This window comes from Cryptosporidium bovis, assembly GCF_009768925.1.
Source record: "Cryptosporidium bovis isolate 45015 chromosome Unknown contig_25, whole genome shotgun sequence".
Classification (NCBI taxonomy): Eukaryota; Apicomplexa; class Conoidasida; order Eucoccidiorida; family Cryptosporidiidae; genus Cryptosporidium; species Cryptosporidium bovis.
Window position 1 is genome coordinate 1 of NW_027125008.1, and position 285,792 is coordinate 285,792.

A 285,792-nucleotide genomic window follows, 5' to 3' on the forward strand; every position below is an offset into this window, starting at 1 on the left:
CTTTTGTTGTTGTATTTGTTTTAGCACTAGCCTTGTTGGTTGTGTTTGTTGCTTTTGTTGTTACACCCGTATTTTTGGTTGTATTTGTTGTCACACTTGTCTTGTTGGTTGTATTTGTTGCTTTTGTTGTTACACCCGTATTTTTGGTTGTATTTGTTGTCACACTTGTCTTTTTGGTTGTATTTGTCACTTTATTTGTTACAACCGTATTGTTAGTTGTAATTGATGTGTACAATTCAGATTCATTATTATTTAAATCGGCACTATTAACAGTAGATGTATTGATAGATGTTTGTTTATTCGATAAATTATTATTATTATTATTAGTGATTTCAGTATTTTCATTTTTTGAACCTTCACCTGTATCTTGATTGTTATTATTTACTATATTTGATATCAGTGAATTTGATAGTTCATTTAATAAATCACCACTTCCTGAATGTAGTTGATCATTTACTTGACTTTCATCCGTTATTACATCGTCATTATTTGAAATCTCTTCATACTCCATTATCTCTTTTGTTTCATAATTACTTAAATTCTCTTCCGAGTTTTCAAGAGTATTGCTTATTTGCTCTAAAGTAGTGGTAATAGTAGTTGTTTTTGTAGTTGTTTTTGTAGTAGTTGTAATTATTTGTTGGTTAATTTTTTTTTTTGTATTAAAGTTATTATTTTTTATATTTTTGCTAATGTTACTATTATTAATTTCGCTTGATTTAGTAAAATCGTATAATACTGGTTTCTTATCTCCAATGTATCTAATAATAGTATTGTTCATATTAATTGGTTGATAGTAATAATGATCATTAATTAGTGGATTTTTTGCGTTAAACCACTTAATTCCCATATTTGTATTAAAGAATACAATTCCAGACACTTTATAATTCATAATTAATGGTATTACATACTTTTGTGTTATACTATTACTGTGTGTTACAATTACTGTTTTCTTTGTATCTGATTTCAAGCAAGAGCTTATTAACCAATATAAATATGACGAGTTTGTAACATTATTACTTCCAATTATTTTACTTGATTTACCATATTCAGGTGGATTTATAGCTGCAATAGTAAATTCGTTTTCATATGCACTTTCAAGTACTTTTGAATTATACCACGTATCTATCAACAGTTTTCCAATAAATAATACTAATCCTTTTTCTATTCCAGCCTTTTGTTTTAAATATATTAATTCAATATCAATATCAGATGAGCAGGATAATATTTGTTTACTTTGCTGTTTATTTTCATTTATTGATTCTTTTAATTTGTTTTCTTCAATATTTGCTTCATCAATAAATAATGTGCTTGCAGAATACTCGGAAGATACTTTTTTGTTGTTTAATTTATTATTAATAGTTAATTAAAGTTATATATATTCTAGCATTAAAATATTAATTTAAACTTACCCAATGATTGTTTATAAACTATTGAAAATAAACTAGTTATAATTATACATAGTATTGTTAATGTGCCATTTAATTGTCTTAGTTTTTTGCCTTTATGAGATTTTGGTTTTAAAATAATTTTACCTATTATCCAACCAAGAATCCATGGTATTATAGGTAAACCTAATATACCTATTAAAAAAAAGATTAATTGTATCTTATCATTCCTATATTTAACCCTTAATAATGATTTTGATGTCCTTCTTTGTATAATATCTAATTTATATAACTTTAATAGTTTTTTTCCACTTTTTTTACATTTATTATTAGTTTCATCATAGATAATTATATATTCTGAGTTATTGTCTTTATTTGGTAGTTTCCTATTTTTCGATTCATTTTCATTTATTATATTGTATTTGCTACTATTGTGTTTGTTTATTTTATTGCAAATTTCGTGCTTTTTATTGTTCATTTATTCCATTAACTCTTTATTTTTTTGTATTTTAATTTCAAGGTTGCACATTTACAAATAAATATATGCAAATATGAAACATATTTTCCATCATCTGGTGACGAACCCCTTTTTTCCATCTCAAAAATAAACAGAAATAAATTGAAAAAATAATCAAAAATAATTAAATAAAGGGAAACTATAGCTAATATTTTTAATTTAAATAGGAATATGTGAAAAATAGTAATAACAACGAAATTGATAATTTTTTTTTTAAAACTAGTAAACTATACAAAAATAACAATTTTATTATCAATAAGATACATGTTAATATATAAAAGAACTTAATTTATCTTTGTAATATTTTGAATTAATGGATGTGAGTAAGCTTCTAATATATTAGGCCTTTTATCAGAGTCATACGTCAAAAGCCATTTAATATATGATATACATTCTGAAGAAATATTTTCATCAAATATGGGATCTTTTTTAGCCTCAATAGGTATTAATGAGAATGCTTCAGCAATAGAACTACTTTTAAGGCCAAATGGTCTTCTTAAATGAAGTATTTCATAAAAAATACAACCTATTGCCCATATATCAACCTTATGATTAATAATTCTCGGACTATCTATTGTATCACCTGGTCTCAATAATATTTCAGGTGGTTGATACCATACAGTGCCACCACCTATTCTTTCAATAATGACACTTTCAGATATTGAATCAACCATTTTACTAAGTCCAAAATCTGCAATTTTACAACAGCCTTTATGCAGAATGATATTACCAGGCTTTAGATCATAATGTATAATTGAATTTCTATGTGTAGATAATTTGTTGCCATCCTTATCTATATTATTTAAATATAATATACCTTCCAATATTTGTCTAATCCAAATTATTGCTAATTTCTCCGGGATATAACCATTTGTTTTTATAAATGTATCTAAATCAGGACCATCACAAAGCTCCATAATTGTAACAAGTCTGTCATTATCAACTTCAAAACAATGTAACATATTAACTATATTTGGATGTTTTAAGTCTCTATGTAATTTTATTTCGTTACTTACTCTTTCTACACAAACAATTCTTTCGTGTTCTGTCATATCTGGTGTTAATTCATGTATTTTTGCTGCAGTAATATTTAATGTATTCATATTTAACACTTCCCAAACTTCAGCAAATCCACCTTTGCCTATCATATTCAGAAGCGTATAAGATTGTAATGCAGATAATGTGCTCATACTATTATACTTTGAATTTTGTTGATGCTTAAATAGTCTTGATTTCTTTAAATATAAACTTCTTTCTATATCCAAATTTACACCAGCAATTCCCAATTTTCTTGTAAAATCGTCGATGTAATCTTTTCTCTTATTTAATATCGCATTCGCTATTTTCTCATTTAAACAAGAATCATTATTTAATAGTTGTATACTATTCAATATTTGATATGGAGTTTCATTTGAATAACTTAATAGTGAATTTTTATAATTTTGTATATTATTAAATATTAGTCCATCCCTATATATTTCTTCATCCAAATATTCGAGATTAATTATCTTATTTTCACTACTGTTATTATTATTATTATTATTATTGTTATCTGTACTTAATTCGTTATTGGATGCTACCGTATTATAATGTGGATAATCTATATTCATATTTGTTGTATTATAATCAAAGTCTGACTTATTTGTATCTTTTTGTGTACAGTAATAATAGTTATTCATTGAATTGATGCTGCTTTTCATTGTATTAACATTGTCATACGTATTATTTTCTTTATTTGTATAGTAAACGCCTTCGCGATTATTTACTTGATTTTGTACGTTTGTAATAAGAGAATTATTGTTACTCTGAATTTCTTGAATGCCATTTATTTCAACAAGACTATTACTGAATTTATGACTTAGGGATTGAGTGCGATTGCTATTAATAGTATTATTTTCATCTACTATCTTTATTTCAGAATCATTAACATTGCTCTCGCTATTAATATTAATTGATTTATATTCTTTTATTGTTTTATCTTTATGTTCGGGAATGGCATGTTTCCTCTTCTTTAAAATATTGTTATTTATTGCAGGTGCTATGCCTATTTGATATTCCTGCCAAAAAAAACGGTTTCTATACAGTTCTCTTTCTAATTTTTTACTCTGTATTACTGTTGTTTTAAATGAATTTTTAATTAACGCTAATTTTTTTGTTAGTAAATATTCATTATTCTTAAATTTATCAACGTGTTCTTTTATTTCTACGTACTTTCTTGTTATATCATCTATTTTATCTCTATATTTTATGTAATTATTATAGTCATTTATATTGGTTGTATCAATTTTTATTTCCATAAGGTCATTTCTAATACTTTTCAATAATTCTAATATGTTAAATTCTTTAAACATAAATATCGACTTTTTTTTACTGGCGAATAAATTTAATTCATTATCCGTAACGCCTTCGTCCAGATAAATAGATATTCCACGTTTATTTTGGTTTCCATTTACTGGTGAATGCAACCTCTTATAGAAAGATCTATATCTACTCAAGTATTTAGTCGCAAGTACTTGTTCGTGAACGGATAAGGCATTCATTTTGTTATTTGGCGAATTTTCATCAAGATCATTTTTTCCTGTAACATAGTTAATCATCTTTTAATTCAAATTATCCTTTTTTATTGATGATAACAAATTTATGACTTAAGTATTTTGATTAATATAACTCATTTATACAATAAACAATTAAAAAACAAAATTTTATGTATTTGAAATTGATTAATAACTTTAAATACTATATCATCGTGATTAAAAACTTGATATTTAAATTTATAATTAGTTTAATGATTTATTATGTTAAGGTTTATATATTGTATTGTGGGGAAATAGCTAGTACCGGTACTAATTTTTTGCACAGGTTTATTGCGGGAAAAAAAATACACACAAGTAGTTTATAAATTTAATTAGAGCACAATTACTAGAGAAAAAAATAAAGATAAATAATTTATCTCTGAAATTATATGTATTTGTTTGTGTATTATATGTAAATAAATATATTTAAAGTCATTTACTTTCTCAAATAAATATCATCACTTTAAAAACTAAAAAGTTCCACCATCACAATATAAATAGGTGATAAAATGATTTCATTGCTTTAAAATATAATGAATAAATATATAAGTAAATAATTAAACATATATGAAAATACTGAATTAAAACATCTAACTGAAATTTATTTGTTGTTATAGATATTATTATTATTATTTTGTTATTTTAGAATTATTAAAAGAAAAAAAGATAATATAAAATATAGATTAAATGAAGAATCATAACTATGGAAAAGATGTAGACTTGAAAGATGAAAAAAGTTATCAAAAAAAAATAAAATCTTTAAATTTAGATAAAATATTTGAAATATCAACTCAAAAAACAGGTATTGAGAATAAAGATGTAGGTTATCTATATAATGTTCAAGTATCTTCGGAATTAATAAAAGATGATAGTGTAGGAGTAATAGAAAGTGATGGAAATGCACTTTTGAATGGTGGCGTTATAGAATCATATTTAGAGCATTCATGTTTACATCTATACTTTGTAAATAAACAAGGATTAACATATAAAAGTCCATTTTTTTTCAGACCATATTTTTATTTAGGACTGGTAAGTGGCGTAGATACAGACTGGCTATTAACAAATTTAGAACATAAATACAAAGAATATAATATAGAATTTAGTTTAATTAAAAAAGTAGACTTGTCATTAGATAATCATTTATTAGGTGAAAAAAAAGAATTAATTAAAGTGTCATTTGTTAATGTTAAATTATTAGTTAAAGTAAAGGGAGACATATCAAACTACATCAAAAATAAAGAAAGAAACACACTTAAAAATGAATTATATTTTGTGGAATTTGAAAAGTTTTGTGATGTACTAGATGCAATAGACGATATATACGAATTTGATATTTTATATGAAACGAGAGTATTGATAGATAATAATATATCTGTTGGAATGTGGTATGAGACAATAAGATGGACAAATGAATTACTTGAATTAAATTGTTTAAAGGATGATACGACGGCACCAGATTTAAGGTGTTTAGCATGGGATATAGAAACTACAAAAGAACCACTTAAATTTCCGAATGTTGAAAAAGATCAAATAATGATGATATCTTGTGTATTTGAAGGACAAGGTTATTTGATTACAAATAGAGAAATAGTTTCGAATGATATTATAGATTTCGAATATTCGCCTAAAAAAGAGTTTGTATCATATTTTAAATGTATAAATTGCGATAATGAAGAATTATTAATTGAATGTTATGTTAAGCTAATACAAAAATTAAAACCTCATATAATTGCATCCTATAACGGTGATAATTTTGATTTTCCATTTTTATATGATAGAGCAAAAAAATATGGTATTAATGTGACACAGGAATGGGGTATTAAAATGAATTTTGACTTATCTGCTGGAGTAGGTGTGGGGAACTTAAAAACAATATTTTCTGGTACAAATATTATTCATTTTGATTGTTATAGGTGGGTAGAACGTGATTCATATTTACCCTGTGGTTCACGCAGTTTGAAGAGTGTAACAAAAGCGAAGTTACGTTATAATCCTGTAGAATTAGATCCTGAATTAATGGTTCCGTATGCCATTAATAAGCCAGAGCTGTTAGCAGAATATTCAGTATCAGATGCAGTAGCTACGTATTACTTATATAAAACATATGTACATACGTTTATATTTGCCTTAGCAACAATTATTCCATTATCACCAGAGGATTTATTAAGAAGAGGCACCGGTACACTATGTGAAAATTTATTGATGAAAGAAGCATTTACTAATAATATATTATTTCCAAATAAAAAAATTCAAAATTCAATGGAGTTTTATCAGAATAGACCAATATTGAATAGCACATATGTAGGTGCTACTGTAGAATCATTATGTAGTGGTATATTTAGGGCAGATATTGCAGAAAAGTTTAATTTAAATCAGAATACATTGAAAACTTTAATTGATAACATTGATTCAACATTATTATTTGGATTAAAAGAATTGGGTGGTGATATAGATAGTATTGAAAATTATGAAAATATTAAAAATGATATCCTAAACAAATTAAATAACTTTTATTTAAATCCAATACAAAATGTAATGCCACTAATATATCATTTAGATGTAGCAGCTATGTATCCAAATATTATATTAACTAATAGACTGCAGCCAACAGCAATTATTAATGAAACAAAGTGTATGCGTTGTCCATTTTATTCAGAATCACATAAATGCCAACGAAAAATGAATTGGAGGTGGAAAGGTGACGTGTTTCCGATATCTAGAGGTGAAATGGATAGAATGATTAAACATCTCCGATTGGAAACATTTGAAAATGTTAAAACAGAACAAGATAAGGCAGGAAAAAAGTCATATAATAATAGTAATAATGATGAAGACTATGATAATTCTGACGACAATTCGGATAATGAGTTTTATGACGAAAATATTCGTGCAGGTAATCAAAATAATGGTAATGAACATGCAAACAAATTTAATGAGAAAAATATATCTAACATTAAAAAAAGAATAAAGTGGACGTCATTAACTGCAAAACAACAATCTGAGATACTTATTCAAAGAATGAAAACATATTCTAGTAAACTATATAGAAAACAAACCGATAATGTAGAAGAAACAAGGTCATCAATTGTATGTCAGAGAGAAAATTCATTTTACATAGACACAGTAAGGAGATTTAGGGATAGGAGATACATATATAAAACAAAAAAAAAAGAGGCAGAAGAAAAAATACGTAAAGCAGAGGAAGAAAATAATTTGATAGCAAAAAAAGATGCACAAGATGAAGAATTGTTGTATGAGTCACTACAGTTGGCACATAAATGTATATTAAATTCTTTCTATGGTTATGTAATGAGAAAAGGTAGTAGATGGTTTTCAATGGAAATGGCAGCAATAGTTACATGGCTTGGCGGAAATGTAATAAAAGAAGCAAGAATATTAATGGAGGGAATAGGAAAACCATTAGAATTGGATACAGATGGAATATGGGCAATATTACCATCGGGCTTTCCAGAAGAGTACAATCTAATATTTAAAGATGGCAAAAAAAAAAGATTAAATTATATATGCACTATATTGAACCAACAGGTACATAAGAATTGGACTAATTATCAATATATGGAATATGATAGCATAGGGCAAAAATATAATGTAAAAATAGAAAATTCTATATATTTTGAAGTAGATGGCCCATATAAATGTTTTTTTATGCCTGCATCAGATAAACAAAACAAGTTATTAAAAAAAAGGTATGCAGTCTTTGATTTTGAAAATAAGTTAAGAGAACTTAAGGGATTTGAACTAAAAAGAAGAGGTGAATTGCAGTTGATAAAAATATTACAAGAAGAATTGTTTCCTGCGTTCTTACGTGGTAAAACTAGGAAAGAAGCATATGATTCAGTTGCATCCATTTCTCGAAAATGGTTAAATTTAATAGAAACAAAGGGAAAAGGTATATTGGATGATGAGCAATTATTTTTTCTAATTTCAGAGTCTAAAAATATGTCAAAAAGTGTTGAACAAATGGGAGAGGCTAAATCAATGTCTATTACGACAGCAAGAAGATTATTTGAGTTTTTACAAAATCCATCATATATATTGGATAAAAATGTTGTATGTAAATTTATAGTTTCTGAATATCCTAAAGGCGTAGATAAAAGTCAAAGAGCAATACCACTGTCTATTTTTTCAACTCCATTGGAAACAAGAATATCATGGTTATCAAAATGGACAAGGATAAATAAAAATTCAGACGGAAAAAATAAATTTAATGGCAATTTTGTAACAGATGATTCTAATAATTATAATAAAAAGCTAAATGAAGATTACTTTTCTACATGGAATGTTCGTAATATACTAGACTGGGATTATTACAAAAAAAGACTTGAAAATACAATATTAAAAATAGTAATCATACCGGCAATTTCACAGGGACTTAAAAATCCGTTACCTGAATTAGAGGTCCCTTATTGGTTAAAAAATCATGTTGAATTAACGGGACCAAATCAACAAAAAATATCCCAATTCTTCACAGTAGTAAAAAAAGATTTGAATGACAGTATAAAAAAGTTAACTGATAAATATAGTTGTGTGATAAATGGAAAAGAAAATAAAACGAAAATGGATTTAAACAATGACAATAATAATAGTAATAATCATATTGATGATGAAATTAATAGCAATATTAATGACAACAACAATGATAGTAATAATAATATTAATAATAATAGTGACAATAATAATAGTAATGATAATAGTAATGATCTAAAAAAAGAGTTAATTTCCTTGAAAAAATTGAATAAAATAGAAAGAATCAATTTACTTAAGGAGAAAGGCTTTAAAATTTGGTTAAATTACACTCAAAATATTTGGTTAGAGAAATACTTTCTACATAACAAAAGAAGGAATGAATTAAACGATAAATTAAATCTACTAGATAAAGATAAGTTAACTTATTTTGGAGATGGGAATAAGTATAGTGGATTAGAATTTATATCTGAGTATTCATTCTTAACAGACGGAATATTTCACATATTAGATATATACCCTGTTAATATTAACAGTGGTAGTGGTAGCGACAATAAAACGATAGGTTTGTATAACATAGTACTTTATTCAGAAAAAACAGGTCAATGCCATGTTGTTATGTTTGAATTTTTCAGACGTTTTTATATTGCAACAAATGTTTCAGTACAAATAATGGACAACAATGAAGATAATGGTAATATTGGTGAATTATCTTATAAGTCATTAGTAAATGGAAAAGAATTACCTAGAGGAGTTGATTATAATCACTTAACAGAAGTAACAATGTCTGAAAGGAGATTTCAAAATTCAAAATCAACTTTATTATGCGACCATAATACGGTTGGAATTTATGAGACAAATATACCACTTGAGTTTACTATACTTGAAAAATTTGGTAATATTATTGAAAGCATAACACCTAATGCAGACAAATTCATATTAAACAATGGAGTAGTTAGTGAAAAATATTGGAAAAGTTATTCAGATAAATACAAACAAATAGAATATGGCAATTCAATCAATTGGCTAATGTTAACAATAATTAATTTTGAAGATAGAATTTGTTTGTTATTGATTGATATAAATAAATTTGACCTATATTTAAATTTTTCATCAGGGCCAAATATTCCAGTGAATTTGATCAATTCAGAATTAAAAAACAAGCTAGATAAATATATTTTGACAAGTAATATAAATAATATATATACAAATTATTATAAATCAAATAGCGATTCATTCAGGAATATTGATTTGATTATAGAAAACTTAATAAAAGATAATGTAAATAATAGTTCATTCGTATTATTAGTATATTCAAATATAAAGATAGAGAAGTTAAAATCAATGAACATTGATATAAATACTATAAAAGAAAATGTTAGGAATGATAATGATAATAATAATATGTATTTTAGTAAAAAAAAGGTACTAAAAAAAAATATTATAACAATATGGTCAGATATCGATGAATATACATACAACAGTAAATTCACGAAATTTAATTGGCACAATGAGGTTATATTAGAAAGTATATTAATATTAAAGGAAAACATAAATAAACTAAAGTTAACTTTTGAATTATCTAAGGTAATTAGACTTCCAGTATTATATTTAATCCAATACAAACATGATTTATCTTATTTGATATATGATATATTGTATTCGAGAGAATTACATTCAATGGGTTTATTGAGTTGGGGTTGTAATGGTAATCTACCGGATTTAGGTAACCCACGTTTAATAAAATTATCTAAAAATGACTGGGATATTAAAAAGCTTGGTATATCGTTAAATAACAAACATATATATTATAAGGAAAACAACGATGATATATTTATTAGTTGCAATAACATTAACGATAACAATGTTAATAACATTAGTGTTGTTGGTAATGACGATATAATTGAAATAGTTAGGCCGGGGGTTTATAGAAGTTATTGTGCTGAATTAGAATTTAGACAGTGGCTTATAGTAGAATCAGTTAGAAATTGTATGGTTATTTCAGACAAATATAAATTGGATGATTTTAATAAAACCGGTCAAAACAACGTATTGTTAAAAAAAGAATTCAGAAAAAAGGTGAATGAAAATAATAATAAAGAAAGATCAGTAACATACAATTTAGGCAAAAATAAACTAAGCAACACTAACAATAAAAATGATGTCATTTTAACACAAAGTTTTCACAATCATTCTTCTCTTTCAACTTCATCTGCGTTTTTATGTCTAAAAAACACCATTAATTACTTAAGAGAGATTGTAGAAAAAACAAATGTCTGTACTATATTTGATAAATACAACAGTAATTTAGATGAAGAAAGTAATGATAACGATGAATACAAAAATAATGATATTAATAAAGATATTGAAGATGATTGTGGCAATAATAATTCAGCAGCTATCACTGTTAGTAACAATATACTTGTGGAATTTATAATAACTCTACAAGATAGTTTTTACTCATGGTTGTGTTCTCCTAAATCATTACTATATGACCCTGCATTAATAGATGTAACGAAAGAATACACAAGTAGATATTTTAAATTGTTAGATTCTGACTTGAGAGAATTAGGAATAAACGTAGTATATGGAAACATAAGAAGAATGCTGGTTACATTAAATATAGATGAATTGAAAAATAGTGGAATAAAAGGCATAAATGAATTAAGAGAGCACTATATTAAAATGACGAATATATTAAATAGCAAAAAATTGTATTCTGGAATATCATTAACACCTAATGCTGAATATAAGGCAGTGATACAAATAGATAGAAGTAACTACTTGAGGAGAACATTTGATATTGAAGAACCATATGATATTAATTTAAATATATTAAATTATTATCCAGTTAACTCTAGAAAATTTATAATTGATGAAATACTTAATTTTTTGATGCTGCCATTGAGAAAATTAAGAAGTTATAATAAAAAAAACTCTGACAATAATGTTATAAACAATAATAAGTTGTTATATGATATTGTCAATGATCTATTTGGTCCATTCAGCGAAAATTTCGAAAACTTTTTACAAGCTATAACTAATTCCAATTATATACTTAATAAATATGGAATAGATCAATATTTTGATCCATTAAAGGATACAAATTACGACAATTATAGTAGTAATTTAAAATCAAACTCGACTACTGAAAACATTAATCCAAATATTTCAGACAATAATGAGATAAACATTGTTCCATTTGCAATATATCCCTCAAATTCATCATATAATAAGAATAAATACGTAAAGTTGAACGGTAGCAATAATCGAATCAGTAACAAAAATATTGGTTTATTTGATTTTCCAGAGTGTATTGGTAACAAATCGATGAGTTCAAACTTTATTAACAATATTTCAGGAGGTTTTAACATTCAAAGAAACCATTTAAGCATTGAATTATCCAGATTGTTTCTGTATATATGGAGTTTAGATAAATCATTTTATATTGATGACATCAAAAAAAAGAATTACGAGCAAATTAAATACATGATTTGCCAAACAATAAATGTTTCAGAATTTGACCAACTTATAACTAAAAAGTGGTCAACTCCTTTTTACTCTTACATAATTAAAGATTTTAAATGCCCACATTGTTTTGAAATAGACGACTTTGATTTTATTGGAAATTTAGTTGTAGATAATGATAATAGCAATGAATATGATTATTTTGGTGACAATAATAATAGTGCAAGTGAACAAAGCAAAGGTTATGGTTGCAAGCAAGTTTGTTGGTATTGTAATCACTGTAATAATGAAATAAACTACAGATATATTGAAGAAAGATTACTAAGCGAATTTTTTGAAAGGCTCGAAGTTATTCAGTTTCAAGACATACTATGTTGCAATTGCAAGTCCGTTCAGATAGGTTATTTACAAACAAAGTGCCAAAATTGTACTGGTGGATATTTAGTTACGAGATTAAACTATTACCATAATTTTAAGGAATTTTTCTATTTGTTTAACTCAGTTGCAGAGTTTTACTCTAAATATAATACTGGCAAAATTAATAGACAATTTGAGGCTCTAATACAAATTAAAAACACATATGAAAACGTATTTATTATTAATTAACTAACTATTTTCGGTATCATTAAACATATTAAAGTTTCATCTTAATTATATATCTACTAATTATGATAGTATGTTTTTTTTTCCACAAGAAAGTTGAATAAGAAAAAAATAATATTAATAACGTTTAAATAAATAGTGCTAAAAAAAAACAAACTAAATAGGACAAATAATATAAATAATACAATATTGCTTATGAATCAACTAATTTACTTTGAACTAATTTATGCACATTGCATAAAAAGTCAACGTAACTCATTTCACATCCATATGGATCTTCAACCAATAGAGCCTTAAGCTTAGATTCAAGCTTTTGTGAATAATTAGACACTATAATAACAGGCATATAGGTTGATATTGAAAATCTGTCAGTTCTTATTTGTTGTATAATATTAGATATTCTGGAACGGATATTCATTTTTGAAACGTCCATTTCTATGCTTTCTGTAATAAGACTTATTTTATTAAAGTTATCGCTATTTATATTGTCAACACCAAATAAATCATTTATTATATTTGAATCTACTTGCGAACCTATATATATGTATATTTCTCTGCCATTTTCCAATATGTATATGCCATCAGATAATATTCTCTCACCCGAGCAAGCTATTGAACTATTAAGCCAAAATCTAGATATTACAGGTAGTTCTGGTAAATTAGATGATAACAATGTATTATCATTATTATTTTCGCTAAATTGCATTGTTATTTGATAAGGAATTCCAACAGAATCCAATCTTTGTAACTCATTATTTTCATTTGAAATTAACGAATGATGAATAGGGTATAATCTCGGATATAATAATGCTGTGGTGTAACTTACAGAAGCATGCAGTAATTCATATAACCCCACAATTTGTTCCGATATCGAAAATTCTAACACGGTATTTAAGGGCATTAAAGCAGGACATTTAAACAAGGAAGATATATATATTAGTGTTAATTTCAATGAATCTGGTAATATCAATTGTCCTGTAGAAGATGTATTTGCGCAATTCTCTCTATATGAAAATAGCATATCTATTACGGAATTAAGTGTTTCTTGTTTCCACATTAATAGTAAATTATTTGAGTTTTTACTTGATGAGAACGGAAGTCCCGGAACTAAATTGTTAATATTCAAACTATTATTTATCGTATTGCCAATGCTAGTACCAATACCTCCTATACTATTTGCCATGCCACTACCACTAGTAACGCCACTACCATTTATACCACTGTTATTCCCACATATACCAACATTGCTGTTATTACTATAAGAGTTATTATTGTTATTACCGTTCCCTTTTCCTCCTATTCTTTGTCCTTTAGATACGATATGATGAGCAGCCATTCTTGCATATATGTTTACAATAGGTTCAATTGATGCATATCTAAATGCAGTAGTTATGCTTGTAGTTACTGGAATAGATATAGTCAATACACGCAATAATCTAACTCTTTTATCCTTGCATGTATAAAGACAGGCAGCTTGCAAATACACATTTTTTTTTTGATCTAGGTTTTCTTCATGTCTTAATAGGAAAGCAATAGCTGTATTACTATCTATTTTAGGTATCTGAAAGGCAGTTAAATCTGGTGTAGGACCACCTGCAGTCCAAGGTGCATATACTTTAGATACCGCTATGCCTTTAGAACATCTTAGTTTAAATGTACAGTCATATGCAACATTATGTATAAAGAATATACTATATAATATTTTATAAACATCATTATATATTTTTTCAAATGAGAAATCTGAGAATAATCTTAGTTTACCACCAGTGTGTTGTGGGATATATGATAATGTACTTGTGGGTAACATGCTAGCATTATTATTAATATAGTCGTTTATGTTATTGTTTATTTGCGTAATAACAAACGTTTCTACCGATACATTCGTACTCTTACACTGTTGTATTAATAAATCCAATTGTTGTATATTATGTACAACATATCCAGATACAAATCCAACTGATTGCTTCATTCCTTTAGAGGTTCTACGAGGGGGTGATTTTGGTGCAATTGTTACCTCTTTATTATTTATAGATGCAATACCTATATTAGGTATTGAAGATATGAATGTTAAAATTGTTCCTGTGCATTTTTTAAGCTGAAATATTTGTATGGCCAATGATAATGCTGAATAATATGCATTATTAGGTGTTATATGTGATTTAAGTAAATCAGGTGCCTTGTCTAGTAATTCATTCAAATAATTAATGGCCTCTGATACAGGTATACATATTTCAGATAAAGGACATGGAATGAATGGTTCCATAATATCTGATATTACAGACATTTTTATTTGAGAAGGTGAATTTTTATTGTACTGATATGGAAATAATATTATCTCTCTTGAATAAAATATAAGTATGACATTCGTTTCAGGTGACCTTTCTGATAGCTGATTAAGTATATGTTTGAGACAATATATTACCATATTTATTATATTATTTTGGTATGAATATGAAGATATCTCTATTAAAAAACAATAACATGGTAATTCTGGTTCTGCAGTTAATCCTAAACTTGCAGGTGCATAGTAATCTACAACTCCATGATATATTTCTGGATAATTAAGCTGATCATCGTTTTGATAATTTTGTGTTTTTATTTGTGATTGAAGTAATCTTAAATAATCCATTGGTATATCAAATGTATGGCCACAAAAATTACATAAACATTGGTCCCCATTTTGGGATACACATGTAAATGGATTAGCATATGCCCTACATCTCACACATCTTATTGGTTCAACTGTTATCGAGGAATTAACTATTGGTACTGGTTTATCTAATTCACTTAATAATGGAAATGGTTGTATTATTGCAGCACATGGTAATTTCATTGATTGTAATATTGAGTGTTGGCTCGGTATTTGATTTAATGTTAATTTATAATATTTACTTGTTGCATTCCCTCTATCTAAAATCATTGAATGCGGCTCATTTAATGAATTAGGTGGGAATGTATATTTATCACTGTCATATATATTACACTCTTTTTCTGTTATGTTTCCAAATACAGGTCTCGGTATCTGTGACGGATCAACTCTAGATTGTATAGGTTTTGTTAATGATGTCACAAATCCACCTTTTTGTTCTGACTCATGCACAGATTCTACATTATTTGTACTTATGTAACTCTGATTTAAACTGTTTGCATGATCATTATAATTATAACCATTATAATTGTGACCATTTACTCTATTACTATAATAGTTATTATTATTTAAGTAATGCGAAGCATTCGAAGAAGCACCATTTTGTGAACTTTGAATATTACTACAACTTAAATTAGGAGCTAAACATCCTCTAATTTCTTCAGTAGAAGCTGAATTATGTTGCGAAGTTAAATTTATATTACGGCTATTTTGATAGGCATTTCCAGCAAGGTTATTTACTTGATTATTCATAGACAACTCTGCCCCACTGTTTAAATAGTTATTGCCATATATCTGACCTACTCTCATAATAACATGTATCTATTATTGTTATTATTATTATTATCCGCACACACAAAAACTACTATAATGACAATAATAACTTAAAGACAGTAATGTTTTTTATACAATAATTGTAATCTTTTAAAACTTTGATAATTTAAAGAGGAAATTTCAAAAGGAAAAATATATTTATTAATGATATTTAGTTCCCAGAATTTCTTACTTTTTTTTCTAACTTAAAATTAATATATAGAAAATTTAAATGCCATTCACATATACAATATGAATATCCAAAAGATGTAGCATAAATTAGAGAGCTTCTCGATATCTAATTAAAATTAAATGAAGAAAAAAATATTACCCTGATTTTCACACTCCTCTTCTTTGTTTTAAATTGTTCCCACTAAACTTACATTTTTCCCTACTTGTAACAATATTTACCATAAATAAATAAATCAATTGAAAAAAAAGCCGCTTAATGAAATGCCGCCACGAGAACATAGTCCACAATTTGTGTTTCAAATTCTAAGCCACTGAATTGATAAGACACGTATACACAACATGGATACGTATACGTCGTCATGGTTTTTTTAAATTACGCAGTTACAGGTAAAAAAATGTTCGAGATAGAATCACTTTTCTTCATTCTTCCTTTACACAGGAAGGATGAGTTGAAAAGTCTCACCCTCCGGGTGAATGACACATTATTAATGGTCAGCTCGTAACTATGGTCCTTCATCGTTGCGTGTGTGAAATAATGATGGTCAACGAATGTTCAATTTAAAGCCAACATTGAAAAAGCTATTGCGTGAGATTTAAGTGTGAATGTTAAATATTTTCAGAAGCTCTTATCCTAAACCAATGTACTGTATTTCAGTTTAATGGTTTCTTTTATACAGACAAAAATTTTAATAAAATTTTTAAATTATACACAATTATCGTTTTGGTAATTTATTAACCGTTCTAATCTTTTTGAGCAGGCAAATTTACCACAGAATTTGTATGGCATGTACCATTCATTATGATTGGTACTGCAACTTTGTTACTCATGCACGACAATATGTAATTATTTTAAAGACCAAATCATACAAAGAAATAATCGGAATTAAAATAAAATCGAATATAATATATACCTGAAACAGAATCATAAATATCACCATAAACTAAGAAACTATGGGTTATTTTAGTAACGTGATGGTCTTAGGTTTTTATCACCACAATTATCTAATTCTAGTTACGTTACATTTGTGAGTTAATGTTTGAGATAAATGGACTGTTTTAACTGGTCCGACGTGAATCTGACCTCCGTTGAGGTATGTGGTTCTCATGCGTGAGATTTTAAATATAACCGGAAATCAGTTCCGCGTGTAGTCGCCGTGCCCGTTAGGCGTGGCTTTTCCGTTTTCCTAGGTTTCTAAGTGTATTACGGACGTAACCCTCTGTTTTTGCGGTCTTGTTTTGGCGTTTTGTCTGGGTGGCGTGAGGGCCGGGTCCCTAATCGTAGTGTGAGGATACGTGTATTTGTCAATTGGGGGAAACGTTGGGGAGATATGTATTTTTATCCATCTTATTTAGATCAGTTTGAATTACTGTGTTGACAAAATTTATATATATTATTTGCATATATTTGTCATTAATAGCCATTATTTATTTATATTAAAGTGAAAATGTCTCAAATATTTGAGTCACTAGGTGATAAATTTGAAAATGAGAATAAGAACATGATAAATCAAGTGGATATACATAATCGAAATGTTTCATTGAGAAATAAAAGTTTACCAGAAAAATTGGAGAAATACTTGAACAATGAAAAGGAGAGAGAGTTAGAGTCTTTATATGAGGAGAATAGACAGTTATTATTAGAAATTGCAAAATTAAGAAAAACAAATCAAATGTTGGTTAAGGACGTGTCGAAGAAGAATGAAATTATTGATAATTTGGATTCAAACTTAGTGGAAGTGGAAGAGAAGTTGGAAAACATAAAAAAGAAAAACATGAATATGTATAATGAAATATTAAACAGGGAAAGACAAAATATTAATATAAAAAATAACAATGAGAAGGTAGAAAATAATTCTAGTGAATATTTTATGAAGGCTTCCAATATAGGTAGATACAATACAGTTGATATAAAAAAATCAAGTTTAAGTAAAATTGACAACAGACCAAAATCGACAAGCAGTAATATTAATGGTAATAATATCGATATTGAGGATTCAAAGTGGTTCCAGAATATAATATTAAAAACAGTTAAAGAAAGTAAAGAATATGATAATTTGAAATATGAAGTTGAAAAATTACAAAAAGAAGTATATTCAATGCAAAGTGATTTAAATAAGAATAATCGTAACATTAGTAATGATTTAGTTTTACAATTTTCAAAAAGTGAAAAGAACTTAAATGGCGATTTTGATAATATTAATACTGTATTTGATTCAAAAAACTCGATAAATAATACTTCTAGTAGTGTAAATACGAATTCGCTAGCTCAAGAACTAAAAGAGATTAATTCACCAAATATTGATTTGAATTTAAATATTAGCAGCTCAAGTAAAGTAGGTTTCAATAATAAAAATGCTGATAAGGAAACAATGCCACCTAGAAGCGTTCATTTACTAATGGGAAAGACATTTTCAAGTTGCAATAATATTGATAAGAAAATAAATCAGTATAAGAGTGGTAAAATGAACGATTTAAATAATTTTAGTGGTATATCAGTGGATTTAGATAAAGAAAATTCTAGATTAAAAAACAACTTTAATAATAACTTTTTCAATTCAACTAATATCGTAAATGAACATGATTATCAATTTAGTAACTCAACTTCAAATCAGTATGTGGGCAATGTTAATTTTATGAACCAAAGGTTGGCGATGAATTCATCTAATATGTTGTATGGTGGTCAAAAACAACCACAAATAACAGCAAATAATAATAACATTAAATATACACGTTTCCACAATTCAAATACAAGTTCAACTTCGGTATTTAATAAAAGAAACAGTAACAATCATGACAATAATAATTCATTTCCGGGTAATGACTATTTTCGCTATCAATTAAATTATGTTAATAATCATAGATCATTGCCTTTTCCTGGATATATCCCGAGTTCTAGCAAAGTTTTGAATAACATAGGTTTATACAATCAATATTATGGACAAGAATATATCCAAAACATTGCCGGTAGCGGAAACAGTAATGGTAATAACAATTTACCATTTAGAATAAAAGTTACACAAAAATTTAGAAGAACAAGGAACACGTCTGTTCCACCTAAATATATTTTAAACAATCGTGTCGAAGATGAAGTAATGTTTGATTGTAACGACAACGACTGTAATAATAATAATGTACAGAACGATATACCACAAGGTTACATATGCTTTAAGACTTCAATTACCTCTCCAATTAATCACGAATCTGAATATTTATCCCCAAGTTCACCGTATTCTTTCTCTTCTTTCGGCAGTGGTATTTGTCCTTGCGATAAGGCCACTAATTATTGCACTATTAAAGAGAATAACGCCAATAGCGGAAACTATATCGCAAGAAATACCGGTTTTAAATCAAGATACTTTTCTTCTAACAATTCAACGTCAAAAAATCAGTTCAAGGGTTCAATAGGACTACTTAAATTGAAATAATTATTGTTAAATATTCAAATAGACATTCTTTTTTCCAGTTAGATCGCTGCCTTGCCATTTTAATGATATATTCCTCAATTCTGTTTTCACTTTTATGTAATTAATCAAGTATGAAATATCTAGATAGTAGGTGTCAAGTATATAAATAAAAAAGTGGTCATGTCTAAACAAGTCCATTGATAATGAACATCCGTAAATAAATATAAGAGAAAAAAAAGAACTTAAATAGTGTCTACTTATAATATAGTATTTTTTTCATTGTCAAAAGGCGACTTTTTTTACTTTTTCAGTTAATGATTTTGTTTTACTCGTATTTTATTTAATTATTATGTATGTAAAAATATGAGTACATGGTTCCTTCTATTCTATTTTCATTTAAAATTCAAGGTATAATACTAGTTTATGAAATAGAATGTTACATTATCGAATATTTAAATAATATAAAACAATGCCATACGATATAGTTAATATTTACATTACCGATTAATTAAAAGAAAAATTGGTTACTATTTTCAATTTGACGACTAATATTGTTATTACTATTGATATTGTTATTATTCATAACGCTATCGTTATTTATATTACCAATAACCAATTGTTGATTATTTATATTGGTATTACCTGAACCAACGATATCAACGGCACAATTAGAAATACTCTGAGAATTTGATATGCTTGGATTCCCACCACTAGAGGTTGTAGTTGCAGTAGTAGCATCATTTAAATGAATAGATTCAAGCTTCTTTTCAAGTACTTCTATCCTATTATTCATATCCCTTATATTTTGGATAAAAAAAGGAACTGTTATGTCCAGACAATTATGCTTCCAAGCCAATTCTAATATTACATCAGGACGTAAATATTCATAACATGTATATAAGCAAGCAACAAAATTATCTTTCTTATCATTAATTAATAAGAATTCAAGTAAATCCTCAATAAGAGTGGAATTGCCACTTTTATATACAACCAGTATAGCCTCATCAATAAGCATCTCTTTTTGACATATAGACAACGCTTGTTTGTAATTGGAATTCTTGTTAAGTAGATTAACTGCAATTTTCCTGAGTTCATTTACAGGATGATTCTCTAATCTGCTTGAAAGACTAGCTTGGTCATAGTTATCACAAGTCGTTATTAATTTCATTAACTTGTCAACTTGTACTTTATCAATGTACAGATTAATTAGTGATTCATTTACTATTTGTATATTTTCTTCATATATTGTTTCTAAGAAGTTTTGTATTATTGATATATCATAAATTTGATTGCGATTTTTACCTTTGAAATCACTTGGACCACTATCATCGGTTCCCCTAGTCGATCCACCATTAAAGTACTCTTGAATAAATCTTGTACATATACTTGATATGTCAAATCTATTAACATTATTTGCCTTGTTAATATTGGAGTTGACTGAAGATTTTGATGGAGAATTGTCTAACAAATCGCTTTTAGTTGGTTTAAATATACATATTAGTAAGTTGTTAAGTAACTCAGGATGTTCATGTAAATAAAATGTCATTGACTTGTATATAATGTCAACGTTAGTTACATTTTGGAGTATATTCAAAAATTCATCATCGCTCCAAGCAACGTCTGAATGATTTATAATGGCTAATATTGCCTGATCGTATTCTTTATATTGCATATAGAGGTAAACGACTTCTTTCCAAAGTTGTCTTTGTTCACATATTCTTGTTAACTTGGGTATATTTATGCGTCCTGAATGTTTAGAACAATAATTCATCAATTTCTCTGGTGTGTATTTGGCGTACAGTATTCCTAATTCAGTAAATAAACTTCCATGTGCTCTGTCCGTATTTTGAATAGCACCTTCTAATAGTGCCAATAATTCATTAGTCATATTTTTTTTCTCGTATTCGCTTACAACGTCTTCACAGTAGTCAGGATAAACAATTATGTTTATTCCTGCTTGATATGCTAATTCAGACTCACCTATCTGCATACAGACTTGTAGTAACTCCTTCCATGTCTTCGGAGAATTGGCTTTCTTAGCACTTTCTAATGCGTTGTTATAATCTTTCAATTGAATGTAACAGCTAGTTAAACGTGAATAATTTGGTATAGCCTGATAAAATATAATAGAATACTTGTATACATTCTCATCCATAAGTCTATCACCTATTTTCTGTAATTGAACTGTATTTATACCCTGTAGAAATGCCTGTAACTCATCAATCATTTCTAATTTTGACATACAATACGCGAGCTCGGTATCTATGATTGGATCTTTTGATATTCTAGAGTCCTTTACTCTTCTTATCATTTGTAAATATCTATACAAATCGTTGTAAGATTCATTATTTAGACAATTTTCAATCACTTGACGGTAGTCTCTTGTATTTTCAGATTTAATAAAACATTCAATCGCTTCTTTGCATTTACCAGTCTTTAGATACTGTTGACCTAAAGTGTCCCAGACGGAGTTATCATTACAATACACTGCAAATTCATGTACTTTTGAATAATCCAATCTATTTAATTGATCATTGGTTAAAATGCTGTCATCAAAATCATTTACTGATATTGCTTCATCCTCATTTTTATCGTCTTGCAATATTTTTATTTTTGCCATTATAAGTAATGTATCTATGGCTTCACTGTTAAATGAAAATTTTTTATATATTTGAAATGCTTGTTGAGGTAAATTATGTTCCATTGCTACCTTAGCAACTTCTTTTGCATCATAGTTATCTAATCTCGAAATATAATCATCCAATCTTCTCACATCTATTTTGATTGATGTAAGTAATAATAAATTTTGTAAATTTTTATTTTGAGAAAACTCTGAATTGTTTACGTGAAATATTATCTTATCTAGTAATTCTAATAAAGAATTAGGTACATCTGCATTTATGAATGCTCTTATAATACAGCTTATTTCCTCCGGTTTGTTGTAAAACTCAGGTAATATTGAAGATATAACCTGATCTATAATAGACTGTTTACATTGCTCATTTATTGATGAAGATGTTTTACTTAGTACTTTGTTCCATAAATTAAGATCCTGACGTTCAACCAGATAACGTGCTAAAAGTCTATATAAGTCATTTTTATATGTAACTTGTATAATTTCATCATCACATTGTCCCCAGGCCTTTCTATACGCTATATATGCTAGATATGGATCCCTATCTTCACAATAATCACCAATTATTTTAGAATCATAATAAGGATTAGTTTTCAAAAAATTCTCTGAATCCTTATTCATATCAATATATATTTTTGCCAGTGCATTATGTAGTGAAGGATCTTGATAACCTTCTTGTACTCTTTCCTCTAACCAATTTAACAATAGTTTTAGTCTATTTCTATTCTCAGCTTGTTGTATAAGTTCACTAAATGAAAATGAAGAACCAAGGGTTTTAATTTCTTGTAATAAAGATTTGACTAAATCCTCTGATCCATCTAGGTCTATTAGCGTTCCTATCACAAGGGGCGTTTGGCTTGGATTTATCTTTAATGTGTATACCTGAATATATTTATATAGTGACATGTGATATAGATAATTTACCAATTCCTCAACTCTATGATGCAAATCACACACCCATATTAATGGTCTTAGGTCATTCATTTTAATATTTTTGAAATATTCTATTACCTGATCTGGATCATAGGATTGTGGAAAATCTCTGCATATTCTTTCAGCCTCTTGTATCTGTCCTAAATGAATCGAGGATTCTATATATTTAAATATAATGTATGTAGACAATGAACCACCATTACTACTTGAATTTGAATTGTTGGAGTTAGATAGTTTATTTGTCCCTGTAACTAAACCCAATGAAACTTTATTTCCTGCATGCTTCTGTGAATCAAAATTATTGCATCCACTAAAAGAGGACAATGGAGTTTCTATCGATTCAGAAGACCCCACTGTAGACATATTCGTATTTCCTGACAAATATTGAGATAAGTTAGAACCTATTACATAATATATTCCTTCCCATATGTTTTGTTGCTCAAATAACGTTATTATGTTCTCAATCCCTATGTTGTCTATATTTTTTATACATACTTGTATAACGCTTTGTAATATCGTATTGCTATTATTTGTATTGCTCAATGCTATTGAACTTATATTATTACTCGCCGTCGTCATTCCATTATTTGTAATACTATTGTTTATACCACCTGCGCTACTACTTGCATTTATTGAGTTGCTCGTATTTTTGCAAACTAACAATAATTCTTTTAAGCAGTCAAACCTTGTCCTAGGGCTTAATTTAGATAAATAATTTGCCAACCAATCTGTATTTAAGCTACCACATGCAACTCCTAATATTCTTCTTATGTCTTTCATATCAGTAAAATTTTCCAATGAACGTTCATATAAACCTGCTTTCTCACAAAGAATAGCAATTGAATGTTTATCAAAGTGAGTGAATACATCCATTTGAAAAAGTGCTTCTGCTACTTGTGGTGCATGTAATAAGTTAAGTTCAAATAATTTAGTTTGTAAAGCAGAATCTTCAGGTCTATTTCCCTTAAGATGATCTAATAATATTGATGTTATTTCCTTATACTTTCCATGTGATGTAAATATGTCCACTATTGATGACTTATCTATGTTCAAACCAATATCTTCTATATTATTTTCTGCTGAATTAATGTTATTGTTCGGTTGAAGTAAAACAGTTCTTACAAATTCCACCGTTCCTTCTACATTATTTGCTATCAATAAACTATTTAATAATGACCTTATATCTGTTGTTATCGTTGGCCAATTTGAGGCTTTTTGTTCCTTAATAAAATTAATAACTTCACTATAACTACCTATACTTATCAACGTTTGCAATATTTTTGTTGGATTTACAGGGTTACACTTGTTATAAACTTTCAACGCTAATTTTTTATCTATTGAATTTGAAAGAAGAATGTCACCCAATTCTTCTGAAAAAGTTAATTTCTCTTCATTTACAAGTGACTGAACAAATAAATTGGGATTACTTATGGTTGTAAATTCTGTCATGTAAGAATTTACGCACTGCGAAAATAACAACCGAATACATTCTATACTCTCAAATTGGTTTAGCGTGTGAAATTTTAATAATGTAATAAAATACTGAAATAAAACTTTTTGACTCGAATCTACCATCTTAAAATGATTAAGTGTTGCCGGAGTTCTCAAACTATTACTTTTATTCAATGAGGCTATTCTACTTGCACTTAAATAATCCATCCTCTTAACTGCATCGTTAAATGCACTTATTGAATGCTCATCTGTACCCTGATAACCATATCTTTTTGCCCATTTAGTTAACTCGCTATTGTTAAACAACTCGGAGTTTGATTGTAAATATGATACTATATTCAAACTATTTAATGTTATATGAAGAACTAAACCTTTCTTGTTTGCTATACATATCCCATGAGAACGGCTAGGAGAACCCAAAAATATTGCGTCCTGACATACCGTACTTGTGTATATTAATTTATTTGATGTAGGTTCAACCACGTGAAGTATACCACCTCTAGTTATTATAAATATTACACCAAAATAATTTGATACATATGTATATATTGGAAAATCAAAAGTTCCAGAACCTGTTTCCGAGACTGGTAAATCTATTGTCGTCTTAAATGGTGTATATGTTTGATTAACACCATCAACACCACTTCCACCCCTATGTCCAGAAATGTCCATTACATGGAGCTTTGCATTTTGTTGGTCTTGTCTTTTTTCCACAAAACATACAATAGATGCAGGTGTATTTTGAAAATCGTCGATTATCAATTCGCCAAAATTTCCTGAAAAACCCTCAATTAATTGCTGCTGGCGTTTTTCTACCGAAAACAACTGTAATTGGCCTTGAACTGTTATATTTCCAGTAGTTTCACATGTAACGGGACAAAGACCCATCAATAAACACCATCTTTGTGCTGAATCTGTCTGATAACCAACTATTTGCGTTGAACCACTTGACAATTTCCCTGCCCTCTCAAATATCTTTATTGGTATTGTATTTGAAACTCCTAGTTCTATTGTCCAATGATATACACCCTTATCACCTATAATAGCTAATATCTTGGGTGAAAGCCATCTCCAATACACAATTGATTCTGGAATAACAAATGCTCCTAGTTTTTCTTTTGTATCTAAATTAAATATTTGCAATGTACATCCACTTTCTTCATATTTACCTCTAACTACTAGTATATTTTCTAATGGATGAATCAATGCACTTTCTGCCTTCATTGGTTTCTTATTCACATTTTTTGTCTGTGTATCTATTACAATAATATGTGAACCACCATCTAAATTAGTTTCTTTAACACCAACATACTTATCACCTTCTAGTGTCAAACTACCGAAGCGAAAACACGATGAATTAACTCCTAATTCCTCTAAATTAACCAGAATATTTGTTGTTACAGGGATTCCGCCTCCCTTATTCTGCATTATTTATTGATTTATTACTATTTAACTAATAAATCTTTATTTGTATTAAAAAAAACTGTGTACTATTATTGTTATTTATCACTTGTTTGTGTTTAAATATTAATAATACGTCGCAATTCTTATCTTTATGTATTAATTTTTATTTTATGTAATTAATATAGTACTATAAGCAATAATAATATACTTATGTAAAAAAATTATTAATGGGATCTAATTTTACTTTTTCTTTTGTTTTTCTTAATCAGTATATTACTGCTTGTAAATACCTTAATAGAAACATAAATTATAAATATAAATACAGATGAAGAATGTATTACTCCTTATCAACAAACGTGATTAACCAAACGTATATGTTTATATTAATTATAGTTATACCTTATGTCTTACTCTACCATAAATTCTCTTTTTTTATTATTTATTATTCATCCTACTCCTCTTTCTTTTTTTTTCTCATTTTACCATAAAAGATTTAATTTTGAGGGGTACCATGAGCGCCTTCTTCATTGGCGCTAACATATAATAACATGTAATAATTGTGGGGTTCATATAAAATAAAAAAAAGTAAATTAAATAAACCACATTCAATATAGGAATAAATTGTTAGGTTACAATAGTATATACATAACAATAGCATAAATAATAAATATAACCATAGTAATAAATAAGTAAATAACGTATAATTTGCTTTTAAATTGAAATATTTAACAATATTTAGTTTAAAATGAGAAAAAGAACTTCTCCAACAAGGAAACGAGGTAATGAATGGCCTGGACTAACTGATGATGAAATAGAAGAAATAAGAAAAACGTTTAATTTATTTGACACTGACGGCTCTGGAACTATAGATCCAAAAGAAATGAAGGCAGCAATGCAAAGTCTGGGATTTGAGAGTCAGAATCCAACAATGTATCAATTAATTGCTGATTTAGATCGCGAGGGTTCATCTGCAATAGATTTTGAAGAATTTTTAGATGCTATATCATCTAAATTAGGTGACAAAGATAGTCGTGAAGGCATACAGAAAATATTCGCAATGTTTGATGACGACAAAACCGGCACAATTTCACTTAAAAATTTAAAAAGAGTAGCTCATGAGTTGGGTGAAACTATGACAGACGATGAACTTAGGGAAATGATCGAAAGAGCAGATAGTAATGGTGATGGTGAAATAAGCTTTGAAGACTTTTACAGTATAATGACTAAAAAAACATTTGTTTGATTAAATGATGAAATAGTTTTAGAGAAAAATTAGTTATTTACTAAACTACATTAAATAACAGTTATTTTATTAGCCTATTTATTATTTGTAATATATTTCGTTAGTACTTTTGGTGTTTTCTGATTAATTTTAATCCCGTTATCCCAAATGAAAGATGTAAAGTAAATAATTAATGTAGATATAGATACACCAAATAAACTGTAAACAAAAATATGATTGGGTATAAATTTATAATTTAACTTTGTGTTTGAAGCAAGTAAAAATATATAATACAGGTCTGATTTAAATAACCAAGACGAAGATAAATTTGTAATAAATATGATATTAATTGCAGAAAATAAAACCGTACCAATGTTAAATATTATAGAATTTAATGGTGTTTTCGATTTTATCATGATATGTATAGGAAAACAATAACATAATTTTTGTGCAAGTATATTCCATGTAAAGCATACGTTTATACTTAAATATACCGGAAGTATAATGGAAAAAACTATAAATAATAAATTTATAAATTGATTACCAGAATAATTAATTGTTTTATTAGAATCAAATATTAAATTAACGATGAATATAATAAATATCGATAATGATAACAATAAACTAAAGAACAACAAAATTAATTTTGTTGCTAAATATATATAGTCTTCACTTTTAATGTTATAACCAGCCTCAATATTTTCAAGATATGTATTTAATGATATAACCTCTTTTTCATATTTACGTATTTTGTTTTTAATATTTCTTTTCATATTAATAGACAGAATAAAATTTGATGAAAATATGTTTCCACTTGTATTTTCCAAGAAATTATCATATTTTTTTTTTAACTCTTCACCTTTAATAGAAAGTAACTTTGATATTTCAAATATTTCTGATATTTTATGTTTATATTCATCTTTATCCAATTTTTTAGGTCTGTTTTGAAATGTATATAATAAATATAATGGAATTAATACGCATCCTACACCTATAAATAAAACATTATAAACATAGCCAATAAAGAGAAATAATGATGTAACTGATATAAAAAATGAGCCATTTGTATGTAATATATTATTAGTACACTCATTTGATAATACATAACCCAAATTAATTAGTTCACTACATGTTATATTAGAAACAGAGTTTATAATTATTTCCCTAAATACACCATAATTACCACCTATAAGAGTCCATACTATGACCATTACAATAAATGCAAGTATATATGGTGTATATGACCTTTTTAAACCTATTCCCGTATCAAACTGAGTTTCATAATAGAACATTGAAAATGGGAATAATACTGAAATAAATAAAATATCTGTAACTAATATAACATTAAATAATATATCAATATTAACAGTTCTTTGGTCTTGACTTCCAATTATTGGGTATTTGTTTAATATACTTATAGGAACCAGCATAAAATTTAGCCATAATAACTGTAATCCTGTTAAAATTAACAATCTTGAAAGTAATGTTTGTTTAAAAAACCCTAGCAATTTATCAGTTAATAATAGAAATAATTAAATAAGCACTAACATACCTCTTGAATCATCCTTATCCTCAAAAATATAAAGAATTCGAAGGCTTATAAGAAATGTTAATACATTATAGACTATAACAAAAGAAACTAAAATGAAATCCATAAATAAATATCATATAAATAATCAACCTATTTACAATCTATTTAGTGAACAAGTGCTTACAAAATATATATTTTCGCTTTAATTGTATATTTACGTCATTTGGTATTTGGCGCCCTAAAAATTCATGAACTGTGTACCGATTTGATGTGCATTACCCACAAACTAATATAGAATATATTACTTGCTTGTTTAATTTTTCAATTCTAATTCTGATTAAATAGAATTATATAATTATAGTCTAAATTTTTTGGTAACAAACATTTGTTTGCGAGTCTTATGCTGTTAAATTGTCTATAAGAATGAATAATATAAGTAAAAAAAGTAGAATAAAGAAATTAACCTGTGAAAATGAAATGACACAAACTGAAGAATATTTAAGCAATGAGAATGATATTAGCTATAATCAAAGTAAAAATGGTACACTCGTTTCAATAGAGTTGGAAAATTGGATGAATATTAAAGGTCCAACAAAATATTATTTTAATCAAGGCGTAAATATGATAATTGGTTTAAATGGAAGCGGAAAAAGTAGTATAGCATGTGGGATTGCAATATCACTAGGTTATGATACACATATATTAGCTAGAGGTCATTTTTTGTCATCTTACATTCGTAATGGAAATAATTATTGCAAATTAATAGTAACAATAGTTAATGAAAATGAAACAAATAATAATTATGTGTCGGTAGTTGAAAGGACAATAAATTTAGTGAATAGTGATAAAATAAAATTTAAAAATACAAATAATCATTCCGAAATAAGGTCTTCATGGAAATTGAATGGAAAAAAAAGCTTAGAAAAAGAAATAGTACAATTAAGAACAGAATTAAATATTCAACTGGATAATATGTTAACATTTTTAGCTCAACAAAGAGTAAGTTATTTTCCAACCCAAACACCTAAACAGATATTTGTAGAAACACTTCAAATAATATCAAGTAATACACCAAATAACTCCAAATATAGTAGTTTAAAGAGTGAAATAACTGAACATGATTTTGAAACTAATAATTTATTGAAGATATATAACAAGTTTGTTGAAATATCAAATAATTCTAAAGATTGCAATGCGATTATTCAAGATAACAATACAAAGTTGAAGCATTTGGAGAATGAAATATCTAAGTCTAGAAGAAATGAATCAAAATATATACAATATTTAAGAAGTAAAATGGGCTTGGAATTAATTAATTTTTTTAAATCACTAAATGATATAAAAATAGATAAAATTAATTTGAATAAATTATATAAAGAAAAAAAAGATATATTAAACCAATATAATAAAATAAATGATGAGTTACAAATATTGATAAATGATAATGATAAAATAAGGGATGAATTGAATAGATTTAATGTTGAAAAAAGCAATTTAATAACAAATATTCTAAATAACTTGGAAAATGAACATAAGAACGCGATGAGTAGCATAGATAGATCACTAAATTATTTGCAAAATAATGTTAAAGATCCAAATATAGAATTAGAAAATTATAATAATAAAGTTAAAAGCACAAAAGATGAAATAGAGAATTCTAAAAAAATGGTATTAAATTATAAAAATTCTATTAATAATGAATGGATAAATAAACTTAAAGAGTGCGATTTATATTCTGATGACAAGAATTTATTTGACATTGAATTAGCAAAGGAAAAGAGAAAATTATTGGGTGAAATCGTAAGTGAGCTATCAACAAAATCACTAAAATATGAAAGAATAATAAATGAGTATGAATTAAATATAAATAGATTAATTAATAAGAAGAATGACATAAAATCAAATAATCAAATATATGGAAAAGATAACTATTTCAAAAATGAATACTTAAATAACGTGGATAAAATGGCATTACCACAGATGAAGAAAGATAATATTATAGCATTTTTAAGATTTATGAATGAGAATTCAAATACTTCAAGTAATATAAATGCTAATAATAAAGGACTAATGCCAAATAACGAAGTACTTGGGCCAATAGGAAGTTTTATAACAGTTAAAAACAGTGGCCTACAACCATTAGTTGAGTATTTTTTACAGCAATTTCATTATTATTTTGTTTCTGAAAGAGAAGATGTAAAATTATTAACTGAAAAATATAAATTAAATGTATTAACATTATCAAATTTTAAAAATCCTATATATCCCAAAACAGACTGTGAAATAAAATCTCTTGGAGTAGATGGTTTTCTACATGAATATTTAATTTTGAATAATAAATCAATGAAAAATATATTATATCAGATATCACCTCAATTTTATACATGTGCTATTATAGAAAATCCCGATTCAATATCAAATTTAATTGAGGATGAAATATTATATAAGTTATCAGATTGGTTAAAAAAAAACTACGATAAACGTGATAATATTATATCAAATAATGTATATTTATTTATAAATACAAAAAATAGCAATGGAATATTGTATAAATTAGTTACATCTATATATAACCAAAATTCAAAAACAATATCAATGATCAAGTTAAACAATAAAATGAATACAATATTAACGGACAAATTACTTCTGAAAGATAATAGTGATGAAAATGTTGTAAAACTTGAATTAAATAGTGATCTTATGAGAGAAAATGAATTAATAGACGTAGAGATTAATAAATTAAATATTGAAATTCAGAAATCGAGAAAGGAGTTTGACAAAATAAAAAGTGAATATAACAACAAAAGATCATTGTTGAACATAGTGATGGAATGCATAACTAACATTCCTTCTATAAATGATAAAATAAACAAATTAGAAAATAGGATTAATATATTAAATAATGAGTTAAATATAAATTACCCAGTAAGGGAAACCATAATTGAAAAAAATAAAGAATACATAAGAAAAGAAATAATCGAAAATGAGAATAATTCAATAGTTAATGTGCTCGATAATATATATAGATTATTTATAGAGATATCAAAAAAGCACTTTATTAAGTGTTCAGAATTAAATCGTGAAATACAAAAAAATAATAATATGTTAAATCAAATTCAAATTCAGATAAAAATGAAGAAAGATGATATAAAAACTTATGAAAATAGAAAAATTGAATTAAATGATGAATGTAATCATCTAGTTAATAGCCTAAATATGAAAATGGAAACTGTCATCGATTATTACTTACAATTTTATTCAATATTTTGTTTATACAATAAAAGATACTTGAACAAAGATAATAATTTAACAAATGAAGATATATTTGAATATATTCATAAAAAAAATAATTTGAATACTTTTAATGAAGATGATATTAACAGTAAATCAGACAATACAAGGAAAAATGTACCGGGAATAGAATACATTACTTCAATATTAAACAATGATAACAATAGCAAAGTTAAAAAAATACCTAATTTTTGTGTCGATATAATATACGAAATATCATCAGAATATGAATTAATATCAAGTAAAGATATTAACTTGAATCAAATATTAATAGATACATATAAAAATAAAAATAAAATATTTTCAAATAATAAAAAGGATGAAGCAAATGACAATATTAAATCTTTGTTTGACTTGTTACTAGATAACTCTATATATAAACTTAAATATGATAATTTATTCGAAGAAGTATTAAAATTAGAAGGAAAAACACATAAAACGAATTTAGAAAGAGTAGCTGAATTGGAACAAGAATATGAAACACTTAAGAAAAATAGCAAAAATTATATAGATAGAATAGATTTATATAAAAATAACGTTAAGTTATATTATAAAAAGTGGATAATTAAATTAAAGTTTATTGAAAAAATAATAAGTTATTGTTTTTGCACATTTATGAAATTTATAAATACTAGACATGATGGTAAAGTAACAATACCATTTATTGATCACTTTACTGAATTTGAATCAAAAAATAATAATAATGATAATAATACATTCAACATTGACAAGAAAATTGATTTATTATTTGACTACTTTACAAAGAAATTCGAAAGTGATTCTATAATAAATATAATGGTTAGATTTGGTCCTGATGAAGATCTTAGGTTGTTTTCATCAAATTCAATTTCCGGTGGTGAGCAATCACTATGTACAATACTATACATATTATCACTACAGGTTAGTTTTTTCACTTGATAATTTTTTTCACTAAACTCCAAACTGTTATTTATTTCATAATAGGGTTTTTGTAATGTGAACTCATTTAAGTTATATGATGAAATCAATCAGGGGTTAGATAATTCAAGAGAATTAAGGCTAATGGAACTATTTGATATACTTACAAATAAGGAAAAAACAAAAAAATTATTAAGTAATAATGAGTATATTAATGATAAAATAATAGATAATTATGCAAATAGCCAGATTATAATTATAACACCACATATATTTCCAGGAATTATATGCAATAATTTTTCAGTACATTTTGTATTGAATGGTCCAGGTTTTATGGTAAATTTATAAAATAAATTTTTGGATTATTATTATTGTGTTGATAATATTATTACTACAAATACTGGCCAATTTCTAATGTCCGACTTATATATCTATACCAATCAATATTATCCTGAATTCTCAATATAATAATTCCATTGACACCGAATCTCCATGTCAAATTAAAGGCGTATGATATTCTTCTAATTAAACTTGCTAGTTTAGGTTTTATATTATTATTAATGTAGTTATAGTTACCCAACCCAACACATATATATAAATCTACATAATTACCTTTAAAATTTTGTTGTGAAACATAAAGTTTATCACTGTTAATTAATTCCTCTTTATTATCATAAACTAGAAAACTATTTTCAAAATTAACATTTAATTTAAATTTAAGAATCATAGTAATGCAAAAAATAGTAACACTTAATGCTTCATTTCTATTATAATTATGCAAATCAATAAATGTAATATTATCATTCTTACTATCCAATATAAAATTTATAAAGTCAATGTTTTGTAAATTGAATATTTCACTATAATAATCATTTTCTATTTTTTTTTTCTTTAATTTTATTTTGTTTAGTTTATTACTTAGCTCTTCAGATTTAATCAATTTATATTCTTTTATATTTGTATTATTTATTATTTTATTATATTCGATATTTAATTTACTTATAACATTGTTTGTATTATTTAATTCATTACGTAACTTAATTACTGCTTCTTTTATTTTATTTTTATTAATATTGGAGTTATCTATTATTCTTATGGGTATAAATTTTGATTCAATACCAGGCCCATCTGGTGGCCATAATTTATTTTTATTTTCTCTAATTTTATACAATTTGTCTGAATTAAAAATTTTATCCAAATATTTTTTTAAAAATTCTATTTCATTGCTTATTATATTTGTTTCTATATATATTAAATCCCAAGGTCTTTTTTTAAGCTTAATTATCAATTCATTTTCTAACTTATTTAAAATTATTTCGTTAATTGACTTTTTATTTTGTATACATACATCTAAGTATGACATATTGTATTTATTATCTGTATCAAATATGCTATTATCATTATTGTTAATAAATATCTCATTATCAACACTATTTTCAGTATTTGTTATTTCCAATAACTTATCAAAAAGTTTATTATGCACATCTATCATGTCGCTTAAATAATTATTTAAATCTCCACTATTATTATTTTTAATCTTTGAATCTGTTTTATTATTAAGTATTAAGTTTTCTGATACTATAATATCAAATATATCACTTATTATTATTTCAGGGATATCTTTAAATATTTCTGACATCTGTTTAATTACATCTTCACGTCTATACTTCATATTATATATATATATAATTTTTTTTGTAAAATAAACTATGTAATAACTCAATTTATGTATATATATTCATGTTTCTCTTCTCAAATAGACAAAAATATCATATTAACGCAAAATTTCTAATTGAAGCATTTACGAGGCAAATTACATTTTTTCATGAAACATTATACTTACTCAATCTTATTTCAACAAATCAATGATAATTTATTGTTTTAAATATGTTGTATTAATTTTGCGTTAGTAAAAATTGTTTAGAATTATTTTGTCAATGTTTAATTTAAGCCTACATTTTAACTAAAACTTTATTGTCATTTACATTAACCAAACAAATTTAAAAAAGGAAAAAGACCCGCCTATTATGTTACATGTGTAACTAGTATAATGGAGTGTGAGAATAGTAAAATTGACATTAATGACATTAATAAATAAAAAATGACTAAAAGAAATTTAATATAGAATAGCATAACAATAAAAATAAAGTTTCAAAATTTTCATTACCAAAGAAATTATTTTTAAAAATATAATTAAAAAACTAGGTGATTAATTTATTTCTATAATTTAAAACATATATTTACGTTAAAAATTAATAGAAGTGATACAAATATATTGTTTAATATGCTTCTAAATAAATTTGCATTAGTGTATTAATTTAATTTCATTGAATAAATTGTTTTTTATGCCTAGAACTTATAACATTGTAAATAATATATCATTAAAAACAAATATGGTGTTTAAATATTAATATTTGAAATTATATTAGATTATTAGTGTAAGTTAGTGCAAAAAAATGTTATCAGTATTAAAGTATTTGAAGAAAAAATCCGTAAATTTTAGTTTATTTGAAGAAATAATAAATAATAAAGACGATGTATTTGAATTAAAAAGGATAATAATGGAAAAATATAAGCTATTAATTAGAACAAGTAAGAATTCAATTGAAAATATACATGAAAAGATATTAGTTGAATCATCATTTGTAAATAACAAATACTTCTTGCCACCACTGGTTGAAAAGAGCAATTACAATAAAAAATTAGAAAATTTAGCGAATGAGGAAATATATTTGTTGTTATTTATTGTTTTATTTACTCCATCACTAACTATAAATGAAAGAATAGAATTCGGAATAAACGATATTTATTTCGAAAATGATATAAAAAATAAATATATGTCAATGCTGGGGAATGTAGTAGATAATTTAATATTGTCAAATAAACAAAAAAATATGATAGTAAAATGGAAAAGATTGAGTAATAAAATAAAAATATTTCCAAATAATTTTGTGTACTATACATCATCAAACATAATACAAGGTTTTATAGGTGATTGCTCATTTATAGTAGTATTATCGTTGTTATTAGAACACGAAAAAAAATATAAATCGAACTTATTAACAAATTTAATAAGTCCAATAAAATTATTTGTTAAGAGTGAACATAATGTTGATAAAAATATTAAAAAAAATGCAATGAGTGATTTATTGTGTTTATATTCATGTAAAATAATATTTAATGGTATTTGGAGAAATATTTATGTAGATGATTTAATACCAGTAGACTCAAATGATAACTGCTTATTATCTCATTTCGATGACAATAAATATTATGGTATAACATTGATTGAAAAAGCATATTTAAAAGTAATGGCAAATAGATATGATTCAGTAGGTAGCAATCCTGCAATTGATTTATATTATTTAACCGGTTGGATACCTGAAACAATTACGATAAATTCAGAATCTATTAAAAAAAAGAATTATTTTGTGAATTTATGGAATAGAATAAAAACTCCATTTAAAAATGGTTTATGTTTAATAGCTCTTGGAACGAATGATTTGAATAAAAACAATAATTTAATGAACAACGAAAAAAAGTATCAATATAACAAAGCAAACACAGAGGAAATATGTGATAAAACAGGCTTAGTTACTAAACATGCATATCAGTTACTAAGAATGGCAGAAGTATATGACCATAAAAATAATAATATAATAAGGATTCTATTAATTAGAAACCCATGGGGTAAAATTAGTTGGAAAGGTAAATATTCAGCTTACGACAAAGTAAATTGGAACAGCGAGCTATCTGAACTACTTAACTACAACTTTAGTCAATTAGTAGATAACGGAATATTTTGGATTGAGTGGTCTGAAATAACCAACTGGTTTTCACATATATATTTAGCGTGGGACCCGAATAAAATAGCCAAATTTAATTCAAAATTTCATGGTAAGTGGAATACATCACTACATAATACACTATTAAAAGATGATTTGCACCTATTATACTTTTATCCACAATATAAAATAAGTATTGATTCAAAAAATATTAATAAGTTATTCAAAAATAATTCAAATAACAGGTTGTGTATTAATGATAATAATGATATAAAAGATGAATTTTCTGGAAATTGCAATTATAGCCTATATTTTGATTCAAGTAATCAAACATTAAGTGAAACAACAAATAATGCAAAAAACAGTATATTTGGTTGGTTAAAAAGAAGGATAGATAATGAATATATTGATGAAAGTACAATAAATAATATAGGAGATATATGGATAGTGCTAAATAGACATATAGACAGTATCGAATATAACTATAAATCTGAAGAAAATAATATTCCATATATGTCAATAAGCATATATAGAGGAAAAGAGAGACTTGTAACACAAGAACGGCTTCCAATAGTGCAAGGAATATATAGCAATGGAAATGTTATAACATTTAAAACGAATATAAATAATTTACTTAGAGAGTATGAAAGTCACAGTTTTGAAGATAACAAGGAGTTTATACTTGTAATAACGCAATATGAAAGTAAAGAAAGTTTTAATTACACATTAAATATTTATAGTAATATTGAAATTAACATTAAATTAATTGACAATATATTATTAAACAACTACATAAATGATATAAATAAAATCAACAACTCATACTGTAATATTAAATATTGTGAACTTAGTGGAAAAATATTCACTTCTAATCAAAATGAAAGGTACTTTATTAATTTGTATTCAGATAAAAAGTTACATATTAAACCTATTTTAAAGAGTAAATCCTATTGTCTAGATGATAATTTTGATAATGGTACTAATATTATTAGTAATAAAATTAATAACCAAAAATATATATTATTAATTCTGTTAGAGACTAAAGAGTACAGTGGTGAATTTAAAATGAGATTTATTCCTGAATTATATCAATTCAAGGATAATATAAATAAATTGGGTTCTAGTAATGACTGTTATTCAAACAGTAATTGTAAATACATTAGCGCCATTTGTACAAGTGGTACATATATACTATATGTTGATTTTAAAGATAATAAAAAAAAACCTAAGAAAGGTTTATTTAAAATTGTTATATATTTAAAGAAATGTTAAAAAATGTCTAAATCTAAAATATATTAATTTTTTGCATAATATTTAACCAAAAAAGTATTTTACATTTAAAGTGAATTCATTAATTTTTCTTTTTATCATAATTATTAGTGTTAAACATATACTAATATAAATATTTTGAATTGTAATATTTGTAGTCCTGATTTTTTTTATTCCTACTATTGAATGTTTTAATATTTAATTGTGAATATTAATATTATTCACCTTAATTAGGTATTGGCTCAATAACTTCAATAGGTTTATTATCTGGTGTAATATCAGCAGGAGAGGCAATCAAAGTTTTGTATTTAGCTGCAAGTTGTCTTTTTGATTCCTGACATATTTTTTTAACAGTCTCTTTAACACAAGTAGCACCAAGAACAAATGCAGATTTGCCGTATTTATTATTTAATTCACTGCAAACCGAATTAAATATATCATGGCAATTATAATCTTTACATGGAACACCATTTAAAAATAACGCACTGGTATTTAATAAACTAATAAAAAAATTAACACAAATTTGATTAAATGTTTCTTTAAATATTACACTCAATTCTGGCATTTTAAGTTTTTGATTTGAAGGTATTGTTAAAGCACATTTATTCATCAATTCTAACATTTCTTTGTTTATTGTATTTTCATCTAACCAAGATTCTGGTGACAACAAGAAAGTAATGCATTTGGTATAATCTGTATCTCTAAATCCCAAATCAATATATGGATTACCTGGAAATAAACAAATACCAAAATTACTATTTGCTGATTCCTTTTGAAGCGTCTCTTTAATATCGTTATTTAATGCTTCCAATGATGGCTTATGAAATATAGCACCCATAACACCTTCAATTCCATTATTAGCATTTGATGAATTTTCACCTGATTTCCTAGATTCAGTCAACATTTTATTTACCGAACCAGATAATAAATTTGAGCCAAAAAGATTACTTCTTAATCTTATACAACTACACTTATTTATTATATTTAAATATATTATCAATTTAAATGTTAATATTATTATTTTTCTTTTTTCTAGTTTCATTTTACTTATTACTAATTTTATTCTGTTTCATCTTCAAAAACATGATATTTATAATTATTCATTTTGTCGTAAAGGTAATTAGATAACAACATTTATTAGTTAATCGTGTAAAATAAGACTATTTCCTAATTACTTCGGCACATTATAATAAAAAGCAGTATTAATCAAATCAAATCAAATGATAAAAATTGTAAATCAAATATACGGATTTTTTAGCTGGTTTGTTTAATTAATTAACTAGTTTATTAGGAAATATATATTTCCAAGATTAATTTCTTTATTTTTGTATAATTAATGCTGTGTGCACAGTTGTATAACTATTACACAGTAACAAAACCAAACCGATTAATTAAATTTGAAAAAATGGTAAACAAATAAATCTGAAATGTTAATATTGTTATTTGAAAATTAATTTTATAAATTGAAATTCCCATTATTAAAGTGAATATTATCATTATTATTAAATTGCATTTGAGTAATATTATTGGTGTTTTTTTTACTGTATTGAATACCATTAATTTGCCCATTTAAATTAGAACTAGTATTAATTTTAATATTATCATTTGTATTAGGTAATTGTTTTAAATCTTCTAACCGAGAATTAATATTGTTAGATTGATTTATCGGTACACTTTTATATTGTTTTGAGTTGTTACTAGTATAAATGTATTGTTGATTGGTTTTGTTATCTGGATATAGGTTATTAATATTGTTATTTCTAATTATATGTTGACTTGCAATTTGTTGTTGATTATTTAATGGGTAAATTTGAATATTATCTTGATTTTGTGTATTGTTTTTACCACTATAACACTGACTTTGATTTATTGAACTGGAAGAATAATTATGATTACTGTTTATGTTACGAGTATCAAAAGAGTTGTTTTGATTAAACATATTATTTTGTAAAATATGTGAAAAAGTTGAGTTATTTTTGCCGAATTTTTGATTTTGTTGACAAATATTAATTTGATTATTATTCCTTTGAACAAAAGGAGGATTAATAACGTGATTGTGGCATTGACTGTGATTATTGTTACCACCTTGAATAGATGAATAAGATTGGATATAACTTTGATTTTTATTATTTGAAGAGTTGTAAGAATCAGGAATTGCATAACCACGAGTACCACTATTGTAATTACTGCCAAAATGATGATGATGATGATGATGATGATGATGATGGTGATAATGACGACTATTATTACTATTATGATTATTATTAATACTATTATTACTATCATTGCTGTTATTGTATATGTTATTATCACTATTATTGATGCTACTAGAATGTGAGTGAGTAAGGGCATTGTTATTTAAAGGTTTATTTCTTATCAAATTATCATATTGCATTGATCTTTGATTGTATTGGCTATTATTATTATTATTATTATTATTATTGTTATTAATATGATTACCATCATTTCTGAAATTTGAAAATTCGTCATTTGAGGGTGAGTAAATAATCCGATTATGTTGTTGAATTCCCGAGGGAAGTGAATTTTTATTAATATTTCCAGTAGTAAGGTTATTGTTTATGGGTAAATGTAATTCCTGTGTAGCGTGAATATAATTTTTGTGAGCAACAACCTGACAATTATTGTCACTGCTAAGGTTATTATTGTTATTAATGGTATTGACATTATTTATAACACCATGGGAATGAATTGCATTTTGAAAAGTATTAATTTTGTAACTATGACAGTGGTTTGAAGAAGTAAATTGTTTAGTGTGGTTAGAAATATTGTTCTGAATGTAACTATTAGAAGAAGGTATAACAGTATTACTATTATTTATTTTTTGATGATGAATGTGGTTCTTATTTTGAATATGTTGTGGGATATTTTGATGATTTGAAGTAAATTTATTCGGGTCATGTGAAATTTGTTCACTTATTTTTTGCCCATTTTGAATTTTAACAATATTGTTAATTTTGTTATGCATTTCAATATGTTGATTTTTAAATGGTGGATTATAAATTTTAACCTGGTCAGTTAATGAAGAATTTACATACTGCTGTAAAGGTTTATTATGAATATTATTAGCACTGTTATTGCTTCGATGAAGATTATTATTATTTATACTACTGTTATTGCTAATACTATCATATTGTTGTTTTTTTATCTGTGGTTCATTGTAATCATCTTCATCATCTATCTCAATAACATCTTGACTGTAATTTGTAGAATTAATCATGTCTTGAGATTTTGATTGAGGTTTTATTTTATTTTTCTCTGTTGAAACTTTATCAATCGATTTATTATTATGTTTTTTATTAATGGATAAATGATTATTTGAACTTGTAACGTTATCGATATTTATATTGCCAAAACCTTCTAAATTGTAACTTAATGAAGAATCTGGTAAATATTTTGATTTATTTAAACCAAATGAATGAAACTTAACTAATTCTTCAAAAGGAAGGTGAAATAATTTGTCTAGTATAATTGACAATATAGATAGATGCGGTGTTGTTTTTATTGATGGAAACAATTTACCTGCACTAAAACCATTTATTTCAATATCATTTATATCATTTACAGGTATGCTTCTTATGGACAAAAATATATCGGCATAATTATTTTTTGTTACATCCAATTGAAAGTCACAGTTGCTTTTAATATTATTGTTACTGTTACTATTACTATTGTCATCATTATCTCTATCACTATTATTAGCACTTTCATCATTTAACTTCCATATTCTATATATCAAGCCCTTTAAAAAATATGTCTTTTCCTCAATTTTATCAATAGGTACAAGCACATCATCATATTGACAAATAATATCAACATATATCGGTAATTTGTTTTGTAAGGATAATAGTGGATATTTAAAAAGCAAAGATACATCCTTAATTACCATTAATGAGGAACACAAGGCTACTGTTATTATTCTGATCAGTGTTCTTGACGAACTCCTCTTGCCAATAAGTAATAAGAATTGTCCGAAAATTTCAAATTCAGATGATATAGGACTTGTTAATAGCTCTAAATAATAAGATTTACTCATTAATATTAACTTATCAATGTTTTTATCTCCATTATTAATATTGCTTCTGATATTTTCAGGAAAGCATAAAAACGGTACTATTATATGTTTATTATTTAAATTTGTTGTATTAGAATTATAATAATCGTATTTATGCTTTTTATTATTAATATTGTTTTCTTCCTCAATTTGTAACTCTGAATACAATCTTTTATTACTTATACTTTGATGAATTGCATTACCATACTTACTATTAACACAAATGATATTACTGTCATTATTTTTTGATAACGTATTTTTGATTTCATTGCCAAAAAACTCTAAAGATAAATTTGAATAATAATTATCATCAATTAGTATTTTTGGTATATCATATTCAAGTGGCCAATATAATTTTTGAGTGTTCTCTTCATTAAAATTATATAAATCACTGTAATTAACTTGATCGTAATCGGTAATATTACTATTGTTCTCTGCAAGAATTTTATCATTGGAATTTAAATCAAGCGAGTTATTATTTTTATTGAATTTACAAATATTAACAACACTACTTTTATACCTTATATATTTTGGCACATCAAAGTACATTATTGGGTTTTCCCATCTTCTATTGAATATAAGAATGTGCCTTCTATTTACATCAATAGTAGAGGTTTTGCAATAAAACCAAGTGAATTCAATTACTGGCTGTTTAATATAGTAATTATCAAATTTAGAAGATCTTATAATATTTTTTTTATTTTGCCCTGACCAATTAAGTATTGGCTGTTTAATATTCTGTAATAAGTAATGATAATATTGAATATTATCATTATCATCTTCCTCATCATTGATGTAAATTATACCGTTTACTTCATGCACATTGCTATGATTTGTATTACTACAATTTTTATTGATGGTATTATTGCCATTATTTTTATTGACATCATTGCTTTTATTTAAAATTTTTGTTTTGATATGGTTTACTAGGTTATTTATTTTTCTTTGTGTAACTCCAGATACTATTGATATGTAAAATGATAAAGTGAAAAATTGTGACAAAGATTTAATAAATCTATTAAAAAAATGACCTGGATAATAATATAATTCATTTTCTTGGAGTTTTTTTGTTTTGCTATTATAGTAATTCATATACAAATTTAATCTATTGTAATTAAAATAGTCTAAATTTCTTATATTGTCAATTGAATCATTCAATATATTTAAATCAACTTCATAACATGAGTTAGAACTTATAAAATCATCCAAAAGCTTTTTTGTATGATTTATTACCTCTTTTGATTGTTTTACTACATTACCATCATTTTGTAAATTTAATACGTCATATAATTTAATTTTTAACTTAAAGTGTACTTTTTTATCTAATTCAATTAGCAATAATATTTGCATTCCTATATCTCTTAGTCCAAATGATATTATATACTTATCTATGGCAAGTATATTCTTTAGCTTTATTGTATTAAATGAGTCATATGAACCATCAAAGTCATTTATTAACAACTCATTTATTTTCTCATTATTTTTGTATTGCAATATTGAAAATGTTATCATGATCTCATAAGTTTTTAATAAATCCCAGTAACACTCTATTATTCCTTTATTATTTTGAATGTTACTTTTATTATTGCTCATTACATTATACAGATAATCTAATATTAATTTAATATAAAGTTTTATGAAATAATTATTCAATATTTTGTCCAAAAATAATACATTAATTGAATTATCTATTAAATAAATACTTAAACTACCAGACTCGTAATTCAATAATTTTAATAATTGATTTACCAAGTGATCACCAAATAAAAAAGGCCAAGCAATTACTTCTATATCTAATTTCCATGGAAATATATTTATTATTTTAAAATCACTCCTTTGAATTGGAGTGTAATAATTATAAAATTTATTTGAATTAATATATACATCATTATTATTTGGTATTGTGTAATAACCTAAATATATTGTTTCTAGTATTATGTGTATAAATTTGAGCAATACTCCTAAATTATATAGCAAATCGTTTAAATTATTATCACAATTGATAAAAATCAATGATATTTTATCCACCAGTCCCCACTTGTTTAATATATTATTATCTTTATTGGACAAATTTTCATTCATTAAACTACTACAACTGTACTTAACAAAGTAATTGTCTGACAATTTATGAATATTATCTCCTGTGCTACTTTTTTTACTACAAATAAATGGTATTGGAGTGAAACCATTCATATAAAAAGTATTAAATTCACTATTTTGATTTGTTTTTATTATTAGCTTATAATAATAAAAATTTTCATTAACTACATCGTCTTGAATTTCATCTAAATCATTATTTTCTTTTTTTTTGATTATCTGCATTTTAAATTCAACTTTAGGATTAACCACGTCACATTTATATAATTGAAACAACAAATCATATTCTTTTATGTTATTATCATAATTGCTTACAATACCATTATTATTTATTATTGAATACAGTTTGAATGGAAAGAACCAGGATAATATATCAAAATTATTCGTAGCATAAATATTTGTATCTAATGCATCATAATAAATATTATTTGCGTTATTACCATTTGTAAATACAACTTTGCTATCTTCATATTTGCTATATACATCATAATATACATTCTTTTTTATATTTTGTATTGATTCAATAAATTTTATTATTTCGATATTATTATTCACATAGTTTGAATAAGTATTGTTTATGCGTAATATTAATAAATCCTCTATTATATTTTTGTTTTCATTATAATCTTTATCAACAATAATATCTGTCATTTCTAAGTCAAATTCACCAATTATTACTTTACCTTTAATATTATTAGTAAAGTTATTGTAGTCTAAATTATTGATACCAAATATTTTATAATTTTCATAGAAATTTTCTATAGTAGTAATTGTATAGGGATTATTACTCATATAGAATAACTTTATTAGTTCTATAATATTTTTTTCTATATTTATTCTTATATAAATTATTTTTAAATTATCAACTTGAGGATTTACATAAAAAAATAAATCAAATATATCCAATTCATTCCTTTCGTTTATTTTATTCACACAACTTATTATTGTTAATATATTATCTATTACTGTATTTAAGATTACCATCCTATTATTCATTTGTGACGTATTATTTTTAACTAGAATATGTTTTTTATTTTCAATATAACTGTTGTTTTCACCTATATATGAGTATTTTATTGAATTTTTTACATTTTCTGGAATATTTGTTATGTGTATCCAATTGTTCTTAATTATTAATTTATTTCTTAACTTTTGATATTTTGTTAATTTAATTAAATATGGTAATACTTGCAACAAAAAATTAGCGTTGCTTTTTATACATTTAATTAAATTTTCATAATAAACTGGGTAATCTCTCCAAATTGATTGATCAAAAGTTAAATCCTTAATTAATAATGAGCCTGAAAATATGTCAAATTCTATAATATATTCACTGAAGTCATATATATTAATTAATATATAATTTCCATTTTTACCTAAGGTTATTTTTATATTGTTTATATTTTCGCTGTTTATACTAATTACATACTCATTGTTAATTAACATATTGTAACACAATTCAATTACAAAATATCTCATTATTTTTGATACGTTATTTAATATTTTAGATAAATCTAATACACATTGACTATTATCCTTTTCCAAATTACATAGATACAACCAATTTACATGGTTTTTTATTTTATTTAATATATCAACTATATCGTCATTAAATAAAGTCGTATTATTTATATACAATGATAATGGCCATAATATACAATTTATCTCTCCATTAGGAAACATTAAAAATCTTAATATTATTTCTTGATATCCAACTAAATTTTTACTCTTGCTATATAGAAAGTTTTTTTTTTCTTCCGATTTATTTAATTTGTATTTTGACAATTTACTATAATTATCTGGGTTTAAAATCAATAAACTAGTATTTAAATCAATACTACTATATAAATAAATATCTAAATATTTATATTTCAAATCATTAAAATGGTACTCACTCATTTCTGAGTGATATATTCCACACATTCTTTCTTCTTTAATACAAAGTATAGATTGTTCCAGCAATATTTCCAAAACTATCTCGCCTGTTATTGTATTTGAAAGCTTAAATATCTCACCAAGTATATCTTCATTGTTCTTTTTATCATTCTCTAATATTCGTATCTCATTCATAATTCTGTCTTTTTCATATTTACTATTACTATCACCATTGTTATCAACTATATTGTCTATTAATTTACTATTTAAATCTAACTTACTTTTTATCATATTCGCTTTCTTATTTATTATATACAATTTTGCCTGTAATATTTCTTTAAATGATCTACTGTGTTCTGTATTTATTTTATAGTAATATGAAAGCTCTGGTATTGTTATTCTGGCATCTATTATTTGCCATTGCTTTAAATCTGATATAATTTTAATCAAAAATCTTGATTTTTTTTCTATAATTATTCTACCTTTATTTACACTAAAATTAACATTGCTTGATTTGATTATATCAGATTTTTTATATTGAACCATAAATTCATTTTTTAATCTCCTTTCTATATCTTCTTTTTCTACATCTGTTAATTTAGGTATTATTATTTGTTTACCATTTTGAACAGCTAATTCATATAATAAACTTGGAATTTGGGAATAATCTTTAAGTTTTAGCATATCAATAGATGCTTTTATATTCGGATTTGGACTTCCCATTATTGTCAATGCTGGAAATAGGTCGTATGATAATTTTCTTAATTTAAATCTCAAAGATAATATACTCTCTCGTTCCTGTATTACTCTATTTATATCTTCTAATATTCTACTTAAGTTTCCTATTGCTAGCATTCTTAAAAATATTTCTCTTATTTCTGCTGAATATTCCCACAGACATGTTCTAGCTTCCTCCTGTATATTCGGATCAGTTGTCGATCTTCCTATTAAATCCAAAAACTCGCTATAACTATGCTCAATTATTTGTCGTGAAAGATATCCATATGATATTGGAATAAAAGATTTTTGGAATTCTTCAGTTTCTTCATTTGTAAGTCTCATTTCACCGTTAGTGTCAACTTAGAACAACTATAATATTAGGAACACGATTTCTTTTATGTTCTATTGAGCTTATATAAATAAATAAATATATATATATAAATTATTTATTTATGTTATTTAAATCCTGTGTTTGTTTACTGTTATTTTTTTTGTTGTGTTACAATTCCCACTTTTTTTTTTTGTAATTACCTTGCACTATTTAAGTAGAAATCATTTCAAGGCTTGACAAAAAATCAAGCTACTCGGCGCTATATATTTCAAAGATAAAAATATATACTTAAATAAAAATTCCTCAAAACAGTTGTTTAATTAGAATAAAAAAATACACAAAAATTAGCATACTAGAGTGAAAATTTGAAATTATATTTTATATAAACAATTCTAATTTAAAGTGAGTGTTTATATCAAAAATTTAAATTATTATTTTTTCTTAACAAAAATAAATTTAGCGATTTAAATGTGTATGTAAAATTAAAAGTTATTTTATAAATCATCTAGTTCTTTAACTATAACTTTATAAATCCAGTCCTCCACATTAATAATGCAATCTATTTCAAATTTTTTAAGATCACTAGTCATTTGCTTGCAGATACCAACCCACTCTGATCTAATGTTATCAGGTATTCCTGGAAATGACTCAAATCTTTTCTTTGTACTAATAATCCTAGATAATTCATTTTCTGTGATATTAGCAACGTTATCCTCTAATAAAATCCCTGTTTCAATTAATATAGATACAGGTGGTATTTTTAAAGGACGTATCCTAGATATACTAAATGTTGAATCATACCAAGTTTCTGATTTTCCACCAAGTAAATAATTTTCAGCAATGGAAAGACCATAACAATCATAATCACAAAGGATAAAGAATAACACGTTATCTGGAAGTTCCATATTTAATTTATACAATAATGCTCTTGTAGGTATGTCTGAAAAACCTTTGGCTGTAATTAATATACAAGAATTATCAAATTTTTTCATAAAATTTAGCTCGAGAAGTCTTTGAAAAATGGTATCTTTCTCGACGATTAAAACAAACTTTACTTCCATATATACATTAAATTTTAAGCTTTTTATACCTTTAAATATATAAGGACTAATAGAATGACCTGTATTCTCAAATAAAGACAAACAATCAAGTTTAACATGTTTCTTACTAGTTTTTTCACCTGATTCAAACTCAAATCCACTTATTGTTAATGGTCCTCTTATTCTTCCCTTAGCTGTGGATACTACGTTTAGCAATTCTCTTGGAATTTTAATTAAACGTGTTATTAATGCTATTGCTTTATTTGAATTCGCTTGTTTTTTATAAAGTCCCGGATTACTGTAATAAATATCTCTTAACGTTGAGTGGTAACCCTCAATTACATTTCTATGTAATATATTCATTACTGTTATCAAACACGTTATAGAAAACATTTTCACAGACGATCTACCATTTAAAAATCTTACTGTAGTTTTATATACTGCAATCTCCAACTTATCCAATATATCCTTCTCAGTTTTATATTCAATAATGTCGTCTTTAACTATACGGTTTTCCCAATTTACTAGGTCCATTTTTAATATTTATATTATAATTTATACTCTTATATACATCATAAATTATATGGCGAAATATACTAGAAAATCAGATATTTTCGTATATTAAATGAATATGAGCTAATATTTAAATTTATAACTTTGAGTTAATTTCTGCATATTTGTTTGTCAATCTAGAGTTCTGAACTGATAATTTATTTAAATTGTTAACTGGTAAATAATATGTATTAAATCAAATAATTCACGGTAATTTGTGTTTTTATTTCTGCTTATACTTTCGTCTCTCTTTAAATTTAAGTAAATCTTTAGGTGAAGTGGATTATTGTTTAAAAAAATTAAAGAGTATTTATATTAAAAGAGTTAAATTTTTTTGTTATTATTCCATAATTACTCTGACACTTATAATTATATATTTTAGACATATTCTGTTAATATTACATGCACTTTTAATTTGATAAAAAAGCACCCTGACAAAAAAATTAATGGCGCCTAAATAGTCTAGCTCGACGCTAAACTAATTAGACTTGGCAAATTTGAATTAGATACGAAAAATAATAGTAAAAAAGAAATTAAATAACATAATAGAATAGGTTTGTATTTAAAAAAAGAAGAGGTCTGTAACTTCATTTATAAAGGGAAGAAAGAAGGGATTAAAAGTTTATTATAGATGTATAACATTAAATTGACAAATCAATAAACAGGTTCCTCCTTTTTTCTCTTTTTAACTTTGTAATTACCTGGAATCGCAATTAACAAAGTGATACATAAATTAATGTTAAATTAATGCACTTATCACTACAAATATTGATGTTTGTTGTTTACTAGATATAGTTTACCTTGAATAGGAGGTAACCCATTTAATGAATTAAAAATAATCAATTTAAGGAATCAATTAATTAAGGTTATATGTAGTACAAAGTTTAAGTAAATATTTGTAATCTGGAATATTCATCGTTATCATAGCTTTTTTGTTTTATTATTTGTCTCGTGTTTTGACGTGACTATAAAGATTGATACATTATAAATGGAATTCTTATTAATTATTTGGTAATTAATTAGGACAAGAGGGCGACTCAATATTTAATTATTCTGGTATTTATCGCAATTTTTTAAATTAATTAATTTTATTTATGTATTGTATTTCGTACAGATAAGTACAATATTAAACATTAAAAGTAAATGGAAGACGATAACGAATAAATAACAATAATACAAAATAATATCAAAAACAGAAATTAAGTTATACATGGTAATTCAATTAAAAAATAAATATTGTATTAATTGATAATTAACTGCATACCATAATATAGAGGAGAAAGTGTAAATTATATACATAAATACTAATTCATTATAGAACATATACCTAATTCAAAATTCAAAAATTGGCACAGCTATTGTTATTATAACTGTGTACTACATTTTAAGTATATACTTTTAGAGGAATAACAAAGATATAATTCAATTAGACGGTAATATAAATATGTGGGAAGAAATATCAGAAGGCCAATTTGTTTCATCGTGTTTAAATAGATTTGATGATTGTTTAACTCATGAAACTTCAAGTTCACCTAGATCTGTTCAAGATGAAAAAATAAACACTAACAGAGGTAGTGTAAATAGTGATATTTTGAATGTAGATTGGAGTAATTACAGTGTATTGAATCATAATTCTGAAGTTATCCCAAGAAAAGGTTATCTGAGTAGAAATAATAAAAATGTGAATTTTCAGGATGAAGTTGGCAATAGTAGTGATTTTAATACAAATAAGGTAAAATTACACAGCACCTATAAACATTTTTTGAACATGGATAGGGTAATGCCTTGGATTTCAAATATTGATTATCCACAAAAAAATTATTTAAATAAATATAACTTCAAAAATGATAAAAACTATTATAGAAACGATAATTATGTTTGTAATTTAAATAGTAATGGTTGTAAAAATGATTATTTCAATGATTCAAGAAAAATATTAAATGAAAATAGAAATACATTTTATGGTAATATAAGGAATAGTAATCTAAATACAACCTCACCAGTTAAAAGTGACATATCAACTTCAACGTCTTCGACATTAAATCCATCTTTCAATGAAAAAAACATGATAACATATGATGGTAATGGCAATATATTGGGTGATAATGCAGTAGAGTACAATAATTATGAACAAGTCCCACCACTTGTATTAAATGCATTCAACAATGAAAAAAAAGAAGAAAATTATTACTATCTAGCAAACAACTTATTTAATGTACTTAGTCCTTCTTGGATATTATGTATTGACATTGCAGCAGTATTATTAACGAATACAGACAATAAAATGGCATTGAGTAATATTGGACCAAAGTTGTCATTTATATCTAGAGATGCATTGAGACAGATAAAACAGAAAAAATTATCCAGATTCATTAAGGAGCATAGTAGTTTTTTTGATATAAGAAGACCATCTCCAAATCACTCAGCATTATATGTAACATTGAAATTTCCATTACCATCTATAATGCAGCAGTTTTTGCCGAAAATAACTGAACTTAGAAAGTACGAATCTGAAAGAAATCAATACAATATTTTTCAATCATCTGGTTATTATTTGAAAAATATGGACATAAATTCTAATTACTCTTTGCAAAATGAATTAGAGAAAGCATTTTGTGATAAATCATGTTTAAATAAGAAAAAATTAAATAATGAATATGATTTGTCAAGTGCCAGCAATGAATTCGTTGTCACCAGCAATAAGTCTAGTTTTAAAATAACTCAGATATATAATGAAATACCTACTGTGGTTAGATCTTTCCAAATGTATGAATGTTGGCTCTGTGTAAGGGAATTTGCTACTGTATTGGTTCATCAACCTACACATACAATGGAGTTAAGGGAAATTGGTGTATTAATGTCTCAAAAAGCTAGAATTCAAGCCAAAAGAAACAGCTCAAAAAAAAACTATAAATCGTTTCTGTTGTGCTATCCTAAGTTATTTAGAATATTTGGAAAAGATGATAATCATTCTATTCAGTGGATTGGAAGCCATCAAGACTTTATTAAACTTAGTTCAATTAAATATCAACCTCCTCAAACAGATGATGAATTGTTTAACATACCAACATTAAATGAGTCACATTCTCAATTTCTGTTTAACTTAAACAACTGCTCTGTTTCACTAAAATAAATATTATTTTGTGACCAATGAAGTGCTTCTTTAGTGGATTATTATTTTGATGAGTAATATCATGAACTCGTTATTGTTAAACCAGTGTCAATTATCAAATGGAAATTGATGGAATATTAAAATTAACTTAAATACTAAGGTTTGGGTTGTTTAATATACCTTATCTTTTTTGTTTATTGTGAAATTAAAGTTAATTATCAAATTAATTTGTGTTATAAGAACAATTTATTTTGTGTTCATTTTGATTGTATTACATCTGTCACTCAAATTATGCTGATATACGGAATTATTTCTTTTTTTTTGTATTGTAGACAGACCTTAATAATTCGTTTGTTCATTAAACATTAATTCACGAGTAATATTCTTTAAGGACAGGAAACTAAACGATCACAAAATATGTCATTGCTAAATTTATTAGAAGTAAATAGGGAGATAGTAAACGAAAGTAATTGATACAAAATCATATATATACTAGATATAAATAAATAAAAGGATTATGTTATACAATTTAAAGATATAGTTAATAATTATATTCTCTTTTTTATATTATAATGTTAATGTATAATTTATACACAAATATATTTATTTATGTAACTAGGCATCAAGTATTAGTTACACACGGACTGCCGCCAAAAGAGTACTTAATGGTCTAATAAGGCAAATTTATGTAGGGATTGTTAATTTAACATTTGTATTAATATTTGATGAATTGTTATCGAATTAAATATATTAATTGTATTTAAATCGCAACATTGGTGTAAACATCATATACTAATAGTGAATTGATTTTTTTTTTTTTTTAAGTTATTTGTATTAATTGCATTTTATATATATCACTTGTATGATTATTATTTGCAATAAAAGAAACAAAAAAATAAATATATAAACCTATATTTGTTTTAAAAAAGTATTAATTTTTAAATAATAATGTACTTTTATTTAAGAAGTTGGCTAATATAAATAATATTAATGGTAAAAATGTTGCTTTCAAATGCAATACTTGGGAATTATGGTGAAATAGACCACAACAATATAATAAGTAGATTTTTTAACGAAAAGAACAAAATATATGATAATGCTGGTTTGAGTTATGTGAACATTATATTTCGCGTATTCCCATCTGCTGATGATAATGATATTAATTGTTCAAATAAAGGATTAATACTAAAATATTTCACCTCAAATAATTTCAGTATGAATGAGAAAATATTGAGTATAAAGAATCATCATTTAATACCAGTTTTCAATGAATATAACGATATTTGTTATTGGATTTCAAATAAATGTTTAAAACTAAGGCAGGATGAATTGCATTTTTCAATTAGTAGCTATGTTAAAGAATATTGGAAACATCCAGTATTATGTGGTGAGTATTATATAACAAATAATAATGTAATATACTCAAGTGATGTTAATGAAAGCTATTATATAGATTATAGACGTAAAATAAAGATAGAAAGAGAGGATAAAATCCAAACTTTATGTATTGATTTACAGTTTAAGAATGAAAAGTTTATAAGAATAGAGTACTTAAATGAAGATAAAAGAAATAACATTGATAATATTAGTGTTATTGACTTAAACAATAAACGTGAACATGACACTATATCTAATGATGAATTAACTACAAGAAATGATGATAATAATGTAGAATTACTGAACAACAATATAAATATTTTTAAGGAACAAGACATAGAAAGTGAATTTACTGATTACAATGACATAAACAAGTTAGGCGACTCATTTAATTATAATGTAGAGAATGAAATCGAAATTTTAATAAAAAGTGATGATGAATCTGAGTATGTGGAATATAGTAAAGATAAAGTTGAAATTAATTCAAAAGATGAAAGTTCAGAAGTGAATGTGGCTGAAAATGGATATTACAATGATGCTAATATTACAAATGATGATATAAGTGAATTTGATGATAGTGTTGTTATTCATTCAAATGATTTAGATAATCATACAAGTTCTAATGTTAATTATATTGAAAATAATGGTTATAAATTGACTGAGAATGAATGTACTAAACAAAATTTTGATTTAAATATGTTTTCGGTATGTAACGAAATTAATATAAATATTAGGAATGAAATAAGTAATAAAAATATATCACTAGAAAAAAAAGTTCAAGATAGGATAGATAAATACCCAGAAAATTCAATTAAAAATAATAACAGTAATAAGAATAGTGTTACACTGGAGGTAATAGACGATATGATAACACCAATAATAAGGCAAATTAAGAATAGAAGTAAGTGTGATAGAGACTATGAAAGACAACAAAATTCTGAAACTAATAATAGAAGTGAGTTTTATAGAGTAGAAAGTGGTTTGTACTATAAAAATTCAAATCATACTTCATTTATTCCTTCAAATACAAGAACAGATGGCAATATTGTTATTGCAAGAGATAATAATATTAATAAAGAATTAATGATATTAAATAGAATTGAGACAACAAGAAAGAACGTAAATTTAAACAACAAAATTAGCGTATGTAAGAATAACAATCAGTTCTTCGTTTGTAATAACCAGAGTCCTCATCACAGCAGTAATAACTATAATAATAATATTATTAATCATGTTAATATTGATTTATTGTCTGACAAATTCAATAGAATTATTGGAAAAACAGACTTTTTATTAGAGCAATTAAATAGCTATGACAATAATATTAATAATAACAATCATTATAATAACAGTTATAAAGATTTTAACTATAGAAAGCCAAATGGAATAAGACAAAATAGTGAAAAGAACAATATTAAACTATTAATTTCGAATCAGAAGAAATATTTATCTTATTTAGCTAATAAAAGCAATAGTTCGTCCAGTAAAATAAATAAATTAGAATCTGAACGAATGAATGAATTAATCAATGAGGATTCATGTACAAATATCAATAGAATGAACAAAACACGTCTTGAACTTTCAAAAGAAAGCTGCTTATCTATTATAAGTGAAAATAATCAGGATGATAATACAGACATTAATAGTAAAACAATTAATACAAAAGTAATAGATAATCAAACTAATTCACATGATGATAAAAGTTCAAATAAAATTATTACAGTTTTAAATAATAATGACAATGATATTTTTTCCAACAATATTTGTAATAAAAATGACAATATAGATTTGAATCATATTTTTATTGATGTTTCTTCAATTAAAAGTGATAAAAATGTTGATGTTAATATAAATAATGATAATATTGTATGTAATAGTGATAATGTAATAGTCAATAGTAATAATGATAATAGTAATAATAATAATAATAATAATACACAGAGTGTAGACTCAATAAAAGAAAAAGATTTTACCATTGAAAATAAGGGATTTAACAGCACACTATTTGATCCTGAATTGACGGAAATGGATTTTTATCTAAATGAAAATAGATATATTAATTCATTTTCGATCATGAATATTATTTTAAGTAAATGGAGTGGCATTCCAACTATATCTAGAATATAACTATATTTATATTAAGCGTTATTTTCTTTTTATTTTCTTTTGATAACTATTTATTCTTACTCCTAAAACTATGAATCCAAGAATATTTGTGAATATAATTATTAGTAAAATCATGAATTCGTATATATTCGGAAACATTCCATATTTAACATTCAGTCTTTTACACAGTTCATTCCTTGAATTAATTTCATCCATTGAAAGATACAAAGGATGCGAATTTTTAGGTAACACCCAAAAATAATTAATACTTTCATCCGAGTGAAATGGTCGATTTAAATTTTTAACTTTGATAGAATAGTATGTTGTGCAATATTCATCACCTAATCCCGATATTGTTAAGTCATTTCCAATACTTTTAAATATCTTTACTGGTTCCTTTTTTTCTACATTTTTAGGATTAACAGCATATATATGTATGGAGACATACCATACATCATCTTTATTGTTATTGTTACCATCAATAATGGTACTACTCTCATATTCTGTTAAATTTGTGAACAATTTATATTTAATATATATACTATCTGAGTAACCGAATGGTCTTCCTTCTTTTGGAGATAATAGGACAATTCTGTTATTTACATTCGGACTTTTATGTATGAATATTGGCTTAGTAATCAATCCATTTTCAATAATTTTTTTAAAATTTAAATTTTTTAAGCCATTTTTTAGTATCACAATAAAATAATTATCTGGACTTATGTTATTACTTATTGTTATGGAATATGACCCTGTATTAGGTAATTTATAGTTATTGACAGAGTTGTTTATTATTTCACGTTCAAAGTAGTTTAAATCACCATTATCGGTATTATTTAATATATTTAAGATATCTTTTATTCTTATAATATATAAATTTACAATATTTTCTGGAAAAAAGTACCAATTATTCCAACTCAATATTAATCCCTCACCTTTTAATATTTCTCCATTTATATTTTCATATTTTAAACCACCTTTTTTATACATCATATATTAAGATAATTTATATATCCTGGTTCTCTTTTGATATATGTTACCTAAATATAAGCATTTTAAGTAATATTAATGAAAATAACAATGAAAATAAAAGTGGCACTTTCTTATGTAAATAATAGTAATAGTTATTCATATTTCACATTTAATAGAATCAACTTTTCTTTTTATAATTATATCACAATAGTGTAAAAAAAGTTATAAATAAAAATTAAAAAAAAAATGTACTAAATATTAAATAAAAATTAATATCATAAATATGCACGTTTATTCATATATAATAATATACAAAATTTTAACCTAATTATCTAAAATATTAATTTGAAAAAAAAAATCGCATGCAATAACACAATTTTTTTTGCATGTAAATTTTATTGTTGTACATGTAAATAAAAAATCAAATTTAAATTATCCAGAAATTCCATGACCACGTGTGGTGGATGCAACAGAAAGGGGTTGCTCGAGTTCAGGGTTATGTGTTGGACAGTATTTAAATAAGTCCATCATGGCTGCTTGAACTTTAAGTTTAAGTTCCTCAATATCCGTTCCTTTCTTAACTTCTATAGGGTCTCCATAAGCAACATATGAAGTACCAATATCCATTAAAGATTCACCTAATGGCCAAAGAGACCAATTATTATGACTTACAACTGGAAGTATTTCACACTCATTCTCTATAGCAAATTTAAAGAAACCATTTTTAAATGGCTGTAAACGGCGAAGTTTAGAACGTGTACCTTCTGGGAAAATGACCAAACCGATACCTTGATTTATGAGATTTAGACAATTATTAAACATTGGTTCAAGAGTTCCAGTTTTAACACCCCAACCACCCTTTTCTTTAGTAAAATATATCGGAACGTCATAAGTCATTGAAATTACCCATCCCACAATGGGGTATTTAAGTAAGTCAGATTTGTACACATATTTTAATTCCCATGGGAGGTGAGTAGATGCTATTATCCATGGGTCTGCAGTTGACAAATGATTTGTCATTAATATCGTTTTTCCTGGTTTGTAATTCTTCTTTGTAGATCTAGTTATTTTAACTGTCCAAAATGGATTCATCCATATTACAAAAAAAGAAGACCAAAAACGAAATATTTGACCCATAATATTTGTTTTAAACCTCTCATTATAAAGTAAATATGGAAATAGTAATATCCAAAATAAAATTTGATTTATAAATCCAAATAATACTGATAGTAAAATCATTGAATATATATATACAGTTACAAACAACCTAATTAATTTTGGCGTGCTTGACTTTTTAAATGATGTCATTTTTTGTTCATCTTTCATTTTTTCAACGTTGAAGTCTAAATTTATATTAAAATAAATGTATGATATGTTTTCTATTATCTTATAAAATAAGTTACAATTATAATAAAATACGGCGATTATTAAAACTTTATTATTATAAAAATAAAACTTTACTTTTATCTTAATTAAAATGCATTTTCACTTTACAAATGATATTTTAAGGTAAAACACAAGCTTAAAAATAATATATTTAAATAATTTTGGCGCTATAATACGTGGGGTTTTTGCTTCCAATTTTTTACATAAAAAAATGCGATAATTGTTATTCAACGAATAAGAACAGTTAGGTGATAGTTATTTGATTCTTTTTATGTATATTTGAAATATAATTCAATATATTTGCTTTGAAATTTATTCACTGATATATATACATATATATGCATACTTTTTTCTTCTCAAAAATACATGTAAACCAGGACAATATATTTATCTAAAAAAATCCGAATAATCAAAAAAGAGCATGTTGCTAGGATTTCATTTGAAGAGAAATTCAATTGAAATAAGAGATAATAATACCAAATCTCAAAAAAACAAGAAGTTACTCGAGTACGAACAAAATTCGTTATATAATGAAAATATATTTCAAGAATGTAGTTATGTATTATCGACATATGATAATGATTCAATATTCTCACTAAATTTAAATTCAATAAGTATTAACCTATTTAGAGAATATGTAACGGATAGACTTTCTATCCTTAGTTTCATAGATTCAAGATGTAAAATTGAAGATAATAGAACACTGACAGATGCAACAAATAGAGCTTTATTTGAAAAATTACTATCTGAAAAGGGGTTCAGATTGTATGATAAACTAACGCTAATTAACAAAACTGATCCAGAGAAGGTAGATTATGTGTACAGAAAGGATTTATTAAGTCATTTTTTATTGAAATTGTGCTTTATAAACAACAAAGAGAAACAAGAGTGGTTAATAGAACAGGAAGTTAGATTTTTAATATATAAATTATCTACAATAATAAATATCAATTTATTTAACAACAAGAGAGATGATATCAAAAATATAAAACCAGTAGTGATAGAAAAGCTATTAAAAAAAAGCGGTTTCAGTTACCCAATATTAAGATTAGATGAAAGAAATATTAGTAATGAAAGCAATGAAACATGGGAAAATGCAGTCAGTATAATACCAAATAATCATTTAATAACAAAATTAATTAAAATACCATTTTGGCCCGACGGATATAGATTTATTAAAAATAGAAAATATTATATAAATAATGGTATATGTTACATACCAGACACTGAGATTGAGAATTTATTATTATACAAATATAAGAAAGATTTAACAAATTCATTTACATATTTGAAAGAGAACGAGATAATTATAGAGAAAACAATTTTGTCAGATCAAAGGATATCATCATTAATTAAAGAAATTGATAGATTTTTAATTACAAGTGAGTTTGGGAGCAATTTCATAACACCAACTTTGGGAAGCAATAATAAAGGTAATAATTTGACGGATAATTCGAATAATATCAAACTCGATATTTTAAATATTGAAAGTATCTATATTAAATCATTTCCTCTGTGTATGCGTCATTTATATGAAAGTTTAAAAAAAGATCGTCACCTTAAACATTGGAGCCGTTTACAACTCTGGCTTTTTTTAAAGGGTTGTGGAATGAAATTAGAAGATCAGTTAGCTCTTTGGAAATCACTATGGACAGATTCAAATTCATTTGATAAGGAAATTAAATATAATATACGCCATGCATACGGTCAGGAAGGTAAAAGAAGTAATTATTCACCATACCCATGTAATAAGATCATAAATGGTTTACCACTACCTGGGAATGGTCAAAATCATGGATGCCCTTTTAAAACATTTGATTTGGTTCCATTACAAAGAATACTAAAGGCTTATTACGGTAAAAACATAGGTGATGAAAAATTACAAATTATTTCAAATTTAAGTAAATTGGGTCACTTCCAATTATCATGCATTGAGTTATTTAAAGCTATGAATCCTAATTCAGATACTGAGGGAATAGGCAATCATCCTAATATATACTTTAAAAAATCGGCCACACAAAATGAATAATTTGAATGTAACTATAATAGCAATTAGTTTTATTGTCATTATGTTTATTAGTTGTGTATTTAAATTATATAAATATTTTAATAACCCAATTATAGTTACCAAAGTTAATTAATTGCTGATCAATGTATATTTTTATTGAATACAATTTACCAATGTAATTACTTTTATAGTTAAAATCAATCATTTTTAATTCATACTTTAATGTTAATCTTTGGCCTTTAATTACTGCATATATCTCTCTAGGTTTAGTAAAAAATCCTATTACTTTAATATATTCAATATTCTTATTTATTTTCAATACTTCAGAACCATTATAGTAATTATCACTATTAATATTATTAGTATTGTCATTAATATTGATATTTTTGATATTGTATGAATGTATAGAGTTTATTTTTTTTGGTTTCAGAAATATATTATATTCAAAATTACTTCTAAAGTAATTGAATAATTCACTTTGAAGTTTTAAATCCAGAGAAGATAATATATTATCGTACTTGAACAGTGAATATATATTGTCACAATTATATTTATCACCCCCGTTACTATTTCTGTTTGTAAAATTGACTTTAAATACAATATCGTCAAAAATATATTCATTTCTATTTAAATATGAATAGGTAATTCCATCATCTAAATATATACTTCCTTCTGAATGTAGTGTAATTGGATCAATAATATAGTTGTTATATAAATCATTGTTATTACTATTTTTTGTAATAAAGTATCTAAATAAATAGCTAGTGAATACTTTTCCTGATAAATATACTTTAATTCCAAATGGGTTATCTAGTTGAGCATTGCTTGAATAACTACTATTTGTAAACTTATTATGGGAAATCGGAATTATGCTGCCACCTTTAACCAAATCAGGAGTTGAGTCTAACACTTCATTGTTAAATAGTTGTTTATAATTATCTATAAATACATTTTCTGAATGAAAATCATACCAAATGTTATATATATTATTATTATAACTAAAATAATGATTTATGTATTTAAAATTCGCAATAAAAGAATAAATATTAATTGTAGTATAGCCACTCTTAAGTAATATGTTAATCATAAATGAATCACCAACAATAAAACTATTTTCTATTGATCTTAGTTTACTATTAGTTGGGTTTAACCAAAATAACGGTTTAATTATTGGTATTCCGAAAAATGAATAATACGCTGATAACGTATACCAATATGGAATAAGTTTGTATCTCAAATTAACATATTTACTTATAATACCAGATAATAAATTGTCATCGAATAAGAATTCTCTATTTAGGGAATTAATTGAACTATGTTCTCTATAAAATGGGAACCATATACCTAACTGATGCCATCTAATATATAATTTTTTTTCTGGGTTTCCTTCATAGCCACCTATATCAGAACCTGTAAGTGAGAAGCCACATATTGCATTTTTAACATTAATGTTTATTGTTGAATAATAATGATTCCAATTTGATTCAGAATCGCCTGTCCAGACAAATGAATACCTATTAGATCCAAACCAGAATGATCTGGACAATATGAACGGCCTTCTCTTTATTTTGAACTTATTTAATAAACCATTAAATACAGATCTTACATTATAAAATGAATATAAGGAATGTATTTCTCTTTCCTCTAAATTATAATAATTATATATAGTTTGTTTCGGTAAAGTCAGTTCTGGTAAATTGAATACAGTTGGTTCATTCATATCCAACCAATAACCTATGTTTGTATAGTTATTAAATAGTTTTTTATAGTAATTTGAGTAATAATTCTGGACAATTGGTGAAAACAAATCTAGATATTTAGATTTTCCAGGCCAACAAACTCCAACAAAGTCGTTATTAGGGCTATAATCATTTTCGCCATCTTTTATTGGAGTTAAATTAGGTACTTGTATCCACGGTGATTGAATGGATACAGTTGTTAATCTTGTATTGTGTATATTATTAATTGATTTATATTTATCGCAATTTTTTATATTTATATATTTAAAATTAAATGTTCTGTTTTTAAAGTAGTAATATATTATATTTTTATAATTTAATTTATACTTGATATATTTATGGTGACAATATTTTAGTTTCTCAAAAAATGAATATATATATTTTCCTTCAACACTAATATGAGGATCTGAAATAAATATTAAATACTTATCTTTTTTGCCTAGAATATCAATTAAATTATTTATATTCGGGAATTTTGATTCATCTACAACAAGGTAGCTTTTGTTTTTTGTATATTCGATATCTAACCAAATTGAATCGAATGGTATGTTATTACTTGTCAAAAATCTGTCTATTTCTAATATTCTAGATTCGTTCGTTTCTTCCCATTTACTGTAATGGAAACCAAACGAAAACCTTGGTGCAAATAGTGGAAACCCTGTTATCATATTTAATAAATAATAATGCCTTTCTATATCATTCGAAACAAATATTGACAAGTCTATAATACCCGTTTCAGATACCCACCATGAATCAATGTATTTAATATTATTACTATCATTTTTTTTATATAGCTTAACATAAGTATCAGAAGGATTTAACCACATTATTGACGAATATATTACTTCGCTATTTGTTTTTGTCTTATTTAAGTAGTTTATATTATTATTACTTACATCACTCAAAGATATTAATAATGGAATTGAGCCATACATTGGATCAGTGGTATTCAATTTATATTTATAAGAATCTACATTGTAAAATCTATATGGTTCTTCAAAATCCTTTAAATTTAACGGGCATGCTTTTTCTGAAAAGCCATATACATCTTTTGAGTTATATATTTGAATATCTAACCCCACTGAAGTTGGACCATTATATTTAAAGTCAACAAACCTATCATAAATTTCGGCCCATAGTCCCCTGGGATATATATCTGCCGCATCTATAACATTTTTTACATCTATATTCGCATACAAATTATTGTTTATGTGATACATAAATATGTATTTAAATATGTTTTTCAACTTTCTTATATAGTATATTATTAAATCTTTTAAATGGTAGTTAAAATGGCCACTGTATGTATCACTATTTAGTTTATCATCTATTATACTATTAAAAGAATCACTATATAAGTTTCTCATGCTAATATTGTGTTTATTTATTTTATTTGTTAAGTTATATACTCTGCCACTCCTTTCAAAATTAAATAGCTTATTACCGTTTATAGATGCTATTTTATTGTTGCAGTAGTAACTTTTTATTCCAAAAGGTTTGTAGTAAATCTCAATTTTAGATTCACATTTATCTGTATCGTCATTATATGAACTATTTATATTTTCTAATTTAGGAATAACAAAAATTACTTTATCATTATATTTTGTTACTTTTGTATAATAATTCGAGTTATTTTTCATAAAATCTCCTTCAAATTTACCAATTTCTTCCTTAAAATTCAAATTATTATTCTTATTTCCAGCATTTTCGTGGTAACTACTCCCATTAACCTCATCAATAACAATATCATAATTGTTACCATTTATTAAATAATTGTTTATTCCGCTATTTCCAAAAATTACATCCCTACCTACTCTATATCTCTGAAATCCAGAATAAGGCCTTGTTTCGTCTATCTGAATTCTAAAAATTCCTATACTATATATAAAAACTACGCATTTTAGAGGTGGTATTTCTCTGTAATATGTGTTATGTAAATTAAAAGATATAGTTGAACAATTTTCATTATATTTTAATTCATTGCAATTTTCGAAAAACAATATAGAATTATCGTCTATTGACCAAATTGTCTCATTATCATCTTTACTCTTGTATTTGTGGTTTAGGTAACCAACATATTTTTTATACCTCTTGCAGAACAAATTCTCATTACAAGTCTTGAATTTATTGCTTGCATATGTTAGTCTTTTTAGTAATAACAACAAAAATATTATCTTTAAAAAAACATACATTTACCATTATAACTATGTTAGCACGATAATATAATTAAAATACAAACAGATTATGCAATCACCCAAATCAGTGATGTAGTGTTAACTTTCCTAATAAGAACTAGATAAACTATTCCGAATATATTTCAATTATATTATCTATCATTACTAAATTAACGTTGCTAATGTTATGACACTAAATTCTAATGCCGCCAAAAAAACAAGTTTTAATCGACAAAAGAGCCATTTAAATAGTTTGACAAAATAATCTTCTATTGCATAAATATTATTTGACAATTAATAAATATGCAAACCAATTTATATTATTCACACACTTTTTATCTTGCTTAAAATAATATTCAACCTTTATATATAACACAGAAACAATTACAATAGAAATAACATTTAGAATCGCAATCTAAACATGTTTGCAGGTAAATATATTTTCAATTATCTCTCTGCAGCTACAAACACTAATTTTAAGCTCACACAAAAGATATCTTCATTATTTATTTTATTTCACATTTAATCTCCCTATAAATACATGCTGTAGTAACCATAATTTTTGAAAATATAGAAGAAAAAGTGAAGTAATTGGTTATAATTTAAATAACCAGAAAATGGCATAAATTTATATCAAAGTATTAAATTCTTAACACAAATTAACAAAGAAGACAAAAAATCTATAAATAATCTACATTTATATAATAAGCGAAACCTGCTTATTAAATTTAAAATATGTTGAAAATTTACATGCACAAAAAAATTTATATAAAATAAATAATGCATGTCCTGTCTGCGCTAATCTAAAAGTCAGTTTAGGCCTGGACCAATAATGAAAAAAAATTCTAAAAAATAATTATAATCACATAAAAATAATATTAAAGCAAATAAATCTTAAAATAAGTTGGTTTACAAGAATAATGTTTTTGAATATTTGACAGAGTATAAAGAAAATGTTAACAAATGAGAATATAAGTAGGTATATTCAATCAAATGAGTGTTTATTGGGGATAAATATACTTTTGAATATATATAACAGTGATGTCATTGAAAGCAATTCACATATAGGCGACAATAAAACTGTAAAAAATCAGAATATATTGCCAATAATAAACATTCTTGACAGAAAAAGGAAAAAAATAGAAAGATCTAGAGAAAGTTTATCAAGATTAAAAACAGAAGTCTTATTTAATAATTCACATAATAATTGTGTCACAGAGATTAAATTCACTTCAATAAAAAACGATGATGAAGCAAATGTGCCTTCAGAATACACAAGAAACGGGGGCGAGATAACAATAGAATCACCTATTGAATGTAATAGTGAGTTACTAAGTATAAGGGAAGAAGTGGGATCTTGGGATAATCCAATACCTAATATAAATGGCGTTCCTTATGACTATTATGAGAGGAAAATATTGGAAAAATATTTAGAATATTGGAAAAAATCTAAGTTATCAGTTCCCTTTTCTGATTGGGATAGCAATATAAATAATTCAAAAAGTATATCAAATTTAATTTCGCCTGAAATAGTTGATAGTAACGAACGTATAAAAAGTTGCAAGAGTATTCAAGAAGCTATTTATAAGTTAAGAAAATTAGAGCAAGACTTTCAATGTATTCCTAAGCTATTAATAATACAAATATTGGAAAATGGCTCTTTAAATAATTCCGGTGTGCTAAAAGAATGTAATAGAGCAAAATTGTTATCTGATGAAAGAAGTAAAAATAGTAATTTTAAGGTCCCACAAAGTTTGTTTCTAGAAATGATTATTAATGAACACAATAATAATAATAATAATAAGAGTACCAATCTTGTAAAAAACTCCAGCTTGAGTAATTACGACAGTGTAAATAACGATAATAAAGGTAACAATGGTAATTTTTTGCATAGTAATATTGATCAATGTAGATGTGATTTCTACAAAGTTAAACAAAAATTTATGAATAAATATGATCTTTGTAATATTTCAAACGATAATATTGATGAGAACAAAGGAGATCTGAGAATTTGGATGGGAGCATATTATCTTCCAAGAAACGATAAAAGAGATAGTGGTGGAGAAGACGGTTGGTTTGTGGCTGAAAATATTCAATCTATGGGAGTAGCAGATGGTGTTGGAGAATGGGAGGATTTGTCCGGTAAAAGTGCCAAAAATTTTTCGAATAATCTAATGTTAAATTCACTGAATTATATTAAAAAAAATATCCATTACAACGGAGGTCGAGAAAATCCATCGTTATTAGCTAAAAAATCACTTATTAATAGTCTAAAAGTTTGCATTGATAACGGAGTGCACGGAGCGAGTACCGCTCTTGTATCATGTTTTGATCACACAACAGGCATTTTGGGATTTTCAAATATGGGTGATAGTGGTGCTCTTGTGCTTAGAAGGCTTCAATTTGATACAGGGAAAATGGAAATAGTGAGAAGAGTTAAGGAAATGCAACATGATTTTAACTGTCCATACCAACTCGCCACTCTTCCAGATGAAAGAGAGTGGCCTGAACTTATCGAAAAAGGATATATTGATATTGTAAACATAGCTTCTATTGAAAAAAATAGAATGAATAATTCTAAATCCAATGGTGATAATGATTGTAAAGAAAGTCAGAATTTAGTGTGTGATGACCCGGAGTTATCACAACTTTTAGACATTAAAGTTAAGGAAGGCGATATGATTATTATTGGAACTGATGGATTATTTGATAATTTATTTGATTTTGAAATAGCCAGCATTGCCGGACTGTCACACTCTCCTATTGAATCAAAGTTATTTTACAACAATCTAAATAACGCAACTTCACCTATGCTTATTTCAAAGGCACTTGCTTTGTCTGCTTATCATAAATCTCTGGACCCTTTTACTAAGACACCTTTCGCAAATCAAGCTAAAAAGTTTTACAGCGGTGACAAAAATTCATTTATTTGTAACCAAACATTTTCTGGTGGCAAAGAAGATGATATTACCGTACTAGTTGCATGGGTTGTAAACAAAAATGACTTTGAAATACTCGTGAGAAATTCACCAAACATTTGTGACATTAAAAAAAAATTTTAAATACAAAGCAATAATCATTTAAACACACAGTAGTTACCAGGTTACAAATTGATATATTCCAATATATCCATGCATACATAGCTGCTTTCTGTTGTGTGTTGTCTTATTTTTATTTACCGTTTTTTAAACTTATTCATTCATTATATATACAAGTGTGAATAAAACACTAATACTATAACCATTATAATATGAATTATAAACTACTGCTTGTTCATAGGTTAATTTATAAAACTCGCTAATTTTATAAAATAAGTCTTCAATGTTAGCTCATATAACAGCTTAAATCCTTTTCCTTAGTCGATTTTCTAATCATCTATGACATTTTGGCGCCTGTCCCCTTAGCAACTTATTTTTCGTGTATTAATAAAAGAAATATTACAAGGTAAAGAACTAAAATTGATGAAATAATGAAGAATTTTATAAAATTAACACACGAGAAAATCTTAAACATGTATTATATCAAAAGTATTTTTAGAGGAAGGTACCACTTGAATGAAAAAGATGAATGTAATACTGACTTTTTTGACCTGTCAGAAAATAATCCAAAAAACTCATGTACTGCACAATGGATGTTGGTAAGTTGAATATTAAGATATAATAGTAGCAAAGATTGAAAATTAATGTTTCCACATAAATATCCAAATTAAACATAAAAATGTAATAATAACTACTTTTGGTGATTCTTTTTTAATACTTGTCAAATAACTCTTTAGTTGTACACAGCACTTTCTTCAATGGAAGAAAATCCTGATGAATCTAAATTAAATTCAATGAAAAATTTTATGATTAATATCCCAGACCAATGTAAATATACAAAAATAGGTGATACGTATAGCAGAGGAATACAAATACATAAAAATAGTATAATCGATGCAAAATCTAAAAGAGAGTTAATGCTTATTTTGTGCACAATAGAGAATATGTGTAGATTTAAATTAGGCAAACAATATGTATATTGTAAATACAATGAAATTATAAATAGGTGGTTCAAGGGAAAATAGACATAGTGAAATAGCAATTTATTGTTTCCTTAATGAAATTGCGAAAAATCTTAGAAATTCTAAATTTTTAGCTTCATCAATTATTAAATTAAATTTCAAAGATACATCACTTTACTAAGACACTGATAATTTTACTTTATTTTTATCGGCTATTACATTTTCACAAATATTTTGATTAATTACATAATCCTGTATTCTATAGTTGTTCAGTAATTTTTTAATACTTTCATCTTTACCGGGAACAGTATTGACTATATAAGAATCTGACTTCTCCTCGCTATCATTTGTTTCTACTTCACCATTTTCAAATTCATCATACATCTTCATGTTTTCACTTAAAGAATTTTTTTTATCACTGTTTCTTATAGCAACGAGATTTGCAAAGGTGTAAATTATCGAACCACATATTGTTAATAAAAGTCCGATTATTGTATTAATATAAAACGTTTCATGATTAAACAATATTCCAAAGATTGTTTGTACACATGATTTAACATATCCTGTTAAATTGTAAGCAATAGGTGATGTTATTTTGATACACCAATTCGTAATCATTCCAAGAAAAAAATTTAAAACTCCGCTTAATAGTATAGGACCTAAAACATTGAATAACCCATTCATATCTAATCTATATAACTCAACAAATGCAATGTACTCGCCGGACAAAAAAACGGGAATTAATGCTAATACTGATGTTATGAGTACATTATACCAATATATCAAAAATTCGTCATTACCCAATTTTATAGTTACATTTTTTATTTGAATAGTATAAATAGATTGGAATAAAGAAGATAAGATCCCGGCTAATATTCCATACATGTTCAATGCTGATGAATCAAAAGATCCCACAATGAAGCCTATAATAACAATTAAACAACCGAGCATGCATTTCCAATTTATTTTCTGCTTTAAAATTAATATCGTAAGTACAACATTAAAAAATAATGTTGAAGATCTTGAAATTGCATACGAAGATATAGGAACATACTTTAAACATGTATTAGACAGCAAAATAAATATTGTACATGATCCTGACATGTACATACAGGTCTTGATTTTTTCATATTCTATTGTTGGTTTTGAAAGAAATTTACCATTTCCAAGTACAACATTACTTAGTTTATAAGCAAATACGTACGAAAATAAACCACAAACTTGTTGAATCCATGTAGTAAATGATGGGTAGCTAGTTGGTCCAAGAAATATATGCTTATTTAGGAAAACCAGTAATATAGAAACAAACCCATATAAAAATAATGCTAATGCTTCTTTTAACCTATAAAATTTCATACCGGACCCTTTTAAATGTTTCTGCCCACCTCCTACAGGCTCAAAGACCTCGTTTTCTATTATAATCTTCTTTCTAATCCTTATTTTTGTTCTATATCATACAAAATATTAGTCACTTCTCTCTAAATTTAGCACAATTAGTTATATGATTATTACCCGCCTTAATGTCACCACTTACGTCAATTATGTAAAATTAACTAGAATCTGTATTTTAGCTAATTAAAGCACAAAAAAAAGTGTGATTATTAAATTCAATGCCCACTTCTCGCTTTAGTTGTTCCGATTAATTCACAAATTATGTTAAGTCACTGTTTTTATTTTTTTTGTTTTATTATTAATAAATGAATGCGCTTGCAATTTACACTTAGATAATACCCAAGTATTTTGCTATTACTAATATTTATAATATGTTGTTTGCACCACTTTAAACCTGAATACTTGTTTTTTACTTAAATCACACAACTATTTCTCTTAGTTTATATAACATCAAGAAATGTTACCGTATATTATTATGCAATGTTTACAAGAAAAATTTTATGAGATTGTTAATACACTTAATAATTCCATGTGGACAAAAAATTTTAAAAAAATAAAAAGATATGAAGTTAGTGTAAGGTTATGACTGAATTATTTAAGAATATATTATTTATTTTGTTACTTATAAAGCAGAGTAATAAATAAATATAAATGAATAGAAACAAAACAGAGACAATAATAAAGTATATATGTATGTCATTTATGCATTAAATACGTCTTTTCTTCGACTTTTTATTTCTTGTTTTTTCACTTGTATCACTAAAAGACAACTGCTTCACTGAATTATTTGAAAAGCAATCGTGCTCAATAACTTTAAGAATGCCATTGTTAATTGAAACAATATCCATCTGATTTTTAAGCAAGAAATGGATATATTTCCTCAAATTAAACAATACAGATCGAATGTTATACTGTGCTAATCTCTCATTTCTTGGGTCAATAGTTTTCGACCAATCGTTTGAATAGTTAAATGAATTATTGCTGTCTACAATTGGAGACACTGTATTAATTGATGAGACCCAATGTAAGAAATGAGTCTGAACAAGAGAGAGAACTATCCTAGCCAGTGGTTCTAAACCACTAAGTAGCAGATTTTTATATTCTTTACTAGGGTCCATTTTGTTTATATTTTCAATGTTAATTGATTGACTATACATAATTCTTAGTATGTATTCAATAAGAACGAGTAGTTTTTCTGCATATAATAAAGGAAGCGACCAAACAACTTCGGATAAATAATTAAATGATATTTTTTGTATAAACGATAACACATATTCTTGAATTGATAATTCTCCAATTTCTAGTGGTGCATGTGGAGGTTGAATATTGATGTTATTTTGAATATTAGTTTGGCTTTTAATGATACACTCGTGCTTTAGCAATTCAACATAATAATTATATGCAATGTCGATAGCATCTACAAGTTTTTCCATTGACTTCAATGTTTCAAATGTTTTACGTGTTGGGCGTGACATAGTTGAAATTGAACCTGCGTTTTCTATATAATCTTTCGTATTTCCTTGTAGTATTTCTTTTTCAATATGCTCTTCCTGTTCTTTTTCTCTTTCCTCTTCTAAAAATAATTGTTGATCTGTTCTAAACCACACTCTCAATGCTCTATCTAAAAATCCACATATAATTCTGTCACCATCGTAAGTAAGAGCCAAACTAACTATAGGTACTTGACCAAATGTTGATTTTTGATACAATATTGTTATTAAATCACCCTTATCTAAGTCCCATATTTTTAATGAACCATCTCTTGCAGTACTTACTAAATAATGTGTATCTCTTACAAACTTAACACGAGTTACACATTCGGTATGGGCATGAAAAGATCTTTGTATATTACCAAAATCTAGACCCCATATTTTGATGGTTTTATCTGCACTTCCGGAAGCAATTATTGTGTTATCATGTGATATATCCAAACATGCAACAGGTAATGAATGGCCGTACAAAACCAAAAATTGTTTTAGTGTATCTGAATGTAAAACCACTATTGTGTTATCAAGCAATGAAACCACAATAAATTTTCCATCATAGGTGTATTTTAATGTCAATCCTTCTTCCGATAATGTTAATGTTTTACTTAATGTAATTACGACCCTATTTTCTGTCTTTTTCTTGCTTATGGAAACTTGTTGCATACCAAAGTAATATAAATTCAGCTTTTTGTCCTGAGCAACTGATGCGAAGGTTGAATTATCCGGTGAAAGAGCAAGTGATTGTATAGAATTATCATGTATGTTATCTAGTGATTGTATTAATTTGCAGTTCACAATGTCATGTAATTGTATGGCTCCCTGTCTTGTCCCTGAAATTGTATACTCATTTCCTGGAACTATAAAACCACAAACCGGATTTTCAGCTATTATTGTTCTTATACATTTGAAGCCTTTCATATTCCATACCTTTATTGCATCATCTCCAAACGTAGCAATAAATTTGTCATCATCAGAGACACATATTTCCCTCGGTATACCTCTATGCCCTTCAATTTCCATTCTTCTAATTACCTTACACGCAAAATCAACAACATTATCATTATTTACTTTTTTTTTATTACCAGCAGACTTTTGTTCGATATCATTCAAATAATCAGTGGTAAAAGATGCATATTTTATTGAATTGTTCCCCAGTCCGAGAACAAGAGTATTACTGAGTGAATCAAAATCAACTCCTAAAAGCCTTGTTCCAATCATTTCATCTTCGTTTGTAAGTAAAATTTTACTCAGTGGAAGCAACTCGTAATTTCCAGGAAGAATATTGTGCTCACTATCTGATTCTAACTTTGATTCTTTTAATCTTCTCTTGATCATTTTTTTAATTCTCTGATCAATTTTATTCGAATTGAAATATGCAAATGCCTCTATTGTGTTTGAATTAGTAAATGCAAATATAGTACCATGAAAATCATCATAAACATTAAGTCTGTCAAATTCTGTTATTTCTGACCATTTAGGAATAAGTTTGGTTACCTTCGAACTCTTACTTCCTTGAAATCTTGGAATTCCTCCATAATAAGTTGCCAGATTTGTGTTATCCACCAAATTCTGTGTAAAATACTCACACTTTTCTGAAACACTATCATTTGGGTAAAGCATACCATCAGGAAGTCCTGTTGCATGACTAGTTAATCTATAAACAGATATTTCACCACTTGAACCTGCCGTATATAGTCTGTTACATAAGGGATTTAATAATATACTATAAACTTCTCCTTTCTGTTTTATGAGAGTTTGTAAGCAAATTTGGCTCTGAATATTCCAAATTTTAACAGTACAATCTTTACTTGATGTAATTAATAAATGAGGCGTATCCTCTAAAATAACATTCTTGCTCATAATTTCACCTTTTTCTTTATTCCAAAATTTTAATTTATGAACGTATTCAATATCAGTTATTTCATTTAAATGACCTGAAAACCTATATAAACCTTTACCAGATAATGTGTCCCAAAGTGTAACCTCTGTATCAAAACTACCACAAGATAAGTAATTACCGCTTCTACAAAATTTAAGTGCTGTTATATTCTTTCCATGACCATGGAAAACATGAACAGCTAAACCGGTAACTATATTCCACATTCTAACACTACCATCTGAATATCCTGACGCAATTATTTCTGCTCTACTTGGATGCTCGCAAATTGAAGTTACATAATGAACTGTTGATGGAATTCCTTCACCAGAATAAACCCTTCCTACAGCTTCTACTTTCAAAGTCTTCTCAATAGTTCCTGTTATCAAATCAAATACTAGTATACTCTCCCCAGAAATGCTAATTCCATATTTTTGCTTACCTAATCCATTTTCTAAATCCACTTCCTTTTTGAGCAATTTCACACCATCATTAAAACCTGATGTAAGAAGGACCCCATAAGATGCTTCTGGGACATATCTTAAGTAAGACTTTACCATGTTACCTTTAAATTAGCATCAACTATAAACTTAATAATCAACCTTAATTTTATTCTCAAATAATCAACCTCGACACTAAATACTTCAATTGCCGCCATTTGTCTTGCTTTTACATAATAAATACCGGTAAATTAAAATAAGTGTTACATGCGCCACGTAAAATAGTAAATAGTAATATTAGTAATAATATATACATTTATTCTGCCTGTTTATGTTGTCAAAACTTGTATTGATGTGATATTTCATGTTATTTCATGACTAAAATCGGTGTTTGATGTATGTAATGTACACACCCATAAGTTAAAGATCTATGTTCAATTTTAAATTTTACACTTACGATAATTGATTGCTAAATCTAAAAAAAATATAAAAATTACAAAAAAAACTAAATTATAAATAAATAAGCAAATAACTATTACAATTTTAAATTAAGTATAGCTGCTACTTGCTTTTTAATTTCCAAACAGTTGCTGTTTCATTGATAGGAAAAGCAAATTCATGAATAATACTCCTCCAAATAAATTCAGGAACATTATTAAGTATGTGAAGTAGTTGTGATGTGTTTTCGTTTTTAACATCTGTGGAGGATTTAACATTGCTTTCACAATAATTAAACCATAATTCGTTATTATTGATGGCGTATTTACAATTGTTAATAATATTCTGTTTAACACTATCTATAAAAGATGTTATAGTAAAAACATCTTCTCTATTTGTGGCATTTTGACTAAAGTGTCTAATTACAATTCTCCTAATAGAATTAAATCTTGAGTCTCCAATAGATTTAAGTACCCAAATATCTTCAAATAGATTAATTGCAATTTTTTCTAATGATGTTTTAATATCTTCCATATTTATTTTAATTGAATTCGATAAATTTGAGTTTACATTAATATATTGTATTTGTTTAATGTTATGTTTAATATACCCAGAAGAAAATGGCGAGAATGTAGGAGCAATAAAATTTTGTGTTGAAGAAATTCCTGAAAACGAAGAACTAGAACTAAAGTTTCCTTTTATTCCAGTTTTATTTTGTGAATTACCAATTCTGCTATATGAAAGAGAGCTTTGGTCGGCACCATTTGCGGCAGCTTCTGAAATTTTGTTCCCATTAACTGCAGCCAAATTAAACTGTTCTACTATCGAACTAGGCACAGTAGCAAAAGCTGCGTTACCTACAGCCATTAAAGTTAGGTGATACGTACTAACATTTAATAATTCAGATGAATTCATTGCTCCATAAGTTTTAAGTATAAATGTTAATAGTAGTTGAAGTTGTGAGTTACTTATGCTTGTTAAAGTCGCTGACGCATTATTTAAATATGTTAGTGTCGATGTTGATGTATCCCTGTTTTCACGAATGTATTGTACTACATATTTTTCTCTATCTGACCAATAACTTTTCCAATAAGTTGCTTCTTCTATATGCTCTTCAATAAATTTTCTATCTGTTGGAAATTTAGGATACCAAGCAGTTGAGCGATAAACAGCAACCTCTCTTAAGATACTAGTTACCCTAATTTGTGGAAGATCAGTAGCGATTCTTATTGGTTCTCTATTTAAACCTGCATTCTCATCTCTTTGAAGAAGAACTAGTATCAAGTCTCTACAACAAGATTCATATTCATTATAAAGCAATTCAGATTTATAAGTCCAGTTTCCTGAAACCAATACGCAATACTTTTTTATCAAAATAATTAGTTCATCATCAGATGGAAAGTTTTCAGAAAAACTATTTTTCTGACTTGAAATATCGGATTTTTGTATTTTAATGCCATTAATTTCTGAATCTAGAGAACTATTTAGCTTGGAGGCATAATGAACCCTTTTAAGGATTAATTTTATTCCATAAAAAGGTATTACTTGATAAACCAAGGTTATTTTTTGTATTTGCTCACTTATATCCATTCTGTACAATTCTTGAATTGATATCGGGCCAGAGGATAACCAATCATCATATGAAAGTAACTTGCCAGATATCCCATGGAAGGGGATTATATCTTCGTTTCTTTCATATATATTTTTAAATATTGAATTCACACCTGAATCTTCTATACAACCAAAGTTATAACCTGTACAACCACCCAAACTAGATATTGGGCTTGAAGGTGGATATTGATAAGCAGTATATATTTTAGGTAACCCAGAGGTTCTTGTTGAAGGGAGAACTTGACCGTTCCCTCTGAATGGAAGATTAAATTCAGAAGTTCCATCACTTACTATTCCAGATAACATTTTAAGGTATTTAACTTGGTCATTATTAAAATAATGAACCCTTTTTCTATTATTATAAATAGAATAGAGCTGTTTCACGAATGCGTCGCTACCTATTGAATTTAAATTGATATTTCTCCATGAAATAAAGTCATCAAATTCCACATCCGTCAATATTTTAATAATTTCTTTAGACTCATATGAATTATTCTGGTAAATACAAGGTATTTTAATCCAATTTTCAATACCTGTTGTATAAAATATACACTTATTGCTAACCATTGTATCCGATTCAGCCTGACGACCAGATTTGTTAATACCGATCTGTGTATTCCCATGGTAAAGTATTAAATTATCAAGCGATTTATTACCCTCGTCTTTTCCAGATGCTTCTGAAGAATAACGCTCAACGATCCCAACGTTACTATTTTGGGTTTTATTCTGATCAAAGACTGAAAAATTTGGTCGGAATTGCTGTACTGTTGAAATAGGTGTTATAAACAACTTCTTGTTTTCGTGGTCAAAATACCCTATTACTAAGGAATTTGACGATGACAAACACGACCTGCTATTAACAGTATATAAATGATGTTTTTCTACAGATTCACTTCTTTCATGTGACGTGTTATGCTGTGGTTCTACTGAATTACCGCTTTTATTACTAAAGCTAGTATCTGAATTGTCATTTGAATAGTATGAAAGCTGAAATGACCCTCCATCAGGTCTTATAAATGCAGATTTCCATACTTTATCCGAACAACTATCACTGGAAGTCATTGGAAATTGAAAGATATGAAATGAAATATCATTTATATGTGAAAGTATGATTTCATACTCATCAACTATTTCATTTTCATCTTCATTATCACTCATTTTTAATTATTATTTAAGTTATTTTAACCAAATGAGGTTTAATTGATACATGTATATATTAAAAAAAGGACTATACTTAAAATTTCTATGAATAAAAACCCTCTAGCTTATTCGATAAAAATATCTGTACTAATTAATATTCATTCGTTGCATACTTTAGCTTTGATCTGCTCATTTGTCAAAAATGAAATGGCGCCATTTTAATTCTAAATACAAAATAACCACCGCCACATGTTTATTTTTACATTCTCAAGGTGAAAAGTCAAGCTTGAAGCAATAACCAACAAATATTGCTATTCTTTTTCAAGTTATTCTGTGCTATAAACGATGTTTTTTTGTGATCTAAACATAGATTGATACATAAAGTATATGGATACTACTAAATGTTTATTTTTTTATGAAAGGTTCCGGAATATTGAAGAAGTTAAAGCTTTTAAAAGAAGAAGATATAAATAAAATAAAACTATTCACAAAACTTGTGAGAGAATTAAAAGAACCAAACATTTATCTTTTAGAGAGATTGGTTTTCTTTCTTCCTGAGAGTTTGTTACATAACATACTCAAAGAAACTAGAAATATTATAAAAAATGGTGGTTATCCAACAGAAGATAGTACTAGATTAAAGACACCAGGAGGAATATTTTTTACATTAGTTAAAAACAAAATTTCAAAAGAAAACGTAAAAGTAATATGGAATAATAAAAGAAACAAAAAAAAAAAAAAAAATGACAAACTCTGCAGATTCTACAATAATGTTGAAAATGCCAATAAAACAATTGAAAGTGAGGAAGAAGGAGTTTTGTCAGAGGAAGCAATAATAATAGATGATCTTTGTGATATGGCGATATAAAAAAATTTAGTAAAAATTAAGTTTTAGTAATAGTATAAGTTGTAATATGTTCTAGTCAATACTATTTTCAAATACCTCTAGAAATGATATTCTGTGAAGGAAGTTTGATATACCATGAATTATAATAGGAGGGACAATGATTCCATTATTGTTTAGCCAGTCTTGTCTTAATTTATTTTCGTAAAAACAACTATCATTAATTAAGTTTTTTATTTCAAACCAATATTTACAAGTTGGCTTTCTAGATCTGATTGGCCATATTGAAATAATAGACAGTATATAATTATCTAAAAGTTTTCCATCCAACTTTGGAGATTTTGAAATAAGTAGAATTCTGTTGTTAGATTCGTTTTTTTTTGCATTATATTTTCTGTCGAAATACAATGTCGAAAACACACCTTTGATATATGGTTTTGGGAAAACATTCCAATCAATCCATATTTTTAATATATCACAAATATCATCTATTAAACTTGAATAAGAGTTATTTCCGATACTTAACTGATATGAAATGTGCGAAACCAAATAGGGAAATAAGTTCATTATACAGTTTCGAAGTTTCCATGCACCTGGAATTAACGAGTGTGAATTATATAGTATATCTGATATGCAATAAATAATTGACTTCTTAATTGTATTATCTGAAAATGGAAATATTTTAAGTAATGTTTCAATCATGTGAACGGAGTGTAGATCTGAATTATCAACAACAAATTTCATTATGTTCAGTATATCCTTCCTCTTAAGTGACAACTCATTAATTAACATTTGGAATTGATTACTAGTTTGAACAGGCATTTTTTTTGATTTTAAATCTCTGCATAGACTTTCAATAGGAGATGATAAGTCATATTCCGCCTTCTTGTCATTACTACGCATAACTTCAACTACATATTTTCTATAAATCTCAATGAACTCGTCTAAATTATTACCAACATCTTTATTTTCATTTATCCCTTGCCATACCCAAGAAAGAGGATCATCCAAAGAGTTATTTAACCAATTCGAAAAATCCTCGGCCAAATTTTTTATCATTATTCACTATTTTTTAGTAATTACATCACTATTTGTATGAAAAACCTATATATACAGAAATTAAAACAACACTAAGTTAATATGTATTTTAAAATAATTTTGCAAAGCAGAATAAGATTTGTATAATTTCCCATTCTTTGTATGAGGCCTTTGGAATGAAATGACTGCTGATAGAAGTGTTTAAGAATCATTCATTTCATGTTAGATGCAGACCTTCACACATAAGTTCTATATAACCCTACTATGACACCTATAATCTCATTTATTGAATGGAATACAAGTAACGCCTGAGTAGGGTATTTATATTTCAGTAGTTCTAGTTCAAAAATATAAAACAATAAACGGTTAAACTCACATATGTCAAAGTATTATTGGATAATCAAGTATCAAGCCTTAAACGTTAGCATTATTGCCCTGAACTCATACATCAAAATTTTTATTATTATCTTCCTTCTAGTTTTAATTGAAAATATTACTTCTTAAATGGGATCGGAATTTACCGTCCCAACTGAATATATTGCGGTAAGGTATTTGGCGGTAAATCTATTTTATTTACATGTATTTAAAAAGGTAAATTGAATACTAATTAAAAGATTTACGGCCTGAAATTTGAAAAATAAAATTAAGATACAGTGATTAGTAGTATAGAAAGGATTTATGTGTAAAGAAAATATAATATTGTGTGGGAGTATTGTCCTTTACTTATATAATAATCATGTTTCTTTCAACAGCTCCATTTAATATAAAGCCATTAATTAGAATAGAAGGGTCACTAGATAGCTCATATGAAAATGATTTGCAATCTTTTATAGATAAATTCCTAGATTCATACGAAGATCAGGACGAAAAAAGGTATATGAAGTATGGCTACGAATATTACGGGAATATATTGCTTGGAAAAAGAATACTTTTAGATATAATACCAGATATAAGGGACGTATCGTTATTTGTTGAGCATAAATCATTAAGAAGATATATACTATATAGAGGTGGAAGACCAGGTTGTGTTGAGCCTGATAAACTAAAACATGTGGTTAAAGATACACTTGGAATTAAAACAATCATTGACTTAAGAGGGGTAGCAATTTTCGAGGAATCTCAGTTAACAAAGGATGAAACACTAAGTAGATCAATTATATGGAAATATTATAATCCATTGTTTGAAAATAATAAAATAGATGAGTATATAAAAATAAAAGTAAACGACATGAAAAAAAGAAAAGGTTGTAACAATTTACTAATTAATACAAATGACCAAAAGTACGTATTTGTTTTGAATTCATTAAACTTTAGGGAGCCATTAAAAGTCGTATCGGAAGAAGAATTTGATCTTGGTTCAGTTAGTAATGGTTTTAGTGATTTTATCCATTGTTTAGATTGTACAAAAAGGAATAAAAAACATACTTCAGAGAACAATGTAGTAAACAATGAACTATTAATTGAAAACAGAAAAGAGTCAAATATGACAATGTTTAAAAGCTACAAATATTATATGTTAAGATTAATTTCACATCAATATGCAGAAAATTGGTACATTCAAAAATATATTTCTGAAAAATCTATAGGTGAAATATACTTTGATTTTGCAATATTTGATTCTATGACTGTTTCCAGAGCACTTAAAATAATAACTGTTTCTCAGCCACCAATACTTATACATGGAAATTTAGGTAAAGATAGAGTGAGCGTAATTGTTGCATTAGTTTTAAAAATAGTTGGAATAAGTGACGAATATATTATACGTGATTACTGTGCTTCAGAAGCAGGTTCACTATCTATTAAGGATTCAATTGATTTTGAAATGGCTAGATTACCCGATTCCATTAAACGTTGCAAACCAGAATACATAAACATTTTTTTCTCTAAATTAATAAACAAATTTGGAACTATAGATACATATTTAGATGAGATAGATTTCAATGAATCATGGAGAGCCAGTCTTCGCCAAAAGTTTACCGAAAACCATTATAATTAACTAAACAATAATTTATATATCTCTTTTTAATTATCTTCACTTAGCTTTTTAGTTGGCTACATTTTTGTTTTGTTTTAATGCCTAACAATTTTTACATCTAAACAATTTATACCTTTTATTTCTGCATTATTTCTTTTGCTTTTCTTAAGCTATCTTTAAATAAACCTTTATGTTTTGATTTGGAGAATTGGAAATGCACGCACTCTTTTTATGCACCGGTATTACATTAATTTTGCATGTATAACTTACTTTGCTAGAGAAAAAAAAACCGGTATAAAAGTTTGTCCACACTGAGCGCTGACAGATAAATGCTAAAAATTGTTTCAATATTAAATTCATAATTAAGTCATTTAATTCATTTTTCCCATTAAATTTTATATATGCCTTTTTTATTTGGACTTTTGGTATATTATTTAATATAGTAACATTTTTCAGTCTTGAGCACCATTAGTTTTTTTCAGATATCGAGTGTAACAACGTGAGGGTGGAAAAGAAATACAATTCAGATGTAATGAGTCCAATCTAAAAAAAGAAAATAAGATTAAACTATATTTGTTACATTAATTACAGGCAGTATAATAAATAAATTAATATGAAAAGTAATTATATTTCTTCATCATGTAACTCTGATCTTGAAAATGAAGAGAGTAATGAAAAGATATTATCAGCACTATTAAAAATTGTCGAGTTAAATCCAAGTAACGATACAATTTTGAAGACTATAAAGATGAGTGGAATTAAATTAGAGAAAATTAAGGATCTTCTAGCTAAACAACATCCTGTACTAAAAAGTTTGGAACGTGAAGATAATGGTATTAAATCCTCGCTAGATCAAAGAACCGAGAATAATGAAAAGAACTTACATGAAGTGGATAAAAAAGATAATTCTATAGTTAAAGTAGAGAACAATTTAAAATTTGAAAAAACGAACAATTCAATTAAAGGAAGACCACCAGGACCACCACCACCATTGAAGTCTAAATCAGATAATACAAAGACAAACATAGCTAGTGAAGTTAACAACGTTAGTGCTAAAGAAATAACATCAAAAAGGGGAGCCCCACCAAAGGCTCCTCCACCATTAAAACCTTCACTTATCAGGGGTAAAACTTGCATTGGATCAAGTGGAAATTCAACTAGTTCGAATTCGGACATAAATAGTGACAAAATTAAATTGTCTGAACTAGATTTTGGTCCAACACCACCATTGGGATTTGAACCAAAAAGACTTCATTGGTCTGTTATCCCACCAAACAAGATATTCGGAACAATATGGGAAGATATACATTTTTCAAAAAGTGAAAATTTTAGAAAAGGAGAGAATACATCTACTGTAAATCTAACACACGTAAATGAGGATGTTGATGAATTAAAATTTGACATTGATTCAATATTGGACCACTTTTTTGAAAATAAAACGGCATTAATGGAGAAATTAAATATGGAATGCACTAATTTAAATAGCAATAATTCATCAAAAAAATACAGGATGGTTTTAGATTCAAAAAGATCTCAAAATATTGAAATTGCCCTAAAAGCAATGCAATTATTTGATAGCAATAATGAATTGGATATATCTCCGATTAAAGATATGCTTGGATATACAAAAGATAGTCTAAAGGGTGGAATAGACCTATTTTTAAGAGGTGTATCTAAGGAGAGACTAAAAATATTGCTTGATCTATATCCAACACCAGATGAAATTCAGTTACTAAATACAATAGATGATGAATATAACGTTGATAGTTTACCATTAAGAAGTTCTGAATATTTTTTAAAAAGTATATTAAATTTAAATAGGTTTAAAACCAGAGCTCAGTGTGTGTTAAGTATGAAGACATTTGAAGAAGAATACTTAAGTTGTTTAGAGAGATTGATAAAATTAGAGGATGCAGCAGTTCATATTCGCTCAAGTCTAGAAAAAGGAGGCGTATTGAGGCAAATACTTGAGTTAATATTGAAAATAGGTAATTATTTAAATCATGGTACAAGTAGAGGTAAAAGTTGTGGTTTTCGTTTTCATTCAATTGAACTATTGAAAAATGTTAAATCAAATAATTCAAAAAGTAATTTACTAAAATATATATCAAAAATACTATATGATCATTCTGATAAAACAAGACAAAATATTGACGTTATATATCAAGTATGTTCTGAAGCAGCTCCAATTGATATAGCTGATGTTTATAGAGACATTGATGAACTTGGTAAAAATATTGAGTTTATCCAGAAAGATATAAGTCAATTTTCTGTGGAAAACGAAAATAATACAGGTAATAATAAAAATAATATTAATAATGATGTTTATGTAGATAAGTGTAAACATAATTATGATCACTCAAAATCATTTGATATTAATTATTTACAACCACCCAAATATATGGACTTTAATAACCAATTAGACATACCAGTATTTGAGGTAGATCAGATGCCAGAAAAGACTACAAATGAGCTTTATTTAGAAATTGTTGAGAAATTTGTAAATAAATCATCAAGACAGCTTGAAGTTATAAAAAAACAATTAAATGAAATAATAATTAAATTAAATGAATTACAGAAATATGCAGGTGATACGCAATCAGGTGTTAATAATTGTCCATCAAAATCGCTGTCTAATAACAATATAGAAATAATTAAAAGGTGTGATATGTTTTTTAGGTTAATCAAATACGAGTTTAATGAGTTTCAAGTTATTGAAAAGAAGAGAAAAGATAAGGAAATAAGAAAATCAATTTCATCAAAATCACTAAATAAATTAAGTAACACTTCAGAAAAACTATTCAAATCAAACACACTTGAGAATACAAAAAACATATCAGTTTATTCTATAAATGAGTTAGATAGCGAAGGTGTACTGCAATCTGAAATTGTACATAATAGCAATCAACATCAATTACTGTTAGAGATATCAAATATTACAATAACCTCAAACTCAAGTACATTATCTTCTTCGGATTCATCTTATTTTCAAGAAAATAACATTAAAAACTCAGGTAATGATACACCAAATGACAATTTCGTCGATATCGAAAAAACGAACATTAAAGAGCAGCAAAAGTATTTTAATTCTATATCGTTGACACTCAATTCAGGTTATGATCCAATATTAAATACAATTGAAAGGTATTCAAGTAATTATAATTCAACATTGGTAAAAGATTCTGGTCATTATGATAATCAAATAATCCATAATAATAATAATAATAATGTTCCTAATCAAACTACGTCTTTTACATTAAAACCATCAGGTTCAACATTACCAGTAACAAGTAATAGTGTTTCAGACAACAATTATGATGATTTTGAGTTTAAGTCAGTTGGAAATAACAATAATCAACCTTTACATTTAAAATCATTTTTTGATACAAGTTCTACCACTGCAAATATTGCATCTCGGGTTTATGACTCTCAAATAATTCAAAATTCAAATAGATTGAGAAAGCATCAGAACTAATTTTTTTATTAATAATTGAAATTTTCCCGTTTGTTTTCCTTTTTCATGAGTATCTATAATAAATTTGTTTAATACCGGATTTCTTACTTAAGTGTTCATCACACAAATTAATTACATCGATATTAATGTGAACACCAGCTTTAGTTTGTATTTAGGTAAATGTCACACTTCAACTTCTTCGTTCTCGTTGAAAGGTGAAATATTGGTTTGAGCGGGAATGCGAGTTCATTACAATAAAACTACTTATGGGGTATAGTTGGTGTAAATTGTAATAGGATTTGAAATTTAAATAATTGGTGCAATAATAAAATAAAACAGGCATTGTATGTAGGTTTATAACTGCTAGAATAATTAAAATTACATATTTACTATTGACTATATGTGTGTTTCAGAAAAAAAACAAAATGGAATAAATATGAAATTATTAAAGAATAGATATCAAAGTACTTTGAGTATTTATTATTTAAAAAAATGAATTTTAAAGAGCATGTAGAACTCAGGAATAATTTACACCAGGAATCGCTTAGGGCTTTTCGTTATGACATGGAATGGCTTTCTGATTACTTATCTTCAATCTCAAAATGGCGAATGAAGGTACTCTTAAAGAATAAACTAAGGAACAAGAGAAAAACTTATTCAATTAATTATTCAGACGGGATATCAGATGAAGCAGTTAATAATGATATTGGTGTAATTGGTACTGAATCACAAGGTAATTTGAATAGTGAGTATTCAAAATTTGTTAATACACGAAAAACAAATAAAGTAGACAATAACAAACAGACTTTAAGAGACAATTATAGCATTAAAATATCAAACTCTTTTTCAGATGATATTTCTAATAATTTAAATGGAAATAGCAATCGTATAAATAGTGGCAGTGTAAACAATGAATTGTTTATATCAGATGAAAATGCTATTAAAGAAATAGAATTGTCAGTTTTGGATGCAGTAAATAATGAAAATGGATTAAATAATAATTTTAAAGACAAGAAAAGTAGTGACACTCATGAAGAAGACCTAGACAATATGAGAATATATAAAATATTAGCGTGCTCAGATAAGGCCAGAAATGATAAAAATCACAAAACAAATCACAATACATTCGGTTATACATTATGGGATTATCTTCCATTGATAGCGCTATTGAATGGATGTACAGGTATATTTATTCTATTTCGTTTATCTTCATTAATGTATAGATATTCAATATTATCATGTACAATTTCCCATTTATTTACGTTTGTGCTTATAGGAATACCAATATCTCAATTGGAATTTGCGATTAGAAAAAGAGGCAAAAGATACGGATTGTTAGAAGGGATACAGTCATTGAATCCAACATTTATAGGACTTATAATATTAAGTTTAATTACAACAATATTTATATTTTTGTATTCATTTCATATTATTGGAACACTCAGTACTGTAATATATAACATACCAAAAACAAATTGGAGGGTGACATTAGGTGACGCGTATATATGTAATAAAATAAATCAGTCACTAGAAATAAATAGTGATTTAGTTCATTCATATGATACAAATACCATATATAGTAAATTATATAATTTATACTCTTTATGTTCATACTCCCCAATGTGTAATATTGTATTACCATTTTATCAAAATTCAACTAAAGTAGAATTTAATTATGGCGATAATAAATATACAAATTTGGACGAAATATCAATAAATGATGAGTATTTTACATCTGTTTTTACTTTGTTCATAGATTCTGTCAGTTTAATTGGCAATGATTTAAATAATACAAATCATCAGAAACCAACATGGTGTGTTCCGTCTCCTTCTAAGAAACTAAGAAATTTACTAATTATGGAACAAAATAACTATGGTGATATGCTATATTTTTCGCTTGATTCATCTATTAAAAATCCAGAAAAAGTTGTAAATACGAATATATTTCCTATTAAAAATCCTGCTAGTAAAGTAAGTAACAACATTATTGCACAAATAGTTGGTATATCAATATCATTTATATTTGTATTGTTGTCAATTAATGGAGGTGGTAAATTCTTTAGAGTAATTTCCTTTTTATCGCTTCTTTCATTAATAACATTACTTTTGACTGCAACATTACAAACAGTAGCAAACGAAGTTCAACTAAATATATTTATATCAATGTTGGTTACGCAAGATGGTGTTGAGCATCTTCTTTCTCCTTCAATCTGGTATTCATCAATAAATAATACCTTATTGTTTTTTGGCATATCTTTCTTTATATCGATGTTCCCCCTTGTAGATTTGAATAAAAGACAAAAAAGGAACTACAATTGTGAATATGAGTGCGAATATAGCTATGATTATGAATATGATCACAAATATCAGCACAACTATGAGCAGGATAACCATTCTGATAGAAATAACAGTTTCAATCCATTTGAAGATAAGAGGGACAACCTAGATATTGAAGGATCTGACAACATAAATTACTATTCTCTTAGAAGCTCAATTAAGTCAGCATCTTTCTTTCTGTTATACATTGTACTTTCTTCAATAGTTGTTATTGTTTCAAATTCAGCATTAATATCGCTTTCAGAGTCACCAAGCACGCATTTATTGTTTCCATTTAATACAAGAATATATAATTCAACTAGGAATCAGTTCAATCCATCAAGTTACAGTGGTAATTACTTTGATATGGTTGGGTATAGTAAAATAAATGAAATTGATAGTAAAAATGATAATAGTAAAAAAATGAGTAGTTCCACTTATTTTGGATCGATAATAGAGACTGGTTTACATATTGAAAACAAAATCTTTAGCGAAAACTTTTTGAAATCATCAAGTTCTCAAAACGATAACAAGGTTGAAATTGATTTTCTTAAGAGTCAACTCATATTATGGTATAAGATTAATTTACTTGAAATGAAAGCTAGATCATTGATACTTGGAGAATATATGATTGTTTATTTAATAATTACAGCCATTGAAATGTCTAATCGAATTCCAAGGGGTGTAATTGTGTTTTTTATTATTTTAATATTCTCATATGCTATCTCAACTGCTTGTATTAGTGCTCGTATTATATCTGACCACGTTAATGTTATATTCAATGAGTGGATATACCCATTATATTTGAAAAAGAATCGTAATTCGTGCAGGGACATAGTCTATAACAATAAATATGGTGTTTCAAGTGCTGTCAATCCTTGTGATTCAGACCACAGAAGAAATAACAATAATTCACATAAAAATAGACTATTTAAACTTGTTAAGTACACAAGCACTGAAGTAAAAAATTATTTTGGCATATATTCAAACAACAAAATGAAAAGAAAAATGGAAATAATCACATTCATGATAAAACTACTAGTAATATTGATACTGATTGCAATAGTTTTTCTCATTAACATTGCATCATCATTTATAATTAGATTTCCTATTGATAAAGAAGATTTAAATAGTGATCGAATGAAAAATATATTGAAAAATAATGATCTTACCTATTTAAGTCCGTCAAATAATGGTGAACTATTTAAACTTTATAACAATGAAATATATGTATCGAAAAACAATATACTGTTTGGTTCGTTGTTTGACATTAGGGTAATAAGCAGTGCTGTTAATTTAATGTTATCTATCACTGCAGGAATTGAGATATTTATGTTAACATGGCATACAAATAAAGATATACCAAAAAGAATTGTGGGTTCTAAATCACTTAATATTCATTATATAGGTCACATACTTTCCATAGTTCCACTTTCTATTGGCTTTTTATTGGGAACTAAAATTTCATTTGGTATATGCTTACTTGCCTCATTGTTTATTTTTATAATATTTTTTTTAATATCTAGATCGTACGCTAAACAAAAATTTAAATACGATGATCAACTTGTAATTAAAAGACAAAAATATAACCCGACTTGGTGGCTATGTATTTATAATATTGATACATTAAGAAGAAAATTTAACTCTAAGGAACTTATAGATGCTGGATTGTTGTCTTACTATTCAGACAACTATACAATTAATAGTGAACCTTCATTTTCCACACCAAGCAAAAATACAAATAGTAAATACAATGAAGACATAGACAATGATGAAAATATAAATATAATCAAAAACATATCTAATTTTAATCTTTATTGCAGTGTTAGATCACACCAACCTCAATTTGTTGAATTATGGATTATACTAGCAAAGTATTTTTCAACTATTCTTATAAAAAGCACAGTTCCTTTAACTATAATAAATATAGTATACCTATTATTCTATAAAAGTGACTGTTCGGAGGGATTATCTTCTGGTTGTTTAAATAAAAATGATTATTTACATAAAGCCAATGGTGTTCAAATTATTGATTTTACTGAGAATTATTCCATTTTTCAGCCACTACAGCTTTTTATTATTGTCCTTTTTTCATTTTCAGGTATCTTATTTTTTATTTTAATTACAAATTACATTCACAAAAAAAAGAAAATCATTTTAAACGACAATAACAATGTTAACATTAATAATGGTCATTATAACATTATTAATCCTATTTCCGATCCTCCCGAAGCCAATATAGACAATATATTAAATGATATTTATGAATCACTTAATGTTCCAATATGCATGGAACTTTCTTCTGATTCTAAAGTTAAAAAACTTGGTAAAATGCCTCAAAAACTCATTATTAGTCTCGCTTCTCTAGAAAAAGTTATTGATTAGCATTGTTTAAAGTCATGTATTCATACGAAGAATGAAGATACTATATAATAGTTTTTAAATTTATTGCAATATTTACATTGTTTTATTTTTATTTTCTTTACCAATTTTAATTTTGAATATTTTTCTGCATGCAATACTCTACCCCACATGGTACATGCATAATACACTAGTTACTTAAGCAAAACATTCCCGCTTTTTATTTGAATAAATTTAGTATTTTATTCACTTTATTTTAAATCTAAAGTAAATTAATCATTTAGTTTGAAAATAAAAAGTGATAAAAGAATGGCGCATAAGAATAAGGAAAAAAGGAGTTAAAATAATAAGTAGTAATTTTGTTTCTATAAGTGATTATCAGCATTAATATTGCCATTGTCATAATAACAATTTTTTCTGTTAGATATAATCTTATATTTTAGACTACATCTAATAAACTAAAAATTTGGTTTCATACAATTATCTAAGTTCCTTGTTTTGATGATAGATCATAGGTAAAGTTATGTTTATATAGCTACAAAATATATTTATGGTATAAAGTAAATTACATAAGTTAAAAGTTTAGTATATCAATGTTTAAAAAAATATTTGGGAAAAAAGATGAAGGCGAGGATGGAATAAAGCCTGTTAAGGCAAATTTAGGTGAGGAAAATAGGTTTTACTATAACAAAGAATTAAAGAGTTGGGTGGTTCGTGGTGAAGAACACTTAGTAGAGGAAAAGAAGAACATTCCTCCTCCTCCGAAAAGACCAACAACTTCAGAATATGGTTCCAGAGTAGATAGTACAGCATCGCTGTCATCACAGTCATACAATAGTGGTAATATGAGAAAAAATTTATATACAGCTACACCTGGACTAAATATAAAAAAGGTACCTGAAAATTCAAATGGAGTAATACCTATAGGCGGATTGCATCAACCGTCAAATACTCAAACACTAAATACTATGTTACTTAATAGCACAGCTGGAGACAAAAATATAATTTCTAACTATGACCCTCCCTTACTGAATTTGTCAAATACACATGATGGAAACTACAATAATAATGTAGGCATTATTAGTTCAGATTTATCTGAAGCAAACAGTATAAACAATAATACTTTTAGTCAAAATTCAGTCAATAATTCTGCTAAAACAGTATTGAGCAATCAATATTCAGATAAAACGTCAATAAATACCAATAATAAGGTACTAAGAAGAATAGAGTTGCCTCCATCAATACCAACACTTCCTAATTCTTTGATGTCAAATAAAGTATTAAATGGTAAATTACTAAAAAAAACCTCATCTATTGAATCACAATCTTCACTTCCATATACTTCAAAGACGAATGAGAATAAAAATATTGATTCAGACCATGGTAATATAACTGATAAGTTAAATTCAGAGAGCGATAACTTGGATATAAGTTATACTCAGGATGATATGAGGCAAAGACAAAGAATAAGACCATTATCAAGTAAAAGCAATAATTCCGCAGATTTTACTGAAATAGATAATCAAAAAAGGAATGATAATAAAATACTTGATTATATCTCAATTTTTGGGTATATATATGACAATAAATTATGCAAAATAATAGATTATAATGGAGTGGATCAAGTAAAAAAATTGGATGAAATATGTTGTGAGATAAAAGAGATAAAGCTCAAAGAACTTTATAATATGGTAAGCACGTTACATAACTCAATATTAGATTCTAGTAAGGATTATGAAGCACTAATTGAAATGATATTAAATATAGGAACAGTAACAAATAAATCTTTTCAGGATATATCATCAACAATAAATACGGCAATGTCAAATAGTGATGAAATAGAGAAAGAATTGATAAAAACAAAAAAATTATACAACGATTTATTGGGTAAATACAAGGGGTTATATAAACAATATGAGTCTGATATGGTAAATTTAAGAAGTGAACTTGAGAATGAAAAAAATATAAACAATACAAATAATAAAGAATATGATGATAAAATAAAGAATTTGAAGAAGGAATATATGGATAATGAAACATCGAAAAATGAATTATTAAATCAATATTATTCATACATTGAGAATATACAAGAGAAATATGATAAACTACAGAAGGAATGTGTCGAATTGGATGACAATTATAAAAAGACAAAAGAGGACATAAAATTATTAAATAATGAGTTAGCATTAGCGAGAAATGATATGAAAGTAAAAGAGGATGAGTGCAAAATAAAAATTAATAATCTGGAGGAGCTGAACGGCAAATTAAGTAATGAATTAGAGTTAAAAATTAATGACAATAATGAATTAAAATTAGAATATGAAAACAAAATAAATGAGATTAAAACGGAATATGAACAAGAAATCAAGCTAATAGAAAAATATAACATAGAACAAGACAATGAAATATGTAATTTAAAGAATGATATTGAAAAAATTAATATATATAACAACGAATTAATAAGACAATATGAGGATGAAATATCTGAAATAAGGGCAAAATTAAATGGACTTGAAAATACAAACGATGAATTAAAAAATGAGTTAGAATTAGTTAACAATGAAAAGAATAATCTAAGTAAAAATATGACTGATGAAATAAGTAAATTAAAAATTGATAATGATAATATATTAAACGAGCTAAATAATAAAATTAATGAAAATAACAATATGGTCAGTGAGATCAGTCAGTTAAAAATTGAAAATGAAAATATTATAAGTGAATTAAAAAAAGAAAATGAAATGTATATTAAAAAAATTGATAATATTAATGAGAGAAATAATGAATATGAAAGTAATATCGCTAATATTAAGAATAACTATGAATCAAGAATAGATAAGTTAAATGAGCATATCAGTATGTTAGAAAATACTGCAACAAAAGTAGATGATGAATGGAGAACTAGGCAATCCCACTTAGAAACTAATTATGAGCAATTATATTCTCAATATATTTCTCTTAGTAATGAAAAAGAAGAATATGACTCACTAAATGATAAATACAACAATTTAAAAACTGAATATAATGACTTATTTAATGCTAATGAAAGATGTACATCTGAATTGGAATCAAAATTAAAAGAATGTGAAAATAACATGAGCTATATATCGGAACTCGAGTTAAAACTAAATGAATATGAAAACAGTAGAAATTATATTTCTGATCTTGAATTGAAGTTGAATGATTATGAAAACGATAAAAAGTACATTTCAGATCTCGAATCAAAACTAAGTGAATTTGAAAACTGTAAGAAGTATATTTCCGATCTCGAATTGAAATTAAACGACTATGAAAACAGCAAGAAGTATATTTCTGAATTAGAGTCCAGCATTGAGAGACTGAAACATTACCAAAGCGATAATACTGTTTCCAACGACGAAAGTAACAGGTTGAAGCTGGAAAATGAAAGATTAAAAGATACGAATGAAGCAGTTTACATCAAATTAGAGGCCTTTTCAAGAGATATAGACATGTTGAACAATCAACTGGAATGGATAAGGAGATACTCACCAGAAACATATAATTCAATGTTGGAAAATACCGATTCATATTTAAACAATTTCAATAATAATGATATATCTGATATATCGTTATGATTTACATCGTTTTCTTATATTCTCTTTTTAAGTCCAATAATATATTTAATGTGGGGTCTATAAAATAAACGTCATTAAAGTATCGTGAAATGGCGCCGAACTCACTTTTAATATGTAATTTATATGGAGTTCCGAGCCTAAAAGTACTGTCTTATTTTAAACCCCTCATTATTGTTGATATATATAACGTAAATAACATAGTATATTTAGTTAATAGTGATACGTAGGTTATATTTGTATTTTGTTATTTTAAGATACACGATATACATAAGGTGTATTACTGTGTTATTAATTTTCTTACCAAGAGTAAGAGGGTATAAATAGGAAAAAGAATTGCTATATATTTTAATAAATTTGTTGATAAATAAATAAAACAATGTTATTGAATGAATCATAACGCTAAATCACTAGAATAAATTTAAAATAAACCATTTATATTTTTTTAATTCGAGATATATATACTTAGTTCAATTATACAAGTACATATTTTGTATATGTATTTTCTTAGTAATAAATTTATATATTAAACACTTATTGCGGTATTTGTGGATTGTGGAATTAAATCAAAAAATTTTTGGATTAAAAGAGAACAATACTTTTCCAAATTACTTTTAGGCGTATTAAATTGAAAGGCAAGAACTTTTCTTTGGAATACAAGAACTTAGAAAAACTTGGTAATTTTTCCTTTTCGTATTTGTACAAGGTTCTTATTTTGTATTCCTATATAAAATTTCGCCATATATTTACAGTTTAAGGGATAACAAGGACAGAAGTTCAAATATTTCGTTGGCTTAAAATAAATGGATTAAACACCGAAAAAAGTTGTATAAGCAAACATTTATGTATACCTATCACAAATAGATACTAATATATATATATCTGTATATATACATATTATATATATATAATATGTATATATACAGATATATATCTATATTTATATATGTTTTGTATGAACTAAATGCAAAAATAAATATGTATGAATAATTATAAATGAATATGCATAAAAGATCAATAAGTATAAATGCATTTAATTGAGTTAGGTAAAATTTGTCATATTTAAGAATATAACAGTACTTAATTAAGTTATTTTTTCTCAAAATTATAATTAATATTTAATAAACTATCCCTTGATAATAAGTAGTAATTTTTATTTTTTCAGTTACATAATAGTTTAAAGCGTTGAAAAAGAATTGCAAGTTAAAAATGAATATGAATATTGTAGGTAGGACAGATAAACAATACGACTACTCAAACATTCCGAAATGCCTACAGAATGAGTTGGAATTTGTAATAGATAACTTTAAGCAAAAAATAATGAATTTAATGAATAACAATGACTGTGGCATTAAGAGTAGACTGTATTCTGGAACCCACACATATAAGAATTTCAATTTCCGTTTGATGGTGTTGCCTAGAGCAAAATTGACAAGCAACGGTTCAATGGAAGGAAGCATATCGGCATATTTAGAGGCAGTGCCATCACCAAATTGGCCCTCAAACTGGATTTGGATAAACACCAAATACACAGTAACATTAGTTAATCAAAAAGATTATAGAAAGTCATATTTTATGAGTGATATATTCAATTTCAAAGGTGAGAACAACATGGATGATAAAAAATTCAAATTATTAAGTGAGTCAAGTAATACCTTAGATGAAAACAATATGGATTACTACATATCAGCAGGTCCAGAGGCAGATAGAGGTTGGAGTGATTTTTTTAATATAAAGACATTACTTGATCCTAGATCAGGTTTTATGGACATTGATAGTGATAGAGTTGTGTTTAGAGCAGGCGTGTTTCCAATGTCGTGCGAACCAAGTAACTTAGGAAAAGGAAACATTGATATGTTAAGTACAGAGCGTTCGTGTACAGGTCATGTTGGTTTGAGGAACTTGGGAGCCACTTGTTATATGAATTCTTTATTACAATCTTTGTATCATATTGGAAGATTCAGGAAGGCTGTTTATTCTATTCCCTTGACCAATAACAACTGCTCTGGTAAAATGATCAGCAGTGATTCAAATCAAAGTTTTAGCGACTTATATTTAAAAAACGAGCCCAATATTGGACAAAATTCTATTTCGAAAAAGGGTCAGTTGAAATCAAACCTTAATGATGGGAAAAAATCTCCAATGATATTATTAGGTGACTCTACAGAAGATTCGGTTGACTGGAGCAGTAATATTGCAAGAAACTTATTTGAATACGAAAACGACGGAATTGCTAGTTTGGAGAGTATCATATCATCAAGCAATATGAGTTCTCAGGAACCTGGTAGCGGTGGTTGTTTAAATGATCAAAGTACAAATTATGACAATGGAGATGAAAGTGGAGGCGCTAATGGTAGTAGTGGTATTGGAAGAAACAACGATAATGTAGGTAATAGTGGTGATCAAATTAAAATAAGTTCTGCCCTTCAGACACTTTTTTATGAACTTCAAACAAGTAATGACGCTGCGAATTGTCGTGAATTAATGAGATCTTTTGGTTGGGACGCATCAGACGCATTTACTCAGCACGATGCTCAAGAATTGAACAGATTGCTATGTGATCGTCTGGAAGAGGAAATGAAAAACACAACAGTTGATGGAAGCATTAAAGATTTATTCGAAGGTGAATATGAGAACTTTATCGACTGTTTGGATGTTGATTGCACCTCTAGAAGAAGAGAAAACTTTTACGATATACAAATTGATGTTGAAGGAGTTGGATCTTTGGAGGAGGGACTTGAGAAATTTATACAAGAGGAAATACTTGATGGAGAGAATATGTATGAGGCGGAAGGTTACGGAAAACAGAGGGCAAGAAAAGGGGTTAGATTTCAAAGATTTCCCCCAGTGGTTCAGTTTCATTTGAAAAGATTCCAGTTCAACATTCAAAGTATGGATATGATAAAGTTAAATGATCATTTTGCGTTTCCTGAGAGACTAGACTTAGCTAATTACATAAATGACAGTAACAAAGATAAAAATGGTGACAAGAATAGCAATGAGACTTATATACTTCATACTGTTGTTATACATCAGGGAGATGTACATAGTGGTCACTATTATGCCTATATAAGGCCAAATCCCGATTCAAATTGGTATAGATTTGATGATGAGAAAGTAACACTTGTCTCCTCGGCTTCAGCAATAGAAGATAATTTTGGAGGTTTTGAGTACGATGTATGGGACTACTTGGGCAATCCAGATTGTGAGATCCCGAAAAGACTCAAAACTCACTCTGCGTATATACTTGTATATATTAAGGAAAATCAGGCTAAAGAATTGCTTGATGAGCCGGTACCACATGAAATAAATCCAGATCTTGTTATTAAATACCAGAAAGAGCAAGAAATTATTAATTTAAGGAGAAAATTGAGGAATGATGTAAACGAACATGTTCGCGTTCAGCTTTTGCTTTCCACTAACTATAATGGTTCAAATAGCTCACGCCCAAAAATCTCAAGTATTCATACAAATACCAACACGTTTCCATGGAACTGCATTTTGAAATGTCCGAGAGAATATCCTCTGAGTAAATTTCACCACGATGTTGAAGAAATTTTCATCAAAGTTAGCGAGAGCAATAAAAATAACAATCTTGTATCACACTTATTTTTGCTCGTAAATTCTGATCACAATGTTAACAATAATATAGGTGGTGCTGGTAGTAACCAGAATACTAATAGAGGCGCAGTGATTTTCAATAATAACGGTGAATATGCGGATAATGGACACGGCTTTCTTGTTGGAAGTAACGGAGGTAATACTCATCTTTCATTCAGTTTATGCATTTCTTCACCAAACTTGCCGATTCAATTTGGATCTAATAGAGTTCGAAGTGGTCACGGAAGGCAACTACATACCAATAATGCAGCACCTATGTCATCTGTTAATGATGACATTTACATGTCAGATCTATGCAGAAAATACCATAGAGAGGGTTTATGGGATTCATCGTGCCCTACGTTATATATGTGCTTGTATTTAGAGGACTTCTCGAACTTAACTGAGAGGATAATGCCCTCGCTTCCGAATTTAAATCACTCATACTTGGAGAAACGTCAGAAGATAGAAAACAGCTTGAGGAAATCAAACGAGAGAAGTCAGGTGCTTTTGCTTCTAAGATACTTTGATATATTCGATCCAAAGATAAATGAGTACAGTGAAAATTTCTCAAATAATAATGAAATTCAAAACCTCCACAATTTGGGAATAATTATGGTTTCCCCTTCCACAGTTCTTAGAGACCTAGACGACTACGTATTGATGGAAATTGAGAAGGAGATGCCAAGTATATTTTCAAATATCAAGTCCCATTGTAGAAATAACAAAGTAAACGGTTTCAGTCTCAGGATTTGTCTAGAGGCTACAAATGGAGCAAATTTTGATTTTAAGGGAGACGGATCATTTTCTTTCTTAAGAGAGGGTGAAAGATGCAATGATAATAGCAATCAGGACGATGACCTTGGTAAGGATGACGGAAGAGAGACGGACGAAGGTGAATATTTGAACGGAGAAGTGAAAAGTAGAAATGGGAATTGGAACTCAATTGGAGACTTAACGGCTAACAATGGATCTTCAAATACTAATAGGTTCTACCCTCTTTTAGATCCACGTTGTACTGTCCAACAGCTACAACTTAATCATGGAAGTAGTTTGATATTTTCGTTCAATTTGGATGAGTCGGTTATCACGAGAAAAAGAAACGAACTAATGTTGTCTTTAGGAGAAGACATTGGAATTTTTAAGCTCAAGGGATGGTTAGAGGAGGAACAGGTAAGTTCCACTCTAGATGAATTTGGGAACAAATATTACCCACTTCCAAAAGAACTGAGCAATATAAATTATCCTAAGTTTCCTGCAATCGATTTTCGTCATTGGTTTGAGAACTATCGGAATAATGTAAGCATTTGTTTCTATCTTTGGAATCCACTAGATGGTGAATACTCTTATGCAGGTACTAACGGTTTTAATATAACGCAAAATCCAGAAAGCAACAACACCTTAACTTTCAACGGAGTTAATGACAACAATAGGAATTCATCTTCAGTGATTGAATACATGCAAACAAGTAACAATCCAATAATAAGGTCATTTTCAAAGTACAATATAAAATCTGTTCATAATCTGACTCTTGATCTTCGCTGGCCCATCGTCAAATCATGGATATTTATATCGGAAAAACTAAAAATAGACCCGAGATGTTTTGCCTTGGTTAAAAACTCCCTTAATCCATACGACGCCTCACTAATAACTTTGTATTCAATAATGCAGACCCAATTGCGTTATGGCAGCACATATTCCCTCTTTAAGACTCTTTGTTTATCAAATTACTACTGTAACTCCAACATTAAGAACTTAGGAACTACAAATCCGTCGTTTCAGTTACCTTCACAATTCTCGATAATGGCAGTCGAGCTTTCCGGAAGATCATTCTACAATTTAAGTCAACCAAATAAACAACTTATTTCCCTCTCAATTGTGGATTGGAACGATAAAACCCCAAATAAAGAAAGGAAGGATTGTGCAAACAAAATCAAATACAATAGTGGTGTTAAGATAAGATCCCTTGTACAGATAGACATAAATAAGTCAGTAGAATCCTTAATCGAGGATATTTCCAATGGAATAAATGTGATTGCATATAGAGACTTTAACACTTGTAAAGATGCAAATGGTGGCAAGATTGACTTAGCTGAAATATTTTCAAGCGACAACAGTTCTGCTCTTCCTAGACTCAGAATACTGGAGTTCAGCAATAACAACACCGTTGGGTTGTACAAAGGGAATGAGAAACTTTCGAATATCTTAAACATTGAAGACAGGTCCAGGGGAGAGGGGATACTTTCCATTGGTTACATTTCGGAAGGACTCAGACTTGAAAGAGATTTCACATATGAGGAACTCAAAGGACTTGAAAGTGGTGATTTATTCACTGTTTTAGTTATTCAGGATTCCAGAGACTTTGAATACTCTTCAGGCAATGCATTTGTCGTTACCATAACTGCTGAATCAAAATTAATTGACCTAAAACATGTAATTCAAAATCAATTTAAACTAGAAAACATTTCAAAGTGGAAATTTTACAGATTCGAATTCAAAAATTCACAACTTATAAGAGATAACGATGTACTTGTTCCCAGTTTCAACAAAAACTTTGATATTAATGTATATGGATTCTCACCTAACATTATTATTTTAACACAGCTTCAACAGGCAACACAAAGTAACCATAGAAATAACTCATCCAGACCGCTAAGAATCTGATTTATTGGTGTCATAAGTAACAATTTTGCTAATATATGTACACCACTACACATCCAATTATCACAAGGAATAACATCCTGACACATTACTACATAAATTTAGGTACTGGAAATGAATAAAGTTCTCAAATAATAATAGGAAGAAAAAAATATCACTGATTGAAATATTGTTAATAATTCTTGTTCGTTTATTCGTTTCCTTCTGTTTCAAGTTTTCTTATTTCATTCTTGATTGACTTGTACTCATTATACTCGAGCTCTACGGGTAACAAATCCTTGTGATAAAGTATCTTTCTGTTATTCTCCTTTTCAAAGTCGTGTTGATATTTCTCCAACTTTTCTCTTAGGGTCATTTTTCTTTTCTTTAACTCCTCAACTTTTAGTCCTGGTTCCACCATCTTTTCCTCGCACAATTTCTTATAGAACGTGTACAGAGGCCTCAGTGGCTCCTTATCTAATTTTTTTGGTGGGAAGTTATAAATTGATTCAAAATACGATTCGTATTTTTTCAGTTCATCTTTTACACTCTTTCTTAAATCGCTCCTGTATTTCTTACTATCACACTTAATAAAATTGTATTTACTTATTTTAACCTCGTTTTCAGGTGTCAATTCTAAATTCAATCTACTAACTGTCTCTAATAGCCACTTTTTCGCGTCAAAATTACTTGCTTTCTTTGTTTCTTTATGTTCTTCAACATTACATCCAAGTCTATAACTTCCTTTTAACATGTCATATCTCCCTAATAGTCTGCTTATTCCAAGCTCATTTTCTTTGTATTTAAAACTCAGATCATCAGTTATGCTTATTCCACCATCATTTACTTTATATATCAAATCCTCAAATCCATTTGAGCATGCCTCTACCACTGAAAAACCGTAAAAATTGTTCCCTCCCAAATATATTTTTTCTACTTCTCCTTTTATTGTGCTTGCTAACTCCATTTTTTCTGTTTCTAAACCAATATATACATTTATTTCCCTTATGAACATCAAGCCTTTACATATCCTCGCATATATTTGTAATTCTATCTTCTATTGTCTCCTCTCTTACTCATGCTTCATTATAAATATTATTCATTTATTCGTCACCAAATAACATTTTGTTACTATTTACTCGATTTTGCATATTTCCAAACTACAACCTATATATTGTTATATTATGCTTATACATTGTGGGGAGCACGCAATCTTTTCTCAATGGCGCCGCATCTTTATTTCCCTAACATTAATGTTAAAAATGCATTCTTAATAATAAAGGCATATTGTTTCTTTTATCAGTTTGTTTCATTTACTATATTCAGCGCTAGTATTATGCATTGAAAGTATTGTACATATTCCCGTATAAGTTCTAATTATTTCGGCGAAACCAGTTATAATCATGTAATTTATTGGTATAATATGTAGTTATTGCATATCGAAAATATGACGGTTTGTAAGTTGAAACATGACAATAAACAATCAAAGGCTTTGATTTCAGCACTAACATCCTTAATAAAATAAGTTGCCACTATTTGTGCTTTGTTTGAGCATTAAGATAATATTTGTATAACAAATGAAAGAGATGTACATGTCATTGGCGCCATATTTCATTCATTACACTTATTTTGACTATAAATAAACGGTTTTAAATCATAATTATACACCCGGTATATATTAAAATAGCATAAAATTAAATTAAAAAAATATAAAATAAAAGTAAAGGCGTTTTGAATATACATTTACATCTTGAAACACCACAAGCCTGTCAAAAAGAAGACAGTCTGAGGATTAAACACGTATAAAAAATAAGGATAGTTTGATATTTAAATGTTGCTCTTAAACTATTAAATTGAGTCACAACAAGACATATATTTTATTTTCTAGAAATAATAATAGCGAGTAAAAATTTAAATATAGTTAAAATATAACTCTCTAAAATATTAGTTTATTTGAGATGCAGAATGAAACAATATTGTGTACAGTATGTGGATTCATAATAAAAGATAAAACACTTTTAAAGGAACACTACAAAGCAGATTGGCACATATATAACCAAAAAAGAAAGTTGGCCAATAAGGAGCCAGTAACAGAGGAGGTATTTAAGAGAAAATTAGAACTGTTAAATACAACAAAATGTATAGTCGAAAAGGGCAATTCGCATATAAAATGCAAGAATCAGACTGATTATCCAATAACAAATAAAAAATGTGACAAACAAGTTAAAATTATTCAAGAATTGCCATATAAACCCACTTACTGTTATTTTGATAATACAATTCACAATACAATGCAAGAGTGCTTAGAATATATGAGAATTAAGTACTCATTTATTATTCCAGACAAAGAATATGTTTCTGATTTTCAAGGCTTAGTTATATATTTGGGTGAAAAAGTATTTGAAGGTCATATTTGTTTATATTGTGATAAAATATTTTCAAGTTTAATGGCAGTTAGGGACCATATGATAACCTTGGGTCATACGATGATGGGAACTCACTTGGAGATACAAAAAGAAGAAATTGAACAATTTTACAACTACTCATCTTCATATAAAGAACTTATACCTTGTTTTAGAAAAATGAGTATAAACAGCGAACAGAACATACAATCTTTACTTGAAAATAATAAGAATTCGTCTAGAGTCAAAGATGAAAGTAAAAATAATGTCGAGGATGAATGGGAGTACATTGATGAAGATGTGGATGGATTTTTTATTGATGATATCTTAAGTGCTTATAATCTAAAAAAACCAGAAATAACCGAATTTGGGGATTTGAGACTGCCTAATGGAAAAGAGGTGGTACATAGAAACATGGCTTATATTTATAGACAAAAAATACATAGAGACGATAACTATCAACTATCTTTAAAAAAATCTGAGGCTATTAATAAAAAGGTAAATATATTGAGTAACAACAATTCAAATATTAATCTCCCAGGAGTCAAGTATTTAAATAAAGTACATATGAAACAGAACTTTTTATTGAGTAATAAAATTAAGACCAATAAATTGAAAACTGGAGTTAACAACAATAAACTACAAAAGTTCTTTGTTAGACAAGATATTATTTGGTAAAAAAATTATATTCAAGAATTAATGAATGAATATTACATTAAAATTAATTAATATATACAATCAATAAAATCCTGGTGTATTTACAATTGACCACACTGATATATAACTATTGGTATCTTAGGTTCACTATTTGGTGGTAAAACTGTTGCATTTTCTATTTTCTTTAAAGTGGCAAAAGAGTCATGTCCAAGTAATTGTCCAAAAACAACATTTTTTTCGTCCAACCACGGACAAGAATTACATGTAATCAAAAATTGACATCCATTTGTATTAGGCGATCCGTTATTTGCCATTGAAAGAAGTCCAGATTTTGTATGTTTTAATATAAAATTCTCATCATTAAAATATGTGGTGCCATATATTGAAATGCTTCCTGTACCATCGTTATTAACAAAATCACCTCCCTGTACCACAAAATCTTTAATTACTCTGTGAATAGTGGCATTCTTGTAACCTATGCTTTTTAAATTCTTTTTATATTCTCCTGTACAAAACTGTCTAAAATTTTCCGCTGTTTTAGGTACTATATCGCTAAACAGCTCTATAACCAATCTTCCTATCTTATTTCCTTCATCTGACAAACACAAGTCTAAAAAAACTACAGGATTATCTTTGTTCCTTTGTGGCCTTAGTTCTGGGTCCTTAATCTGCATTCGATTTTACTTAATATTATTTTTTCCCTTCCTTTAATGACTAATTAAAAACCGTCTATCAACCTTCTTCCATAAAAATCTGTATAAATTAAAGAAAATCTTATTCCGTAAAACTTGTTTGGCTGTTAAAATCCCACTAATTAATCAAATATTTACAATTACTCCTTTTCAAATGCACTTAAACTACATTTTGCTTGGTTTTATTATTGTTAATCAATTTTAAAATTAATTGTTGTGGCGCCGGCGGGGATACTTTTAATTAATGGCTGTAAAAAGTGTAAATTAGATTGTAAATGATGAGCAACAGAAGGCCATGCCAATTTTTTATAAGAGGATCATGTAGATTTGGTGATAACTGTAGGGACTATCATCCAAAAGGAGCCCTTTTCGATGGTTCTAGTCAGCCATCTAGCTTTAGAAATAGCAATAATAATAGCAATGCTGTATTTGGTTCCAGTAATAATGTTTCAAATGAGTTATTTAATCCATTCAATAATAACAAAAACCAAAGTAATTTGAATAAATTAAGTAATTCCAACAGTAACCCAACTCTTCAGACACTTGAATTAATCGGAATTGTAGTTAATAGTGGTGTTTGGCCTTTCGGAAAAATAGGTTTGCTTAATCAGATACCTATGTTTACGAGTTTAGACTTAAGTTTTGAGGAATATCGTTTTAGATTTTATCAGAATGATAGAAGTAGTTGGGAGAGTCTTCATTTTGAAACGTTGAGAATACTAAACGAGCATTACAAAAACTTTATCGAAAATGGTAAAGCTCAGGGTTATTTGCCGATTGATCACAAACTATACAATTTGGACCTAAGTAAGTATTCAAAAATAGGTAATATATATCTTCCAAATTTAGGGAGAGAATTTGTGTCGTCAGATAGTTCTAAGGGTCCGTTTGGAAATTCAAATGCAAATAACAATTGCAATTCATCATTTTCGTCATCTGTATCTACGTCTCCATTTGTAAACCCATTCTCAAGTAGTGCAACATTATCTTCCAATAAATATAATCCTTTCTCTGTGAATGATAATTCTACTGGAATTGTTTTTGGAAGTGCAAGTGGTAGTAATAATAGCAATAGCTTTTTCTCTGGTTTTAACACAAATTCAACCAATGTTTTTGGAGGAAACAACAATTCTATAAATACACTGACTGAAAGTAGTAATACCTTCACTAGTTCTAACCCTACAGGAAATGCATTTGGAGGATTCCCAAGTAGTAGCAATAACAACCCTTTTAGTGCTTCAAACTCCTTTAACAATAATATCCCGTTTTTAAATTCAACTAATTCTGGTGATTCTATTAATATGGCTAACAATACGCAAACCAGTCCCTTTGAAGACATAAAAAACACTGTGTTTAGTGGAAATTCAAGCAGCCCGTTTTTAAATAACTCACCATTTTCAGTAAACCAAAATACACTATCTAGTAACGACAATTTAAATAAGTCGTCATTCTCGAATTCAATATCACCTTTTAATGGCAATAAAAACATTATATCACAACAGCAGTCTATTGAAAACCCCTTTTCTAGTTCTTCACCATCTTCTGTTGTTTTAAATGATCAAAAAGTCTTTCCTGAAATTAATGGTAGCAGTTCTACATCGTCATTTAGTTTATGCACTAATCTACCCTATGCAAATAGTAACAACGTAAATGCAAACAACTTTTTCTCTTTTAACTCAAATAACACAAATAATAATAAATATTCATTTAACAATCCAGATGTAAATGATGAAACAGTCTTTGAAGGCAAACAAGAATTGCTTCCCTGGGAGTACGATGCTTTCACAAGCAAATCATTTGATTGCAACAAAATTCCAGAAAAAATACCTCCAAAGTCCCTTAGAACATGATCACTCACATTTTTATAGATTTCCTTTTTCTTTTATATAAGCATAGTCTAGTTCTTTATATTTACGCTATAGTCACTTATATTATTACTATAATGCAAATTTTTCACATTAATTTCTCATCCCTACCTGTTTCAGACTTGTTTCTTTCTTATCTTTTAACCAAACACCATCTGACAATTTCAATAATCGTCCACTACCTTTAACTTATATCTTCTTCCAACTTTGCCTTGTTAAAGAAACACCCAATGTTTCTCATTCAACTGTCCGATTCCATCTCCAAAATTTGACAAAATTCGGCTCACTACACAACACAAACTGAAACATCGCGTCCTCCTCCTATGTCCTCTTCTCTAAATCCCGTCGCGATATTTGCATTCCTTTACAGCCATAACACGTGCTAGTGTATTGGAATTTCCAAAAAAGCGCCGCCACTGGGGATCGAACCCAGGACCACATGGTTAAGAGCCATGCGCTCTACCTAGCTGAGCTATAGCGGCCCACGGGGGCCGACAATACTGTTCCTGAAATAATCTAATAAAATTAATGGTACCGATCAATAATTACAAAAAAAAGATACCAGTAACTTTTGACTAAATACTTTTATTTGAATAATATATTAATAAAGTATAAATAAACCAAATTAGAAAATAAGCAGAAACATTTGATGCAATAACAACTTTTATGGATAAATCAGCAGTGTCAATCCCGTTTGTTTAAGTCGTGAAACTTTTTTCCAACTATGTCAGATTTAGACGCTGAAATTGAGACAGAAGAAGAAAATTCAAATTATATAGTAGATAAAACGAATAGCGATGAATCAGAAAGTCTAGAAAAAGAGTTCGACGATAAGCTCAAAATTGACGAAGTTAAAATAGGACTATGGGATTTTTGTCAATGTGACGTATCTAAATGCAGTGGTAGAAAGTTACTGAGATTTAAATACGCAAAAAAACTTGAACACAACAACAGATACTCAAAAAAATGGTCTGGAATTATACTAAGTCCAAGAGCCAAGAAGAAATTATCACTGGAGGATATAGATATTGTAAATAAAGGTGGAATAGGAGTTATAGATTGTTCTTGGAACAAAATTGACAAAATACCGTTTCACAAAATACATAATGGAAATGAAAGACTTTTGCCATTTTTGGTAGCAACAAATTCAACTCACTATGGAAGACCATATGAATTATCCTGTGCGGAAGCCATATCCTCTTGTTTATATTTACTTGGATATGAAAACCAAGCGAAAAAAATACTTGGAATATTTAAAGGAGGTCTTCATTTTTTTGAATTAAATAATGAAGTATTTTCACTTTATAAAAAACGAGGTTATAACCATAATAGTGTTGTTGAAATTGAAGGTGAATATTTAGATAAATATTTCGAAGACAAGAAAAATAAGGAATCAAAAGATTATGATTCTCTTTTTTCCTCTATGGATGAATTAAGTAGTGAAGACGATTTGAGCGACCAAAAACATTAATAAATTTCAATATTACTGCTCGTTTAATTTAACAATAAATAAATAATAATTCAGTAAGCCACTTCATAAATATTTAATTAACGATGAAGTAATAATGAAACCATTTATTCTTTAACTAGCTAATTGTTTTGAATTAGTTTGGAACTTAATGCTTTTTTGTTTCCATTATACATTGCTTAATTGCGTATCAAAGTAGCTCATCAATGACAGCCTTGTTTGTTCATTTTCACTAATATTTGAATCTACCGTCTCGAATGAAATATATGGATAATCGTGCCACTGAGACAAATCATCATTTAATAAGTCAATATAACTCGTTTTCTCAACACCTACATCTCTATTATCGTGTCCATCTACATTTTTTTTTTCAGAAATTCCAAAGTAATCACATGATTCATCCCAATATCTTATTAATGACTTTATTAACTTTTTGTCTATATATATTCCTCTATTAGGTAGTTTATCCTTATATTCCACTTCTGAACCAAATAAGTCATTATTCTCATTCATATTGTCTCTACTATTCATTTCATCACAGATTACTGTATTGGTATCTTCATTTTCACTATCATAAACAAATCTCTCACTGAATTTTTTTTCTATTTTTGATATTTCATTAATACCATTCTCAACACTAATAATATGTTTCAATAAACAACCAGGTTGTTTCATCCTAGAACATGATTCTGATATTTTCCACTTTTTTCTCTTATGGTCATTCATCATACCACCAACAAAATGACGATGTTCCAGATAGTTATTTGCCATCTCCCTAGAAACCGGTAACAATGGTAAACAAAATATATGATTGGATATTTTGTTTACCAAACTTCTTAGTAATGCTAATTTATCATCTTTATTATCGATAAATTTACCTATTTGCCTGTCAATCCTCGACATGTGTCCGTTAATTTGATTTGTTTCATCATTAAATTTTCCTTTTGGAACAAATGATAAGTACTCTTCCAATGTATAATTATAATCAAATTCCTTAGATCCAATAATGTCGAAAACTGGTTTTTTTATCTCTTTATCAAATATAATTTCCGTATTAACCATAGTATTTTCATTTACATTGTCCTCGAGCTCGTCTTTAAATTCAAAATATCTACAAGAACATAGTGGAAATGGTTGCGTCACCAAAGACGGAATATGTACTATATCATCTTTTTTATAGTAGTCAACTGATATAAAATCATCTGACCATAATATTTTTGGTCTTGTTTGAAACTCTTTGTGATAATCAAAACCATTTGTCATTGGCAATTGAGACGATAGCTTATTCGAATACTCTTCATCCATTTCACATTCATTATTACTAAGGAGCCAATTTATTAACTCTAATCCACTATACACCTTAGAATTATAATACTTTCTTTTTGTTAATTGCTCGCTCTTAACTTCTAATTCATCGTTTATAACTTCACTATCACTAGTTATACTGTTTGGATAAGTTATCAATGCTCTCCTCATCTTTAAATAACTATTATTACTAGTATCGTCGCTACTCTTGATATTTGCATACAAATCTACCAAAGCACCTTTTAATTCTTTGCAAAGATAGACCTCACTAATGTTATTATAATAGTAATTTGAAAATTCCTTCTCTTCATATTTGCTTTCACTGTCATAATTACTTATTAAATCTAGTGTTATTTCTGTAACCCTTCCACAACTATTCAATGCTAAAAAAATTAAACTCTCGACATCACCATTAGTGTCTTTACCTTCACTTAATCCAACTAATTTATGCTTCGACGTTGATTGTGAATATAAGATTGCTTTTTCCTCTTTTCCAATATTTTCATCACTAGAAATAAATTCGTTTATTGCTTTATAGTTAACAGATAATACGGTAATTCCCGAGTAACCATGGAAGTATTGCGATAAAAAATTGTCATCTATAGAATATCTGTCCATAATATTATCCAAATAGTCTATTGATGACTCCATTAATTGCGTGTTCATAGGATAATAGTACATTCTATCTTGTTCTATATCCCATTTACTCATACCCAATTCTTTCACAAATTCTACTCTAATATTAAAATGCTCATCAACATCACTACCACTATACTCCACTGTTAGTAGAGAATATATAATCATTGGATAATTTGAACAATACAATACTAGGCCACTTTTAACTTTGAGTCTATTCTCGTCACCATTACTTTTTATTCTCGGGAACACCCAGTCTACATACCTAAATCTACATGTTGAATTTCCTATACTCTCTGTAAATGGAATTGAAAATTCACATAGTGGTATCGTTGAATTCTGATTCAAATCTATAATAATAACTTTGCTGTTTCTTGACTCTATGAAGGCTAAAATACTCGAATATATTGGATGAAGTGCTAATCCCGTCACATTTACATAAGATGTATTTTTATTTTTCAATGTTTGAAGTTTCATTAATCTTTCAGTATAAGACACCATCACTTTTAATGTATTATATTTGTCCTCATCACAAGAGTTTTTATTATCTTCATCCTTATTTGGATACACTCTTTTTAGTCTACGGTCCAAAGGTGTTTCCAACTCTAATATATAAATGCATTTACCACCTATAATATATGAATTTGAATTGTAACCATATGAAAAACATTGTATAACTTCTTGCTCAAACTTATAGTAGTCATTTAGATTGTATATTTCCTTAAACTCATTACCTGGATTTAATGAAAACTTTATTATTAACCTATTTGACAGTAATATTGACACTTCCAAATAATCATAAAAACTGGTTGCAATTCCATATATATTCGTATCAGAACAAAACTTTATTTTATTAATCATATATTCATCATTACCCAGTATAGACTTGAATATGTCCTCAACGCTACTTTTCAGTACTATTTCATACTTTATGTTTGACTTATTATCCAAAGACTCAACTGCAGCTTTATCTATACCATCGCTTACTTCCTCCAAACTCAATTTCAGTATCGCTAATTCATTTAAAGATATCAAATATACATATACTCCCTTATTTATATTGTCATAATAATCATAACTCGCCTGCAACTTTAAATCTTTTATCTCATTTTCTGTCACATTTTTAATTGTTAACAGTCTCTCAAAACAATATTCAATATTGTCATTTTTAAAATCTTTTGTATCAAAGTCACTTTTGTTCATAACCAACCTTAAAACCTCTATCCCATTTCCATTTGAATCGTATTTTTGAATCAGTATTGGACCATTTATTCCCAAATCTACACCATTACATGTTTTTAAACAAGATTCAATTTCATTATCTATTATTCTAGACGAATATATATTATAACATAAATGGGACGACGAGTAATTTTTCTCCTTTGGAATCAATGTATTTGTCAATAATGATGTTATATTTGGGCCTCTATGACGCCAAACTACTTTTGAACCATCATATGGAATTTGCACCACTTTAACCATTTTAAAATTATTTCTAATATAAGTCAAAAATACCCCTCACATACCTCGAGCTCACCAAATCCATTGATTTGGACTGTTTTGTTTTATTATATTAACTTTAATTCAATTTAACTTATCATTTAATGCCCCCTTCTTCCGTTTATCACCTCTTAATATACTTACGCAAACTTATTGTCATATTAGTTACTAAATTTAATTAATTAGCACTTCTCACAAAAGCTATCCCTGACCAATTATGCAAAATAAACATATACAAGCGATTCATCTACTAATAATGTGAGTGATATTGATGAAAAGTCTAAAACAACTCTCTTAAGCAACTCATCATCTTCTATTATTTCATCTATATACATAATGGCGCCGAAAATTCCTTTGATTAATGTTGGTATGTCTGTACAATAAATTTTCTTTAATATTCGAAAATGAATAAGTTTGTCTTAATAAAAATAGAGTCTAACTTCCGTACACACTGTAAATATATAGGCATTGTTTTCCCACCTTATAAAAAGAGAGACTAATAATAATGCACTCCCTCGCTTCAAACACTCAAAAGTTATTATTTTTTGTCCTCTTAAAAACAAAGTGAGAAGTGTATATCACTGCCCATTTCAGTGTCCATATTATTTAATTTAATGTCAAAAAAACTTACCAATCTACTATACAAACTTTCATTTATCACGTTTAATTCCCCATCACTGTTTATACTGCATATCAAATTTTTTTTGTTTAAATCCATGTATCTGCTATTTACTTTACTAAAACCTATTATCTTTTCTGATGTTCTAATTCGCTCTATTTTGTTTTAATTTAATAAATTACATATGTTTAAACTTATTTCTTCTATTATTGTCACAAAATTAACAATTTGTATTATCACTTAATTCCCGCCATTTCTGATTCAACACCGTCCTATGAACAGAAAGCTTGCTACCATTGTATGCATGCATTATGTGGGGCGTGTGGCATACCACTTTAGGCAAGAATTGTGCGATGCTAATGTTAAAATTGAGAGACACTAAAAGGTATTGTTTAGAGAACCAAAACCCGGAATGGGTAAAGGGTAAGAGTGAAAACTTTCGAGCAGTCGTCTTTAAATGACTATTCTAATTCCTATATGGATTTCTATAATGCCCAAGGAATATATAAAATAAGAATTATTATCGAATAAATAGCAGCGGCTATGCTATAAAAGGAATGTAAATCATTATCATTTCTCTCCGTTCTCCTAGTCATACTCCTCTACTAAAACAAATAAATCATTTAATTCATTTCAATAAAGTCATATTATTTCTATTTGTCAAGATACAAGAACTTAAAGATCTAAACTTTCGTTTCACTATCAATTCGTCAATAAACATCATCATATCTATACATTGTAATATAGGATGATTTTAGTGATTTCTTTTATTTAACGCAATAGGTAAAAGAATAAAAAAAGAAGTTGTTGAAAATAAAATTAAGCACGAAAAAAGCGAATTCCAACCATAGTATTCACTAATATATGCAGTTAATGTACCTTGTGCAACAGCTCCCAAAGAACCAAGTCCATTAACTATCCCAGTAGCCATTGAATCAATTGACTTGGTCTTTAAACCAGAATTATCTAAAATGTCTTGCGTAGCAGTAGATCCAAGAATACTATCAGGTCCAGAAATGCAAAATCCCATGAGCATTATGCCAAATAATATCAGAAAATTAACTTTAAAAATAGTAATAATGATAAAATTAACAATACTAAATGATATCATTATTGTCATGTAAAACGCAACAATAATTCTCTTACCAGAAAAAACACTGTCTGCAATAGAACCAGCAGAAATAGCACCCATAATCCCCCCTATGTCAAATAACATAGATGAATAGCCAGCAACTGACGGATCATAATTTAGTACTCTAATTAAATAATAAGGCAACCAAAATAACAGTGAATATCTTATTAATTTTACGAAAAAATAGCAAATTGATATATTAAATATACTCTTAATTTTAAATAACAACTTTATTTTTTCTGATAAATCTATGTTCTCATCGCTCTCAACATTATAAAAAGATGTGCACGTATTGTTTGTTTCATTTTCTTTTAAAGAATTATCCATAAGTCCATTTTTTGTACTCTCGATGTCTCCTAGTTTTATCACTTTATCAGAAGCTGCAGTTCTTTTGTATTTATTTTTCTTTGTTGGCGACAACTCTGAATTAAAATGGCTTGTATCTTTGGCGAACAATTTATCTAAATCATTACAACTTAAATCACATTTAAGCGTCTTTTTGAAACCTTCACAGGACTCTTCCAAAGAAATATCTTCACTATCAATTGCACAATTTAAGTGAAATTTCTCATCATTTCCATCATCTTCAATACAACCACCTTCTACCATCGATGAATTTGAAGAAGATATTAATTTATTCGATAATTCGTCTCTAGATGTGTTGCAATTAGTTGTATTTAAAGTTGTTGATGTATTAATAGAACTTCTAAAACTATTTTCACAGTAAATATCATTAACTCTTGTAGAACTAGAGATATTATCAAAATAGCAATCTTGATCACTATAATTTCCATTTAAATATTCACTATTGTTATTTTTATTTGTATCCTTCATCATTATTATCTTTACTGACTCCTCGTATTTGAAACTATTTGATGGATGTCTTAGATATTTATATATAAATATGCCAAATGCAAGTACTATTACTGAAGGAATGTAAAATACATATCTCCATCCCAATTTTGAACATATTGAAGCCGAAAAACCTGTTGAAATAATAGCACCCAATTGTTGACTTGTGGTCCAAACACTAAGTATTTTGCCTCTGTTATTTAAACCAAAACATTGAATTAAATATTTAACTAACATTGGATATGCTCCAGCATGAAATAAGCCATTAAGAAACCAACTAAACAATAACGAAATTGAATTTCTTGATAGTCCAAATACCAATGAAGATACAGATGACAATACAAATGAACAACACAAATATTTGTTTATACTCGTTGATTCAAATAAAGAGGGCAGTATAAGTTGTCCCAGTGCATAGGATCCCAAAAATGCCGTGTCTATCCAACCCAACACTGAAGTAGGCAATGACAAGTCGTCTTGAATTTGCAATTTCACAACTGAAAACGGTTTCCTAGTTGAATATAATATCATGTAAGATGTATATGCCAACAAGAATTTGCTATACTCTTCTCTTGACATTTTTGGAAGAAACTTGTTTACAACTCTTATATTTATGTAGTTTATGATTCTATTTACCTTTGAATAATAGTAACCACAATAAACATTGTTTACATTGCTTTTACCATCTACAATTATATCATCATCAATATAACCACTTACTGCATTACCATCTAATTTTGTTTCATTAAATATCATCCTTTCAAAAACTAATTTGTTAATATTTACACATAAGTTCCCGTTTTTTTTAATTGAACGATTGTCCATACCAACTTTAAAACCAGTTTTATTATTTTTTATATCACTTTTATCGATGACATCATCATCAATTAATATACTAAATTTATTGTCTATATCACAGTCATCAATATTTGACTTTAAACTACTCCTTTCAAGTGATGAATATAGCGTTAAATTCTTTTCATTTGATGACTCATCTCCTACAATATTAAATTTGCCGTATTCTGAACCATCTAATAATTCTATGTCATCTTTTGATAAATTTGCTTCTTCACAATAACCATCATTAAAGTCTCTATTTAATGTTGATGTGTTCCTCATTCATACATTAAATATAAAGTAATTTGTTCACAAATTATGTTTGTTACCCCAATTAATTTACTCCAAGTAACTATATATCAAGTGCTTCCAGTTCCGAATTTATACTTTAATTGTTACTTGGCTCACCGTTAAAGATACAAAAAAAAAGTTGTAACTTAACAACACTTTGTTATTATTTCACCTTAAATTATATTTACCCCTTACTTTTCTTGATAAAAAAGGAACTTCTATCAGACACCAAATCGAATTTTGTATTAAAACAACTATGTATCCACTTTTTTTCTCCCATTAAAACTTGCTTCATCAAAATATAAATGTAATTAAACATTCGACAATGTTAACTATCAATGAAAATTATTCCACTAATTTCAATTGTTTCAAGGTGTATTTATGTAAGTGAACAAATTCATTTCAAGTTATGCTTGAATATTTCCTCTTTTTCACAACAACTCCAAGATATTGTTATTATGGAAATAATTATCAAGATAAAGGCCTTTTTTTAATACCATTAATATTGTCTCTTTGCGGCACTATTAATAATCTTTTATGTGGGAAAAGGGGTAAAAATAAGTGTGTAAATACTGCATACATCAAATATTTATCACAACTTAATAATTTTCAATAAAACCTGCTGCCAACTCAAACTTTCTGTCTTTATCGCTGTCAAAATCTACCTCAAACAAACCGCTAACAAGTTTACAATTGTTTTTTATAAAATCACTTACTTGGTCCACTAATAACCACTGAGATTCATCTGTTCCGGCATCCTTTATTAATAACAATTTAAATATATCATTTCCGGTTTTAATAGATGCTTGAACTTCATTTCCAGAAATATTAAATTGCCAAATAGGTAATTTTGTTGTTTTTACTTCTATTAGACTATGTATAATTACTTTGTTCTGTGATACTTTTGCACCTTGATCTATATATTCTCTTATTATTATAAAGTCAAATGGTAAATAACTCTCATTTATTGAATTTAACCAAACTAATTTAATTAAGCTTGTATCTGTTTCCTTAAATAGTTTGATCTTACACCTTATTAGTTTATTATCCATTTCACTTTTAACATTATTCTTTTCATCATCTATTTTCATACTCTGAATACTCATCAAGTCTTTTAATATATCATCATTGTCATTATTTGCATCCATATTATAGTCCTCTTGATCATGATTGTTGTTGAATATTATATATTTAGATAAATAATCCTCAATTAATTCAAATTTTATTGATTTCAATGTAAATATTCTTGATATTACATTTGGTAATATTTCTTCAAATGAAACTTTTTCTCCCCAAATACCTATTCTCATACTTATTTCTTCTATTGTCAGTGTATTACCATTTTCGTTTATATCATCATTTATTAGCGACATTGGGTATGATCTTACATATCCTTTTATTAAGTCATCCAAATTATTATTTTTTGTAATTTCATTTACTTGACTCAAACTTGATACACCATTATTTCTTGTTATATCAGCTAAAAAGTCTTGTTTATTTATTTCTCTCTCTTCCTGAATTATACAATTTTCTGTTGAACATTGTTCTAAAAACTCTAGGCCTATTTTAATTATTGTGTCAGATTTAATTTCTTCCTCATTATTATTGTTGTGATTGTTGTTAATTAGAGAGTTAGATGAAAATACCGTTAGATGTTTAAGCAATAACATTATTCTTTGTTGTGTAGATAATATAAGCAATTCATACAAGTCAATTCCAATAATCTTACTTATTTCAAAACTTTCTTTTATTGGATCATTCAACAACTTATACAAATCAATTAATTGATCTTTTTTGTCCATGTTATTATTTATAAATAAAATTGATGACTTTTTACCCGGAATTTTTTTAAATAGTACTCCTGTTTTTGTTTTGCTTCTTTTTGGTAAATTGAATCTTTTTTCTTTTAACTCAAATTCTAATTCTATATTGTTTACTTCAACCTCAAATGTGTTCATGAATATCATTAACCAATCTACCAATAATAGTGATATTTCGTTCAATCTATCATAATTCCTATTTGATATGGTAATGTTAATATTACTATTATTTTTGTTACTATTTCCATTATTTTTATTATTGTTATCACTATAGTTTGCAGTATCTTTATAATTTGAGCTATTTCCAAAAGCAAAATTATCTTTTATAGGCTCCAAAGGAATGTAATTTATGTCACACATAAAATTACTAATCATCTCATCTTCCGAAATACAGTATATACATGAATTCTTGTCATGAACATCACATTTTGAATCATTTACGGACTTCCTATCATTTAATATTGATAACACAGATAAATATATATCTAATGATTTGTACTTAAGTAATAGTAAAAATGTTCCCCAAAATTCTAGTGTTAACCATAATTTGTTGTCTAATTTATGTACTCTTTTATAATTATTGTTAAAACCTTTTGTTGTGTTATGTTTTACATTATAACATTCTGTTAGTGTTTTTAATTTAAATATTTCTTTGTAAAAAAAATAAGAGTTTGTATTTGGAGTTAGGGCTAAAGGTATGGTAAATTTATCATTTTTGTAATCCCTAATAGAAATATCCTCCAAACAACAATCGCGACGATTATAAAACTTGAAGCCACCTTTTATCGGTACTTTACCAGAATCGCAAAATTGTTTCCACCATTGTAACTTTTTTCTTAGGCTTAATTTATGGTAAATATCAATAAATTTGTTTATTGACACACTAATAAAAGATTCAAACTTCATCCTCCCTTCTTTAGATCTGTCTTTTGATAAATTTGGACACTCTTTCAACCATAAATATGCGTAATGTTGATGCGTAGGTTGTTCTGACACAAGAGAAAGAAAAAATGGCATTAGTCCTTTCAATCTCTCTTTTTTAATAAATTTGTTAAATATTATAAATGTGCCATGAAAAAAGTCATATGGATCCGACCAAACCATTGTATTGTAATCAATATTCACCCAGTTATAAATTGTGCTTTTCATTAAAGGAATGTATAAGAGTGAATCTTTGTAAAACGCTTTTTTTAAATCAAGCGATATATCAAAATCACTTTGTTGCCCTATTAGTTGATATATATCACACAAAGTATCTATAAGTGATTTATTTCTATCATTATTGGCACTAGTTTCATGAATTATTCTCCGTTCACTAATACCCATCCACTCTTTATATAATGTTTTCCACCATTCTGACTGGATTAATTTGCTTTCTGTTATTCCAAAACCAAATGAAGCTAATTCAATTAAATGATCAATTTCTGTTTCAACTAGTGGGTATGACATTGCAGAAAAATAACTATTCATCTTATCCATATTTTTGTTATTATTTTCAAGTTCTCCCTTAATAATTTTTAGTACTTTAATTAAAGATATTGTCGAAATTTGCGTTGTTACACCCAAATTTTCTAGTGTCTCCATTACTCTTCTTAACTCGTCACCTTTGTCCTCCTCTGTTCTTGTAGATGTAAACCTATTAGAAATCTTACCTTCCTCATTTAATGTGGATGGCAGCTGTACTTTGTATGCATTTCTGAGAGTCACAGGAAGTAAATTTAACATTGTTTTCGATATGTATTTTGGAATACCTGCTAATTCTATGTCTGGAACAAGTAGCTCACTTGGTTTGCTTAATAACGGATCCTTAATTCTCTCACTTTCGATCATGTTATTACCAATATATGAATAATAATAGTCCCTGCTGTTTAGTGATATTGGAATCCAAGAATAGTCCGGTAAAACACTGTCTAAAAAATATGAACTATATGAACGTCTTGAATATTCATTTGCAACCTGAATTAAAGCACCTGCTCTCATTAAGTATACTAAATGCTTGCAATAAAAACAACTCGACGAATTTAATGGATATGTATTTTTGTCAACCATCCAACTTAGTAAAACAGAATCAGTTTTTGGTGGCAATCTATCAAAATTGCAACCTACATACCACTGTTCAAGTAAATTTATAAATTTATTCATAAATGACCTGAAGTACTGGCCATTTAAATCGTATTTACTTCGGTTTGAATGACTCTGTACAATATAATCCGAAGAAATTTCAACAAAATTAAATCTATCACAAACCTTTGAAAAAACCCACTCAACTAATGGTGGCCATAATGGCGGAACTATAGTTAGTCCTTTATATTCGAAATTTTGATTAAAATTATTCATATCATCAATAATTCCACTTTCATACTTTGATTTATTTAATACATTCTTTTTCAAAATATTATTCTTTGATCTTTCCCAATTTGAGTGCAATGTCAGTAATGAAGTTAGTGATTTACTTACTTGCGACATTCTAAGTGAAACAGAAACCGGTTGAACCATATCATTAATTTCAGGATCATTTTCACCAAACTTTAATTTAGAATCGCAGTTCACGCAAATTTTTTTACTATTTATAAGTGAGCATCTTGCAAATTTATCTTTATTTAGTAACTCTTCTTCGTTTGCATAACTTTTTGGTGGATCTTTATTATACATTAAAGCCTTTAAAAACGAAGGTGAATATGTTTGAACTACTATTGGCAACTTCATCAATATTCTCGAATCGAAGTCTATTAGATTCTTGTCCTCAATAATAAGGGGCGTTATTTTTAATAATATCTTTTGTATATCCTCATTTACTGCATATTCCCAGACCTTTCCTATAAGTTGGTCGATTTCCTCAATTATCCATTTATAAAATCTATTCTCTGTTACAACCTCTATTTTGAATGTGTTTTCTATGAAATTTCTTATTTTATAATCACCCAAATTATAAACTTTCTCATTGAAAAAGTCAATTGGGCAAACACTGTTTATTATTTCACTATAATCGTCGTAATCATTAGCTCTCCAATACTCCGTAAATGATTCATCAGGAATAAACACCTTTTTTACTTTTAAATCATTTAACGTTATTCTGCCACTACTATTTGTTGGAATTATTTTCAAATTGCAACAATAATCCTCAAATTTATTAAACCAGTCTTTTTCTTCCTTCTCATTATACAAATAAAAATATAATATTAAAAATACTGTATCGTCATTTATCTTATCTAGTAAATTGTTTGCACTATTTGAGCTTAAAATATTAAAAATATTTATATGATTAATATTGTAAGATAAAAATGATTGTGATATTACCGATCTTAATAATTGTATTATTCTTGTTTCTGTGTAATGCATGCATGTTTGCCCACATAATAATATAGGATGCAATACCGGTATAGTATCATAATTAATATATTTTAGTAATTCAATATGCAATTTACATATTGAGCAATGATTATCATCGTCATATTTTGCATTTAAACATAACTCTGCTGTTTGAATGTTCATGTAAACTTGATCACATTTGCAATATGATCCATCAATTTTGCAAATGAATGGTTTATTTGAGAACTCATTTGAGCATTTAATTGACAATATCGAATTATATTCATTTGATTTTTCTGGGATCCAACTAAATTTTATCAATTCTGAGATTTTTATCTTATAACAACCGTGCAAGTTTAACCCACCATCAAATTTATCATAAATAATATTGTTTTCAGACAAAATACTATCAATAAATAGTGTGTATTCGTGGTTAATTACTTCGATAACTTTGGAGTACAAGTAATTATTGTTAATAAAACAAGCAATAAAGTCTGTTATTTGATTTTCAAATACTATTTTTAATATATATTTGTTCCATTCATTATCAATAATATAATTTTCTCTATTTGCTGTTAATATTAAGTCCTGTATATTAACGTGGAATGGAAGATGTAGCTTATTATCTAGGGGGAATGTGCAGAACAGTTTTCCATTTATCCTTTTTTGCTTACCAAAAATAGAAGATCCCAAAGAGAGTGCGGTATTATTCAATGAATCACCACTTATTTTATCACAAGTTAGATTTCGTTTGTTATTCTTGTGATATAATGGCAATGCAATTGACCAATTTGTTGACTTTCTTGAAACTCTATCTCTAAGTATAGAGTAATTATCAATTAAAAATTCAGATTCAGTTGGTATATTAATATTCCAATTGATCACCATAAAACACGAAGAAACCGAATTTTCCTTCAGTATCTTTGATTTGGAACTGTCTAAATCATCCTCATCAAATTGTCTTACTTCTAGATTAACAATGTGAAATCCGTTTATTTCAGGAAAAGGATTACATGTAGTTTTATCATCATTTGTACAAGCATTAATTGATTCAGTTATTCTTGGAATGGATTTTAAAATATTCACGAACAATGTTCTTCTTAACAATGGAAAAACTACATTCTTACCAGGTGAACAAAACCCTGAATTTTTTCTCGGTTCAACATCAATTACTATTGATTTTATATTTCTCAAAAAAAGGAGGAGATCTGGAACAAATATCTCATGTATGGCAGATAATAATGTCGGAAATTTTCTTTTATTATCGCTTCCAAACGGAAGAAAGTGCACGGTTCCCTTTGAGAAACAATTCTTATTCACATCTTCTTTTGTCTCTATCCACGGAACACCATAATTTAGTATATTATTATGTATAGTTTTAACAACTTCTGGAAAATCTTTTTCATCCTCCCATTTTGGTACTATATACCTCAAGCCTATATCTTCGTCTGGTTCACTTGAAAACCTTATTGAATAGTCCCCACTATATATTCCAGGTTTGTTTGTAATTTTAAAGAACGACATATAACCTATACCTTTCTCACCTGTGAAAAATCTCGATTCGGAATTATTTTTCGAAGAATTTCCTATATCACATACGGATTCAATGTTTCTAGGTGTCATACCAACTTCGTTTATGTGTACAACCAAACAATCCCATCTAAGCAAGATATATATTATAGGACCGTCAATACCCGATTCTTTATTGTCAACAAAATTAGAGTCATCTGCATTTTGTAATATTTCCAATAAAACTCTTCCGAAAGACGAGTAAAGCTCGTTTGTGAGTATCCAAATGGATCTATCCTGTCTTTCTCTCTGCGACTCATTTGAGAGAAATAAGTTCTTCCTTATTTCATTAATGTGCTCTTTGGCCTTTTCAGCTTGCATCTTCTTTTAAATAAAATTTTCTTTTATAGTTATTACTTATTCCATGCAGCATATAGCTCAATTTATTTGTGAGTAAAGAATATAGATTCTATTGTTTACTCAAATATAGGTAATAATTTACTTATTAAATCACTAACCTTTCGTTATAACATTCTATTTGATAAAACCACCATAATAATTAGTTCTTGCGTTAAACCTCAACTTAAAACAACGGATTATATTGAGACTCTGTTCTGTAAAAGAAGCAAACAACTTGCAAGTTGGCGATTAAAAAAATAAAGAATACTCAAAAATATTTTGTCTTGTCATCTAAACTTGATGTAATTCACAAATAAAGGCCCACACAAAAGAATACCATACTGTTTTGTTTTTACTTTATATTTCCTTCAAATATTAAACAAATGAAAAGCACTTTCGTTTTATTCTTGTTTCTAGTTAAATATTCCAAACTTTACTGTATTTACTTTATAAGCCCTGCACCTTACGCGGGAACTCTGTTAAGTATTTGAGACAGTATTGACGACAACCTGCATGTCATAAAGTGATCTTTCCTTGGTCATTCCAGAGGTTACTTCTTCGGAACCAAGGCAATGGTTTCTTTTCTTATATAAGTGGAGATAAAGTGCGAGTACTAATAACAAAGATTTATGTAAAAGAAAATATAAACAAAAGAGGCAATATAAATTACAATAAAAATTGCTATATTTGATTTTTAAGTTAAACTATTAAAAACAAAGCTTGTGAGCAAGGGATTTGTTATTTAATTGAAGGTTATTGTCTTTAATTCAAATGAATTGATGTCCAAAAGTACAATACATGGATTTGTAGAAAAATTTGGAATAGTAAAACAAAGAGGTCCATCATTTGGAAATCTATACGAGTCAAATTTAAATTGATTTCCAGAAAATAATACCTGAGGGAATTCATCGTCTTGATAGTTAAGAATGAAAGGATCACAATCTGAGAAAGGATGACACGGTATTGCGTCTGGACAAACTGGAGCTAGATTTCTAGATGAAATGCAAAACTTTAGAGCTTCAATTGGACTTTTGTATGAAGTATAAAGCGATAATTTTGCTATAGTTTGTCCAGTTATACCAGAAATTCTGACGTTATTAATTCTGAACAAACATGGATTTGTGAATGAAACTAGTGACTGATATTTTCTTGCATGCTTAAAAATATATGGTTGAAATGCTGGTTGGGGTAGAGAAATTGGAACAGGATCCTCATCTCCAGGAATAATTGCCACAGATATAGAAGACGCAAGTTGTGATATAAATGAGTCAAATATTTGAAGTCTTTTCGAGAGGATATCATTGTTAACAATGAGTTTAGTCCCAGTTCCGGTATTTGTTTCTTCAGCTGTATCTAATAATTGAATGGAGTTACCTGCAATTACCAACTGGGATATTCTAGAAGATATAAATTTTTGCTCATCATTAAACGCAACCCCGAGTATAAAGTCTCTTAAAAGTTGTAATGATAACGAATTCTCATAATCTTGACCTATATTCATTCCAGAAATAAAACCAACATAAATTGGCATACTTGAGTTTAATAAACTGTTATTTTCTCTAATTAATATCTTTTCTGGAACTATAGAGAATGTATAATCCTTGACTAAAAAGTTACCGCAAGAAACTCGGCATCCCTTTAATGCAATCACAGTCCCAGATAATAACTCTTTATGCGATATATTGCTTTCGACTACACTATTGTCTATCAACAAAGGCACTCTAGAAAAGCTATCCTCTAGATAAACTTCATCGTCATCACTTATGTAATCACCATCATCCCTTTCACTATTTGGATTGTAAATGTCATGAAGGTATTCGTCCAATATTGTCGGCCTTCTCTTCATTTCTTTTGTTATTAATCCAATAATCACGCATTCCACACCCATCTTTATGTCTTTTAATTCACTGATTATTGGTATTTTACCTTCATTTTCTGCTTTCACTTCTACATTTCTATCAACCGTATTTTCCTCAGATTCTTCAACCAAACTTTCTGAAATATAACAATTCCATTTAAGTAATGCAGATTTTTGTAAAAATGGCAACAAACCTTTAAATCTAGAGAAACAAAGGTGACAATATTGATACGGAAAGTCAAACTTCTTTACTTTGAACCTCTCACACTCATCTACTAAGTTAACTTCTGGTCTTGTTAATTCTTTTTTTTCTAACTTCATTTTACAAGTGCCAAGTATCTGGTATCCTAGGTAAATAAGTGGTTTGTTCTAAATTCACACTAATGAATCAAAAGCGATATTTAAAGCCACTCCAAATCTTAAATGCAACCTTATGATATTACGCTCCTTTTATTTACATTACTATATTACTATTCAGAGGGGCTTCGTACTAAACACCATACAAGTCTTTATTTGCTGTTCTCATGGCGCCAAAACTATTATATACCTAGTAAATGGTAATATCGGCTATTAATAGAATTAAAAAGGGATCTAAAGCAAAATTAATCGGTGCACACTAATTAGTAATTCTTCATGACCGTCCTTTCCGTAGTTTTTTCATTGTATATCATTCCCGTCCGCAGTTAATCCAGTTGTCATTAGTAGTCATTTGGCGGAAAACAGAGTTTACTCACACATCACGTAATACACAGAAATTAAAAAGATGAATCCCTTTATTTTTACATAAACATTAGGTTTACGGGGTGAATCCTTTACCTATGTCAATTTCTTGTTTAATTCTATTTTCAATTTATTCCAAAAATATATTAAATTATAAACAAGTGAATATAAATAAAAATATGCTTTCCCGCTAATATTGGTAACTTGAACAAATGGTGAATAATAATTAATTTGGAATAAGACATTAGAGTGAGTAAATCGACTTTTTAACATAATTATAAGTTATTCTGCTTGTCGGTTTACTTTTTGTTTCAGATCGAGACTTTCAAGTATACTTAAAACGAGTCGTGAAATAAGTGTGAATATTTTCATTTAAATTAAAATCATAAATGGAGTACTTGTGTGAGGATAGCAATTTTGACAAAGGTAAGTTCTCTATGTTTATTTTCTCCTTTCAACTGTTTTGAATATTTGTGTATTTGAAACATGAAGTATGTTCGTCAAACTATCAAGGAGAAAGGTTAATTTTGGAAGAATAATGAAGAAACATTTAGTTTATAACAGATAAATAAATACTTTGTATTTCTTTATTTTTTCCATAATTTGCCTTAGATGAATGCAAAAACCTTTACTTTGACTTGATTTACATTAATTAATATATTTAGAAAACCTTAATGTAAATAATATAGGAAAGCACGAATTGGATTATATAGATAATATTTATAGCGTAAAGAATATAGGGATTACTGAAGAGGAAGAATTAGCCCATATAAGAAAATCCCATGAAACCATATTTTCAGTAAGTCATTCTTTTCCACTTGTTGGAATACAAAACAGCTTTTATAACTCCGAAAAAAATCATCACTAATTAGGCATGGATAAACGAGCTAGTATCACCTGAATTGCTAGAATACTATGAGAATGAGATAAAATCTCTTTGTTATTCAATAAACAAAGAAAAAGAAAAGCAAATAATGTTGAGAAGCGAAAGAAACTACCGTGACATGATTGAGAGAGTTGAAAGTGATCTTATAAATATTCACATTTATAGATCAAGTTGTGCACTTAGAATGTATTTAAGACAGAGAATTCTAAAAATATCGGAATATCCTGATTTTTCAATAGCAAATTCAAGACTTGAAGGTGAGAGAGATGAAAACGAGATGTGTAATGAAGGCGATAATGAAAATGAAAACAAAACAAATGGAAGGTCCTTTCCAAATATAAGTGAAGAAGAGGCAACGTTCGCATTAAAACTTTCGAGACTTCAGTGGAAATACTTGGATGATGTGGTTTCAAAGATGAAAAATACACTAGCAACTGATAATAATGTTCCCATTCCCTCCCCTTCTTTTCACAGAGTTGTGCGTTTCCAATGCAAAGATTCCGCTGAAAATGACCGTTTAGAACTTGGATCTTTGGAAAACAGTGTACCTACGCAATTTGAGGATTGTCTATACAACAAAGATTCGAATAACGATTTAGACGGTATCGAAAATTTGCCTGGAAGCAATTCTGACTCCCAAAATGAAACAGAACAAACTATAGATATTGAAAAAGGAAAAATTTACACGTCCAAGTATGAAGATATTAGAAATTTTCTCATTCAGGGTCGTGTTCAACTTTGGCCGTGGCCACCTATAATTTCAAATAGAAAATAGTTAATTCCATCGTATTATCATCATTATTTCTTTCAATATTTACTCTTGTTGAAAATAATTTCAATTTGCCCTTTTTACCCTAAGCAGGCTCCGTGGACGCGCTCTGTGGGGTTGTGTGGCGCTTTATTTTTTACTTAAAGTGCAAAAATAATCAAACGAAAATCTGAATATAACGGTTGTGAGGGAGAGAGTAAAAATTACTAAGGAATAGCAAATATAAAAACCAGGGAATACATTGGACTGAGACATTTCCAACTTCAAATAGACAATAGCTTTTTAACTTTTCAGTACACATTTGGATTTGTACACAGTGATTTAAATATATGAATTTATTTGTCATTAATTTTGAGTGTATTCTGGAGGTAATATCGTATTGTGTCAAATAAGTGGAAAATAAAGCAATAAATATTAGAAGAGAGTAATATTTACTAGACAAGTAGTTTATTCATCGTTTGAACATTGAATTATCGTGGCAATAAAAATATATAAATAGTTAACAATAAAGTAACATGTATAGGGAGCAAATATCTTCGTTGGATTCACCAGCAAACAATAATGTTGGAGGTTCTAGTTTTACAAGAATGGACAGTGCTCGCTCAAGCTTAAAATCAGGTTCAATGTCTTCTGGAGGTGTGGGCGGAATGGGAGGAAGATCTGTTGAATACGGCCCAACTGTACAACAAATACTGGAAACATATGAGCATTTAAGAAATAAAGCACAAAGTGTTGCAAAGAGAAAACTGAGATCGTGGGAAAATGATTTTTTTTTGCTTTCTTCCTTTCAAAAAATTTCACAGCCAAAAGAAATTACAGATAGACTCGAAAGGAATATACGTTACTTTTTATTAAATTACATAGTAATAATTTTTGGAATGACGTTATTATCATTGATATTAAATCCTGTTTCACTTATAATAATTATTTTGGCTACATTCTCATCAGCTTTTGTTGCCTCCAGGCCAACAGATGTAATAATTTTGCCCGGTGATAATTCTATAAGCAAGAAGGCTGCTCTTTATACAATGGCTGCAATCACGACTCTTGTTATTCTTACATTTTCAGGCACTCTCCTATTAACATCACTAGCCATTTCCATTATTCTAGTTATTATTCATGCTTCCATTCATGTTGGCAAACAAAATTATGACCAAGTTGCGAGTCTAGATAGTGAGGTTTAAATTAATCACATTCAAATATATACTTATGTATATGCACATAAATGTTATTTAGAATAAGTGGCTACTATATAAAAGAACAGAAAATTCAATAGTGACTATATTAAAGTATATAATCTTAATTAGTATAATTTAGTGGATATCTGCTTAAAACCTTAGTCCTAGTTGTAGTTTAAGATACCCATCGTATATTAAATATTTTTTTTAATTTGACAATAAATATTTACATAGTGGTTTAAATTTATAGGTTAAAACTTTTCCTGAACTCTTTTAGATACTATTCTTAAATGATTATAAACCTTCCCGGGAGGAGTTCCTAAAATAAGGCTACAAATAGCATCCCTTGCTAGTTTAATGTTTTGAAAGGCCCCCATAAGATGTAATTTTTGTCCGGCTAGTACAATTCTTGTTCTAGTCGAATTTTCAATAGCATACTTTGTTTTTCCATCTCTTCCAGATATCCTACCTATGCAGCGGGACAAGTGAGCCCCTGTGAGTCTTTTTACATCCTTAATTTCAAAACTTTCTATATACAAGTCATCTAAACGCAAAAGAGCTATAGCATCCTGCAATTCAAATCCAAGTATAAAGGCCTTTATAAAATCAACTCCTTTTTGCAAAGCTCCAATATCTGTGCAATCAGGGCCATACTTGAGTTCTATACATCTTCTTTTTGGGTTCATTCTAATATGCAATCCCATATGCTCTACCAATGGAGTGACTATATTTATCCATTGATTTTTCAATGGAGTCATCCTATTGTCAGGAACCATTATTCTTCTTATCTCATTGCTTCTATCCACTTCATTACCCGTTAAAGGTTTGAAGTGGTTTCGAATCGTTCTTTTTTCACTGTCATCGTGTAAATTCATATTTTGGTCACTATTGTTATTGTCTACATTCATTTCATGCTCCTCAGAGTTCGCCATTCTTATTTATTACGCAGTAGGGCCCAATACAATAGGTTACTGTATGATATTCTATTTATTCTCTCTTTTCTCCTTGCTCTGTCGAACTCAATACTGAACTCTGTACTACAGTACTATTTCACTCGTATATCAACTCTCGAAAGAAACTATATATTAAGAGATAAATACACTCATATATATGCTTTTGTTTTACGTTCCCTCCTCAGATTCTGATTTTTTCGTTCCTCAAATTATATTTATAACTGCCACTTTGTCATCAAAATAATCTTGAAAAGGGCAAAGGTGGAAATCACATCCAATAAGTAAACTAAGCCTCTATAATTTTTATTTACCTTAATAGTCAAAAGTAACATTTCAAAACTGTACCGCCGGCCCGGCGCGCCGGCGGCCTTTCTGCGGAGATTTCGAAAAGAAATACATGTGATGATGACTAATATTGAAAACAGTCGGAACTATTATAAATTAGAGATTTAAATCAAAAAGTTTTTTGTTTTATTCTGTTAAATATGCTCTGCTTTTTAACTTTCCCCTCCCATGAGTTTTTCTCTCATCTTTCTTTCAACGCAAGAGCTGATGATATGAAGAAGAAAGTTGATTAGTTAAACGTTAATCTCCCACGTTGATTCTCCATTGCCACAACTGTTATCAAGTACTCGATTCTTTGCACCAATTTTGTGCTTTTTCCTCCTATTTAAGCTCGAGCAAGTACAGGAGGGAAATCGGCATTTCTCTCTCCTTGCTAGTAATGGAGAAGAGGGTAAAGTGATAGCACCGCGAAGAAAGCAATAAGTAAAGGAAAAGTAAAAGGAGAAAATCAGTATTGATAAAATAGGTAAATAAGCAAGTAGCCAAGTATTTGATAAAGAAACATTGGTAACAACTGTCTACAATTAATACCAATGTTTGCTGACTTGTTTTCAGTACGAGACTATTCATCGGTAGAAACGTCATTCAAGTTCTTTTTCTCATGAAAATCATTTGAATTTATTACACAATAACTACATCACTTCTTTTCAAAAATTTAAAAAAAAATTTTCTGAAAATTAAAGATTGACATTCTGTCTCATTTTTTAAGTCAAAAAAAAAAGGAGCCAAATAACAAAAGAGTAAATAATTTTACCAAATAAAACTTTTGAAATAACAATAACTTGTGCCGTTTAAATTAATTCAAATAAAATTAAGTTTAATAAATATCTAATAGGTGACCATCCAAAAAAACAAATATCCAGAGCTGACACAAATTATATAATAAAATAAGCGACAATCAACTCCCCACAAGTGGAAAAAAGTTTGGATACCATCCATAATTGTTATTACTTTTAAGTAAATATCAATAATATAAGAGTTAACATAGCACTATTTGTTAAAACAAGGGATGTTGGAGAGAAATTGAGGATAATTATTAGTGTCAGGTTGGAATTAGGTGTGTGAATAGTTTATTTATTCATATTCTCTATTTGGGAAGTAGAAACAAGAGCGAAAATAGTCTTTTCCTCTTCTTTTTCATTTTCAAAAAGGATTAAATCTGTTTGATGCTTGATCAAATTGAGGTTTTGTCTTATGTATTAAAAAGAACAACTTTTTGATGTTTAAGAATACTAATTCAGTGAATTAATTGTAATTAAAGAAATACATTTCATTACTGTTTTATTTAAACAATAACATATATAAATAATGTTTGTCAGAAATAGTGATTATTCTGAGTATTCATTAATAAAGACAGAGGAAATAGTAAAATACCCCAAAGACGGTAAATACGATGTAATAAGGAGCAAAATATTAAATTTACTTGATAAATACGACATTCAGAATCTACAACTTATAAACAAAAAGCCAAATAGAGTTGGGAATTACATAGATTTAAAAATACTACTACATGGTCAGTGCCCAAAAGTAGAATTGTGGAAGTTAAATTCAAGTGATGAATTGGAATATGAGGATATGAGTAATGAGTTAAAGATATCAGATAGTGATTTAGAAAGATTGGAAAAGAAAATATTAATAATGAACTTGAGGAAATTATTCGCTATAAAAATCTATTCAAAACCTCAATTAATGAGGAGGAACGTAGTCTACTCATTAAATGGGATAAAAAAAACTCAATTGCATCGTGTTATAAACGAGATAAGAATACTGCAAGATTTATCAGAACATGATCCAAATAAATACTACATAGTCAGATTACACCAAGTACTTGAATCTAACAAGAACAACTTGAATTCTGGTAAATTTTATTTAATATATGATCTTTATCCATTAGGACCCACAATGGGTCCATACTCTAGATATGATTATTGGAATGACGTGAGTGATAAGTCAGGTACTCTTATATTAATTCAGAATGATGATAATTTGGTGGATAATAGTGGTGATAGTGAATTGAATTCATCACTTAAAAATGTGAATAAGTTGGTCTATATACCAAATCCAAAATTAAGACAAATTGGAGAAAATGAAATTAAACACTTTGTTTATTGTGTGGCTACGGCTCTCAGTAAACTGCACGAACTTGGAATTGCTCATAGAGATGTCAAACCAGATAATTTATTACTTTCTGAGAATGGTGACATTGTACTTATTGATTTTAACTCTGCAGAATATCTTATAGATGGTAAATATGTATCTGGAACAGAAGGAACATATGCATTTTTTCCACCGGAATACTGCAAATTAAGCTTTAATTCTGATGAAGAAGGTAGCGACTGCAATATTGGTATGGAATTAAATCAAGTTAGAAACGATAACAAAGATGACTATTATGAAACCAATGCAAGTAAGCTTTTAGGACGCCCAGCGGATATGTGGGCGCTAGGTGTTACAATATGGTGTTGGTTATTTAAGGAACTTCCTTTTCAAGGAAACAATATATTAGATTTATTTTCAAGCATTGCAAAGTGTGAATTGGTCATTCCAAGTAACTCCAATTTTTCAAATGAAGGAAAAGATGTTATTCTTAATTTACTTAATCCAGATCCCAACTTCCGCTGGACTGCTAGACAATTACTTGAGTCAAAATGGTTAAACGACGATATTAAACAAAAGTAATATTGTCAATTATGTGTAATAAAATAAGTGGTTAATCATTTATTCGCGATATTTTATTCGAATGTTTACGGTATTATTACATTACATTTATTTGTGAAAATAAGTTTAATAATGCTTATTTTCAAAAACAAAATACTGTAATACTCGTATCTTTAAGATTTATGGTTGCAGTGAACGTTCTTTTGATTTTAATGATTGTATTAATAATAAGATGTTTTTCCCTTTTATTCTCGTAAACAATTTGAGTTTACAATTTCACTTACTAATCGGATTCAGTTTAAGACATGTTTTAGGATCTTCATTTATTTAGATGCGTGTATTGAGAACTTTAACCTTATTTTTTTGTATTACTTTGTATAATTTCCTCTTTCTTATTCATTTAGAAATTGCTTGCTTAGTTGTCTCGTTTTTTTAAGAATAAACCACATTTCTAGAACTTGGAGAATAAAAGTGAGGCTACTGTCGTATATTAGGATTACCGTCGAATACCCAAACTATTGTTATATAACAGAATCACCATTATTAAAATTACTTTAATAGCACATTATTTAGCGCCTTCACCACGTAAAAAAGACTTGTAATTTTGACTTATTTATGCCAATCATGCACATTTTTTATTTATGTGCATGCATGTATGAATTCATGCATGCACCTTTTCCACATAAAATTCTGTATGTGATTCGTACATACAAGTATTACAGTTGCACTCCTCCACGCCGGCCTGTGCTACATGTATACCAACCCTTAATAACTGATCTACGGCCTTTCTTCCATCAAAAGGAGAAGTCAATACCACACTCGATTTCAAATCAATTTCAACTTCATCAGTTAAGAAAATGAAACTCACATTAATAATAAAATGGTAACATTCTATATACACTAAAACAAAAGCGAAACTAATCTCACAAATATACAACATGATTATCATGATCCATGAGGTTGGAGAGAAAAACAAGTCGTTGTCTACTTGATAATGTTTACTGCATATATCTAAGCAAATTCCACTCCAGAAACAAGAGAAAAAAATAATTTTTAGTGTCTAATAAGCTTACTTATCTTGAATACAACCGTCTCTAGGATAATATTTTTGCAAAAGATCGTGTTTGATCTTCTTAAGCATATCCTCAGGGAAGGTTCTAAGAAGTTCCCAAGCAAGATCAAGACTTTCAAATATATCACGTTTTTCGTATGGGCCCTGAGTAAGGAATTTTGATTCAAATTTACTTGTAAATTCAAGATAAAGAAGATCGTCAGAAGAAAGCGCCTCCTCACCAACAACTGCCATCATTGCCCTTGTATCTTGTCCAATAGCATAATTTGCGTAAAGTTGGTCTGAAACGGAAGGATGATCCTCTCTTGTATGTCCAACACCAATACCAGACTTCATAAGGCGAGAAAGAGAAGGCAAGACATTAATTGGTGGATATATTTGGCGATTGTAAAGAGCTCTATCTACAAATATTTGCCCTTCAGTGATGTAACCAGTCAAATCAGGAATTGGATGTGTAATATCGTCATTAGGCATTGTTAATATTGGGAACTGTGTAATTGACCCATTTCTTCCCTCGATTCTACCTGCTCTTTCGTAAATAGTTGAAAGATCTGTATACATATAACCAGGATAACCTCTTCTACCCGGAACTTCTTCCCTAGCAGCAGATACTTCTCTAAGAGCGTCAGCATATGAACTCATATCTGTCATAACTACAAATACGTGTAAATCCTTCTCATATGCAAGATATTCAGCTGTAGTTAAAGCAAGACGTGGTGTTAATATTCTCTCTATCGTTGGATCGTTTGCCAAATTAAGGAAAAGACAGACGCGTTCCATTGAACCATTTTCCTCAAAGTCCCTTCTGAAAAATCTTGCTGTCTCCATATTAACACCCATTGCTGCAAAGACTACCGCAAAATTATCGTCAGAATGATCCATTACATCCTTCCCAGATACCAGAGATGCTTGGCGACATATTTGCGCACCTATTTCATTATGTGGAAGTCCTGCTGCTGAAAATAGTGGAATTTTTTGGCCTCTTACTACTGAATTCATAACATCTATTGCTGATATTCCTGTTTGAATCATTTCTCTTGGATGTACTCTGCAATATGGATTTATGGGACTGCCATTAATATCAATATAATCCTCGGCGAATATTGCTGGGCCGTTATCTATTGGCTTGCCACTTCCATTAAATGTTCTTCCCAACATATCCTCAGTTATTGGCATGCACAAAACATCACCACTAAATTCCACTCTACACGATTTATTATCTATTCCTGTAGTACCTTCAAACACTTGCACTATCGCTCTACTCCCTTTTACTTCCAATACTTGACCCTCTCTTACTGAACCATCTCCCAATGTTAACCTAACTATTTCGTTATATTTTGGAAATTTAACATTATCTAAAATAACTAGTGGACCTTGTACTCCCGATACTGTTCTGTATTCCATTCTCGGCTCTATATTATAATTTCTAGTTACTGCTGCCACATTGGCCTCACAAGCCTGACTTGAACTCACCATCTTTTTTCCTGCTATATAATATCTAACTTGCTTATATTTTCTTGTTATTTGATATTCGTCCTTGTTTTACCTCAACGTATTCCAAATATTACTTAAATTATTATCCTTTTGTCTTGATTTGAATGATAATAATATTTTGTGATTTTGCTGTACTTCTTTAGTTAATAATTAGAAAAAGAATTTTTCTACCTAGTTCCTGAGAAACAAGAGGAACAAAAACATCTGTTTATTTTGTGTTTGTGCTATTAAAAAAAAAATTTCCCTCCAAAACTATTCATTTCAAACTAACACTTAAAAGCAAAAAAAAGAAAAAATTCGTTTTTCCTCTTATTTTTATATTAATTTTAATTAATATTTTATTTATTAATATTTTGTTACCCCTTACTTTTTTTTGTTTTGCGGGCAAAAACATAGCTTTCCAAGTCTATTACTTATAACTACCACCTTTGTGCCATATTTCAAAAAAATACGAATTTATAACTATATTTACCTGTTTATTTGTATACGTACTTATTGCCACCATATCTGTTCTTTATTATCACTTTCATCTTATTTATTCTGATACCTTTGTATATAACTAATATCAGTAAATTGCTCTATAATATTGTTACCTTGGGCGCTCACACACTATATAGAAGACACAAACGTGGTCTAAGCGGCACAGCGTTTGAAGACAAGTTTTGGGCGGGCAGTTTGACAAATTAAATTTAATATTTTAAAAAAGTGTGTTTTATCCATTAGGAATTTTTATTTTCCCGTTCTCCTCTCTTTTCCTACAATTTTTTCTCGAAATCATCATTTGGAAAAAAGAATAAAAATTATTTTGTTTTAATATAAATAAAAATACGGGTCACATTCTAAAGTACTTTTCCTTGTATCAGTCTGTCTATTTTATATACTTGACAAAAGGAAATACTAAAGATGCCACCAAAATCCAAAGGTCAAACTATTCAATTGAGAGACTTGCAAAGAATGGTATATGAGAGTGGCCAGGTAATGGATAATATTTTGCCATCGCAGAGTCAAGGTTTAGAAAGAAGCGATAGTTACTCTTTAAATAGGAGAGGAGGTGGTTTTGGTGGCAATGCATCAGGTGGTATCGGAAAATTAGGTTATGATAGATATAATCAAATAGATGAGAAAATGCTTCATGAGGTCGAGAATACAGATTGGAGAAAAGGAAGAGATAATCTTTGCGATTTGTCATCCAATAATTATGGAAAATCGAATTATTCTAGAAACAACAGAGAAAGTAGATATAAGGATGATATAGAAGGCATATTAGAGAATACGAACTGGAGAAGCGACATAAAAAGAACAAATAGTAACAATACAAGTTCTGATAAATATAGTCATGACTACGATAAGGATATTGACTTGGATTTTAGAAGAGGATCCATTTCAAGGACGAATTCAAAGAACAATAATCCGGATTTAAGTCCATCTTCAAATTATAATTGGAGAGACAGCAGCAATTCGAATCAAGAATCATCTTTTGGTATCGGTAGATACAACAGGGAAAACAATTATTCATCTTCAAAACCGATAATAGATGACAGACCTGACTATTTAAAGAACAGATTTAAAAAGGTTGTTGATAATTCAAACCAAGATTCAGTTGGTAGCAACAATTCATTGCATTGCAGCAATGCAAATAAAGATCAAACTCAACAGAAAACGATGGTTAGTGACCAATTTCTAATCTCAATAGATAGACATGAGAATTTAACTAAAAAATTGGCACAAGTTCAATCTCAAACAGTCAAAATTGAGAAGAAAAACAAAAACAATAACCTAACTGTTGCAAATGTATCTTTGTCTAAAAAAAATAATGCTCAGAAGGATAATAAAAAGTATGAGGAACCAGAGACCGATTTATCTTATTGGAATGTAAAAACTGAGGATAGTGTTTATGCATTTGAGAAAGATCTTTGGACTTGTATTATAGGTGAAGAACCTATTGAGAAAATGACCCCGAAAAACTCGTTCTCACCGGGGACATTCTCGCCACCGAAAGAGAGTTGTGTTATTAGTTTCATAAACAACATAGAGAGTGCATTTGATGTCTCCGATTTAAATACTCTAACATTAGTTGCAAAATTGTCCCATGTGGTAACAATAATGTCCTCCTCATTACGTTGTTTACCAGACATTATCTCACTTATTCAAAGTTTATTACCTTTGTTTAACAATCTTATTGAAAGAAATATTGCTGGTAAAAACCTTACTGAATTATATATTCTTATTGAAACCCAGAGAATGGCATTCACAATTGGAAACCCTAAAATAGATACCGTTACAAGTCTTATTGAGGGTCTGTGGTTGGCATTGCTTAAAACAAAAGTTATTCGAAGAGAGACATTTAATTCGTGGCTTAGCAAGACCGATTCTCTCGCTGATGAAAGCAAAGTTGGAAGAAAAAACGCCTTGTTTGAGGTAAGTTTGCCACCTCACCATTGAATAATTGTCCTGTACCCTTTCCCCCTTTTTTATTGCATTACATTGATACATTACAGTATCCTCATTGCCTTTTTATTACATGTGGAAATGACCTAACACAAAACAATAGACCGGTATAAAGCAAATGCAAAAATCCGCATGTGTATGCATGCACCGCCACCGGTGAATATTGCATTCTTCCACATGAATAGATTTTATCATGTGAAATGAGATCTGTGGCCATAATTTGACTATTAACATTAATGTTATTCATTACTTAGCTATTGTATAGTGAAAATTGGCCAATATGTAAATTGAAAGTTTTTAGGTTGTAAAACACAACACACCAGCGAGACATTTAACTTTACTCCGGCAATTATGTACCGAAGTGTTTCATTGTTACCAAGTATTTTATACTATCAATAATGACCTAGGTTACATAATTATCAAGGTTGGTGTCAACGTTGTCTCTATTGGATGATTGTTTTATAACAAAGGCTCTTTCATACAATGACTTATTATTAGTATTCTTTGTTTGTGGAAAAAAGGACAAAGATGAAATGAAACGAAAAGGGGATATTGTTCGAGCTGTTATTAATGTATATGCAAATATATATATTATTACACTTGGGAAAAGGGAAGGGTTTATTCTTTGCGCTTTTTTTTAATATTTTGAATTAATTAACTCTTTAATGTCGACATTAGTTAACTGCGTTTTTTGACTGGTTAAATCAAGTTGACGAGGTCCCATTAGAAGAAGATGAAGAGTTAGAGGAGACATTCTAACTTTGTGAATTAGGCGTATCTGACACTATTATTCCCGTTCGATGACAAACAGGTATTTGTAATATGTAGGGAAACCTAGATGTTTCTTCTTTAGTATTTTTCCCCACTATATTATTACGGAATGACTCCATGGTTAGTGTATTATAGCAGCACACTAAGGTAAATTTATAGCAATGTAAATTAGTATAATATTTTGCTGGTCAAAGTAAGAAAATCATAAATGTGGATTTTAATTTGATCCAGTTATTTATCATATATTCTATTTCTTAAAGATTAAAGTGATATTTTGGTATTGTTCTACTTGGAAATGAACTGTTTCGTTCACACTTATATATTGGAGGAGAAATAACACAAAATGGAACTTATTTGTCTAATGTAAAGACCTTGTCCTCCCAACTTCCAAGTAGAACCATAAATATATGTCGCTAATTACCCTCATTTCATTACTTATTAAATGTGGATAACAATAACTCTCGGACTTGCAGTTTTTTTATCCTCCTTTTTCCATGTTTTTCAAATAATATATATTTATTTACAGCAAAATGTCTTTGTGGACATTGACGTAAAACCATATATTTTTTTTAAGTAAAAAATTCCAGTTTTAATTAATGCAGGGTCCGTGTGCAGAATTACTTTTTTAATTGAAAATGAAAGTCAAGTAGATTTATATATTTGTGGGAAAGTATATTTGCATGTTATTTGTAATATAATTAACAATTAAACATAATAACACTCATTTTTAATAAGATATCCAATACTTGTATCAAATTTACATAAATATATGCTATTATAACATAGAAGAATTCGGCGTATTTAGACTTTCTAAGTTGTACTACTAACTAGACAAAAAAAAGTAAATAAACATTATATTACTAAAACAATTTTAAATCTTTAAAGTATAAGATAAAAAAACCAAAATGTCAACGGATCCAAACGCTATGCTCAACTACAATGCTGAGCTTGTAAAATGCCTAGAAGAACTTAAGGAAAAAAGAGACGAAGTCAACAGGCAAATAAAAAGGGAGGAAGAGGACAAATCAAAAATACAGAGGGAGCTTGGCATATTAAATGAAAGATTAAAAAGGGTTTCCGAGAGTTTACAAAGAAAAACCATTGCTAGAGCAGAATACGACAAAACTATACAAGAAATAGAAGGTGCTTACACCAAAATATTAGAATCTTCTCAAACACTCTTACATGTATTAAAAAGAGAATCAGTTAATTTATCAAACCCAAAAAAAAGAGTATAAAATATATATCGTTTATTTATTCAATGTTTATCGTTACTTTCCACCTATTACTCCCAATAAATTTGTATACATTTAATTCTCATTTTTTTTATTTTTATCATAATCGATCCATAGCCACCTTTTATTTGCCAGTTTTTCTTATAATATCCACTTTGATTGTTTTATAAATGATAAGTTCAGTTTTCTTATTTTCTATTTTATTTTGCATCATCTTAGTAATATTGTAATTCTATATATATTTTTAATTGTTATAGGTAAAAATGGGTTGATTAGACTATATATTTTTAAAGTTACAGAGATAGCTATAGTCATTTATTTGTGCATGACTCATATCTTAATTTAAATTAAAATGTCCATACCAAATATCTATAAACAATTCACTTAATTGCTTTTGATCAATATTAACGGGATTGTTCAATATAGAATAATCATTTATTGAGCGTGTAACCATTCTATTTATACTGTTCTCGTAATTTGACAAGTTAATATTTGATATTATATCATTTTTGTTCTTTCCTATTATTTGAATTGAATTTAAATTACTACTTTCACCTTTAATAGAATCGAACCAGCCATTCTCATGATAATAAAGTAGTGAACTACCAATTTCTGATAGTGATCTTGGCAAATGAAGAACATTTAGTATACTATCCAATTCGTTCATAAACATATTTATCTTTTCCTCATCAGTATCATTTTCATTACACACACCAAGTTTATATGATAATTCCGAGATTCTATTCCTTGTTTCAGTGCTATTTTTTAAATTAAAACCAACCACATGTTTTATTACCACACTATCTATTAGGCCATGTGGAATTGCAAATACTTCTGATATACTCCTTGTTATAACAGTACCAAGTCCATAATCTGTAGCAGATATAGCCATTCCAGCTATGCAAGATGACTTGTGTATATACTTTAATAATTCAACATCTCTATCTACTATAGACTTTTTTAAATATTTAAATAATATCGACATTGATTCATTAGATAAACATTTTGAGTATGTATTTGATAATTTACTTATATATGACTCAATTCCATGCAATAATGCCCTCATTCCAGTTATTGATGCTATGAATAACGGCATTTTTGATATGAAATTTGAGTCTATTATGGCTATATCCGGTAATAATGCTATTCCAGATACAACTACCTGTTTTCCATCACTATTTCTCATTACTGCCGTTGGTGTTACCTCACATCCTGAACCACATGTTGTTGGTATACATAGCAATTTTTTTATTAAACTTCCCCTATTATGCAACGACTGTCTTCTTGCTCTTTTATTGTTGTTATTGTTATTTGTGCTATCATTATCTCCAAAATCGGTGCTGTTACAACTATAATCTCTTGCTGTTGCCAATGAACGTAGTGTTGTGCTTGGATCCTCATACAACACTCTCACTACCTTCGATATGTCCATGCAATGTCCGCCTCCTAAACCAATTATACAATCTGGTTTGAACGATTTCATTTGCCCTAATATATTACTTAATGCATTACCATCAGATTCACATAATGATGATATTTCAGCATTTATGCATTTTTTTGACAAATACTCGCATATTTTAATCGCCTCATTTCTCAATGGTAATGAAAATATTATTATCGTTCTTTTCACCCCTGAATCAACCAGGTCAACTATAACCTCTCTAAAACAGTCATCATTAAAGTATATTACGGGTGTTAGTATCAGCATTCTTATCTCAAATACTTATTTTTTTATTTATTAATTTATATACAAGATTATACTCAATTTACTTCAATTCTTTCCCATAAAATTAGTGTTTCTGCATTATTTTATTCTTTCATATATACACCAATTTAAACAATACCAACACCTTCTATTTTTACCATCACCTAACTCTTTTTTAAGTGTTATTTGTTATTATTTCAATATTATTCTGACTTTTTACCCTTTTCTTAAAATTACACCAAAAAACAAACAAAAATATGTTGTACTCATCATCAACACTTGTTTATACAACTGCAAACATTTATTATGCATGCATGCATTTGTCCATTACGTGTTTTATTTGTTTCCCAAATCAATTACCGGCGAAAGCGCCATTTTTCTTTTTAAAAAAAAATTAGTAAAAAAAATGTTTAATATATACTATTTAATAGTTTTTTATCTATACAATAATAAATTAAACAACATTTGTTTTGCCATGTGTATACTTGAATATTTTTATTGAATAAATTCAATAAAAATCATCATCGATATTATTCTTACAAAAAAGAAAGAAAAAGAGTAGTACTTTCTCTAAGTGATTTTCATTTATTTACCCCAAATGCCAACCTTGATTTAGGGTCCGTATGATTACATTTGTCGAGTTATTATCTGGAGTTTTCTCTACATATTTCTTTATATTTACAAAATGGTCTACTTTCTACAAATATATTGGACTCTTGATTTTTGAAGCTTTTTCTTGTATTGCTCTTGTAGTACTACTTATTGCTGAAGCCAAAGTTAAAAATGAACCTTTAATTTCTACTGTTGCAGTCGTATTCTACTCACTTATTATTGGAGTTATTGGTGCAATCGCCATATTCATATTGTCTTTTTTCTTTGGAGCATTTATATTTGATTGTGGTACTTTATTCTTTTCCTCCTTGTTTGCTTTTACTATTTTTAAAACGTGTATTTTTACTGGATATACTAATATTATTCCTTTACTAATTAACAGGTAAGTTTAATATTAATGACAAAGCATTACTATTACAGTCTTCAAATATTGTATTCTCTAAAACATTGCTACTAGTATTCATTAATTAAATTAAAAAAGAATAAATAAAACGAATTTTGTGGATTATTTTTTTTATATCCTTGTGATATTTAATATATTTTCCCAAATGATTAAATCGGTTTATGGGGTTTAGATGAAATGTAGTTTATTTCAAACAATAAATTACATACATATTTAGTGATTACCTTTATAATTGATACTTATGATGGGATTAAAAAATATATATAATCCACTTTAATAAAAAAAATAGGCACTGCGAGGAAAAACGAAAGTCACGTTGATTAAAATTGAATTATTTTAGTCACTACTATTCGTAATTCGCAACTAAATAATTATCATCTCATAAAATCGAACTGAATACAATATTTACTTTTCGTCAGCAATATTTCTCACTATTTTTTTCAGTTACTTGGTTCCAAATTGTGGTAAAATCGCTCCTTTATATTATACATTATTATTTTCTTACTTCTCTTCTTTTTCTGTTGTTTTAGAAGTCGAATCTGATCTATTTAAATGGCCAAATTTCGTTGTTTCTGCTGCATTAATAGGAAGACTTATTGGCATTGCATATAAATTAGCCAAAGAATATAGATTTAAAGATAACATTACCAAGTCATCAATGTTTTTAAAGAAAAATAATTAATTTTTTCATTTTTATTTGTTTCAGTTTATAATTTCATCTTATTTTTCACATGTTTATTTTCCTTACTACCACATCTATTTTGAAATGGTTGAATTATCATTGCAAGTTTCATACATAAATTTTTATTTTATGGTACTGAATAAATTCTTTTATTTACTTCTTGTCTTTAAATCTTACTTTTATAGTTATTAGAATACACTAATCAATGCCAAAAAAACCATTTTGATAAACTGTTAAGTTTATTTTTTATGAATATTCTGTTACTTTTAGACATTTTACTTTAAATTTCTTGGGAAAAAATTACTCAAATATTTTATTCAACTTGAATTATCAACATATATGTCCCACCTATGTATTAGTCTTGTGGATATCTTACATAACCATTGTAAGCATCTATATACAATTGTCTTATTTCGGACAATAATGGAAATCTTGGATTTGCACCAACACATTGATCATCCAAAGCTTGAAGACTCATTGAATCTAATCTTGACATATAGAAGTCTTCTTCTATTCCATGGTCTTTAACTGATAATGGAACATTTAATGTCTTTTTTAAATTCTGAATATTATTAACAAGTATTCTTATATTTTTACTCTCTTGATCTAGTCCTGATTCAAAAGATAAATTATTATCTGCTTTTAAATCAAGAATGTCAACCAACTGTGCGTATCTACATTTTGCTATTGGATATTTATATTGTGATAAAATCGCTTGCTTTGTTGGTTTATTTGATGCATTATATGCTATTATATGTGGTAATAATATTGCATTTGCTATACCATGTGGAATATGCATTTGAGCACCAAGCTGGTGAGCCAATGCATGACAAATTCCAAGAAAGGCATTTGAAAATGCCATTCCTGCTATAGAAGATGCATTGTGAATTGCTTCTCTTGCACAAGTATCAGAATTTAGGACAGAATTTGGTAAATGTTCAAATATTAACCTCATTGCTTGAATACATAAACCATCGGTATATTCACTTGCATATGTCGCTACATATGCTTCAAGAGCATGTGTAAGTGCATCTAATCCAGTAGCTGATGCTAAAAATTTTGGCATTGATAAAACAAAATTAGCATCAACGATTGCCATATCTGGAGTCAATTTGTAAGATGCTAATGGGTACTTAATACCTGTTTTATTATCTGTTATAACTGCAAATGGTGTCATTTCTGCACCTGTACCAGATGTTGTTGGTATACACACAAATTTACGTATTTTGCCACCAACTGGTGGTAATTTAACAATTCTTTTTCTTATATCCATAAATCTTGTTACCACTTCTTCCCATTTAATTGATGGATGTTCATACATCAACCTCACTAATTTTGAAGCATCCATTGGTGAACCACCACCAAAGCCTATTAAACAATCTGGTTTACTAAGATTTAATCTTTTGACAATATCTTTAACAGTGTCTACATCTGGTTCTGGTGGTACTTCTGCATACATTTCGGAAGAAATACCAACTGATTTGAGCCCTTGAACAAGTATTTCTACAAAACCAAGATCTACCATTACGCGATCTGTAATTATAAATGCTTTTTGCAAATTAACTTCCTTCAAATCTTGTAAAGCCTCTTGCAAACAACCTCTATTGAAGTATATTGCAGATGGGACTTTAAACCATGATATATGATCCCTTCTTTGTATTATTTGCTTATAATTAAGTAAATGTTTTACACCTATTCCCTCAGCAGTTGAAGTATGACCCCATGATCCACATCCAAGTGTTAATGATGGTGTCTGACGGAAATTAAACATTTCTCCCATTGCACCATGAGCTGCTGGCATGCATACAAGTACCCTTCCCGTTGGCATATTTTTCTGATATTCTGATATTCTTTTTTTCCCTTCGCTTGAATTCGGGTCTGTGTATATGCATGATGTGTGTCCTAAACCACCAAACTCAACCAATGATTTTGCTTTATTTACACCATCTTCAAAATCTAAAGCTCTTATTATTCCCAATACTGGACATAATTTTTCGTTTGATAATTTTTCATTTAATCCTATCTCTTGTATTTCCGCTAGCAATATTATTGTATCATCAGGTACATCAATTGATGCCAATTTAGCTATTTCTAATGCACTTATACCTACTGTATTTGGGTTCATATTACCATTATCATCTATCAATAAATCACCCAATCTTTTGATCTCATCTTTTGATGATACTACATGTACTCCCCTATTTCTAAATTCTGTAACCAAATTATTATATACAGAATCTAATACCACCAAACATTGCTCTGAAGCACATATTAAACTATTGTCGAAGGACTTTGATAATATTATTGAATTTACTGCCATTTTTATATCTGCAAATTCATCTATTAATACCGGAGAATTTCCTGCACCACCACCCAATGCAGGTTTGCCACAAGAGTATGCTGCTTTAACTAATGCAACTGACCCTGTTGCTAATATTGCTGATACAGCATTGTGGTTCATTAGCACATTGCATAATGAAATACTTGCAACATCGATCCATCCTATACAATCTTTTGGTGCGCCTGCTTCTATTGCAGCATCTCTAATTATCATAGCTGCTTTTATTGAGCTCCTCGCTGTTCTTGGATGTGGTGAAAATACTATACAATTTCTTGTTTTTAATGAAATTAGAGATTTAAAAATTGTTGTTGATGTAGGATTTGTACATGGTGAAATACCTGCTAATATGCCAAGTGGTTCAGCAACCACTTCAATTCCACCAAATTCATCATGTTCAATAACACCAACTGTTTTTGTATCTCTATATTTGCTGTAAATATTCTCAGAAGCAAAATGATTCTTAATTATTTTATCTTCCAATAACCCCATTTTACCGTCTTCTAAAGCCATCACAGCAAGTTCATATCTTGCATGGTTTGCTGCCAATGAAGCCCTTTGAAATATATGATCCACCTGCTCTTGTGACAATTTCAAAAACTCTTCTTGTGCAACTTTAACCTTTATTTTTTTTAATAATGTTTATTTATTAATTAATTATTTTCAATAATAATAGTGAAAATTTAACAAATATTTTAGTTAACAAAAAATTTTTTTCATTTACTTATATTATTAACCTACCCTCTCAAGCAATTCATTCAATGAATCAACTGAATCTACAAGCTTCCCAATACTTTGAGTTATTTCCGGAACATATGTACTCATTTTCTCTTGTTAATATCAAAAAAAGCTATCCTTAAATAATTAATGTATTAACCTTTATTTTATTGGTGCCTTTTATCAATTTTATTTTTAACTACTTTTATTCAATTTGTAATTCCTTGTGGTCATCTAAATGCAAAATTGTTAAAATACATGCAATCCTCGTATTTTAGTAGAAAACTTACGTGTCAAATTTTTTTACCCAATTTTTATGTTACTATATTAAGTCAAACACTCGAATAAATTACATTTTTTTGTGTTTTTGCAACAAAACATTCTTTTATTGCACAATTTTACAATCATTAATGACAAAAAACTTTTAGATTAACATGTTTCAAGTTTAATTTGCATTTAAATATGTTTTTATAATAAAACAATGTCAAGCTTTACATGCGAATTTTCCCACGTCATTTTTTGCCTATACGCCCCACGGCAATCACCGGTATAATGATAATTAATTTAATTATCTATAAAAAAATATGGCGGTGCTGCATTTTGACTCGAGTTTATTAATTAGAAAAAGTTAAAATATTGATTTATTTAGGGCAATATATGACAATAACTTTTTGGTTAAATTTTTTTGAGTTAAGTTTACCTCCTCTATTAAACAGTACGCTAATTCGTTGAATTGATCATCTATCGATTTATGTTAAAAATTACACAACTTTGAATAAATGAAAGGGTGCAAAATATTACTGGTAGGTGTTGGTGGACTTGGAAGCGAAATTCTAAAATGTTTATTATTTTCTGGATTTAAAAGAATAGACATTGTTGACCACGACGTGGTAGAGATTTCAAATTTACCCAGACAAATTTTTTACAAGAAGTGTGATATAGGTAACTCAAAAGTATTGGTTATGGCAAAAAATGTGAAAGAACTGTTTAAATATGACAAGGAGTTAGAAATAAGGCCATTTAACGGTGAAATTGAGGAGTTAATTAAAAACTCTAGTATCAACTTGAACGAATACGATTTTATATTGTCTGGTTTGGATAATATACAAGGAAGAAGAGTATTAAATGCTTTTTTATTTCAAAATACGAAAAATGAATGTGATAAGAGGAATAGAAAGGCACAAATATTTATAGAGAGTGGTACGGAAGGCTTAAATGGACACACAAGAGTTATAATTCCAAATTATACCTCTTGTTACGAGTGTACATTGAATTTGAATACAGATGAGATAAATTATCCTCTCTGTGAAATAAAAGAGTTTCCAAGAACGCCACTTCACTGCATATCGTATGCTATTTTTTTATACGAACAACAAATTGAAGATGAAGCAGAATTGAGTAAAAATGTGAATAGAACAGAAAAAATATCAAAAATATACAACATTGCCTCAAATCACGCAAATTCTTTTGGAATTAAAGGTGTTACTATTGATCTAACAAAGCGAATTGTAGGTTCAATAGTTCCGACTCCTCATTCAACCAACACAATTATTGCCTCTTATGTTGTTTCCAAATTAATTAAAATAATTTCATCTTTAACGAACGATGATAGGAAAAGTGCATATTTTTCAAACGATTTTACAAATTACTTTCTTTATTATGGTGAATCAGGCATTTATTGTTCCCCAGTCAAATTGGATAAGGAGCAAGACTGCATTTTTTGCTCCGCATAAAAGGTTGAATATTTGGAATCAACTGTTAATATCTAAACATTCATTATTATATCGCTAATTTTATATTAATAAGTATCAATTTGAGAGGTTTTTCAATAAAATATTTAGTTACAATGAATCAATAAAATAAAAAGATAATTATAAATGTAATCAAACTATTAAATATTCTAATAGTCAGAATTAGTTAGTATTATCATTTTCTTTGGACTTAGTTGAATTAAAAGGTTCCCAAGAAAGAAAGTTCTCAACATTTATATCACCACCTTTGGCAACTGTTGAATTAAACCATGCTTCACCAACATTGTATCCCCAAGTTGAACTAATATTAGATATATATTGCGATCTTCCCATTTGCGTGTATAGTGCAGCAATACCAAGAGTATCATTTCCAAGTAGTTTTTGCGCCTGAGGAGGTATATACTCAGTTTTAATGTTTTCATCGATAAATATAAATCCAGAGTGAGATGAATTAATGATTTCAAGTGCATCCTCCTTAGAAATCCCGATATCACTAAGATTACCTGAAATTCCATCCCATTTATTATCCATTGGAGGTATTTGTGGTCTTGATCCATTATCTGATTCACCAAAATTGCCATTATCAATTTCAGTTGAGCTTACATTTGCAACAATAGCATAAGGAGCGAGACCCTGGCATGAACATTCAATAACGAATTGTTTGCTCTCTTGTCTAATTGGTGATATACTACTTGAACACAAATCGCTTCTCCATTCAGAATTAATATTCATAGCACAGCCAATATTAGTCATATTGACGGGTATATCAAAGGAAAGAGGAATGGTAAAAGTTGCAGGAGTATTTCCATAAGAATAATAGTCTATAGAACATAAATATATTGCAGCACCACCCACTTGAATTGGAGTGTTTTTTTTATGAATTGCATTATAAACAAGCATATCAGAGATTTCCTTGTTTGGGAATATATAGCTTGATATTGTAGCAGTAACATTTGGGCAACCAGATGAAGCAAACCAAAGCATTTCTGAATCATATTCTTCTGGATATGAGTGAAAATAAATTGACTCAACAGGAATAAGATTTTGTATTTCATTAAATTTAAATCCACCAACTACAATTCCATTAACATTTACGGATTTTTTTGCAGTGATTTCATCGATAGTTTGGGTGGAAAATGATATACCACTTTCATATCCATCCCATGTAAGTGACTCACCCGAGTAAGACCAAAATGAAAATCTATTTCCAACTGCTTCGAGTAATCTAGTTATAATATTTGCTTTATATTTATTTCTTAGTATTTCAGACCAAGAACTAATTTTAATAAGAAGATCTGTTGTTTCCAATACAAGATTTTGAACACCTGGATTATTTGTGCATTCAGCGTTTAATGTAACATTCATTACGACATTGAATAATCTAGAGATATCTAAATCAATTTGATTATCATTAAGATATGTTTCAGCAACTTTTTTAATAATATCTAATGAAATGAGTTTAAATCCAGGAAAATCATAAGCCCCTGGTATTTGTTGAAGTTCTAGAGACATTGAAAATATTGCATCAAAGTAAGTATTCCAAATAATGTTATTCTTCGTTTCTTGTTCAAATAGTCCTCTTACTATATTAATTGTTTCAAGGGGAGATGTGTAAGCGAGTGGATGTGTGACTAAAGCAATTGCATCTTCTATTTCTGCATTGGAATCTTTTTCTTTTGTTAATATTTTAACAAAAGGACATGATAAAGAATTAATTAGAGTTGGATCGTTTGTGCACCAATGAGAATAAACAGAATTCCTTATCGGAGATTGACATGGAATAAAACATCCAGAATTTGTTACAGTTTGAGCTCTTAGGTAAACATACCATTCTTTTTGTGTTGCAGGTAATCTAACAGAAGATGGAAATTGAATGAGAGAATCACCGAGCAAAATAACTGTTGAATTTTTGCTGATAATTTGAGTAGAAGAAGCAATTACACCAAAACTGGCAAAACCATCATCTTGTTCCTTGTTTGTAAATTGTAGATTATTTAGTTTTAAATAAATAGAATCTCCCAAAGATACACCATCACTGTCATTAGGTTGGAAATGAGAAAGTTTTCCCATATTTGGTGGAAAATCAACACCTCCAAATTCAATTGAGACAAATTCATCTTTTATATTACTTGGGACACTTTGCATAAAGGCTTCATAAGAAGTAGCCGTTGATGTTGGATTATTGTTTTCAGAAATAATTAATTGATTAATACAATCAGAGAACTTTGAGTTTTGAATAACAGGATATTTAGTAGTAATAAATAAACTTTTTGTCGAAGAATTTGAGATATCCGAGATAGTTATTTTTTTTATATTTGTAGTACCAGGTATTTTTCTTAAATTTTCGCAAAATAAGTTACTTGTAATATAAAACTCTTTATTAACATCAACACCTGTAGTATAACCCAAAGTGATTTTATGTGTAATTCTGAATGATTTATTAAATGGAATAATGAATGAATATTTAGTATTTTTAACATGATCCCACGGTTTAACTGTTGGATATATAATAAATACATGTTTATTTGTTTTAATCGGAATCATTGGGATCATTGGTATTTTAATACAATAATTTGGGGCAATAAAATCTGATACTGGTGGTGAAAATAATTTAACTGATTTTTTTTCACTTGAATTTGGTGATGTGTAATACATAGTATCTGTAAACATTGTGAGACTAATGGCCAAGAATCTATCTGTCTTAAATGATGATCCTTTTAAACTTGAGACATGTTCTTTTAAATATGAATTAACCATACCAGGATATCCATTTGAGATTGTATTACCAGATAATAAACAGGATTCATATTCATTGTTGGTATTACAAGATGAGACTGTTTCTCTAGGTTCAGAAATAAGTGTTTCCCATGATTCACTAATTGGATTCTTTCTAGATCTGCATTGCCATACTACCTTAAGCGAGTACATGTCTCTTTTGATGGGGACAAATCTAGCTGCTCTGCAAGTAGATCCAGATCCAGGAGTTCCGTATAATCCGTAGTTTCTGTTAATGTATCTTTCACCAAATTGATAAAAAGCATCTCCAAGAACAACTGATGTATCTTCATTAATGTAATTCGGAAGCGAGAAGAAAATAAATGGAGAGTTAACCGGAGAAGCAAGTAAAAGCGAGTGTAAAAGACCATTACTGGGGTATTTCCCTTTTATTTCTCTCAAATTATCATTTAAATCAGTTTTTAACGTTCCTTTATGGGTATATCCAATGTATTGGACAAGTGAAGTGATAATAAAAAAGTAGTTATAAGGTGAAGGACCTGAGAGAAGATGAATGGGTGGACGATAATATGGCGTTTTAAATTGTGTAGAGAGGTCGTTCATTTGCGTTCCACATAGTCCAATTTCTGCTTTATTTCCAGTAACTAGAGGAATTTTTGGATTGTATGGAAATGTTCCATTATAATAACAACCACCAATGAAGTTGTTCGAAAATGTGAGATATGTAGACAAAGTGTTTTGAAGTTGTCCGTTATATTTAACCGAGTTTAAAAAAGGTCTTTTAGAAAAGAAGTGACTTGTTTGGACGGTATTTCTTGATATTCTTGAAAAATATGATGAAAATATATTAGTGTTATTTTTACCATTTAAAAGGTATGATAAATTATATGGTTTAGAGTTATTACTTGGATTCCAAAAAGGATCTACTGGATAGTAAAATATATATCCATTCGAACAATCTGTATGATTTGAATAAGGTAGGTTTGAAGGTAATATAACTTTAATAGGGGAGACACCTAGAGCAATATTTGTCCATCCAAAAGGAACTGCGGAATTGTATTCATTTAATGTAACATTATTTTGAATAGCAATGAATCCACCTTGTGCTGAATTAATTACAGGAGGAAGAAATCCTGCAATATTATTGTTTGGCTTCCAAAAATTAAATGAAGATGGCGATTTTGAATTTGAATCATCTGAGTATTTTCCACTAGAAATAGTTATATTAAATAAATCAATATAAGCATGTTCCTCTGGATCAGATCCTTCAATAATACTTCCAGGAAGAATTTCTGCTGGAAGATCTATTTTGTATTTAAGTGGTAATACAACAGAATCAGTTAAAGGATTTGCCAGATTTAATAAGGTACCAACGTTCACCCAACTTTCACTGTAATAATGTTGTTGTAGCCAAGTAAGTACACTATCCGAGCCGGGAGCATTTGAGACGCTTCCTTTTTCAATGTTTATACTTCCAATAGCACTCTTAATAATTGTTCCTGGAATTAGATAAGTAAAGTTAGTTGCTGAAGTGGATTGAATCATTGTTGGTTCATAATCATTTAGATATTCAACTACAATATTGCAAGCAGTATAATAAGTCGAAGTTTGATTAACTGATATTGAACCAAATGCAGTAGAGATCCAAATCGGGCCTGTTAAACCAGCGTGGTTGCAGGAGAATGATATTGGATTACTACTAAAGGTGTAATTTAGATTTTTAACACTTATAATTATTGGATACATATATGAACACGGCGTCATAATTGAAGGAAATCCTATTGAAGACCATAGAGTTAGATCATATCGTGGTTGATTATATACTTCGTCTAGTTTTATGTCCATTCCCCATGCTCCTTGGGCCATTGTTTCGTTTACCTTCATTGAAATTGTTTTATAATCATCTGACATTATTTGGGACTTGACTAGTGTAGGAATTAATAATACTAGGCCTAAAAGGTTCATTATGTAAGTATTAAATATTAGGCAAGGTTTGAATATTATCATCCTTTTGTTTAAAAGACGGGAATAACTTGAAGACCTTATTTTTTCTAAAGAACGTTTATATCACTTTAAAATTATAATAACAGCGTATTGATATATATTCTTTTAATATACTGTTTAACTATCTGGTTAATAAATATTTATATTTCTAATTATTATTGTCCTTTTACTAAAGTTTAAAACCAGAAGCATTTTTTGGTATAATTAAATCTTGATTATGAATGCGTATTTTATTTAAAACTACTATTATATTATTAGTAAAAGTGGAATAATTTTTAAACCTTTGTTGTTTGTCCATGTCATATTTTTTTCCTCTTCTAATATTTGCACCACACAATTTTGCAAAGAATTAAATATTTGCTTCACTTATTTCTATCAATATAATAAAATATATACAAGTTTATTGTTAATATTAGTTTATTCTGACTCATAATTTAGTTTTTATTCATTTCACACTTGTTTTTTTCTAATTATAAAATATGTTCGTCATTATGCTTGCTAGTTTTTAATTTAACGTATCGAGAAAAATGAGTGTGACGTGACTAGTACACAGTTGTTATTTAAATCCACATATTTTAAACATTTTTGGGCCTTAGAATGTATTCAAAAAAAGGAGAGAAGCAAGGGTAGAATAGATTAGGGAGAAGAAAAAAAGGCAATTGATTTCTCAAGGGACATAATGATAAACTGAGACAAAATCTCAAAGATGATAAACCATTGATATGTATTAAAAAGTTACTGAAACTAGAATAGAAATGTTTACACTAATCTTTTTTTTTCAGATTGTGGATATGTAGGGAATTTATATGGTTGGCGCCAAAGTAGTGCATGATATATAAGCATGTTTAAATAGCGGATATTCATAGTGCATACCGGTATATAATTATCGATATAAGTAATGGTATCTAATAATGCAGATTAAAGTACCCCACACTCACAATAATGCATAAATGCATGATATTAAGCAAATAATATTTAGAAACAATAATTTGAGAAAGAATAAAAGAAAATAAGATAATCATAGAAAAGTAATATTAAATAGGTCATATTGTAGAAGCATAGTAGTATTTTTAGTATAGAAAAATTGTGGTTTATTTTATTCTCATATTGGGTTTAAGTTGATGCAATAGTATAATTTGTTAATGGTAATACAAAATAGTTACAAATATTACTGAGAACGAATTATTTGGAAAGAAAAAACGGTAAATTTTAGTTTTTATTATTAACATTTTTGTTTGTTATCATTAGTTGAATATTATAAAATATAGTACTTAATATAAACAAAAATGTTTTATCTAGTGAAACTAATAATTTTGTGTTATTTTTTTAAAAAATTACTATTAAAGGAAGAAAAATCTTTGACGATTGGAGTACTCGGCAATGAAATAGATGAATTAAGAGGTGATATGTTTATTAATGACATGATGGATGATGGTGGGATTATTGGGGGTCATGATATTGGTTATGATGAAGCTCAAATTGGTGTCGCTGGTGATATTGGACTTTCAGAAACTTCTGAACATGCGGATTTAAATTTAGATAAAGATATGTTGAATGATTATGATGAAGTGAAATATAGTGATTTTGAAGAAATGCCTGACTTCATTCCTTCTGACGAAGCCGGAGAAACGGGTCTTTTATCCGGTGATACTGTTATACATGATGTTAATAGTGATACCTCTGAACAAAACTATGGAATTGGTAGCCGAGATGACTTTAAACTACCAAATTTAGATAGTGAAAGTGTTCTACTCTCTAGTGATAATGAGAAAAGAGATACTTATATTGACAGTGGCTATGATGAGGTATATGTTCCCACATCAAAAACTGAATCTGATTTAGATAGTAGAGACGGCGTAATCAACCCTAGTTTAGATGAGAGCGAATTACCTACACTACCGGGAACAAATAATCCAAGAGACGGAACTGGAAATGAGCTTCCAGGTTCATCAGTAGCAACATTAGATGTTGATTCTTCTACAGATCCTTCAACTAATAACGGTAGGTTCAATGAATTAATGATAAAGTCTATTAATTTACTAATTAATACAAATTTACAGAGCTTTTAAGTGATACCTTCAATCTACCCACTCCTCCGCAGCAAACTGGTTCAGAAAGTTCTAATTCAGGAACAAGTTCAGGAGACGGTAATGGAAGCGAGCTCCCTGGTACAACAGCAGGAACAAACGGAAGTACTGGAAGTACCGGAAATACTGGAAGTACCGGAAATACTGGAAGTACCGGAAATACTGGAGGTGTAAGCAGTGGAGGAAGTGGAAGTGGTGGAAGTGGTGGAAGCAGTGGAGGAAGTGGTGGAGAAAGCAGTGGAGTAGGTAAGTTTATAAATAATATAAATATTAATTAACAATTTATTAACACTCTTATATTAACAACAAAAAATATATACATATATCCATACACCGATACACTAAACACACTAATCTCTATATTGTCACCATTTTTTACTTGTATTTCAGCAAAAACTGGTGGAGATCAAGCGGCAATTATAGGAGGTTCAATAGCAGGAGCACTATTGGGAGCAGGTGCAATAGCTGGTGGACTTTCATGGTTTTTCATAAATAAGAGAAAAAATGAGGAGAAACAAAAGAGGCTTAGAGCTCTAAGACTAAGAAGAGCAAGATTGGCTGCTCTAAGAGCAGGTCTTGCAGATTCTAGTACTCAAGGTTCCATGTCTCCTGGGAATATTGACAACAGTTGTTTCCAAGATTCTGAAAACATACCTGCAAATGTTCAGAAAGCCCAAGGTAATAATGAACTTGATTCAAGCTCTTTAGTTTCTATAGTAGCATCAGACTCACCCAGTTCCGATGAAGCAATACTAGGTGCAAGTCTAATTTCACTTCCAGAAATAAGCGTAAAAGCAGGTTCCAAAGGTGATTAAGCATTGATAAAATAAAACAGTTTTGAAAAAAAAGATTAAAATTTAAATTTAGCGCTATTCTCGATGTTTTTTTTCGTGGTAAATATTTAAAAAATAATAATTTGATCATTTTAATGCTTTTCTGTAAATGGAGTAAATAAGAGTTGAATTCCAGGTTTTTTCTCATTGATAGAACAAAATAGCGAGTGAAATAGATTTTCTTTAAATTTTTTGGTAACAATTGCAGTTAGAATTTCAGATTATTAGCGAAAATAAGTATTGATTTTCTGTATTATTAAACAAAAATAAAACTATCCCCATGTTATTATTCATATTTATAAGAAAATAAAAAATATTATTTTACTCAGATTATTAATTTCCATTACTTATACTCTTTTCATTTATACCCTCATTTTCTCTTTATTCATGAGAAAAAATTGTGCATGCATGCATTTACACCTAATAAAAAAAATAATTTGCTGTTAATGTGAATAAATAAAAATGAAAATTTAAATATAGAATTGAAAGAATATTTTAATTAAAACATCATACCAAAAAAAGCATAACACGGTAATTTAAGAATGATTATCTTTACATTTTGTGTGAATTTTTTTCAAAATTCGAAAGATAAGTGGCAATGATAACCATAAAATAAAATAAACATCAAGAGAAGAAAACAACAAAATAAAGGATTGGTAGTATAATTTTAGTTGCATTAAGAAAACAAGTTTCATTAACTTATTTACCTTTTTTCTATATGTTTATTTTTATAAAGACTTGAGCGTAAATGGCAAATTAAGGTGTGTGTTAATGTGTGTACACACATTTAATTAATATGAATACTAATTGAAGGTAAAAAGTAGGTAAAATAATTAAGAAGCATTTTTTTGACTTTGAAAAGTTATTATAAGTAGAAACCTGATGATGAATTAATAGAGAAAAGGGATAGCAAACTAGTGATAAGAAGATAAAGGAATAAATATAAAAGGTAAAATTAGTGAGACTATCATAAGTAAGGAATTAAAAAAGTAGCAATAGAAGAATATAACTGGAAACATAATTTTGTGGATATGAATATAAAATTAGTTAATAAATATTAAGTATAATAATAATTTATTTTTTAAAGCTACCTCATTGGAATTAAATTACAAATGAGGTGGACATTATACTTTATTGTAGTTATAATACAAATAAGTTGGGTATTTGGTGCAGAAACTGGCGATCAAAATGTACAAAAACACAGATTCAGTGTATTTTTCCAAGATTCATCAACAGAAGTTAGATTATCAGGTTCACCAAAAACAACACTGGGACAAGCAATTATTTCGTTTTTTAAATCAAGAAAAAATGAAAAAGATTTGACATCATATAATTATGTTTTAGAGTCAACAGGAGCAAACATACCAACTGAAACAGAAATAATAAAAATACCAACAAATGATTTAGTATTAGCAATACCAACAACAGATGGATCGGCAGGTGCAGTAGGAGGATCAGGATCATTCATTGAATCTGGGGTTAAAGATAATAAAAAATATTCAGGAAGAGAATATCAAGAATTATCACCAGAGGATGCACACTTGAAAGTAACATTACCGGATGGTATATTGGAGGATGTAATAATTAATAGAATGAAAACAATAGGACAACTTAGAGATGAACTATTAAGAAAATTTAGTATATCAGGTAACTACCAGATATCAGATGGTAGAAATATATTACCCATTCAATCAACGATAGATGAATTAAATCTGGAAGAATTGAATAGACCAATAATGTTAGTATTACCAGAGACAATTCAGGGTACATACTCGGGTAGTGGTTCACATACCTCTGATGACTATTATACGAGCAGTGGTGTTCCTGGTTCCAGTGAAGAATATTCAAGTGACTATTATGGCAGTGGCATCAACACGAAACAAAGTAGAAAGCCTAGTGGAGATATGTACGATGATTATTATTATCACCATGATCAAATGGATAGAGCAAATGTTGGTGGTAAAACACCAGGTGCGTTTCATGGACCACCAATGAAAACGGGAATACCAGGTGAATATATACTTAAAAAAGTGAAAATAAAATTATATTTCCTGTCAAAAAGAGTAAATGTTGCATATTCAACGCTATATAGTAGAACAGGTTCAGATTTGATATATGATATAAACTCGCAAAAGAATATACCAGTAAATATGATACGTTTAGGTATTATGAGAGAGGGTAGTTCAAAACCAATGAGTTTGAGTATAAATTCACCAGAAGCGGAATTATCATTATTTGAATTGGGAATAAGGAGTGGAGATGTAGTTATAGTAACAGGTCCAGAGACAGATTTTTCAAGGACAGAATTACCATTTAGAAGAGGAAGTAGGTTTAGGATATATCTAACATGTCAGGACGCTCCACATTCACAGAAACGCTTTTCTGTGGAAGTGTGGGAAAATACATCAGTAGATTCAGTAAGAATTGCATTATCAGGTCCATTAAGAGTTCCATTTTCAGATATAGATTTGGAGATAGAGGATATAGATATAAATGGGCAAGTGGTTATGTGGAGAAGATTAAGAGGATATAACATGGGTCAATTAAATATAGTAAAAGATACTGAATTATTTGTAAGAACCGGACCTTATAAGTATATCACATTACAGCCCTCTTACTTTAATAAGTTAACAGGTAGACATGAAATACCAATGGACATAAGAATAAGATTTGATGATTTTACTGGTTTTGATTTACTACTAGGTGTATATCCATCAACAACAATAAAACAATTAAAACGTTTGATAGCATGGAGAAGGAGTTATATACCAAGTTCTATACAATTAGAAATGATCGGTATAGATAGAAGGATGATGCCAACATCAGTAATACCATCAAATGATTTATTGACATTGAGAAAATTAAGGGTAATACCGGGTATAATATTTAGAGTAAAATTAACAGGGTCACCAATAGAACCGTCTGTAATACCATATGACAATATACAAGACAAGGAATATGTAGATGGAGCACAGCAAATAGATAAAAATAGAGGTGAATTAGGTAAGCAACAAACAATTAGTTTAAATATAATGATAATAAATAAGGATTTGGCACCAGTTCAAGTGGTATGTTTTCCAACAACAAAAATAAGGTCAATAGTATCAAGTATAGCTAGAAGAAGAAATTTAAGACCAGAAGAAATACGCTTGTTCTCGGAAAAACAGTTAGAAAATGGTGCATTATATAGAAGGTATTACGAAAAATTACCAGAAAAAACAGTTCAAGAATCAAGAATAACAAGAAATACTGATTTATTTGTTGAAGTAATTGATCAATTGGATAAAGATGATAATGGCAATATAATAAGAGATGGTATGGTAAATTTAATAGTGAAATGGGATGACGATACAACAAGTAACATACCTGTTCCATTATCATCAAAATTGAGTCAATTCAAGGGAACAATAGCTGGTTTAAAAGGAACAAGTCCAGAATTTGTTACATTAAGTAGAAAAATAAATGATGGAGATACGGAGTCTCATAAAATGGCAAATGCAGATGCATCGATAGATTCATATAAATTAAAGGATGGGGATGTAATAGAGGTTAAAATAGATTCAAATGGTGAAGTTGATACCAGTTTGTCAGGAGGTGTAGATTTAAGCGGTGGTATTGGTGATGGAAGATCAAAAAGATTAACAGGATTAAGATTTTCATGGCCTGATGGCACAACCATTGTTACATCGGGAAGGGCAACAAAAAAATTGGGTGAGGTGAGATCGTTTTTAGCAGAAAGACGTGGTAATGACCCTAATACAGTAGCAATATATTTTTCGAGTGGCAGAAAACTAGTGGGTGACGATAAAACATTAGATGAACTGGGCGTACAATCAGATATGCAATTTTGGGTAGAAAATGATGCTTTGCACTTGGAAAATCCTAATGATCCTGTTAGATTTGTGATAAGGAACACTGATACATTATGGTCAACAGTAATATTTATTTCACCTGATGTATATGTGACATCAACAGTAAAAGATTTAATCAATGAATATAAATCAAAATCATTAATACCTAGAGAAGCAAATATAAAGATAATAGGTATAGAAAACATAAAAGAAACTGATTTGTTGTCTAAATACGAGGATGATGAGAGAATAAGACATTTATTGGTTGAAGTAAAATTACCGAATGAATCAGGAATCATGGGATTAATAAATGGCGAGGAATCTAATCCTACACAACCTATTGATAAATTAAAACAAATAATAAATTGGGATGGTCCAGTTAAATTTACACCAACTCAAAGGAGAGGATTAATGTCCGCAAAAGCGGAGACTACTGAAATACAGGTAATGATGCCAGTTGCAGCATTTATAAGACCAAGATTAACTCTGGATGAGGATATATTACAAGCATTTGGTGAAATAGTAGATTCTGAATTAAATGAAAGAATAAATGGTCCACCAGGTAAGAAAATAACAGCAAAAAGGAAAGAGATATTAATATCAAAATTAGCACTAACAAGAAGAGCAGCATATATATTGCATGTAATATGTTCATTAAATAATCTAGCAATAGATAAGTATGTGTTGTTAACGCAATCTAAATCACCATTTGAGGCTAGAAAGTGTACAAAACATTTATCGTTAGGCTTAGATAAATATTACAGATATGCAAGAGGAGTTGTAGGTAAAAAACCAATACGTTATAATAAGGCAATAAAAGCATTAAGAAATGCTAAAAATGAGTTTTTGGAAGCATTCAAGTACGTTGTCAGAAATTCATCAAGAATGGCGAAATCAATTAAAAAAAAGAGTAAAAAGAGTGGTAATATCCCCAATAAAGAGTACTTCGACGCATTATTATTAACAGGCAAAATGAAGTATCAAAAAAAACAACAAATTGACGTTGCATTAAAAGATCTATATACAACATTAAGACCTGTAGCAACACAGGAAGATATAGACGAATCGCTTAAACGTGAAAAAGAGACATCAAGAATATTGAATACAGGTGGTGATTAGTTTTAGATTATTGACACTTATATGCAACAGTCCAAGGCAAGTATTCTCAATTTCATAAATTTAATTAAAAATCTATTTGTACTAGGGACAAGTAGAAAGTGGTATATCTATGGATAATAAAAGTAAATATAGAGAATAAATATGTTTTAAAGCAATAAACTAGTGTATTTTATGTAAAATATAATCAAGATTTATGAAATAATTGTAAATAATATGTAATATTGTTAGATTGCATTATTAGTGTTTAAATAAATTAAACTTAAATATAAGATAATGTATACATGTGTTATACAATCAATTACTAGACATGATATAATTAACAACAAATATGGTATTTAACATTTATTAAAGAAATATTAAAAAAAGAGGTGGTGGAAAAATAATATAGACATTAATGCATGACTACTATTATTAATTAAACCGAAGAATAAACTGCTAGAATATACGGATAGTAATAAAGGAGGTGTGAAGAAAGTAAATGCATCAGTAAAATCAAATACATGCTCGATGACTTTTTAAAGAATTATGAAAAGAATAATATACGTATTTTTAGTGTTAGTTTTAACACTTTCATTTGTTTAAAGATAAATACACTCATGTATAAATACATTTAAAAAAGGCGGGACCGAATGGACATGTGAGAGAAGAAAATTTAACTTGGAGACAATAATATAATATGTAACTAAACAAAATAAGTCACTGCTTAAAATAATAATAAAGGCGATAGTAACAAAAAATATTTATCTGTATGATTTACTTTTCATTACTCACATATAATATGGGGAAGCTATATGATAATGAGTTTTAAAATGTAAATATACGACTCATTGTTTATATAATATCATTAGTAATTAATTAGTTTAGTTAGGTATTAAATTGAAGATTAATTTTAATTATTTTTACAATATAATTTTTGTGTATACATGTAAATTAACAATCCCATTGGCGCCTTTTCCAGAGGTACCTACTTATTTAAAGAAAATAATAAAAGGGTATCGGGGGGGGGGGGGGGGGNNNGGGGGGGGGGGGGGGGGGGGAAGATTATATATATACAAGAATGGGTAGGAAAAAAGTGCGGTAACGTATTTATGGAAAGGGTAGATTGAAATAAATATATAAAGTTAAATATTAAATAGGTATAAATAAATAGTGAAATAAGAAAACATTAAAAAGGTAAATATTTTGTTTTGTTGAAAAGACTGCGGCCCAAGTTGAAAGGAAAAGTAAATAAAATAAAAAGGCAATCATTCGAAGAATAAAATTAGAGTTTTTATTTTTTTAATATTTAAGAGCTAATAAAAGAAATTTGCCAAATAAAATATTTCTTTTAGGGTGCTTAAATAACTAACTCTAAAATAGAAAGGAGTGGGGATAGTTGACATTTAAGAGTAACAATATAAAGGAGTATAATCCATATATCCACTTTTTTCTCTTTTTGAATATTAAATAAAAGATTTATCATTTTAGGATTGAATAATGAACATAAAGACAAACAAAAGGGGATTGTTGTCCCGATTAAAGGGAGTATCAATATTAATACTTGTATTACTAGCATTGGTACATGGTAAAGAAAATGACAATAAGAACATAGCGGAGAAAAAGATTCGCGATATAAAAGAATGGGAACATTTTAAGAATGTTCTGGAATTGTTACTATTTCAACCAGGTAGAGGTATGGGTACCCCCTGGCCAAAAAGACCACCATTTGAATTTATGAAGTTGATAATAAAGAACGTAGAATTTTGTTACAGGTGTAAGAATTTATTGGATAATTGGATGAATTCTGAACCAAACATGATATTATTCAGAGGACCATTATATTTTTCAAAAATACCGTATATATTTTTGGTAGCGTGTGGATCTTTAGAATTTAAATTTACAAATAATAGCCCGTCTGATTGTACGAAAGCCTTTGAAAAGTTTAGTTTACAAAAATACTATGAAGGCTTTAGTTCGGCTCCAACATTAAGAAGACGCGCATCATTCCCTGCTACTCATACAGATTACAGGCCTTTTAAGCCAAAATACTTACCATTGGATTCAGTACAAACTAAGGTCACAGTAAGAAAGAGTCCAGATTTGTCCAGACATAGTTATTTCCCACATATTATAAAGGACGTTGATGCAGGTTCTAATAAAGGTTATCCTTATTTTCATGGGATTTATCCTACTAACACTACTCATGGATACGTTCCACCCATTCAAAAGAATTTAGGTGGTACTGACAATACAGCTTCTTATCCTGCCTCTAGAACGGGGATACCTAGTGATCCCAATCATGGTTATGTTCCAATTGGACATTTATTTGACGATGGTGATGTTGAGAAGGGATCATTACCTTCATCTAGGACAAGAATACCAGTTGATCATACAAACCATAGCTACATTCCGTACTTGAAATCTTCAAACGAGACTTTTAATGAGACAGGATCTCTTCCTTCATCTAGAACAAAGGTACCATTGGATCACACGAGTCATGGCTATGTACCAAAGATACCTTATAGCAACGATGAATTAGAGGGTCATATTGAGGTTTCAAATCCAGCATATAGAACGAAATTACCTACCGATAGAAATCATACATTTATCCCATATATTCCATTTTCAAATGAGACTCGTTATGAGACGGGATCTCTTCCTTCATCCAGGACAAAGGTCCCATTGGATCACACGGATCATGGCTATGCACCAAAGATACCGTATAGCAATGAAGAATTAGAGGGTCATGTTGAGGTTTCAAATCCGGCATATAGAACAAGATTGCCTACTGATAGAAATCATACATTTATCCCATATATTCCACTTTCAAACGAAACATATAATGAGACAGGGTCTCTTCCTTCATCTAGGACAAAGGTACCGTTGGATCACACGAGCCATAGTTACGCACCAAAGATACTGTATAGCAATGAAGAATTAGAGGGTCATGTTGAGGTTTCAAATCCAGCATATAGAACAAAATTACCTACAGATAGAAATCATACATTTATCCCATATATTCCATTTTCAAACGAAACATATAATGAGACAGGATCCCTTCCTTCATCCAGAACAAGAATACCTGTTGATCATACTAATCATAGTTATGTCCCACAAATATACGTAATTCATTACAATTTGTCAGAAGTCAGAGCCTCTTATCCAGCATCAAGAACAGGAACATTTGCGAATACAAGTCACCTTTACATCCCGTTATTTGAACTTAGAAATGAGTCCTTGGGTGATAACATTTACTATTATGGTTTACCTGCATCTAGAACGAGTTTGTCCAGTATAGACAATAGTGCACACGGGTACATTCCGGTATCCCAAAGAAGAGCAGTGAATGAAACGGCTTCTTATCCTGCCTCTAGAATAAGAATTCCTGTGGATAACACAAACTATACTTATATTCCATGTATATACGATGATCATTACATGGGAATGACAAACAATACAGCTTCTTATCCAGCTTCCAGGACAGGTTTTCCAGCCGATCAAAACCACAGCTTTGTTCCAATCTTTATTAAAGCTGATGACGGTTATGGTGATATGATATTTTCATATCCGGCTTCCAGGACTGGTGTACAAATTTATTCAAACCACAGCTATATACCGGTAATGGAACATAAAGATGATTACATTGAGAAGGGATCATTACCTTTATCTAGGACGAGGATACCAGTTGATCATACAAACCATAGCTACATTCCACACTTGAAATTTTCAAACGAGACTTTTAATGAGACAGGATCTCTTCCTTCATCTAGAACAAAGGTACCATTGGATCACACGAGTCATGGTTATGCACCAAAGATACTGTATAGCAATGAAGAATTAGAGGGTCATGTTGAGGTTTCGAATCCGGCATATAGAACAAGATTGCCTACTGATAGAAATCATAGTTATATCCCGCATTACAGATTAGCAAATGAGACTAATTATGAAACAGGGTCTCTTCCTTCATCCAGAACGAAAATACCTATAGATCATGGGATTCACGGTTTCACTCCTGTATTTACAAGGATATTCCTTAACAACACATCGTTTTTGCCTGTATCTAGAGCGGGCCTACCTTCTGATTTTAACACAAATCATATGTTTATGCCATCTATATCAAAATCACCGGAGACAGAACATGCGGCGAGACCAGCATCTAGGACAAGTGCTCCTGCTCCGGGAACAGCAAGCTGCAACTTACCATTTACGATTCTAGTCTCGCTCCCTAAGGCTGGTTTGCCTGCATCCAGAACAGATCTTTTGTCAGAAGATCACAACTATGTGCCTTTGATTCAGGAGAAGGTGGATGATATTGGACCCAGAGCTGCCTTCCCGGCTAGCCACACACAAATTAAGGCTCCAGAGAAATGGACTCACGGTGGTGAAGGCATTGAATGGGAGCACTATTCAGATATATTGAAACTGGATGAAACTGGAAATCCTTATGTAGACACGATTATTGGTAGGATTTACGGATTTGGGGATTTGAGTACAATTCTCTCTCAATTGGAAGAAAAAGAATCTATTGATGGTAATCAATGTATAATTAATAAAGAATAAGCGAAGTAGGTGTTTTGGTATTTTCTCTCACTCATTAGTTTTTTTTCCGTCGGAAAGGGAATGTGGGTATGTAGTAATACTATTTACTTTGTCCGTAGTATAATAATATTAACTCGTTATTGTTATGAACATAATATTCGGATAATATAATATGACAATGCAGGTAAATGATAATATTTGTTATTATTATTGGTAATGGTGATATTTTGTGTTGGACATAACATTTTATTATTCAGTCTAATCTGGTTTTTTTAAATTATGGTTGGTTTTTAAAAGGAGATTTAGTTATTATACACTTGGTAATTTAAATAATAGACTTTATACATTATCCACCCTATTGTTATTATTTCGTTTACTCTAATCTGTTTTATTATGCTCACCGATTTGGTTGGTATTTAAGTTATATTGTTTAATTTTAGTGTTTTTTTTGAACGTTAAGAAATAGTAGTTAGCATTGTTTATATTCGGTAGTTACTTTCTGTAATAAACGGTAATGTATATTTGCTTCGTTGATGGTAATTCATTCTTTGTCTGCTTCTTCTCCCTCATCTCGTTTGGCTCTTTTTGAATGTGTTTTGAGAGATATCCACATGCAAGGCCGGTATGCTGCAAAGATGCCACAGTTTTAATGTGCATGTGTACATGCAACAGATACAGAAGGGATAAAAAAACTTCATAAATAAAAGTGGTTTACTATATGAATAATTATTGGAAACAATGGAGATATATATTAATATTTATAAAGATGAAAGATAGAAAAATCAATCTAACAATTGGTACAACATTATAATTTACCTTTTATTTATTAATTTGGAGTTTTTTTTCAATTATTTTTGAAAAGCTAGTAATAGTTTTCTTAATAAGTAAAGTCCTTGGTAAGAACTGCTTTCTATGATGTTTTTGGAGTTCTTGTGGAGTATAATAGTGAATGATAATACTCTTTATTGGAGTAAATGTGATCTTACATATATTATGGGTAATTTGTTCAGAAAGTAGTAAAAAACTCAGATTAGAACTAATAAGAGCTTTACATGAAGAAATGTACTCTTTTTTATTAATTTTTGGTCTGATAAATAATATAATTTTTTTGGATATTTTAATGTAATCAACCAAATAAAGAGGTCTTTTTTCTTTTGACACATAATGCGGACCACCTAAACTCTCAATAGCAGTTTTAAGTACATTGCTTATGGTAAATAAAATGGGTGTGGTTACTAAAGGTTGTGGCTGTAAAAACTTTATGGTATCTTGACATAATGACTTGATATCGTTTTGGGATAATCCATTAGTTGTTATCTTGTCTAGTAGTGAAATACATTCAGATGAAGCCTGGCTAGCATTTGTGTCTAAATTGACCCTACAAGCAACTTGTGCAATTTCATTTGTTGAGAATAAAGCGTTGTGGTTAATCCATAATCTATTTTGGAGGGAGTTTAATAGCAATAATTGCCCAGGAGTACATGATATGTTGTGATTTCCAATTCCAATCATCCCAAATATTTGTATATAATGACTCATAACTTTTCCACATAATTTTCCAAGAGCTCTAGAAGCTGCTTCTGAAGTTACTAGACTTGGAAGATATTCCGTAGAGAATTTTCCAGTGGGCAAATAAGTAGAAAGCGTCATAAATGAATGGATACAAGTTGGTACAAATGGATTTACAATTTCGCCATTTACGATACCACCATTTTTTCTTTGGTTGTTTGGGTCTTTTGGAATTGATATAGACACTATATAAACGGTTTTCATACATACTATACAAGCTTCTTCAACAGTAATTGGTATTTTATTGTAAACGCTATAGTAAAACAACAGAGATGCCAGTAGTTTACCTTCGTAATTTAGTGTTCTGCATGGTAGAATAAGTCCACTAAATACGTCATCATTAAAAACCATTTCCTCTCTACCATTTAATTTTGGTATTTTTTTTGGATTATAATTGCCGGTGGTATGATTGTGTGAATATAAAAGTTGTTTTTCCGATTCTTTTATTGAAGTAACTGGCGAGTTCACAAATGGAAGTGATAATAACTTGTTAAAGCCTTGATCCGATTTTTTTGATGAGCTAACCCTTTCTGAAGAATACTTTATTCCAGCAATGCCATGAGCATGTTTAACATCTATAAAGGGCGGAGTTTTGCTAAATGGAATCAATTTAGACTTTGGAACGGTTATTTTAACCGCATTATCAATTAATTCACTATTATTGTTACTTGATTTGTAATACAGCTTTTCTTTCCTCAAATTAAGTACTTCTTTACACATAGACTCGGCGTCTTGTTTTGATATATTTAGTGGTAGTGACATTACACGCATGATCACAATTACGCAATCTTTATGGTCTGGTTTGATTGGGAACAAATCTGAAATCATATAGGAAAGTTCTGGTGTTATTATTTGCTTATTCACTTCATTCTCTTTACCTATATTATTATAGTAGTCAACTACGTCACCACTGGTCCTATTATTTATTCCAAAATGTTTCATCACAACTTCATATATATTTTCTGCGTAATGCTGTCTATTTAATGTAAGTTTAATGTGGTTATTCAGTATATTGTAACACAAGTTATTTGCAAAATCATCTGGTATTTTGTTTTCACACTTAGAAAGTGTTTCCTCAACTCTTTTATTGCATAGTTCCAGTATATTACTATTACTATTATTATTATTATCTATTGTAAGGGCAACCGAATGGTATATTATATTCTTTACTTCACTCAACTTTTCTTCCGTTATAATTTCCACCAAACGGTCATGGCTTTTCACCTCCCTCTCAACCAGTAAACTAAGCCTGTACTTCGTTTGATCCGGTATTAGTAAACATGTTATCGGTAATAATATATGCAAAAGATGAAATAAGAGTAACTTATACAAAACAGCTCTCATTATTACAACACTATTTCCATTTTTAGTACTCTTCATATTATGTATCTCCAAATTAGGTATCTCTAATTAACCCTTGATTTTGTGTATACTACCCTTATAATAAAAATAAAAAAGATTCAGTATCACTATATTGTTATTTACCCTATAGACCTGAAAGAGAGAAAATAATTGCCTTTTCCTTCTTGAATGAAAATTTGACGAAACACTATCCAATATACATCACATATATATATGCAAGTGCGAATATACGTATTAATGTATATCAACTGGTTTATACTTGGTTTACCTCTGAATTTTTGACTTTTTCCTGTTTATATCACCTCTTTTATATTCTCACCTCCTTTTCGGTGCCCTAATACAAATACACTTCTTCCTACTTTGTCTAAAGAAGGGAAATGGCAAAAGACATAAATTACTAAAAGTCAGATTTATCAAACTATTTCTCTTCGTTTCATATAATTATATTCATATCTACTAATATTACTCTTAAGTCCACGTTACCTTTTATACTATTAAAAACTGGCGCCATTGGATCTATTTAATGATCCTCCATCCCATTAAACTTCTAGTAGCATAATTCAAGATCATATTTTATTAAAAAATGCAAATGGCGCCGCCTAGAATAGCGCCGCCAGGCAGTTTTGGTCTTTAATTATTTGTCTAGAAAAATGTTATTGAAAATGTATTTGCAATGAAACGGGATGCTCGTTGGCATATTTTAACGTGAATGACTAGTAATATTATTTTTTTTGCTTTTTTGGGGATTAAGGAATTTGCGTTATCTTTCTTTAACGATAATAGTGTGCGGATAGTTTAGCAACTAGTATACAAACGAAGGTATTGTGTGGCAGAAGAAATGAAATTCTGGTTAGTATATGATTAGTGACATGATAACAAAAACTAAGTAGAATGTAGATGTTCATATAGTTGTGACTGTAGAATAATAGAGTACAAATGATGCTGTGACAGTCACAGCAGAATAGAAGAATAGGATATTAATTTTAGTCTATTAGTAATGACAAAGCAAAAATAGGTGAACAAGTGAAAACAAACACAAGTGATACAGTACCTTCTGCTTTCTGTTCATTTGTGCCTTAAAGTTACAACCAATACTTAACCAAAAGGGTTTTTTACATGACGAATGGTGATTCCTGATATATATTCAAAAATACAAAGTGTGTGTAATATTTAAATATGTATTTGCATGCATGCATTTTTATTCATGCGGATTAAATTTTTTGACACTTATAGCAACAGCAGTGGTAATAGGCAGTGTGTGCAAAAATAAATAGTGTGAAAATGTGTAAATAAAAGTCATATATAATCAATATTTTATACACAAATTACGAATAAATAAACTCAAAGTTTGGTGTGTATGAGGGAAGATAAATAAAGGATACTTTGATGTAAGTGAAGTTATGTAATATTTGCTTTATAAACAAAGTTGTGTGAGTAACATAAATAAATATATTATTTTTAATTATATACGTGCATAGAATAATTTGCATTGTATTAAAATAAAGGAAAATTGACTTAATAAGAAAGCAAATAATTAAATAATATTAGCATATAAGCAGGTTAGGACAAATACACATTGCATAAATTGGAAAAATAAAGCCAAGTGATAACAAGTTACATTAGCTTTATAAATATTATTATTATCATTGACAGTGTTAAAAATAATAATAATAATATAATAGCGAGAGAAGCAAATATTTATTGTTAGGCTAGTTGACAATGCAACAATATAGCTGAATATAAAGGAAAAGCGATAAAAAAGATGAGCAAGTTAACTAACGGTGTGAAAATAAATCCAGTAAAGCTAAGTATGATAGAAAGAATAAATGCATTTGAAAAAAAGACTAATGCGAATTGCTTACCACCAAAGTTGTTTGTAAGTACAAATAAGGTAATAGTTATTGATAGAAAGGGAGCATCAATGGATTCTGAGGAAAAAACTAAAGGGAGCGAAGCAAGCAGTAAGGAGAATATTGAATTTAAAGATGAAAATCTCGGAAGCAGACATTTACCGGTGAATAGTCTAAAAAGACAAGATCATCATGTCGCGTCAGATAGTGACTCAGATACAGATAGAGCGAGAAAAATGGAGGAGGCAATGAAAATAGCTGAAGAATTGATGAATTCACAACTCAGAAAAATAAACATAGAATCAGACTTAAGAACAATAGAGACAAGATATCCAACTAGAGTAAACTCGCCTAGATATTATACGGAAAAAAAAGAGGTTATGGACAAGGCGAATAAGTTGTTAAATAGTTATTCGTTGCCTTCTTTATGGGAAAATAGGTTTAAGTGGTTTAATTGTGTAGAAAACGTTCTCACTATGTGCAATGATGATGAGATAGTTCACAATCAACCGCAGTATGATGATAAACAAACAAGCTCAAGTCAAATAAGAAAAAATTCTTTGTCATCATCGTCATCAAAAAATAGGGAAAAGTATGTTAATGTAAATTCAAGTTTGAATTTTAGCTCTGAGTTTGATTCATGTTCAAGACCATGTGGATCTGGTGGTGGAATAGTTAAAACTAAAAGCAAGTTATTTTCAGGCATTAGCAACAAACTAGCGACAAGAAATGAGGTTAATGGTGGTACTACTAAGAGCGAGTCAGAAGCTAGTGTTGTTAACGTTGATGAAAAGTCGCCTTTTCATGTTAAAAAAGTGAAAAAGCTGACAATTAACAAATCAAACGACGAATTAGCTTCATCGGGGAACAATGTTAACACTGGTGGTAGTAAAATACTGGAAGCAATATCAAAGTTAAATAAAACGAGTAAGAAAAACCCAACAGCAAAAGAAAATGGAATAGAAGAAAAAGGCGTAACAAGAGCATCAACGGTGACAAAGAATGAACAAGTGAAGCAAATCAACACAACTAATGCGAGCAAGATAGATACAAATAAGGCAAAGGAAAGTCGAAAAAGCACAAATAATGACTTTAAAACAATATCGTCTTATCAGGATGATATTTACTGTTTCGATGATGGTGCTGGTTATTTAACATTTGGTATTAACAACAATAATAGTAAAATCAGCGAAAAGAAAGAAACCAAATTAACAAAAAAGACGGCAGTACATACAAGCAATAATGAAAACGGCGACATTTCAAAGTTAGCGACAAAAAAATCCTCGTCATCGCCGTCTTTTTCTGACAAGAAGGTAGAAAGTGGCAATACAACAATGCCATCAGTAAGCAGCAAAAAGGATAAAAATGTTGCTGAAATCACTAATAATAATAAGAAAGAGTACAAAAAATTGGAAAATATAAATTCAATTCCATCTGATTCTAAAGATTCATTGAGAGACTCTTTTCCAAAGTTTGAAAAGAAGGACGAAAACAAAATAGATGAAGGCACGAATATAGTTATTGGTGGTGGTGCGAATCTTTTCATTACAAGGAATACAAGAAAAAGTGATGGTGTTTCGAATTGCGATAAGTCTACTATGTTGTCTTTAAATTCAAACAACTCCAGTAAAATGGGAAGGAAAAAGGCATTAAGAGAGGGCAAAAGTAAGGAAACCAATGTTAGTGCTAATGAGTCGTCTAGTCTCTCTTCTTCAGTATCAGCATCTACATCAGAATCAAGATCCACGTCGATAAATTACTCCTCAAATTTTATCAGGGGAAGAATGGATTACATTTCAACTGATGTATTTGTATGATGCATTTTTTAATAAGTTTTCTTTTCCAGACAGACAACTGCTTTCGTTTACTAAAATGGTAAAATGAAAAGAAGGAAATAACCGAATATTCGCTCACTTTTATCCACTTATTCTATCTATCATATTAGTAGTAATTAAAAATAGTAGCCCAAAACACGCGTTACTGATCCCTGATACACAATAAATGACTGCGAGATGCCTATATAGCGCTTTTACGATACTTAGTACTTTTGTAAATCACTAATGAATTTAAATTTCCTCCTAATTTTATACCTTACTTCCCTCTAGCAACATCAACCTGCAACGACCAAACGCATTAAACAGAAATAGAAAGACGGCTGAGATGAATGGGGATGGAGCAGACATGCATGTACCGTGCCGTGCATGTATGCTCGTTTCAATAAACATTCATCCCAGACTCCGACCTTTATGTTCTCCTAATGAAGGGAATGGTCACTCGTAGCTACATTGCTTAAGTACAAATGAAAATGTGGAATGGAATAATATCAAAGGGATAAACAAAGTAAACTAAAAATATCTCGTAGAATTCATATAAATCAAAGTATTTTCAAAACCCAGTGGGAAAAGTTGCTTTACTCATAAGCAAAAATGCTTTTGGCGCCACAGCGATCTAAAAATTCTAATATATAAAGAATGATCTCAAATTAGTGAAGAGTTAAAAAGAAGGATATTAGTGTTTTTGTTTCATACAGCAATATTTACGTATATTATGTATATATAATAAAGTGTAATAGTAATAGGATTCGAGTATAAAACATATACATATAATTGCCGTAATATTGGCGATTATTCTCGTGCCAACATTTGAGAACTGGTTGCTTGGTGGTCAAAGATTATTAATGCCAGCATATTTTTAAGTTAAGTAGCATCGTAGATAATAGTCAGGATACATTAAATAAGCAATAGGGAGTATAGCTTCTGTTTAGCATTAATTTAAAGTTCAAAGATACGTAGATAAGTCACAAAGATGAAATTAAAATTAGTATCAGCACTTATTGTATTGTTGTTTGGAATAACACAAACGGTTATATCTACTTCTGTTAGGGAAGTATTAAGTGGGTTTGCAAAGTTTTTTTATTCACTAAATTATGATAAGAAACAAGAGATAGTTACGGAGGCAATTCAGGAGTTGCAAACAGTGTTCCCGGACGGCATGGCAACCATAAGCATTCCAGAAGTGACAGATGTGGAAATATGTAAATCAACACTAGAGAAAGCAGTCAAGCAGAATCACGAATGGTATGTTTTGTCAGTGGGACAGTTCGCTCAATTAAAGTTTTATCATCACTTTTTGAATGATAAGGTTGCTATTGATTTGCAAGAAAGAATAACCAATGCAGCTGAATCAGTGGGAAACAATAATAGAGATACAATTACAGTGGACGGTGTTGTATTTACAGTTAGTCAATTAAGTCAAATTATCAGTGACTCAAATTCATTAAGGGAGGAGAATGCCCAGCTTAGGAATTCAATTTCTGGATTGCAAGAAGATTTAGAAAAGTCTTCTTCTACAATTGAGGAGCTTAAGCTTGAGGTGCAGTCGGCAATGCAAGAATCAAACAGAGTGAAGATAGACTTTGCTAAGGTTGAAAGAAAATACTCTGTTTGCAAAAGAAGCGAATACAATCTTAAAAAGATAGTGTATGACCTTAAACGTAGCAAATTTAGTAAATTTAGGTCATTTTTGGGAAAGCCTTTTAGGAACAGTAAATTGAAAAAGGCACTGGGTAAAGAAGGATACAGTAAATTGCAACAAAGGAAAAGAGCTGAAAAGAAGAAAAGAAAAGAATTGGTTAAAAATATAAGTAAGGATATGAAAAAACACAAGAAAGAAAAGAGAAAGAAACTCATTGATGGTGTTGTGTCTCCTGGGGATGAGACACCAATTCCTCAATCAAAAAGTATCGAGCCTTCACCGTTGTCTCAAGGTGTTGGTGGTGCTTCCTCTTCCATGGAAGGTTCTTCGTCCCAAGTTGGGTCATATGACCCATATGATGGGGCCTCTTCAGGCAGTGCAACGGAAAAGAGTACATCTCCGTCAAACAACTACGGTTCTATCTTCGAATCTTCCAACTAAAAGAAAATTACTTGGTATCATGGTTATATATGAGACATGACATGTAAATATACGTGGGAGTGTAAATTAACATGCATATATATACATATGTGCATTTATACACGGCCGGACAAATAATATAGGTCCTTGTAAAAACATAAAGCCCAAAAGCGTACATACACTTGTGATACCGTTGTTTAGAAAAGGAAGGCAAAATTTTATCATAAAACAGTTACCACCTGGTGTAAGCAACGCAGTTAAAGTAGTAAAGAACAACTTTCCGCGGCCGTTCGTCTAAATATATGAATTGGTGAATTATGGAAAGTAGTGACGCACAACAAACGAACAAGGTGTATGTGTCTCAATGTTTATGTATAAAAGGCAGAAGGAAGAAAAATGTTTGAAAGAGGAGGTAAACGCTGCACGCAAACAGAAACTTGCATTCCAAATCACATAAATTACACATGCATGCATGCATGTGGCTGTACATACACATGGCATACACTTGTTTGCAGTTCGAGTCTGTCTAAAAGCAATTTATTAAGACATTTATGAATTTACTGAATGTGAGTATAATACCATTAATTTATGTACATAAATGCACGGTATTATAAGGGGGTGTGGATATTATAGTATTTAGGTTGGTAGATGAGACTTAGTATGTTTATACGCAACAAAGAATGTGGGAGGTAGGGGTAACATGTATGTGATAAGGTTATTTATATTCAAAAGAAACGTTTTATACTTGCTTTTTTATCTCATCCCATCTCTTTTTCGATTTTCTCTTTTTCGCTTGAATTCGTTTTTTGGATTTTAATAACTTTGATTTACTGTCCTTAACCTTAATTCCTTGTGCCTTTTTGATTGCCTTGCTCATGGCTATCTGCCTCATTTTACTCTCCCTTTCTTCTTTAGGCAATTTGTTCAACATTTCTTCTTCTCTTTTAATATCAAGAAGAGCCTTGTTAATTTTTTTAATTTTTGAATCCTTTTTTTCTAAATAGTGGTTCTTATTTGGGTTTTCATCGTTCACTTTTATTCTTCCAAATTCAAATTCGTCCTTTTTACTGTTCTTCTTGTTCATTCCTCTCTTTCTTAGTTCTTGGATCTTATTCGCAAGTCGCTCCTCCAAATCGTTCCTTGTTAGACCTGTATTTAATAAGCACCCATTTCCTGTTTTTAATGTACCATTACGGGCATTATCGTTGGCATTTTTTGAACAATCAGAGTTTGATTCCGGCGATCCACTATTCCCGAGTCTAATGGTATTGTTACTGTCACTTTTTTTTTTTCTTGCCACATTAAAGTAGTCCCTTATATAACTATTTGTAGGTAACATGCTCTTCACACCATATTTTCCTTTTTTAGCTTCGAAATGATTACTTCTGCTGTTATTATTCTCATGAAAACTATTCATGCCTTTTTTGCCATCTCCCTCTATATTCAGTTCCTCGGATGACAGAAGTATGTTATGTGGTATATTTCCCAAAAACAGTGAAAAAGATCCTATCTCTTCCCAATAATTCTCGCCCATTATTTATCCACATTCACCAATCAAAGCTTGTACTATCATATACTCTCTAACACTTGTTGCCAAACTTTAATAGCGAATTTTAAAGAAACCCTATCCTGCATTCAAATCCCATATTCACCTTTGTTTATACCTTTATTCCTTCATATACCAAAATCACCAGTTCTGACCGTGGCGCCACCATACTGGCGCCTCGCCCGCAACATGCGCGCTCTGTAGCATGTTACGGTCCGGCAAGACCAAAATGCGATAACAAAGCAATGAGGCGAAACAGGAGCGAATGTAAAACTATGAGAGGATTCATGAGGTCACGAGAAGCGAGTCGAGGGGCAAATGGTCAATCAAACACAGACACACGACAACTGTCGGATACACATCGCGGGAGGTGCGAGAAAATGACAGTTCAAAGCCATACCAATGACAGGCGAAATACAACATGTAAAAAAAAAAAATTTAACATTACTTTGTGCTAATTTCACATTAATTAAAAAAAAAAAAGTCGAATATAGGTGAGATTTCTTAATATTGATAACATTGTTATTTGCGGTTTATGAACTTTCACAAACATTTAAACAATATTATCCATATATTTTGTAACGATTTATACTAATTTAATATATTTAGTGCGCCAAGCTACCTCACGACTAGCATTAATAGTGTGTGGGGTGGAGCAGGGGCAAAGTGAGCCTGTTACATAAACCAAGTAATTTTGACCTGAACATTCAACAAGATGAACATACAAAAATCGCACACCGCCACTTTTTGTAGCAGAATATAATCAACTTGTTCCGCTTTTCTCCTTTCCCCCTCCCGGTCTTTGTCATCATAATGCAACCCCGCACTAAACATAAGTCCTTGTGTTTTTGTAATTAATATAGAACATTGAATTATCGTCATTTATGTCTTAGGATAAAAATATATAATACATACAACATCATCTGCTCACATTTTCAAGTAAAAATCTCAACATATACCATTTATTCGTACACCTATATATTATTTATCACATAACCCTGAACCTCATGCCTGTTTATCGGCCCGCCATACCACTTTCGCATATATACATACCTCCAGGTTGACATACAGTATGCATCATATATATATTCCGTCCTTGTTATTTCGTATAAGAGAAAATAATACGCAAATTTATGGTCGTTTGCCACAAAATGGTAACAGTGAGATGCAACTCGAGGTGACTGTGTCTTCATTTGATGCCCATGAGGTGACAGAATTGAATGTAAAGGCAGAAGTAATGGAAGCAGTAGCGATAGTACCACATCAAATGAAATTCACCAAGTAAGCGATAATAGCGAGGCAAAGATGACAGTTGTGTTACGCATAGGCATGTGTATGTGTCCATTCTGCTATTGGCAGGTCAGGTGTGCAAAGTATGGTTGGAGATGGAGCTGATTATAAATCTGACGCTACTTTCCTTCCTTGAAAAAGGCTTATATGCATCTCCGATCTCCCTTATCAACCTTGACATTATCTAGCGTAGCTTTACCTTGTTTATCATCTATCCACATTCACTATAAAATCTTGAAATGTTACTTCATACTAGAAAAGTCGTAATACACTGGATTAGAACATTCCAAGTCATAACATATACCACCTAATCATTTTCTTACTCGTTTATGTATGTATATGAAAATATGCAAATACTCAAATTCGAAAACCATAGTCGCGGTCGATTAGCTGTGATCCATCCACCCCACCATTTACCATTTAAAACCAGATGTAAACAGAATTTAACCAGTATCAACGTCATTGTACTTCCTTTATCCTTCGATTTACTTAATTATCTTAACATTTCAAAACCTGACTGACTTGTAAACACATCCAAGTATCTTATGAGATGTATCCAACATTGCTTTCAACTCTTAATATGTATATATATACAAAGTAATAATATAAAACAAATTAATTTCTGGTTGCAACAACACATTTCCTACCGACATACATTTTATTATGTGTTCTTACTGTTTGGCTCGCACCATTGGCGCCAATAGTGTCAGCCAAGCAGTGCCATTCCCAGCCGAAAAGACCAAAATACTCTTTTATCTTTTTATGTGTTTAACTTATTTGTTAATCCTCTAATTCGAAGACTATGTATAACCTATACGTATTCATTACCAAAGGCAAGTCCTCCCGCGTCCGACATCATATATGCATCTTTAAATCCTTTTCAGATATCTGTATACATAATATATTTCATCACCGGACGTTTTCATTCCCCACTTAAGTAGACCAACAACCTGATCTAATCAACGCAAATAAGCAAAAATAGTATATCCAACGTCTCATTTAAAACCAGCACATACTCGTTTAGATGCATGCCGATTTTCAACGATTTATCCATCCAGATCAATAATAAAGTCAACGAATATATTATACTTGGTAATCATATCGTGTTCTGGCTCCATAAGCTCTTTTACCTCGTTACAATACATCGTCCAGTAGGAGATAACTCGATTAAACCCCAAAAGTACGCTTTTCTGAAATTACTAATAAACCTCCATTCACGCTCAAACCAATAACAATATAGTATAATAATTAACATATGTGCAATAAACACATAGATATTACATACACCGTTTCAAATTCCTTTGCTCAAATTACTTGAGAGAATGTCGATAATGGTGATAGCTAAAGCAAATTCATCATGCTTTTTCTTCTCATTTGTGCCACTAATCCCTGTTAAAGAAAAGACGAATCGTCAATCACTATTCAGGAATTAGATACCCCAGCACCTTATTTGTCAAACTCCACATTTATGTATATAGTGCAGAATCTATTTGAGCTGGTATAGGCGAAATCTCAGTAGCCAATTCTTTTTCAATTCTATATAAGTTATAACGGTCCTCATAAGTAATGAGATTAATGGCCAATCCCAGGTGACCAAACCTTCCAGATCTCCCAATTCTATGCAAATACGTCTCAGAATACTTTGGAAAATCAAAATTAATAACGACATTTACCGACTGAATATCTATACCCCTTGTAATCAAATCCGACGAAACAAGACATCTACAAGCACCATTCCTGAAATCATGGAAAACGCGATTTCTGTGAGACTGAAGCATTCTTGCATGAATATAAAAACAAGAACTACCCAGCTCAGTAATTTTTTTTGCCAATAACTCAACTCTTGTAACAGAATTGCAAAAAATAATCGCCTGATTAATTTGCAACTTGCTAAATAATGTATTCAAACAATGAAGTTTCTGTTTTTCCTCAACAAAAGCATAATACTGTGTCACTCCCTTTAATGTCAGCTCCTCCATTAAGTTAATTTCATGGGCGTTCGCCAAGTATTTGTCCTTAAAACCCTTGACTGTAACAGGAAATGTAGCTGAATATAGTAATATCTGACGTTCCTTGGGCAGGAATTCAATCAATTCCTCTATTATAGGCTGGAACTCAGGACTTAATAATTTATCGGCCTCATCCATTATAAACATAAAACAGCCACTTAAATTACATACTTTCTTATTTGATAAATCCAATATACGACCGGGTGTACCCACTAATACATGAACTGGATTGTTTAAACGTAATACATCGTCTCTTAAAGATGTACCTCCAGTGCTGACCATACATTGCACATTTATATGTTTACCCAGTTGTTTCACTATGCTACTCGTTTGTAACGCCAATTCTCTTGTTGGTACCAATATCAAGCCTTGGATTATATTCTTCTTAGTATTTATTTTCTCCAATAGTGGTATCACAAATGCTGCTGTCTTACCGGTACCATTTTTTGCTCTAGCCAATATATCTTTACCTGCTAAAGCAACCGGAATGCTCTCTTCTTGTATCGGAGATGGCCTCTCAAATCCTTTCTCATATATTCCCATCAAAAGCTCCCTTTTTAAAAAATAATCCTCAAAATCGCTTCCTTTTGTCTTCGTTACATCATCCGTCTTGAATCTGGGATCTTTAGGTGGAATTTTTAAATCCTTCATATCATTTATTTTTTCTGTACTCATTTTATAAGTATATTATATTTCCTATATTTACACTATATATTGCTTCTATTTATCGATTTATTTTAGTACAAGTTACTACTTATTGTATATTGTTTGCTCAGATTGATGGACAAATCAATCTTGCCTTTTAATTACTACCTTTTATTTATATATAATTTTCACTTCTCTATTTTCTTCTTTCAGTTTTTTCCTTTATAAGTACATAAATATTTATATTGTATTTCTTATTCAAATTGGCTTTCTTTTACAATTACCTATATTTTATTATATATATAATATTTGTTTATATTATTTTTGTTTCTACCTCAAACCAAAATAAACAAGATTTTTCATTTATGCTGTTTAATATTTTTGTACGTTTTATTATTATTCATATTGCGAGACAGGGCTTAAATATACCTAAAACTTATTACCCCTCAATATAAATGGGCGCCACAATCCCCGCTCGTATCATATTTATTTTCAGTTGGTTTTGCTCAAATTTCGCATTGTCTATTATACATGGGAAAAATACTGCCACTAAATGAACGTGTTTATTTAGTGTTTCCGCATCCAATCATTACTACCGATGCCACTGTCGTACTTTTTTCTCCGGACTCTCACAAAATTAGCATTCTTACACTGAAATTTCTAAATTCGAATTTGATGTGATTGCAGTAGTTGCTTCTCACCTAGTTTATTTCGCGAAAAAAACAAACTATGAGCGATATTTACTTCCATGTTCCCAAGAAAGGCGGATATTTCGTAGTGTTTCTGACATTTTAACTTCGTTTCACAAGATGTCGGATTTACGGAGTTCTCGCACTTAAAATGCGTTATTCATTGGGATTTTTCTTTCACGATTTATTTACTTCTTCATGTTGACAGTGATTACTCGGCACGTGAGTATCAGCGAAATGCAAAAAACACGAACATTTATGTAATATTTAGTCTCTGAGTTGCAACATAGAGGGTAAAAACACACCGGTGATTAACATTTAAATAGACTAATTTCACATGCATAATCCACGCTAATTTCTCTCTAATACAGTTCACATGTGGAATAAAGAAGGTAAGCCGGAAACGGAATGCTTGATTACCATTCACTTTGACACTGAAATGGATCGCCAATCACCAGAAGAAATGGAGCAACTTGTCATTTCAAATAAAGACAATTGATTAATTACAACTAGATAAAGTGAGTATCGCGATTAGCAAAGCGATTAAACCTGAAAAAAAGTAGATCATGGATTGGAGTCAAAAACTATAATTGGTTGTCATAGTTCGGTATATTTTGATCTTTCATTGAATAACTAATCCTTCATCTCCGAATAATTCATGGTTATATTACATGCGAAAGGGACTGGTTGCTAGTTACGTGTGGCGGCAAGAGAAAGGCTGAAAAAAATAAATGATAGGGTAAGTATAACTCAATTTAATGTATGAAATTGTTCACTGGAAGAAAAAACATATGGAGAAGGGATGCAGGTTAGATAAGGACTTGTGAAACAAAAGAAATGATAAAAGTAGTGAGAGGAAAAAATAATCAAAATACAATAACAATATTTTTTTGAATTAATCATTACATGCCAGTAAACTTGATAGTCGGAATTTTTATGTTGGACGAACAAAGAAAATGCTAATATTAAAGTCAAAAATATCAGGTAATGGGTTTGGATATGTGAAGTTAAGAATAGAGTCAGATGAGGACAATTGGGAATTATATAATTTAATATTGTCGGGAGATAGCATTAAATCAATAACGCAAAGAAAGACATATAAAGAACACACTTCAGGAAAGGTAACAGCGAAAATACACAAAACTTTGATAACAATAATAGTTAAAAGCGTCGAGTACGAGGGGGTAGACAGTATAAGAATAAGTGGTTTCAATGCAGTCGATAATGAATATGTGAAAATGGGCCAACACCATACAATAGAATTAAGAAAAGGATCAGAGTTTATATTATATAAGAGAAACTGGGATTGGTTAATGAGAAATCGCTTGAGTGAGTGTACAAAAAAAAAAATAGGCACTGGTGAGGACATATTGATACTGTTGATAGGAAACGGGACATCAAATATGTTTATAGTATCTCCCCAGAGGACAAGTAAATTATTTAGTATAACCCAAAATATACCAAGGACAAATGTAGGTAATGCACATAAAGAAAGCAAGAAAAAGTTTTTTGATAATATAACAAAAAATTTACTTTCACATATAAATGTAGACGACGTAGATAATATAATATTAGGTGGACCTGGATTTTACAAGGAGGATTATTTAAAACACTTGACACAAGTATCTAGTGTTGATAATAAAAGTATATCATATCTGATTAATAGAAAAAAACACATATTTATGTTGGCTAAAACAAGTAGTGTATATCAGTCATCAATAGATGAGATAATTTTAAACCACGATTTTTATGAGAAATTAAAGGATACAAAGGCATATGTCCAAACAAAACTGCTAGAAAGATTTCAATATTATCTTTCAATGAATTCAAACAATGTCTGTTATGGCATTAAACACATTGAGATAGCACTTGAAAATAATGCAGTAGAGACACTGTTATTATCGGATAGACTACTCAGAACAGATAATTTTTCTTTGAGAAAAAAAATATCACAAATAACCGAAACAAATAACAATATGGGTGGAAAGATAAGTATCTTTTCGTCCACACATAATTCCGGAAAAGCACTTGACAATCTAACTGGAATAGCTGCTATTTTAAGATTTTCACTTGAATTCGAACTAAGTGACATTGATGATGGTACATGTAACTTTAATGAACAAGACATCGGGATTGAATACTATACGAAAGTAGAAAACGACTTGGACAATTTCAATTCAAATGCCGAAGATTTTCGGATAGATGGTGATTTTTTAACAAGAGTATGCGAAGAAACAGAGAATCTGGACTAGAATAGTTACTTTGTTTAATATACAAAAATAAGGAATTTCGAGTTCCCCGGAACGCGAGCATACACAAACGCCAGTGAAAGGGCGCGCACCTAACATGTATTTCCTTTGACTTTTAGCTGAATTAGTGGCATGCATACCTACATGCATATATAAATGTGATAATATAGTTTTATGTGAACTTTTCCAGTGATTCTGTTTGCCTTTCCGTCCCTCTTTGTACTTGATTTTCCCATGAGTTCCGCTCGTTCAGCCGGCCGTGAGTCCAGGCAACACAGTCCTGTAATTCAATTGGCGACGAAGAGTGGCGATATTTTACTTTGGGGAAAGTGGAAGCGACACTATGCAAAAAAGAAAGTGGGGTAAGAGGCAAGAACGCCTGATCCTTCTTTAGATAAGATAAGAATTAGAATTTTAATAGATTATATTATGTCTTTTCGTTCCTATACTCTTGATATTTCGAAAAATTAAGTATTCGCAAGAATAGTGGTAACTTCCCCTTCGTTTTTGTGGAAAGAGGGCAAACGTGAAACAAAACAGTCTATTGTTTTTACCTTTATTATTCACTCATCTTCTTCAGCCTCACCACCCTGATTTTTGAGTGTCCTTCTTCTTACACGACCCGGGCGTCCACCACCAAATGGAGAAGTTAAAGCAAAGTCAATGTGCTTCTCAGAATCTAATCTGACCATAAATGAAGGTACATCAACTATTTGGCGCCCAACACGGATATGGTTTTGTTTAATTAGTACACGTGCGTGGTGTATACTCTTGGCCAATCCGAGTTTAAATACACGCGTTTGAAGTCTTCTTTCAAGAAACTTGCTTATTGTCAAACCAAGAACATAATCCAATTTTCTTTCCTCTTCAGTAAGAAGACCAAGTCTCTCCATACGTCTTAGAAGGGCCTCACCTAGTAAAAACAAACAAGTTAATTCATGTTCTCGGTCTTTTTTAGTAAAAACGAGACGGTGCTCCGTCTATTTGATGTATATACGTTTAGGTGCCATAAGTGGAGCTATGCATGCACAAATATGCCATTACCGGCATTATTTCGGTATATACACTCCATGTGAATGTGTGCATGCATACAAACGGGACAATATATTTTACGACAATGTTTTCTCTTCCGAATTGTGTATATCTCCGCATTTTTTTCCATAGCCATCTACTGTTAGTGGGGGGAACGGGTAGACTAAAAACGGGAAGAAACGCAAGGAGACGTTAGCATCCGTAAGATGACGCCTACGCAGATTCTTATTTAAAGCTACCAACTTCGTCCCAAAATCGATTTAGCATATGTATAATATTTGAAGAAGGCACCACAAAGGGGTGTCTAACTTAAAATAACAAGTGATCAAGAATGACCAATAAGCGTCATCTCCCTTTGTTATTGACCGTATGCATTCAAGAAAAGAACATCTGTTTCCCACAAAACGACCTCACTCCTCCATTTCTCATGCGTAAATCCCAATCCCATTAAATGGCATATACAGCAAATATACACACGCATTCTCGTTTACGTTCTCCCCTTGAATTCACAAGAGTAATTAGTATAATTGAACTTACCTTGAAATATACGAGTTGGATCCTTCTCATCCAAAGTTAAGAGGTGACGAGCAGCAGCTCTTATTTTGGCCAAGGTGTATTGAACACGCCAAACTTCACGCTTGTTCTTAAGACCGTATTCACCGATAAGTTTCATCTCAGCATCCAAGCGTTCCTAAATGTTGAAAAAGAAAGTCAGATGAACCCAAATATAAACGAATATCATTACATATTCATTAAGATAATTCTGTTTTAATATATCAGAGAAAACAATTGCTTTGAGTTGAAGCATTTTTAATGGAAAAGCACCATCAAAAGCATCCACTCAGAATTTAAATTGCATTCTCATCTCCATTTAAATGAAGAACTTACCTTCTCAAATGGTCTCTTTGGCTGACGAGAGGTTTTTGAATGATTTGTGTACGATTTCGCCATTTTTTTGATGTATCAAATATTTCTACTGTTTACCAACAATATAACAACCGTAAATATTAATTTTACTTCGTTTCTTTAATCCCAACGAATACTAGAAACAAGTGTCTTTATCCAGAAAAAAATACGTCAATATTTACTTTTTACTTTTATTCAAACTATAATTAAATATGTATATATTCTCTTATTCTCTTTTAAATTTAATTATTTACTTAAGTTAAAACTAATTACCACTACTACATATACACAAATATATAGTATACCTTGACTTGGCGCCTTCCAGGCCAATATATTTGATTGGGCAAATAATAAAAGTATAAAAGCTAGTGTTAACTTTATTCCTAAAACGAGTAATTATATTATTATTATATTTTAAATGACATTAAATAAAAACGATGTCTACTTTAATATTAATTTGCCTGAGACAGACTAATTTGAATTTGTTTATATGTATTGAAGTAATACAGCCCCTAGTTATTCTGTATATGGCAATAATATTTGTCTCAGAATATGCCGCCCAAGGCGGTGCAGGCGCTAATATGTTATGTGTGTACATTTTGAATAATTCTGATTGATTATTAATGGCAAATATGCAGATATTAGCGAGAACAATAATTTAAGATGATGCGGTATAGTCTGGGATTTCAAGAGCTTTTTCGGTTGTTTTTTTCCTGACGATTTAACTCTATGTGAGCGAGGAGTGAAAAATACGCATTATTAGTCTGCTCTTGGACCATTGAATTTAAATAAAGAACTCTTTGTTACTAATGCATGCTTTTTATTTAATTCTGTGTTAATTTGTATTTTTGACAATTTCAAAGAAACAAGGATAAGATATCTACAAAAATGAGTATATTATTAAAAATGCATATAAATAAATAGATATGAAACAACTTTCAACCATTATTTAATGTGACATTGTGATTAATAGCTCACAGTACATAGATGCATGTATGAATTTGCTGTACAGTAATAAAGGAAAAAAGATGTGTCTAGGGTAGTTGCGTTTCTTTTTTTGATTTGTATGTTTATTTGAATGTTTAATTAAAGGTTCAAATTTATTTAACTTTTAATAGTAATAAATAACACAATTTTTTGATATACTTGAATATCGAACTGAAATGTTTAAACGTAGATTCGAATTAAAATCAAAAAAGAAAGAAGGCGGTACCTAATTGGATATAATTACGAATACACAAATATTAATGCACTTAGATACAGCAAAAAGAGCATAGTTTGAACCTGGACTCAGGGAGCATACCCGAGAATCTAAAAACGAAGACAGAACTGGTCAAAGACTGAAAATACGAGCCAAAGGTCGACCAAGTGGAGAGGGAGAGAGTGCATGTTCACATGCAGAATGGAAAGAATCATATTAATTTACTAATTAAACTAACTACTGGTTATTCCAAGTATGGAACACTCAAACATAAAATAATTGTTGGCATATTATTGAGCAACAAGTAATGATAACGATAAAAAGAAATTAATAATTATATATATATCTTTTTTTAATTCCTGACATTTCTAATTAAATGAATTTTTAAGATTTATGCAATAATATATAACAGTAGAGGATTCAAAAATAAGTCCAGTTTACATGATCATCCCTTCTATACCAATAAATCATCCATATAGTGGTATCAGTTTCGATGTCAAATAGTATAGAGAAAAATAACTCCAGTGAAAACAGTAGACAACATCCCTCTATTTACACACAAATAAAATATTGGCTCAAGATTAATTCTTCAAGTCATCGGAAATTCCATTAGGCATATTGTTACTGTTATTACCGTGGTTTAAATGAGGATGTTGAACGGGCACTAAAAGTTGATTAAGTCCAATATAATCAGCAACGTTAATTATATCCTTATCATTGCAAGTGGCAATCCTTTGTCTAACTGTTTCCTGGAGGGCATTAACTTGGGCCTCAAATGCAGTCAAATAAGCAATCTTAGCAGTCTCTACTTCCGCTCTTGCTTGCTCTTCAGATCTGAGCTCGTCTGGACCACTTGAAAGTCTTCCAGTGTGATCCATTCTAGATCTTTCAACAAGTTGATCAATTAGAGGTCTGTCTGGGTCTAATCCTGCCCAAATAAGGTTTTTACCAACTCCAACACTCCTTCTAACAACTCCTATAGCTAAAAGTACATTCAATACATCATATACTCTTCTTCTTATATTTTTAGCTTCAGGATTCTTTGAACGTCCTGGACCGTCGCCAAGTTCCATATTTATAAGGTGTTCCGTCATCTCATGGTAAGAAGCCACTTTAATTGCACTAACCTTCTCGCAAACTCGATGACTAAATACTCCCAATTTACATCTATTTCGCATTTGATTAGGCGTACCTCCATAACCACCAACGCCGCCAGCTCCACCAACGGGACCACCCGTGTTACCCGTTCCGCTACTAGTGCCTGCCAAATGGTGTGGAGGCAACAATGATAAATGCGGCAATGAGGTGTGATCACCTGGTACTAATTGATCACTTCCCGGATTATTCCCTCCTTGCGCTATTTTATACTGCCCTGGATGGTGTTGCTCTAAACCTGGAACTGGTACTGCGTGTTGAGGATAGCCTCCGGGAACGAATCCTCCACCTCCTAAACTCTGGGCGTTCATTATTCACAGACTGTAATAGAGAAATTCTAATTATTACTATTATCGAATCTCTATTTCAATCCACAGTTTATTCCCAAAAATGAAGAATACTTGATTGTATTTATTTAATTCTGTTATCCTTACTTTCCTCACCTAGTGTTTATTATTTCAGTCCTAACTGATTGGCAGTTCCCGCCTCTTTGTGTATCCTTTATAACCTTTTATTTTACTAATAAAACGTCGGTACTAATACTTGTTATTCGTTAATTTAAATATTTTCAATATAATAAACACGCTATTCAATGAGCCGGGAACTTTACGTTATACCAAGATACGAGGCGCCGGCGCGTTGATCATGGCATTACTGTTATATTTTAATATTCAGGTGTAGGGGTATGTAAAAAGGAATGGTTATAACATGAATATAAGTTCACGTTGTACCATTAAATTTTAAATTCGTGTGTTTATTAGTGGGAGGAAACTGAGGAGAATCAGTATTTTTGTACCTTGAATAACAACTATGAAGAATAATAAATAAGAACAGCCGTGTTAATGAAAAATTTTGCTGTTATTTTTTCACTAATTAACTGTCCATTTTGAATTATATTTAGTTTTCTATCGATAATTGGACGTAAAATCGCATTGTTAGCTATTTATTAGATGTCTTTTGTGGTTCTAATAAGTAGGTATTAACATTGTGAAAGGTTTAGTTATTTTCCCTAAAAAAATTTAGTATTAATAGTTTTAACTTTTTCGCGAGTAGTTTACTTGCTATTTTGCATTACTTTAATTTCGCAAAAGCCATAGCGACTAGATGATAATGCCTATGCATACTGTTATTTATTGTTTTCATGTGTATCTTAAAGTATCGCCTTGCGTTTTTAACCTAATAACATTAAAGGAGCCGAATTAATATTCTGGCTGGGGGTATATCGATGAGAAATAAGAGCACAATTTGAGGTGAACACAACTGGAAGTTTCCCAATAATACACATGCGAATCCATGTAAATTTAGTGGCCCGTTACGTGGCATATCTGCATGTGCATGCAGATGTTATATTTATGATAGAAATTATGGGGATAACTGGAAGAGGTGTTTTTATTATTGTGGTTTCGGAAATACAGTTATTAAGACAAACAAAAAATTTACATATGAATAAAATATACAGGATGAATTAGGCAAGGGCAGAAAAAGAAAAAAACTGGTAAATAATTGACCACGTAATTCGCCTCTAGAGCTTTAAAAATATTTCCCTCAAAGTTCTGTTTTAATAAAATATGAAATATTTTACTGAAATGATTAACAAGCAGATTAGCCTTCTATTCCTGACTGGAAAAAAATGGTTCCCGCCACAAAAAGTAAAGTGATGGGTCCAAAATGGAAATATAGTAAAAGGTGAAAATAAATTAGGACGAATGAAGGCGACAGAAAATATAAATAAGGATTGTTATTGTTATAATAATTAGAATTATTTTGTTTTCTGTGAGATAACTACAAAAAAAGTCATACATTAATAAGTTTATATGGTAAAGTGCAGTGTTAGAGAAAACAAAGTTTACTATTAGCAATTAAAAATAACTTTTTTCTTTTTCAAAAGGAAAAAAATGAAGATCCATCTCACTTCGGATGAGATAAACCTTTTGGTATATAGGTATTTGATGGAGAATGGATTTTCTCATACAGCATTTAGTTTTAATTCCGAAGCAAATATACCAAAGAATCCGTTTTTCACAACCCAAATGGACAAAGTTCCACCAAATGCCCTGGTTGGATTCCTTCAAAAGGCATTGTTGTATATATATTTAGAGTACCATACATGCGACGATACTGGGGAAGAAATAAGGTGTGAGGAGCCGTTTTCAATATTCAAAAGGCACGAATGTTGGTGTCGACCATTGGAACAAGTTACGTCCAGTCCCGAGGTGACTACTGAGAATAACACAGCATTAAATAGCAATTTTATTCGGGAATCCCATTCATCATCTGCTTTAAACAACGTTGATGATACTGTTGAAGATGAAAGCACGTGTGAAGTTTTGGACGGTAAAAAAGGAGGAAAAGCAATAGAGGAAGAGGGAGTTAAGGAGGAGTGTATTTTCAATTTGAGTGATGAATCTAGATCTAAGGAGATCAACAAGAAAAGCGAGTTTATTGTAAGTGAAAATGAGTTAAATGGAGTTATTTCTCAGCCTCCAAGTAAGAAAACAAAGAAAAATAAGGGTCAAGTACAAGTTCAAATGGGTTGTTTGGATATTAATATTGTGGCCAATGAGAATAATACTTCATTTGAAGGTAATGTACAAGAATCGTCTTTTTCACGTTCAAATATTGTGGGTAGCGACAATGGCAACAAGGATCAAGTTTATAACAACTGTGTTGGTGCTTCGCCTTCAAATGTTACCTCCATGTGTTCCCAGCTTGGTTCAAAAACTGTACATGAAAAGACAGCAATTAACACAAACATTGATGTAAACTCAGATTTACAGGTTATTGAGGGCGGTAATGTCGGAGTTAGAGCAAATCATGACTACAGGGAAGAAAATAGTAATAGCGAAAGTATTTTTAATGAAAAAAATTCATCATCTTTATTTTATACAGAAAAGGAGTTGGTAGCAAAGGATGTTAAGATGGAGGTGGATGAAAATAGGGGTGATGATGCAGCGGTAAGCAAAAAAGACATGACTAATGAAGATGACTTGAATTTAAATGAAAACGATAATAATGGAGATGGCTATGCAAATATTAACAGTTTAAATGATAAAGGAACTGCAAAGAATGAAGTGAATTGGGACAATCCTGTTGAAAGTAAACTATCAAACATAACGCACATAAAGCTTATTGGACAGGGAAGAAAAAACAATGGAATACGGGAAGTTCAATTCAGTAAGAAACCTGATAACCCAAATAAGTTAGTAATAACATGGGAGGAGGGTTGTCCAGAACTGTGGGATATAAATACGGACGATAGCAAAAATTGTAATTCTACACTTTTGCCAGTGTATAAAGGAGGAAATTCATTAGCAGGTACTGCTGTATCCATGAATGAGAATTACATAGTAATAGGATATGAAAATGGCAGAGTAACAATTTTCACGTATTCTGGAAATGAGGTTGTATCAATTAAAGGTTGTCGAGAAGATAGAGAATCACCAGTAGTTTCATTAAAACTAAGCAACAATAACAATTATTTGGCAATTGGTGATGCAGACGGTCACGTCAAAATTCTTCGAATTAAGGTTGGAAGTGAGCACGACATGAATAGAAATATTCAGGATTTGGAATTATACCACTATCATGACCATAGATCTGCTATATTTGGTCTTTCTTGGTGTTATAATGATTTATATCTTATTTCTGGTTGTTTAGAGGGAGAAATTATTATTTACGACATTATTAACAACAGAATAAAATCTTTTTACCAAGAAGGTCAAATACTTTCAATTAAAAGTAATTTTGTAGATGAACCGTACTTTACTTGCATAATGGACGGAGTTCCATATATACCTATATTTAAAGTGTCAAAAACAGTATCTAGTGAGGAAAGTTTGGATAGTACCACTAATATTAACGAAAATCTTAAGGATAATGGTAATGAAAAGCTTATATCTTTGGATTGTATATATAAAATTAAACTAGATGAGGACCGTGAGAATGGTGAAGATTCAAGTATAAATTACAGCCACACTCCTCTACAAATTAATTTTATTGAAACAATTAATTTAAATGAGAAGTTGTTTTATATTGTTGCTACTTCATATAATGTATATCTGTTTGATGAATTATGTACTTTAGTTTCATTAAGAAGTCTAATTAATTGTAATGATAATGGTGATAAAGAAATTGTATCTATTTATGTAGATAATTTTCATAAACATATTTACGTTGGATTCAACGACGGATCAATTAATATTCTCCGGATATCTTCCTCAAATGAATTAGAAATTAAATCAGTGTTCACATCATCTTCTTGCTCTTTTCTGAGAAAAATTAAAGAAAATGATCAAGAAATGGAAAACGATGAAGAGAGTTGTTTTGATAATACAAGTTGTAACAAAAATAATATTGGCAAAAACATAGATAAATTGTCCTCAAATACTACTACTGGAATCGGTACAGTTTCTATTAATTCAAATGGAAATCTTGTTTTTGTGGGCGGAAATATTCCAGCCGTATATGTTTTTAATAATTGATATTTACACAAACTAACGAACCAATTTAATAAATAAATTTTTAAAAATACTGAACAAAAACACTATTTCATTTGTCTATTGTTTAATTAACAATTTGTATGAAATAAATAATTCCTTTCTTTTGATATATTCAATATGTCCTTCATTTTCAATTAAATTCTCTATTTTCTCATCACCGCATTCAAGTAGCATTATCTTTGTTTTGGCACCTTGCTTCTTAATATTTGAATCAGAATTGGTCTCTCTTTTATTCTCTTTTTCATCTTCAGTGCTAACATTCTTAAATTCTTTATCCAAATATAACTGTATTTCATATTTTTCATTGGGTTTTTCCAAGCGAATTTTACCTAAAATATATTGTTTTATATAACTTAGTCTTACATAAAGTGGTAACTTTAGTTCAATGTTATTTTCATTCTTATGTTCATTTCCTGTACTTTTTATAAGACAGTCATTTAATACTGGTTTTAAATGAACACTGATCAGTTGATAACCATGGTTTTTTACACTAGTACTCTCAAACTCTATTGTTTTATCGTTACCGTTCACATATTCACCAATTCTTTGCCTTTTGTTCCTCTCAACCAATAGCTCCTGGTACTTCTCCTCAAATTTAATGGCCTTTGGAAATAGCCTTAATGTTAATGTGTTCATTATTTCATCATTTCTAAGAGCTCTTCTAGACGATATATGTAATCTACACTGTGGACACTCTCTTAAACCTATTCTTACACACTTTTCTATGCACTCACAACAAAAACGGTGCATACAGTCCTTAACCACCATTGTCTTTCTCAATATGCTAAAACATATCAAACAGTTAAAATCTGCATATAAATCACTTTCACCTAGTGTTGTTGTATTTAGCAATATACTCTCGTCTAAAAGATTATTTTTGTCACTTTCAATACCAGTAATCTCCGAAATTTTATTTTTCCCCACTTTCCGTGGTGGACAAACAACTTCAAAAGCTTTTAAGTCATTTGGTATATCCAATGAACTTATTAAAACATCGTAATTAGGATATCTTTCATAAAAATCTTCGTCTGTTAGTTTTGGGTTTTCGCTCATTTCCCAAACTATTAACTTTTATTTATAACTTTGTCTTTACTTTATGATTTGTATTTTTCACTATTTTCACCATTCGCATGCATATTATATTTAATATACCTGTTTTTCACATGTTATGCAAACTTGTTAGCGGTAAAATTCAAAATGCATAATTCCCACAACTTTTTCCTTACCATATATTTTCTTTTACATTTTACTTCAGTCTAGTTATCCTTTCTAATTTTTTGTTCTTGTTATTTATGTTTGGTTTTTTTATAGAATTTTGTGGAAAAGATGGTATAATTCATTTTTAAAATGCTCCCTAATCTGTTTCGGTGAATTTATTACCTTTCCTTTTCACACAGTTTTATTCATTATCTCTCGGTTAAATTCTGGCATCACTCTTTTATACATTTATTTACTTAAAGTTATTAAAAGAGAAATAAATGTTCCCCACAAACTTTCTAGTGCATGCATGCAAACAGTATTTGCGTATAAATTAAGAAAGTTGTTATACACATGCAAATAATTCGGACAGATAGTTTATATCTAAATAAAATAATTGGAAGCTCAGTGAATTCTTTTTTTTGTGTTCCTTTCTTTAAGTTGTTTGAATTTAATACTAAAGAAAGCAATAAGTCTATAAATGTAATGTGTTGCAGAAATAAAACAGTTTGCTGACAGAAAACTAAATAAATGACATATAAATACACGGAACAATGTGGATAGTAATCTGACTGTAATATTAAATGTAAACTCATCATAATAATGGTATTAAAAGTTTAATGTTGATTCAATTAATGCTTTGACAAGTGTTCAATAGAAAAAGAAAGTGGTTTGAATTCGAGTCTACTATAAGATGTTTATTCGCATTTAAACATGTGTGGCTGGCTAAATATGTGATACGCATTGCAATATTCAATACAAATAGAGCAAAATGTGACTAGAAAGGTGAAACAAATCATTTATTAAAAAACATTTAGAAGGCGGGAACAAGATTGAAGTTGAGGACGCAAATTACTAGGAGTGTTGGAATAAGCAAATAACAATAATAATAATAGAAGTTAAATAAATAAACAGATGATGAAACACCATGAGGGAATTAACTCTGAGATTGAATCCTCTTACAATTTGAATAAAGTTGAGTTTGATGGTTTTGAAACGAATAATGAGAGCCCAGACTTGAGTATTGAAAAATATGATGCTACAAAAACAACCCATAGTATTGTTGAAAGTAGAGAAGTAATGGTAGTTTCAGAGACAAACGAAGAGTTGAGCAATGTGGGAATAAGTGTGGAAAAAGAGAAGGACAATGAAAGTGAGAAAGCAAATCAAAACGAGAAAAATGTAACATCATATAATAAATTTTTAATATTTCTAAAAAACGATGCGTGCAGTGAAATAGTTTTCTTCATATCAAAATTTATTCAGCAGTATCCGTATCTAGATGATGGTTTGTTGCATGTTATATACGGAGAAGGTATTGAAAAACGGGAACTTGAGAATATTATAATGAAGCACGAAGATATAAATACCAAGACACTGTCAAATATACTTCATTCATTTTTGTCATTTTGTGTTAAGTTGTTGTTAGAAACAAAGACATTCAAGTCAGTGTCAAGCAGTAGTTTCGAAGAAGAGAGGGACAAAGAGGAGATAGTATTTATATCAGAAGGTTTAGAGAAATTGGTAACTACTAAATTGTACAATATATTATTTGAAGCAGTTTCGTTTGAGAATGATGATTCGGATCACTACCTATTTAGAAAGTTAAAGGTTTTAAAAACTTTTGTTAAATTACATCATTTTGATATATCAAAAATGTACATTGAGATGCTTCAAACAGACAATTTATGGTTGGATATATGCAAAAATGAGCTTTATAAATTTATAAGAGTAAAGTCTCCAAAAGACAAAGTGGTATTAATAGTGAATATTTGCAAAATATTGCTTTCATATATGAATAACATAAATAAAAAATGGAAGGAGAGCAATGTTGATTTAAATGAAGATATAATAGACTCGCCTCCGGCTGCTGACGACTTACTTCCATTATTAATATACTGTTTGATTCAGAGTAACCCAACTAAAATAAAAGCACACATAGAATTTATATCTTTGTTTAGAAACCCAAATTTATTGGTATCAGAGGACTTGTATTTTTTTACTCATTTCTATTCTGCAATAACGTTTTTGGAGAAACTAGACGGAAGAAAAATACAATTGAATATTGAATCTTGTGTATTTGAGGAAAAATTTAACTCGTCGGAAAAAAAGTTGTTTGGGAATAATTTGCTGAATTTGCTCACACCTTACTCGGAGTCGAAATTTAGGTTCGAAGAAAAACAAAAAGAAATTGAGGAAATAATAAAGAAAGTATCACAATTGGAATTGAACTATGCAGAGTTCAATTCCATTGAAGAACTAAAAGTGGGAGACATGCCCAAATTGTTTGATGAGTACAAAAATATGGCAAATCTAATAAATGATATTAGAAAAAGATAGTTTGATTTACAAGTGTTTCCAACTGTAAATGGATATAAATACATAATTATATTCATATGTAAATACTATAAAATATTAAAATAACTAACATATGATAAGACTCACTAACCAATAAAAGATAATATATAACGTTATATAATTCAATCATGTTCAAGACAAATTTTGTCTGACATGGGAAAGTTAATTTTTGACTTAAACAATTGAGCAATAGATGGAAATTCAAGAATGTTTTTTGGTTTCTTTTCCATCCAAAACGTGTGAAATCTCAAGAAGATATAAGAAAATAACTCACAAAAGATAATGAGTGTGTTTACATCGTTATTAGTTTTATAAAAAAATTCGATAACTCTTTGGTCCCTTTGATTTAACCAATCCCTTAACCAGGAAGTGATATTAATACCAGTAACTGCAAATGAATACCAGTATTTTGAATTGCTTGATTCTTTGTGTATAATTTTAGATTCAATTGGATGAGCCAAACTAAAATATAAAAGACATACAAGTGCCAATATGCCAACGCCTCTAAAATCACTATAAGGTTGGTCGCATCTCTGAAAACCTAATAATTCCCATTTAATATCATCATCATTTGAGTAATAACAATTCCAAAGCGAATATAAAAGATTGTTATGGCTTTTTTTACTTGGATCAAAATTAATCTTTGCAAGTATATTTATTAAATATCTTGATTTAGTTGCATTATGTATATAATTAAGATTATTTCCGAGTTTAATGCAAAAGTTATCAATGTCGCATATTCTATTTGACTTAACTTTAATAATTGTATTTATACACTTATCGATACAACTATTATCGATATTAGTTAATAGTAAATCGGTGATTAATTTTGGATCATATGAATATATTTTTCTTGATTTAATCAGGTAATTCTCAACTAAAAGTGGATCTATTGGATTTAAATTTACAAGTTGTTCTATTTCACAAGGTTTTTTAAGCATCTTTCTTATTGATTTTAATAATTGAAATATTGGCTCCCTAAAGAATAAATTTGGAACTGGAATGTGATAGTACTCCTCGGGCAAAGCAACTGACGCCCTTGTTTTCCTAATTGACGACTTGCCGGATGAGAAGTAATTGTCGTTTTGAAACGCCACCCATGGTGGGGACTTTGAAAGTCTTAATCTCTTAACAATTCGCTTATTATTACAATAGTTTTTATTATGGTTATTATTACCACTATTGTCTCCAAGAATATTATCACTAAGTAGTTTAATGTTTTCTTGGGTGTTAATTCTTGCATTCTTTTTCAAATGTTCAGCATTATAAAGAAATTCGTCAGAACATATTAAATGTATCATACTCCTGACATTTAGATTTTCACAATTGCTATCGCTTAATTTATCATATGATGGTGAGAAAGAGTTGTTTGACGAGATGTTATTATTTACTGGTAACATTGAAAGTGATCTTGGTGAATGCACACTTTTACTGTAAAAAGAATCTTCCTGAAATGCGAGTGCATTATTACAAGGATTAACGCGAGGATCACTCTCATTTATGTCAATATTACATTCACATTTGTGATTTTTGGCATTGTTACTACTAAACATAACTCTTATATTAGTCGAAGCTGTATTAATATCGTATGTGTTGTACACCACAGAATTACCATTCACATTAATGCTACCATTAACATTTTCATTGTTGTATCCCAAATTGCAACAACCTTGGTTAAAGTCATAATTGCCTATATTACTACCGTTGTCATTATTTTCATTATTTGATTTCATAATTAAATTTTATATGAAACACAATAATGTCGTCTATATAACGTGATATAAATATAAGTAATTATGATCTTTATTGTTCATGGAATATCGTAACATATATACTTGTTTATATTTAAAATTTCATATTACCAAAATCAATTATATACTATTTAAAGTTCAATATTGCCACTAGAAATTGGTAAAATATCAGAGAAAAAAGGAAAAATTATGTATCTCTGGATCCCTTTGTTCTCTAATCTGAAAGGAAATTCTTTCTTAAGTTATTGGTGTTTATTCCTTATATTACTTATTCTATTCTTTTAAACGTCAAATACTACCCAACCTTAATGAATAACTTTACTATACAAACAATATACCCGCCAATTCAATTGACTCTTGATTATGTTTTGTTTCAAGGCCCATAATTATATGTTACACATACACTCAATTGGCGGCAACATTTTAACTTGTTGTCTACAAGTGCAGACTAAGTTTTGGAGGGTCGAATAGTACTTTTACTATTACACGGAATAATGTGGAATAAGTGTGTGAATTAGTTCAGTATGATATGAAAATAAAGTTATTATTATTTTTAGCTTCATCACTCTGTAGTCTTTGTTTATAAGTTAATTAAAATCATGATAACAAAGTATCAATATTTATAAATTAATTTGTTTTCAAACCTGATCGGTTGTTTTTCCTATTGTAGTTGGTTTCTTTCCTGGTTTCAGTCAAGTGTTAGATACCTCACTTTAATGCTTCACTTTTTCATTTCGAAATCTTTTCATGTGAGCAGTGAAACAAGTTTAAAATAAAGTCAAATGCCTTTTATACGTTTTATTTTTCTCTCATAGAGATTAATAATAGATTATTATATATCGCTTCGTATGGCAATGTTATTGTATGATTTTTTCACGACATTATTTGAATACTAAGAAAAATTAAACGCAATATAATAACTATATTTTTGCAAATACAATTGTTTCTGATGGTAATTTTAGAAATTCAAGGAGCTGCCTCATACTCATCTTTCTCACTACTTATTTTGGCTTTAACCCAAATTTATATATAGCTTTAATGTGAATGCATTCATTTTAGCCCTCTTTTTCCTCCTTATTTTTTTTTGAACGCAAGCAAAATACTTGAGAGACATTGTATGCATGTAAATTATAGTATAATTTTCCGTGGGGTGGGAGTAAAATCACGGTTATAAACAGGCGGGAACACAATGGTAAAAGTGAAAGTTGACTTTATTACCAGAAAAAAATAAAATTTGAAATAACTTAAAAATAAAAGTGAAGGTCTCAAAAAAGAAATATTTAAACAAAAACATGCAAATGAAGCATATTTGTTACTGTTAATCATACAATGAACAGAGTAAGAAGGTATACAGTAATGGATGATGGTTGTGACATAAGCAGTACGCCAATAAACAAGAGAAGTTCCATAAAAGACAGCTTAACAGATAGAACTTCATTGATATTTAATTCAAAAACAAGAGCTGTTGATAAGCCTGGTCCAAAGTTAGTAAGAAATGGCAATAGTTTCAGTAACTTAAAAGGTCCAATAGGTGTGGAAAGGATAATAAAATATTTGCATGCACATGATGCATGCATGCAAAAAAACACGTCATCACCTCATGAAGATAAAGATAAGATAATAAAGAGTGTATGTAGGAAAGAATATAAATGTTATAAGTTATTATCGTGGTTACTGCTTTATTTAATTTCACTATTATTTTTTTTGCTGACTATAGTTTCAATATACACAATAATAGAAAAAAGAGACTATTTCGGCTTAGAATCAGGTTTGGTGAGTGTAACAGAGATAATAAAATCAGTGGAGATTCCTTCTATTGAGAGCACGTATTACATAAGTAAGGAGTCAAAGGATAATGTAAGAGAGGCCTTCGAGTATCTTAGTATGGGTGGGGAGAGCGAAGGAAAGAGAATTGAATTCGATGATGCGTTGTTGAAAAAAAGTCAGGATGTAAAAACAGTAAAAGTTACAATTGAGAAAAAAAAGAAAGACTTTAAAGTTAAGGATGGTAATAGGGTGAATAACAGTGATACAGTCTTAAAGTCAATGAAAGAGAATTTGTCAATAGAAAATTATAATCCTTTCGAGTTAAATAATGGCACTAACCTTGGTATGAAAACTAATATAGATATTGATATTTTGAAGAGAGAGTTTCAATTAGAAGATGGTGATAGCATGATGAACGAGGATGAAAACTGGTATAATAATAACTTATTGGAATCTTCTGAATTAGAGATTAAAAAGGAAACTCTGAAAAACAGTAAAGAAGACGACGGCATAAGTTTGATAAATTACATACTGAATAAGAATAATATTGATTTATATGGTGCTGACACTAATAACATTGGAATATTGGAGTTGCTATGTTATCCAGAACACATTTACCAAGAAGGGATGATAAATTTGTACTATAAAGAGCTTGAATATAAAATAAACTTGAAAAACAACTTTTCGGAAAGGGATGTTAATAAAAATTTATCTTTAATAAAAGCAATTACTGACAGTCATACGTTAGATATGCTTGGCTTTGAGAGGCCATATGAATTGTTTATTCACGCACCAAATATAAATGATATTGGAAGCAAGGTTAATTTGATCAAAGTAGATAGAAAATTGATAATATCAACAGGTTATGATAACGAAAAATTAGAGAATTTTTGCGTAAAAAATGGGAACAAGAAATGGTTGTGTAGCAAATATGAAATGCTGGTTTTGAAATTATTGCTGGAGCTGTACAACAATAACGATGGTTTTTTAGCATTATTTTTAAGGAAATACAAGAAAAATGTAGTGGATAGCAATCATATGGATAATATAGCTTTTTTCAATAAAAATCAATTAAATATGGTAAATAGATTATATCCAGAATTATTAGAATCATATATTAATTTAAAAAAAAGTATTTATGGTAAAATAAATAATTATTTGTCTGATTATTATAATAAAGGCGACAAGTATGGCCAGTATGGTAATTATGATCCTGATCTTTTTAGTTTTGAAAAGGTAACAGAATACGATATAGATTGGATAATATCTTTTGTTATATCTCATTCAATACAAGACAAAGATGACAACATAGCTTTTTCACCATATTATGTAATATTTCCACACAATAATAATATATTTGACGACGATGAAAAGTTTACTGTGTTTCACAATATTAATAACAATTCAATTGACTGGAATTACACTAGTAATGACTTTAATAAAAAACAAATAAGAGAGAAAAATTATCATATATATAAAAAAATATATACACACTACGGTCAATTGAATAACATTAAATTATTGCTTCAGTATGGAAAGGTATCATTTAACAATGAATACTTTACCACGTGGTTTATAAGAAAAAGTACTAGTTTAGGAAGTAAAATAATTGATAATAATGATAATGATTTAAATGTTAGAAATAGTATAATAGAATTTAAATATAGTACAAGTGTAATTATAAACAATATTCGCTCAGGCATTTATTGGGAATTGCTTCCTGATTGGCTATTTAATATAAAAAGCATGAATATAGACGTAAGAAATGACTATGTACATTATATTTCAAGTGACAAAAAAATAACTATTAAACAAGAAAACGAATTAATCATTAATAAAAATAGTGGAATGTCTAAAATCAAGTGCGATGAGTATTCATTCTATAATGGGGTAGGCACAGGTTTTGGCACGATACAATTTAATAGTTTAGGAACCGTTGGTGGAATGGAAAGTGCAAAGTACATATGTTTGAGAAAATTGTTATTTAATTACGAAAAAACAAAGGACACTGCAGTTAGTCAGTGGGATAACGAAAGAAAGTTAATTAATATCATATACAACAACTGCAGTAATAGGTACAGAGAATTGAATGAAGAAAAGGATATCTTAATTACACAATTAAATCACTACCAGTTAAATGAAAATAGTTATGACATATTAAACTACCCAAATATGCTAAGACAGGAAATAAGGATAAATATAAAGCTATTTTATTCAATTTACGAAGAGTTAAACGCAATGAAAAAATGTAAAAATTACTTTTACGAACTTATTAAATTAATAGATAAGTAAATCAACTTTTTTTGTGGCGCCAACCCCATTATAGAACAGAAGAGTAGTATAAATGTATAATACAATAGTATACATTAAATATATTGCTATAATATACAAGTAAAAGTTTTCCTTTTCAAGATTTCAAGATTACTAAATAAAAAAAGATACAACTTGACATTAATTATTGGTCTTCTCTGTTTATTCAAGAATATATAAGTTATATACAACCATTTATTTTATTATTATGTACATATATATTTTCAAGTATATTGAAAGCCACAGTTAACTATCGAGGTGAAGTACTTGGAATATTTTTCTCTTCCTTTTATAAGGTAAGAGTAGTAGATAATTACGGGCACATATATTGCTCTATTTGAGTTGTTTCCTGTTCAAATACGAGGAGTGTATAATATATACTGGATTATTCAATTAATCAAGTGTAAATAAAAGGAAAAGAAATAATAAACAGGTAATTTTGATGGAAAAGAATACAAATAAATAGTTTTTAGGACATTCAAGAGTAAATTAATTAATTCTGAGGAAACATTGAATTGGACAAATACGAAAATGGATATAGGTGACGTAGGGCGAATGTTAATTTCAGTGAGTAAAAAAGTTAAAAAGACGGCATCTCAAATTGTAAATCCATTAACTCCATTGGAAAAGTTGCTAAAGGAGGCAACATCGAATACGAACTGGGGATGTTCATCAACAATATTAAATGAGATTTCCCGTAGTATGGTGGATTATCACGATTACATAGTAATACAACATTGCATTTGTGATTGTTTGAATCAAAAACCATCAAAATGGCGAAAAATATATAAAACATTAATATTGATAGAATATCTGCTAAAAAATGGTATAGAAAGATTTATAGATGATACAAAAGAAAACGTATATAGAATAAGAAACTTGCAGGATTTTTACTATAGTGAAGAAGGCAGAGATAAGGGAGCAGGCATAAGGGAAAAATCAAAATATATATTAAATTTATTAAACGATCCACTGGTATTAAAAAATGAAAGAAAAAAGGCAAAAGATAATAGAGGTAAATATATAGGAATAAATAGTAAATGCAGTAATAGTAGTGTTTCAAGCACATGTTATTATGGCAATAAGTATTCTGGTGGCATAACAGGTACTGGAGGTGGTGGTGTTGGATTGGGAACTAACAGACCTGATAAACTCGGCAGTGTTAATTACAGTAGTTGTAGGAAAGAACTGTATGATCCATATAAACCACAACAATCTTCAAGCGATAGTATTGATTGTAAAAATAACAATGCGAGTATTAATGATAGCACTTTAAAGTCAAAACCAAAGCCTAGCGATAATGCATCATTTTCGTCTTCAACATCACTACATGCATTGCCACCACTCCCCTCATCTTTAAATAATAGCAATAAGAATTCAGGTATAATTCGCATAAACAATGTTTACAACAATAACAACATTAGAAATAAGAGCACCGAACCAGACAAGTACATATTGGCAGCAACAAGTATATTGGCAAGACAGGATGAGAAATATGTACGTAATAATATTAATCCGTTTAGGGAGAGTCTTGAGAATAGTATGAGTAACAATTCGACATCAAAATTAAATGATGATAACGATAATCCGCCTATTTCGGAATGGTGCGACTTTATAGGGGCCAATAACAATGAAAAGACAAATAATAAGATGAACAAGACTTCAAATCCATTTAATACTGAATTCGAAGATAAAATTCAAGAAAGTAAAACAAGCGATTTAAATAACGGTGGGAGTAGTGGTGATATAATTAATAAAAAGAAAGTAATGGAATCACTTGATTTGTTAGATGTATTGTCTTTGAGTAACGATAATACCAATACTTGTATGGGTGGACTTGACTATATAAAGAATGACTGCAATAACGGCGTCAATAACAATAATGTTCATATACCTTTTGGGTTTTAGTGAATAAAGTTTGCAAGTACACTCTCCTCCCACTATTATAGTATATAATCACTACTTAAAAGTTGTCTTCTGTGTTATTGCTTTTGGTATTATCGTTAATTTGGAATGCTAACAAGAGCAACAATGTGCTTGTTCTGTTTATCTTCAAGTGGTTTTGGAAACTTGATATTCACTTCAGAGTCAATCAGTAAAGACTTTCCAGGAAAGAGGTCAATTTTTTTGTTGTTTAAGTAAACATGGTAATCACGATGTTGGTAAGAACCATTATCATTAGAATCATTGCAATTGTTGCTGCCACCGAGACTAATGGTAATGAGTAAAGTCGGTGAATAGGAGTGTGTATTTAATTCAAGTACATCACCATTGCCGTCTTTACAATTGTTAATATAATATTCGTCTATATCTATTGTTTTAATGTGGTATTCATCAACACACTTAATACCGTAATCGTGGATATGATTTGAAGGCGACGATGGCACAAGTGAGTCATTCGTATTGTATATTATCTTACAGCAATTTTTTTGGAAATTAACTGCTTTGATAAGTGTATTTACATCTTTGTGTTTGGGAGTAAGACCACATCTAATAACATTGTCAGAATTTGCCATACACTCAATGCATTCTCCAGATATATAAGAGTGAATTGTCCCAGGTCCAATAAATATTGCATCACCAGGTTTCAACTTGTAGTAATTAAGCAACAATGGTGATAGAATTCCAATATCAAGTGGATAATGCTCGTTTAGTCTCAATATTAAATTCTCGCTTATGGTTCTTTCTTCATACTTGGTATTTTTTAACCTGTCAATTAATTTTGTGAGTAACTGCTCTTGTTTATTCAAGTCTGAAGAGGGTGGACAACAGCCATTGTTTTGTTGAAAAAGAAACGTATTCACAAAAAGTTCTTTTCTAATTTCAAAGTTTGGGTCCTCTACTGGCTCGCTATTGTCGACTCCGTCGTATCCAAATAAATCGTGAATTTCTGGATACTCTTTTATATTCGAAATAATGCTTGGTGTAGTTTGAAAACCACAAAATGCCTCAAATTCTGTTAACGCTATGGCTATCTCCGGTTTATGATTATCGTCTGGATATATCTCTGGGTATCTTAAATTTAGTTCTTTTGCCAGATTTACGTCTGGATGTACTTGTAGTGATAATGGCTTTGATATTGAAAGTATTTTTAATAAAAATGGTAACTTTTTTTTATATACACCTTTGAACTTATTTATTATTATATCATCCAAAGTGACACTAGTATTCATTTTGTTTGTATCAGTTTTACAGGTGTTACTTGTATATTTAACTGTACTCGGATTTGAAACGTGGGATCCATACCACAACTCTGCATATGGCTCGTCATTATCTTCATTTAGTAATCCAAGATTTTTGGAGTATATCTTGGTCAATGCAGTATTTTCCCTCTTACCCCAATCATACTTTCTAACTACTGGTATGACTTCCACAAATTCTAAATGATTCTGTTGGTTGTTACTACCGTCTTGTGTCATAATTCAATAACAAATTATATAAGTCAGATTTTGTTTCCTCTTTTATTTATAAATTGTATTTTGTGACTATTCGTTTTTTCTAACTAGGTATATGGGTGTAGCTAGTTGGTTGTGTATTTTGGAGCAATCTTGCCCTTCCGATTGAGAGTGCTCGTGGTTCCTTTCCGTCTTTAATGGAAAAGGGGATGGTTCTAGCAGGATCGGTGGTCACAGTGTGTGTCTCCGGAAAGAGTTAAAGGATTGGTTATTTGCAATTAAAAATGTTCCCTAGTATTTGTATTCTACTCTAACTACTTTACAAATAATTGTAAATGTCTATTTTTTGTATTACTATGTATTTGGTGTTATATATTATTCACACACCCGCGCCTTTTTTTAACCCGGTACCCTTTTTACGTTAAATATTCTGATCTTAATAATCGGTGTCAGGTAATTAATTGTTTTTTTAAATTAAAGTTGCTGTGATATCACAATAAGATCACGACGAGATTAAAATAGTAGCTTTAAAAAAGCCCAAAAAATAGTTAACTAAGAGGCAGTATGTATGGAAATGGTGGTCAATATTGATTTAAATTTACATTCAAAATCGTAAAACTTAACGTCTCATAACTTATTTTATTAAATTGACAACACACCTATCAATTTATTTCATCGGCTTTTGAATCTCTGCAAGTTCCTTTAGATGCTAACAATTACTTATTTTTTTCACGAGAACTCTTTTAGAGTATTCTATCAAGTAATTAGTCTGCATGGTTGAGATCTTTTTTGGGGAAATTAAGTCACTAAGATTTTTTATCATGCACTGAACTATACTCAAATTCTTCTTTTCTTGTACATCCTGATCAGATAAATACTCGTTAGTTTCGATATCATCATCATTAATGTTGAATCCTCTAATACTTGCGTCAGAATTTCGTAATTTACTATAAATGTGTCTGATTACTCCCACTAATATATGTTCTGATTTTAGCTTTAATATCGGATTTTTTGAATTAATTGTTTGTACAGATGTTATTGTAATTAGTGATATTAAAACGGCATTTGAGTCCAGTTCACGATTGTTACTGGTACCAAATGTCGAATTAATGTAGCTTCTAATGTTGTCGTCGATATCTTTTAATAAATGTGACAACAATTTGTTGTTATCGTATCTGTTAGATTTTGTCTCTTTACCTCCAACAGTATAGCAGGAATCAATAAGTAATTCACATAACTTTTGCAATGTCAATATAACACTGGTGTCAAAACTGCTTGTTAGTATTTGATTATACATTAAATTGCTATTCACCGTTATGTTAAATAAAATCTGCACAATTATTGATATTGAAAATCCAATAACATCCAGATTAAGTGACTTATTGTTGTCATTATCTCCAATAAGCGTTACATACTTGCATAATTTGTACAATGTTTCCACAAATAACTTTTTTGTTTCAATGTTGCTGTTATTACTTGATAATATTATCGACTTTAATATTGAATTTACAATACTCAAGTATAGCCAAGACAAACCCTTGCTCTTTATACCGAGAGGTAAATTAATGCTTATCTCAACCTTGTTCTCATCAAATTGAGATGTGTCACAATCTATATACTTTACGTACTTATAGCCACTATCTGATATCTCATCAGAAACCATTTTGCGAAATAATTTGTCGTCATCCTTCAAAGCCATACATAACTTTTGCCATCCATCAGCCGTTTCAAGGGAACAATTTATAATATTCATCAAGTTTTTATTGTCACGTATATGCGAATCTAAATTGTCATTATTAATGTCTTTGTTCGCCATTGGAAGCAATATTTCCCTTATCTCGTCTTCAGCACAATGTTCTACTAATATAATACAGAGTATTTTAGATGATATTTCCGGTAAATCCACATTTCCATTGCCACTGTTATACCCATCCATAAAACTAAGTGTCATGCCTATTATCTTGTCTCTAAGTGAATTGGATATACAAGATTTATTTGTTTGATTGTTGTTTGGTTTAATTGCCTCGTATATTGAACTCAATATTGAACAAATAATATCTAAACTTCCGTCAATGTTGTTCTGCTTCGCTATTAACGAACACAAATCAGATAATAACATCTCAGATCTGTTTCCTAAAAGCTTATGCAGATTTCCAATACCAGTTACACATGACTTCCTTACACTAATACTAGCATCAATTATGTACTTAATCAATATCGTTTGTATCTGTGGCAATAATGGTCTCAACTGCATTCCACATAGTTCTATAAGCAATGATAAATTGTTCAAAAGAGAAACTCTAACTACCCCAGTCGTTGTCTTATCAGATATTAATCTTATTAATGGTCCAACAAGTTTGACCGTGATTGGCTTTATACTTTCAACCAAAGAAATGTTTATTACCTCATATAAACCAATAGCGCATTCCTCTTTTGAATCAACAGTACCAAAAGTCATTCCTTGTATGTACAGAGATGTGATTGAATCTAACAACTTGTTATTTGACTTTACCAATTCAAACAACATATCATCCCCAAGTCTCTTCCTTTCAGAGCACGTTGTAGATGAAACATAGTATTTACTGTCTTCCTGATTTATCAAAATTTGATTAGCAACTACCCTGCCAGCTTCTACTTCTTTATCCCACGTCATGTTTCCTATAAACTTGTTGTCCTCACTACAAAAGTTCTTCTGGTGATCGAGTGGATCATAAACCAACTTGCCAATTGCCTCCCTCATTACGGAGCACGACTTAACTGTAAGTTTTCTTGGTATAAAATTTACAAATGTTTGAAATGTTTTACTTGCCGATATTCTCGCTTCTTCTGATATATCGCAAATCGCTATTGGTATTATATATCTTATTAGTGTCTGGTATGATGTTTCGTATATTGTGCTGTTAGAGAACAATGATAATCTCAAAAAATCCAAAGCTTTGACTCTTTTCGAGACGTTGTCACCATTTTCAAGTTGTGACAAATTGGATATTCCCGAATTGCTTATTTGATACCTCCCTGACACTGTTAAATTCTCATCAGGGGTATTATTTCTTATTATTTCAAATATTATTGACACATATGTCTCCATCCCCTGTTCATCTAGTGACTGAACTATACTATTCATTGCATCATATGCCGATTCTTGTATTCCTTTATCAACAGACTCACTATTGTTTTCAAATCCAATAGAATAAGCGTATAGCAACAATGGAACAATGTCGAATAAGGAAGACCTCAGTTTGTTTTGTGAGGGTATTTTTGACATAGATCTTATTATTCTTATTTTTTTCAAATCCATATTCCCAGACGAAACTCTTGGGAATATTTTAGCAACTATTCCAGTATGTGGAAGCTGTATTATAAGTTCTATTGATGATATTTTCGAATCATTAGAATCCTCTCCATCTTCTACATTTGGCAATAATATGTCATCCAACAGCCAATCAATCGTTTTAAACAACACGTCAGAATTATCTGCAGAAATAACATCCAAACACTCAACTGAAATTAACCTCACTCTGAACTCGGTATCTGATAATCCCATTCTAATTAAAGGCAAAAAGGAATTAGTCGATGATTTTAAGTCATTCTTCTTTATTACTTTTAAAAGTTCCAATAAACCTACACACGCTCCAACTCTTGCTGATACACTTGGATTTGTATACATTAAGCCACCATCCATTTCACCTTTTTTATTCAGCAGATCATAATTAATGCCATCTTCATCCAGAACTCCACCCAAATTTTGATAAAATATTGGCAATAGCTGACTCTGCAAAGAATTACCAAACTTATCCAACAAATCCTTCAAACACTGAACTGCGTTGTAATACACATTATTATTTACGATACCATCATTGCTAATGCTGTCATTTTCATTTGCTTTAACTTCGGTATCTGTAACACCACCCCAAGCACTCTCTGAATTTGACAGAGAATTAATTATTCTCCTAATTAATATCGGCAATATATCCTTTAAAGTTTGAGGTGTGTTTTGCACAAGTGACTTCCATAATGTAGAGGCACTATTTTTAACTGACATATTTTCGTCATTTCTTGCCATATATATAGCCGCTAGTATGTACGAACGTCTTTGAAGTGAAAAACCAGCATCCTCCAGTATCTTTGTATCATTGCATAACGACTTTCCGGTAGAATCTAATTGTCCTTTTATTAGCATATTTAGCAGAATACCCAATAATATACAACAACTTAAACGAACCCTCCAGTTATTGTTTGCCAAGCCGTCCTCCAACGGTTGTAATATATATCCAGCATATCCACTTCCAAAATGCATAACCAGTGATTTACAGGCTTTAAGGGCCGTTTCCCTAACTATATCCGATTCGTCGCCAAAGCAATGAAGCAATTTGGGCAATATTTCCGGCATTAGATAACCTAATTCCTCCCCAAATGCCTGTGGTAAATAAACAAACAAGCCTATATAACCTTCCTTTCTGCTCGATAATGAATTTGTATTGTCGCCACCAACACTAACTTCAGAAACCTTGCCATCTCCCGAAACATTGTCCGCCAGGCAAACTTGACTTAATATGTAGGGGAGTATTTTTTTAAACTTCTCAATACCAAATACAGATAATATTTCGGCTAAAGATGCAGATACACCGCTTTTTAATGTCTGTCCGACTTCCGATGAAAGTGTGTTAAAATGCCACTCTATTAGAGATGAGGACTTCTCTTGTCCTATTACAGATACCAGCGATCTACATAGTTTTGCTGTCAATATTCTTATTTCTGGTATTGGATCAGTTAACGACACATGTACAGAATCCTCAATCTGCTTAATAAATGGGTCTATGTCTGATTTCTGACTTAATAACAATAATAAAGATGATAGTATATGTAATGAGTCCTTTTTTAATTCGGTTTGGCCCCTCTCCTGAATGGGTTTTAACAACACTGGCAGTATTAATGATAATGTTGTTGTATCTATTGCGTGTATAAATGTTACCGACTTTAATGTCAATAAGGACCTCTTTATATTGTTCTCTGTTGGGTCAATTAAGGTTTTTACGAACTCCTCTGATATGCTCTTCACCTCTGGATTCTTAACTAATTCGATTATTTCATATAAGGTCTCTTTAGCTGCTTTGGAAACGTTTTGATGCGAGTCGGATGCTGCTTTGTTTATTATTTCAATTGCTTTCGGTAAAAAGAATGATAAATGATTTGGCGAGTTATTCGATAATATCACCAATAACCTCAATATTGCTATCTTTATTCTCCATTGTTTTACCTCTATTCCCTCTATTACTATCGGCAATACCTGCTTTATTCCATATTTTGACAAGTTTGTCACCAATATCTCTGTTATCTTTTCAGAATAATAACGTATTCTTTGGTCATTCTCTGAAATTATCTTTATTATGTTATTTAAATATTTTATTATATATGGTTCTATTATCACACCCAAATACATACTCAGTGATCCTATGCAGTTTAAAACACCTTCCAATCTTATTAATGTCTGTTTGCTCTTAGAATTATTATCTGAATAATCAAATAATATATCACTTATTAACCTAAATATCATATTATTGTTCATTTTTCTTACTCCTATGACTTCGCTTATTGAACCAAATACATGTGCTGAACCTATTCTCTTTCTAGATTCTTCTGAAAATATCGCGATACTCAGTGATACCTCCAATATCCTATATCCTAATATTATGCCGTCGCTCTTGTTTTCCCTCAACTCTTTTTCTCTTGAAAAACTTTTCACTATGTCAAAATATCCATCTTCGCTTTCAGACAAGACATATTCTGAATATATATCTTGTAAATCGTCTATACTGGATATTCTGAACATATATTCGTCTCCAGATTCAGTGCTCATTTTTTGGGGACACAACATCCTGAATAACTTTGGTAGTATTTTTCTATATTCATTTGGTATATCTGTTAATAATGGCATATCGTCTCTCATTTTTTTACACAATCTGCCATTTAAAAGCTCTCCAACTATTTTATATGTCACACCCTTTACTATAGGGTCGTCTACTGAGCAACATGATGCCATACAGCCTATTGAAAATGCTAATGTATTGTAGAACTCTTCATTATTTGTCTCTGGTTTGTGGTCTATCGATAAATTTTGTAATGTTGTCAATATTTTTGATGCTGAATTGTTTATGTATTTGTTATTAGACAATGCAACAAAAAAATCCATCAATGCCTCTTGCAATGATTTCAAACTCTCTCTATCATATTCAATTATTCTATTACTTATTTCACTATCACCATTTCTATTCGTTGATATATTCTTAACAACTTTCTTCTCTTTTGCTTCATTATTACTCTTAAAATCAAGTTCATCAGTATTGGCATCTTTTAATATAGTTGAATCTATTACCTGAGTTAATATAAACCTTATACAGGATTCTATTAATTCGTAATTTTCATCACCAATTTCCTTAATTAGTTCCCTCAAGCACATAAATATGCCCTTTAATGAATTTCTTTTTTGTATCCTTAATACAATTCTGCCTTCTCGTGAATTCAAATCCTCGGCATTAGCCGGTATGATTGAATCCAAGTAACTCACAGTCTTTGGGACCATTCCATTTATTAGTGATCTACGTAAAATAATTGGCCAATTATTGTCATATATCAATTTTGATAAGGAAGACGGCGACGACAGTATTTTGTTTTCCAAATCCAACCACTCTTGTTTTACAAGATTTAATTTATCTAATAACACATTTATTACTTGACATATTCCACTCATTCTATTACTTTCGCTAAACTCACTTAATAACACCTTTGATATATTACACTGCTGCTTCAAAGTTATTACTGGACTTGTTTGAATAGTCAATAAATCATCAACCAACCTTTTTTCGAATAATTTGTTTGTTTTATTATCCTCAATGTACTTATTTACTAACTCATGCGATATATTCACTATTTTAATTAATTCCTCACTTTCTAAATTTTCTTCTTCAATCAATGGCTTTACCTCATTAGATATCCTTATATTTACATAACTGTAATAGCTCATTGTAACATTATTTCTGTTTATCTCACCAAAAATTAATTCCAATATCAATACCCTAAGAGATAAATATGGAAAAATCAATAACGATGACACTAATTCCAATTCATCCGAACTCCTTACTTTAATATACATCAACATATGCTTTATTGGAGTTATATATTGATCTAACACAACCAAGTCACCCAGTGAAAATATATACAAATACAACAAATTACATAAATATTTCATTATCAATATAATATTGCCGTTTTTTGTACTTAGTGATAAATATAAAATTAACTTGCTCAATATCTGTATTTCTTCACTAATGCATGACAATGCTTCATTATTGTTGACTTGTTCTAAGTTATCCTCGTTATTCTCACATAAATTACACAGGGCCTTTGAAATAATGCATATTAATGCTGAAGAACTATATGAATCACTCAACTCATTTATACTATTATTTGAAAATGTTATATCATTTTCTTTTCCCGTTTCTGCATTCTCACTTATTGTAAACGATCCAAGTATACTATTCAATAGTCTTCTTCTTGTGTTGTTATTTTTAGTTTCATCACTAAATGATAAATATTCTATGAGGTTCTTTTTAAATACGCCATTGCATTTCACAATATTGCTTAGTATATATTCTATTAACTCAATGGTGTAAAACTTAAGTGGCTTGAATTCTATCATTTTATTACACATCGTAAACACTATATCCGATAACTTTGTCTCCAACTCCTTGAATATTGCATTATTATTAGTTAATTCAGGTGGTGGGCAAGATAATAATGAGGACAAATTCTCAGATATCCTAATAAATATTTCTAATCCACACTTTATTCTTGATACTATCTTAAAAATATCGTTTCTAATCATGTTTTGCTTTTTTATTTGTTGATCTAAAATTTCTTTCTTTGTCATATTACCACCGGGAGCTCCTGTTGAAACGGAAGAACCCAGTTCTCCTGTTTTGTTACCACTCCCAATATTGGTTATTTGATTTACACCCTTGTCTGAAGATGATTTCCCAGACTTTGACTTGTTCTCTGTTTGTGTTTTTCTTAGTTTGGCAATAGCAAAGGCTGAAGTAGTGTTTATATTTACTGAGTTCTTGTTATTGTTTGAGGCAGATAAAACATCTTTGTTTTTAGACTTATCAGCTGTAACAGAAAACAATTGCGACGATGACAATCCAGAAACTCCAGTTTTGCTTGAGGATGTATTCGAATTCTCGTCTAAATAATTCATTATGTTGTTTTCTAACCATTTTGAAGTCCTAATAAGTTCATATATTCCAGAAAAATCTTCAAATTTTTTATCGCCATTCATAAATGAAGAAATCTCCCTAGATATGATCTCCTGAACATCCTCTATACAATCAGTATTGGCTATGTTGTCTGAAATATTAAATTCATAAAAACTATTCGGGTTTGAAATAACAAAATCACCCAGCTCAGGAGGCATGTTGGAAGTTAAAAAATCCAAAGAATTGTAGTAATTATCCCTTAATTTGTCCGTTAATTCACTCACAAATTGTGCATTCTCCATAATATACTTGTTACTAAGCATGTTCAAACATGCTTTTCTAAATCCTGTTGCATCATTTAGAGGCAAATATGTTAAATCAATATAAAATTGAATCAAACTGCTCCTAAACTCATAAGTATTCAACATGTTTCTTAAATCAAGTAAGCAAGATATTTCATTTACCGTATTTTCGTACTTAATATCATTATTTTTATAGTTATTTTGTATCAATGGATGGTAACTACATAATAAAAACATGAAGAGATATTGGTATTTTATTTCGTTGGTGTGGTCATTAACATGAATCTTCATTATTGACGATATTAAAATCCAAACCCTACGCAAATTCATGTTTGGGAGATTAATTAAACTATTTATTTCATTTCCATACGAACCATTATCGATATTAATTATATTTATAGAGTAAAATGAACCCAAAACGACTGCAAATGAAACTATTAAATTATATAGAACTGTTTCTTCCTTAAATACCTGGTTGTTTCTCATATGATCAATAAGCGAATAACCACCTATTATTTCACAATCCTGCTCAATTAATGGTCTTTTCAGACCTGATATTAACGTTACTCCTTGAAATATTTCAATATTCGAGACTGAATATTGTACCAATCTTAGATCGAATTCATCATTTAGTGATGAAAATGATAAAACTCTGCCTGCCTGAATTAAAAGTGTGATATAATTTTCAATTGACTGCACTATAGACCAATCTTTGAATAATTGCATGCATGTATGCAAGTTCAATGTGGGCAAGTAATTGCTGCAGCTTGAGCCTTTGTATTTTGAATTTGACATTATCTCCATAATAACTATAAATGCGTTAATTTCCGCATTTATGTGGCTCTTCGGAAAGAAATTAAATGTACCCCCAAGTAGTGTATTTAGTTTTGGGAATGGCAAAGAGGAATTTTTGATATTAGATATGATGTTTAGCCTATTAAAAATGTCATTTTCATTCAATATGTCTCTTATCAACAACATCTGCCCTAAAACCAAAACAGAGAGTTTTTTTAAACTGTTCGTTTTGTTTAATGCCGAACTGAACAAATTTGAGATGTTTTTTGAAAATAATATATCACCTACTATTTTTGGAAAACAAATATTGGTTGAACCACATGATTTGTAGTAATTAATTATTTTAATTAAATATAGTGCGTTTACAAAGGAAGATATTATAATTAGTTTTGACGTATCACTTAAAGATGAGTCATTTATATTTAATTGAATTTTACTCAAATACTCATTTGAATAACTGCTCTCCAAGTTATTAGTCAATACAAAAACAAGGGAGTTGGTGTGTGCTGACAAGAGTTTAAAGTGATCAGAGTATTGTGGTGAAGCAATAGGTATCTTCGTTTCCATTGTTAATAATAAAGCTTCTTGAGATTTTCTAGAAAGTTTACTGGTGAAATCGCTGCCAATGTTAACATATTCACCATTATTATCATTCAATTTAATCCTGGAATACATGTTTATCCTTAGATTCACCAGTCTTATTAATATTGTATTTGCAAGTAATAAAAACGATATTTTCATCTGAACACTTGTTTTTGTAACACTAATAGATAGTATTATGTCCTCTAACAATGAAAACAATTTAGCTTCTTTTTCTATATCACCGGAAATAAGTAAGTAACATATATTAAGTGATGTTCTTATAACTTTAACATTCTCCTGATTTTGCTCAGAATTTGGTGATATTATAATCAATACAGAATTAGAGATGTGATCAACAAGAGAATTAATTATATCATCGAAAGTGGAGTCAAATTTGACACCAACATTGTTGCACCTATTGACTTCTTTAATAAAAAACTCAAGTAAAACAAGTAAATTTGTTGGTTTTGTCGTTCTTTTCAGTTGTCTCAAAATAGAACTGATAAATGAATCTAGAATTACTTGATTGTGAATGAATGTTTTTATGGTATTTCTTAAAGTCAGTTCTGAGCAACAACTTATAATTGGTGAAGCAAGTTTATTCAGACACTCCATTATGTCGCTTTTTAACATATCATCATTATTGTTATTTATATAATAAATTGAAATGTCTATGATAAATTTCTGATAATTATCAAATCTTTGGGTATCTCCAAAACTATTCAAGTCTCTGTAAATCCAATCTCTCCACTTTGAAGCTATGAAGTTATTTATGAAATTAGAAACAACCTTCAATAAATATAAATACTCTGATTCGATTATACAGCTGTTATAATTAATATACTCGCAAATTATATTATTTTTCAATGACGCGTAAATTGAATCTTTCATACTATCAACATTAACCTTATTAGATTTAAGTATCCCATTTAATAACCAAATTTTTGCTACTTGAGTTCTACTACAAGATAATATGCTAATTGTATTTTGAAATAAAGCAACATTATTATTATTCCCTATCCAAGTTCCTACTTTTATGATAAACTCTTTCCAATAATGTTTGTATGTTTTTACGTTAAGTATATGGGAATTTTCACATAGTATCTGAATACTGTAGTCTATTTTCTGAGACATATTACTTTCACCAATGTTATCTGAAAATACTTTTAAATCTGGAATAATTTGATCTTGTTCAGTGAGGCACCCCTCATATTTATGTGACCCACCAAGTCTCTCCATTCTCATAATAATATATCTTCTTTAACTTAACCAATAATTTTGTAAATTATGAAAAGAAATATTACTTGTTATCTATATTTACTACAGAAACTCGATATTATACCTCAAAATAGTTTGGTATATATGCAATATCAGGCCAAATATTAAATATTTGAAGCTATGAATAATATAGGAAGACAAAATTATGTTGGTTTTTGAGATTTTGTAATTTTGAAGTGACTAATATTTTATTCCTAGTTTCAAAGCATCAAATGCCACTATTTCTTTAAATGACATTTACTTAGCGCCAGCCGTACCCTTTTTCATATTTATTTAAATTTTACTTTTGATTAGTTTTCAATCAAAATTTAAGTGGAGAAATCATTGCTAATATATTGTTAACCTGGTGAACTCGATATAAGTACTGTAAATATGCACTGCTTGCTAAAGCTCTGCAGTAATTTTATTTGCTAATTTAACAAAATTTATTCGATGCTATTTATGTATTAACGAATTACAACAAGCATGTAAAGTCTTTGTATTGATTCATCATATTGTTCTATGTATATAATGTGCGGTGATATGCTTGCACTCATTCAAAAAAACTGGAATCAAAAACAATTGAGAGAGTCTCATGCTTGGAAACACATTAAGCAAATAATTTCTTTATATATACCATTTCTAATCAATTTTCTCAATGTTTTCTTCCCTTCAATAAAATTTACCTTTTAGTGGATCACAATTTTGGCATCACATTTCCTATAACAAAAGGCGCCATATGTCATATTTCAAGGTATAACATCTTTAGTTTTAAGTGTGAAGAAAATAATACTGAAGTTTATATGAACTTAACAACAAAATTATCGAGATTTGTGGTGAATTATGACTCTGATTTAGGCAATTCAGAGTCGCTTCCATTAGCATGCGATTCACAGCAAATAGTATTAAAACCATTTAGGGATTATTCGTCGGAATTAAAGCTTAAATCAGATCATGATTTAAGACCAATATGGGTTTTTCCAGATGGGTTAATAATAGCAGAAACCTTCCATCAAAGCAGCAGCGCAGCCTGTGAGTTTTTGGTAACAATATCAGAACCATTGAGCAGGCCGGAGTTGATACATGAATACCAACTGACTATATTTTCTTTGTATGCAGCTGTTTCATTAGGAATAACGGTTGAGGGAATAATAGAAACATTGGAGAAATTCAGCAAGAATGAGATTCCAGGGGCGCTCATAGATACTATTAGAGAACACTGCAAGCTGTTCGGGAAACTCAAAATAGTTTTGTTCGAGGGTAAATATTTTATTGAAGCAACAAATAGACAGGAACTATTATATTTATTGTCTGACGATAATATAAAGTCATCAAGAGTAGTCAGAAAAGTAAGTAAAAGTGAGGATAACGAAGTTGTCTATAACAGGGACAGCAACAGTGTAATTGGAAACAGTAACACAGATGGTGATAATTCCACCACTGCAGATTTAAAAAAAGATACAAAGACGTCATCAGTGACCTTAAGTAAGGACGGTTTTAATATAAGAGAGGCACCTTCTTTGAACCCAAAGGATTTGGCTTTTAAAGTATCAGATAAATCAATGAAAGACAATAATGGTTCTTTGAACTCTGGTGGCGGAAATAAGAGTAATAATATGATTTATTCGTTTGAAATATCTCCAGATAAAGTTGATTTGGTAACAATGACATCTTTTGTGAATTTACATCGTCCACTTCTTTCAGAATACGATTTCAGATCAGATAACAAAAACCCTACACTAGACATGTCATTGAAGCATACCACTCAAATAAGATATTACCAAGAACAGGCATTGAGAATGATGTTTAGCAATGGGAGAGCGAGATCTGGAATCATAGTTTTGCCCTGTGGTTCAGGTAAAACATTAACAGGCATAACAGCAGCATGTACAATGAGAAAGTCTGTACTAATATTAACGACAAGTGCAGTTGCAGTTTCCCAGTGGAAACAACAATTTGAACAATATACAACTGTAGATTCAAACAAAGTACATTGTTTGACAAGCAACAGTAAGGAGTTACTTGGACCTCCAACTGAAGCACAAATACTTGTAACCACATATACTATGATGGCCTTTACTGGAAAAAGAAGCACATCTTCTTCGCAGATAATTACACAAATACAAGGCAGAGAATGGGGTCTTATTATTTTTGATGAGGTACAATTTGCTCCAGCTCCTGCATTTAGAAGAATAAATGGGATAGTAAAGGCTCATTGTAAACTTGGGCTAACTGCAACACTTGTAAGAGAAGATGACCTCATTCAAGATCTTCAATGGCTAATAGGCCCAAAACTCTATGAAGCAAATTGGATGGAACTTCAAGATAGGGGTTATTTGGCCAGAGCATTATGCAGCGAAGTTTGGTGTCCCATGACTTCCGATTACTACAGGGAGTATTTGGATTGTTCCCACGCTAAAAAAAAGAAACTTTGGGTTTGTAACCCAAATAAACTGAGAGTATGCGAATTTTTAATTCGTTGGCATGAACAAAGAGGAGACAAAATACTTGTATTTAGTGATTCCTTATTTGCATTAATTAATATTGCAGTAGCACTAAAGAAGCCATTTGTATGTGGCAGCGTAGACACATTAGAAAGAATCAAGATATTACAACAATTCAAAGAAAATCCTAATTTCAACACTGTATTTCTTTCTAAAGTCGGTGATAACGCAATAGATATACCACTTGCCAACGTAGTTATACAAATATCATTTAATTTTGCTTCTAGAAGACAAGAAGCACAAAGACTTGGTAGAATATTAAGACCAAAGCCATATTCAAATTGGAGAATAGGTAACTTAAATTCAGCAAATAGCAGCAACGATCACTCAAACGAACAATTATACAATGCATTTTTCTATTCACTTCTTTCGAAAGACACCGAAGAAATGGAGTATGCAGACAAAAGACAACAATTCATTATTGATCAAGGTTATAGTTATAGAGTAATCACAATGGAATCATTTCCCCTTGATAATGAAGATCTTCAGTACAGTGATTATGAAGTTCAATGTAAAATGCTTGAATTGATAAAGAAAAGTGATGATTCTCTAAATGACGACGAAACAGGTGTTAATCAAGACGATATTGGAAAATTAATGAACGATTCCTCCAATATACTTGATTCTACAATTACAAAGACATCGAACATTGACAAATTTTCAACTTTCTCAATTAACATGAATCATTTTTCTCGCAATAATTTGGATAATAAAACAAAGAGACCAGCAATTTCTCTTAAAAAAACTACTAAAATAAATGAGATGCATTCACTATTTAGAAATTTTCATAAAAGCAGGCAACAAAAGTGAATATGGTTATTTAAAAATTAAGTAATATATCTATAGTCCAAAAAAGCTAGTTAGATAATATATTTTTTCATAAATTCCTTATGAAAATCATTGTGTAAGGTATCATTGATAAATCTTTTCTTTTTTTCTTTATATCTATGTTGATTTTTAAATACTGTATCGTCCATCCAACTCCTCTTTAATACGTAATCGTCGTAATCCTCATCTTTCTCATTGTCATCTGATGTTCTATTATATATTTCCTTTTCATCTCGAGGTAAATCTAATAGTGGGTTATTCTTCATCATTAGCTTTATTTTATTACTATTTTTCTCTTTTTCTTTCTCCTTTCTCTCTTTTTTTATCTTCTCAAGCTCAAGGAGAAGTTCCTCATCCTCATCTAATTCGTCTTCATCAACATTGCCGTTACTATCATCAACAATTAATATTTCATTATCGCTGTTGTCTGATTGGTTGTCGCACTCTCTCTCAGCAAAATCTACTACGTTACTACCCTTATCCTCATCATTTAAATAATTAAATCCCTTTACGCTCACACTATCTTTCTTTTCTTCAGAGCCTTCTGTATCTTCTCTTCTATACTTAAGTTTTAAGTGACCTCTTTGTTCAGATTTATGGAATTTTCTTGATTCTACTGTATATCTATTAACGTTGTACCCACTCATCTTTATATCATTTCAAGGCCTCATCTTTAAAAGAATCTAATAATATATATTTCTCCTTGGTACCACAATATTTCGATAAAACTAAACAAATTTATACTCTTATTATTTCACCAGTTTTATACAATTACCATACCGGCCAATACAAAATCTAAAATAGTCAATTGGCGCTAAAAAAATTAACCCTTGGAAGGTATTTCTAAAAAGCAGTAAAAAAGGCAAGGAAAAAAAACGATTCGATGAATATGAAAGACACTTAAAAAATGTATGGAATGACAGTTAAATTAAACAAATTCCTCTTTTTATATGAATAGTCCTAATTTTTATTTTTCTTAATGATTTTGTCCTACTGTGGGGAAATTTCGTGTTGTATTTTTGACAATATGGGAAAGAACTGCATGTCTGCGAACATGCATTTATTACATAAATAATAAATTAATTGGTAAATAACAACTCAATGGAAGAGAAATAGAATTAGTGCATTACTTTTCATTTTCGTAGAAAAAAATAAGCGAAAAAAGAACAATTTATAAAGATATGTTAAATCGTTTACTATATCTAAAGAACGATGATTTTTGAGAAAGCAGGAGTTGGTACATCAACAGAAGTCAATTATGATAGCAAAAGTAGAAATGATGGGATTAAAGAAATAATAAATAATGACAACATACTAATAGAAGGCTTCTTGCCAGAAGAAAGTGATTTGTTGAATGAAGTAATTTGTATTAGGAATACTGACAACGATAATAGTAATTACGAAAACTTTCAGGTGGATCTTACACGTTCTCCGGAATTCAATACGAGTAATTCCAAAGCAATTGACGAATTGATGCTCAATCGAATTAATATTAATAGCGATACTCTCTATTTTACTTTTCATGAAAACAATGAAGTGGATATAGGCAGTAAAACCGATAGAAACACAGAAGCAATATTGAAAAACAATAAATTAACTGAATTTTCAACTTTATGCAATATCAAAGAAAGCAACAATCACATTGGTAATTATAATTTAACCAACCGTATTCCAATAATAAATTTGGTTTTATCTGAAAGTAACGTCAATGTACAGAATAACTACTGTGAGATCAAAACGATCAATGATAAACAGAATAATGTAAGCAAAACAGTTTATGAATTCTTGAAATACATTGAAAGAATACAAAACTTGATTTGTGTTAATTTCAGAAAAACAAAGTATTTAAGGTCTGGAATTGTTGGTTTAAATATATTTGGGTTCAAATGCGAAAGTAAGACGAAAAGGATGAAAAAAAAGAAAATGGATAATAATGTAATAAAAAATCATTTTCAACTTTCAATAAAGAACAAAATGAACATATTTAGATTGAGGGATAGCAGGAAAAGTGATGGTACAGAATTTGTTATTGACCTTGGTTCATCATTCTTTCAAATTCCAAGTGAAGTGAATTCTTTGCAGAATGAAAATACATCGGTTGATAGCACTAAAAATGATGGTATAGAGACATTTGTATTATTTTCAGATAAAGAAATAAAAACGATGATAATGAATGATTTTGGTGGCAATAAAGGTAATTTAAGCAATAAAATAATAGAATTAAATGATAACGATAGCATCGTAAAGAAAGCTGAATTTGATAAAAAAGATGAATTTTTTGTTACAGAGAAGAATCAAGAGAATGTGGTGGAGTTGGAAAAAAAAAACAGCCATTTTGAAAATACTAATAGTGAATTATTTTTTGGAGGAGACAATGATTCAAATGATACAGATACGAAAACTGAAGGCTGTGAAAATAACACAACCTATGATGAACATGAAAAATATTTGTATAGTACTTCGAAGGATAGTGATAAAATAAACATGGATAATGCGAATAATTTTGATGACAACATAATTGATGGTATTATTATGGAAGGTTTTGATTATTTTTGTGTGGAAAATGAAAACAAGACAAAATATACAACTTCGGAGTCAAATTATTCAAACAAAGAAAGTGATTTAGGTAAATATAGGTATGAAAGGAACGATATTGATAGGTTGTCTGTATTTAATAATATGTATTGTGAACGAATAACAGAGGGGAACAATGGGAAATTAGATGAATTCAACTATAATGAAGGTATTGACATTCTATTGGATAATGAAAGTTACTCAGTGGACAAGTCACGGAACAAATTTCCTGTCATTGAAAGTGAGGGTGATGATGGTGAAAATATTAATAGTAGTGAAATCAAGGATGCATATTCAGCAATAATTGAGGAAGAATATGTAGTTAACGATTTACTTAAGAGTGAATCAACAAATCTACAATTTAATATTGAGGGTGCGAAACAACAAATAGAAAACTGTTATATAAATGACAGAGAGAATATGTTGTTGCTCGAAAACTTTATTGAAGGAAGTAGTCATGAACAAACAAATGATGCTTCTAGGGAATTAGAAACACGAAATGAAATCAATACTGAATTCAAGAAAAAAGGTAACAAAATAAATAGTGTTATTGATAGCCATTCAGAAAAAAGTACTATTTCTGAAATACCTAATTTAAAAGAGACCGAATACGAATTAAATCTGGAACTTAATAGTAAAAAAAAGAAATTTGGAGTGTTTGACAAATTAATATGTTTGACACGGAATAGGAATATAGTTAGAATGCACTCAAGTAACTTTACAAAAGAAACAATTAAGGCAATAGATATAATAAAAAGTTCCAGAAAAACAAACAACAAATCTGGATTAATTAAATAGAAGTAATTTGTTGCTCAATACCTTAAAGCATTAGTAACTGAAGTGTTTGGCGCCTTAGATGCACGGAAAATATATACAAGGGATTAAAACCAAGTGATACAAGGAATAATTTCCCTGAACATGGCAAATTAAAGTGTTTAATAACTTGTATTATTTATTATGTGCCGTATGATTTGACTTTCAAGTATTTTAGGTGAATCAAAAAAACGTATATACATTTTTGCATTAATTTCCAAATAAAATAAACAATGCATTATGGGGAAGGATTAATGTATGGTGATAACACCTGTAGATTTTCAAGAACACCGCAAAATATACTGATAGTAAAGAGACCGAGATCATTACATGTGAATATTCTGGCAGTTGATATAGCGAATAATTTAACAAAAAAATACAACGCAGTGGTATATTGTGAGGACGATTCTATAGATGATTTTAAACAAATAGATGAAGACTTAGACATAAGAGCAGTGTCAGAAGTAAGAAATCACTTAGGAGAGGTAATAGACTTAGCAGTATCACTAGGAGGGGACGGTACACTACTATGGTTATCACACTTATTTCAGACATCTGTTCCACCGGTAATAAGTATATCAATGGGATCATTAGGATACATGTCGTTGTTTCATCACTCAAGAGCAAATGAAATAATAGAAAGGGTAATGGATCAAAAAACATTTGCCGTTTCACTACGTTCAAGATTGACATTGTATGTTCAAGATGATAATGGTGAAATAACACACAAATCTTGTTTAAATGAATGCGTGTTTGAGAGGGGAGACAGACATTGCTTGGCGTCAATAGACGTGTATTGTTCAGGTTGTTATTTTACTAGAGTTTTTGCGGATGGCTTGATATTAGCAACTCCATCAGGCTCAACAGCTTATTCAATGTCTGCAGGAGGTAGTATAGTTCATCCAAAAGTTTCCGGAATATTATTTACACCAATATGCCCGCATACATTATCATTTAGACCATTAATATTGCCAGATTCAACAGAATTACTTATTCACATTCCAGAGTCATCTAGAGGCGGAGTTCAAGTTGCTCTAGATGGAAAAAGAGTGGCTGAACTTAAGAATGGTCAATTTGCAATAGTTAGAATGTGTTCATACCCTTTGCCATTGGTAATTTGCCCACAAACTATTGATTCAAACTGCAACCAAAATGAAATTGGCTTGTTGATAAGGGGTGATGTTGGATATGAGATAAATGATACTATGGAGACTAGGACGGATTATTATAAAGATTCACGAAAAACGCAAGATGTATTATTTGTTTGCCCAATTTGCAGGAAATGCGAAAATTGTAAATGTGGTATAGAAGATGATAATGAAATGTTAGGATTGGATGAAAATAACATAGTTAATTTATTGGACAAACACTTAAATAATCACCAATTTTATAGAAAAGATTACTGGTTCGATTCATTGAATCATTCATTAGATTGGAATTCTCAAAGAGCCGCACAGATACCTTTAGATATGCAGGAAACAGTACCTAATAAGTACTCGGAACTTCAATCGAGTTTGAGGAGAAGTGATAGTACACATATCATTCACAATTATAGTGCAATGCAAATAAATAGAAAAATAGCACCTTTATCAACGATAGGTTTTTTAAAAAAAGTTAGGAAGATGTGCAAGGACGAAAGTGAATATAAACACGAATTTCGTACAGATATTAAGAATAATATAACATATTTGAATTTCAAAGCAAAGTGTCAAGACAGTAGTGAAATGGCAAATGGTGATGGTGAAATCAAAATAGATGGCAACCAAAACAATAGTGAAGAATTGATTAATATTGGTAATAATGAAATGAGTGTAGAGTTTAAAAGTCATATGGAAAATATTAAGGAAGGTTCAAGTAATGTTGTGAATAATGATTTGTGTAACGTTGATTTAGAGTACGATACTCAAAGACCTAGTATAGTAATAGAAGACAAAAAAAATAACCCAAGTAAAAATGGTGTTGACAATGTAATAACAAACAATAAACAAATTAAAGTAAGAAACAAAATGACACCATTTTTTACACCTGTAAAAATACCAGAAGTAATAATATTGGATAGAAAAATATAGGACTAAATAAAACTTAAATTAACTTTTTCTTAATTAAATTAGCATTAAATATTTATCAGTAACATTTTTATCGACATTCATTGAATCATATATACTTTTGGCATCATCGGCTACAAATTCCAGAGAGAGTATTTTCCATCGCAACCAAAACAAATAATAGTTTTTTGGTTCTTTGGGAATGCATCAATGATCGGTCTTCTATGTACAGTATTTGGTTCATAATGTTTCATTGGATCAAAGTTACTTAACCAAGTAGAATCTAAATATGGAGGTAAAATTGAAGAATTCAAATTTTTTGCATGCTCCCATACACAGCCACTAATCTGAGTAAAAATAATTGGGATGCAATCATAACCAACTGCAACAATAGTTTTATCATCAACGAATTTTAAATTAAAAAAAGGAAGACCTTCCCATTTAAGTGTATCACTTATACAGTTGAGACTTTTATTTACCTCAGTGAAATATATATTGGAATCTTTGTCAGTAAATACAATTAAATTATTTTTTGGACTGATAGAGCATGCCAATATTGAATTTTGCGTATTTATACTTGATATTAATTTCAAGTCAAATTCTGTATATTCGAAGTCTTTTTTATCTAGTGATAGTGAATTTGAGCTGTTGCTTGAAATATAAAGGATTAAGCCTTTATTTTCGATTCCACCACAAATGAGAAATCTATCATCATCACTCCAACAAATGCACGTCAGTGGCAAGTCCGAAATACTTACTTTAAGTTGTTCGAATTTAAGCAAGCTTCCTAATTCTATTATATCGGAATAATTTTCATTATTTGGAAGTAAAAAATGGTTATTTTCAGACTCATTACAACTCGTTATCTTTTTTGAATTAAATATAAAAATGTCACCAGATGTGGTTGAAATCGAAAATTTACAATAATTATCCAGTACATTTGAAAATCTACATGATAATGGATAGCAATCTGATTGGAGGGTATTGATTATTTGCGTCACTATTTCAATATTTTCATTTCTCTCTTTCAATACCCAATTTATAACAAGGCGATCTTCCCCAACAGATAAAAGTTGACTATATAGCAGCTTATTGTTAGCTTTATAGTAGCTTTTTGGCAGAAGTGACCAGTCGATCGATGATATGTTGCCTCTGTGCTTGTTCAATTTTAGTGGTTTTTTACCTGATCTGAGGTCATTTTCGAGACGATAAATATAAATATCTTTGTTATCAGATACAATTGAAATGTCTGGGAAGAGGAAGCAGAGATGGGATTAATGTGTATTTGCAAGAATAAATGTCAACCGAATTGATAATTAAAATGAATCCGTCGAATTGACACATTTATTCGATAGTAATAAACAAAGTAACAATAACAGTAGTTATTATGGAACATATTCATCATTTTAAAACTTACATTCCCAGTTACTTGGATGAAAGCAAACACAGGTAACGTTAAGTTCAACTTGCCTTTCAAGTGATACTTTCATCTTAATTTTTGACAAATTAAACAACACACTTATTTATAAAACATTTAAGCAATAAATATTATTAAATTTTTGTTTGACATCAAGTGAAATATTATTCTTTATCAAGAATATATTTATATTGGTATTGTTAAATTGTGGGATAAAGTATGGCTGTCGGCGCCATTCCAGAAAGGAGCGCCCGATTCAAATGCATGATTAATGCAATTAATAAAGATTAATTTGTGAGAATATACGGAAATTAATGAGCGAGTATATCTATTTTTATGAATGGGAATATGATAATTGTGGAATATTTTTTTACCTTAGCCATTTACACTTATTTTTACGGGGTTTCAACCGAGCGAGTAGTTGAAAATTGTTATCAAGCTTAAAATGCATTGAGTACTGCAGCAAACTGTTATTGCAGGGACTGAATGGAAGTTATGGATTCGTGAACTATTTAGGGTTTGTGATTATTTAGACAATTTTTACATTAAAATTACGAGGAAATGAAACGGAAAACTATTAATATATTACTAAAGAATAACTGACAAAGAATTGAATCTATATTGAATCGGCAGTCATTTGGCCGATATTGGATGTCCTGATGTTCTGTAGATAATTGCTAATTTTGTGGATGGCTTTATTAAATAAGGCCAAAAGTTGAGTTGATGGAGTAAGGAGTTCGGCGGAGAGGTCATCAATGCCTTTTCTTTGAGAACCAATTCCAATAAGAACGGCTGACTGTAGATATGAAATTGAAACACCTGGGAGCCTGTTTTCAAAATAGAGTTGGCTAATAATAGGTACGAGATCGGATATGGATGAAAAATCTGATAACTGTTTGGCGTAACGTACGAGACGGTTACAGTCATTTTCAGTGAAAAATAGATAAAGTTGGTTTTTATCACTAATCGGTACTTTCATCTGTCTTTGCATTTGATCTTCATTATTTAAATCGTTGTTGGCACTACTTGATGATACAAAGTTTTTGTAGGATAATACAAGGGAAAGAGCAAGGGTGACGGGCATGTTTTTAAATTGTGGTTGAGAGACGTATTGAATTATTCTGGATGAAAAGTCTTCAACAAAAGAGGATAGCCAACAATTACCGATACATTTTAACATAATAATTGAATGCTCGCCTGTAACCTCACTTACTTGTTGTCTAATGTATACAGGAGTGAATTCCAATTTAGACCAAAATTTATGAAGCTCAATTGTAATTCCGAAGGCAGTTCCAATGTAGTCAATCTGTTCATTATGTTTTAATATAAAATCCATATCACTCACAGGTTCCAGAAGGGGGGGTATATCCTTTGATTTTTCAATAATCTCGCTTTTTATGTCAACGTTGGCATTATTAATCAAAGAGTTATTTCTTACTTTAATGGTGTTATTATTTGTTGGACTACTGGAAACTTGTATGTGTTTTGTTGGATCACTGATATTTTCAATAGCGACACTATTTTTTAAATCATCTAATTTATTAAGCAGTTGTTTCACGGCGTAACTGCCGTAACCCATTCTTTGGGCGGATGGATGGGTAGCAATTCTGACTATTCTGACGCCAGTTAATTTACCGAAGTCATCTCTGGCAAGATGGTTGCAAAGTGTCCAAGGTATTAAGTCACCAGAAGGTCTGAGGCCTCTAGAAAGTGATGACTTTATGTGTTCAGACGTAATTGAACCTTCTACGGCTATTTGAATCGCAACTAAAATGGGTGGAATAATTTTGGTGTTTGGATCGAATGGCCCAAGTAACACAAATATACGATGAGTAGGTGCGTCAGAGATGAGCATGAGGTCGTTTGGCGTGTTTTTGTAGTGCGAAGAGACGAAAAGTGCCATAAGATTGTGTAGGAATTTTTCACTTGCGGAGTGATAAGAGAACAGAGAATCTCTATTAACATGATAAAGAGTACATAAGGAGGGCGGTGGGAGAGTCACCCTTTTGTTCAGCATTTCTGAAGAATAAGATATACTAACATTGTCGTCGCCAGTATTGTTATCGCCACAATTACTATTGCTATAATTTGAGCCAGACAAGGGAGGCGGAACAGTTGCGTCCAAGCAAAGTAAAGAATGCAACCAATTTTCAATAGGATCATTTCTACCATAACGTATCGGTTCTTTTAAGGTAAGTTCTGTAAATAGGGAACTATTTGAATTCGGAACATTGGTACCAGAGGAAGATGAACAAGAATCCATTGATTTTTTTTTAAGATCATTTATGAGCTTGAGAGACAGTGCTCTTCCTGTGCCTTCATATCCGTTTATTGTGGATGAGAATATGAACAAATGACTTCCAAGAAATTTTTTAACAATAGGCAATGGTATAGCAGCCGCTTCATCCATAACGACAATTTCCGCCTGCGAGACCAACAAATAGTCCTCAGGTCTAATAAATTGGATTGTTTGTCTGTGCTCTTTGAATACATTTACTCTAATTAGACGGGAAACTGAATTTCTGGATCCACCACCTACATGAAATTCGCCTCCTGATTTGGATCTAACCAATTCAAAATGTTTATGCTCAACATAACCGAGACTAATCAGGCCAATTTCGATAAATTCAAATACAGTTAAAACGTTTTCAGGGGTTGGAGCAGTAATGAATATGTTACTGTATCCCTGGGAAATCGCACATGCTAATGAAAGACCAAGAGCTGCTGACTTACCCCTTCCTCTTCCCGCAGTTAATGATATTATTGAATTCATATTCTTCTGTATAATGACATCCGCAATCTTCAACACGGTTTGAGCCTGATCATAAGTTAAACAATTAGATACAACTTTTCCTATTACTGTGTCCTTTACACTTTCTTCCAGTTTAATGTGTTCTTTAGTTTTGCCGTTATTGTCTATGTTACCCCCAGTCTTGGTTATATCGCCTCCTATTTCTAAAACGCGTTTTGAAATAGGTAGTATGTTTAATTCGTCATCAAGAACTATGCAATTATTACATGTTGATAGGGATAGTATAAACCTCGGGATGAATCTCGAAATTATGTCCTCTGAATAGAGATCGTCGCTGCATTTTAGTTTGCTGTGGAAGTCCATGACGGTGTAATACAGATTTTTTAGAGATGACATTGTCTGTAAAGTTATACATATAATCCCTCCACCAGATACAGTTTCTATTGTTCTACAAAGTATATTTGGTGTAATGGCCTCGAAGTCCTGTAATATACACATACCAAATGTCCTACCCAGCACATTGTGCGTATCTTTGTAATAACAGTATCTTATTTCAGCATTTGAAACAAACAACTCAAAAGGATCTTCCAATTGTTCATCTATTTTGCCTTGTTTTGCCTTTTTGTTTCTCTGTTTTTGTCTTACTTTCCTATGACTACTAAATCCAAGTTCTTTTTTATAACACCATAGTACAGACGGCTTTTTTGAATGAATCTTGCTCAATACATAGTACATGTTGCTTATCTGATATCTGCTATTATCTCCAACTATCAAAAACATGCATCTAACTCTTTTTTTTGCACTCTCTTCCAATAAGAGTTTTAGTCTTCCATCTACCAACTTCTTCATGTTTGTTTTTTTGTGATTTTAAACAAAGGAAATGAAAACTTGTCCTATATACACTATTTTTGCTTCACCAGTTCCCTGTGTTTCTGCTTATGCAAATCTGATGCTATCTCTGTTGTATTTGTCTATGATTTTCAAATAACTTCTCTGTCAAGTCAGGCCCAGACGTTACCGTTTCACCATGCCAAGACTGACATATAAAGCCACAGGGCGCCACATCGTTGCCGCCTCCTGCCAAGCACAATGGATTCAGTGGGAACTTACCCGTGGGAGGTGGAAAAGAAAGTACAAATGCTCATGACTGAGAACAACCATTAGGAAGAAAATTCAATCTGCGTGTAAATTCAGACATGCAGACTAAAGAGAACATGAAGTACTGAAAAGAAGGCAACTTTCAACAATTAACAGAAAATGTTTATATTTCTTAAATACATGCACTGACAAACTTTTCCTAGTGTGAAGAAAAATTAAATAACCTACGCCATACACATAAATTTAGAAATGTGAACATGTTTTTATTTTTGTCAAAAAACATTGAACCTGAAAAGATGAGTAGGCCTGGGTAATACAATTGGGCGACTGACTATTGGATGTTACCAGTATTGTTGATACTATTATTACTATCACTAGTATTATTGAAATCAATACTTTTCACGTTGTTTCTTTTGAAGTACTTTGATGAATTTGAGATAAAACCACTTAAGTATTCAACAAGACTGTATTTGCTTTTTTTCTGAACAAGAGGGTAGTTTGAAATAATGTTATCAAATATATTTAAATTAGAGGAATTGGAGCGATCATAGAAATATGTAAAAAGGAAAGCACCATAAAACCCACCATATATCTTATAAAAGTTGTTCCAGTATAGTGTCTGAACAAAGTTAAGTTTTTTATATAAATTAATGGCATTATTATTGTATTCAACAACGTGAAGGAAAATGGCATTTACTTGAGGGTGAAATTTTTGGTAATACCCAATAACAATATTGAGCAACTGCTTTGCAATTCCGAGAAATCTGAACTCTTCAACAACACCCATAGTTAATATATAAACAAGGTGGTTATAAATGCTTTCGCCAAATTGAGAACTAACAGAAATATCAAATGAGTCATTTTCTATATCCCTTTTTAAGGAGTCAAGCAAATATCCCTCTGGAATACTCTTTATCACGTGCTTGTAGTCATTGTCCTTGATAATTCTTGAATCTTGCGAAGTTGTAATAAAACCAATAATTAGTTCACTTACATCGCTTCCGAAATAGCCATTGTGCTCGTTTAATGTTATCTTGTCATTAAAATTGGAGTCTAAACTATCAAATTTCCAAACAGCAACCCATCCTTGGGTCAAACCAGAAGAAATCCCTTGGTAAAACTGATCATCGTAACTAATAGGAAAAAGCTCCTTGTGTAAGTCAGAGAGTTGGTATGTATCAGTGGAGACTATTTTTCTAAAGTCTATAATTGGATTCTTTTTTGGATTTGAATTTTTCCATTCGTTATATATTTCGTGTATTTTTGAACACTTTTTCGGATTGCCTATTTCTGGTGGAAATGCTGATGAGGTTGTATCACCACTATTGTCGTAATGATCATTAATAACACCAACAATGTTGCTATTATTATTATCGAAATTGCCAGAAGTTAGCATTTATAACAGTTTTATAGAAATGTATTTATTGGAATAAGCTTTTTAAATAAAGAGAACAAATGAGAGTTTGTACATATATAGTTGCGATGTTTTGTGGTGACCAGATAGTGATATGTAGCAAATTCAAAGTGTAGAAGCCATTTCCTGATAGAATTTTGCCACTAAAAGTAGTTCCAGGTGAAGTTAATTTTAAAATCAATGACTAACAAATAACATTTAGTTTTGTAGTAAATTAATCGTAAATAATAAATATGTAGTTTACAAATGCCTCAAATCTTAAGTTCATAAATTTGAGGAAGCGAAAGCAGCTGCTGTTTGTATATTAATGAAGGCTTTATGACAAATTAAATCGTTATTTCTGGAATTGAAACTGTAGGTGTAAACTTATATTTTGAGATAATACACTAATTGAATATATTGACTAGTCCCTGAAAAAAAGATTACTTGTTTCAGTGAAAACAATAAATAACAATTTATAAGTTGAAATAAAATAAATAAAAGATACCCAATAAATGCAAATTTACTTATACAATATAAGGAACGAGAAATATAAATTAGAGCAAATATAAACTCAATAAAACTTAAAACAATACATTTGCCGCCATTCAGACGGTACCACAAACTACAGAGCAATAAATAAAGCGTAACTTGACTACCATAATATTGGCTTTAATTGTAAGCAGTTAGAGTGGGGCACCTATCAAAATAAGTGCGAGTTTATAAAACAGGACGTGTGATGATGAACTTGTATATATCATTAAATCCTCGAACATACGGCAGCAACCCCACTTTATCATCTATTTTGAGGCATTCTATATCAAATACTCAGAACATTCTGGTGAATAAACGTGGTGAAATAAGTGTGTTGATCTAAAAGTCACAAGCAGATAAATGAATAGCGATATGAGCAACACTGGAGAGTGAATGGTGAATTTACTTTATTACAGAAGAGCTAAATAATACGAGTTGTGCCCATCCAGGGAATAAAGTAAATTTTTCTCTGAAGAAATTTCCAGCTTGAACATACCTAGTCTTGTTGAGACTAGTCTTCTCATCAAAGTTTTTTAAGTGCTTGCATACATACTTGAGTATATGCGTGTCAATAGGAACAGCCTCTGTAAATCCAAATCCGGATAATAACACAAAATCTGCAACTTTTCTTCCAATACCATGAAATTTTTGGAGATAAAGCGAGGCTTCAAGATAACTTAATGAATTAATATGTTCAATAAATTTCCTTTCGCTGCTGAAGTTACTTAGTTTTTTTGCTAAAAGGATAATACTTTTGGCACGATATCCAACACCACATTTTTCTTTTAGGAATTCTTCTGAAGCATTTGAAAGTATTTGAAGTGAGGTAGGAAATGTGTAGTATTGAAATTCCTTGGGAAATTTGTTTTTTCTGTCTTTCTGGTAATCGACGTTTTGGAACAAGGAATCGTTTTCAATACTGTAAAGGTCATTTTCATCACACCCACCATCAAATTCTTCATTGCTATCATCGCTAATATCTCCCCAGTTAATGCCGTTTTTCTCGTTTTTGTCCAATTCAAAGTTATCATTGGGACAAGTACTGGAAATAATGTCTTTATCTTTAATATCACATAAATAAGTACCAAAATGCTTTCTTATGTTTTGCACAATAGTTGATATTCTTTGGATATTGTTATTTGCAGTGATAACCCCGACAAAAAGTGCTTCTATTGGATCAATATTGAGCAGTCTAATACCCTTAGGAGAAGATATTATGGTTGGATCTGACTTTCCCCAGAATGAGTAAGCTTGTGAAAGTGAACTAATTTTATTTGTTCCGTCATCGGTCGGTTCACCATTATTTTGGTCATTTCCTTGGTTATTATTTTCCCATGAATAGTCTAAATTAAAATAGTGTCTTATATGTTCATAAGGAGTTAAGTTGCAACAGTGAAATGCGGAAGGTACTGAATTTGAACTATTTTCTTTGGGATGAAATGGATCAATCTTCTTTTTTTTCGGAATCTTCTCAAGGTCAGAATCGACATTATTGTCTTTACAACCATCATAGATGCATCTATACAAGGTGTCGTTTTCCAACTCCTTGACCTGAAATACCCTATGCCCAAGAACACCAACAAAACTATCTTTCGACACCTTTCTCCACGAGAACGACTGTCCTGCCGGAAGACAGTTGGTTATTCTTAACTCATCCCTTGGTACATTCAAACTTTCATATTTAACGTCAATCATCTAAACTGGTTTGAAATATGTGAATAATAAACCGGATTCTATTCCTAATTTATATTAATAATAATAATAAAGTAAAAATATAAGTTATTCGTCAATAATAAATAAGTAAATAAATAAGTGAATAGATGTAGAATAAATAAATATATATATTTATATCTACTTATGGCTACAAATAAATAAACGAATATGTATATATATATATATATATATATATATAAATATATTTACTATTTATACTTGTCTATATTTATTAAGGCTATTTAAAATAGGTAATATAGTATTAATATTGGTCGCTACTTAAGATTTAGTTAGAATAGCTAGTACTATTCTCGGTGCTTTACTAGGTTTCCGAGTTTAAACCGGAAGTCAATGTGTAATATTAGTGGTGACAGTATTTTAATAATAATGTAGATTATGGTTACTATAAGTGATGGTTAGTTTGAACTAATCAATAGTTTAAGAGTTGGAAAAGTTTAAGGAGCGTGTGAAGTTGAAAAATTCTTAAAAAGAAGAAAAAAGATTGATACGGTGATTAATTGTAATAAGTAAATTGAACTAATATGAGGTTTTAATAAAGATAAAACTAATATTTTGAGTGGTATTTTTGCGCTTAAAAAGCAATTTTACCCACTCTCCACAAACAAATGAGGAAATAGACAAAATATACAGGTTTTTATTCAATTACTTATTTGTACCTCGCATTATCATAGCCAACTTAAATTTTATTTATGTGGGTAGACTCAGTTAGACACTAACAGATTTAGGCGGATTGTAGCAGTGCTTTTACATAGAGATTGAATAAACAGTGTAGATATAATATACATGATATGAGTATACATAGTTTAATATTTATATTAAAAGATACTGCAATTACCACTACTATCTATTCTAATAAAAATAAGTATATTTTGATTATGACTTATCACTTATTTAATACCATTGGTGTCAGTTGTTTCCACTACCTTTTTTATTAAGGTATCCCAATTACGTTATGCTTACATTAGTGTATAAAAAATTTAACTTATATCTTGGCATTGTTTCTATGAGTACCTGCCCTTTATCATTATTACTTATTGTTAGAAGCTAAATACATATTAGGCGGGAGGCACAGGCGCCACATACGAATATAATAGTATAGATACATTTTGATTAATTAATAATGGTAATATTGATGTAGTTAATGCCAAATAAAGGTTAAATATGAAACTGAATATATGTGAAACTGGAGGTATTATTTACTAATGAGGACAGGAAATTCAGGTATAAATTATTAGATTATATACGGTTTTTTCTGCAAAAAAGTCAATTGGGTAGAAGCAGGTAATATAGGGCAATTGCCACATTTTGGGACTTCTTTTCTTTGTAAACCACTTATCTGGAAGGGGTCGTTTTTAATACATGAAATATATATATAACACATAAACTACGTATACACCTTGAAAATCGTGTAACAAAGGATACGAATATATTCGGTACTAATAGTTCGGAGTTAGAGGAATAAGAGACCGTATTAGTAGTTAGATAGCATAGGTAGGCGCATGATCATATGTATGTATTACTGGATACGCGTACCAATATATAGATGTTCTAGACAAGTGTAGATCGAAAGGCAACATCCCAAATGAGTGATATTATAAATGACTTAATAAGTGGAGCAGGAGACGGTGATTATATCGTTACAGGTGACGGCAATATAGAGAAAGAGAGTGAGTTGTTATTTAATGGTATATGCGGTAATGAAGAGAGCGAAAACAACGAAAAAGTTTGTCCTTCAAACACCAATGCTTTATTAGGATTTAGGAACGTTGAGATAGAGGAAGTGCCACCTTCAATAGTAAGCAAAACAATAGTACCTGAGATACAAAATATAATAGCGAGTGTTCACCTAAAGTGCGAGTTGGACCTAAGGTTAATAGCCATAAGTGCTAGAAATGCTGAATACAATCCGAAGAAAGTAAATGCAGTTGTGATGAGATTAAGAGAGCCAAAGTGCACAGGTTTACTTTTCAGAAGTGGAAGATTAATGATAACTGGGGCTAGAATGGAGAATGACGCTAAACTTGGTGGGAAAAAAATGGCTAAAATATGTCAAAAGAGTGGTTTCCCAAAGGTAAAATTTACAAACTTTAAAATGGAGAATATAATCGCAACTGCTGATTGTAGATTTCCCATTAGGCTTGAAGGTCTTGCTTATGATCACAGGGATTTCTGCAATTATGAACCAGAGTTATTCCCGGGGCTTGTATATCGCTACCATCCCGATAATTCTCCAACTAAAGCTGTTTTATTATTATTTGTATCTGGTAAAGTTATTGTTACTGGTTGTAAAAATTACAAGGAGATATGCAATGTTTTTGACAACATATATCCCGTATTATGCCAATATAAAAAATAAAACTATCAAACCGCAATACTGATGTACATACTGGAGTATTACAACTATAAAATTTAGTTTTAATTATTTCATTATTATTAATTACCTAGAAGTCCTCATTTAACGAGAACTTGTAATCTAATTTGTTTGAATTAAAGCAACCGTTTTTAATTACCTGATAATTCTGTTCGTAATTATCTTTAATATTTGAATTGAAATGCATTGAATTGTTGTGGTTATTATATTCACATGCTTTTTCGTATTTATCGCTCATTTTATTATCACTGTTCATGTTTTGTATGTACATCATATTCATATTCATGTTTAAGTTGTTTGTTTGTTCAGCTTCAAGTTTTTTTGATAACAATGAAGACAAATTATCGAGCATATAGAAATCTGCTTCTATCATTAAACCCTTGATTATGTGTATTTTATTTGGAACTGTCACTGTTGAACCAGTTCTTAAATAGTCCAAAATATATTGAAATAACATTCCGTTTCTATCAATAAATAATTCGTAGGTTTTGTTATCAATCTCGTCTTTTTTCCCCTTCTCTAAGTTTGATAAAAAAATTGAAAAGTAACTTTTATTCCCATCTATACTTAATAACGTAGTGCTCGTAGTCTCGTAGTAAATCCCTCCTACGTTTACTTTAATTTTCTTATCTTTCATCTTTTTTTTTTACGAAATGAATCACGTTAATTAATTAATTAGTCAAATCTTGCAGGTGCGTGTTTCCATAAATCTACTTTTATTCAAAGAAATAGATAAATTGGTATCGAGTCAGTAAACAATTCCATACGATGTTCCTATTTATATTTTGACATCTAGTTGTCTCTTTTGACTAAAACCAAAGAAATATGATAAAACTTATTTAAAAAAATATTATTACACGTAATTTTTGTATGCATAAAATACCGGTGTTTACATATTTTGCATTTAATTAAATTAATACATGCATGCATAACTTTTTTTACGTGAATTTTTGTTAGTAAAAAAAAGCTTTATTTTTACTAAAAAACTCAAGCAAAAGGGAAAAAGTAGGAATTTCCACAATTTTACAAACGTGTAAAGACGTTTTTATGCTCTTCAAAGTAATGTATATAGTACCTACTTTCACTGATGACCACTGTTACTTGAGAAAATTAATAAAGTTACGATTTATAAAAATGTATATATATAATAATTTCTCGAAATGTCAGTGTTTACTGTAAATCAAAACAAAAAAGTATAAATTATTAGTAAATACCCCACACTAAGTACAATCAGACGTGATAATTAATTATATATTTATTAGATGGTTTACACACATTCGTTCGTACCTAAAAAGTAAATCTATTTGTTGGCGCGCGAAAGTGGCGGTTATTAGCGAGACTGTCTAGATTGGTGATTTGTGTCAGAAGTGACATAATGGAATATTAGTTGAAAAGAGGCATTTTGAAACACTTTCTCCGTTACTCCGAAAACAGGAAAAAAAAGAAGAGTACCGTGGAGAGAACAAACTTGGTGTCTTTACTTTTGTTTCGTTCTATCTTTATTTTACATCAACTTAAATATTCAAGCGATAATAATTGTTTTATGAGTATATAAGGTGATAATAAAGAATACATTATCACTCATATGACGGTATAAGTCTTTGAATGGTAGTTAAGCAGAAATTATATACTAATAGGGAGGGAAAGGAACTCAAAAGTGGAACATGGAAACTATCAAAGAAGGTAAATTGTCAGGCTTAAATAGGAAGAGAGGATATAAAGAAAGTAAGAATGATTCGTTTGAAGAGGAGCATGAAGTCTTGGGTGATTTTGTTGGCGTAAAAAGCAAGAATTTCGATAGTACTTTTTCGAGTAGAAATGTCTGCAAGAAGGACATGAAACTTGGTACGTTATTATATGGCATTGTAGATGACGTAAACGAGAAAGAACTGATCATTTCTCTTCCAGGACTGAACAAATCAATTATATCTGTGGAAAACACGATAGAAGATGAGGAATCATTAGAAGAATTTACGAGGAGCATAGAAAAACTAGGATTAAATAAAAGATTCACTATTGGACAACCGGTTAATTGCGCGATTATATCTAATAACAAGACAAAGAATAACTTAACTATAAAGCCATCAATATTAAATGCGGGATTAAACAGCAACTCAAAGTGCTTTGAAGTGCCTGGGTATGTAATTTCAGGCCTAGTTTTGTCTAAGGAGAATCACGGTTATGTCGTATATACTGGAATAAAAGGAATTAAAAATGTGTTTATGAAGTTGGATAACTGTAGTGATGAATACAAACTCGGCCAAATACTTGTGTTAAACGTAAGTATGTACTATAAAGAAAGATCACTTTTACTATGTACTCCAATAAACCATGATGTTGGTGATGAGGGATCAGTAATTAAGAAGAACGAAATGCTGAGTATATATGAGATAAAACCAGGACTCAAATTAGAATGTTTAATACATTCATATGGCGAGAGTGAAGATAGATCTCTTTCGAATAAAGGAAGAGGAAAAAATATCATAAGTGTGAATAATCCAAACAAGAAAAAGAAATTAAGTCAAGATAACATAAAAAAATTCCAGCCAAACACAAAAATTTTACAATTTAAGAATATAGATAAAAACTACTTGAACGACAAAGAAATTTTAGGGATACGAGAGTATCTCCAGGAAGACAGCCATTCGTTGAAAGTTAGTTTTTGTATGGGAACTATGTTGGGTGTTATTCCAAGTGAACATTCAATTCACCCTTTATCTTGTCTGAATGAGGAGGAATACAAGAGTGGATTGCCAAGAGAATTCAATAGAAGATCCATAGGTTTATCAAATGTTGTGATTGCAAGAATAATCGCGGTAATTTCAGATTCAAATAACAAGATTGTACTCTCAATGTTACCACACGTTATTGAGAGCAAATTTAAAATTATAAATGATGACTTATTAAACAAGAAGGTAATCCCCATCTTATCAAAGAATGTCGAAAAAGATTGTGAACTAGTTTCAAACCTAAAAACGATAGAGAGTGTGGACTCAATGTCGAATATAACACTTTATAGTGGCGATAATAGTGAAAATAAATCAAAAAATAAAGGAGTAAATTTTTTATCTAATATCGGAAACAAATGGTATTCAATGTGTACATATTTGCAAAGTAAAGATAGTGAAAGAATAGATCAAACAATAAGAAACAATTCGTATAGAATAATCTCATACTCGAGACTGGAAAATTCATATTTGGTATCTTTCGACCCTAAAATAGTAAATGAGAGATATTTTTCTATGCATGATATAAGTCCAGGTAAAATAGTAGATGCTAAGATTGTTGAAATAAATAATTGGGGTTTGTCTGTTAGACTTTCTGATTATTTTTCAGGAAGAATATACATGGAGCATTTGTTTAATTGTAGTATAAAAAATCAGACAGACGCAAATGGTAACAAGGGTATGAGTAAGGAGCGAATGAATTACATTAAGAAAAACTATCAAATTGGACGTGAATACAAGTTCAGAATATTAAGATACGAATATAGTGATCGCTCTTGGAATCCATTATTGCTATTAACTGCTAAAAGGGCATTAATTAACGATAAACTCCCAATTATAACCTCAATTAGTAATGAGTTAAGCGTTGGGCAAGTTGCTGTTGGTTATATAAGTAGAATATGTTTAGTTAATAATAAACAAGAAAATATTTCTAAAAGTGGTGGTAGTTATATTATAATTAGATTTTACGGCGAGGCATATGGTTCAGTGTCATATAATGAGTACGTAAATTACTTGAAGGAGAATGAATCAAACACGGATGAAGAGGGAATTTCTCCGGAAACTCCGAGAATAGGAGATATAGTTACAGTGAGAATAAGTAGCATAGATTTGAGTGGTGATAATAATAACGGATCACTGAAACTGAGTTTAAACACAAGTTCCAGTAAATGGGTCAATGATTCATTACCTTTAAACATAAAAAACATGATTAACCAACTTAAGCTTAATGACAATACAGGTTATTTCAACGACCTGACAATTCCGGAGGATAGCAAGGATAATTTGTTGAATAAGTACAATATGGTGTTAGTTGGTGTTACCAGAGAAGGAATTTTATTTATTAAGGACAAAAAGGAACTGTTGTATTTAGCTAGAAACGCTATATCTGATAACAAAAGAAACTCAAAATTGGTGTTTAATATGCTATATGAATTGTGCCGAAGTTCAAAGTCAGTAGGTGATTTGAACAAAAAAATCAGTAAAAAAGTTAATTTTGAATTAAGTTCAACCATAGATCATGATAAAAAACTTAGAAAAAGAATTAACTTGCTAACATTTAAATTAGATGGAAAAAGAGGTGAGAAAGATGATCAATGTTCAATAGAATTGTCATTGAGTTTTAAAAACATGAATCTAATGCACTCTCTAACTTACAACATCAAAGGGCAATTGACAAAAGGAAGTTTGTGTTGGAGTTACGTGACTCATATTGACAAATACGGACTGCTAGTCTCAATTAAAGACTTTATTACAAATGGATCTGTTGGAGATAAAGAAGCAATCGAAAGTGACAGTTTAAGTGGATTAGTACCAAGACATCTGTTGAGCTCCAGTATTTATTTTGAGAGCAAGGAGGAGCTATCTAAACATTTTGAAATAGGCGAGTCACTATTACTTAGAGTGGCCAATATAAGTGAGGGAATTAAAGGTGAAAATGGTGTGGATAGAAGAATTACGTTTAGTTATAAGGACGTTTTTAGTATGTCAAATGGATCAACAGGAACATCTATTGACAAAGAATTCGAAGTTATAAATAGAATATTTGCAAGTGAGAAACAAGATACCGAATTAATACATTGTCTAAAAAAAACTCTGGGGGTCGGAAAAACTGACAATATTGTTGATAAAAATATCATAGGTAAAGTCGCGGAATTTAAGATTAAGAGGAAGACACTATTGAGTAAGAATGATGACTTCATTGTGTTAGCATCTGTAGATATAGACGGTAATAACAGTGAGGAAGTTTATTTAAGATTATTAAATCATAAAGGTGTGTTTAGTAAGCTGGATAGATCGTCTTTAAATGGAGATTACGATATTAAAGATGAATTTTTTGGGTTGGTTTTGGGAGGTGCTTATACTGAAAATATAGATGGTAATAACATTTGTTACGTTTACAATATAGTCTGCATTAGTGATGACGTAAAAGATAAATACGACAAAACAGGCAATTTGTTGAGTATATGTAAGAAGGAGGGACTTAAAATAAACGACATTCTGTTTAGTAGTGATGAAACTCATAGGTACAAGATAAAAAAGAGTAACATTGTCTATTTGGATGAATTATATTGCATATCGCTATTGGATGTTTCTTTGAGTTTGAGTAATAATGTTTCAAATAAAAAAATTATAAAACTATCAAACCAATTGAAAACGATTCCAATTATAATTTACTCAAATAGATTTGATAAAGAGGAGAATGTCAGTGGATTTGAGTGTTTCTTGTTTAGTATTAACTTGGAGGACGTTCCGATTTGTTACTCATTAGTCTTGGGGACGAGAAGTAGTCCTTTTTTGGACAAGGACAATACAAATACACCTAATGCAAATATAGATGACGTTGTTGAGTGCAAAATTATTGATCACATGAATATGTACAACGGATTAATAGTACAACTAAAAGATAAGAGTTTTGGCAGGATACACATATTGGAATTAGATGACGATAACTTGGACAAACCACTATCTGTTGAAAAATATAAGATAGGAAACACTATAAAGGGTATAATATATAACAAAATAGATGTAAACAGAAAAGTGTTGTTAAGTAAGGATTGCTGTAATTCAAGACTAAAATATGCAAATTTAAGTTGGGAAATATCTAGCAAGGTATCTAGAATAAGAAAAATAATATATAAAGATGAGGATGGAAATTTAATAGGGGTTATAAATGAAGTGAGAGAAATAACACAAGGTTCAATATTGAGTGGTTACATATCAAATAGTGGAAGGGAGGGGGTGTTTGTTCGTTATGGACTTGGTAACTTGGTTGGAAGGATTAAACTTAGGGAGCTTACTTCGGGAACTATAACACCGGATGAGGCAAAAAATACTTTCTACCCTGGTAGATACATAAAACAAATGATAGTTACCAATATAGGGGATGATAATAAAGTTGATTTGAGTTTATCAAAGCTTCAATCTGACGACATTAAATTAAGAATATCCCAATTGGATGAAAATTCGTTTACTAGCGATATTGATATGGAGATTGACCAAAAGGAAGTTATTGAGAGTGATACTAAAGTCAAAAGTGGTGGGTTGGTGTTGAATGACGTGAACAAGAAACTTAATTTTGATGATTTGTATATTGGAAGAGTGCTTAGTGGAATTGTGAAGAGCGTATCTAAAAAGTACGGACTGTTTATAAGACTAACTGATTTAAAGGGTGATGTAGTTGCCTTGTCTAAAATAAAAGAATGTTTGGATACAGAATGTGACGGAAATACAATATCGTCTATATTCAATATAGGTGACAACCTTTTATGTAAGGTAATTAAATTGGATACTGAAAATAAAAAGGTGTGGGTGGGAATTAAACCAAGTTACTTCGAGAAATACAGAATTGAACAAGATGAAGATTACGATAGCAATGCGATAGACAATCAAGTGAACAAAATAGAATTGGAACCAACAGCACCAAATAAGAAGGGAGATGAAGACAATATAGTTGACATTGACGTCTCAAAAGACAACTATTCTCTTGATTTTAGTATGAATGAGAATAACTTTGTATACCCTATGAGAGTCGAGTCTCCTGGTTCATATAATGAAAATTTAGGTTTAGGTTCAAGTTCGAATCTTCATTCAGACTTAGACGGTGATGAAGAGTTAGATGTTAACATTCAAGAAAGAATAAAAAGTTCTGTTAAACAAGATTTAGAAACGAAAAACTTGAATCGTAACAAAAAGGTACAAAAACAATTGGAACATGAACATAAATTGAGGCAAGAGGAGGAAAAAGGAATGTATTCGCACTTGAACCCAACAACTATAGATGAATTTGAAAGAACATTGGTAACAAACAAAGACGTGTCTTCAATTTGGATTAAATATATGTCTTATTACTTAGATACTGGTGAATTAGACAAGGCAAGAGCAGTTGCGGAGAGATCACTGAAGCAAATATCAGTCAAGGAGGAAATGGAGAGATGGAACGTGTGGATTGCATATATAAACATGGAAATAGTTTATGGAGGTGTAGTGAAGGAACTAAAAAGTGACGGAAATGTCGATGAAAACACTAAAGACAAGGATATTCATATGAAAATGCGTGAAAACTTAAATAGTGTTATAGAGCGTGCACTAATGAATGTATATGACCAAAAAAAACTTTACATACAAATATTCAACTCATTTAAAAAGTATTCAAACGAAGAATTTGGAATAAGTGTTCTACTTCAAGGATTAAAAAAGTTTCCATCAAGCAGAAAGCTGTGGATAACTTATTTAACGAGTTTGTATGAGAATGATAACCAAAGAAAAGCAAGAGACGAGGTTATACAAAAATCACTAAGAAGCGTCTCAAAAGATAAATTGGTGCGTCTCATAACAGACATTGCAAGATTGGAGTTTGAGCATGGTAATATAAACAGAGGAAGAACTATATTTGAGAATTTATTGGATGAGAATGTGAAAAGGATGGATCTATGGTCGCAGTACTTTGACATACTAACAAAGTTATGCATTAAGAACAATTCAAATGACTATATTGAGATGGTGAGATCAATATACAGATCTACAAGTTCGAACAAACAATTTAAACCAAGAAGCATGAAAATGATATTCACAAGATGGTTAGCTTTCGAAAAACAGTTTGGAAACAGTTCAAGCCAGAAAAATGTACAGGAATTAGCTATAAATTATGTCAGTAATTTGGAATCGAAATTATAAAGCCTTATTATTAAATGGATATTAGTTTAGTGACTTAGTTGAATCAAGTATGTTCCGTGTTTTGGATTTGATTCAACTTGTAAATTGTGGTATAATACAGTAGTATACCATATATATGTTTCAGTGTACATAATCTGGACACTTGTTGGGTTGTGAAAGTAAAACCTATCTATCCTAGTTTAATTAAAACATCAATATTAAATATATTTTTACCTAGTTACTGAACAAAATTCTCCTTTTTAACTGTATTTCCGTTTCTATATGTTAATTTTATTGCGGTTTAAGATCATTTAAACTCATTAGCTCTCCCAAGGGATTGTTGAAGCCCATCCTGAGCAAATTGTTATTAACATTGACTCCAGTTATTATATTTAATATCATTATCCCAGTCATTGAACTGAATAACACAGAGCCAACAATTACCATAAACAGAGTTTTGATCTTTTTGAGTGATCTTATTTTGGGAGTATTTATTAAAATAAATCTATCATTTAAATTATTGTAAACATTTTGTGGATCCTGAGTGTCATATAACTTTTCAATTTTGTTGTTTATCTCATCTGGATGGAATTGTTTCAAATAGGCTCTATGATAGGTCACTCTGCACTTTAGTATTGTTACACAAACATAATAAAGTGATGAATAGTCAAAAAGGACGTCACTATTCGAGTCAAGTTCAAGGGGTCTATAATGTCTTTTATTTACCTTGATTAGCTTTGCAACCCAGAAAAATCTCAACAAAACAATACAAGATTCAATATTTGGCTTCATTCCCAATGTCTGCATTCTCATTGGAAGATGCATCACATCTTTAACCCTAACTTTAATTGGATTTATTCTATAATGCGAAAAAGTTCTAGTGTATTCTGTACATGACCACATTAAACACCAAACAAACTGGTTTCTTCCGGGATATAATAATTTCTCATCAGTTGGAAGATAGCTTATATAACCCCCAAATGTTTCCCAGTTTGGTATTTGCCAATAAAAACTGCTATCTGGGTTTGGCTTATACTCATTTATAGATTTGTAGTAATAGACCTGGTACATTGTAAGCAACTTAATTGCTCTATTGCATAAATTCAAAGATGTGTAAGAACTTGTAAGTGAACTCTCAAAGTACCTGTGAAGTTTGCCAAAGTGTACATATTTTGGGACTTTTTTAACGCCAAGTCTGATTCTATAGCCATAGTTCATTGATAAAGCTACCAAATTATTTGAACATACTTTAGGTAATATCGTAAATTCAAAGAATATTGGTGGATTTTCAGGTAATTTTAATCTGCTTTTTTCGGGTAATAGTGGCATATCTCCATTGCTTAGATTAAAAACTGTCAAATCACCTCTTATCTCAATAAGTCTTTTAAATAGATACCACAAACTCTCACTCGGAGATCTCCGATACAACTCCTTCCAAGTTCTGTATATTCTTCCTTCTATTGGAGTTTTGTCAAAATTATAGTCTTCATATTCTTCCTTTATCATCTTATCTACCTTATTGCGACAAATCATATATAATTCACAAGTATATCTTAATAAAAACTTTTCTTTATCTAGCATCTTATCTTTGCACATTTTTTCGTTGTCATCATCAAGTGTTCTGACTATATTGTTCCTTATGTTGTTCAAGTAACTCTGTTTGCTTTTTACTGGCTCTATTAACTTTAAGAAATTATTTAAACCAAAGGAATCTATAACCTCTTTATCATATTGAAATATATCTAAACCCTTTTTCATCAACTTTTCCATATTTTTATTATCATTAGTGGTTTTCTTCTCATTTATATTGTCAAGGTCATCCTCGTTATCACTATTAGCATAGCAGCTCATTAAGTTAGAAACTAAGTCATTCTCAATTTTATGTTGTCCTTCTTCATCTGTCTCAAAATCTCTATTATATAACTCATATTTATGTTTCCTCACTAGTCTCAAATAACTCTCCCAGCACTCTTTATGGTTGTCTGGTATTAATTTATGACCCTCTACCTGGTCCAAACTTCTTATTTTCTTTGTATTGCTTTTTTGTTTAACAAAATACAATAACATGTTCAATCTCGCTTCATCCGCCACTCTTTTTGATCCATACTTTATATTAAAGGCCCAATTCCTTACAAAATCATCCCTCAAGTTCTCTAGGTGTTGAAAACTGTTTTTTACTTTATTTTTGTTCCCTGTTGAAAATATTCCACTCAATAGAGAGTCTCGACTTTTATCACTGAGAAGTGAGGTCAAATTGCTGTGCTCATCCAGAAAATAGTCATTCTCAACTGACTTATTTCTTAAGTGACCAATTCCACTTAAAACGGTCCATTCGGATGTATAGTTCTTTTTTAGTACATCTTCCTGATTGCTGCATTTACAGACTAATATTAAATCTAGACATGCTACTAATTTTACCAGAAGAACAAACCTAGATACTGAAAAATTACCGTTATAACCACTCATTTATCCATCTTAGGCTAACTTTGCTCCTGCAGTCAAGTTATGCTTATTTTTTGCTTAAAATACTGCATACAATTTTTTGCCGGTAAAAGGAGAGTAATAGTGAAAAGTGCAAATTTGCAATAGCTAAAAAAATCTTGGCGTACTAAAAAGTATTTTTATACCGGCATTATTTTTTTCCACATGCTATAGAAAGTAAATTAGTCATTTTTCAGTACCGGAATAAATGCATATTTTAATACAAAAATAATAATTCACATGAAAATAAAATTGTAGAAGATATTGGAATGGTGTAAATGATATAAATTATCTACGACAGTGGAGTATTTATGAATAAATATATGCCTATTTTTACTTGGAATGAAAATTGATAAGGGTGTTTTTAAGTTAGATGTATGAATAGAAGAATAACAAAAATAAAGTGATGAATAGAATATTATTGTCAACATTGCTTTTTGTTTGTATAAAGATAGGATTTGCAACGGAGATTGTATATAAAGGTGAAAAAAAGAATAGTTTGAGTTTATCAGAGATAAATTCATTGACTAGTAAGTTAGAAACGGATTTGTACACAAAAAAAGGATGTAATGTTGAAGAGCTGGTACAAAGGGAATATGCGGAGGTAAATGTAACTATGAGAGAGGAAAACAATGGCACAAAGGAGGTGTTTTTAAGATTAAATGATTATAAGAATGAGTCAGATGAAAATATTCCTATACTAAATAACGATATGAGTAATTCAGCGATAAACACACTAAAATTTAACTGGGAATTGAACAACTACGAAATAAAAAAAGAAGTTCAGTGGATAATTTTTTTGTTTATTTTTAATAGCAATAATTATGTGAGTGTTCCAAAAAAAATGAAGTTAGTAAGTACATACAGGGATTGTTTGCTGTTTTTAAAAAATAACATTAAATTATTGGTAAAAAAGGAACTTAAAGGTGATGAATATATTTTTATTATGCAAAGGGGTTGCACAATATACATGGATAAGTATTGGAAATTGATAAGTAATTTGAAGAATAATAAATGGTTTAATGATGAGTATTTAGTTTTATTGAGAAAAGTAGCTAGTTCAAATCTTTACTTGACTTGGAGGGAGATATACAAAGTTGATCCGGCCAGATCACAGTGGTATATACTAAGAGAACTATCACAAAATAAATTTGATGAGATTTTACGTTTATTGAGAATACTAATTAAGGGCAAGGAATTCGACTTTGTGAAAAACATAGTTACCGATTATATGGTACAGTTTGAAAGGTATTATCAACAAAAAGAGTTAGAGAGGCAAAAGTCGAAAAAAGAATATGAAAAAATGAAAAATAAGAATGGACTGGACACTGAAGATGGTTATTGCACAAAAAAGTATAAAAATAGGAAAGATGGAAAGTGCAAGAGAATTGACCTTAAGATTTATTTGCCAAAAGAAATGCCGGAAATGTATGTTTACCATAGCCATATAAAAACGTGTGTATTGAATCTTACAATAATGTCTTTGTTCCAAGAAACAAAGGTTTATTTTTACGACATATTTCAAAGGACAGGGATATACTATATTTTTCATAAGAAATCTATATCTGTTAATAGAAGGGCGTTGTTAAGATCAAATCAAATATGTAGTTTAATGTTTGAATTAACAACGAGACTCGAAAAACTGTATCACTTGTCTTTTTTAGATGAAAAGTATAAAATAAATACTTCAGAGTTGTTGGACAGTAATTACAGCTCTGGTTTGGACTTGAGAAACATAACATATAATGGAGACAATGATTCAATTAGTGGCACAGTATTGGCAAAAAAGCTTTCATTTGATCCATACTATTATTCGGTCTCGTCTAATATAGATATAGAGAAGTATTATACTCACTGTTTAGTTGGTTTTAGTGAGGAGAAGTGTATAACTGAATTTGAGGGGTTTGTTTCAGGATACGTTAAGGAGAATAAAAATTTGTTTGATAATGCAAGAATAGACTCTTTGGGCAAATTAGAAACTGAAGAGGATATTCAAATGAGAAAAGCAATGAAAGCTGACGTTGATCATGGATTATTTATTAAAAACTCCCAAATGGAGAAGGAATTTATATTAAAAAAATACAAGTTGTATGACGAACATATTCAGAACATCATTTCAAACTCAAATAATGTTGAATCATATAAAAAGCTGAGTGACAGTAGTAACAAAATACCCAATTATGTATCATTTATACAAATATTGTACTTAAATTCAAAACTTTGGAGTATGGAAAAGTTATGGTATAAATTTCCAGTTTCATATTCATTGGATTTAAACAAATCAATTAAAGAGGGTGGGAATATAAATATTAGGGACAACAAATTAAGTAAGATGACTATTGACAGTGTTTCTGTATGCATTAAAGTAGTGACAATATTATGGAAAAATGAGTTTTTGGAAGTAAATAGCAGAAAATTCAGAGTTCTTGATTCTAGAAATAATATAGAATTTTATAAAGAAAGCAAAGGAATATCTAAAATATACCAAGATTACTCGACGATTTATTTAATATGCATTAAAACAATGTCACAAAACTTAATTTATTACAGAAGGTTTTTGAAACATATTTATCCAAGCGAATATGAAAATAATTGGAAACTATGTAAATATTATGATATAAGCGATGACTTTGGAAACCCATCAATTAGCTTTCAATATATAAATGATAACAATGTTTATCTGCAATCACTTCCAAATGAGCTAATTTTACCTTTGCTCAATAAAGTCGTATTCTTTTCGATTACCTTGAGTTATATTTTCCTATGCATTTCAGGAATAGGCATGCATATTATGATTTTTTTTGATATCTAATAAAAACATCGCAAAATCAGAAACTATAAGTTATACAGGAAAGTCATAATTAAAAACATATGAAAATAATTAGCAGGAAAGTTAAAATTAATAAATTAAAAATAGGGATGTTTAACATTTAAATTAAAAATAAGTTAATTGTTTTTTTAATAAAAAATAATGTTTAATTATTTCCGCATTAAAACTTAATTTAAATTTCCATTTAAAGAAATATAGTTGAGATGGTTATTTATACCGTATCCATTACCAATTGTATGTTGGTTCTGAAAAAAAGACGGAAATCCATCATGCATAGGCATTGGTTGTGGTACCTTTGTAATTTTATTTGCAACAATTCTTGACAGAGATTCGGAAAATGGGTTATCACCAAGAGCATTTATTGGAACTGATGTTTTGAAGGATAAACACATTGGTGAAGAAGGTGGCGAAACTGGCTTGTCATTTGGTATTTGATATTCTTGTTGAATTGTATTCTCAGTTTGACTATAATCGTTATTGTTATTAATATGGTTGTTATTTTTTGGTCTTCTCTTACATTTTGATTTAAAAACATCCTGTGAAAATGATTTTGGTGATGAGAAATCAATGTTTGTCTTTGGAGGTTGTATTAATGGTCTGATAATGGTCCTTGAATCATTTATACTTGAAAGAGAAGTTGAATTGGAATTATTGTTGAGTCCATCTTCATTGTCTATACCTTCGGTTCCTTTCTCAACACAGGAATTCTTCTTAAGTAAACATTCTTCGGCCATTGCAGTTAATAAATATTTTGCAAGCATTTGAGAATCCATTCCAAGAGGATTGTTGTTTCGCAAAACATTATTTTGGTCAATTTGAGAAATATTGCTGGGATTTTGAGTTATAGGGGGGGAAGAAATTGCTGGGACCGGAATATTATTATTTGTACATAATTGCTGTTGGAAATCCATCATCCCGATACTACTATTTGGTATGAATTGGTTATATCCTTGCATCATTGGTGCAAGTGGTGGTGATGCTACTGTTGGAATTGGTGGTTGAATCATTCCAGGAAATTGAAGAATTTGCCCTCCTTGAATGTGGTTATGTGCAACCAAATTTGAAACTTGTGGCATTACCATAATTTGTTGAGGAATCAATGGACCTGTTTGAATTTCCAAAGATTGATGAGGATTAAACCCTAATTGTTGCGCTTTCAAAGGTGGGGGTAATTGCTGTTGATTAATACTTTCAATAATGCCACTCCCAGTTTGTTGTAAATGAATTTGATTTGGAATTTGAACAATCATTTGTGGATTATAATCCGAACAACTTGGTCCAATTGAATGATTAATATTTTGGTGTATTGGAATGTTAGAAACAACAGGTGGAATGGATGTAGTGTTGTGTGTCCGATATTGAATATAAGTTGGAATTTGACAATTGTTAACATCAAGTTGATTTACTGGGATACAATTTTGCTGGTCAATGCTATTGTTCGCAGTAATAGGATTATTCATACTTAATACATTATCACAGGAAGAGGTGTTTGGGTTTGCAGCAAATTGAACTTCGTTTTCTATCAGAACATTATTAACAATGGAATTATTTTTCGCTAAAGAAATGTTACCAGTTTTTTCCATCTCAATATTGTTACTCACTACCCCAATTAAATCTCTTCCAGCATTCATAGTTGGGCTGGAAAATCCACTTTTCACTAGCACTGTATTTCCAATATTAACACTGTTATTCGGGCTTCCAGTATGAATATTCGAATTCTTTTTTGGACTTTTTGAAATTAGTAACCCAATACCACATCCTCCACTTGATTGTGCACGACTTATAATCTTATTTCTTGAAAGGCTATTTTGCTTCCTCAATAATTCGTCCTCGAGATTCTTAACAGTTTTGTCTAATTCTTGTAAGTTCCTGTCAATGCTTCTTATTTCATTTCCAATAAGTGTCATATTTAATGTTGCTTTTAATTATAGGGCAATTTGAGGGATGCAATTTGTACCTCAGTCCTGTTCTTAGATGGTCGATTAGAAAAATCGAAGGCAGCACAATTACTTAGTTAACAATAAATGAATGGATGAATTGAATTTTTTGCTCTAACTCAACTATTCAATAAATTATGTCTTTATTTTATTAAAGTTATGTACATTTAAATATATATAAATATACACAACCGAGTTAATGCGTACAATATATTTTTTTTCCTCTAAATAAAGTTAAACGTGTTTTCACTTAATTTCCATTGAAATCCAATAATAGATTCAAACCCAAGGTTATTTTCTGCCCTCTTGAAGTCTATTGTAAATGTGAAAATATAAATAAACTACCTTATTCTGTTTTAAAGGTTAATGAGTGCAAATAATCACACTTAGATGGCACATGCATACATGCATGCAGGCGCCAAAATAAGTGCAAATATTTGCAAGTTTCCACGCAACGTAAATAGGTGGTAACTATGTTAAAGGCCGAAGTGTCAAAATTTATATAAAGCCAAATAAATGAGAACATCATACAAAATTAGTGGGTCGTACCGTTTCTTGACTTATTTTTTCCTCCTGAATATTTGAGCAATGTAACTCTATACAATGGAAAAATGTTAGGTATCCGAATACAATAGGTGGGACAAAAACAATATAGTAAAATATATATAAAATTAGTAAGAAACAAGTCTAGGATACAAACATACAATATAGGAAAAAACGATGATGGGCATTCGTATATATATTTTAGACTAATATAATCATTGCAAATAAAAAAATGTGCCAAAGCACTTTTATTCTTTTACTTATTAAATAAATAGGAAAAAAAATTAGAAATGCAACCTATGAGTAAAAAAATGGAATAAATAAAGATATAACTCATCATTTTAATATGTTGCTTCCTAAATCGACGAATAATGGCTGATTTTCCATTCAATCTTTCTATTTGGGACTATGAGCGGATAAAGCTGAGGAAAAAAAGTTGGGCCATTTTCTTTAACTTCACGACGATATAATTTTTTAATTATAATCTTCATAACAACAAAACTGACAGTAATGTTGATGATAAACGTGGACAAAAGAATGTAATTAATTTTGCCAGGGAGATAAACGACGTTCAAAATTTTGGACAATTGTGAACCTTGATTGAATAATATATAAATTGTAGATAGAAAGAGGAACAATGAATGCACTGAAAACAATATATTGGTAGAAAGTGCGAGTCTGAATGGCTTTGTTCTATGCATCGCGAGACCAGTAGATAAATACTGAATACAAGTAGTAAGGAAAGTAACAGTATTTTCAATGCATACTAAGTGTTCAGGTTTTCTTTCTCCTCCAATAGACTGGCCAGTAAATAAATAAGGAACAAATCCTTCTTGTTTTGATACAATGTAATTGTTCATCACTAAAAAGAATAACTGCACCACACATTGCATAAATATGCCAATTAGTACATTGTTACTCAGTATATTTGTATAAACGGGGAATTTTGAGGGAAGTCGCTTATTCGTTCCTGTAAATGTCGCAAATATAGATATTGGAAGAAATGTAATAAGATCAGACCATATAAATTGATGATCAGTAAAATTTGTTCCTTTACTATATAAGAAGAGAACAGACGTAAATTGAATGAATATGTACATTACAATATATTGGAATGATTGTATTGTAGATGTTAAGGCTGCTCTTCCTTCTAAAAGTATATCTGGAACAGCGTCTATATTCCTATCAACTGAAGAAATAAACGCAGAAGGTACTGTTTCATCATGGTCAGCAATAGAAATGCCAATATCAGCTGACTGTATAGCAAGAATATCATTGTTACCATCACCACACATTCCAACATATGTTTTTGGATTTAATTTCTGCAGGTTGAATATATGCAATGCTTTATCTGTTGGGGTCATTCTACAGTAAACATGGCAATATCTTGTTATGAATTCTAGAGCAGACATTTTGATTGAGAATGGTATATCATTAAATTTTGCATCAAACTTTAGTATCATTTTTTTTTCAAAATATGCCAATTCATTATTATTGCGACCATTGAAAATATCACCAACAAAATTACTATTGAGTGGAATATCATTAGTTGAGTTAATCTGATTTCTAGTACAGTTGAGATTAAACGGTATATTATTAAGCCCAATATACTCCTCCTCATTAAATTCCATACCATTATTCAATAAAACTCTGTCTGAATCACAGTAAATATTCGTTCTTGATATTGAATCAAGTAGAATCCATTTTGGAAGACTATTAGTTAATCTTTTATTGAAGGCATAACCGCTATTACGGTCTTTTCCACTTTTATCACTACTTATACTGTAATTGCCGTTATTGTCATCATTAATATTGGAATTGCATACACGACTAATACAAGAATTATTGCAAATATAATTGTTCAAATTTAAATAATTACACAAGTAATAATATGTATTTTTAAAGGTTTCGAGCAGACATCTCTTTCTTGAGGATTTAGTGCAAGTTTTATTTGGATCTTCAACAGGTTTATTTGATAAATCTAGAAATTCCAATCCAAATCTATAGTGAAGTTCGTGTAAGAACCTAAGACATTGGCCAGTAACAACCCAATGGATATTTTCAAAATTATAATTGATTAAAACCTCCTGAATACTTGAAAATTCATTAATTTTATCAAATTCTTTCGTCAGTAAGGTCCATTTAATGGATTTATTCATTTCATCATTTAAATCTTTATTGGTAAAAATATCCCCAATTACATATATTTTAGGTTCATTATTGTTTGTTTCCGAGTTTGATATAATACCACATTCATTTGCAACGGAAATAGCAGTATTTGTATGATCACCAGTGGATATTACACAATTAATATTCGCATTTTTGAGAGTGGATATAACATTTATACTATTAGATCTCAATTTATTTGCAAATATCATCAAACCAATATAACTAAGTTTATCTTCAATTTGGTTTCTGGATAGCTCTTCTAAGAAACAAGAAGTAGCATTTGAAGGCACATCAAAATAACCAAAGGCAAAACCAATGATCCTCATACCTATTCTTGAGTAACTCAAAATGTGGTCCTCAAGATTGGTTGGAACTGTATTTTGGCTACAAATGTTTTTAATCTGTTCAGGACTACCTTTACAAAAAATCATTATTTCTGTTGGTTTATTGGGATTTCTACATAATACCGTCATTCTCCGCAGTTTTGAACAGAATTCAAATACTTTAATAATCTCAAGTTCCTCATAGTCACTGTTTTTCTTATTTGAGTTGAAATTGTTTTTATCTCCATTATTACAATTATTTGGGTATTTTCTGACAACGCGTGTAGAAGATATTTCTCTGAAGTTAGACTTGGTTTTCGTATTAATAATAATGTCCAAGTAATTATCACACTCACTATTATTATTGTTGTTATTACCACAAGTACTTACGGGAGAATTGTCAGAGTATGAGCTAATATAGTTATCTACTGAATTGAAACTATGATCATAACTACTGTCCTTATCTTGGAGCTTCCAACCGCTAAAATTAAGCATACACATTTCCAAAGGTTCTCCAACGGGGATTCTTTGGGCGTTATAATGATCAAAATTACAATGGTTGCTGTAACTGGATCCAATCTTGGCTGTATTATCTCTATCAATATAAGTGATTGAATGACATGTAGCAAGTGCCTTTGAAAGAGTGCTGGGCACATCATTACTGTTTGTTATGAGCTTAACATTATTTTTATCAGGGCCGTTATCATTATTACCTACAAAGGAGATACAACCAATAACATCAAGTCCGTCTGTTGTGAGAGTGCCAGTTTTGTCAAAGACGACAGTGTTAATTTGGCCAGAGATGTTAATGGAACTTGGATTCGAACAAGATATCTTTTTTTTCTTCAGTTTCATAATAGCGATATTGCAACCAGCTGCAATAGTAGCAGGCAGTGCAGGGGGAACCACAATGGTGAATAGGTCAATAGACTTGAAGAATATTGTAACAGAGTCAACCGATATTAAATAACCAAAAATCCCAGTGAGAATGCATCCAATAATTCCAATTATAAAACATAATTTAACAAACTTCATAGAATCTTTATACAATCTATCATTTTGAAAGTGAATTCTGTTACTAATAATATCACTATACATGGACTGATATAGGAGACCTTGCAGTGTAGAAAAACCGGTTCTAAGTACTAATGCAAGGCCGTATTTATTACCGTTTATTCCAATGACAACTGTGCGAGAAAACAGTATATGTTTTTGATCTTTTTCAAATAAGAAAGTACCATTTGAGTATCTTGGTATTGGTGTCTTTATTACAGGAACTGATTCACCAGACAAAGCAGCTTCATTTAATATAGCCTCAGAGGACAGAAGTATAGCATCACAAGGGAGTGTCATTCCAGGCTCAATTAAAATGAGATCTCCAGGGATAAGTTCAGTAGAGTCAATAATCTCTTCAGATGGTTCAGTCAAGTCAGAATCTATAGAAATAACTGAGACCTTAATATTCAATTTAGACATCTCTCTCATTTTTATATGTGAAGATCTTGTCTCATAGACAGAACTCAATAATGTAAAGAATGTTATGATAATGATACAAATAGCATATTCCATATATGAGCTGTTAACCCATATAATTATTGCCGATATTTGAAAAATAAAGAACGGGTGAAATATTTCGTGTTGAATTAGATCCAATATTGTGAGTATTCTAATCTCACATGAACATTTGCCAAATAGATACTGCAAATTAGACCTTATTAATGGATATATATTATCACAATTGCCACGATTATTGGAGCTAGATTCATTATCACTGGAGTCAATAATGGTATTACATGCTTCTTTCGACCTATTAAGTAAGATGCTTATATTATTTCTAATTTCAGCATATGTGGCATTGTCTAAGGACGGCCTTGTTAAAACAAATGAATTCTCAACAGAGTCAAACTGATATAAAGAACCACAAAACACAAAAAATGTAATTTTAACTCCACCGTCATTGTTTTTACTTATATGTCCAGATGGGCTGAAATTAAAGATATTGAGCAAATTAATTTCGTAATTGCTTGGTTCCAAAGAACTAAATTTCTTTTTTTCTACAACAATGTAATAAGAATCATTTGTGACCAAAAGGAAGTATTCGCACTCATCTATTGTAGATGCACTGTAATTCATAATTCGAAAGACATTTGGAAACCAATAACAAAAAACTGAAAATATCCCAAAAGTTGATATACATAATAATAAATAAATCTTGCTTAAATATACGCTCTTATTAATGGGAGACACGAATATTGGAGCATCAAAATGAGCAATCTCATCTTTATATTTGTTGTTATTGCTGACAAAATCTTTATTAACTACGGGGTAGACGATGCAGTTATGAATCCCACCAAATAATGATTTTTTGTCTGGAGAGTATTTGGTTTCAACTGACATTTTTAATCGGTGTTTTATTATTATCAAAAATACCTGCAAATTACCGATATTTTAACATATAACTATTTGTATTTAAAATGTGGTGGTAGTAGTAGTAACAATAAAGAATATTATCAGTCTTTAACCCAAAAATCTCTTAACACCTTACTCGAAAGTAAGGTGTTCCTTTGTGAACAAATTATATATTATCGCCACCTAATGCTATCTGAGAATATCTTTAATATTAAGTGAATTATTGTAAGTGCCAAACATAAAAAGTGGCAGTAAATACATATATAAGTATTGCAAAAATAACAAAATTTAAAGTGGTAACAAGTCAAAATCACCGCCACAAGATCAAAATGAAGTTTTTATGTCCTCTTCTTTCGTTGGTTAAAAAGAGCTGATATTCTACAAATATTTGACGTATGTTTCAAAGAAAAGATTACCAAGGGACTAAATTTAAGAGACAATTATTATTTGATTATGGCGCAATTTCAAAAATTAATGAAAAATTATTGGATTTATAACTTTTTGTCTGGCGCTTATTTTACATTTTAATAGTGATATATAATAGTTAAATGTAAGTGGAATTAATTATATTAGCAATGTTAAGTTAACAAGTTTAACTTGATTAGTTGGTATGTAAAATAATTATAAATAAATATTAATATTATATTTACTAAAAATTGTCAGATTTAATCTAATTATTAACAAAAATGATCTTTCGTTTGAAAATTATTATTGTCAAAATTGAATTGGGCAATGTAGAAAAATAAATCTTTGGCGGTAAATGCTGGTTGTAAGTCAAATATGAAATTATTATTGAAAATAATAAAAGTTAATACAGGAAAGGTGGTGTTGGGGTTTTAAGTAAAGGTTATTGGAAACGCTAGCTACATTATTGTTAGTGCGGACTGTATGGTACATAATAATATTGTATATGTATATAAATTGATATATGTATTAAATTTACTGTATAATGTCAAAGAGAGTAGCAGATTACCAGTTAACAAGTGAGAATTGCGATGAGTTGGAAAGATCAGATAATTTGAGTGGGAAGTCGACTTTGCTTGGGAAAGAGGATGTTAACGCTGAAAATAGCTGTGAAGGACCAACAGAAACTAAAGAGGAAATGGCTTCTAGAAGAATAGTTAGAATAAGAAAGAAGTGCGACGATTTAAGCAACGATTCACCTCAGATACATTTAGAAGGAGGCAGAAACAATAACGAGGACAAACATGATTCTGAAAAGGAAGTAACCAACATTCAAAGCGAGAATGATCAAAAAGAGGATGATGGAAAGGAGGATAAGATTAATGAGAAAGAAAATAACAATAGTAGTGATATTAATGAAAATAATAGAGATTTTGGCGATAAAAATGGTTCAGATGACGAAAAAGGAACAAAAGAAAATGACGACTCTTTGCCATTTGGTAATACGGGACTAAGTAGCACTTTCAAGAATCCATTTATATCACTAGCTACAAACAATGAAAACAATTTTTTGTTTTCTGGATTCGAAAATGGTGAAAATAAAAATAAGAGTGATAATTTATTCGGCTTTGGAGGTGTAGTTGGGTCTGAGGAAAACAATTTGTTAAATAGTGATGAATTGGATTGTAATGAGCAAGAGTCAAACAATGAGGAGTTGACTAAGAAGGCTTTTAGTGGAGAGGAGAATGAGGAAACTGTCTATCATTGTAAGAATGCGGATTTATTTATCTTGAAGGAATTGGAAAATAATCAAAAAACCTTTAAAAAAATGGGAAATGGAATTATTCACTTGAATATTCCAAAGTGTACTGTTGATGATAAGACTGATGTGGATGAAAACAGTGGTGATTCTCTGTTAACAACAATAAATAAACCAAGAATAATATTTCGTCAAAGTGGAATATACAAAGTTCTGCTCAACACTCCATTAAATAAAGAGATATCCAAGACATTTCAAAAGAACAATAACATAAAAAAAGGATATGCGGTTAATTTCGTTGCTTTTAATGAAGAATCTGAAACCATACAATGTATGATTAGATTTCAAAATGAAATAGAGTTAGATGAATTTATTGAAAAAGTAAATGAGATAACAAACAATTAATTGCTATCATAGACTATTATAAACCTTGATTTATTTCTACATTTTCATTCCTACTCTCTGATGCTTTTCATGTAATTTTGCATCCGTTTTTATCACACTTCTGTTTATTCTTCCACTTCATGTTGTCTGCTTAGCTCTATTATATATGACTTAGCGGTTTATATCGTATTTTACAAGCAAAGTTGCAAACTGTAGTTGCAATGGAAAGAATCAGGAAATTGAGACAGATACGATTGACTGCTGCATACATGTATACCTACGTGTGGATGAACGGGATGTAAAGTTAGTAAATATAATAGAATTGAAGGTTAGTGTGGAAATTAAGAGAAATATAAAAATAAAAACAAACAATTGTAAAATAGGCGTAGTTAAGATGATAAAACTATCCAAGAAATTCGAGGGAACAATAATGAAAATAAACTCGAGTTTGTAACAAAATACCGTATAAAACACAAAAAACAGCAAACAAATTTGTCGTGATTACACTAAACTTTAATTTTCACGTTTACTGGCGTCAATGATACCACTGTTTTTATGGTTAAGATTTTAAGACGTTTGAGCTTCTCATTAATTAATAATTTAGTGAAATTTGCGCGCTAAAAATCGAAAAGGTGCCAATTTACTATGCGGGCGGGTCGTAGGCAATATATTCCCATAAACTGGTATGTAAGAAGTCTTAGAAATCACTAGACCCTTTTTCTTTTTAGTTCAAATTCAGAAATTTCCTTTTTATTTTTAAGTCTTTGTTGCATATAAGGTTTATGCATACTTTTGTTTATTTTTTTTGTATCAGTGGGCACTTCAAATGTACGAGATTGGATCTTTAAAAGGAACAGAAGAAAATAGATTAACCACACCGAAATTTGATATGGTAATCTAGTTCTTAGGTGGCCTGCAGTAGATAACGAGGCATAGGTACTTTAAGGAAAAAGGACGTTTAATGCACCATTCACGGACGAGTGGTATATGTCAATACAACTAGTATATTTCGGCATGTTCTTGTGTATACCGAAATATAGCAAATATTAAGGGTATAAGGCTAAATTGATATACCGGAGGGATTTATGCATACATTTAGTTTTTATAATAAAAGGGAGAACACACATTCTACACTTTGCAGTAGTTTTGTTAAATGGGATATAATACAACACGTTTATAGTATACAATAGTATAATGGATACAGATAGATATAAAATTGAGATGCTGGATTATTACTTTGATTCAAATGAGGTGTTGTACAGAATTAATATATATAACAAGAAGAACAATGAATCTTGGGACATTGAAAGAAGCTATGACGACTTCAAACAGGTAGATGATTTGTTTCAGTATAGATATCCACATATTCCAAAGGTAAGCTATTAAGTTAAAAAAAATTGTTTACACAACTCTAACTTTATTGTTAACTATTTTCAGCTTCCGGATAAAGGTTGGTGGTGGCAGAAAAACAAAACATTTCATGAGAACCGTTTTAATTCTCTGAAAAATTACTTTAACAGCGTTTTAAGAAGTGATTTAAACATTGAAAACATGGTACTTGCTTACTTTTTAGATCTAAATCTAACTGTTTCTGAAGAAAGTAGCGTAGTCAACAACAGCTTTGAGGAGATAGATACGGATATAATCAGCTATTTGAGAGCAAAACTACTGAACATTTCTAATGGTAATGACAGAACTCTGGCTCCAATGGAGCGCGAGTCTAGGGAAAATCAATATAGAACACTACTTGAAAACAACCAGTTTTTTCCAGAAGATGGTGTTTATAACGAACAAGAATCGTAAGTTGCCATTATGTTCGTACCAAAAGAGTAAAAACTAACTCATTTATTCATTAATTATTGCGAAACACCCAGAAGTAATTATTCAAAAAAGCGTGTAAATCACTCCGAAAATGTTAGAAGTTTCCCGCCATCGATTATTTCACGTAATAGTGGCAGTTCAAATGCAGACCATTTTGTGGGTAACGTCGGTCTCGAGGACGTCTTGCAGAAGGATAAGGGTAAGCTCTACACTCTTTTAATATTTAATTATAGATTTGTAAACTTTTTCACAAAAATTTAGATATAGTCTCACTACTGGACAGAATTTGCATAGAGTTCAGTAGGTCCTTCGAATCTAAGGTGAAAACTGCCTATGACATGAAAGACTTGGTGCTACACTTCCAGTAAATAAGATAACATGTAACACGATACACACTACGCACCGACATAATGCAGTTATATTAGAACTAAAAATGTGCTAGGTCAGCAATACTGGTTTAATTATACGTAGAGACCAAGGAAACTGTTATATGGAGACAATACTTAGTATAGGAGTTTCAAACACCTATCATTGGATGCGCATTTGTGGCCTCTTCTCTTCTACGCTTTTTGGAATAAAGCTGGATACATGAGATGTGAAATGAGCGTGCTGTTCAAGTGACAACAGCAATTACAGCTCGTCTTTATCGCCACTTGAACCAGATGTTTTAGAACCCATGCCGCTGCTATGTAAAACAAGTATACCCTTGAAGGTCCATAATCCGTCTCCCTTGCATTTCTTGCTTAGTGACACCTCATACTGTCCAACAATAGGACATCTAGGACAGTTTCTATTATCAAAGACGGATCTCCTGCTTGAGACTAGATAGTTTTTTGTCTCAATATTAAATAACTTAAATTGGTCACCTATCTTAAGTTCGTCACCGGAGTTGCCTTTCTCGCACTCAATAGTAAACAAGCTAGTTTTGTCTTTCGGTCCACAAAAAGCCTCCGTTTGTCTGGTTATCATCGATCTGGAGGACATATTAGCACTTAAATACTTTTCTGTATTAGCGTGAAGTAATTTAATGGTTTCACCACATAAAACATTATATCCAGCTCCTTTGTATCCGCTTTCTCCTGCTCCCTCTCTTATATAAAAGTAGTTATCATTTTCAAGCTCCTTGCTACAGGTTACCACCTGGTTCCCGTTTGACCACGTTATTTTACTAGAATAAAGATTGCTATTTGTTTCAGTGTTTACAAGTAACACTGTGCTTCCGTAGGTAACAGGCTGTTCTGAAACCTCAGTTTTAGCTACCTGTGAAAACAAAATAATGCTTGCAAAAAATACATTAATCACCGTGACATAAAACAAGTTATACATTTTTTCATGTAAACAAAAAAACTCATTCAGAAATTTCAAGTCCTTGTTTTCACCCCACACTTTCTAAATACATAAACCAAGTTAGTACTCTCCCTAGTATCTTGCACCACCCACTTAGCTTCTATATTTTAGTGCACGGGGACGCAACCACTCCTTGAAAGTGTTAATTTATTTAGGTATGAACGTACGTATGTGATATGCACCTATGTCTCCACTTTATTACATATACCACATATAACTATTTCTATTATACTTGACTGACAATTCTCTCCTTGCCTTAAGAATTGATTATTTCGGCTCGGCGCCAGCCACTATGTATTTGAAACATCTACACGCGCGGGTAAAGTTGTGAGACAAAAAATACTAATAGCTCGGAAACATATAGAAGATTTGAAAAGTCACATGTTGAATAGTATGTTCACAAAACAATATAAAGGAAGTGGAATAGGGGCTGAAGTTAGGATTTGTATTAGTGTTTTGATCGGAACAAATTTGCTATTCTTTTTATGGCATTAGAAATGCGGGGTTTTATCTTCCTGCAATTATAAATTTCGTAGCAATATATGAAAACGATATTGAGCGCCAAAAGTAGTATCGAAAAGGCAATGATGATAGAGTGGCCAGAGGAAGTGAAATGAAACTTCAATTTAAAAGAGTATAAGTAGAGTTGAACGAACGGAAACAAAAGAAATTTAGATAAGTTTTGTAGAAAGAAAAGAAGTTTTGATCATACGAGTGGAGCATGGCCACAATGGAGGATGATAAAATGGAAGAAACTACAATAAATAGCGATTCCGATGAGCAAAAGGAAAGTTGCGAGAGTATGTTTGATGATTCGAAAAGCTACAAGGAAAAGGGGAATGAATGCTATCAAATGGGAAATTATGAAGATGCTCGGAAGAACTATGAGAAAGGTATTAAATTGATAGAGAAAATACAGGAGGAGGATAATGAAATAGATAGGGATCAACTTTATGAATTAAAGCAAAGTTTACAGCTAAATTTGTCGATGATATATTTAAAGCAGAAAGAGTGGTCAAAGGCCATAAATATAGCTGGTGAAATATTGAAAAGAGATGCAAATAGTATAAAGGCATTGTATCGTAGAGGACTAGCAAGAATGAATTTTGGAATGTACGAGGAAAGTAGGGAGGACTTTCAAAGTTTATTAAAATTGGACCCAAAAAATGTGGATGCTCAAAAACAATTAAGAGTTGTAAGACAGAAAATAATTAAAGACAATGAGAAAAACAAGAGCGGTTATAGCAAGATGTTCCATAGTGGAGGTCTTTATTTGGATAAACAAAAGGACGTGGAAAAGAGGAAAAAGGAGGAAAGAGAAAGAAGATACGAGGAATACAAGAAATATGTATCCGAGGTTAAGGCTAAGAATTCTGAAATATCTTCGGATGATGAGTCCAATAAAGAGGAAATAATTCCATTTGAGGAATGGGAAAAGAAGGAGATTGAAAAAGAGAAAGAAAGAGCAAACTCAAAAAAGTTGAATAGGAATAATAATGAGAATGGTGAAAACAGTGATATGTCTTCTAAAGGCAACACCATTATTTCAAATAAAAAAAACAGCAGCAACTTTGAGGATGACGTTGAGTTGGATGATGAGGATCTTAAAATATTACAAGAAACGAAAAAGATGGGTTATTGTTACTTTAAAAGGGAACTGAGCGAACAGGAAAAGGAGATAAACAAACAGTTTAAACCAAAATTGATAGATAATAACAACAATGACAACAACCATCCTCTTTCTTCAAACACAGCAAATAACGAAAATTCTACATTGGATTCAGACAAATCAAGAACTGGAATAAGTTCGTGGAATTCAAAAGGTACTACATTCGAAGATAAAGATATTTCTGAGAATGCTAAATTACTTCTTAAGGATGTTCTAATGAGGAATAATGAAATTAAGGATACATTTAACGAAAGTGATGGTTTTATTACTATTGTACTGGAAAATATTGAAAACCTTAACGGTGAGGCTTCTATTGCTATGGTTAGGGGAACAAGAAGATTTCTTTTTGACTTTTCTGTATCATTAAAGTGCTACTACACATTTGATGAAGTTGATAAACACTCATTTAGCATTAATATCCCATCCTTAACCTCAATGTGCAATGAAGATGATGTATTTGGAATAAGGGACTCCAACATTCAATTCATTGGAAATAACAGTGATGAAGGAAGGGATCTAAACCAAATTAGAAATTTCATTATTGAAAATTTCTCATTAAAGTTATTAAAAAGTTCAGTATCAACTTTTATTGACTCAGTGAATAATCTATATTAATTATTTTATCTATTTAAATCATCATTAATGGTGATCGTAAACACGAAAGCTTTCAATTCCTCCTATTACTAGTCTAAAATTGACATTACTTTGAAAATGTTGTGCGAAGCAAGCTGGATTGGATTCTTACCTGCATTTTCAATTACTTTTTTAATAAGATATTTAACAAAAAAAATGATTCATACTTGAAAGCTTTAGTTATAAAGTAGTAGTACGGGCTAACAGACTCTATAATTCAATTATCAGATTTACCACTTATTCTTTTCACTTGTATTTTATCTTTGTTCTCTAGTCTGCCAAACTTTTTCTTTTTAATCTAAATACAAGTGTCGGTTATTTGATGCACATTTCGCGCGCGCGGGCAATCCTCTAAATTTATGAGTATTTTATGAAGATACTTAAAATGGACTAAAGAAAACCATCTTGCATTATTTAATACTAGCTTGGTGGGGCTAATATTTGAACTAGTGTTAAGTCTTCTGAGCACATGAATTATATTCCTTTTTCCAAACAGATTCGGCTATTTTAAATATTTATTTCGTAATATTTTGATACCGCTTGAAGATTTAGTACATAAGTATATATGCAAATATACAAATGTAGATAATACAAAACGAATACATATACAAATAAGTGTAATAGGTATAGATATAAACAAAGATAATACAATAATTGCGAAACAACAAATGTAAATAAGGGTGGATTATTCATTAACAGGAAAAAAGAATGAAGGAGCATTCGAAGAGTAAAGAAAACTATCCAGTGGTGCCAACAGAGAGAATACTTAGAAATTTCAGACAATTGTCACATCAAAACGACTCAATTTCTCAAATGGCCTCTTGGTTATCCTTTTACAGGAGCTCTGGCGAAACTTTATGTTCTTTATTTGGTGAAGCTTTTGTGGACAAGAGTTTAAAGGATGATGAAAGGCTCGCAATTTTTTATGTTTTTCACGAACTAGTTACACGAACAATAACAGTGGATGATGAATCAAAAAAGTTTTTCATGATAGGTTATGAACAGTTTTTGTTAACGGCTGCCCCAATAATAGGAAGAATGGATTTAAAGAATAAGTCACACTATCTCCAAGTTGTGAGATTGTGGCAGCAATCATCTAAATTCCCACAGGAAATATGTGAAAGATTGAGACTTTTATTTAATTCTAACTCAGGTATGTTTAATTAACTATATGTACAAGAGTGGCCTCATAATTGAAATCTTTTGTTGCTTTTATAGGAAATCAAGACACTCAAAGGGAGTTGTCCAGCCTGGACAAAAGAGATAAGAAAATGACCCTGGACCTGATTAAATCTTTAAACAGGATAAAAGAAGGGTACGAACTTGTGATGAAAGCTGACGACGAAGAACAAAACATCATTAAGGAGATTGATACTTTAAGTCAAGAAGTGAAGAATTCTAAATTAAAAGCTTGTATTGAACAATATAAAGAAAGTTTAGATCTGGTTACAGACGCCACTATTATACTATCGCAGTGCCTCCAAAGTGAATTAAAGTGCTTCGATGACATCAAAAAACATCTCGAAGAGTTATCTACTAAAAATAGGGATATGTCTCAAAGTGAGGATCAAAGTAATAAATGATACACCATTTAAGATCCATTTATTTTACCCACTAAATACCCAAAATTCAATCTCCCCACAACATCGTTTCATCTTAACTCCTGTTGTGAAGCCAATATAAAGCTGTTTATTTGGTATGCAAGGTAACTAAAACTTAGCAGCCTCTAACAAGGATACCATCATTAGTCTAACCATTAAATAGGTCAGAACGTTCATACGATGACTTAATTTTACTTTTTTTTCCCAACCAATTCTCTCTAAAGAATGAACGGTTACAATATTAGAGTTGAAAGAGGACTACTCTTGTTCATCCTCTGTAATCTTCCTTGCAAGATAGAATCTAAGATGACCAGAACCACTACCTTCCAAAGGATATTCTAATTCTAAGGGCTGATTCTCACTCATGCTTAACTTGACACTATTGCTTAGGGGAGTGGCCTTTGCGAAGTTATTTAAATACCTTAGCGAAAAGACCAATTGACAAGGCTCTGTAACTTCGAGAGCAACTGCCTCTGAATCAGCTCCTTCCTTTGGCTTTAGTATAATACTTCCGGAACCCAATGATCCCTTTGTTGAAAATCTAACATTCTTACTTGAAACATCAATTGATAGTGAGTCAGAAAATTGTGCCATATCTCTACATAGTCTCTGAAATTCAACAGATGGCATTGTAACTATCGATGAAAAACTAGTTTCTGGTATTTGCAAACTATCCTGATCTATTGAAATAAGTGTTAATTCAAATTCTGACACTCTATCCCCATTTGGTGTCTCAAAAATAAATATAAGACTCTCAGACTCATCATCATGTCGTAATAATACTTGATCATCATTTGAACACAACTTTAATAATTTGACAACATTTTGAGTGTTTAATCCTAGTGTTCTGTTCTTATCACATCTATATCTCTCAAATGCAGTATCTTTTAAGTATAAACCAACTAAAGACACATGACTATTATCCATTGCTTGTATTGTTATCCCACTTTCATTGCACTCTAAATTAACATCACTCACTAAATTTGTTATTGCCTCGAACACTTTTCTTAGTACACTTCCATTTGACAGTCTTGCCTCGAACATTTTTACCTTTTTATTTGCCGTACTACTACCTAATTAAATCGTTATTTATCCTCTAGTAATTCTTTTCCAGATATAAGTAAACACTCTAATTGACTAATACAATCAATTATATATATTATATTAATACAATTTTGCCTATTTTATTATAACGTTTAATTTAACAAAAGTTAGCAATCCTTTGAACTAACTTTTAAAATTAAATTTGCACCTATTTATTCACAATTATTTACAATATATCATTACAAAACTAACAATTGTTATAAAGGAAACCTATGTAGTTAATCACAATTAATTACTTTATGCTGGAAAGCACATTAATTATAACCCCACATATAACTACGCGGCATCTAGTGTGGGGAGCAAAGGTATACATGTGCCATATTAAAATGCAAAAAAACAAAAACATAAAACGAAATTAAATAAATAAATGTTAGTTGTGATTTTACATATGTACAATTGAATTAGAGGTTTTGTGGTCTCATTTTTCACTTATTTATTCAATTAATTTGTCTATCCATAATGAAACAGCTCCTGTAGTGCCAATGCAGATTGATTACACTAATACCACTAGATAATTATATGACTAAACTCAAAACTGTATGTATACCTAGAATATGTTAATTTATTTCTAATTTAATATAATTACCACTGTTTTCTCATTGAATTAATGCTTTCATACAAATATTGACATGAAATAAACTGTGTGCCGCCTAGTTTTAATATTTAAATCTCTAAATTGCATAAAACGTACAAATTGAGGCAAATAACCAATAGAATCTGTTAAACTTTTTATGAAAAAAATTATGATTGGAATATAAATATTTAAGTTGAGATAGACTAATATAATAGTATAGGCCGGAAATACAACAAATATAGGTATAGGGGTGAAGGTGTACAGGAGAAGATGACGAAAATTAGATATATATTTCTTGATAAATTATTATGGGATCCAATAAAAAGATACATACAAAATAATAATTCAAGTGTGAATTCACTTACAGAATTAAAGCAATTTGTAGGAGGTATATCTCAAACAACATCTAACCGCGAAATAAAAGATTCAACGAGGAAGATATCGGATTCAATTAGCAGTTCGCTCCCAGTGGAAAAAGATGGTATAATAACAGAATTTTTTACTAACACGTTTAAAGTACTATCTAATCTACTAGTGAATATTGATAAGCATTTGACCGTAAACAAGTTGCCAGAAAGAATAATAGAACCTAAAACTAATTCGGTAATGTTGTTTCAACGTAAATTCATAGCTTCGATAATGTTTGGGGCCTTTTTAGGATTGTTTCCAGGCCAAATATTTAATAGTAAAACACCAGGATTATGTTTTCAGAACTTCTTTGGCACAAGTTCAGCATCTAAACATCAAGTTATTGCATTTATGAGTTACTTCAATGATGTTGCTATTGGGATATCTAGTAATCATGAATTTGTAGAACAACAAGTTATTTTTGAAAGACATTATTCGGCTCCAAAGGATACGCTGTTTTTTATTAATTCTAATGAAGCAATTCAACCCACTGAGTTGGTACGTGGTTTCATGGAAAATTACAACCCAGGAGGACATGTAGTGGAGGCAATTTTCGGGAATAAAATTGTAGGAAGCGCTACATTAAGCAATGTAATGCATCAAGAAGAAATTATGATGACAACTTCTCCAGAAACATTATTTGCAAGAATTTTCCATACAAACATGGGCCAAGAAGATTCTCTTTCATTTAGGGGATTGTTAAAGTATTCGTCGTATAAAGGGTACGGCACAAATAATTACAGACACATAGATGTTACAAGTCAGGAAAGATTCAGAGCATTAGGTAGGATTTATACCTCCTTCGATGCAATTCCTGGTAACCAAGGTTATACTCAATTTACTACTCCTTACTCCCTTAGAGAATTAAATAAACTTGTTCCAGGATTATGTACTGATTTTTATGGTGAAACTGAAGTGAAACAACGTTCTCCTTTTGTTGGTGGTTATTGGGGTGGTGGTGTTTTTGGTGGAGACATCAAGTATAAATTTATAATACAAATGATCGCCTCCTGTGTTTGTAGAAGAGCATTGGCTTATGCAGATCCAGATAAACATTTGAATTTACAGGAAATTCGCAGATTGGAACAAAAGTATACTACGTGTGGCAGACTTGCTAAAGCTTTATTTGATGCTGAGAGAGCTGGAAGGATAAGTAAAGGTAATGCCATTAATGTATTATTGAGTTAGTATAGCTTTATTTTCACTCCCAAAGTTTCACTACCAATAGAGATAGTAAATAATCTTCTGATTTTTAATTGATGAAATTGCTCACATACCTGTCTTTACTTATAATTTGTTTGGAAATGTAAATGAAACATATCAATGCAGTTTATTTAAACTTATTGATTGGCTATTGATTTAGTAGTAGGAAGTAGCTCAAATTTATAGCATCAGTATCAGTTTGGCTGTAATTGGTGCTGAACTTTCACCTTGCTCTATTCAAATCAGCTGTAGCTCCCAATAAAAATCGCCGACAGCACGGCGCAGACAAAGCACTCTCAATCCCGGAACTCAGCCTCGCAGGAGAGGCCACCCAAAACAGCCACAAAGCAAAAACAAGACCACAAAGGCCTTACAAGATATTCAAAAGAAACAGTAAAATTAAGAATACTAATGGTGGCGGCTAGTGCCGCCTGAAGGGCTATTAAAACAAATGTTAATCACACCTTCAACCAATGAGTGAGTTAAAACTATAGAACATCGTAGTTAAATAGTTGTGTTCAAATCACGCAAAGGTAGAATGTGAATTAGAGTACCATCAAGAATAAAGGTGGAGATAAAAAATATTATCATTCGTTTACGCAACAAGAAAAAATATTGAACATTAAAATTCTTGCGAGTTACCTTGCTTCGATTTTGACTTCTTTGGTAACAATACTGATGGAATATTTGGTAAGACACCACCACTTGCAATTGTCACATTCCCCAAAAATTTGCTGAGTTCTTCGTCATTTCTAACAGCCAATTGAATTTGTCTTGGGGTAATACGGGTTTTTTTGGCATCTCTGGCAGCATTACCTGCAAGTTCGAGGAGTTCTGCACACAGATACTCAAGAACCGCAGCTAGGTAAACTGGAGCAGCAGCACCAATCCTCTTTGCATATCTACCTCTTTTCAAATATCTTGCAACTCTACCAACTGGGAATTGTAATCCGGCTTTGGCCGAGTTTGATGTGGTCTTGCGAGTGGCCTTCTTTCCTCCGCTCCTTCCTCCTGATGTTGTTACTTTTCCGGACATTGTTTCTGTTTATTTGTTATTCAATATTTTCTTAAATGTTAAATATAATAAAGTTGCGATTATCACACCTTTAAAATTGACTTAACTGTTTCCTTCCTTGTCCCTATTTTTATATTTTTTATTCATTATCCACACTTTTCTCCCCACATATCCCCATATTTGTCTATTCTAGTAATTAATTCGACGGTATAGATAATTATTCCACTGATCTAATATTCCACATTACGTATCGTCTACATCCAGCGGTATGTTTGTATTTAGCCATGAATGGAGTGGGTGTGGGGCGTAGAACAAAGGCGACCCATTGAATTGGTTTGAGCTGGACATTTATCTCTCAAACTAGCTATTTTTGTGACTGTAGATTTTCTTCCTTCTTTGTAAACAGTTAGTCCATAATTGGGATTTAACTGGGTTCGAACTCAAATTTTTGTCCTCATTTCTCTAGTGGTTTTCCTAAATGGTTAATCTATAAGTTGGTAGGTAATCAAAAGTATGTATGGCGGGTCTCACACAAGAGATGCCATTGCATCGTAGTTATGTTTCCTTTGCGAGTTTTTAAATTAGAGTCAGGTTTGCAATTGTGTACTTTAGTAGGGTGCTGCCATCTCTGGGAAGAGCGGTAGCGGGTGGGACGGCCTATTGAATGTATGGGCTACTGCATTCAGTTTTTCTTTGACATTTTGTTGATGGCAATGATATTAATGCATGTAATTTGAAAATAATAACGGGGTTATTCTATAGAGTTTTAACAATACCTTTCCAATTAATACGACTAAAAATAGTGGATAAACATCCAATAAAAGAGGCTGTAAACACTATTATAATGTTTAAGCTAAATTGTGTGTGGACATATTTAATGTTCTTTCAGCAAAAAAAAGCATTATTAGAAAAGTATGAGGGTAAAAAAGGAATATTTGAATACTCAGGGTTAAGTTAATGGAAAAGTAAAAAAAAAATCCCACACATTATGCAGAATAATACATAAAAATTGCTATTTAAAAAATAAAAATAAGTACATTTAAATAAAGATTTTTAGTCAAATATATTTATTTATTTAATTTCACATTTGAATTTACATATGAAGTTAGAGGATTAAAATAAAGTTAGCATTGAGATTTAGTAATAATATGACGAAAAAAAACAATGAATAAATATTATATTACAAATAAAATAGGTCAAGGAGGGTATGGAAAATGTTACTTAATAGAAACAAAAAAATATGTCGAAAAAGACGAACAACTGTTGGCAAAGGTTGTCAATATAGGTAATATGAGTCAAGTAGAAAAAGATAAGGCTATACAGGAAATAATGATATTAGAGATGGTGCATCACACAAATGTAATCAAACTAGTGGAGTTTTATAGAACCGAAAATTTGTTATGTATAGTAATGGAATTAGGAGAATATGGTAGTTTGGATGCTGAAATAACAACGAGAAAAAATGATGGTGAATTGGCAAAGAAATATTTTACGGAAGATGAAATAATGTATATTTTTATTCAAATAATATTTGGAGTAAAATATTTGCACGACAATAATATAATTCACTCTGATATAAAATCAAATAATGTTATATTGTTTTCAAACGGAGTCGTCAAATTAACAGACTTTGGAATTTCAAGTATACTAACAAATAACAAAACAAATGGTATTGATGAAAGTGAACAAAATATTCAAGGTACATTTTACTATTTGGCACCCGAAATATATGAGAATATGAAAAGTGATAAGTACAGTGATTACTGGAGTATAGGATGTTTAATATTGGAGATGTGCTCGCTGGAAAAAGTATTTAGAAAGTACACAGTTCAAGAGCTTATAATATTATCTGTAAAGAATAATAAGGCTTTTACTGAAGAAGTTGATAATCACATAAAAGTGAATAAATTAAATAACAATTATTCTAGTGAGTTAATATGGATAATAAAGGGATTGCTAAATCCAGATCCAAAAAAGAGATTGACAATTGAAAAATTACTAAATAATAATTTTATGAAAAGATATTTGAAAAAGTTTTCAGATATATGCATAAGCAAGAATCTAAATCAATTTGAGGAAATAATTGAATACTGCAGTGCAAACACCAAAAATATTAATATTAAAGACAATAACAAAACACTTGAATTAAATCGACTGCCATTTTGGTTAAAAAAAGATATATTTTCTGAAAACGATAAAAGTAAATTCGTAATTAAACAAGATCTCGGAGAGTGGTTTAAAGATAAAGAAAAAAAAATAAGAAATTCAATAAATAAAAACTGCAATATTGGCGATGATAAGTCAAAAAATGAGAGTATGTTTCCTAATTCGAACTCCGATGGAAAAAATACCTGTAGTGAAATCATTAAATACTTGGATTTGAAAAGAGAGGGTGATAATATTAACAAAGGAATCACAAGAGAAGAAATATTAGTGCAATTGGAAGCAACAATCGATTTCTTTGCAGCTCAGTTAAGTTCTTTAAATAGCAAAAGAGTGACAACAGAGAGAATAATAAGACATAATCTTGAGAATTACATAGAAAAAAGTGCAAATACAAGAAGTAGAATAAGAAATTCTAATTTTCGAAAAACAAAAACGGACAATAATGACTTACTAAGTCAAATATCCAAAAACCAAAGTTCAAGCAAAAATATGGGGTCAAAATATGACAAGGAAAGAGAACAATTGAGGGAATTAATAAGAAGAGGACGTCAGAAAATCAGGATGGAGAGTGGTTATGACAATAAATAGCTTAAATTGTTCATTTTAAAACTTCTACTCTTGTACAATTGAATAACAGATTGTGAATTGTAAAGTAGTAGTTATTTAATGCGGAGTAATTATTAAGTAATCTACTTTAATGCGCCCATACTTGTAAACAATTTATCAGCAAATATAATATTTATAAATTCATTTTTAGCAAACCTTAAATCAAGCAAAAGTAGATAACTTACATTAAAGACTCAAATTAATTACAATTTTTTACATAATATTTACAAATGAAGACATTGAAACGAACTAATTATTTTTGTTGAAAAAATTAATCCTGTTAATTTACATATTAAATGTGTGTGGTGTTTTATTTCACCTAAATGGAAGAAATACATCCACTTTTCAGAGATGAAGTCCCCTCAAAGAATGAATTAAGAAATAATGATATTTATTCTGCCCTTATTGAGTTATCTACTGAGGGTGATATTTCAAATTCAAACAACAAACAAGTAGAGTGTAAAGATGAAAAAAATGTGACAGGGACAAATAAAATATCACATAGCTCAAAACCGATATTCAAAGATAGAAACAACAAAGCAAAAGGTAGATATCAACGACACTTAAACAGAATTAACTCCACTAAACTAAGAATTATGATAGAGAAAGAGTCTAATTCCGCAGATATTAAAATGGATGATTTAGAGACAAATGCAGACAACGCCAAAGAAGCGAGAGAAATTGCTGAAATGAACTTGTGTATGTCAATATGGTCCAACAAGAAATTATTTTCAGAAAAATAAAGTAAACACACGATATTAAAGACAAGGCAAAAACTCACAGTACAAAGTACTTGACTTATAAACAAATATAATCAGATATAAGGATCAGATTCTGACAAAGATAAACGGACCAACATTTCGTTACAACTTAAGGTTCACACCTGCTTTTTCAATATTATAAAATAAGAAACAAACCTTTTCGATTATTGTTGGCAAATTTTGTTCAGGAAATATGGATATTACTTCAAGCAAGAAGCGCCAAATTCTGTGGTAGGTTTTTTTAATATTCGCAAGGAATAAAATTTATATAGCAGAACAAACTTTAAAAAGTAATGTGGTAAATAACAAAGTCAAAGATAATGAGTGGAAAAGATACATTCATAGGTGGTGATGATGTGGGAGCGGTTGTAATAGATATTGGTAGCTATTCCACGAAAATAGGCTATGCTGGGGAGGACTGTCCAAGACAGGTCTGGCCGTCGGCAGCAGGGGTGAAAGAGAATAATGAAAAAAGGTTCCCGTTAAACTATTTAAGTTATTCGGAAGGTCTGGAAGTAAAACCATGTATAAGTATCGTTGATGGTGAGTCAATACTAAACGATGATGTTTTTGAGACAATAATATCATATACGTCCGGAAAGGGTGGTTTATTAACCAATTTGGAGGAGTATCCGGTATTGCTAACAGAGCCTTCAAGGCACAATAGAAAATTTAGAGAAAAAGAAGCTGAGATAATGTTTGAAAAATTCAATGTTCCTGCGCTATATACTGCAAAAAAAGCAGTATTAAGTGCGTTCTCAGTTGGAAGATCTTCAGGATTAGTTGTAGATATAGGCGCATCTAAAACGTCAATAGTGCCAATATTGGATGGATATGCATTACAAAAGCCATTATGTGAGTATCCTGTTGGTGGTGATTATCTAGATAACCAAATAGCAAGGTATCTTAGCAGAGATAAGAAAATAAATATTATACCCAACTTTTCGGTAAAAAAAATAATTGGGAAAGACAGAACAATTACTTATGAAAAAATAAATATAGATAATGTTCATCACTCTTATATTGAATATAGTAAGAACGAAGTTCTGAGAAACATTAAGGAATCAATATGTAGATGTGCTGAACATGAAGAAGCAGCCAAGACATCATCCACTTTAGCAACATCAACATATGAACTTCCGGATGGAACTACCATAGATTCAGAACCAATTGGAATAAAAGTTCCTGAATGCCTACTTAATCCTGAAATGGAAATGAATGATTCTGAATCTCCTAAGACTAGCAAGTGTGATTTCCCAGGGATATGCCCAGCCATATCAAACACTATAGTCAATTGCGACATTGATATAAGAAGAGACTTGGTAGGTGCTGTTATAATAATAGGAGGTACTTCTCTTATTCCTGGATTGGTTGACCGTATCTCGAGGACATTAGCTGAAGACGATAAACTTTCCGGAGGTGGTCCAAAACTCAAAATAATTTCACCTAATTCAACAGTGGAAAGAAAATTTTCAAGTTGGATCGGTGGAAGTATACTTTCCTCTCTTGGGTCTTTCCAACAAATGTGGTTTAGTAAGGAGGAATATCTTGAGCACGGAATCCACCTAATTGAGAGGAAGTGTGCAAATTGACGAATCAAAGCAATCGGCTAACTGTAAAAGTTCGATTGTGACATTGGGATATCATTAATAATTAGGTTTAGAATAGGAAAAATTGATATTCTAAATATCGATTTGTTTGTAACTAATTAAACTTAAGCTGGAATTTAGAAGAAAATAACAAATTGAATGTTGGCCTGTTGGAAACATGTAAATGAGGGGTTTGCACCAAATTATTTGGTGCAGTGTTGTTAGATAATGAGATTGTTAATCTATCTATGTTGATAGTACTAATTTTAATGTTAATTATTCTATTAATATTCTCTTTTCTCCATTGTATTTGCTTTAATTACTTTATCTTCAGAGGTTAATTTGGCAGGTGGGTCGGGTGGTATTCGAGAAGAAATCATGCGGGAGCGGCAAAAGAAAAGTTACTTAACAAGAGTTTATTGATATAATTTGTATTTTTTTCTATGCATTCAAATGTTCAACAGCAAAATACAAAAAATGAGTTCTTAATAACAACATCGGATTATCTTTTGGATACAAATCGTCCAGAGAACAAAGGAACAGCAATATCAATATTTAGGGGTAACAATGATATAGAAATAATACACACGTTAAGCAATAGTGATGTTATTCAGTTGGCCTTGGGCCTAAATCATACCTTGATTTTAACTTCAGATAAAGAAGTGTACTCATGCGGCACAGGATTGTTTGGGCAGTTAGGACATGGCGAGTCAATAAAAAAGCTAAACGAACCGAGGAGAATAAGAGACTTAAAGAGGATAGCCAAAATAACATCCGGAACATATTACTCGTTAGCACTTACTGAAAATGGAGATATTTACAGATGGGGTCTATATGATGCAAGAACTCCACCTATTTACAGGCCAAGACATGAAAATTTATCGTTTATAGGAAATAGTTCCAAAATAACAGAAATTGTTTCATGTAAAGAAAAAACATGTATAGGGTTAGACACTGGTGAAATATACATGTTAAATTTTCATAGTCCAAAAGTAGATCTGTTATGTAAATTGTCGAGTACATACCCCAAAGAAATATCGATAGGTGCTAACTTTGGTCTTGTTTTAGATAATTGTTTACAATTATTCGTGTGGGGTGACAATACATACAATGAATTTAACTACCAAGATCTAATTTTGTATGATTCAGATTACCCAAATTTTTATAAAGTTGATACAAGTTCCTGGGGAATTTATAATAAATCAAATAATTCTCATGAATTAGAGAACACCGATATTCAAAATAGTGATGCAAGTAAGATAAATAACGATGAATTTAGTATTAACTACAATAATGTTGACAAAGATTATAATATGGACTTAAGTGGGAAATTTTACATTGAGAGTATATCTTGTGGTGACAAACATTCTCTCTTCCTGATTTCTAACAATACAGTACTTTGTATGGGTGATAATACTTATGGTCAGTGTGGAATTGGAATAGATGATAAGAATTATATTTATCCACCTATTACCATGAAAAAATTCAATAATTTGGATCTTAACAAGCCTTTCATTTCATGTGGCAATAGATCATCAGCAATTATATCACCAAATGGTAAATTGTTTTTGTGTGGCCAAACATTTTATGAGAATAATAAGATGAATAAAAAAGCAGGGGTTTCTAAATATGCGGGAGATTCAAATAATACTGAAAATTCTCACAGAATGTCTGCTGAGTATTCTATTATCAATAGAAATTCTACACTTATAAAATTCAATGAGAAGGGCTTCGTCGTAGTTACTAATTAACACTAGTCAACCAGTCTTTATTTCCAAAGTAAACTTAAATTCTGACTTTGTCAATAATTTTTATTTCTTTTCATTTGTGACACTATTTTTTGAATTTCTTAATGTTTGCATCTCGTTCAGATTAAATATATGATACTGTTTCCCAAGGACATGAATTTAAATGCCTATTTGTTTAGACGTGTAAATTCAAATAGAAGAATTATTCCTAAGGTGGCGATTAAGTGCGATGGGTAAAAGCGAGTGATTTATTATTTTCACATCATTCTTATAATTTGATGCAAGGTGGATTAAGTTACTGCCTTATTTCGTTTACCATAAATCGGTACAAGTAGTAGTCTTTCTCACCCCACAAGCAAACAAAAAAAACAGAAATTGAAACAGGTGTGGTGGAATAGTTTGGCAAAAGAATTCAATGTACAAATAATAGAATGTTTTATATTGTTATTTATTTCAATTTTAAAGAAAGAAATACAAGCAAAAGGATGTAATTATTTGAAATGGTAAAAATAAACAAATATAAATATTATTTGTATTGTGATGATGATTAAGTTAAGATTTAAATCATGCGTTTTGTGGGTATTTTTATCCATTATTATATTATTGTACATTAAAATAGATAAAATAGTAATTTTATCGCAACTAATAGTATCTGAACAAGAAATGTGTACAAACGGACAGTGCAAAAAAATGTTGAATGGGCATTTAGTTATTCAAAACAATCAGGTAAGTCGTTAAAAATGAATGCATAAAAATAGCTTTCAGGAAAGAAAATAAGAATTTCTAATCGAAACTGTTTTTCAGGATGTATCACTTAATTTTGATTCAGCAATAGTGAATGGTAGAAATTCAAAGGAAACGGATCCGGGATCAAATGGGTTTAAAATAACAATAAAGAAGTCTCCAATATTAATTTCGTATGACTTAACATATGTGTCAACTCTATATCATGATTTTCAGGAGGACATAAAGCTATTTTCGTTTTCGCAGGTTGAAGGAGACCCTTATAGATTTTGTGACCATGAATTGAGAAGTTGCCAAAAAGTAAGGGATGAGTACTTATACGGAGTTCCAAATTGTAAGTTTTATTCACAGGGGGGGAAAATTAAGGCAATATAATGACAATTTTAACATATTTTCGTAGTACCACCAGGTCAAAAAAATTGGACTCAAGAATCCCCAATACCACCGGGATCTCAGGGATCTTGTTGTTGGTGCCCTGAATTATATGCAACTGTAAGTTAATTCTTTGTTCTAAAGAGTGATAAGAGTTCTAACCGTACTTGAAAATACACATAATTTATCCTAAATAACTAAATTTATCCACTAGTTGAATAAGGATGCCCCATTCTCGAGAGCAACACTACATTGTTCATGGATTCGTAAGTTAAATTAAACTTAAATTTGAGCAAAGTTACTAATAAAATCACCGTTAATATTATTCGAAAAAAATAGAGCAAAGAATGTGGTGGAATGTATATTTGTCAAAATCATGTCCGATTTGGATACCACCGTGGTGGACAGCTTTCAGAATAGGAGGATGGAATTGGCAATATTCACTTACAGTTGAGTTATCGTGGTTCAGCCCAACAGAATCTTCAATTAAAAAGTTAACAAGCAATGAGTTTGATATAAGTGAAAACGAATGCAAAAAAAATAACACAAATACAAATATAGATTGTTTGAGTTTAAGACACAAAAATTCCGGAATACAACATTCCGTGCATACATTGAATTCGTCATCACCCTCATTTTACGATCCAAATTTCGGAGCATCTGTTCAAGTTATAAGTTCAGGCCCACCATTTGGAAGTGCAAACGCAAAGGATTTAAACGGTTATTTGATGTTACAACCAACTTATTCACCTAAAGGAGTGCCTGCGAGCCTGAATATACCACCATTAAGAAACGGTTGTGGCAAAAGTAAAAACCAAACTGAAGAAGAAGTGAACGATTGTCTAAAACCTACTTTGATAATACCACCAGAAAATGTTGATTTAACAGGAGTTGCATGCGATAAAATAGGCACAAGTGTTCATACATGGAGTTCAATAAATGGAAGATTTTGTTATCATCCACCGGGAACATGCCAAAGATCACAAGTTGCTAATTTTTATAAGAAGATTATTGAAGATCACTCTTTGGGTAAAATATCGGAGTACTCTGTTCATTCACAAAATACAGGTTCACCACAACTGGTATTAGATTCATTTGATAAACATGAAAATGATATGAACGAGGAAGAGTTAGAGGATGAAAAAAACATTAAATCAAGAAGATTCTATCTAGGTTATACTTTTGACTCTGTATTTGATACAGAAATAATGTTTTCTGTGGAAGCATCCTCCGTTTCGTGGGCAGCAACATCTTCTCCAGGTATAATAACCTACATTGAACCACCTCCACTGGAGGTTTGCACTGCAATGAGCAACTATGGGTGCCCTCTTAAAGTATATGTAAAAAATAGTGGTAAGTTTGAACTGCCATTATTTCGGTTAAATATCTTATTTTCATCCTTTGAAAATAATAAAAGGTGATATTGACTCTGGGTATATTGTTCAGATACCTTACTGTACAAAACATGGAATTCAAACGAACGAGGTAAGTAAATTATTTTAATTCATTGGACGATTTTACGTTGATTGATATAATAAATATCTAACGACATAAAGGCTATATATTGAGTAGATCAAACAAAAATTCATCTCTATATATATGTATATATTAACTTGAATAACTTTATTGGATTAATGATGTTTAGGTTGACCCAATAATGGCACAATCGCGAAGAATAAAAGGTGGTTCTGTAGGAATTTTCACATTTATAATGAATGTATCTGTACTGAAAGGCTCAGATTATAAATGTGTGGTATGTTTGCAGAAAAAAATGCCTAAATCTTAAGATCAAATACTAACAAATTAACAATTTTAGGTCGTACTTTATAATTCATTTTCAGTGCAGTTAGATCAAAACATATTTACATTTAGCACAAGTTCATCTACAGTAAGTTTAAAACTGATTTTCGGCTTAGTGATCATTTGACACCATTTTTTTTAATTCCAACACTGTTCGAATTGAAGATATCTCTATCAGGATCAGATTCTTTGATATCGCAAATAGTTGTAAATGAAACTTCTATTACAAATAAAAAATTCGAATCAATGTTCTCAGGTAATAAGTGTCTGTCGTGTGGCTTAAATTTTTGGTGTATAATAGCGAACAGTAAGTTAAATAAATTAATCCACTTAACTTTTAACTTAAAAATAATCAAAGTTGGCGAGTGCATAAAACTAGGGTTGAAGTGTGTTGCTGTTTTACTCGGAATAATAATAGCTATAGTAGTTCTGTTTAAGGTGGCTAGATTAATAATAAAAATTACAAACAACAGAAAATTGAAAAAAATAGCAAGCAATAAAAGAAACTACGTTGATAGTGACAAGCAAGGAAAGTAGTCTAGAAAACTCAGTTAAAAAATAACGCTAGTAGAAAAATATAAGTGAATTATTGTTACCTTTTCAATTAAGAATACTTGAATTCCAACTCAAAACAAATCATCTACTATTTTGAATTTTAACTTCCAGTTTAAAGCACAATTGTATTAGTGAAAGGGGATGCAAAATTCCATATTTTACTAATTTTTTATGCAATTGCAACTATTTGCTTAGCAATGTCAACTTATAACTATATGGTATAAAGCAAACACTCACAATAGAAAAAAAAGTGTTATGAACTCAAGATAGAAGCAAAGTATTTCAAATATATTGAATTTGACAAATAATCACTTCAAATCACATTCTAATATTTCACCAGTTCTCTTGTCAAGTTTCACTGTGCAGAGACCTAGATTCGGTAATTCCCAAAATAATGGCTCTGACAAAATAGTAAAAAAACGAGTTTTCAAATCCCAGAATAACATATATAAACTTACTTTTCAACAGTGATTTTATGAAAAATAAATGAGAAACTAAAACAACTTCGTTATTTTTATCTCCAAAATTATAATTTACCAAGAACTTTTTTAGATTGTTAATTCTAATATCTATTTCTTCATTACTTTCAGGTATTTCAATTTTAACTTTATCATCAGGTAATCGAGATACATCAAATTGAGGATATCTCTCCTTAATTTCGCTTTTACTATAAAGTGGTGTATCAGATATAAAAAGTGCTTTTTCCCTAAGTTCATCCAAAACGTAATATTTACACTCCTTAGATGCTCTTTTAGATATGTGTTTTAAAGTTTCCATTGATCTAATTAAATTTGAACATAACATCAACGAAGATCTCTCAACTAATGGTCTTCCTTTATATATTGGCTATTTCAATTAAATGAAAAGATATTAAATAAGCAATGCAAATTAAACTTACACCTCCACTTTCACCAAACTTAATCGCTTGATTAATTCCTTCATCAGACAAGTAAGAGTCGACTAAACCTAAAATTTATGAGGGAAGGTGTATTAAATAGTATATGGTGTTGTACCAAACTTTACTTACCTGGATCATGACTTATAAGTACTTTGTGTAAATTTACTTTTTTCTCTTTCAAATGAACATTTACTAGACTCTCAGAATGCCTTAAAATATGCAGTGTTATTAAGTTGCTTTCATCAATCTTAGTAGTATTATTGCTACTGTATTGGGTCAGTTTCCTGCTTCCAAATAATTTATGCGATATTTTATCGAATATTGAACAGGCTATTCTGAATAAGTTGCTCCCTAACTTTCTTCTTTCCAATAATATTTTCTCTATAAACAACATATTTGGTAGTCATATAACTCGTTTAAATTACATTTGCTTTCAAAATGTCTAGCAGTTATTTTGCAATTTTAGCTAATACTTATGTGCCTTTGCTTTGTTTTCAGTTTTTATAAATATAAAAAAGTTTGTGAGAAATATAACCGTTAAAATAGGAGCATAAGTAGTGTAGTTTAAAACTTATACTGTTGTATTCGTTTATATTATACCTTCTTCACACAGAAAATGATTAATTGTCAAATTTCGCTCCAATAGGATAATTAACACTATTCACCAAAAAAAAGTTCCAAATCTTATTATATTCTCAAATATAAATATACATATACACGTGTATCCTTAGTATATAGTTGTATATATAGATTCATATATTACACTTTTATTTTTAGGAGCTTAACCAACAAACTCTTCAAACACTTTTCAAATGTAAATGCCGAGGGGGCCATTTTCAGCGGGTCATTTTATTTGTTGTTATAATGTGATTTTTTTTACAATAGCTAAAAAGTACATTTAGACAGGCCCGCCGAATTTTTTTCTTTTGTAAATGGTAATTGGTGCCAATGTGAAAAAGATTTGTGTAGGAGGAAACATTATAATACCGTGGAAGTACGAAAAAGAGGCGATTTATTTCGTAATTCGATAAATATATTTGCTTTTTCTTTTCCACTCTGTTGGTTTTGTTTTTATTACACAAAGATAGGATAAAAAAGAATAACACTTCAGGTTTTTTTTTATAAATCTATTATATTGGTCAAATGTTTTGAGTCAAAAAAGTTAAAAATTCGACAAATAATAGAAAAAACAAGTTATATTTTATCTTTTTATACGAATTTTCTAAGTTTATAATTATTTGATTGACCATATATTAATAATATTAGTTTCATTGAAAATCAACAACGAAATAGAGAATTGAATAATTTAAAACAATAGAATGGGAGTACCCACATTTTATCGTTGGTTATGTAATAGATATCCATGTATTGTAAGAGAACTGAAAGATTGTGTAGATGAATTAACATGCATGAACGACTTAGATTTGCTAGAGCCAAATATAAATGGCGAATTTGATTGTTTATACCTAGACATGAACGGAATAATACATCCGTGTTGCAATCCAGGTACAGGTAACAAACCAAAAAATGAAGCAGAAATGTTTACTAGAGTTTGCGACTACATAGACAGGTTGTATTCAATGGTTAGACCTAGAAGGCTCTTATATTTAGCCATAGACGGTGTGGCACCAAGGGCAAAAATGAACCAGCAGAGAAGTAGACGTTACAAGACTGCATTGGATATTGAATATAATAAGAGAGCATATGATATCGCGCAGGAGGAATTCAAGAATTTAGGTTACAAGTGCCCAGAATATATAGAAAAGTGGGATAGCAATGTAATTACACCAGGAACTCCATTTATGGAGAGGCTTACAATGTGTTTACATTCATATATAAGACACAAATACGAGAATGATGAATCTTGGAAATCAATAACAGTCATATTTTCCGATTCAAATGTGCCAGGTGAAGGTGAACACAAAATATTGGAGTTTATTAGAAGTCAAAGGACAAGCAAGGATTATGATCAAAACACAAAGCACGTATTATATGGCGCAGATGCAGACTTAATTATGCTTGGACTTTCCACACACGAAGTTAATTTTTATATTATTAGAGAAGCAATAAGGGATTTTAAAGTCGATTCGCCATCTAATATATCGATAGTATACAATAAATGGGTGGAAGAAATGAAATCAATTGGCGTAGATGTAAATAAATATCAAATAGGACCAAATTTAGGGAAAAAACTGAGACTTCATTCTTGGTGGAGCGATATAGAAATTGTAGATTTGTCTGTATTAAGGGAATACTTATTTTTCGATTTTAAAGAGATTAAGGAGAGTATTTCAATTATTGGTAAGCATAAATTGATTTACGATTTTGAAAGATGTTTAGACGATTTTGTTTTCCTATGCTTTTTTGTAGGCAATGATTTTTTGCCCAATTTACCGGTATTTAGCATATTCAAGGGCACGTTGGACCAGCTAATAGGAATATATATTAAGGTTATCCCTCATATTGGAGACTATTTGACATTTGAAGGAAACATCAATTATTCTTCAATCGTTACTTTTTTCAACTACTTAAAAGATTTGGAGCTTGAAATTGTCACTCAAGAAACGAGATTTATCCACAATAAGCAAAATCAGAATTCTGGAATGAATAATAATGTAAACAGTAGTACTGGTGGCGTTAGCAATATTTGTGGTAGGAAAAGGCAGGTTGAGAAAAGACCAACTGTCTCTATTGAAGAATATGAATTGTTGGTTAACAGAAACAACAATGAGGGCAATGCAATTAACGGTGATTGTGATATGAATTCAAAATTAGACTTAAACGACAATTCGCAAGGAATCACTGATTTAAAGAGTCCGGGCAATAGTGGCAATGAAGAGATCTCAAACAAAAAGCGAAGATGCCCTGAATCAATTGATTCCTACTTTAATGATCACATTAATAAGCTGATAAAATATATTTCCGAGGTCGAATATATCAACGAAGAGAATGTATTGGTTAATGTAGATGAGTTAAGTGACGTTATAGTTAATATTGATGATCCAACAAGCATATTAAAGTACAGGCTGAATTATTATAACAATAAATTTCAGCTGAACTTGCACTTAAGCGAGGATGACAACTCAAATCAGGAAAGGGCTGTTCATGATAAATTAAATGAATTTACCGACAATATTTGTTTTAACTATCTAAGGGGTTTGTCTTGGGTATTAAGATACTATTATCATGGTGTCCCCAGTTGGGATTGGTTCTTTCCGTTTCATTACGCCCCCTATGTACTAGATATTACTGAGACCATTTCAAATCCTAATAATATTATGAAAGTTAAAGAATCTTTGTTACAGGAATTTGATATTGGAAAACCATTTACTCAATTTGAGCAATTAATGTCTGTTTTGCCACCTAAATCCGGTAGAATATGCTTGCCTGATGAATTTTACAAACTCATGATTGACAGTAACAATCCAATTAATAAATATTATCCAACAAAATTTAAACAGGATCCGAATGGGAATAAACAAAGGTGGAAGTGGGTTGCTTTGCTTCCGTTCATAGATCAGAATATTTTACTTAATACTGTCAGACCATTAGAAGAAAAGATGAATTTGTTATCCAGGTTCAGAAACAAGCTTGGAAAAGATATTATCTACTCGTTTAAATATTCCCCTTTAAAGGAATTGATTGAAAGACTTAGTATCGGTGAAAGCGAGTCATTTATTCAAATGAGTGATATGCAAATATTTGGTACAATAAATAAATACAGAACCATCGAAAACAATGAAATTCAAGGTAATAATTACGTGTTAAAACCGATATATGAGTCATGTGATAGTATTCAAGACAGCAGTGAAGTTGTTAAGAATATGCTTGAGGATAATTGTTTACAATGGAGGGGTATACTTTCTAGTTCATTTAATACAAGTATTGAATCGCCAATGTTTGTTGTCAGTTATTTTAATACTAAAAAACCAGACAAGTATATTATAAATGATGGTAATGATAAGTTTAAAGACGTTGATAGCAATATATTTAAATTGTACAAAGTCGGTTACGGTTCTAAATTGTTGCCAAACGCAAAACCATGTATGCAAGCGGGTTCACTTCCCGAAACCGAACTAATTAATCAAGAAAGAAAATTCAAGGGTTTCAAGGCCAATTACACACAAAAGGTATTATTAAAGTTGTTTAGTTACTGGGACATAACAATTTCTTCTCACAGAAAGAGTATTTTGAGAAACAACCGTGGCAACGCACAATACAGTAGTGGTCACATTAGACACGACTATGATCACAATCAACATAATCAAAGCAATAGAAAACCTTTTAGGTATAACTACAAAAACACTATCAATGATGCAAATCATCACAAAAGCGGTAATGTAAACAATCACCGCAGCTTTAGTGACAAAAGACGATCACATCATCCTGAAAACTATAATACTCGGCATTACCAGGCAATCGATTTTAGTGGAGTGTTCCCTAACGGTCATGCGAGAGTGTCAAATATCCATTGGAATACACAATTCGAGGGTGGTAATTGCACAGGTAACAACACACACCTACTTACTGCACCAAAGCACCAAAATGGATATGATTCATACACACGAGATAGACAAGAGCACCACTATAATCACCAGCATAATATCAACTCTGGTGTTAGGATACAGAGCCACGGTAAGACTTTCGGTAGTCACGGAGTGAAAGGTTATAATAACTCAAAAAATAGACGTGAATAAGTAATTTCAACAAGTTGGCAAGATTGCCAAGCAATATGTATTTTTTTGACAGAATGATTACTATTACTTGATTTACTTTGAACAATCAAATAAAAAGCGAATATAATGAAAATAACACGCCAAATAATAACTCATAAACGAGTTTAGGTGAAAGTAATTGCCATACTATTATATTACCTCTCAAAACAATTATTCCAATCATTGTAAACAATAATCTAGACAATAATATTGATGACACTAACGCCCTGGAAGATCTTTTATTCCATACTGACTTTACACTTATTTGGGATGCTAGAGTATATAAGTGAGAAGTCACAAAATAACCAGTTAAAATATGGGAGAGGAATAAATTAAATTCTTCAGTTCCGATAAATCCCACATATCCTGGAATTGAATCCAAGTCCAATTTAATTCCCAAATTAAATAGGTTATTTATTGAGACTAAGTATAATAATACAACATTTTCCATTCCCCTCAATATCTGGCCCTTCGTTTTTTCTTTTCTTGCATTAACCTTCTCGAACTCTATCAATTGAATAATTCCTGATACTGAGAATTGAGCCACCATACTGTTTTTCAACATGAGTATCGTTATTAGGTTGTTGGCTATCCATTTATTATTTAATTCGATATCATCGATACATTCCTTGTGAGCATTACCTTTGCTCATATATTTGGATACCATATTACTGACTATATGAAATGTTAAAGCCACTCCTATTGTTCTTACTATATAAATGTTGTTCACCCACTTAAACCAAACGTAGAGTGGAGAGAGTAATACTAAAAATATATTAAACTTTTTTAATATGTTTCTGTAAAAGAATAAAATCAAATACAAATATAATATCAACAAAAAGACGGCTAGAAACTCATCAAAGTAACTAAACAATGATATATTTTGCCCAAAATTAACGTTAAGATAATATGTCAGCCTCACCAGGCACAATTGTATGATCGGAACAAGTATACCTCTAAGATTATTCTTCATTCCTAGAAATAACGATATTATTTGATAGGATGATAATAAAAATCTAACTATAGAATCCTCATTTTTCACAAATCCCGCAGAATAGCTACAAAATTGAACCAAGCAGAAGAAACAAGTTAGAAGCCATAATAAAACCCATCTTGATTCTATGCCACTATTAATGCATAAATAATATGCCTTTCTGCAAAAAACTCTGATCTCAAATCTAAACTTTGTAAATATAAACATCAAGAAACATATAAGGCATATTACAGTATTAAAAAGTGGGATATAAGAACAAACTTCTTTATCAAATAATGTTATTCCAATAGAATTAAATGAACCAGAAAAAAAAAATGAGGCTAAAAAACCCATTATTAACGGTTTATTTTCAATAACCACTTTCGTTTGTGAATATGAATCCATTCTTGTGATAATTAAAATTAAAACAAATATTAACAATGAAGTCATTATTAACAATCCTTGAACAATTTTGACCCAATCAAATTCTGACCTGTCCATAGACAACACATTTTTAGATATTTTTGAAAGCTTAAAACTTATAGATATATGCTTTTTACATATATCCTCAAAGCTCTCTTTAATAATATTAATACCTTCCAAGGTTAATAATCGTTCATAACTTTCCTTAAACTCAGAGAATAATATGTCAATTTCATCTTTTTTATGTCCTTTGCGTTTTTTTCTTATATATTTTTTGTAAAGTTGTAGAGCATTGTTATGAATTATTTTTGCATGTAACATTAACTCTTTATTCTTATTGGTGTTCAAATCTTCTTTTTTTTCGCTGTAATTCCCAATTTTAGAAAATTCAACAAAGAAATCGGAATTAAATACACCAAGATTGTTTTCAGGGATAGGAATACCTAATGATGAAGACAATACTGGAACTATATCTACTTGATTAATAACATTGATTTTTTCTATTCTTTTTTCAAATGAAATAGAATTAGAATCATGAGTCTCCAGTCCATACCAATTTTCATCTTGGTCCATCATTTTTTTAAATGGTATAGTAGATAATGCAAAGAATCCTGAGCTAACTTCCTTTATATTTGGACCGCCATGACCTCCATCATCATTCTGTCCGTGGTCACCGAACAACAAGAATAGTATTTTTTCTTTATTTGCAGTGGGGTATTCCTGGTTTATGTAATTTTCGATAATTTGTACAAATTTTAACTTATTAATATTATTCTTACCTATCACACTTTCATCAAGCCACAGTAATTTGAGAATGGCGTCCTTTGCAAAGTTGTCAAATTCAGTAAGTTTATTTGCAATTAATTCATTGTTACATCCCATTGCATGCCCTATGTGATCTAAACCGATAGAATGCATGACTAACAACTTCCAGTCACCATACTTTGTGGACATATTTTTTTTCAAATCTAAATATCCTCCACTTTTACTATAGACATAATTATCTAGAGAGTCAAAATCAAACACGTTATATGAATTATATTTGTGGTCGTTCGTAATAAACTCCCCAAAAATATGTGACCAGGTATCGTCGCCAATTATTGTTGATGTACCATTCTTCATTTTTAATTCAAGTAGAATATTTGAAACCTCCTTGGATTTTTGTGGATTTAAAGAATGGTATAGTTCTAGAAATCCTGGGTTTCCACCAGTCATTAGCGCTTTCACTCTAAATGTAGTGAGAGTAGGAAAATCAGATTTGAAATTATAGAATCTAACGTGACTTCTCAATTTTGAGCTCATCATTAATGAGTTAATGTTCTTTAATTTATTATGGTTATATTTATTTGGATTCCTTTTCTCTACATTAAGAAAATCTACTCTCAATGAATCTATTATAAAAATTATCACTCTATCGTAAATAGGATCGATTTCAAAACTGCTCACGCCTACATCCTCATTGCTCTTGATTCCATTGCTAACAAAAACTATGTTGCTCTGATCATGATAAAAACCATCAAAAAATAGTAGTCCCCCAAGCAAGAGCATAACAAGGTATGTTATTATCATTACTCGCCCCATTTCAGTGCTCCTTGAAGTCTTCACCTTACAAACTTATTCTCTGTGAGAATTCAACACAACCTTCAAATAACAGCAGTCTAACCTTTCACAAGCGAGTATCAATGTTAGTAATACCGTCCTTCGTTATCGGCGCCACTGTATGTGGAAAAGCGCCATTGCCTTAATTTATATAAGTCATGCAATTATTGTATAGGCGTCGGAATTAAGACATGCAAAAAGCATATTGATAACAGATTTGAAAGGCAACAGGATTATTAACAAATCAGTTTTGATAGTCCTTTCATTTATTTACATAGTAAATTAAAGCTTAATTCTGGGTCTTTTTTATTTTGTTGGGGGAGGGATTAACATAGAATAGAATCTGAAATATAAAACATAACGATTATAGTGTTTGTTGTTCATGTTGAATAAGGTGATTTACAACTATTAGTGCAAATAAAACAATATTAATGCAATTTGATTATGATAGCGATAACATTTTTGATAAATCAGAGGATCTTAGTAAGTTGGAATATGAGTTTTCTAAACTAAGAAAGGAGACAGGTTTGTTGTATGAAAATGAATATGTGCAAGATTTCCTTGAAAATTATCACCGTAATGAAAACTACAAGGGAGGAAACAATTGTTTTAGTAAACACATCAATAAGCCATTTAATGATGATATATATTCGAAAGAAGCCTATAGCTATGATAATGAGACTCCTCAAAGGAGTAAAAAAAAGTCAGTAAATAAAAAAAAACTTTCGGTTGGTAATTTAAAAAAAACGTTTATTAATAACAGATTTAGAGGTGTTTCGCTGTTTTCAAGGAAGTATGGTTCTGACGAGAACATTGTTAACGATATAGTTACAGTGGATAAAAAAGGAGCCAGAGGTGACTTAGTTATATCAACAAATAATGGTGATAAAAACACACAATTAGCAAATAATAAAAATACTTATGGATTGAAAAAAAAAACCGATTCTCATGAATTAGATTTTCATGGAGGCTATTCAAGTTCTGATACTGAAAAGTATATGATTAAATCAGATTATGAAAATAGAAGAGAAATAAACATGAATAGTAGAAATCATAGCTACAGAAAAAAAGATGAAAAAATAATGTATTATCTTGATAAGTCATCAGATGAGGAAATTGAAGGGATTGAAAGTGATGGTGAATACAGTATGGAAGATGATAACAAAGTAAATTTAGAGGGTAGAGGCTTGATGGTGAGTAACGACTTTCTTTCAAAAATACCGGATGGCTCAGAAATGAATTTAATAAACGATAAATTTGAGAAAAGTGAGAAGGAGCAATTAATAAAAAGAATACAATCATTGGAAGTAATAGAATCCTCGCAGAAAATGTTAATATTGGAAACTCAAAATAGAGAGCAACAACATAGAATTAGATGCGAAGAATTACAGAGGCAATTGGAGTACAAGGAAACAAAGCTTTTGTTGTTAAATCAAGATTATGAGTCTCTCAAAAAGGATAATGCTCTTTTGAGTGAGGAAAAGGAAATTATTAAAAAAAAGTATACTGAAATGGAGTCAAACTGGAATCAAGAGTACGCTATGCTCTACAAATACAAAGTTGATTATGAGCTTTTATCTAAGAAAAATGATATTTTAATGGAAGAGAAAAGCAGT

The 285,792-nt window shown here is 29.6% G+C and overlaps 105 protein-coding genes across 105 annotated transcripts in view; 55 read left to right on the plus strand and 50 right to left on the minus strand.

Annotated features, from left to right (window-relative positions):
* Positions 1–27: 27 nt before the first annotated feature.
* On the minus strand, positions 28–1,863 carry FG379_001666 (uncharacterized protein; the record flags this gene model as incomplete). Its single annotated transcript, XM_067327269.1, has 2 exons — positions 28–1,329; positions 1,410–1,863. Coding segments are annotated over 2 exons (1,756 nt in total), but the record flags the coding sequence as incomplete, so codon positions are not given.
* Positions 1,864–2,186: 323 nt separating this feature from the next.
* Positions 2,187–4,499, minus strand: FG379_001756 (uncharacterized protein; the record flags this gene model as incomplete). The annotated part of the gene is made up of 1 exon (XM_067327359.1): positions 2,187–4,499. One exon carries the CDS (start codon positions 4,497–4,499, stop codon positions 2,187–2,189), a length of 2,313 nt encoding a protein of 770 aa, XP_067184790.1.
* A 663-nt stretch (positions 4,500–5,162) lies between these two features.
* FG379_001767 (DNA polymerase epsilon catalytic subunit) lies at positions 5,163–13,034 on the plus strand (the record flags this gene model as incomplete). The annotated part of the gene is made up of 1 exon (XM_067327370.1): positions 5,163–13,034. The coding sequence occupies one exon, from the start codon at positions 5,163–5,165 to the stop codon at positions 13,032–13,034; it is 7,872 nt and encodes a 2,623-aa protein (XP_067184801.1).
* Positions 13,035–13,224: 190 nt separating this feature from the next.
* Positions 13,225–16,488, minus strand: FG379_001778 (SEC24C-like component of COPII coatamer of ER-golgi vesicles; the record flags this gene model as incomplete). Its single annotated transcript, XM_067327381.1, has 1 exon — positions 13,225–16,488. One exon carries the CDS (start codon positions 16,486–16,488, stop codon positions 13,225–13,227), a length of 3,264 nt encoding a protein of 1,087 aa, XP_067184812.1.
* A 1,640-nt stretch (positions 16,489–18,128) lies between these two features.
* FG379_001789 (uncharacterized protein) lies at positions 18,129–20,108 on the plus strand (the record flags this gene model as incomplete). Its single annotated transcript, XM_067327392.1, has 1 exon — positions 18,129–20,108. One exon carries the CDS (start codon positions 18,129–18,131, stop codon positions 20,106–20,108), a length of 1,980 nt encoding a protein of 659 aa, XP_067184823.1.
* Positions 20,109–20,595: 487 nt separating this feature from the next.
* Positions 20,596–26,535, minus strand: FG379_001800 (clathrin heavy chain; the record flags this gene model as incomplete). The annotated part of the gene is made up of 1 exon (XM_067327403.1): positions 20,596–26,535. The coding sequence occupies one exon, from the start codon at positions 26,533–26,535 to the stop codon at positions 20,596–20,598; it is 5,940 nt and encodes a 1,979-aa protein (XP_067184834.1).
* Positions 26,536–27,256: 721 nt separating this feature from the next.
* FG379_001811 (centrin) lies at positions 27,257–27,754 on the plus strand (the record flags this gene model as incomplete). The annotated part of the gene is made up of 1 exon (XM_067327414.1): positions 27,257–27,754. The coding sequence occupies one exon, from the start codon at positions 27,257–27,259 to the stop codon at positions 27,752–27,754; it is 498 nt and encodes a 165-aa protein (XP_067184845.1).
* A 74-nt stretch (positions 27,755–27,828) lies between these two features.
* Positions 27,829–29,388, minus strand: FG379_001822 (uncharacterized protein; the record flags this gene model as incomplete). Its single annotated transcript, XM_067327425.1, has 2 exons — positions 27,829–29,234; positions 29,286–29,388. The coding sequence occupies 2 exons, from the start codon at positions 29,386–29,388 to the stop codon at positions 27,829–27,831; spliced, it is 1,509 nt and encodes a 502-aa protein (XP_067184856.1).
* A 299-nt stretch (positions 29,389–29,687) lies between these two features.
* Positions 29,688–33,473, plus strand: FG379_001833 (uncharacterized protein; the record flags this gene model as incomplete). Its single annotated transcript, XM_067327436.1, has 1 exon — positions 29,688–33,473. The coding sequence occupies one exon, from the start codon at positions 29,688–29,690 to the stop codon at positions 33,471–33,473; it is 3,786 nt and encodes a 1,261-aa protein (XP_067184867.1).
* Positions 33,474–33,843: 370 nt separating this feature from the next.
* Positions 33,844–35,124, minus strand: FG379_001667 (uncharacterized protein; the record flags this gene model as incomplete). The annotated part of the gene is made up of 1 exon (XM_067327270.1): positions 33,844–35,124. One exon carries the CDS (start codon positions 35,122–35,124, stop codon positions 33,844–33,846), a length of 1,281 nt encoding a protein of 426 aa, XP_067184701.1.
* A 784-nt stretch (positions 35,125–35,908) lies between these two features.
* On the plus strand, positions 35,909–38,509 carry FG379_001678 (uncharacterized protein; the record flags this gene model as incomplete). The annotated part of the gene is made up of 1 exon (XM_067327281.1): positions 35,909–38,509. The coding sequence occupies one exon, from the start codon at positions 35,909–35,911 to the stop codon at positions 38,507–38,509; it is 2,601 nt and encodes an 866-aa protein (XP_067184712.1).
* A 223-nt stretch (positions 38,510–38,732) lies between these two features.
* FG379_001689 (uncharacterized protein) lies at positions 38,733–39,410 on the minus strand (the record flags this gene model as incomplete). The annotated part of the gene is made up of 1 exon (XM_067327292.1): positions 38,733–39,410. One exon carries the CDS (start codon positions 39,408–39,410, stop codon positions 38,733–38,735), a length of 678 nt encoding a protein of 225 aa, XP_067184723.1.
* Positions 39,411–39,962: 552 nt separating this feature from the next.
* Positions 39,963–47,612, minus strand: FG379_001700 (uncharacterized protein; the record flags this gene model as incomplete). The annotated part of the gene is made up of 1 exon (XM_067327303.1): positions 39,963–47,612. One exon carries the CDS (start codon positions 47,610–47,612, stop codon positions 39,963–39,965), a length of 7,650 nt encoding a protein of 2,549 aa, XP_067184734.1.
* A 483-nt stretch (positions 47,613–48,095) lies between these two features.
* On the minus strand, positions 48,096–49,175 carry FG379_001711 (SPO11 protein; the record flags this gene model as incomplete). The annotated part of the gene is made up of 1 exon (XM_067327314.1): positions 48,096–49,175. The coding sequence occupies one exon, from the start codon at positions 49,173–49,175 to the stop codon at positions 48,096–48,098; it is 1,080 nt and encodes a 359-aa protein (XP_067184745.1).
* A 1,462-nt stretch (positions 49,176–50,637) lies between these two features.
* On the plus strand, positions 50,638–52,326 carry FG379_001722 (uncharacterized protein; the record flags this gene model as incomplete). The annotated part of the gene is made up of 1 exon (XM_067327325.1): positions 50,638–52,326. One exon carries the CDS (start codon positions 50,638–50,640, stop codon positions 52,324–52,326), a length of 1,689 nt encoding a protein of 562 aa, XP_067184756.1.
* Positions 52,327–53,304: 978 nt separating this feature from the next.
* On the plus strand, positions 53,305–55,809 carry FG379_001733 (uncharacterized protein; the record flags this gene model as incomplete). Its single annotated transcript, XM_067327336.1, has 1 exon — positions 53,305–55,809. One exon carries the CDS (start codon positions 53,305–53,307, stop codon positions 55,807–55,809), a length of 2,505 nt encoding a protein of 834 aa, XP_067184767.1.
* An 18-nt stretch (positions 55,810–55,827) lies between these two features.
* FG379_001744 (uncharacterized protein) lies at positions 55,828–56,778 on the minus strand (the record flags this gene model as incomplete). Its single annotated transcript, XM_067327347.1, has 1 exon — positions 55,828–56,778. The coding sequence occupies one exon, from the start codon at positions 56,776–56,778 to the stop codon at positions 55,828–55,830; it is 951 nt and encodes a 316-aa protein (XP_067184778.1).
* A 414-nt stretch (positions 56,779–57,192) lies between these two features.
* On the minus strand, positions 57,193–58,086 carry FG379_001754 (uncharacterized protein; the record flags this gene model as incomplete). Its single annotated transcript, XM_067327357.1, has 1 exon — positions 57,193–58,086. The coding sequence occupies one exon, from the start codon at positions 58,084–58,086 to the stop codon at positions 57,193–57,195; it is 894 nt and encodes a 297-aa protein (XP_067184788.1).
* A 481-nt stretch (positions 58,087–58,567) lies between these two features.
* Positions 58,568–60,175, plus strand: FG379_001755 (DNA primase large subunit; the record flags this gene model as incomplete). Its single annotated transcript, XM_067327358.1, has 1 exon — positions 58,568–60,175. The coding sequence occupies one exon, from the start codon at positions 58,568–58,570 to the stop codon at positions 60,173–60,175; it is 1,608 nt and encodes a 535-aa protein (XP_067184789.1).
* A 64-nt stretch (positions 60,176–60,239) lies between these two features.
* FG379_001757 (uncharacterized protein) lies at positions 60,240–64,085 on the minus strand (the record flags this gene model as incomplete). Its single annotated transcript, XM_067327360.1, has 1 exon — positions 60,240–64,085. The coding sequence occupies one exon, from the start codon at positions 64,083–64,085 to the stop codon at positions 60,240–60,242; it is 3,846 nt and encodes a 1,281-aa protein (XP_067184791.1).
* Positions 64,086–65,020: 935 nt separating this feature from the next.
* FG379_001758 (PP2C like phosphatase) lies at positions 65,021–67,129 on the plus strand (the record flags this gene model as incomplete). The annotated part of the gene is made up of 1 exon (XM_067327361.1): positions 65,021–67,129. The coding sequence occupies one exon, from the start codon at positions 65,021–65,023 to the stop codon at positions 67,127–67,129; it is 2,109 nt and encodes a 702-aa protein (XP_067184792.1).
* Positions 67,130–67,536: 407 nt separating this feature from the next.
* On the plus strand, positions 67,537–67,933 carry FG379_001759 (uncharacterized protein; the record flags this gene model as incomplete). Its single annotated transcript, XM_067327362.1, has 2 exons — positions 67,537–67,704; positions 67,843–67,933. Coding segments are annotated over 2 exons (259 nt in total), but the record flags the coding sequence as incomplete, so codon positions are not given.
* A 311-nt stretch (positions 67,934–68,244) lies between these two features.
* FG379_001760 (uncharacterized protein) lies at positions 68,245–69,423 on the minus strand (the record flags this gene model as incomplete). Its single annotated transcript, XM_067327363.1, has 1 exon — positions 68,245–69,423. The coding sequence occupies one exon, from the start codon at positions 69,421–69,423 to the stop codon at positions 68,245–68,247; it is 1,179 nt and encodes a 392-aa protein (XP_067184794.1).
* A 743-nt stretch (positions 69,424–70,166) lies between these two features.
* FG379_001761 (WD40 repeats containing protein) lies at positions 70,167–73,382 on the minus strand (the record flags this gene model as incomplete). The annotated part of the gene is made up of 1 exon (XM_067327364.1): positions 70,167–73,382. The coding sequence occupies one exon, from the start codon at positions 73,380–73,382 to the stop codon at positions 70,167–70,169; it is 3,216 nt and encodes a 1,071-aa protein (XP_067184795.1).
* A 441-nt stretch (positions 73,383–73,823) lies between these two features.
* Positions 73,824–76,469, minus strand: FG379_001762 (uncharacterized protein; the record flags this gene model as incomplete). Its single annotated transcript, XM_067327365.1, has 1 exon — positions 73,824–76,469. One exon carries the CDS (start codon positions 76,467–76,469, stop codon positions 73,824–73,826), a length of 2,646 nt encoding a protein of 881 aa, XP_067184796.1.
* Positions 76,470–76,866: 397 nt separating this feature from the next.
* FG379_001763 (uncharacterized protein) lies at positions 76,867–77,319 on the plus strand (the record flags this gene model as incomplete). The annotated part of the gene is made up of 1 exon (XM_067327366.1): positions 76,867–77,319. The coding sequence occupies one exon, from the start codon at positions 76,867–76,869 to the stop codon at positions 77,317–77,319; it is 453 nt and encodes a 150-aa protein (XP_067184797.1).
* A 51-nt stretch (positions 77,320–77,370) lies between these two features.
* FG379_001764 (RPR domain containing) lies at positions 77,371–78,354 on the minus strand (the record flags this gene model as incomplete). The annotated part of the gene is made up of 1 exon (XM_067327367.1): positions 77,371–78,354. The coding sequence occupies one exon, from the start codon at positions 78,352–78,354 to the stop codon at positions 77,371–77,373; it is 984 nt and encodes a 327-aa protein (XP_067184798.1).
* A 715-nt stretch (positions 78,355–79,069) lies between these two features.
* Positions 79,070–80,329, plus strand: FG379_001765 (bacterial type serine tyrosine phosphatase; the record flags this gene model as incomplete). The annotated part of the gene is made up of 1 exon (XM_067327368.1): positions 79,070–80,329. One exon carries the CDS (start codon positions 79,070–79,072, stop codon positions 80,327–80,329), a length of 1,260 nt encoding a protein of 419 aa, XP_067184799.1.
* Positions 80,330–80,921: 592 nt separating this feature from the next.
* On the plus strand, positions 80,922–83,783 carry FG379_001766 (uncharacterized protein; the record flags this gene model as incomplete). The annotated part of the gene is made up of 1 exon (XM_067327369.1): positions 80,922–83,783. One exon carries the CDS (start codon positions 80,922–80,924, stop codon positions 83,781–83,783), a length of 2,862 nt encoding a protein of 953 aa, XP_067184800.1.
* Positions 83,784–84,254: 471 nt separating this feature from the next.
* On the plus strand, positions 84,255–88,463 carry FG379_001768 (uncharacterized protein; the record flags this gene model as incomplete). Its single annotated transcript, XM_067327371.1, has 1 exon — positions 84,255–88,463. One exon carries the CDS (start codon positions 84,255–84,257, stop codon positions 88,461–88,463), a length of 4,209 nt encoding a protein of 1,402 aa, XP_067184802.1.
* Positions 88,464–89,032: 569 nt separating this feature from the next.
* FG379_001769 (uncharacterized protein) lies at positions 89,033–92,035 on the plus strand (the record flags this gene model as incomplete). The annotated part of the gene is made up of 1 exon (XM_067327372.1): positions 89,033–92,035. The coding sequence occupies one exon, from the start codon at positions 89,033–89,035 to the stop codon at positions 92,033–92,035; it is 3,003 nt and encodes a 1,000-aa protein (XP_067184803.1).
* Positions 92,036–93,241: 1,206 nt separating this feature from the next.
* Positions 93,242–98,296, plus strand: FG379_001770 (ubiquitin carboxyl terminal hydrolase domain that is fused to a MATH domain; the record flags this gene model as incomplete). The annotated part of the gene is made up of 1 exon (XM_067327373.1): positions 93,242–98,296. One exon carries the CDS (start codon positions 93,242–93,244, stop codon positions 98,294–98,296), a length of 5,055 nt encoding a protein of 1,684 aa, XP_067184804.1.
* A 187-nt stretch (positions 98,297–98,483) lies between these two features.
* Positions 98,484–99,239, minus strand: FG379_001771 (uncharacterized protein; the record flags this gene model as incomplete). The annotated part of the gene is made up of 1 exon (XM_067327374.1): positions 98,484–99,239. One exon carries the CDS (start codon positions 99,237–99,239, stop codon positions 98,484–98,486), a length of 756 nt encoding a protein of 251 aa, XP_067184805.1.
* A 991-nt stretch (positions 99,240–100,230) lies between these two features.
* Positions 100,231–101,352, plus strand: FG379_001772 (uncharacterized protein; the record flags this gene model as incomplete). Its single annotated transcript, XM_067327375.1, has 1 exon — positions 100,231–101,352. The coding sequence occupies one exon, from the start codon at positions 100,231–100,233 to the stop codon at positions 101,350–101,352; it is 1,122 nt and encodes a 373-aa protein (XP_067184806.1).
* Positions 101,353–101,432: 80 nt separating this feature from the next.
* On the minus strand, positions 101,433–102,005 carry FG379_001773 (cyclophilin; the record flags this gene model as incomplete). Its single annotated transcript, XM_067327376.1, has 1 exon — positions 101,433–102,005. The coding sequence occupies one exon, from the start codon at positions 102,003–102,005 to the stop codon at positions 101,433–101,435; it is 573 nt and encodes a 190-aa protein (XP_067184807.1).
* Positions 102,006–102,301: 296 nt separating this feature from the next.
* Positions 102,302–103,873, plus strand: FG379_001774 (zinc finger protein; the record flags this gene model as incomplete). Its single annotated transcript, XM_067327377.1, has 1 exon — positions 102,302–103,873. The coding sequence occupies one exon, from the start codon at positions 102,302–102,304 to the stop codon at positions 103,871–103,873; it is 1,572 nt and encodes a 523-aa protein (XP_067184808.1).
* A 739-nt stretch (positions 103,874–104,612) lies between these two features.
* Positions 104,613–105,359, plus strand: FG379_001775 (uncharacterized protein; the record flags this gene model as incomplete). Its single annotated transcript, XM_067327378.1, has 1 exon — positions 104,613–105,359. One exon carries the CDS (start codon positions 104,613–104,615, stop codon positions 105,357–105,359), a length of 747 nt encoding a protein of 248 aa, XP_067184809.1.
* Positions 105,360–105,524: 165 nt separating this feature from the next.
* Positions 105,525–108,779, minus strand: FG379_001776 (uncharacterized protein; the record flags this gene model as incomplete). The annotated part of the gene is made up of 1 exon (XM_067327379.1): positions 105,525–108,779. The coding sequence occupies one exon, from the start codon at positions 108,777–108,779 to the stop codon at positions 105,525–105,527; it is 3,255 nt and encodes a 1,084-aa protein (XP_067184810.1).
* Positions 108,780–110,170: 1,391 nt separating this feature from the next.
* FG379_001777 (sugar phosphate permease) lies at positions 110,171–112,519 on the minus strand (the record flags this gene model as incomplete). Its single annotated transcript, XM_067327380.1, has 1 exon — positions 110,171–112,519. One exon carries the CDS (start codon positions 112,517–112,519, stop codon positions 110,171–110,173), a length of 2,349 nt encoding a protein of 782 aa, XP_067184811.1.
* Positions 112,520–113,127: 608 nt separating this feature from the next.
* FG379_001779 (sacsin like HSP90 chaperone domain) lies at positions 113,128–119,547 on the minus strand (the record flags this gene model as incomplete). Its single annotated transcript, XM_067327382.1, has 1 exon — positions 113,128–119,547. The coding sequence occupies one exon, from the start codon at positions 119,545–119,547 to the stop codon at positions 113,128–113,130; it is 6,420 nt and encodes a 2,139-aa protein (XP_067184813.1).
* Positions 119,548–120,307: 760 nt separating this feature from the next.
* On the minus strand, positions 120,308–121,744 carry FG379_001780 (DNA polymerase delta2; the record flags this gene model as incomplete). The annotated part of the gene is made up of 1 exon (XM_067327383.1): positions 120,308–121,744. The coding sequence occupies one exon, from the start codon at positions 121,742–121,744 to the stop codon at positions 120,308–120,310; it is 1,437 nt and encodes a 478-aa protein (XP_067184814.1).
* A 788-nt stretch (positions 121,745–122,532) lies between these two features.
* Positions 122,533–123,804, plus strand: FG379_001781 (uncharacterized protein; the record flags this gene model as incomplete). Its single annotated transcript, XM_067327384.1, has 3 exons — positions 122,533–122,569; positions 122,809–122,942; positions 123,016–123,804. The coding sequence occupies 3 exons, from the start codon at positions 122,533–122,535 to the stop codon at positions 123,802–123,804; spliced, it is 960 nt and encodes a 319-aa protein (XP_067184815.1).
* Positions 123,805–124,313: 509 nt separating this feature from the next.
* On the plus strand, positions 124,314–124,982 carry FG379_001782 (uncharacterized protein; the record flags this gene model as incomplete). Its single annotated transcript, XM_067327385.1, has 1 exon — positions 124,314–124,982. One exon carries the CDS (start codon positions 124,314–124,316, stop codon positions 124,980–124,982), a length of 669 nt encoding a protein of 222 aa, XP_067184816.1.
* Positions 124,983–125,227: 245 nt separating this feature from the next.
* On the minus strand, positions 125,228–125,908 carry FG379_001783 (uncharacterized protein; the record flags this gene model as incomplete). The annotated part of the gene is made up of 1 exon (XM_067327386.1): positions 125,228–125,908. The coding sequence occupies one exon, from the start codon at positions 125,906–125,908 to the stop codon at positions 125,228–125,230; it is 681 nt and encodes a 226-aa protein (XP_067184817.1).
* Positions 125,909–127,582: 1,674 nt separating this feature from the next.
* Positions 127,583–128,953, plus strand: FG379_001784 (kinase; the record flags this gene model as incomplete). Its single annotated transcript, XM_067327387.1, has 1 exon — positions 127,583–128,953. The coding sequence occupies one exon, from the start codon at positions 127,583–127,585 to the stop codon at positions 128,951–128,953; it is 1,371 nt and encodes a 456-aa protein (XP_067184818.1).
* Positions 128,954–130,001: 1,048 nt separating this feature from the next.
* On the minus strand, positions 130,002–131,480 carry FG379_001785 (vacuolar ATP synthase subunit b; the record flags this gene model as incomplete). The annotated part of the gene is made up of 1 exon (XM_067327388.1): positions 130,002–131,480. The coding sequence occupies one exon, from the start codon at positions 131,478–131,480 to the stop codon at positions 130,002–130,004; it is 1,479 nt and encodes a 492-aa protein (XP_067184819.1).
* Positions 131,481–132,452: 972 nt separating this feature from the next.
* On the plus strand, positions 132,453–133,940 carry FG379_001786 (uncharacterized protein; the record flags this gene model as incomplete). Its single annotated transcript, XM_067327389.1, has 1 exon — positions 132,453–133,940. One exon carries the CDS (start codon positions 132,453–132,455, stop codon positions 133,938–133,940), a length of 1,488 nt encoding a protein of 495 aa, XP_067184820.1.
* Positions 133,941–135,622: 1,682 nt separating this feature from the next.
* FG379_001787 (13 KDA deflagellation-inducible) lies at positions 135,623–135,955 on the plus strand (the record flags this gene model as incomplete). Its single annotated transcript, XM_067327390.1, has 1 exon — positions 135,623–135,955. One exon carries the CDS (start codon positions 135,623–135,625, stop codon positions 135,953–135,955), a length of 333 nt encoding a protein of 110 aa, XP_067184821.1.
* A 334-nt stretch (positions 135,956–136,289) lies between these two features.
* Positions 136,290–137,660, minus strand: FG379_001788 (NAD dependent dehydrogenase of possible bacterial origin; the record flags this gene model as incomplete). The annotated part of the gene is made up of 1 exon (XM_067327391.1): positions 136,290–137,660. The coding sequence occupies one exon, from the start codon at positions 137,658–137,660 to the stop codon at positions 136,290–136,292; it is 1,371 nt and encodes a 456-aa protein (XP_067184822.1).
* A 620-nt stretch (positions 137,661–138,280) lies between these two features.
* Positions 138,281–139,354, plus strand: FG379_001790 (uncharacterized protein; the record flags this gene model as incomplete). Its single annotated transcript, XM_067327393.1, has 2 exons — positions 138,281–138,651; positions 139,117–139,354. 2 exons carry the CDS (start codon positions 138,281–138,283, stop codon positions 139,352–139,354), a joined length of 609 nt encoding a protein of 202 aa, XP_067184824.1.
* Positions 139,355–139,709: 355 nt separating this feature from the next.
* Positions 139,710–142,517, minus strand: FG379_001791 (acetaldehyde reductase plus alcohol dehydrogenase of possible bacterial origin; the record flags this gene model as incomplete). Its single annotated transcript, XM_067327394.1, has 2 exons — positions 139,710–142,313; positions 142,434–142,517. 2 exons carry the CDS (start codon positions 142,515–142,517, stop codon positions 139,710–139,712), a joined length of 2,688 nt encoding a protein of 895 aa, XP_067184825.1.
* Positions 142,518–143,188: 671 nt separating this feature from the next.
* Positions 143,189–144,142, plus strand: FG379_001792 (ubiquitin-activating enzyme; the record flags this gene model as incomplete). Its single annotated transcript, XM_067327395.1, has 1 exon — positions 143,189–144,142. One exon carries the CDS (start codon positions 143,189–143,191, stop codon positions 144,140–144,142), a length of 954 nt encoding a protein of 317 aa, XP_067184826.1.
* Positions 144,143–144,322: 180 nt separating this feature from the next.
* On the minus strand, positions 144,323–148,861 carry FG379_001793 (uncharacterized protein; the record flags this gene model as incomplete). Its single annotated transcript, XM_067327396.1, has 1 exon — positions 144,323–148,861. One exon carries the CDS (start codon positions 148,859–148,861, stop codon positions 144,323–144,325), a length of 4,539 nt encoding a protein of 1,512 aa, XP_067184827.1.
* Positions 148,862–150,186: 1,325 nt separating this feature from the next.
* Positions 150,187–151,802, plus strand: FG379_001794 (uncharacterized protein; the record flags this gene model as incomplete). Its single annotated transcript, XM_067327397.1, has 3 exons — positions 150,187–150,901; positions 150,961–151,233; positions 151,378–151,802. 3 exons carry the CDS (start codon positions 150,187–150,189, stop codon positions 151,800–151,802), a joined length of 1,413 nt encoding a protein of 470 aa, XP_067184828.1.
* A 1,130-nt stretch (positions 151,803–152,932) lies between these two features.
* Positions 152,933–156,790, plus strand: FG379_001795 (uncharacterized protein; the record flags this gene model as incomplete). The annotated part of the gene is made up of 1 exon (XM_067327398.1): positions 152,933–156,790. One exon carries the CDS (start codon positions 152,933–152,935, stop codon positions 156,788–156,790), a length of 3,858 nt encoding a protein of 1,285 aa, XP_067184829.1.
* A 1,476-nt stretch (positions 156,791–158,266) lies between these two features.
* On the plus strand, positions 158,267–161,329 carry FG379_001796 (YLP motif containing protein; the record flags this gene model as incomplete). Its single annotated transcript, XM_067327399.1, has 1 exon — positions 158,267–161,329. One exon carries the CDS (start codon positions 158,267–158,269, stop codon positions 161,327–161,329), a length of 3,063 nt encoding a protein of 1,020 aa, XP_067184830.1.
* A 798-nt stretch (positions 161,330–162,127) lies between these two features.
* FG379_001797 (uncharacterized protein) lies at positions 162,128–164,221 on the minus strand (the record flags this gene model as incomplete). The annotated part of the gene is made up of 1 exon (XM_067327400.1): positions 162,128–164,221. The coding sequence occupies one exon, from the start codon at positions 164,219–164,221 to the stop codon at positions 162,128–162,130; it is 2,094 nt and encodes a 697-aa protein (XP_067184831.1).
* A 1,780-nt stretch (positions 164,222–166,001) lies between these two features.
* Positions 166,002–167,906, plus strand: FG379_001798 (uncharacterized protein; the record flags this gene model as incomplete). The annotated part of the gene is made up of 1 exon (XM_067327401.1): positions 166,002–167,906. One exon carries the CDS (start codon positions 166,002–166,004, stop codon positions 167,904–167,906), a length of 1,905 nt encoding a protein of 634 aa, XP_067184832.1.
* Positions 167,907–168,894: 988 nt separating this feature from the next.
* On the plus strand, positions 168,895–170,004 carry FG379_001799 (uncharacterized protein; the record flags this gene model as incomplete). The annotated part of the gene is made up of 1 exon (XM_067327402.1): positions 168,895–170,004. The coding sequence occupies one exon, from the start codon at positions 168,895–168,897 to the stop codon at positions 170,002–170,004; it is 1,110 nt and encodes a 369-aa protein (XP_067184833.1).
* Positions 170,005–170,722: 718 nt separating this feature from the next.
* FG379_001801 (uncharacterized protein) lies at positions 170,723–171,517 on the minus strand (the record flags this gene model as incomplete). Its single annotated transcript, XM_067327404.1, has 1 exon — positions 170,723–171,517. One exon carries the CDS (start codon positions 171,515–171,517, stop codon positions 170,723–170,725), a length of 795 nt encoding a protein of 264 aa, XP_067184835.1.
* A 2,768-nt stretch (positions 171,518–174,285) lies between these two features.
* FG379_001802 (ATP-dependent RNA helicase) lies at positions 174,286–175,503 on the minus strand (the record flags this gene model as incomplete). The annotated part of the gene is made up of 1 exon (XM_067327405.1): positions 174,286–175,503. One exon carries the CDS (start codon positions 175,501–175,503, stop codon positions 174,286–174,288), a length of 1,218 nt encoding a protein of 405 aa, XP_067184836.1.
* Positions 175,504–177,118: 1,615 nt separating this feature from the next.
* Positions 177,119–178,414, plus strand: FG379_001803 (pelota Dom34 pelota like RNA binding domain; the record flags this gene model as incomplete). Its single annotated transcript, XM_067327406.1, has 1 exon — positions 177,119–178,414. The coding sequence occupies one exon, from the start codon at positions 177,119–177,121 to the stop codon at positions 178,412–178,414; it is 1,296 nt and encodes a 431-aa protein (XP_067184837.1).
* A 560-nt stretch (positions 178,415–178,974) lies between these two features.
* On the minus strand, positions 178,975–179,304 carry FG379_001804 (40S ribosomal subunit S9; the record flags this gene model as incomplete). Its single annotated transcript, XM_067327407.1, has 1 exon — positions 178,975–179,304. One exon carries the CDS (start codon positions 179,302–179,304, stop codon positions 178,975–178,977), a length of 330 nt encoding a protein of 109 aa, XP_067184838.1.
* A 2,827-nt stretch (positions 179,305–182,131) lies between these two features.
* On the minus strand, positions 182,132–183,016 carry FG379_001805 (E2F like domain containing transcription factor with the wHTH fold; the record flags this gene model as incomplete). The annotated part of the gene is made up of 1 exon (XM_067327408.1): positions 182,132–183,016. The coding sequence occupies one exon, from the start codon at positions 183,014–183,016 to the stop codon at positions 182,132–182,134; it is 885 nt and encodes a 294-aa protein (XP_067184839.1).
* Positions 183,017–184,600: 1,584 nt separating this feature from the next.
* FG379_001806 (uncharacterized protein) lies at positions 184,601–187,186 on the plus strand (the record flags this gene model as incomplete). The annotated part of the gene is made up of 1 exon (XM_067327409.1): positions 184,601–187,186. One exon carries the CDS (start codon positions 184,601–184,603, stop codon positions 187,184–187,186), a length of 2,586 nt encoding a protein of 861 aa, XP_067184840.1.
* Positions 187,187–187,261: 75 nt separating this feature from the next.
* On the minus strand, positions 187,262–188,257 carry FG379_001807 (uncharacterized protein; the record flags this gene model as incomplete). Its single annotated transcript, XM_067327410.1, has 1 exon — positions 187,262–188,257. The coding sequence occupies one exon, from the start codon at positions 188,255–188,257 to the stop codon at positions 187,262–187,264; it is 996 nt and encodes a 331-aa protein (XP_067184841.1).
* A 1,059-nt stretch (positions 188,258–189,316) lies between these two features.
* Positions 189,317–190,741, plus strand: FG379_001808 (Vps9p RAB5 like RAB GTpase binding involved in vacuolar sorting; the record flags this gene model as incomplete). The annotated part of the gene is made up of 1 exon (XM_067327411.1): positions 189,317–190,741. The coding sequence occupies one exon, from the start codon at positions 189,317–189,319 to the stop codon at positions 190,739–190,741; it is 1,425 nt and encodes a 474-aa protein (XP_067184842.1).
* A 140-nt stretch (positions 190,742–190,881) lies between these two features.
* FG379_001809 (uncharacterized protein) lies at positions 190,882–192,492 on the minus strand (the record flags this gene model as incomplete). The annotated part of the gene is made up of 1 exon (XM_067327412.1): positions 190,882–192,492. One exon carries the CDS (start codon positions 192,490–192,492, stop codon positions 190,882–190,884), a length of 1,611 nt encoding a protein of 536 aa, XP_067184843.1.
* A 1,347-nt stretch (positions 192,493–193,839) lies between these two features.
* FG379_001810 (transmembrane domain) lies at positions 193,840–196,569 on the plus strand (the record flags this gene model as incomplete). Its single annotated transcript, XM_067327413.1, has 1 exon — positions 193,840–196,569. The coding sequence occupies one exon, from the start codon at positions 193,840–193,842 to the stop codon at positions 196,567–196,569; it is 2,730 nt and encodes a 909-aa protein (XP_067184844.1).
* Positions 196,570–197,118: 549 nt separating this feature from the next.
* FG379_001812 (uncharacterized protein) lies at positions 197,119–198,495 on the plus strand (the record flags this gene model as incomplete). The annotated part of the gene is made up of 1 exon (XM_067327415.1): positions 197,119–198,495. One exon carries the CDS (start codon positions 197,119–197,121, stop codon positions 198,493–198,495), a length of 1,377 nt encoding a protein of 458 aa, XP_067184846.1.
* Positions 198,496–198,590: 95 nt separating this feature from the next.
* Positions 198,591–200,006, minus strand: FG379_001813 (mannose-phosphate isomerase; the record flags this gene model as incomplete). The annotated part of the gene is made up of 1 exon (XM_067327416.1): positions 198,591–200,006. One exon carries the CDS (start codon positions 200,004–200,006, stop codon positions 198,591–198,593), a length of 1,416 nt encoding a protein of 471 aa, XP_067184847.1.
* A 685-nt stretch (positions 200,007–200,691) lies between these two features.
* Positions 200,692–211,158, minus strand: FG379_001814 (uncharacterized protein; the record flags this gene model as incomplete). The annotated part of the gene is made up of 1 exon (XM_067327417.1): positions 200,692–211,158. The coding sequence occupies one exon, from the start codon at positions 211,156–211,158 to the stop codon at positions 200,692–200,694; it is 10,467 nt and encodes a 3,488-aa protein (XP_067184848.1).
* Positions 211,159–211,973: 815 nt separating this feature from the next.
* FG379_001815 (uncharacterized protein) lies at positions 211,974–214,484 on the plus strand (the record flags this gene model as incomplete). The annotated part of the gene is made up of 1 exon (XM_067327418.1): positions 211,974–214,484. The coding sequence occupies one exon, from the start codon at positions 211,974–211,976 to the stop codon at positions 214,482–214,484; it is 2,511 nt and encodes an 836-aa protein (XP_067184849.1).
* Positions 214,485–214,534: 50 nt separating this feature from the next.
* On the minus strand, positions 214,535–215,149 carry FG379_001816 (uncharacterized protein; the record flags this gene model as incomplete). Its single annotated transcript, XM_067327419.1, has 1 exon — positions 214,535–215,149. The coding sequence occupies one exon, from the start codon at positions 215,147–215,149 to the stop codon at positions 214,535–214,537; it is 615 nt and encodes a 204-aa protein (XP_067184850.1).
* Positions 215,150–215,714: 565 nt separating this feature from the next.
* Positions 215,715–217,874, plus strand: FG379_001817 (uncharacterized protein; the record flags this gene model as incomplete). Its single annotated transcript, XM_067327420.1, has 1 exon — positions 215,715–217,874. The coding sequence occupies one exon, from the start codon at positions 215,715–215,717 to the stop codon at positions 217,872–217,874; it is 2,160 nt and encodes a 719-aa protein (XP_067184851.1).
* Positions 217,875–218,122: 248 nt separating this feature from the next.
* FG379_001818 (uncharacterized protein) lies at positions 218,123–219,958 on the plus strand (the record flags this gene model as incomplete). The annotated part of the gene is made up of 1 exon (XM_067327421.1): positions 218,123–219,958. The coding sequence occupies one exon, from the start codon at positions 218,123–218,125 to the stop codon at positions 219,956–219,958; it is 1,836 nt and encodes a 611-aa protein (XP_067184852.1).
* Positions 219,959–220,068: 110 nt separating this feature from the next.
* FG379_001819 (uncharacterized protein) lies at positions 220,069–221,424 on the minus strand (the record flags this gene model as incomplete). Its single annotated transcript, XM_067327422.1, has 2 exons — positions 220,069–221,183; positions 221,352–221,424. The coding sequence occupies 2 exons, from the start codon at positions 221,422–221,424 to the stop codon at positions 220,069–220,071; spliced, it is 1,188 nt and encodes a 395-aa protein (XP_067184853.1).
* A 543-nt stretch (positions 221,425–221,967) lies between these two features.
* FG379_001820 (uncharacterized protein) lies at positions 221,968–224,952 on the minus strand (the record flags this gene model as incomplete). The annotated part of the gene is made up of 1 exon (XM_067327423.1): positions 221,968–224,952. One exon carries the CDS (start codon positions 224,950–224,952, stop codon positions 221,968–221,970), a length of 2,985 nt encoding a protein of 994 aa, XP_067184854.1.
* A 580-nt stretch (positions 224,953–225,532) lies between these two features.
* FG379_001821 (GCN5-related N-acetyltransferase (GNAT) family) lies at positions 225,533–226,597 on the minus strand (the record flags this gene model as incomplete). The annotated part of the gene is made up of 1 exon (XM_067327424.1): positions 225,533–226,597. The coding sequence occupies one exon, from the start codon at positions 226,595–226,597 to the stop codon at positions 225,533–225,535; it is 1,065 nt and encodes a 354-aa protein (XP_067184855.1).
* Positions 226,598–227,530: 933 nt separating this feature from the next.
* Positions 227,531–228,823, minus strand: FG379_001823 (OGG1 like 8-oxoguanine DNA glycosylase involved in DNA repair; the record flags this gene model as incomplete). The annotated part of the gene is made up of 1 exon (XM_067327426.1): positions 227,531–228,823. One exon carries the CDS (start codon positions 228,821–228,823, stop codon positions 227,531–227,533), a length of 1,293 nt encoding a protein of 430 aa, XP_067184857.1.
* Positions 228,824–230,444: 1,621 nt separating this feature from the next.
* FG379_001824 (TATA-binding protein) lies at positions 230,445–231,218 on the plus strand (the record flags this gene model as incomplete). The annotated part of the gene is made up of 1 exon (XM_067327427.1): positions 230,445–231,218. The coding sequence occupies one exon, from the start codon at positions 230,445–230,447 to the stop codon at positions 231,216–231,218; it is 774 nt and encodes a 257-aa protein (XP_067184858.1).
* An 85-nt stretch (positions 231,219–231,303) lies between these two features.
* On the minus strand, positions 231,304–231,870 carry FG379_001825 (uncharacterized protein; the record flags this gene model as incomplete). Its single annotated transcript, XM_067327428.1, has 1 exon — positions 231,304–231,870. One exon carries the CDS (start codon positions 231,868–231,870, stop codon positions 231,304–231,306), a length of 567 nt encoding a protein of 188 aa, XP_067184859.1.
* A 1,027-nt stretch (positions 231,871–232,897) lies between these two features.
* On the plus strand, positions 232,898–239,134 carry FG379_001826 (RRP5 like protein; the record flags this gene model as incomplete). Its single annotated transcript, XM_067327429.1, has 1 exon — positions 232,898–239,134. The coding sequence occupies one exon, from the start codon at positions 232,898–232,900 to the stop codon at positions 239,132–239,134; it is 6,237 nt and encodes a 2,078-aa protein (XP_067184860.1).
* A 270-nt stretch (positions 239,135–239,404) lies between these two features.
* Positions 239,405–241,579, minus strand: FG379_001827 (uncharacterized protein; the record flags this gene model as incomplete). The annotated part of the gene is made up of 1 exon (XM_067327430.1): positions 239,405–241,579. One exon carries the CDS (start codon positions 241,577–241,579, stop codon positions 239,405–239,407), a length of 2,175 nt encoding a protein of 724 aa, XP_067184861.1.
* A 421-nt stretch (positions 241,580–242,000) lies between these two features.
* FG379_001828 (membrane associated plus transmembrane domain or GPI anchor at C-terminus) lies at positions 242,001–244,406 on the plus strand (the record flags this gene model as incomplete). Its single annotated transcript, XM_067327431.1, has 1 exon — positions 242,001–244,406. One exon carries the CDS (start codon positions 242,001–242,003, stop codon positions 244,404–244,406), a length of 2,406 nt encoding a protein of 801 aa, XP_067184862.1.
* A 185-nt stretch (positions 244,407–244,591) lies between these two features.
* Positions 244,592–246,331, minus strand: FG379_001829 (uncharacterized protein; the record flags this gene model as incomplete). Its single annotated transcript, XM_067327432.1, has 1 exon — positions 244,592–246,331. The coding sequence occupies one exon, from the start codon at positions 246,329–246,331 to the stop codon at positions 244,592–244,594; it is 1,740 nt and encodes a 579-aa protein (XP_067184863.1).
* A 929-nt stretch (positions 246,332–247,260) lies between these two features.
* Positions 247,261–251,793, minus strand: FG379_001830 (uncharacterized protein; the record flags this gene model as incomplete). Its single annotated transcript, XM_067327433.1, has 1 exon — positions 247,261–251,793. The coding sequence occupies one exon, from the start codon at positions 251,791–251,793 to the stop codon at positions 247,261–247,263; it is 4,533 nt and encodes a 1,510-aa protein (XP_067184864.1).
* Positions 251,794–252,754: 961 nt separating this feature from the next.
* On the plus strand, positions 252,755–253,873 carry FG379_001831 (uncharacterized protein; the record flags this gene model as incomplete). Its single annotated transcript, XM_067327434.1, has 1 exon — positions 252,755–253,873. The coding sequence occupies one exon, from the start codon at positions 252,755–252,757 to the stop codon at positions 253,871–253,873; it is 1,119 nt and encodes a 372-aa protein (XP_067184865.1).
* Positions 253,874–255,046: 1,173 nt separating this feature from the next.
* On the plus strand, positions 255,047–255,914 carry FG379_001832 (uncharacterized protein; the record flags this gene model as incomplete). The annotated part of the gene is made up of 4 exons (XM_067327435.1): positions 255,047–255,226; positions 255,290–255,651; positions 255,727–255,872; positions 255,907–255,914. The coding sequence occupies 4 exons, from the start codon at positions 255,047–255,049 to the stop codon at positions 255,912–255,914; spliced, it is 696 nt and encodes a 231-aa protein (XP_067184866.1).
* Positions 255,915–256,303: 389 nt separating this feature from the next.
* FG379_001834 (uncharacterized protein) lies at positions 256,304–256,999 on the minus strand (the record flags this gene model as incomplete). The annotated part of the gene is made up of 1 exon (XM_067327437.1): positions 256,304–256,999. The coding sequence occupies one exon, from the start codon at positions 256,997–256,999 to the stop codon at positions 256,304–256,306; it is 696 nt and encodes a 231-aa protein (XP_067184868.1).
* A 742-nt stretch (positions 257,000–257,741) lies between these two features.
* Positions 257,742–259,304, plus strand: FG379_001835 (uncharacterized protein; the record flags this gene model as incomplete). The annotated part of the gene is made up of 1 exon (XM_067327438.1): positions 257,742–259,304. The coding sequence occupies one exon, from the start codon at positions 257,742–257,744 to the stop codon at positions 259,302–259,304; it is 1,563 nt and encodes a 520-aa protein (XP_067184869.1).
* A 726-nt stretch (positions 259,305–260,030) lies between these two features.
* FG379_001836 (uncharacterized protein) lies at positions 260,031–260,489 on the plus strand (the record flags this gene model as incomplete). Its single annotated transcript, XM_067327439.1, has 1 exon — positions 260,031–260,489. The coding sequence occupies one exon, from the start codon at positions 260,031–260,033 to the stop codon at positions 260,487–260,489; it is 459 nt and encodes a 152-aa protein (XP_067184870.1).
* Positions 260,490–260,593: 104 nt separating this feature from the next.
* On the plus strand, positions 260,594–260,905 carry FG379_001837 (uncharacterized protein; the record flags this gene model as incomplete). The annotated part of the gene is made up of 1 exon (XM_067327440.1): positions 260,594–260,905. One exon carries the CDS (start codon positions 260,594–260,596, stop codon positions 260,903–260,905), a length of 312 nt encoding a protein of 103 aa, XP_067184871.1.
* A 276-nt stretch (positions 260,906–261,181) lies between these two features.
* Positions 261,182–261,967, minus strand: FG379_001838 (proliferating cell nuclear antigen (PCNA) (cyclin); the record flags this gene model as incomplete). Its single annotated transcript, XM_067327441.1, has 1 exon — positions 261,182–261,967. One exon carries the CDS (start codon positions 261,965–261,967, stop codon positions 261,182–261,184), a length of 786 nt encoding a protein of 261 aa, XP_067184872.1.
* Positions 261,968–262,871: 904 nt separating this feature from the next.
* On the plus strand, positions 262,872–264,197 carry FG379_001839 (uncharacterized protein; the record flags this gene model as incomplete). The annotated part of the gene is made up of 1 exon (XM_067327442.1): positions 262,872–264,197. One exon carries the CDS (start codon positions 262,872–262,874, stop codon positions 264,195–264,197), a length of 1,326 nt encoding a protein of 441 aa, XP_067184873.1.
* Positions 264,198–264,834: 637 nt separating this feature from the next.
* Positions 264,835–265,248, minus strand: FG379_001840 (histone H2A; the record flags this gene model as incomplete). The annotated part of the gene is made up of 1 exon (XM_067327443.1): positions 264,835–265,248. One exon carries the CDS (start codon positions 265,246–265,248, stop codon positions 264,835–264,837), a length of 414 nt encoding a protein of 137 aa, XP_067184874.1.
* A 1,143-nt stretch (positions 265,249–266,391) lies between these two features.
* On the plus strand, positions 266,392–267,981 carry FG379_001841 (protein kinase; the record flags this gene model as incomplete). The annotated part of the gene is made up of 1 exon (XM_067327444.1): positions 266,392–267,981. One exon carries the CDS (start codon positions 266,392–266,394, stop codon positions 267,979–267,981), a length of 1,590 nt encoding a protein of 529 aa, XP_067184875.1.
* Positions 267,982–268,322: 341 nt separating this feature from the next.
* FG379_001842 (uncharacterized protein) lies at positions 268,323–268,742 on the plus strand (the record flags this gene model as incomplete). The annotated part of the gene is made up of 1 exon (XM_067327445.1): positions 268,323–268,742. The coding sequence occupies one exon, from the start codon at positions 268,323–268,325 to the stop codon at positions 268,740–268,742; it is 420 nt and encodes a 139-aa protein (XP_067184876.1).
* Positions 268,743–269,080: 338 nt separating this feature from the next.
* On the plus strand, positions 269,081–270,352 carry FG379_001843 (BRG1 brm-associated factor 53A; the record flags this gene model as incomplete). The annotated part of the gene is made up of 1 exon (XM_067327446.1): positions 269,081–270,352. One exon carries the CDS (start codon positions 269,081–269,083, stop codon positions 270,350–270,352), a length of 1,272 nt encoding a protein of 423 aa, XP_067184877.1.
* A 440-nt stretch (positions 270,353–270,792) lies between these two features.
* FG379_001668 (uncharacterized protein) lies at positions 270,793–272,100 on the plus strand (the record flags this gene model as incomplete). Its single annotated transcript, XM_067327271.1, has 1 exon — positions 270,793–272,100. The coding sequence occupies one exon, from the start codon at positions 270,793–270,795 to the stop codon at positions 272,098–272,100; it is 1,308 nt and encodes a 435-aa protein (XP_067184702.1).
* Positions 272,101–273,560: 1,460 nt separating this feature from the next.
* On the plus strand, positions 273,561–274,634 carry FG379_001669 (uncharacterized protein; the record flags this gene model as incomplete). The annotated part of the gene is made up of 1 exon (XM_067327272.1): positions 273,561–274,634. The coding sequence occupies one exon, from the start codon at positions 273,561–273,563 to the stop codon at positions 274,632–274,634; it is 1,074 nt and encodes a 357-aa protein (XP_067184703.1).
* A 1,242-nt stretch (positions 274,635–275,876) lies between these two features.
* On the minus strand, positions 275,877–276,860 carry FG379_001670 (uncharacterized protein; the record flags this gene model as incomplete). Its single annotated transcript, XM_067327273.1, has 4 exons — positions 275,877–275,968; positions 276,027–276,414; positions 276,467–276,534; positions 276,596–276,860. 4 exons carry the CDS (start codon positions 276,858–276,860, stop codon positions 275,877–275,879), a joined length of 813 nt encoding a protein of 270 aa, XP_067184704.1.
* A 925-nt stretch (positions 276,861–277,785) lies between these two features.
* On the plus strand, positions 277,786–281,163 carry FG379_001671 (Rat1 Kar1 Rat1 like 5 exonuclease; the record flags this gene model as incomplete). Its single annotated transcript, XM_067327274.1, has 1 exon — positions 277,786–281,163. One exon carries the CDS (start codon positions 277,786–277,788, stop codon positions 281,161–281,163), a length of 3,378 nt encoding a protein of 1,125 aa, XP_067184705.1.
* Positions 281,164–281,248: 85 nt separating this feature from the next.
* FG379_001672 (uncharacterized protein) lies at positions 281,249–284,158 on the minus strand (the record flags this gene model as incomplete). The annotated part of the gene is made up of 1 exon (XM_067327275.1): positions 281,249–284,158. One exon carries the CDS (start codon positions 284,156–284,158, stop codon positions 281,249–281,251), a length of 2,910 nt encoding a protein of 969 aa, XP_067184706.1.
* Positions 284,159–284,607: 449 nt separating this feature from the next.
* FG379_001673 (putative coiled coil) overlaps positions 284,608–285,792 on the plus strand; it is a gene marked incomplete at both ends in the record, with an annotated part of 2,817 nt that continues 1,632 nt past the window's right edge. The window contains one exon of the mRNA XM_067327276.1: positions 284,608–285,792. This exon is cut by the window's right edge and continues 1,632 nt beyond it. Within this exon, the coding sequence (XP_067184707.1) occupies positions 284,608–285,792 (1,185 nt within the window).